Genomic DNA, 288,358 nt, shown 5'->3' with positions numbered 1-288,358 from the left:
TGATATACTGTAATTTGCCTAGAAAACCTCTTATCTCTCTTTCAGTCCTCGAAGCAGGCATATCAAGTATGGCTCTGGTTTTTTTCGGATCAACCTCTATACCACGCTCATTGACGATATGTCCTAGTAGCTTCCCAAAAGTTACCCCAAAGCTGCACTTCTTAGGATTTAATCGCAATTTGAATTGTCTGATCCTCTCAAAGAATCTTTGTAAGGCTGCTAGGTGATCTAACCTGTCTCGGGATTTCACTATCATGTCATCCACATATACCTCAACATCTTTGTGCATTATGTCATGGAATAGAGTAGTAGCGACTCTCTGATAAGAGGCTCCTGCGTTCTTCAACCAAAACGGCATGACCCTATAGCAATAAATGCCCCACTTAGTGATGAAAAATGTCTTCTCCATACCAAAAAAACCCATCCATAAATGATAACATAGAATGCCCTGCAGTGCTATCAACCGACATATCGATGTGTGGAAGGGGAAAATCATCTTTAGGACTAGCCTTGTTAAGATCCTTGTAATTAACACAGACCCTAATCTTGCCGTCTTTTTTAGGAACCGGAACAACATTAGCCAACCACTCAGGATACTTGACCACAGATAAGAAACCAACACTGAGTTGTTTCTGAATCTCCTTCTTAACCTGTAAACTCCATCGAGGGTGCAGTCTTCTTAATTTCTGCTTAACTGGTCTAGCATGTGGTAGAATGGGCAGGTGGTGCTGGACTATAGAGGGGTTGAGGCCTGACATATCCTCATATAACCATGCAAATACATCAAAGTATGATTTAAGCAGGTCAATCAATCTGCTCCTCTCGTCAAGAGATAGGGAAGAGCCAATCTTAAGTTCATTGGGTTGATAAGAAGTCCTGAAATCCACTGACTCGGTGCTATCGGAGACATGTGTAACTTTCCTTTCTTCTGAGTCTGAATCACAATCTGACTGACCACTCAGTGGGTCATCTGGGTCTACCACGTCATCAATATCATGCATCAGTTCTGTGGGTGCCTGAGGTGCGATCAAATGGAAATGTTGTAACACAGGTAAGTACTCGAAAATGCACATGTCATTGTTATTTCCATCAGACATAACATCATAGTGGGTGAAAAACCCGGACATAAAGTCAAAAGAAAGAGGTGGGTTGATTACTACCGAAAAGTGCTATTTTGTAGACCTAATTATAAGGGTTTTAAGCACCTTTGAGTTGTAATCATATTCATTTAACCTAATTAACTCATTAAGTTCCTTAGTAATTTGTTCTAACCATTTTTAGTGGCAAGTTTACATGTTTTTCATCAGCTTATGAACCAATTCAAGCATGCCAATTGATAGAGGAGCTACTTGGGCGAGTTAAGCAAGGATTTTGGACGTTTACAGGCTTGAATTTCAAGTGGAAATGCGAGCACAAGCAATGGGAACACCATTTCGCAAGGGGAGGCAATTCACTTGCCAAATGACCAATTTCGCAAGGTGAATTTCACCTTGCCAAAATTTCGCAAGGGGATTTTCCTCATGGTGCGAAATTTGGCCATTTCGCACCATGAAGAAAGCACCTTGCGAAATTTCGCAAGGTGGCTTTTCACCTTGCGAAATTTGGACCTTTCATCTTCCCCTTTGCGAAATGCCTTTGAAATCCCTTGTTTTGAGACGCTGTTGATGATATTCCACTGCCGGTTCTCCAAGATATTTTGCTTAACTTTTAGCTTTGTAAATACCTATTTTACCCTTGTAATCAACCAATGAAAAGGTTGCTTTTGTAATAGCTCTTGTAATTTAGCTTTTTATTGTCTTTAAATAGAAGTAAAGAGCCTCAGACACGAGAATCTTGTAACCTGTAACTTTATAAGTTATAAGAGCACTTTTGTTCATACGCTTCTTTTTTCTTTTCTTTCTCATTTTCTTAGTAGCCAAACATCCTTGAAGGATGAAATCCCCAAGGATGAGAGGCTAAAACCTTTTAGTTTCTTGAAGTAATGGATGCCATGTGAAGCTCCCGTGTCAGGATGGAGATTTCCAAGCCATAAATGTAAGTAGCTGAGCGTCATAAATGTTTTCATTCAAAGTAAAGCTTTTAATCCCTCTGACTTGCTTTGAATGGCCAATACTTGATAACCTTTTGGTCTCAGTGGATTCTTATTGTTAGATCCACTAACGTTCATTAGTTATCTCCTACGAGCCACTGTATTGCAAGTCGAGGAGATGACCTATACCAATAAAAGAACAGTTATGAGGTTCAGCTACCCTTTTTGTAAGTTTTCAAGGACTAAAACTCAGTTGTTAAACTCATATCGGTTCAGGAAGTAAGCATCACCTTAGTTGCTTCCCCAACTCGAGGTGAAAAGTCCCAAAATCTCCATTTTTACACAGTGAGTTAAGCATGGCTATCCAAAGCTTTGAGAAACCTCTTTTTCCATCTTTTAACCTATTTTCATGTTAGTTTAGTTTACAACACCTTCATCTTTTTATGTTTTCATCTTCACCTAATTTTTATTAAGAAAAGTTCACTCCATCCTCCGAACTTCACCAGTTAAAGTAAAAACCCTTCCCAGTGTTCGATCCTAGAGCCACTATGCTATAGTAGCTTTGCTACTTTAGTGTAAGGACCTTAGGTATAAATTTTGTTGATACCCTTACATGCCAAGCTACCAAGAGTCGGGTTATCATGGGTCCACAGGATTGGACGCTCCCTCAACAGAAATGAAACCAGAGGTAGCAACATCAATAATAGAGTCATCCACATCTATCTCAAGTTTAAAAACACCAAACAGATCAAAAGCAGAATGAGGCCTATGTGGAGTAGTGTTAAGAATACGACCTATGCCTATCATGTCCATCTCGTCAGTGTAGGCGTCATCAAGGGTCACTTCGTCGGGTCCACCTCTAGAATTCACGAATAATCCATTATCAAAGTCCTCATCCGATAAACACATAGAGAGCATGCTGGCCTGTCCCAGTGACGAGGGTGCAACTATCATAGCATCAGATCCTTCGGTGATCCCAGAACTCAAATGCATCTGTCCCAATGCCTGCTGAATATCCTGAAACTCCACTGTCTCCGAAATAGGGTCAATTCCCTCATCGTGGGGTACATGCTCTGAACCTCTGATAAAGTAGTCAGCCAAACGGAAGGTATATGGGCGAAGAGGATAATCAAATGGGATGACAGACAAACGAGCCCTCACCCTGTCCATGCGCAGTCGTGCCATGTGATGTGCATCATCATTTGTAGGAGTGTAACCCAAACCGTAGGGTGCGTCATGACTAACTGTGAATGCAAATTCATGTGGCCCTTGTTGCCGACGACCCAATCCCAAGCCAGGTAAATAGGACATGTCTCTCATCATGTTGAGTACTAAAGAGCTATTGCACTGATCAAATGATGTAGGCACCACATCTCTATTGTCATCCTCTAAGCTAACTACCTGTACCTCATCAAATGTGAACCCGGTCAAATGCAAGTCATCATCACTATGGCTAATCTGCAACACAGGCTCAGAAGAAGCGATGACGTCTCTGTCAGACAGTATCGAGATGACTCGTCCCTCATGTATGAACTTTACCTTCTGGTGAAGGGAAGATGGTATGGCTCCAGCCTCATGAATCCAAGGGCGACTGAGAAATAGGTTGAAGGATGACTGGATCTTCAAAACTTGGAATAACATAGAGTATCTGACTAGCCCGATCATAATGTGTGCAGTAATTATACCCATAATAGTCCTCTGAGTCCCATCATAAGCTCTAACAGTCTGTGTAGAAAGTTTAAAATTAGATGGAGAAAAGCTAAGAGCAATGGTTGTAGCCAAATGACAAATGATTCATGCCCAGTTGAGTATTTTAATCAAAATTATTTATAAATCCTATGACCTTATACTGGCATAGCAAAGCTACTATAGTATAGCAGCTCTAGGGTCGAACTCAGGGATGGGTTTTCACTCTACCAATGATAGACTATAGATTAGAAGTTGAGTCTGATGATTTCCTTTGTCAAAAACTTAAAGTTTAAAAGAAAACAAGATTTGTTTTGAAAAAGGTGCTTGAAACTAAACTAATATAGAACTAAGTAAAAATGGAAGAAAGAAAGTCTCCTGGAGCTAGAGGTTTCTAGGATCAAGTTCAGAATGCAAAGTGGGAAACTCCGGATTTTTCTCCTCGCATTGGGGATTTAACCTATAGTTATTTCCCGAACCGATATAGGTTTAACAATGAAGATTTAATCCATAAAAAGTCAATAGAAATGGTAGTCAAGTTCCATTAATGACTGTAGACACTATGGGTCTTCACTTTGAACCACTTTCCAATGGCTCGTACATGATAACTAATGGACTGATATGGATCTAGCAATAAGCATCCACAGAGACCTGAAGCTTACCATGTATTGGCCATTCAAAGTGATTCTAAGGGATTTAAAGCAAAACTTTAGATTTAGAAGCCAATTATGAACTCCAACTACCTGTATTTAACGCACGAGAGTTTTCCACTTTAGCATCTGGACTTTTCACCTAGCTTCCTTCACTCCAAGAGACCAAAAGTTTAGCCTCTCATCCTCTAGGAAAACATCCCCAGAGGGTGTTTGGCTTCCAAGAAAAAGAAAATAGTAGAAGGAAAAAGAAAACAAAAGAGATTTCTCTATTTCACTAAGTGTAAAATATACATAAGTTGGTCTCCTGGAGAAAGCTCCCCGAGAGTCCCCTTTTAAGTGTTTACAAGAAAGTTTATATAGGAAGGTAATTTACCCTTCCTTGGAAACTTCCTAGCTAAGGAATTACATGAGTGGCTGAATACAAGGAGAAAATGGAAATTTAGACACAAAAATCTGAAGAAAAATATCTCAAAGTGTCAGTCACAAATATCGGGAAGCACTAAGGACCATTTCGCAGGTGAAAACGAGGTCTGCGAGATTTCACAGATGCACAAAAAGGGCTGCGAAATCACTTCGCAGTAAAAGACTGATTTCGCAGCACTGCAAAGTTGGCTTTTAGCTTGCGGTGTTTGGCTTCCAATGGCTGTAACTTCCTCATTTCAGCTCCAAATTGTACACGGTTTGAAGCGTTGGATTCTTGTCTTCCTGAGCTTTGAAATGGCATATAGCATGTAGAAAATGGACTTCGGGAAGTGCTCCAAAAGTGCGAAGGAAGACTGAAGCTGCTATCCTCTGTTTTCTTCACTCTGTTGATTTTTCCTTGCATACTTTGAACGACTAAGGCAAAGGACTATAAGGCTCCAAAGTTTGTTTTTTTCATGAATTTGAGCTTCCAAAAGCTTTGCCATGAACTATATACAGCTCTCCCTCATTCTTAAATTGCTTTGGTGTAGCTAAAAGCTATCAAAAACACCAAAACTTAACACAATTTGATTCGAAACGATTGCAAGGGTCCTTAACATGTTAATTGGGTTAAAAGGAAATAACTACTACTCAAAAGTGTTTAAAAGAGTTAATTACAAGTTATCAAATAGCACTTTTTGAGTAGTAATCAACAAACATTCAGGGCAAATTCGTTGTCCAGTAGGACTGTCGACACTTGATGGCTTGAACATGCAACACTGATATACAAGGGGCAAATGTGGCCTGATCCCTCCGAAGGCAAGTCGTCATCAGAGAACATAATACATGTGGCTCTGTCAGTTGTCAAAATGTGTATGAGCCCAGTTGGGGTAGTAGAGGTATCAATCTTAATCTGGATGAGTGCTCTGTCTAATGCATCTCTATATGTGCTAGATGAGGCCAAAAGGCTCCAGATGGATATGCGAGCCTGCGTAGTGCGCAACTGGTGTAAAATCTCATCGTCCTCTCTCCGAAGCTCCTCTCTGGTGGCTGTACCAAAAAATGGCCTGTCAATGGGTGGAGACTGGGCTACTCTCCCACTTTGTGTGACTATTTGAACATCTCTATGAGCGGGCCTGTAACCCTCAGGGAATAGAAGGAAAGGCGCCATGGGTGGCGCGTGCTGCAAATACCTTGGTATTATTGAAAGTCGTCTGGGAGTCCTATTTGGGTTCAATCTGAATGGCCTAGGGACTTGCTGGTAAGAAGTATATCCAATGAAGTCTGAATCCTCATACAAATTGATCGGCTAAGGTGCCTCTCCATCCCATCCCATCATAAATATCTTATCCTCTGCAAGCTCAATCAAATGTACCCCTCCTAGGGGTGGAGGTACGACTCTAGTATCGTGAGTGGGGAATGGGTCTGTGGTCACACCAGGCCATCCCAAGTCAACTAGGCCCTAGTCAATCAGATCCTGAATAGCATGTCTCAACATTGCACAACTATCTGTGTCATGACCTGCTCTTCGGTGGTAAGCACAATGAAGATTTGCTTGATATCCTGGTGAGGTTTGCTGCGGTGGTGGTCTAGGTGGTAATGGAGCAATCAGTGCCCCCTTAACCAACCTCTAAAAGGCTCGGCTCAAGGCCATCCCGAGCTGTGAGAACTGTCTAATGGGCCTTGGTGGAGGAGGTGCCCTGTACTGATGATGGAACTGCATAGATGGCCTCTGAGCTGCCTGAGTGGTGTATACTGATTGTAGTGGTGGGTGTAGATAAGCAAGCCTTGTTGGCCTGGTGGAAACAACTGGTCTGTACTGATCATGTTGTACTGTCGAATAAGGAGAATCTAAAAACTGTCTCGAAGTCTGAGGGCGTCGTGGAGATTTGTGGCTCATCATGCCAATAGTACCAACGTCTGATGGTCTGGAGCCTGACCCGGGTTTCTTCCCCTTTGAGTCAGAAGGGGAAGAGTCTGCCCATAATTCCTTGGCTATACTGTTCTCGATCCCATAGAGAGCCTGTACCAATGAGCCAAAATCAGTTTGAGGAAAACCCATGAGATGTTTGGCAAACCGGGGTTAAAGGTTGCACATAATCATGCTGATTTGGGTATGGCAAATCATCATACCCATCCCAACTCATAACTCCATCTGAAATGTGCAACAATCTCATCCCTGCTCAATCCTATCAATGCGAGCCTGAGTATCATTTGTAACCTGGGCAGGTGCCACAGCAGAATGTGGCATAGTCTCAGTCTGCCCATGCAAAACAAATGCCCCAGCCTGTGGAGCTGACTGAACTGGTGGTGGTGGAGGCGGATGAACCATGTGGTCCTACTGTATGGTATGGCTAGATGGTGGCAATGGTGGTATAGCATAATCATGTGGGGTGCTCCCCTGAATGGGTACTGGCTGGGGCTGGTGCCCATCAATCCTTTGTCCCGATCCTAAGATGGCGTCCTTGAGAGATGCCATGGTATCTGTGATCTCAGCTAGCTGGTCAACAATAGCATACTGGGGGTCCATATCTCTACGAATTGATGGTTGTCTTATCTGACTGTACTGATCTGAGCTTCTCACAAGTCTCCCTCCAACCTTGATCCAAGCTCCAGAACTCAGGTCGTACTCTCAATCAACAATCCTGTAATGAAAGAGAAGGTATTAGCCCCCCGTGACTATCGAACTTGAAATCAAACCACTAATATAATCCCACAAATAAATCCTCTGAGGGAATGAACTATCATGTGATGCCAACAGCTAATCAATACATAACCTCATGTGTGGAGACGAAATTCTGACATGGCAATATCCTAAGGGTAAAGTAGCTTTATAACCAATGACAGATGAAAACATGACCTAAAGACTAGACGACTTCACCCACAAGAGGTACGCAACCTAGGATCATAGCCAATAAACAAAGTGACATACTGCCATTCATGTATCCAAGAAATCCAGCTCAAGGCTATATAGGTCTTCATTGCTCGGATATCCATCATCTCCATAGTGCTCCCAAACATCGATATAACTCTTACACTAGACCCCACTCCAAGCCCCTATCTTGGTCGAAGGCAAACAATTGGGAATGTTTCCCTTACAACTCAAGAAACCAATGAGGAACAGTTGACCAAGACTAGGAACCCGGATGTAAGGGGATACATGTGCGCCCCACAAACACAAGCAACAAGCACTCGTGGAAGAGATAGTGAGTCATGCAGCAAATAGTCATGCGTAGAGAGCTGTCCTATCACAAAATCTACACACAAACTAATCATCTATGCTTATCATGAATCATAAGATTAAACACTACCAATAATGGATGAACATGTTATTACTAATCAGCTGAACACTCAGGCAACAACAAATCACAAGTGTTAAACAAATACCAACCAAGTCAGTGATCATCAGTCATCCAAGTGGCCCAAAAGTCCGCTAGTCAATGAACCATGTGCTCTAATATACCCAACTCAAGTTCAAGTTTGATCCTCTTATGAAACCAGTGATTCTAGGTTCGATCCCCAATGGAGCCGCCAATTTGTGGACCCTTCCCCGATCCACCGATCGGCGCAACTTGCAAATTAAAACAAATATCGTAGATTTGGAGAAAAAGTGTTTTTTGAGTTTTAGAAAATCCATCCCGACGAGGGACGGTTTTCGTTTGGAGTCGCCACTTACTTTTTATTTTATTTTTGAAATGGGGAAAATTAAGTAAGAACAAAAACCCCTCAACGACTCCAGTTAGGAAAAAATGGTCTGCGAAATTAGATTTCTGGGTTCGGGGATCAAGTTACCTATCAGGAAGGTACCTCATACGAGGTAGCACCCCTTTAGGCCCGAAATTCGGTCTTTACTAGTGAATTAGGTACATTAGAGCAGACGGGTCGAAGATCAATCAACTTCTCCCTCGGGCTACTTGAATGACAAGACTCGCAACTCTAATTGGTATTCGGCACGCTCATGAAATTAATAACCTGAACAAAGTTGCGCACTTGAGGTCCCTAGTCGTGCGCTGTGGGAAAGGGTTAGTCAATAAGCACAGGCACACAATATATGCAACTTCTAAATTTACTAAAATTCCCAACCATGACCAAACCATATGCATGAAATCTCTAGGCTTTACCCAATGGCCATGAAGCGCAACCATGACTCTGGATTACGTGGCTAAAACTTAGCCACTCCCATTCCATTGATTCCATTGAGGCATGATCTTTCCCGTTTGAACTTCATCCCCTAACAATTGGAATTTTGGAAACTTTCGAAACTTTTGGAAATTGACACTAGAAGAATAAATTCGAAATCTTTGAAATTTTTGGAAATTTATTGGAAATTGATTCTAAAAAAATTAAATATGGAATTTTTGAAACTTTTGGAAATTGACACTAGAAAAATAAATCCGGAAATTTCAAAACTTTTGGAAATAATTGGAAATTGACACTAAAAAAAAAGATTAAATCTGAAATTTTTGAAACTCTTGGAAATTATTGGAAATTGATACTAAAAAATAAATCTAGAATTTTTCAAAACTTTTGGAAATTATTGGAAATTGATACTAAAAAATTTAAATCTAGAATTTTCAAAACTTTTGGAATTATTGGAAATTGATATTAAAAAATTACATCTAGAATTTTCGAAACTTTTGTAAATTATTGGAAATTGACACTAAAAAATTAAATCTGGAATTTTCGAAACTTTTGGAAATTGGCACTAGAAAAATAAATATGTAAAAAAAGATTAAATCTGGAATTTTTGAAACTTTTGGGAATTATTGGAAATTGATACTAAAAAATAAATCTAGAATTTTTCAAAACTTTTGGAAATTATTGGAAATTGATACTAAAAAAAATAATTCCGGACTTTTCAAAACTTTTGGAAATTATTGGAAATTGACACTAAAAAAAATTAAATCTAGAATTTTCAAAACTTTTGGAAATTATTGGAAATTGATACTAAAAAAATTAAATCTGGAATTTTCGAAACTTTAGGAAATTATTGGAAATTGATACTAAAAAATTAATTCTGGAATTTTCGAAACTTTTGAAAATTATTGGAAATTGATACTAAAAAATAAAATCTGGAATTTTGGAAACTTTTGAAATTCTTGGAAAATGACAGTAAAAAAAAGGTAAAAATAAAAAAAAATCCGGACTCTTGCAATTTTTTGGAGACATTGGCGTATGAGAATTTTAAAAAATGAATCCAGAATTTTGAGAATTTTTGGAAATTTGGGGTAAAAGCATTTAAAAAAAAAATGAATCCAGACTTTTGAGAGAAATGGAATTTTGGGAAAATTAATTTGAAGTTAGTATTCTTTTTTTAAAAAAATCTGGATGTAGAATTATGCAAGTTTTGGGAATTTAAGAATGGTGTTATTTATTTATTTATTTATTTTTTATTTATTTTATAAAAAAATAAGTTTTGAGGACTATTCAAAGTTTGAAAATTGTAAAAAAAAAGGGAAAAATAAATTATATAATACTATTTAAAGTTTGTATTTTAAGAAATGAGTTCCAGGAAGGTTAAAAAAAAAACTATTTGAGGGCTAAGACTTAAAGATTAAATAGACAAAAAAAAACAAGGTTTTTTAAAACGCTATTTGAAAATTTTTGAATTTTTGGAAACTTGGGTGTACGGGAATTTTTAAAAATAAATTCGGGATTTTTGGAATTTTCGGAAACTTCAGTGAACGTGAATTTTTAAAAATGAATCCGGGATTTTTGGAATTTTCGAAAACTTGGAACGAGAATTTTTAAGAAATGAAATCGGGGTTTTTGGAATTTTCGGAAACTTGGAACAAGAATTTTTTTAAAAATGAATCCAAGATTTTTTCGAATTTTCGGAAACTTGGAACGGAAATTTTTTTAAAAAATAAATCTGGGATTTTTTTCGAATTTTCGGAAACTTGGAACGGGAATTTTTAAAAAAATGAATTCGGGATTTTTTCCAATTTTTGGAAACTTGGAACCAGAATTTTTTAAAAAATGGATCGGGAATTTTTTTTGAATTTTCAAAAACTTGGAACGGGAATTTTTTAAAAAATGAATTCGAGATTTTTTCGAATTTTTGGAAACTTGGAACGGGAATTTTTTAAAAAATAAATCTCGGATTTTTTTTCAAATTTTCGGAAACTTGGAACGGGAATTTTTTAAAAAATGAATTTGGGATTTTTTGGAATTTTTTGAAACTTGGAACGGGTATTTTTTTCATTTTTTTTTCACAAATGAACATCAAAAAAAAAAAAAAAAAAAAAAAATCCCACAATTTGCCATATTTCACACATTCATTTCATTCCATTTTTGTTTATTCAATAAACACCCAAACTACCAAACACCCCTTCACTGAACATCCTATTACAGTCGGCCATAATTCCTTTCCATTTCATTTTTTTTCTTTATTCAATAAACATCCCAACTACCAACAACATGTTCCATAGCCGGTTGCACCTCACTCAATGTTTTTTTTTTATCCCATCCAAACGCACCTCCACTAATCTTTAAATCTCCACGAACATTCACAAGAAACTTTACATTCAATCCCATTATACCCGACCATGATCCTATTTCATTTCGTTTAACAAATAAATAAAAAATAAATCATGCAAATGGCATCATTCACATCAGGACTGCCATATATTCACATTCATTTGCATTTTAAATCTACCAAAACAAAGTCAAAGAATACTAACCTTGTCGAGAGAATGGTGCAGCTAGCTGTAGGTCCTTCCCCATTTCAATGGTGTGGCTGTGGTGCCTCCGATGAGAGAAGTTGGACCCAAGATCGTCTCCAAACCTCCACTTTCTTTCTTCACCTCTTTTCTTTTGAAAACCTCTTTAGATCTCTATATCCTCCCTGTTCTCTGTTTTTTTTTTTTTTTTTTTTCCCTTTTCTCTGCCCTCTCTCTTTTTTCTTTAAAAAAAAAAAATCCCCATTTTCTCTTTCCAAACTTCCCCCTTAAGACTTCCCTTACAGCTTCCCATGCAGCTCCATTTTCCCACAGCCTCCTCGGGAAACCAACACCCCCCCTCTCCACTTTTCCTTTCTCTTTAAGAAATTCCTTTTTCTACTCTTCCTTTCTTTTTCCAAAGAAAAAAAACAACTTTCATCCCTATACATCTTGCCGACTTCCCAAGTATCAATTTTGACTTTTAATTTTTCCATAAAACATCTCTATTTTTTTCTTCTTATGTACTCCACCGACTCTCATTTTCTACCTTTTTTTTAAAAAAAAACAAAAGTAAATAAAGCAATAAAAACATAATACAATAAAAAATGAAAATAAAATGACATAGTAAAAGCATAATATAAATAAATAATAATGGTACTAAGAATAACAAAGATAACGATAACAATAATAATAATGATTATAATAATAATAATATTGATAATAATAAAAACAACTAATAATACTGATACTAATAATAATAATAATAATAATAATAATAATAATAATAATAATAATATAAGATCCCTAATCACCTGCAATTTTCTAAAAATAAATAAGTGGGTCAATAAACAAATAAAGAGGAAAAATAAATAAATACCACACGGACATATCAATAATCTAAATATTAAACTAAAACACAAATAAAAAAATAAAAAAATGAAAATAAAAATTGTCTTTTCCAAATAAGGAGTCAGACTTAGGGTTTTCTTTCTTATTTTGTTTTCCCTTAAAAATAAAACAAAAATAAGTGGCAACTCTGTAGACCCTCAATTTTTTTCCCTTGCCACTTGCATGTATCTTGGGGGTGTCACCCGCACCCAATTTATATATGTCATGGCCATGGAGCCCTTATTGGGCTTAATCGATTTTTAGACCTCACATGAGTTCACTTATGGTTCGATTTATTAAGAGCGTTTGGTCCATTATGAAATGCTATCGTGGCCAATTCCTTGGTTCATATCATGCTATAGGTTAGGAGTTAGGGTCTCCATAAAGATTTTAGTTCATTTAAAACTCGCTGAAGCCCATCCAAGTCAGGAACATTCTATCTTATTTTAGTCATTTCTCCCTCATCCGAGCTCGGAATTGTGCACCGTTTTTTTGTTGAATTCTTTATTTCTTGAGGGATATTTTGTCAAAATTTGAGAATTTTTATCAACTGGATCGACAGGTTTTGTTTTTGGTTTTCTTAGCACCATATGCCTATTAAGATACACCTGACCGGTAGGTATACTCCTAGGTCACTTAGCACGTTTTTGTTTTTCCCTTGGACACCTCCTTGGTTTAGTTTCCACTTAATTCACCTTGACACTTTCCACTTAGGTCACCCAGGTCACTTAGATATTTTTTGTGAGCTTAATTATCTAAGATTAGTTTTTTGATTGATGAATTTTTGAGACTAGGTGAGTATTTAACTTGATATTTCTTTATTATTTTATTTGGATTTCCTGAGATGATTTTTTCGATGTTTAATTGTATTAGTTTGATATTAAAGTCGGATCCAAAGGTCGGGTTACTTATTGGGAAGGTGCGGTAAAAAGGTCGTAGCACTCCTTTAAGTCGCTACAAATGGGTCTCTACTAAATAAGGTGAAACAAGTGTGACAATTAATAAGAAAATCAATGGATACTAGAATGATCACAAATAAAAAATAGGTTATGATAACGAATAAACAAAGTGAGAGTGAGAGCATACCTTGGTAACAAGTAATAAAGCCCTATCATGAAACAAAGTTAGTGAACAATGATAAGTATGAAATATCTAACACAAAACCAATCATAATCAAACAATATCAATCATGAAATTCACTTGAATTATTTTTAAAAGAAATGTTATGAATGTTGGACCCTTACCAAAGCCCAATTTATTTTTGCTATGAATTCATTTTCATAAATTCCATTATTTTGGAAATATGAAAACTTATTCATTTCTTATACTAAAAATATTGAAAATAGGAGTTTTGAAAATTAAATTTGAAATTCTAGAAATTTGAAAAAATAATATTTGAATATGACATTTAAAAAAATTAAATTTGGAAATTGGAATTTTGGAAGATTATTTGAGAATGGTAGTTTAAAAAATTAAGTTTGGAATTTTGGAAAATTTGGAAATGTATTTTAGAAATTAAATTTGGAATTTTGGAAAATTAAATTTTAGTAATGAAAATGGAATTGCTTAAAAAATAAATTTTTAAAAGATGAATTTTAAAATGAGAAGGCATGTGGGCTGTGTGGTGGCCATGTGGGTTGCATATGAGAGATATGGATTGCCTATAGAAGACATGGGTTGCAAAAGGGAGGTATCGACTACACATGAGAGGTATGAGTTGCCTATAGAAGACATGACTGCCTATGGAAGATATGGACTGCCTGTGGAAGATGTGGGCTGCACAAAGGAGGTATGGGCTACTCATGAGAGGTATGGGATATCTATGGAAGATGTGGGCTGCATATGGGTGCTGCACAAGGTTATGTTGGACATGTGAGGTGGCCATATGGGCTGCATGGGTGCTGAACAAGGTTATGGTTAGCTACACTGACAAAGCTATGCGTGGGTGAGCCGTGGTGGCCATGAGAGCTGAATGATGGTCGTATGGTGGCCATGAGTGAGCCATGGGCTGCATGGGAGCTAAAGAATTGCCATATGATGGCCTTAGGTGAGTTGTGGGCTACATGGGAGTTGAAGGATGGCCATATGGGGGCCATGGGTGAGACGTGGGCTGCATGGGGGTTGTGTGAAGGCCATGGGTGAGTTGTGGTGAGGTGGGGGCTGTAGGTGAGGTGTGAGGGAGGTGTGGTTGCATGGTGGAGGTGTGGGTTGTGTGGGTGAGGTCTGGCTGCATGGTGAAGGTATGGGCTATGTGGGTGAGTTGTGAGGGAGGTGTGGGCTGTGTGGGTAAGCTGTGAGATGGCCATATGGTGGCCATGGGTGAGCAGTGGGTTGCATGGGATTTGGGTTCCGTGGAAAATGAACAGTGGAGGAGGTAGAGAGAGAAGTGGGTTTAGTGGGTATTGAGAGGTGGAGATATAGGTATGGTGGCAGAACAAGCAGCTGGCAGTGGGTACGATAGAGGCTTAACAGCAAACTAAAAAAAAAAAAGGTTAGCCACATCCATGCATGATGATCACATGCGTGTGGGGTTCATGGGCAGGTAAGTAATTAGGATTTTGATGGAGACTTTGGATGAATTGTATGGAGATTTTTAGTGCAACATCAATAAAATCATTTATAGGAATTGAATCAGTAGAGACCTTCATGAAAGGGAAAACCACATTTTCAGATCTTAAACTTAGATGGTTGCTGATAAAAATTATTTCAGGACTCACATTCAACTTGTAGGGTTTGGTATTCATGGATCTATGAGATTAAAGAGAATGAGTGAAGACGAGAGTGATATGGCTCCTCCTCTATAAGAGTACTGATCAAGTTCAATAGATTTTCGAAGAGAGTGCTTAAATATGAATCCCAGTTTACATCATGTTGGTCTACAACAAACCATCTTGAAGATTGTAGTTCAGGGATTGCCACCAACCCATGAACAACACTAGGTAGAATACCTCGTTCCCCTAAAATATCACCTTTTTGCTCCTACTATGGAGTAAATAACAAATGCAAAAGGTGAACCATAGGCAACTGATAATCCTAAAACAACATCTGTTGCACTACCATCAACACTTTGATGAACACTAATGTTGTAAATGATTCTAGCTCCATTTACCTCTTTGCTTAGAACACGCAGCCTACTCACAATGAACCCACCCCCTTCAAACATGAAGCAATAAGCACAACCTTAATGTGCCAAATGAAAAATGTTCTCCAGAAAACAAAGGAAAGAGAAGAATCATGAATAGGGGAGGATCCAAAGAAAGAAAATAAACATAAAAATAAATAAACAAATAATATAACAAGAGAAAGCCACATTTCATTATCTTGTCAAAGGGCTTGAAAACAAAGTGAAACAATCAGAGCATATCCCACAAAAATGAGAATAGCAGCAAGTCTTTTGGATGCTATACAATAAAGCTTGGGATAGAGTCATGTTATTCTCTAATCAACCCAACAAAGTGAGAAATGAATTAGCAAATATAAGCCCATCAGTAATCCAATAATCAACAAAAACAAACCTATGACATATAACATCTGCATATAAATCAACAAGTTATTTCCTATAAATCAATAGAGAATGGAGCAAATAAATGAAAAAATAAGAAGGTTATTGTTGCTATACCTGGAAAGGTCCCCTCAAGCAACATTGCTTGGCTTCAAGTGAGATGTATCTTCTTCCAAAAACTAGCCAGGCCCAAAACGAACTACCCTCATTTTCTGCTTTTGCTTCTTCCTCTCTCCAGAAAAATCCTTATGCCTTCTAAATGTCTCATTCCCTCATTTTTTTTTTCAAACTTCTTTTTATATCTCCTCTGTCTCTCTCAGCTCCATTAAAAAAAAAAAAAAAAAATCTTCAATCCTCTCTCGTAATCTCTAACATCTCCTTCCTGATAGCTCATTCTCTAGTAATTGGAAGAAGAATGCCAATGCCTCATCCGATCTCCCTTGTTGTTTTTATCTAACATGTCAAATCTCATGTCTAATGAATGCCCGTCAAGGTATACCTTTCCCTTGTGTTTAACCCCCGTTTTCTTTGCACAAGCTTTACTTATGATGTCAGTCCCAGTATACTCATATTTTAAACTAAGCATATCAATTTGTACATTCCCAGTATCTTGGAACACAATTCTATCAGATTTATCTGAATAATTCACAAATCTATTGCTCCAAATTTGCCCCACAATAGTGCTCCTATTTTTTATTGACATGGTGACTGGAAATCTCAAATTCAATTTTATTGAACAATCCCCAACAAAAGCATTTACTAAAGAATTTGTAACATTCAAGATTTTGCAAGCTACAACATAAAGTTGATTCTTCTTCTTGTTCCATGCTCCCTTGGCAACTAATGTCGTATCAAGAACAAAAGTTCAGAACAAATGAGAGCTGGAGTTTGAAAACCGTAACAACATGTGCACCTTTCCATCATCCTGACACTCAACTTGGTCGAAAGACATGAATTTTGGTGAAAATCCAAGAGTCCTACCACTAAGAGGATTGCAATTGACAGTATCACAATCACTTTCATATTCCAAATCAAACCCACCTGCTGACCTACCAAAAGAATAGAGACCTAGGCGTTCACCCACATCTAAACTAAGAGATGTATCGTCATCACTACTATACTCACTCAAGAACCCGCTCCCAATTTCTGTCTCTATCAACGTATATTCATATCTCATTTGCGGTATTCCCAATATGGAAGTTGACTTGAAATAATTGAAACTATCCTCAGTATCTACACTTTCTAATGTTCCACGAACCAAATTATAAACAATACTTCAATTCTGTGCAAAATCAAGTTTAAAAAAAACATTGAAGGGTTGTGAATTACCCTCTTTCGAGTGACTTGAACTCTATCCAACCATGCACAGCTTCCTAGAATCTGATGACCAAAACCCATTAAGCTCGAAAGTCGCAGAAAACCTCTGAATCAGAATCTGTGGCTGATTGATTCGGAACCAGAGCAATCTCCGATGAGTGATATTCCCCAATGGAGAGACAATTCTGGAGCCCTGAAAAAAAAAAGTTTCATCGAACCTTGATAATGCCTTCTGTTTGGGTTTCGTAGAGAGCTCTGTGAAACATGACGAAACTGGAAGAGTCGTCCTCAAATTACGGGGGTTGGCAGAGAAGTGACTCGTCGTCGGTGAAGTAGTCGTTCCCTATATGCAAGAATCCAGCGCCATAAGTCGCAGATTCAAACTGTTGATCTGTTGAGGCGGATTCGGGAGCGATAGCGTTGCAGTGTTGGGCATATGAGATTTAAGGCCATAAAGAAGGTGTAAAAGTTGTAGTGGAGATGTTGGTGATGACGAAGAAGATCAAGAAGCTCAATACACAAAACGTGTGTTCATTTCCCGGAGAGTTGATCCGAGCCCTAACACAAACCCTCGATTTGGGCATTGGGAACGAAGAAGATCCAGTATACTCCATCGCCCAGTAGAGCTCAAGCCTCCAGTTGCCCCATTACACCTCCCCATTTCTTTGCTTTTCCCATGCAAAAAACTTTGGAAATTTGGGTTTTTTATTTATTTTTATTTTTATTTTTATTTTTATTTTATATAAAAAAAACATCATTTTTACCACTATTTTTTTTGTTAAAAAAACAGCCTCCTTTCCCATGCAGTCCACCGGTTCCCAAGTTTTTCATTTTCCAATTTTTTTTAAAGTAAATAAAATAAAATAAACTTAAAAAAGAAATAAAAATAAAATAAAATAAAATAAAAATAAATTAAAAAAATAAAAACATAAAATAAATAATAATAATAATAATAATAATGATGATGATGATGATAATAATAATGATAAAATAATCAAAAATAAAATATAATGGTAAGAATAATAAAGATAATAATACAAATAATGATAACAAAAATATACAATGACCATATATAAAGGGTGAATAAGAAATGAATAAATAAATAAATAAAAAGATAAATAGATATAAGTACGTGATGCATATTCATGCAAGCCACGTAAGCCATGTAGGCCATGTAAGCTGCATAAGGCAGGTAAGCCATGCAAGCTACATAAGTCATGTAAGTCATGCAAATGACTTAGGGGTGCTAGATCAAGCCCTAAATGACTGGGTGTACCTAAATAGGCCAAACGTACCTAAATGGGCTAGGTGTGCCTAAATGGGCCAAGTGTGCCTAATGGGCCAGGTGTGTCTAAGTGAGCCTAAATTAAGCTTGAAAGGTAGCCATGAGATGACTACGAGTCAAAAGAGAAGTATGGGAAGACACCTAGTGTCACATCTGTTAAGAGGACAAAATGGAGGGTTTACAAATATGCCCCTCTTCGGTAGAGATCACGAGTGCAAGGAATGTGAGTAGAAATATGAGTAATGAGTGGAATGAAGTGAACTATACTAAAGAACTAAGAAAATACCAAAAATTTTGTCTTAGAACATGACTTGATAAGTCACCAGATAGATCAGTCACAATATAAGAAATACCTTAAATAAAAGGTTATAGAAAACCAAAACAATGGGTTGACTGACATGACAAATACAATGGAAAGATGAGGACAAAAATTGGAGACTAACATCTTTAAACACTAGAAAACTGTGAATCTGAATGCTAAGAATGGGAAAAGGAATGGCTATGCATACCTAACAAGAAAAGTGGCTCTGAACACCTATGAAAATGATGGCTCTGAATGCCTATGAAAATGATGGCTCTGAACGCCTATGGAAATGGTGGCTTTGAATGCTTATGAGAGTGATGGATCTGAATGCCTATATAAATGATGGCTCTAAACGCCTATGGAAATGGTGGCTCTGAACGCTTATGCAAATGGTGGCTCTGAACGCCTATGAAAATGAAAGCTCTAAAGCTTATGGAAATGGTGGCTTTGAACGCCTATGAAAGTGGTGGCTTTGAACGCCTATGTAAATGGTGGCTCTGAACGCCTATGGAAATGGTGGCTTTGAATGCCTATGGAAATGGTGGCTCTGAACGCCTATGAAAATGGAGGCTCTGAACGCCTATGGAAATGGTGGCTCTAAACGTCTATAAAAATGAAGGCTCTGAACACCTATGGAAATGGTGGCTTTGAACGCCTATGAAAGTGGTGGCTCTGAACGCCTATGAAAGTGGTGGCTCTGAACGCCTATGGAAGTGGTGGCTCTGAACACCTATGAAAATGGTGGCTCTGAACGCCTATGAAAATGATGGCTTTGAGCGCCTATGGAAATGATGGCTCTGAACGCCTATGAAAATGGTGGCTCTAAACGCCTATGAAAATGGTGGCTTTAAATGGCTATGAAAATGGTGGCTTTGAATGCCTATGAAAATGGTGGCTCTAAAAGCCTATGAAAATGGTGGCTCTGAACGCCTATGCAAGTGGTGGCTCTGAACACCTATGAAAATGATGGCTTTGAATGCCTATGGGAATGATGGCTCTAAACGCCTATGAAAATGGTGGCTCTGAACGTCTATGAAAATAGTGGCTTTGAATGCCTATGAAAATGGTGGCTCTTAACGCCCATGCAAGTGGTGATGGCTCTAAATGCCAAGCTGACTAATGGCTCTAAATGCCAAACTATGATTCTGAATGTCGAACTAAAAGTGGGTGGCTCTGAACGCCTATGCAAGTGGTGATGGCTCTAAACGCTTATGAAAATCATGATGGCTCTGGACGCATATGAAAAATGGTGGCTCTGAACGCCTATGAAAATGATGGTTCTAAACGCTTATGGAAATGGTGGCTTTGAACACCTATGGAAATGGTGGCTCTAAACACCTATGCAAATGGTGGTGCTAAATGCCTATGAAAATGATGGCTCTAAATGCCTATGGGAATGATGGCTTTGAATACTTATGCAAGTGGTGGCTCTGAAAGCTTATGGGAGTGGTGGCTCTGAACACCTATGAAAATGGTGGCTCTGAATGCCTATGAGAGTGGTGGGTCTGAACGCCTATGCAAGTGGTGATGGCTCTGAATGCCTATGAAAATCATGATGGCTCTGAATGCCTATGCAAATGATGGCTTTGAACGCTTACGAAAACGGTGGCTTTGAAGGCCTATGAAAATGGTGGCTTTGAATGCCTATGAAAATGGTGGCTTTGAATGCCTATGAAAATGGTGGCTCTAAACGCTTATGCGAGTGGTGGCTCTGAACGCCTATGAAAATGGTGGCTTTAAATGCCTATGAGAGTGGTGACTCTGAATGCCTATGCAAGTGGTGATGGCTCTGAATGCCAAACTGTAGAACGAGAACAACGACTTTGAACGTCACAATTGTGAAGAGATGGCTCTGAACGCCAAACTTTGGAGAAATGGTGGCTCTGAACGCCAAACTTTGGAGGGATGGTGGCTCTGAACGCTTGAAATGTGGAGAGAGAGAGTGGTTCTAAATGCCAAACTGAAGATATGATGATGGCTCTGAACGCCAAGCTGCGAGGAAATGATGAGGGGAAAAAATGCCCCAGTATGGAGTGTCATCACAAATCTTGATCCATTGAAAGAGTCTAAAAGAGACTCCATGAGTCTTAAAAGATGTTTTTTTGATGAGTAAGAATGGTCAAATCAATTATAAAATAAAGTCTCATAACCCCTTTGACTAAATCACGAGACCTGACAAAGTGTCATAATAATCCAAATGCCTTTAACTCGAGATACCCAACTGGAGGAATCTGTCGTCATCTCAAAGGAACGATCCACTGGCGGGTCTCAAGAAAAATGGTTGTAGACCCTCCATTTTGTCCCTTTAACACATGTCTTTAAGTTCACTTCCAATATTCCACAGTGATTCTTTGATGGCCCATTACTACTCATGTACCTTACCTTCTCTAAGCTACTTTGGAGACTTTGGTTAAGGGGTTTACCTGGCTCCACATTATGACCTTGGCTGCACTTCAAGTTTATATTAGGTTTCACTTAAGTGCACTTCAGGTTAGACTTAGTTAGGCCCACCTAGTCTCACCCTAGGCCCACTTAGGTACACCTAGCCCACTTAGGTCCACCTTGACCCACTTAGGTACACCTAGCCCACTTAGATTCCCCTAAGCTCACTTAGGTCCACTTTAACCCACTTAGACTCACCTAAGCTCATTTAGGCACATCTAGGCCCATTTTGGTTTGCTAGGTCCACTTAGGCATCCTGACCCACCTATGTTACTTTTTAGATAATTCCTATATGACTTGCATAGTTCACATGATTTGTATTTCTTAAAACTTGCATGAGCTTGATTTCTTATTCATTTATCTATTTATTTATTTAGTTATTTATTTATTATATTTGTTTAGCTATTTGTTTACTTTTATCTATTTATTTGTTTTTACAAAATTGCAAGTGATCAATTATCTTATCTCTTTTTATGATTACTATTATTATTACTATTAAATGTTTTTACTAATATGTACGTTAATAAATTTTTTAGTAAGTTATTTTGTATTTTTTTATTTTATTTAGTTATTTTCTTAAAGTGCTTTTAATATCTTTTTTTTGGTAAGTTAATTTTTTTAATATATATATATATATATATATTTGTTTATACCAATTTGATAAGTTATTATTATTATTACCTCTAAAAAGGTTTGTTAATATATTTTTTTTTAGTTTATTTTTTTTGGAATTATGATGTATATAAAATAGAAAAGCACTTTCCATAAAAGTTAAAATACCACTTTCCAATTAAAACATCACTTTCCGTTACAAAAGAAAAGAACTTTCTATATAAAAATCAAAATACAAGCCTCCAAAAGGGAAAAAGATAAGAATAACACTCCACATTTTTTTAATCAAAGAAACAACCCAATTTTTTTTATCTCTTTGGGGAGTAGCAGTCCACACTTTTTTTAATCAAGAAAACAGCCTAGATTTTTATCTCTTTGGGGAGTAGCAGTCCACACTTTTTTTAATCAAGAAAACAGCCTAGATTTTTATCTCTTTGGGGAGTAGCAGTCCACATTTTTTTTAATCAAGAAAACAGCCTAGATTTTGATCTCTTTGGGGAGTAACAATCCACTTTTTTTAATCAAGGAAAATCAGCATGCACTACTAAGGATCATTAGCATGCAAGCTACCATCAACTCCATTGAAGAATCAATACATTCCATTGAAGAAATACATGCGGCCATGTTGGAAAAATGCCCAAACATCCGCAAGGACACACCAAACACTGGACACACCAAAAAAGGAATGGATCTCCACGCATTCTCTGAGGGAATCACATGTTACTAATGGGGGACTTTTCCACATTTTTAAAAAAGGAAAGACACAGTCCATTTTCCCTAATCCGAGACGTGGGCTGCATCTTTGAGAGAGTCTCCAATGTGAGCCACATGTATCCAGTTTCCATATATCCATGTACATATCCCAAAAGGAAATAAAATATTCCATAAAGGTGGGTTGTCATATATATAGAGAATAGCAGAGAGATCGAGACACGAAGACTTTTCTTTTGGAGGGCAGAGAGGACACGAGAACAATTCTTTTGAAAGGACGCACGAAGAACTTTGAGGAGCCGACACATAACCATAAAAAAAAGAGGAGCAACCCACAAAATCTCCACAAATAACGGTTTATAGGTAAGTGTATGCTTTCAAATTTATCTTTGATTTCGTTTTGATTCATTCTTTTAGTCTTGAGTGTTTTAATGATTTTAGTTCTTTGATTTAATTAATCCTATATAATAAATTTCTTGTTTTAATTTTGATCTAGTTTTAATTTATTTTTCTTTTTTAGTTTGGATGTGTTTGTGGTTTTAATTCTTTAGTTTAATTTATCCCATTAGATAAAGTTCCCTTTTTTTATATTTCAATTCGATTTAGTTTTAATTTATCTTTTATGTTTAGATGTGTTTGTAGTTTTCTTTAATTTAATTGTTTCTATTATAAAAGTCCCTATTTTTAATTTTGATCTATTTTTTATGTTTAGATGTGTTTGTGATATTAATTCGTTAGTTTAATTATTTCTATTAGAAAAGTTTTCGTTTTTAATTTTAATTTAGTTCACTGTTAATCTACCTTTTATGTTTAGTGTTTGTTGTTTAAATTCGTTAGTTTAATTGTTCCTATTAGAAAAATTCTTATTTTTAATTTCAATTTAGTTCAATTTTAATCTATCCCATGTGTTTGTGATTTTAATTCGTTAGTTTAATTATTCTCATTAGAAAAGTTCTTATTTTTAATTTCAATTTAGTTCGATTTTAATCTATTCTATATGTTTTTGTGATTTTAATTCGTTATTTTAATTATTCATATTAGAAAAGTTCTTATTTTTAATTTTAATTTAGTTCAATTTTAATCTATCCTATATGTTTAGATGTGTTTGAGATGTTAATTCATTAATTTAAGTATTCCTGATAGATAAAGTTCATATTTTTAAAATCCCAAATTAGTTTAATTTTAATTTAGCTATTAGTTTAAATATGTTTGTGATTTTAATTCTTTAGTTTAAGTAATTTAAGAGATAAAGTTTTTTTTTTCCGGATTAATTTAGTTTTAGTTTATAATTTAATTTGAATGCGTTAATGATTTCAATTCCTTAGTTTAAATAATCTGTGAGATAAAGTTTACTTTTTTTTTTTTAATTTCGGATTAACTTAGTTTTTGTTTATGATTTAATTTGAATGTGTTAGTGATCCTAATTAGTTTGATTTTAATTCGTTTTTAGTTTAAATAATCATGCTAAATAAAGTTTGTGTTTTTAATTCCAATTACTTTAATTTTAATTCGTTTTTAACTTAAAGGCATTCGTGGATCTTAATTCTTTAATTTAAATGATTGTATCAAATAAAGTTTGAGTTTTTAATATTCCAATAATTTTATTAAGTAGAATTTAATTTCACTTTAGTTTGATTTTAATTTATTTTATAATCTGAATGCGTTCATGATTTTAATTCAATTGTTTGATTAACCCTCTTAGACAAGTTCCATATTTTTAATTTCGATCTTAGTTTAATTTTATTTTGTTAATTTATTTATTTGCTTTAGTTTAAATATATTTGTGACTTCAATTTGATAGTTTAGCCAATCTTATTAGATGATGATGATGTCCTTAATTTAATCTAGTATTAATTATTTTTAGTATTGAATGTGTTTGTGTGTTTTTGATTTCATTAACTTTGAATTTAATCCGTTTATATCCAATTTTGCAGTTGATTATAATTTTGTTTAATTAATTAAGTCAATCACGTGTAATTATTTTCATGTTTTAAGTATGGTAATTTTGGCTTTGATCTATTGACATTTAGTATGAGCTTTAGGAATTTTAGATAATCAATCTAGTTAATTGCATGTCATTGTTTTCATACCTTCAAGATTGTTGAACTTTGGTTTTTGATTTATCATATTTTGTTAAAATGCTAATTTACCTTAATTGATTCCATATTATTATCTCCATATGCTAAGTTTGTTGGCTTTAATCTTTGATTGGTTATTTTTATTTTAATTCATGTGTCTCTTGAAATCTAAATGTTAGTCTTAGGTAATATTTTGTTAGTTTGTTTAATTAGGAAGTCATAAACTTGATGCCTTAGTGATTGTTAGTTAAATTCTTATTTTTTGAAGGCCACTGGAAATTTATGAAGGTTGGTCTTACCCTCATCACTTTAATTGACATGATTTTCTAAATCTTTATTTTGTGATTTTCGTTTTCTTTTGTTTTGATTGATATTTCGTTTTCTATGTTTTATTATTTTAAAAATTAATTCCTTTTATTTTAAAATCAAAACCTTTTTCTCTGAAGACCCCTTTAAGAAATTCTTTTATTTTAAAAATTCATTTAGAGTTCTTAGAATCAGAATCTCATTTTCTTAAAATAATATGCAACCATTTTTTTTATCGGTTTGCATCTTTCTCAATTTTTAACAAAAATTTTGGTTTAAAATCAAACATGAATCCAAGCTTGTGGTCCCACATAAATGGGATAATTCCAGGTTAGATTTGTGTATATCAATTGGGGAATTGGTGAAACCCTACATAAAAAAAAAAAAAAAAAAATCTTTTCAAAACTTATTTTTGTTACCACCTTGTTGGTTGTTACAATCATATCTATTTTTTTTGGAATTGTACATAAGATGTGTGTAATAATTGATGATTTCGTATTCTTTGATCATTTTTGCTATGCCAATTAGTTAAGCATGTTAGGGTTTCTTATTTTACTATTTATTATCTAACCCCCTGTCCTGTGGAAGCACGCTATGAGTTATATATGATATCCAGGTATGTTCCTTAATACCCACTTTCTAAACCCTGTGAACATGATTGTCATTGCGTACTATGCCCATGCTTGCTATCCTATTTGATTGCCTTGATATATATTTAAAGCTTGTTTGATTATCTTTGACAAAAACACATGTTGTGATATATTTCTATATTAACTTTTATGTTTCATGATAGCGCTTGAGAAGCTATTCAGGTACGCACTTTGATTCTCTCTTATGATTAGACTTTCTTATTTGGCATGCTAGTTTTTGAAATCACCTAGCCTACCTAGGTATCCATGATCAACCATTTAATTACCATGTTTCCCTCAACTTAGTCAATAGAGATCTGTTTGGGGCTTAGAGGGATGCTACCTCCTAGAGATACCTTCCCAATAAGTAACCTGATCCTCGGACCTAGACTCGGGTTTCTCAAAGACATGCTTTTTCCAAAACTATGGCGTCACTTTTTAAGGTTTTTCTTTCCTATTTTATTTTCCCTTTAAAATAAAAATAAAATAAGTGGTGACTCCAACTTTTCTAAAATTAATTTTTCACAAATAAAAAGCAAGTCTCGCCGATCGAGTGGGGACGCACGTGAAAAATACAGGTCCACAATGGTCCACTAGGAAAACTATCACTACCTCAACATAACGATCTACTGAAGAGTCATAGGTAATGAGACAGTTAAAACCCAAAGGCCAGGCTCCTCTGAAGACTCATCTCGGCATAAATCATCGATATTGTGACTAATAATGCGAATAAATATCCCTTAGCTGAATAAAAAAACAACAACAACTCCATGAGAAGACGATCATCTCTACAACAGAAAGTGGGAAATATGTCCCAGTATAGTAACTGACACATCTTGCCATGTGGGTAAACGAGGAAAATATACGCTAGTATAGCAACTAATACATCTAGTCTATATCTGGTTTGTCTTGATGACTAGATAATAACTCAATGGAGATGTATAAGAGATTTGACATGTACTCCAGTGAAATGATGATATGAGAGACTATGCACCTAAGATAACTCCATCAAAGAATCACGGCAATATCAGAAAGTATGAGCTTAGCTGAATGACTCAAGAAAGGCTTCACTAGGGAATCATCATAAAATAAAAACAGATCATCAACTCGACATGTATCTCATAAATGGGTTGATCATGCAAATCAATTAAGATTTACAAATCTCAACCAAAATGGAAATATGCCCCAGTATGGCATCAGATGTGTGGTAGGTTGAAAAATTAGATGGCACCAAATCATCCATTACCAAGTGTGTAATCCTAGTCATCGATGTCCACAGCTGAATTGGATCCACATATCAAAAGGCGTCTCTCAGAAGAAGAAGCATGAGGACATTTAAATATAAAAAAAGTGTGTGTCTGACTGAATGGCCCAAAAGAGGCTCCACTAGGGGATCATGATAAGATAACAAATAGGTCATCGTCTCGGTGTGTATCTTGTAAGTGGAGATGATCATGCAACTCCATGAAGATTTATAAATCTCAATCGAAAGGGAGATATGTCTCAGTATGGCATCAAATGTATGGTAGATTAAGAAAATCAGACAACATCGGATCATCCATCATCAAATGTGCAATCCGTATCATCTACATCCACAACTAAATCGAGTCCAAACATCATAGAGGCATCTCCCAGAAGAAGAAGCATGAATCAAACATGAAGTGAAATCACATCAACAATAAATGTAATGATGGAAAGGACAATGACGCAAAGCCCCTAGGAGAGGGTCACTCATCTCACTCTCAAAGAAAAAATGTGATGAAGTGAATACAAATAAAAAAATGATCTCGGAAAGCTCACATATGAACTTTCACCAACAAACATAATTGATAAAATGACCATTGGATATCAATATACACACTCAATGATGAAGAATACTATGCACATACACACATGTGCTTATTTTTTTCTCTTTTCATTTATTTTTTATTTTTTATTTTACATATATATAAATGCACATACCTTGAACATGAACAAAATAAGCCTCAAAGATGATATCAATAATGGATAGACACACTCTCAAGTGCTAGAGTAACATAAACTCTCTCTAACAAGATGACCTTCTCAAAATAAGGATCTTTGAATTAGCGCTCTTGAGATAGATAGTGGAAATGATGTGACTATAATCCATGTAATGAACTGAGAAGGATCACCACTCAAGGGGGAGAAAAGATGAAGCAGAACAAGTAGCAAATGAGATAAAAAAGAGATGAAGAACACAACCAATGAGATATGATGGAATGCAATAGTGTGATGGTAGGAAAAATAATGAGAGAAAGATGCGCTCGTAGACCCAAGGCTCATGAAACTCCTAAATGAAGCATGTATACACTAAAGGGCCCCTATCCCAGTGTAGAAGTGTAAGCAAGGTAATAAGAAAGAAAGAATCTGATGCACATGCGAGGCTTAATGGGCTACCAACGGTCTGTATGTCAAAAGGAAATAACAAGGTATGTGGCTAACCGAAATGATGGCCACCCATCCTATGACCATGGTCTCAAACATAATACTTCTTCAGCTAATCTACATTGGTTGACTCCAAGAATCGGTTTCCATTTAGATCCATCAACCATGTAGCGTTCCCTAGTGCCCTCACGAAGTAATATGCTAAGCTCATCCTGTATGGGCAAATAGGATAGTCAAAATGGCATGTGGAACAATCGACCTCTGAGTCCCTCTTTGCACAAAAACACCATGTATCTATAATTAGCCTCTGTATGAAGAAAACCAAAACAGAAAGGAGTATCATGATCAACTATAGTCATAAACTCACTAAATCCATGTTGGCATCATCCTAACCCCAAACCAGGTAGAAAGGAAATGTTTCTCATCATATCAAGAACAAGGGTACTACTATGCTGGTCAAATGAAATGGCCATGAAATCTGTGCAAAAATCCTGAATCTCAAGGGTCTGTACCTCATCAAATGTGAATCTTGTCAGAAAAAAAAAAAAAAATCATCATCATTGTGACTGATCTGCAACACTGGCTTAGAGGATGAAATCTTGTCCCTAGTAGACTGTATTGTAATAACCTGCCCATCATGAATAAACTTCTTCTTCTAATGAAGAGAAGATGGAATAGCTCCAGCCTGGTGAATCTAAGGTCGGCCCAAAAGCAGGTTAAAGGATGCAGAAATCCTAAAAACCAAGAATAATATAGAGAATATGGTCGGACTGATCAACTAACCTATAGTCAAGGTGCCTATGACCTCCCTCTGAGTGTTGTCATAAGCTCACACTGTTTGTGTGAAGGGACCAAAATCTGAGGGTGTAAAGCCGAGGGCTACAATAGTGCAAATGGACAAATATTCAGGGTAGAGCCATTGTCCAACAGGACGGACGTGACTTTGTGGCTTGAACAAAAAACTGAAATATAGAGAGAACGAGTGTGATTAGAACTCTCTAGTGGTAAATCATCAACAGAAAACACAATGTAGGTAACCCTATCAGCTATCATCATATGAATCAATCTCTTTGGAGTAGTAGAGGTCTCAACATGTATTGGACTCAAGGCTCGAATAAGTACATCTCTATGGGTACTAGAAGTGGCCAACAAACTCTAAATGGATATCCAAGCCTAGGTGCTCTACTATTGTCTCAAGATTTCATCATCCTGCTTTCTGACCTCCTCGCGAGAATCCGTACCACCAAATGGTCTAGTAACTGGAAGTGCAACCTGAGCTATCTTCCCACTATGAGTCATAACTTGCACATCAACATCCTCAGGCCATAGAATAAATGGAGCAAACGTGTCTCCATGCCTAGCATCTGATGGTGTAGAAGAAATCAACTGTAATGGCGCTTTACTCGGGATCAAACTGAATGGTGTAGAGGTAAAAAAATTTGATGTAATTCCTACAATCTCATAGCCATTGTCTAGAACAATCATCTCAGGCATTCCATCATCCCAACTCAGCTTGTGTATGACATCATCCTGAACAAAATCCATGTGATGAATACCACTAGTAGGCGGAGACACTAAATGTGTGGTGTGAGTAGGTAAAAGGTTTGTGGTCACACTTGGTTGCCCCAAGTTAACCAGACCCTGATCTATCAAGTTCTGAATAGCATGTCTTAGAGCAGAGCAGCGATCAGTGTCATGTCCTAGACCTTAATGGTAAGCATGGTGAAGGTCCAACTTGAACTGAGGTGGCATAGGTTGAGGTGGTGGTCTCGATGCTAATGTAGTCAACAATCCTCCCTTTACGAGCTTCTAGAAAGCTCTACTCAAAGGTATTCCCAACTGGGAAAACTGTCGCATTTGTCTTTGTGCAGGTGGAGTCCTAGGCTAGGGATAATGAGTGGGTGGCCTCTGTGTGGTCTGTGTAGCATAAATTAGCTATGGAGCTGGGTGTAGATATGTGGGAGATATAGGTCTAGAAGGAACAAGTGACCTATACTGCACATGGGGTGATGGCAGGTAATAAACTCCTGAAGCCTGCCCAACTGTCTGATAATATCTAGGGAGCCTCGGTCTGGTGGCACTAATGGCACTTACGTTCCCTGATCTCTGTCCAATAGCTAGGTTCTTCCCCTTCGATTCTGAAGGAGAAGACTTAGGCCACAATCCTTTAGCAATACCCTCCTCAATATCATATAATGCCTGCACCAAAGATCCAAAGTCCACGTGTGGGAATCCCATCAAATGCCTAGCAAATCTAGGCTGCAAGTTCCTCATAATCATGCTAATCTTATCTATCTCAGATGACCTATCAATGATCTAGGCAATCTTCTTCCTCCAAAGGGAAATAAATGATGTGACTGTCTTATCGGGCCTCCTCAAGGCCTCCAATTCCCTCTCTAGGACATCTCTGACAGTGTTAAATGCAAACTGTTGTAGAAACTCTTGGGCTAAATCATCTCATGTACGATAATGTGACACATCTAAAGAAGCAAACCAACGCTAGGCCACCCTACTCAAGGACATGGGGAATAACATAATCATTTGAGCCTCATCCAAATAGTGGGCCCTTATCATAGTACTATATAGTCTCAAATGAATGCGGGGGCATCAAATCCCCGTGTATCACTCAATCTCTAGCATCCTGAACTTAGCCAGTAGACTGGCAATTGGTAGTCTATCAAAATCATCCCATACCATCCCTCCATCTGATACTCTCAACTGTCTCATCCTCTGCTCAAGCCTATCCATGTGTGCATGGGCATCCTCTGAGGTTGAAACAACCACCATGGCAGGCGGTGGGGCAACCTGAGTTTGACTCTGTAAAATAAATGGTGTAGGCTGTGGAACTATCTGACCAAGTGGGGGAAGATGGTGGTATATGAGTGTCCTATGGAGCTGCTTGACTAGGTGGGAGAGGTGATGGGATAGTGGGATATATTGCACACTCTCCTTAATTGGAATATGTTGGACCTACTGCTCATCCATCCTATGACCAAGACTAGTTATAGCCTCCTGGATTAAAGCCATAGTAGTAACGAACTGATCAACTGTAACCACATGCGAGTCTATATCTATCTGATTTGATTGGTCTGACGCTCTAATCAATCTACCTCTAACTTTGATCCAAGAAGCCAAACCCAGATTGAATGTATCAATACTCCTACAATAGTGGAAATACTAGATAAAATACAGTGTAATGGAAACTCTACAAGGAATGTCTATCAACTATGATGGAAGGTAACCTAGAAGTAGTTAGATTGATATCCAATTCTAAGCAAATATAGAAGAGACTACTACAAAGGTAACTAAACCTATCACTACTAACCCGACTCTAAAGGCCCACAAATGCACCCATGTGTAGGAAGGGAGTCCTAATGGGGCCTAAGCTTAGCCTATAAGGATAAAGTGACTTTAAAAAATAACAGGGTGGGTTAAAGGATCCCTAGCATAAGCGATCATACCCTTTGGTGGTACACAACCCTCTGCACGTCTCCAAAGAGACGGGACACTTCCATGCAAGGTGGCCATCACCTCCACACATGCACTACCTTGACATCCTAGGGGGTTTCTATGGTGAAAGCTCTCACAACTCTCAGCACTTAGTAGCCAACTAAAGTGCATAATGAGTGGTGTGGGTGCGTCCGAAAATCCTATAAAGCTAAGACAGAAAAAGAAACACACTGGTCACACAAATATCCATGAAACCTAGCTCTGGGCTATACAAGTCTTTAAAGATCGGACTTCAATTAGCATCAATATGTCGGCTTCCTCCAGAATGCTCTCATACATCGATATAGCCCATCGCTAGACCCTACTCCTAACCACTAGCTCGGTCAGAGAAACAAAACACACATAAGGCCTCACACTTGCAAAAGTAAGAGCCGAAATGAAGGAAATGATCAAAACCAGAGGGTTAGAGGTAAGAGGATAGATTTGCGACCCACACAAACAAGCAACATGCAAACACACAAGAAAAGAGCAGCCATGCAACAAACAGTTAAGCAAGATGCAAATATATCATCTATATCCACACATAAGCTAAACGAGAATATGACAATCAAGATGAATAATAACAAGGATAGCATACTCAAAGATGATCAAGATAATATACAAGCAAAAGAGTTAACACTAAGACAACAAGATATACAACAATACGAGCATACATGTCAAAGCGAGCATGATAATTATGGCAAGAGCAGAATCAATATGCTAAGACAAGAAAGAGAAACAATCAATATCATCACCATGTCAATGTCGCAAATGGATATAGCAATCAAGTATGGAAAGAACGACACATCAAAATCCTCAATGTGCTATGATCACTTACGCATAGAGAAACACAAAGAGAAGGTATCCATCAATCACCTAATCAAATGCCACATTTGCTTCAACTTAAGTTCAAGCTTGACTCTCAAACTCCCTCGTGGAGTCGCCATTTTATGGACCGTATTTTTAGCTCGATGCGTTCCCACTTGATGGCACAATTCACTTTTTATTTATTTGGTGAAAAATATGATTTTTAGAAAAGACTTGGAGTCGCCAATTAATTTTTGTTTTATTTTTAAGTGAAAACAAAATAAGAAAGAAAACTCTAAGTGTGACTCTTTATTTGAAAAAGACAGTCTATGGAAAACTAAAGTCAGGTCCGAGGGTTAGGTTACTTATTGGAAAGGTACGGTAAAATGGCCATAGCACCTCTCTAAGTCCTTAAAAACGGGTCTCTACTAAATAAGGTGGAGCAAGTGTGGAAATTAATAAGAAAATCAATGGAAACCAAAATTATCATAGATAAAAAACAAGTTATAATAACAAATAAACAAAGTGAGAGTGAGAGCGTACCTTGGTAGCAGGTAATAAAGCGCTATCATGAAACAAAGTTAATGTACAATGATAAATATGAAATATCTTACACAAAACCAATCATAATCAAACAATCTCAATCATACAACTCACTTGAATTATTTTTGAAAGAAATGTTATCAATGTTGGGCCCCTACCAAATCCCAATTTATTTTTGTTATAAATTAATTTTCATAAATTCCATTATTTTGGAAATATGAAAACTGATTACTACCCAAAAAGTGCTATTTTGCGCCTTTAATTCATTATGTTTTAAGCACTTTTGTGTAGTAGTTCTCCATTCTTATTCCAATTGGCATGTTAAGGACCTAGCAATGACTTCTAATCATATTTGTGGCTAGTTTTAGTGTTTTGACAGATTTTTGGATCATTAAGACAAGCCAAGCAAAGGAGAGAAGCAAAGAGGAAAACAGAGTGAAGAGAATAGAGGACAGCAGCTGTAGTATTCCTTCGCACTTTTGGAGCACTTCTCAACGTCCATTTTCTACATGCTATATACCATTTCAAAGCTCAGGAAGTCAAGAATCCAACGCTTCAAATTTTGTACAATTTGGAGCTGAAATGAGGAAGATATGGCCTTTGGAAGACAACTGCATCAAGCCATGGGAACACCATTTCGCAAGGTGAATTTCACCTTGCGAAAATTTCGCAAGGTGAATTTCACCTTGCGAAAATTTCGCAAGGAGATTTTCTTCATGGTACGAAATTTGGCCATTTCGCACCATGAAGAACCATCGCAATTTCGCAAGGTGGATTTAGGCACCTTGCGAAATGCCAAAATTTGGCAAGGTGAATTTTCACCTTGCGAAATTTGGACCCTTCATCTTTCCCCTTGCGAAAATGCCTTTGAAATCCCCTGTTTTGAGACGCTGTTGATGATATTCCACTGCCGGTTCTCCAAGATATTTTGCTTGATTTTTAGCTTTGTAAATACCTATTTTACCCTTGTAATCAACCAATGAAAAGGTTGCTTTTGTAATAGCTCTTGTAATTTAGCTTTTTATTGTCTTTAAATAGAGGTGAAGAGCCTCAGACACGATAATCTTGTAACCTGTAACTTTATAAGTTATAAGAGCACTTTTGTTCATACGCTTCTTTTCTCTTTTCTTTCTCATTTTCTTAGTAGCCAAACATCCTTGGAGGATGAAATCCCCAAGGATGAGAGGCTAAAACCTTTTAAGTTTCTCAAAGTATGGATGTTATGTGATGGCTTGGATGCAATCCCATGGAAATTTCTCGCACCTGGAAGGTAAGGCAGTCGTTTTTCATTAATGATTCATTAATGCAAAGTTTGGTTTTTATTTCCTTTGGACAACTTCCAACGACCAATACTTGATAAGCTTTTGGATTTCTATCCATTAGTTATCTCCTATGAGCTATTGGAAGGTGAGGTTTTCAATTCCAAGTTTTTCATTAATCCGTTAGAACCAATTTCAATGGCCATTGAAAGGTGAGTTTATCACCTAGAATGACTTTGAGTTGCCAATATTTGGTAAGCTTTTAGCTTTAGACCATTAGTTATCTCTTACGAGCCATTCAAAGGAAGTCTAAGGTGAATAACCATTGATGAAATTCACTACCATCTGTTTTGCCATTTTAAAGGATTAAAACTTGATTTGCTAAATCCATACCGGTTCGGGAAGCAAGCATCACCATAGTTGCAACCCCAACGCGAGGAGCCTATCCTGAGATTTCCAATTTGCATAAGAGCCAGAGCATGGCTATCCTATCTTTGAGAAACTTGTTTTTACACCCTTTCATTTTAGTCTTTAATGTTAGTTTAAATTAGTTTAAATCTTTCTAAAACATTTACATCTTCTTTTAAAGCTAACATCCATAAGAAAATCACCTATTTTCCTAATTTGAATATCACTTGTGTTTGCGAAAACCCTTCCCAGTGAACGATCCTAGAACCACTATGCTATAGTAGCTTGACTACTTTAGTAATAGTGTTTAAGGTATAAATTTTGTTGATACGCCTTTAAAGCTAAGCTACCATAAGTCGCATAAAAAACTTACTAATTTCTTATACTAAAAATATTGAAAATGAGAGTTTTGAAAATTAAATTGGAAATTCGGGAAATTTGAAAAAAAAATATTTGAACATGGCATTTTAAAAAATTAAATTTGGAATTTTGGAATTTTGGAAAATTATTTGAGAATAATAGTTTAAAAATTAAGTTTGGAATTTTCGGAAATTTGGAAATTTTGGAAATGGTATTTTAAAAATTAAATTTGGAATTTTGGAAAATTAAATTTGAATAATTATTTGAAAATGGGATTGCTTAAAAAATAAATTTTTAAAAGATGAATTTTAAAATGAGAAGGCATGTGGGCTGTGTGGTGGCCATATGGGTTGCATATAGGAGATATGGGCTGCCTATAGAAGACATGGACTGCAAAAGGGAGGTACGGGTTGCACATGAGAGGTATGGGCTGCCTATAGAAGACATGGGTCGCCTATGGAAGATATGGATTGCCTATGGAAGATATGGGTTACACAAAGGAGGTATGGGTTGCTCATGAGAGGTATGGGTTGCCTATGAAAGACATGGGCTGCCTATGGAAGATGTGGGTTGCACATGGGTGTTACACTAGGCTGTGTTGGATGTGTGAGGTGGCCATACAGGCTGCATAGGTGTTGAACATGGTTGTGGTAAGCTACACTGACAAAGCCATGCGTGGGTGAGTCGTGGTGGCCATGGGGGAGCGTGGGCTGCATGGGAGCTAAAGGATGGCCATATGGTGGCCATGGGTGAGCCGTGGGCTGCATGGGAGCTGGGAAATGGCCATATAATGACCTTGGGTGAGTTGTGGGCTACATGGGAGCTGAAGGATAGCCATATGGTGGCCATGGGTGAGCCGTGGGCTGCATGGGGGTTATGTAGAGGCCATGGGTGAGCTGTGGTGAGGTGTGAGGGAGGTGTGGCTACATGGTGGAGGTGTGGGTTGTGTGGGTGAGCTGTGAGGGAGGTGTAACTGCATGGTGGAGGTGTGGGTGAGCTATGAGGGAGGTATGATTGCATGGTAGAGGTCTGGGCTGTGTGGGTGAGCTGTGAGAGAGGTCAGGCTACATGGTAGAGGTGTGGGCTATGTGGGTGAGCTGTGAGATGGCCATATGGTGGCCATGGGTGAGCTATGGGCTGCATGGGATTTGGGTTCCGTGGAGAATGAACAGTGGAGGAGGTAGAGAGAAAAGTGGGTTTAATGGGTATTGAGAGGTGGAGATATGGGTATGGTGGTAGAACGACCAGCTGGTAGTGGGTACAGTAGAGGCTTAAAAACAAATTGAAAAAAAAAAAGGTTAGACACACCCATGCATGATGATCACATGCGCGTGAGGTTCATGGGCATGTAAGTAACTAGAATTTTGATTGAGAATTTGGAGGGATTTTTGGATGAACTGTATGGAGATTTTTAGTGCAACATCAATAAAACCATTTAATAGGAATTGAATCAGTAGACATCTTCATGACAAGGAAAGCCACCTTTTCAGCTCTTGAACTTAGATGGTTGCTGATAGAAATTGTTCCAAGACTCACATTTAACTTGTAGGGTATGGCATTTATGGACCCATGAGATTAAAAAGAATGACTGAAGACAAGAGTGGTATGGCTCCTCTCCTACAAGAGTATTGATCAAATCCAACAAATTCCTAAAGAGAGTGCTTAAATATGAATCCCAATTTACATCATGCTAGTCTACAATAAACCATCTTGAAGATTGTAGTTTAGGGATTACCACCAGCCCATGAACAACACTAGGTAGAATACCTCGTTCCCTTGAAATATCACCTTTATGCTCCTACTATGAAGTAAATAACAAATGTAAAAGGAGAACCACAAGTAACTAATCATCTTAAAACAACATCCATTGCACTACCATCAACACCTTGATGAACAGTAATGCTATAAATGATTCCAGCTCCATTTACCTCTTTGCTTAGAACACGCAGCCTACTCACAGAGAACCTACCCCCTTCAAACATGAAGCACTAAGCACAACCTTAATGAGCCAAATGAAAAAGGTTCTCTAGAAAACAGAGGAAAGAGAAGAATCATGAATAGATGAGGATCCAAAGAAAGAAAATAAACATAAAAATAAATAAACAAATAATAGAACAAAAGGAAACCACATTTCATTATCTTGTCAAAGGGCTTGAAAACCAAGTGAAACAATCAGAGCATATCCCACATAAATGAGAATAACAACAAGTCTTTCGGATGCTACACAACAAAGCTTGGGACAGAGTCATGTTATTCTCCAATGAACCCATCAAAGTGATAAATGAATCAGCAAATATAAGCCCATCAGTAATCCAAGAATCAACAAAAACAAACCTATGACTTATAACATCTACATATAAATTAGCAGGTTATTTCCCAGAAATCAATAGAGAATAGAGCAAATAAATGAAAAAACAAGAAGCTTATAGTTGCCATACCTAGAAAGGTCCCCTCAAGCAATATTGCTTGGCTTCAAGTGAGCTATATCTTCTTCCAAAAACTAGCCAGACCCAAAAAGAACTACCCTCCTTCTTTTCTTTTGCTTCTTCCTCTCTCTAGAAAAATCTTTCTGCCTTCTAAACCTCTTCTCCTCTCCTTTATTTTTCTGCAGACTTCCTCTTATATCTCTCATGTCTCTCTCTACTGCATTATAAAAAAAAACTCTTCAATCCCCTTTTGTAATCTCCAACATCTCCTTCTCGATGGCCCCTTCTCCAACAATTGGAAGAAGAATGCCAATGCCTCATCCAATCTCCCTTGCTTTTTTTAACTGACATGTCTAATGAATGCCCATTAGGGTATACCTTTCCCTTGTGTTTAACCCCCTTTTTCTTTGCACAAGCTTTACTTATGCTGTCAGTCTCAATATACTCAAATTTTAAACCAGGCAAATCAATTTGTACATTTCCAGTATCTTAAAACACAATTCTACCAAAGTAACCCAAATCATTCATAGTTTTACTGCTCCAAATTTGCTCCACAATAGTGCTCATGTTTTTTATTGACATAGTGGCTAGAAATCTCAAATTCAATTTTATTAAACAATCCCCAACAAAAGCATCAGCTAAAGAATTTGTAACATTCAAGATTCTGCAAGCTACAACATAAAACTAATTTTTTTTCCACGCTCCTTTAAAAACTAATGTCGTACTAAGAATAAAAGTTCAGAATAAATAAGAGTTGGAGTTTGAAAACCATAACAACATGTGCACCTTTCCATCATCCTGACACTCAACTTGGTCGAAAGACATGAATTTTGGTGAAAATCGAGGAGTCCCACCACCAAGGGGACTACAATTGACAATATCACAATCACTTTCAAATTCCAAATGAAACCCACCTACTGACCTACCAAAAGAACAAAGACCTAGGCATTCACCCACATCTAAACTAAGAGATGCATCCTTATCACTACTATACTCATTCAAGAACCCGCTCCCAATTTCTTTCTCTATCAACGTATATTCATATCTCATTTGTGATATTCCCAATATGGAAATTGGCTTGACATAAGTGAAACTATCCTCAGTATCTACACTTTCTAATGTGCCACAAACCAAACTATAAACAATACTCGAATTCTGTGCAAAATCAAGTTTAAAAACAACATTGAAGAGTCGTGAATTACCTTATTTCGAGTGCACAACTTCCCAAAATTTGATTACCAAAACCCATTAAGCTCGAAAGTCGCAGAGGTCCTCTGAATCAAAATCCATGGTTGATTGATTTGGAATCGGAGCAATCTCCGGTGAGTGATATTCCCCTATGGAGAGACAATTCTAGAGCGTCGAAAAAAAAAAGAGTTTTCTCGGACCTTGATAATGTCTTTTGTCTAGGTTATGTAGAGAACTCTGTGGCGAAACATGACGCAACTTGGAGAGTTACCCTCGAATTACGAGGGTTGGTTGAGAAGTGACTTGCAGCCGGTGAAGTAGTCGTTCCTTATATGTAAGAATCCAGTGTCATAAGTGGCAGATTCAAACTGTTGTTCTATTGAGGTGGATTCGAGAACGATAGCGTTATAGTGTTGGGTGTATGAGATTTAAGGCCATGAAGAAGGTATAGAAGTTGTTGTTGAGATGTTGGTGATGACGAAGAAGATCAAGAAGTTCATTACACAAAACGTGTGTTCATTTCCTGAAGAGTTGATCTGAGCCCTAACACAAACCCTTGATTTGGGCATTAGGAACGAAGAAGATCCAATAGACAACATCGCCCAATGGAGCTCGAGCCTCCAGTTGCGCCATTATACCTCTCCATTTCTTTGCTTTTCCTATGCAAAACTCTTTGGAAATTTGGTTTTTTTTTTTTAAACATCATTTTTGCCACTATTTAAAAAAAAAAAAAAAAAAAAAAAAAACAGCCCCATTTCCCATGTAGTTCACCGATTCCCAAGTTTTTCCTTTTCCATTTTTTTAAAGTAAATAAAATAAAATAAACGTTTTAAAAAAAAGAAATAAAAATAAAATAAAATAAAATGAATAAAATAAAATAAAATAAAAATAAAAAAATAAAAAATAAAACATAAAATAAATAAATAAATAATTATAATAATAACAATAATGATAATAATAATGATAATAAAAATAATGATAACAAAAATATACAATGACAATATATAAAAGGTGAATAAGAAATTAATCAATAAATAAATAAAAAGATAAATGGATATAAGTACGTGATGCATATGCATGCAAGCCATGCAAACTACATAAGCCATGTAAGCCATGCAAATGACTTAGGGGTGCTGGAGCAAGCCCTAAGGACTGGGCATACCTAAATGGGCCAAGCGTACCTAAATGAGCCAGGCATGCCTAAATGGGCCAAGTGTGCCTAATCAGCTAGGTGTGTCTAAGTGAGCTTAAATTAAGCTCGAAAGGTAGCCAAGAGATGACTATGGGTCAAAAGAGAAGTATAGGAAGACACTTGGTGTCACATTTGTTAAGAGGACAAAATGGAGGGTATCCGTAGGGAGCAACATGTAGTTGCTACATCGCGAATGTGGATCAAGTTGTAGGTACTAGAAAGTAAATCTTTAGGGTAAAGCGGCTAGGTCAATCTGTGTGACTTGATTTTGAATAATGGATTTCAATTGATAGGTCTTAAATCTCATGGTTTTTTATCTCCACAATTTGTGGGGGTTTTCACGTAAAAATCGTGTGCCTCATTGCATATCTATTTGATATTACATTTGAATTGCCTAGAATAGGTTTTTTTTTTTTTTTAACCTAATATCTTGCAATACTATTCTAAAAGGTTTATATTTGCTCCTGCAAATATTTTGGTTGAATATATTGAATATATTAGATTGATTGGTTAATTGGTTATTAAGTTTGTTGGGATTATTATTAAGTTTGTTAGGTTGGTCATTTTGGTAGTGATTATTGTTATCCCTAACATATTTCAACATATATTGTTAATATTTGGATATCAATTAAGCATAAAAATAAGATTTTTAATTGGGGTGAAATCCTATTTGAATATCCAAGTTATCCCTATAATATCTTGGGATAAGAATAGTAGTTATAATTAACCAATATTGTTTTACAATTTTAAATTCACCCATTCACCACCCCTCTATGTGTTTCCTATTGGACTTTTGGTTATTATTCAAATGGTATCTAAATAATACCCATTTTTCAAAAACCTTATGATATTGAACCTCTTCCACATATTTGCCTATAAATACCTCATTATAACCCTTATAGGATTAGAGATCATAAAGAGATTGGAGAGATTTCAAGAAAGAGATCTCAACATATTGAGAGGGATTCATTGGGAGAAAGTCTAATGAGCCATACCATTTCGATCTCTCATTCAAGGATCATTCAAGAACCTAGGTTGATGACTTGCATTCCTTTAGCGAGGATGAATAATATTCACTAGAGCAATTGGAGCTTACTACGTCACGAATATGGATCAAGTTGTAGGTACTGGAAAATAAGTCTTTAGAGTAAAATGGCCAGGTAAATCTATGTAGCTTGATCACATATACCAAATTTAGATTAGTGGTCTTAGACCTTATGGTTTTTTTTTTATTTTCACAATTAGTGTGGGGGTTTTCCATTTAAAAATCTTTGTTTCTCACATATCTTTATCATCTTGCTTATATTGCCTACCTTGAATTGAGTTGATTCTCACTAACTTCTCATAGGGAAAAAAAATTGGGTATAACATATAAATATTTATTTAAAATATTTTTATTACACCCATTCACCCCCTCTCCCTCTCCTAATGGGTGATTCTATTAGACTTTATTTTTTCAATTGGTATTATAGTGGGATTAAAATTGAATTTTTGTTAATCTTCTAGGATAAAAATCAATTTTTTATTGATCCTGTAGGATAAAAATTGAGATTTAATTAATCCTATATGTCTAGTATAGAATAATAAAAAACTAAGGCTCTTCTGAATAGTCCACCTTACTTTGATGGGAGTAACTATCCCGACTGGAAAGCTCGAATGAAATTTTTTCTTAAAATGCAAGGTGAACGGGTATAGAATTCCATGGAATATGGAGAGGGGCCCTCATTGATCCTTGATGTCCATAGAAGATCAACTAGAGAATTAACACCTAAATAAGATTAGGACAAAGTTGATAATGAAGGGAGTGAAGCCAATGCTCAGGCTTTATTTAGTGTCTTTAATGGAGTTTTTTCAAAATGAGTTTCATAGGATAACAAATTGTACTTATGCTAAGGAAGCATGAGATATATGTCTAGTCAATCATGAAGGTACATCTACTTTTAAAGTTTGTAAATTGCAAATGCTTACTACTATGTTTGAGAACATTAGGATGCATGAGAATCACAACTTTCTTCATTCTATTTTAAATTAACTGATATAGTTCATTCTTCATTTAACCTTGAAGAACCTATTATAGATTCAAAGGTAGTAAGAAACATTTTGAGATCTCTTTAAAAAAGATTTAAACCCAAAGTTACTACATAGAGGAGAGTAAGGACATTGATTCGATGAGAATTGATGAACTTATTAGCTCTATAGAGACATATGAGATGACCTTACCTAATTCTCAAATGCTTAAAGATTCTACCTTTAAGGCTTCTGAGAATGAAGAAAAATATACTAAAATGACATATAATATAACTAGGGATGAATCGACTCATATAGTTAAAAGAATAAAAAAAGGGTCATGAAATTAAATAGAAATTTTACAAAAATCGAGAATCTAAAAAGGGAAAAAGACATGAACAATCATCGAAAGAAAATGATAAAGGTTCCTCCAAAGGTAAGAAAATAAAATGCTTTAACTATGGTGGTCTAGGACATTTTGTTTCTAATTGTCCTAGTCCCAAAGATATTAAAAAGTCTATACTGGCTACATGGAGTGACACAGATTCTGAAGAAAGTGGTTCCACAACTTCTGAAGATGCAAGGTATGATCATGATGACCTTTTAGCTTTTGTTGCACCTGTGGAATTTGCATGATAGTGAATATGATGGTGATAGTGATGATGAATTCATTGATTATCAAAAAGTTGTTTTTCTAAATAATCTTATTGTTGAGCATGAAAAACTAATTAATAATTATTTAAGAGAACATGATATTCTTGAAGCTCACAAAATCAAGATTGATGTGCCAAGGAGAGAGGGAGTTGATAGAACCTTGCTTATTCATAGGTCTAATGATGAATTATTTGATAATATTGTTTTTAAAGCCACCTCTAATGAGCTTGCCTTTAGTTTCGCTAAGGAAATGAAGACTGAATTTGAGATGAGTACGGTTGGTGAAACGACTTTCTTTCTAAGACTTCAAATTAGACAACTTAAGATGGAATCTTTCTTTCACAATCCAAATATGCTAGGGAGTTAGTTGAAAATTTTGGTCTAGAATCCACCAAACACTCTAGGACACTTGTGAGCACAACCACTAAGCTTAGCAAGGTTGCATCTAAGCCATCTTCAAGGGCCTTATGTTAAGGGATTCATTTGGACCTTCACTGTGACCTTGGTTGCCCTTTGAGCTTAGTTTTGTGGGGAACCCTGGATTACTTTGTTCCCATGCCTTGGATCTTAAAGGGTGCATGCATCTATCCTAAGGGCTTTCTAGATCTAACATAACGAAAAATAATGGCTTCAAAACCATAATAGAATAAAGATCTAGAGAAAAAGTGTTCATACCTGGATTTAGATGTTCCTAAATCAATTCCTTCTGGTGAAGAACATGCCTAGAAAAATTGGAGAATCTTTTCTCATGCTGCTACCTACATGTGTGTCCTGTGTGATTTCTATGCTTGTGGCTTGTGCACATTGTGTGCGATTCTTGTGCACGCAATTTGTGTGCATTTAGTGCGGTTCTTATGTATGTGGCTTGTGTGATTCCAATGTACTTCTCATACACCTAAGATCTTTTACCCGATGACTGTTCCTTGTGTCTAAGTACTGAGATGGTGGAGATCTCAAGGATGGAGATTAAGGTTTTCTCTCTTGATTGAAAGAGAGAATGACAAAGCATAGAAACCCTAACCCCTAAAGGGGTATTTATAAACTTCCTATTAGGCTTAAGTGACTTAAGCCCACCATGGGCTTGGGTCATTTAATCTAGCCCAAAATGCTTACCAATTGATTAATTAACCATATAAGGCTCTAATTAATCAATTAGCTTAGTCCAAACATACCACTCACTTATCCTTGTGCAACTTTATGCAGTTACCAAAGCACCCTTATGCACAAAAGTGAACTAAAAACTCATCTAACTCTCATAAACCGTATCATCAAGGAATATGAGCTCAGAGCAGGGACCATTGGGAGTACTAGCTCCCTCATAATAAAATTTTGAAATAGACTTAACATCCTACTATAAAGAGTCAACTGCACTCCAGTACCCTATGGATATTATAATGAGACACCAAGTGCTCGAGTCCGTGACCTACTATCCACTGCATGTAGACTCCTTATGAACTAGTGTCCGTAATCTAACAAGGTTGTGCTATCACCTATCAAGATTACCTCTCAAATCCTTGAGTTACATATCCCATTTATTATGTGATCAATTGACATACTCTAGCTCCAAGGAGCATATGTCAAATTTCACTAAAGAAATTGTTGTGGCCACATATTTTATGATCACATGTCCTTTAGATCACCCAAGAGGGCACATTGTCTCAATTTTATGAGATATCATGCTGCCTCTATTGAGAATACCAGTTGCCACCAACCTCCATCAATAGTGACTCAATCCATAGGGATATATGACCACTTTAGGGTCTCAACCATAGGTTAAAGTCTCCTATTGATTTTGGCATAGACTCAATATTTTGTCAAGGTTGAGAGTCCATGTAGTATAGTAGTTTCGTGAATCATGACAGTTGATAGCCTTACGTCATGATTCATCGTAGGTCCTGTCTAGTGTGCATCACATACACTATTACACTCACCATGGCAAACCTATCTCGACAGTCAAGACAAGCCATCCCTCAAAGTAGGAGGTGGTGCACTAGAATCCCTACTATATTACCCAAATCCATGAACCCATTGTGGACAACTTATCTACTTACAAGGAACCCATGACTTGTATCTTTTGTGTAACTTTTAATGCACTTAAGTCATGTACAATGTAAGAGACATGAGTTGAATGCTCAAATCAATGTCAGTACAGCAAAATGATAGCAATGAGACAATTAAGTCTAACTTTGTTACATTAAGTCTTGCTTTTAGGGGCTCAATCCCAACAAGTTTAGGTTTCTTCAATTAGATTTTTTTTTTCTTTTAGGTTAGTTTCCAATTAGATCATCCAAGACTTAGGTCATTTAGTTACTTTTTATTTTAGATTTCACTTAAATGTTTTCTAGGATAAGATCACTTAGACACCCATTAGGTTTATTTCACTTAGGTTTGATTTCTTGATTTTGATTGCTTGATTTTGAGATTTGGTGAGTTTCAAATTTGATTTCATTTTTTGATTGCATGGGGTGAATTTTTTATGTTTAGTTGTGCAAGGTTGATTTTTCATTTTTTATTATTATCTATCACATTAGATTCATATTTGGATTTGTGATCACATATGCTTGATATTTATAGGTTTGTCGGTTTTATTCCTTCATTTATTTATTTATTTGTTTGTTTATTGTTTAGAAATTGACATAGGATTGATGATTCTAAATTTGTTTTATTTTTTTATATTTTTATTTATTTTTATTACAAATGAATGATTTCTAACTTTATTTTATTTTTGCATGAGGTATTCAGGCTGCATTTTTTTTTTTTTTTTTTTTTTTGAGATAAAAAATCATGGCTCATTTTGGGAAGAAGATCATGGCCACATAAAGCATCATGCACAATCCTTTTTTTTTTTTTTTTTTTTTTTATAAAAAAAAAAAATAGGTAGCCTACATTGATGAGAGGATGAACTAAGGAGATTTTTTTTTATCCCCATAAGAAACTATGAGATATGAGACAACAAACATCATACATGATTTTTGATAGAAAGGAGTTGCACCATTCCATATAGGGTCATTTCCCATTCATTGAAGGAAATACTACCATTCACAGATAAAGAGGGTACTACCAGCATGTCCACAAGGGAAGGACACATAGTCATTCTTTGATGAAGGATCTACACAGTCGCCATTCAAGAAAGGAAAAGTGATATGCAACCACATAGGTTTTATTATTTATTTATTTATTTAAAATGGTCCACACAACCAACACTTCTCATGGAGGATATTCTCCACAAGCCACAATCCATGCACAGTCCGTTTGCCATATAATGGGTCTTTTCCATGTAAGGATGGAAATTTTACAGGCTATTTGGGTAACCCGCCTTGCCTCAACCCTATTAGGACAGGTATGAGTAGGTAATAATCGGGAATGAGATGGGTTTGGGAAAATTTTCAAAACCCGAATCGGGTTTAAGGTGGGGATGGGTTTTATACCAACCCGTCCCACCTTGCTCTACCAAGTTATAAATTTAGCCTTTAAATTTTATAAAATACCAAACAACTCCTTATGGATAGTTTCATTTTTCATTGCCCTAGATCAGTTGTTGCTCTCTTCTCGTCGCTTTCTTCTCATCGGTCTTCTCTCATCTTTGTATATTGCCCCTTTCTATTTTAACCTTCAGAAATCTATCTTCAGGGATGGATCCAAGAAAAGCAATAAAATTGAGAAACATTGGTGGAGAAACCTTTTTCTTCTCTTGAAATAGAAGTGGAATAACAACGATGATAGACTCCATTGCGATGGTGACAACTTCGACATTCATTAAGTGTCAAAGCCTTCAACCTCCATTTCAAGCCTTCTCATCTTCTAAAAGTGTTTTGATTTGGTTTTCAACCCTAGCTATATTTTAGGGTTTTGTTCGGTTAGATTGTGTAAAAATATTTTATTTTATTTTTTTTGGAAAATTTGGATTTTTTTTTTCATTTCTAATTTGAGTTTTGGTTTGATAATCAACTTGCATCCCATATTGCTCCAAGTGTGAATCTATTTATCTCAAACCCATTCATTTTTTTTCCCAATATTTTCTTTTTGAAAGCCATTGCAATCTCTCGAAATTTTTATGGTGTTTTTTTTTTTTTTTTTTAAGAAAAGTGTATAGGCATGAAAATTGTGAATTTGTTCATTGAGGATTTTGTGGATTGATGTAATGTTGTTGGTTTTGGGAAAATCATCTTCCTCATTGAAACAAAAATACATATTCAGGTTGAGACATGCGGGGACGTGTTTATCATTTTTTCTGTAAATGGGGATGGGTACTCATCAACATGCCCTGACTTAGGTTTGGGATGGGGATGGAGAAAAGATTATATAATTAGGACAAGAATGAGATAAGGGTGCCCCATCCTAAACCTGCCTTGTTGCCATCCCTATTTCTATGCCACACTAGGGGAACATTCAACCATTCAAATAAGTGAGCAGTGTTGTCTACAAGGCATCTCCACACTATGACCACGTAAAAACACACACTGCATCCTAAAAGAAAAGGGATCTCCACACAGCATGAAAAGTGGAGCAACATACAACCCTAAGAGGCAACACGCTGTCGTCCAAAAGCCACCATTCTTGAAACAAAATGGACCACACATTCAATAGAAAAGAACAATTGCCATTCATGCACAAATGGGGCATTTCTAACTCACATAAGAAAAGGTATCCACGCTACTATAAGTGGGAGAACAAGCTGCCATAAGGCTTAGAGAGTCCACATGGATAACCTGCTCCTCTAAGAACTCTACAACCTACACACGTCATTGGGAAATATACGTATGTTAAAGTTGTTTAATTTGGTTTTGATTATTTGTTTTAGTTTAAAAGGTTGAAATTTTGTCTTGATCTAATTTTTATTTTATTTTATTTTTAATGATAGTTTGAAAAGTTTGAACTTTGTTTAATTTAGTTTTAATTCATTATTTGATTGAAAGTTAGAATTTTATTTGGTTCAATTTTGTTTCATAATATTAGTTAGAAAAGTTAGAATTTTGTTAGAGTTTGCTTGTTTTAGTTTTGATTCGTTTTGAAAAATTAGGCTTGTGTTTAGTCTAGTTTTGATTTTTTTTCTTTTTTAGTTTAAAAAGTTAGAATTTTGAGTTTTGTTAATTTAGTTTTGATTTTGAGTAGTTAATTTGAAAAATTAGAACCTTGTTTTGTTTAGTTTTTTTAATTTTTATTTCTATTTTTTATTTTTTATTTTTTAAAATTTAGTTTAAAAAGTTAGAATCTTCTTTAGTTTAGGTGTTCTTATAATTTTAGTTATTTAGTGTAATTGATTCCACACGATAAAGTTCATGTTTTTAGATTTGCTTAGTTTTGATTCATCTTGTTTAGTCTAGGTGTTTTTATGATTTTATTTCTTTAGGTTAATTGATCCCACTGTGATAAACTAAATGTTTTTTTTCTTTAAATATGTTTTGATTTGGTCTTGATTCATCTTATCTAGTTTAGGTATTTTAGAATTTTAGCTTATTAGTCTAATTGATCTTATGTGATTAAATTCATGTTTTAATATAGTAAATCTTGTTTTTTATTCATCCTTTTTAGTTCATGAATTTCTAGAATTTAAGCTATTTAGTTTAATTGGTTCTATGTCATTATTTTCATGTTCTAAACTTGTTAATTTTAATTTTTTCGACGACCCACTTTTAGTTTTTGTGTTTTTCATAATTTTAGATGACTAGTTTAATTGATCCTAAGCTATATTATTCATGTTTTAAGTATGTTAATTTTCATTCTTGGTAGATCTTAGTAGAGGTATCCAATGGGCCATGTCAGGCCGGCATGACCTGATATTGATCGAGCTATTATGGGCCAACGTGTCGGGCTAGCACGACTCACTTAAAAATTGTATCGGGTCGGGCCGACCCATGCGACAAAATAGGTGGCCCGACATGACCCGTAAGTCTGTGGGATAATCGTGTTGGGCCAAGTCGGGTCGTGCCATGATGACAAGCTGTGGCCCATGGGCCACCCACTTTGTTAAAAATTTCAATTTAATTTTCTAAGTCATTTTTTCTTAAGTTTTTTTTCATTATTAAATAAAATTTATTTTTGTTATTTTAAACTCCTCTAATAATTATATTTTTTATGTTTTATACACCTCTAATAATTATACTTTTTATTTTTTACATTTATATTTATTGAGTATGTAATTGTAAAATTTATAGAAATGTTAGTTTTCTGTTTTTAAAAATAGTAAAAAAAAAATTTGAATTTGTGTATTTTTTATCAAAATAAAAATAAATTTAAAATAATGGAATATAAAAGGAAATGAAGTATAAAAAAATAATTCTTTTATTCAATATTTCAACAAATTACATGAAAAAATAAGAAGAAAAAAAAGAGATGAGAATTGTATCACTATAGTTTGAGTAGATCCCAACTAGGTTGGCACCCACCCAACTATCAATCATACGCATTACTCAACCTTTAAAAATTAGCTACATTTAATAGATTTAAAAGAAACAAACAACATATAATTCTTCAATTATCATATTCACTTTTGTCTTCTTATTCAATCTTCATTCATCTTTTTTCATCTTGAATCATCATCAATCTCTTGAACATCATTGTCTGCATTGAGATACAATTTCTTGAAGGCTTCTTTAAGTTTATCCTCTAAAGTTTGAAGTCTCATGCATCCATCTTCCCAATCCTTCAAACATGTCAAAGTTTCTAGCATCTTTGCTGTAAGAGTTGTCCTCATGTTTCCTATTATATTTGCAACTATAGAAAAAGAAGATTCCGATGCTACAGTAAACACCAGTGGGCTTAGTAGATCGCATGCCATTTTAGATGGTATAGGAAAAGTGGATTCATGAGATTTCAACCACTTCATAATATCAAAATTTTGTACTTCATCAGGGGATAGGTAAGAACAATAATAAATATCTAAATATTTTAAAAGATCATACCTACTTGAAGGACCAACTTGTCGCTTTCCCTTAGCTAATTTTATAAATAATGGATCATTTCCAAATGTAGATGAAGTTGTAGTACTTGAAGAGACATTACCATATTTATTCTCATAATATTTATATAAGTTGTTTAATTGTTCATATATCTTACCCTCTAGTTCGGATGGTTGGTTCATACAAATAGCTATGTAATTTAAAATATTTTCTACACCTTCAACCTTAACCCTTGGATCCATACAAGCAGCTAAACAATAAAGTGATGGAATAGTCTTCCAATATTTCAATTTTTTTTTCTCCATTTGTACGCATATTTCACTAAAAAGGGGGTGTTCCCTATATTGTTGAAACACATCACTTATATTGCAAATACATTTAAGTGCTATACAAGATGTAGGAGTATATAAAGCATAACACATGTTAGTAGTATCATAAAAAACCTTTAAGAATTTAAAAAAAAAAAAAGCAAAACCTTTCTCCTAATCATCAGAAGTTACTATAATTTCATTTGTCTTACTATTGACATAATATGATAGTATGTTATGATACCCTACACAAGATTCTAACATTAGGTAAGTAGAATTCCAACGATGACCAATATCACAACGAAAGTTTCTCTTCTTCAAACCTATTGATTGACATAAAGTATAAAATTCTTATAATTTGTTAGATGAATCAAGAAATAGTATAATAGGCCGGATAGCCTGTAATGAGGCTGATATTAATTTTAAACCATCTTGTACTATTAAATTAATTATATGACACATATATCTCACATGAAATATTTCACTTAGTAAACCTTCTCTAATTGTTCTTACAAATAAATTTATGGCACTTTTATTATTTGAAACATTATCAAAGGTAATACTAAAAATTTTGCTTTGTATCCCATATTCTCTAAAAACACTTGTCAAAGAATCATATATGGAAGGCCCATCATGAGGATGTAATATTTTACGAAAACTTAATATTTTCTTTTGTAATTTCATATTTGAATCTGTATAATGTGATGTCACACATGTAAAAGGTTCATTACTTTGATTAGTCCATAGATATGAGGTCATGGATACAATACCACTATGATTTTTAAATTCTTCAATTACTAATTGTTTTTCATTTAGGTAACATTTAATTATATCATTATAAGAAGTAGTCCTAGGAATTCTATGATAGGCTGGTTGGACATACTTTTGCATGAAATGTACAAATCTAGGATCTTCTCCAAATGTTAGTGGAAGCCCCATACTGGCTATCAATCTAGCTAACCCTTCTCTTAGGAATTGTTGATTGTATATAAAGGGGGTCATTGAAGATGTACTAGATCCTATTTCATTTTGACTTATTTGGGATTATCTAGGATCTAATGCACCATGTTTTTTTGTACTTTGTTCGACATGTCTTTTAAGGTGACCTATGCCACCACTAGCTTTGCAACTATATGTTTTTTTTACAATACTTACATTCTGCTAGATTTTCTACCTCTCCTCTTGTATTTTGTCTACTTATTATAGTGAAGTGATTCCATACTATAGATGTGCATCTACTAGCCCCAGGTCTTTTGCCTATGGGATTGGGTTGGGGAAGGTCAGAGGGAGGGACACTAGAGGAGGTGGGAATCTTGTCATCTTCAAAAGGATTAAATTCACTACATGCATCAATACCAAAGTTAAGGTTTTCTACATCTAGGTGATGAAGATCCATTTTTAATTTTAGAGGAAAAAAATAAGGTAAAAGAAAGAAAACAATAAAATTAAATTATAGAATTAAAATAAATAAATGAAATAACTAAATGTAAATACCTCAACCTTATGAATTATGAACACTTGTAGAGTTGGTAGATATCTTTAGCACTTGTAGAGTTAGTAGATATCTTTACCACTTGAGAGAATTTTAATTTAGAGAATTGTGAAACGAGAAAGTAGAGAGAATTGTAAACAATATAAAGAGAGAGAATAGAGAATTGTGTGAGAAAGAATTAAAATGAAGGGTATTTATAGAGAAGTATTGGTGAGTCATTTACTTATTTACTCCTAAAACTAGTGTTATATAGTTGTTGAGAGGGGTATTATAGATATTAGACAAAAATATTAATAGTGAGTGATTTACTTATTTATCCTTTAAACTAGTCGTTATATAGTTACTGGGAGGAGTAATATTGACATTTGACGTGAAAAAGTAAACATAGTTATTAATTTACTTTTTTACCCCTCATACTAATCGTTATATAGTTGTTGAGAAGGGTATTATAGACATTTGACATGTAATAAAAAGTAAAAAGTGAAATTTAAAAGGGCTAGTGGGCTGGTGGGCTATTTCTTTCGGCCCAGCACGACCCTCTCCTTTGGGTCGTGCCGACTTAGCTTGCTACTTGTTGGGCTGTGCTGGCTCGGCCTGACCTTTTGGCGTGCCGGGCCACGGGCCAAAATGGGTGCTCTGGCCCAATAGACACCTCTAGATCTTAGTTTAGTCCATATGTTTTTCTAAAATTTGAGTTAAGTAGTTCTATTTATTTGATGTTATTTTGCTTACGGTCTAAAATTGATAATTGTAGTTTTTGATTGATCCTTATTTAGTTCATGTGTTTTCCTCGGGACACCTGAAAATTCTATCCTTACGCTTATAGAAGGTAGCGTTTAGAATTCTATGTGCTTATTTAGTAGATTCACATTATTATATTCACATATTTATGTGTTTAGTTGATCTTATATTAGTTTTGGATTGTTCATCTTTGTTTATGTGTTTGATGGATCTTTGTTGGTTCTTGATTAATATTTTGTTAGTGTTATTTGATCTAAAAATTCTTATCTTGTTGCTTGGTGATCCATTGTTTAATTTGACTTTTAGAGGCCATTGTTGATTGTTGATCCATCGTTTATTTGATCTAAAAATTCTTAGTTGTCTTTAGTGTTTGTTGATTGTTAAAAAAATTGACTTTGTTGTTTATCGATTCCTTTGGTTTACTTGGTTTGACTTTTATACTTTGTTGTTTGCAAATAATTTTCTTCCTTTCAAAAAAAGAAAGGCTTTTCTCAAAAGATCCTTATAAAAACATATTTCAAAAATTCTTCTAGAGTTGTTAGAGTAATTTATTTTATTTTACTTATTTTTTTTATATGCATCTTTCTTTCATTTTTTTTATTTATTAAATTTTGGTTTTGAGTGGAACATGAATCCAAGTTTATGGTCCCAAATAAAGAGATAATTCTTGGATTTGATAAGTTTATCAATACTCATATGAGGTTGGGAATACATTTTTTTTTTTATATGCATCTTTCTTTCATTTTTTTTTATTAATTTTTGGTTTTGAGTAGAACATGAATCCAAGTTTATGGTTCTAAATGATGAGATAATTGAATGCATAGATTCGATTTGTATATTTCAAATAGGGATTTGGTGAGGCCTTTACATAAACTATTTTTTTTAAACCTTTGTTGTCAGCTTGTTTGGTTTACTGTGCCTATGAAATAAAAATTTGATTTGATTAATTTGGGATGTTCTTAAAATTTTTCTTGTGGTTCTATGGTGTTGTGGATTTTTTGGACTTGATTTTAGAATTTTATTTGAGTTAAAAAGCATTTTTGAAAAGGAAGATATGGAATAATCTTTAGGCAGGTTCAATTTTCATCCAATTCTAGGTACTCAGAATATTTTTGCTTTTTTAAATTGATAGATGACTTTATAAAATATTTTTAAAAAATATTTTCCTAACTGAGAGAAATATTTTTCCTTTGCTATACCCACTTCACTGTCCTGATTTTGAATGGAGGAATGGTTTAGGTGAACTTAAAATTAATCTGTGTGCCTTTTGGCCCTAACATTATTTTTCTTTAAATTAAACATTTTGAACATGTTGTGTAATTTTTGGTATTATTTTATCACACATTTGTATTAGTTAAAAAATTTAGTTTATACATGCTTAGAATTCACTCTTATTTTGGACCTTTTAGGAGATTTTTGCAAATTAGGATTAATTGGGACTACAATAAATTGTTTTGCCACTTAGATGATAATTTAGACACATAGAAGAGGTTCCCTGATTTTTTGTCTAATTAAATTCCCCTTCTAGATATTGTTTTACAACTTATTTTTTAAAGCTTCTTGATTTGACTACGTGTTGGAAATTTTGTATAGTGTTTAACTTATCTTTAATCTAGGATTAATTGACATATCATGACTTGGTTTTGGCTTGTGTATTGTATAATATAGACATAATGAGGATGTTGTCTAATTTCTTCCATGATGAAATAATGCTTCTAGATATTAATTTTGGATATATATATATGTGGACTCGCATTTTTCACATGTGTCCCCACTAGACAACGAGACTCATTTTTTTTTTTAGTGAAAAATTGAATTTTATAAAATTGGAGTCTCCACTTATTTTTATTTATTTTTAAAAGAGAAAATAAAATAAGAAATAAAATCCTTAAAAAATGACCCCTTATTTTTAGAAAAGCATATCTTCGAAAACCCGAGTCTAAGTCCAGAGGCCATGTTACCTATCAGGACGGTACCTTAAAGGTAGCATCTCTCTAAGCCCTGAAAATAGGTTTTCTCTAACTAGGTTAAGAAAATTATGACAATTAATCAATAAATCGTAGATACAAAACATAGCAAAGGTGATTACATATAAAGCCAAACATCATGCTATTCAAATCAAAACAATCACATCCAAAGAATCACTCACATAAGAAGGGAAGATAGGTGTACTTGAGTTGTATTCCAAAGCGCTTTCATGAAAACATCAAAGTTAGTTTAACAAATATATAACATACAATATGCATTTTGTCTCATTCAAAGAATCAAACACTAATAAAATCATAATAAAGGAATATCAAACATGAAAAGGTTCCCAAACAAAGTTTGCATATTTACATAATTAAAGAAGTAAAAGGTGTAAGGAACACACTTGGATAGCATAAATAACTTACAAGGTGCTTCATAGAGCAAAAGAGGGTTAGCTTACAAATGATAATAATAAATAGAAGAATAACATGATCAAAACCCCATATACTACATAATGTATATACAACTTAAATTAAGAGATAAGAAATTCAAATAATATACAACACCAAGATTCAAATGTCCACCAAACAAATGATTATAGAATGAAATCACATAAAATACCAAAAATGATCCTAGGACTTAAATAAAAGTTCATCTATCTCGTATGACATTTTTACAACACAACTAAAGTTAGATTAATTTACAAGTGAACTAAAGAAGGTAAAATGGATAACTTATTTCAAACACTCAACAAATACTCAAAACAAAGACATTCACAAAAAAAATCCTAAATAAATATATAGAAGTAATATCTCATCATGGAAAAAAATCATACCACATCCTCGTTATGTGTATAATACAAAACAAAAACCAAAATCAAGTCATGATGTACCAATTAATACCATATTAAAAGATAAAGTAAACATTGTATAGAAATTCCAACATGTAGTCATAACAAGAGTCTTCACAAAACAAATTCTAAAAAAATAAAAATAAAATCTAGAAGGTGATTTAGTTACAAAAATAAAATAAAATAAAATTAAGGGAACATCCCTACATGTTTAGATGACCATTTAATTGCCCAAACAATTTAATAAAGCTTCCTTTAATCCTAGTTTACAAAAACATCCAAGAAGGTTCAAAGTAGGATTGAATAATAAGTATGCAAAAACTGAATTTTTTAAACTAACCAGGGATGCGATAAAATCATGCAAAAACTCAAAATATACTCAGAAAGTCTATTTTACAAGAAAAATAATGCCAAAACAATAAAGCATATTGATCATTTCTAAAACAATAAAACAATAAAACAATCAAAGTTAGGGCAATGGAGTGGGAGCAAAAAAAGAAAATTATTTCTCTTAAATGAAAAAATATTTTTAATATTTTATATATCCAAAATCAATTTCAAGAAGTCTATAATCAAGAAAAAAAATATTAAAATAAATTTACAAATTCATCTAATAATTATTATTACAAAACATTTTGGGTGTCCAAAATTGGGTGGAAATAGAACCAGTCAAAATATTAACTCATATTTCCAATTTAAAAAATGTATGTTTTTATTTTTGTTTTTTTTTTTATTTTTTTTAACTCAAACAAAGTTCTAAAATCCAATTTAAAAGTATACAACATCATAAAACCATAGGAAAAATTTTAGGAGCATTCCAAGTTAATCAAATCAAAATTTTAATGCAAATGTGTAGTAAATCCAACAAGTTGACAATAAAAGGTTCTTGAAAAATACTTTTATATCGGGGTTTCACCACGTCTCCAATTGTTATACACAAGTCTAGCTTATGGATTCCAACCTCGTATGGTATTGACAAACTCATACTAGCTTAGAATTATTCCATTTATTTGGGACCATAAGCTTGGATTCATGTTCCACTAAAAACCAGATTTTTATTAAAAACAAAAGGGTGCAAATTGAATGAGATATAGTTGCATATTTATGAAAAAAGAGATTTTGACCCTAAGGATTCTAAATGAATTTTTGAAATAGATTTTCACTAAGAATCTTTTGAAAAAAGATTTTTCTTTTTTTTAAAAAAAAAATTAATTTGAAATTAACAAAACATAAGAAACAAAACACCAAGCAAAACAAAAGAAAACAAAATCATGAAGCAAAATTTTTGACAACCAAGCAAACTAAAGTGGTGAGATAGAGACCAATCATCATTATTTTCTGATGACCTTTGAAAATTAAATTTGACAAAGAATTATCAAAGCAATAAACTATTAATATTTAGATCAAATAAACTAACAAGATATCCATCAAGAATTAATTATTAAGATTCAAGAAACACATCAATTGAGAATAACAATAAAAAACTAACATAAGATCAATTAAACACACAAACACATTTAAACTAAAAAATAAATTAAAACTAAACTAAATTGAAATTAAAAACATAAACTTTATCTAATAAGATTAATTAAACTATTGGATTAAAATTGCAAACACATCTAAACTAAAATAAATAAATAAATAAGTAAATTAAAACTAAACAAAATCGAAATTAAAAACAAGATCTTTACCTGAGAGGTTTAATTAAACAATTGAATTAAAATCACAAACACATCCAAACTAAAGAATAAATTATAACTAAACTAAATTGAAATTAAAAATATTAACTTTATCTAACGTGATTAATTAAACTAATGAATTAAAATCAACAACAATTCCAAACTAAAATATAAATTAAAACCAAACTAAATCGGAATAAAAAAAATGAAGTTTATTTAACATATTAATTAAACTATTGAATTAAAATTTTCAACACATCCAAACTAAAGAATAAATTAAAACTAAACTAAATTGAAATTAAAAACATAAACTTTATCTAATAAGATTAATTAAACTAATAAATTAAAATCATCAACTATTCCAAACTAAAGAATAAATTATAACTAAACTAAATCTAAATTAAAAACATGAAATTTATCTAACATGATTAATTAAACTAAAGAATTAAACTAATAAAATTCTGACTTTTACAAACTAAAACAAAGAATCAAAAACTAAACTAAAGAATTTTAACTTACATTTTTCAAGATTCTTCTGTGTGGTGCGACTATAAGGCTTCTCAATAGATGGTGCGGATGCAAGACTTCTTAATGGATGGCGCGGTTGCAAGACTCCTCATTGGATGGTGTGGATGGAGCAGTTGCAAGACTCCTTAATAGATGGTGAGGATGGAGCATCTGCAAGGCTTAAGGATGAATGGCGGCTATGTGCTCCTACATTGGCGACCGAATGGAGTCCCCTCCTCACTTTCCTGCATGTTAGATCTGCTATTCATATGGAGAATGCCCTCCTATATGCGTTTTGGATGGTGACAGTCCATATATGGAACGCATGGCTGCCAATGCGTGGCTGCTAAAACAAGAAAATGGTAACCTATAGTAAGTCCCATGCATTACACTAAAAACTTCCTTTTTGACAACCAACACACACACACATATATGTATTGAAACATTTTTTTTAAAAAAAAGTAACTACTAAAATTTTATTTACACACATGGCAAAAAAAATATAATATTAAACTACTTTAAAAAATTAACTTATCAAAATTTTATTTATGTACTTGACATTAGAACACTTAAAAAATTAACTTATCAAAATTTTATTTACATACATGACATTAAAAATTTTTATGTTGAAACATTTTAAAAAAAGTTACCAAAATTCTATTTACGTATATACCGCTAAAATTTTTATATTAAAACACTTAGAAAATCAACTTACCAAAAAAAAAGTGAAATAAATATGCATCCAAATTAACTAATCTAAAGTGTGCTTAAATTAAAGTGAACTAGAAACAAAAACCTAGAAGGCAACTAAGTAAACTAAATTAAGTGGATTAAGTTAGAGTGTTACTTAGTGGGTTGGAGTAAACTAGAGTGTAGCCAAGTGAACCCACCTAAAAGATGCCTAAGTGAGCTAAAGTCAATTGAAATGCACCTTGATGACCTAAAAGTGTACCTAGGGCCTGGTGAACTTCTAAGGCACCTAAATGAACTATCCTAAAGTGCACCTAAGTGAAAAATCCTAAACTAAACTCAGAAAGGGTTGCCAAAGTCATAGTGAGGGTCCAAATAAATCTCTCAACAAATGATCCCCATAAGTGGCTCAAAGAAAGCAAGTCATATGGGTGTTAAAGGGCCACCAAGGAATGAGTACGAGTTAAGAGAGGAAGTACATGAGACACCTAGTACCACATGTGTGTTAGGACAAAATGGAGGGTCTATAGTATGCATGTCCTATGTGATAGTTGATATTTCGTTAGATTCTTGCCATTTCATTTAAGCTATATATATACTGTGCATATTAGGGTTTGGTATCATAGTTATTCTTTATTATAACTTGTTCTAACCTCTTTAGTCTTATGTAAGCACACTGTAAGTTATATTTGTTATCCAAGCACGCCCCTTACACTTTTTATCTCTTTAATTCTGTAAACATACTTACTTTATGTGTTAAATACCCTTATGCTTGATATTGATTTGTATTACTTTGATCATTACTTGATTTCTTGAATGAGAGAAAATGTATGTCATACGCCATATTTGTTAAACTAACCTTAATATTTTCAAAAAACGCTTTGGGTTGCAGTCCAGATATGCTGATCTTCCTTTCTTATGTGATTAATTTCTTTGACATGTTTGTTTAGATATGAATATCATATTGTTTGTCTTTAGACATAATCACCTTTAATATCCTTGGTGTCCTTGATTTATTGATTTATTGATTAATTGTCATGCTTACCTCAACCTAGTCAGTAGAGACTTGTTTTTAGGGCCTACAGGGTGCTTCATGGCATCTTCCTAATAGGTAACCTAACCTTTGTACTTAGACTTGTGCTTTTAAAGACGTGCTTTTCCAAAAATAAGGTGTCATTTTTAGGGTTTTGTTTCTTATTTTATTTTTCCTTTAAAAAGATAAAGAAAAATAAGTGGCGACTCCAATTTGATAAAAAAAATCAATTTTTTACCAATAAAACGAGTCTCACTATTAAGTAGGGATACAAGAAAAATGTGGGTCCACAATGAAATAAGATATATTATCGTTTTCTTTATTATGTCTTATACTATATACATCTAACCAAACATAACTAACTCTATTTTTTCTTCATTTTCTTTTCTTTTCTTCTCTTTCCTTCATTTCTTTTTCCTTTCCTTCCATTCATCTTCATTTTTTTCCTCATACTTTTTTCACATTAAAAAAAATTGAGGTTCAAGACCAAGTGGTTGCTTTGAATCATGATCAATGACAAAGCCTAGTTGGGTAATGCTCTCTCTCTCTCTCTCTCTCTCTCTCTCTCTCTCTCTCTCTCTCTCTCTCTCTCTCTGTTTCAAAGTGAAAAGAAAAAAGGAAAATTGCGAAAGAATATGAAGGGAAGGGAATGAAGGAAAAGCAATAAAAAAGAAATAGAGTTAACATTTTGGATATGGGTATGTTGAAGTTGAAGAAGGTATTCCAAGTATTTCTGTGTCAAATTTATTTATATACTTTTCAAAGTAGGAACATAAGAAAAATGTGGGTCCACAATGAAATAAGATATATTATCATTTTCTTTATTCTGTCTTATACTACATACATCTAACCAAACATAACTAACTCTATTTTTTCTTCATTTTCTTTTCTTTTCTTCTATTTCCTTCATTTCTTTTTTATTTTCTTCCATTCATCTTCATTTTTTTCCTCATACTTTTTTTACATTAAAAAAATTGAGGTTCGAGACCAAGTGGTTGCTTTGAATCATGATCAATAACAAAGCCTAGTTGGGTAATGCTCTCTCTCTCTCTCTCTCTCTCCCTCTCTTTCTCTCTCTTTTTGTTTCAAAGTGAAAAGAAAAAAGGAAAATTGCGAAAGAATATGAAGAGAAGGGAATGAAGGAAAGCAATAAAAAAGAAATAGAGTTAACATTTTGGATATGGGTATGTTGAAGTTGAAGAAGGTATTCCAAGTATTTCTGTGTCAAATTTATTTATATACTTTTCAAAATATATTATAATATTAAATTATTCATAGATTTTGATTTACTAAACTTATTAATTAAAAAATATGAAGAATGATTTTAAATAATTGATATATATATATATATATATATATATATATATATATCTGTGTGTGTGTGTGTGTGTGTGTGTGTAACATCCTTGGTTTTTAATATTAATACTTCTGAAGTTCCTTTTAACCACCTCCTTACTAACCAAGCAAGAACATCACCTTCTTGCCTATCCCTAACCAAGCACGAGGTGTCTAAGGTAGGCAACCAAGCACGTGGTGTCTAAGGCAGGCAACCAAGCACGAGGTGTCTAAGGCAAGCAACCAAGCACGACGTGTTTAATGTAGGTAACAAAGCATGAGGTGTCTAAGCTGTTGCACCATCCAAGCAACTGCAAACATGTGGCACGTGCATACCTACTAAGCAATTGTAAAGATTAAGCACGTGCCACATGTTGCACCTGCCAAACAACGCAAGAATTAAGCATGTGCCATGTGTCACACTTGCCAGGTAGCTGCAAGGATTAAGCATATGCCACATATCGCTTCCATGCAATAAGAAAGACACTAATCACTTCCCTTTGTTCAACACCCGACAATAAGTTACCTATGAGCTTGCTTACTTAGGTTCCTATAAATAGGGCATTCAACTACCTAGAAAGGAAACTAGAGAAGTATGAAAAGCTCTTATGGTGGTGTTATGCAAAAGGTTGGATCTTTGAGTCCTCATATTGGATGTAGTGAGACAATTTTAGTCTAAAAGGTGAGTGATCTTATAATGCATGATTTTATATGGTTTTAGAATTATATATCTCATGTTTCAATTGTTATATATGTATTCATTATTTTTAAATATCATGAAATATGCTTTGAAAAAAGTGTTGGTCAAATGTTATATTTATGATATATATGTGTTCTTTGTATCCTTGATATGTATGTATGTAAATAGTTAAGATGGTTCTGTGATCATGAAGAGATGGGTATTGTTTAGGGAAGCTCTATCTAAGGAGACTGGGTTTTGGGTAGGACCATTGTGACCCCTTTAATATTTCTTGGGAGTCTACCTAGTACTTACTATTCATTGAATATCACTGGTACTATCATTATGGTACTTTATATTATTACTATGGATGTGATCGTAGTATACCCTAGACTTATATCATGTCATAGAGATGGAGGGGCACAGTACTGTAGCCAATTCACCTAGTGATCTTTTGTGCCATGAAATAAAGGGTCATTAAAGTAGTTTGTATGAGAAATGTGTTGAGAGAAGTAGGAGACCTGTTTCTATAAGGCACCATTATATGTGAGACATATGTTGTCTACGGACATGTATGTGAGATATGTCATTTGTAGATGCATATATGATATATGCCGAGGGATGAAAGGGCATTGAATAGTTATATTGCATGATATTGGGATGTGCCGAGAGTTGGAGTGGCATCATAGCCATGGATTATACATGTGTTTGATTAATTATACATCGGGTTGTCGATGTTGTAAGCTTACTTGATTGTTATGCTATACATTATCTACGTTGAGTATTACATGCATGATGAAACTCTTTTTTCTATCTTAGATTGACCATCCTAAAACTTGCACTATATGATTATTCACTAAGTTATACTCACTTTGTTATTCCTTAAATTATTGTGACAACCCCTCCTTGCAGGCATCATCCTCGCAAGACAATGTCTCATCTCTAGTCTAAAAACAAAGATAGAGATACTATCGTACGCAGGGAATTTAAATTGTGATTAAATAAATTGTCGAGTAACATAAGGAAGCATATTAAAGGAATTATATGATCATTACTCTTCTGAGATACAAAGCTTTTAGTACATCAAGGTGGGGCTTAAGGGACCAAAACTTTCACATACATAAAGAAATGGCTACATGCTAGCAGTCTATCCAAAAGAAGTAAAAAGAAAAGGGCAATAATGGCAATATGCCTTGTTGTCCGTCATTTGGAACTTACTCAGTATCTAGTTCAACTAGGTCCTCATCTGAAAAATTAAGGGAACTAAAAAATAAGTATAGCTTAGTGAATGATCATATAATGCAAGTTTTAGGATGGTTAGTCTAAGATAGAAAAAAAGAGTTTCATCATGCATGTAATACTCAACGTAGATAATATATAGCATAACAATTAAGTAAGCCTACAACCTTGACTACCCGATGTATAATCAATGAAAAACATGCATAATCCATGACTACAATGCCACTCCAACTCTCGCACATCCTAATATCATGTAATATAACTACTACGCTGCCCCTTCATCCATCAACATATATCACATATGCATCTGCAAATGACATATGTCTTACATATGCATTTGCAAATGACATGTCTCACATATGCATTTTCAAATGACATATGTCTCACATATCATGGTGCCTTATAGACACTATGCCCCTACATCTCTTGACACGCTTCTCATACAAACTGCTTCAATGCCTCTTCATCTCATGACATAAAAGATCACTAGGTCAATTGGCTACAGAGCAATTGACAAGAGCCTCATATGTCAATGTGAAGTAATTGAAAAGGCAAATTAAATCGAGAATTAGAAGAAATAAAAGGTAAATGACATTGTTTAGCAAAATGGCAAACAAAACAAAGTATAGGTTTATTAGAACTATGAACAAGATGCAAGTCATTTTTCATTTTATGGTGTTTAACATAAAATGGATGACCCAATTTGACTTGCCAAGGCCCACTCTAAGTTAAAACAGTACTATTGCAAACTATGGAGACATAAGGAATTTGAAAGAATAGGTCTCTTGGGTCCAAGACATAAAGGTTATTAATTCTTCTAACTATTCCAATCATTTTGCCCTATGAATGGTCCTGGATTCCACACAAATCATAAAAGAAATGTATTGAGTAATGGTGTTGTTGTGTGAATGTACTGATAAGGATGAGATTAAATTTGAATTAAGGAAGAAACGAACACATTATTAAGAGTAAAACCCTCAAAAAGCTTAATAGAACTTATACGACTACTAGAAATAGAGTGGCCATTAGGGAGAGTGATAGAAGAGTTTCTAGCTACAACATTAGATGTGAAACAAAAAACATGATGAGTGACACTGATATCTAAGACCCAAGAAGGCACATAGAAAGAAAAAAAAATAGTGGAGGAAAGAGATATTATACCACTAAAGTGGGACACGAAAGGTTCAAGTTCTTATGGATTGAAAGTGCCAGGAGAGCTAAGTTGAAGTTGTGAGCTCATGAAAACAATGAGTGTCATGCATTGGCTTGTAGTTAGTGAGCTCAATGAGGTGTCTGATGCTGTATTTATAGAGGTTGTTTGATTCACTTGAGCCTTAGCTTGGGTTGTTTTTAGCTTGAATTTGTAACCAGGTTGATAACCGATAAGTTTAGCACTTATCCATAGTGTGTCCTTATGTATTGCAATGAGTGTAAAAGGGACGATCACATTTAGGTTTCACATTACGTGTCGTTGTAAAGACAATAACACCATAAATTCTTGAGTCTCCCAACACTAAAGGTACTGGAGTAGGCAAAATCCCTTGATTAATGATTTGTCTCTTACAAAACTAGCAAAAACCTTGGTAATTGGAGGTAGAAGATCCATCATAAAAATTTGAGTTTGAGTCTAGCATAGGAGTCATTGAGTCCCATTGAAAATTACATAACGCACTCTTACTGCTGAAAAAGTATCCAAGGTTTCATTCCTCCTCAATGGCATATGAGCACTAGTTAATAATCTTTCAACTCATCCCAAATAATCTTGAGACTAGTATAACAAGTATTAATATATAAGGACCTCAATAAGGTATTTTTTTTTTATTTGAAACACTCTAAGAGCATTGCTATAGTGAAATCATCCATGTAGATCATTCCGAATTTCAAATGTTGTAGGAATGTAAAGCAAGTTGTCTGAGATTTCATGAGCAACAAAGTTAAGGATCTAAGATAATACCATGTTGTTAAAGCGAGTCTAAGCTTTATAAAAAAAGTCATCAATATCTGGTCGAGTGATGTTGTTATCAACAAACCCAACCATGTTCTTAGCTATAAGAGCCTTGAACATTGCTCGACTCCAAGTATTGTAATTAGGTCTCGTAAATGGATGAGAAAGGGTGGGTTGGCTAATATCACTACTGTCCAATTAATTAATACTTTAAGGGGGTTTTACCTGGAATGAAAGAACAAAAATGGATTCATGAAGGTTTAATTACTGAATCACTTCCCAACGGTATGTTCCGGGTGCGTTTAGATAATGAAAATATGATTCTAGGTTATGTTTCAGGAAGGATCCGACGTAGTTTTATACGGATACTACCAGGAGATAGAGTCAAAATTGAAGTAAGTCGTTATGATTCAACCAAAGGGCGTATAATTTATAGAATCCGAAACAAGGATTCGAATAATTAGGGAGTTTTTCAACTTCAACATTCCTTTTTTCATGGAGATACAATTCGAAGTTCAAAATTTCAAGAAACTTATTTTCTTCCAAGAAGTAGATTCTTAATTAAGTTAAGGTAAGGAATAACAAATATGAAAATAAGGGCTTCTGTTCGTAAAATTTGCGAAAAATGTCGACTGATCCGTAGACGGGGACGAATTATAGTAATTTGTCCCAACCCGAGACATAAACAAAGACAAGGATAATTTTTCGAAAAGAGATTCTCTAAAGAACCCGATGTACAAATAAAAAAAAATCATGTTTTGACATGAAATGGATATATCCATATATCTCTTACTCATATTTATGAGATGATAAAATATGGCAAAACCTATACCAAGAATTGGTTCACGTAGGAATGGACGTATTGGTTCACGTAAGAGTGCGCGTAGAATACCAAAGGGAGTTATTCATGTTCAAGCAAGTTTTAACAATACCATTGTGACCGTTACAGATGTACGGGGTCGGGTGGTTTCTTGGTCCTCGACCGATACTTGTGGATGTAAGGGTACAAGAAGAGGGATGCCATTTGTTGCTCAAACCACAACAAGAAATGCTATTTGTATAGTAGTGGATCAAGGCGTGCAACAGGCATAAGTCATGATAAAGGCTCCTGGTCTTGGAAGAGATGCAACATTACGAGCTCTTCGTAGAAGTGGTATACTATTAAGTTTCGAACAGTCCTATGCAACATAATATTTGTTCCCAAAAAATGATGTGTATAGGAATAAACTATGTAGAAATAAACATTGAAGAAATTTCAAGAGAAATAAATGATTCAATGATTTGATCAATTAATATTACTATGGTTTTAAAGAAAATTAACGGTATTTACTCGAACCCTATAGTGGAAGTGTGTTGAATCAAGTGTAGACAATAAATGTCTTTATTATGGATGCTTTATTCTGTTCAATTATTTGTTAATTAGTCATTCTTTGATAAATGATCACTATGAATAAGATATTGATGTGATGTCAACTGGAGTCATATCTTCCTTATGTTATGCCACTTAGAGCTTCTACCTAGGAACAAGGAACTAGATGAACTTCTTTCCTGCACAAAGGATGTCCGGACAGGTGGTCAAGGCACACCCCTCTGAAGCTTAAGTCAGACATAAGTAGGTTGGAACCTTTAAAGAAGATAAGAAATAGGCCAACTTAAGCATGCCTACTTGGGTTACACTTCAGAGGGCTTTTTATAGTGCTCAGGAGAAATCCATGGTAGTGTTAAATAGTCACTTTAACCTTCTCTGTAATGATGGCTGCCTTGCAGGTGGCAGGATAATCATTACAGTTTTAGGTGGTTGGCAGGTGCCGTCAAAAGTTGTGTCATGATGTAGTTGCCCTTCATTTCAACTTGCTGGAGGTATAGGGTAGTGTGCGGTAATCCATTGACAAGACATAAGGATTGGGGGAGGTCCCATCAGCCACTTCGATGTCAGATGGGAATCATTACACGTAGTAAGGGAGACTTGAAGGCTAATCAGAAGACGTTGCCCACTTAGGGAGTCTGGTGCCCTGTACCGCATGCCTGTGTGGTTCAAATGGAAAGATTCGGACACTATGGCAGTTATCCGGGCAGTACTAAGCGGAGTGACACGTGGACTAACACATAGAGGGAGTCCCCACAATGCCCCCTTTAACCCCTGTACCTATGTCTAGACAGAGGTGAATGGGTTATATGTCTCTTCAAATCACCATAATGTTGGTGGGACATATGCCGCTCAAGGAATTAAATGAGGGTCGCTTTCACCAAGGTCACTATCAGGCAATGCCTCGCTTCGAGGTGCACTTCCAGGCAGACTATTTTTTGGGATCCCTAAGGTTTTGGTCTCCTATAAATAGGGGACTTTAGACCTTCTGGGCTACCTTTTTGGACATTCTTGCTTTTGGGAGGTTTTTTTTTTTTTTTCTTCTTCTTCTTCTAGCCTTCTGCATTTGTGTTTCTACAACTCCAGTTGCTATTCACCTTTTTTTGCGGCTTCACTGTTTTTTTCCAAGCCTGCTTTAGGCAAACCTTGTCTCTACTAGCGGTCGCTTTTTATAGATTTTGGAAAGCCCGTTCTTCCTTTGCATTAGTTTCTTCATTTTCACTGTTCATTTGGGTTTCTGTTGGGGTTGTTTTTGGAGTTTGTGGTTCTTTAGGTATAAAATGGACGTTGCGAGGTCCAAAATATAGGGTTTTGGTACTTTTCTAGAGGAAGCAGTCGCCGTTGTGGGAGAGACTAGTAGTGTTGATTAGAATTAGGGTTTTTTCATGTTTCTCTTATGTTGGTCCCTTGAAAAGTATACCTAGTCTTTCTGGCTTTGTGGTGTTATGGTGGGAAGGAGGAGAGAAATCCTTGGTTAAGGCTTGTTTTGCAAGCAGGTTTAGGTATCTTGCTCAAGTGTGGGTTTTATACCTGCGTAGGTTGATTGCTATATATATCTGTGGCACTGCTTATTGGTAGAGAGGTCGAGTGACTGTTTCTAATGATTGGCGTTGTGCCATGTAGGTCTCACGCGGCCCCGTGCTTCAATATGTCAATAAGAGGGGACATTGCTTCTACTAGCACGACTGGTAGAGGCTAGAAAAGAGGTCGGAGGGATGTTAACGCCGGACGTACCTGGACGAAGCACCCAATCGAACTTTTGTCCGAATGGTAGTTCCGGGAGTGCTTTCGCATTCTGAACGACATTTTCATACTTTTGGTAAATGGTAAACCTACACCTATTGAGAAGTAGTCTCATAACGCCATTTACTTCACCAAGGAGCAGTTCAATGTCGGGCTCTGTTTCCTCCTGTCTTCACTCTTCAAGTAGTCTAATGTCGGGCTTCGCTTCCCCATACTTTCAATCTTTAAGCATTTTATTCACTTTACTAAGGTCCCTCCGACCTTCATTCACCTGAATGTTGTCAAGGTGCTGATGGGGTGCAGCATCCTGGACATGCTTTTCCATCTAGACCTTTCCTCATTAGAGGCCCTTTTTGTTTACACAATCAAGATGAGTCGAAAAGGAATATTCAGCCTATCCACTCACATTCCCTCTCTTCAGTTTGTGACCGGGCTTCCAGACTCCAATAAGAGGGCCAGGGGGCACGTCCTTGTTTCTAGTCCTTAGGCAGGCCTATTCGAGGCTCCGGACAGAAAATTCCACCTGTATCACTTGTTGTAGATTCCGGGTAGAATGCGTTGAAGCTTCCTCTATGGGCCCCATATAGTTTACTGTTTGTGAGTTTGTCACTAATGTTTTTTTTTTTTTTTTTGCATGGTGTAGGTAAGAGAATGAGAGGTTGGCTTATGTAATGGGTGGAGAAGGCCTCATTTGATCATTTTAACAAGTTGTTCATGATATCTGCAAATGAGCAGAACTATCAGACCCTTATGATAGATCAGAATCTACTGGTAGTGGTCCAAGAGCCTCGGTCATATGTCCTTCCTATCCTTTCTCGTCCGCTCTCTAAGGACTTCGTGCTCGGTGAGCATCATATGTTGAAGAACCTTCCTTTTTACGAGGTGGCGCACGTGGCAGATGCAAAGGCACGCCAAGACCAGCTAGATAGAGAGAGAAGAAGCGTCAGGAAGGAACGCTAAGGCAAGCTCCGGGTGGAAATTGTCCGACCAGCCTGTCCTTTAGCTAAGAAGAAAAAACCTGCTACTCAATCCACTAAGAAGGTGCCAACTCCGCCACTCGAATCTCCGCCTGCCTCAGCTTTTGCATCTTCCTCTGCGGCCAACACCGAGTAGGACTCAACAGTTGACTCGCCTTTCGCAAGGGTTGAGCCGGAGACGAAGGTTGAACTTGTGGTGCCTCGTATTATCTATGAGGCAGAGAAAGAGGAAGACATGGTGACGAACCTAAGAGCTGGCTTCAAAGAGAGGCAACGTAAGCACATTTCTAAATCCATCACAGTTGCTCCTCCTCCTGCCAAGAAATCTTGTGTAGAGGTACCCTGCGTGGCACCCATTCCAAACATTCCCCTGGTGCAAAATCCCTCGATTGATGCTATAGGGCCCAGTCATGTGCCGATCGCAAGGCCTCCTATTGGAAAATATGGTCACTTTGAGTGAGGTGGGGCTTCCTTTGGCCCAACTCCTCAAAATGACGACTTTGCTAAGTGCACGGCCTTTGTTTTTCCATGTCCTTAGGTGCCTTATGCTCCTAGTAATAAGGAGATGGTTGAATTGTTGAAGCAGGTTCCCTATTTTACCAAATCCGAACCTTCTGTGACCAGCATGGGGTACTTTTTCTCGACCACTAAGTGAGTCACGATGGATCTAGACGATGACCCCCCCTTTTCCTTCGCAACCTGACTTCCATTTGGCACCCTAGAATCTGTCATCTCCCGCATCTGGACCATGTAGGATTATATAGCTATTGAGACAGTGGAAGTGGTAAGTCTTGCCTCTCTTTAGTTTATGGTCTTTAGCCTCTGACCATTTGACACTTTCCTTACTATCATTTCAGGTGGTGGTTGGCGTCCGTAATATGATGCGGTAGCAAGCTTTACTCTTCAAACAGTTGGAGGTTGTTGAGGCCATGAGGGCGTTCATTACCCAACAAATGAATGATAGTGAAAAAATCTGCTCCAACCTGAAGCTGGAAGAGTGTGAGCTTACTGCTGCTTGAAAGGCTGTTGATGAGAGAGTCGAGTTACTAAGGAAGGCAGATGAAGAGAGAGGGGTGGCCAATGTGGAGGCACACTACCTAAGAGAGGAAGGGGAGGCAGTGGAGGCTAAGTGCAAGAAAGTCAAGCAAGAGAATGAGCAGATGAGGAAGGAAATAGATGAGCTCTAGGTGGGGTTTGCTTCTCAAAATGAGGAACTGGAGGGCAAATACTAGAAGTAGGTAGATGACATATTCTTCTTCGGCTATCAATGCTGCATGAAGAAGTAGGTAGATTACATAACTCAGGACACCCCCAACTATTCTTTAGATGACGAGGATATAGCAGTCGGTGGTCCTGCCTAGAAAGATGAAGATACTACTGCAGTCGGCCTCCCTGGTGGGCAGTGACTACACGTTTATACTTTTTCCTTTAATTGTCCTACCCGGAGAGGGCCTTGTAAATGAACAATTTTACTTCTAATACATACTTGTTTATTTCTTTTCTTCTTCTCGCACACATTTCATTTCTCATAGGTCAAACTTACTGATAGTATTGCTTTAAGTTGGATACATTCCAGGGGCAGAGTAGGGGTACTCTGTCCAGTGTTTGCAAATGATATGCCCCTGAGTCCCCAGTCTTAGTCACGACATAGGGCCCTTCCCAGTTTGCCTGAAGTTTCTCGACTTTTTTTCCGACCATGTTCTCAAAGACTCTTCTGAAGACTAAGGTTCTGGTTCTGAACGTGGGTGACCAAGCCTTTTTATTATAATGGGCAATAACTCTTTGTTGATAGGATGCCATCTGGATGACTGCGTTCCCTCTTACTTCGTCTGCCCAGTCTAAGTGTCTTTCAAGCTCTAGATTTTCATTCCTTTGACCTTGGACAGCTGTCTTAGCTGTGGGCATGCCTATCTCAATTGGAATGATTGCTTTCATCCCATAGGTAAGGGCGTAAGGATTAGTTCTAGTAAGTCGTCTAAGGGTTGCCCGGTAAGCCCACAGGACCCCGGACAATTTGTCTACCCATTTTCCTTTGGCTTTTACCAACCTTTTCTTTAGCGTAGTGAGTAGAGTTTTGTTTGTTACTTCTATTTGTCCATTACTCTGAGGATAGCGGGGCATGGAATATAAGTTCTTGATCTTTAACTCCGAACAAAAGGTTCTAAAGGCAATGTTGTCAAATTGTGGCCCATTATCTGCTACAATTGCTTCCGGGATCCCCAACTGACAAACGATGTTTCTCTAAATGAACTTGGAGACGTCTTTGTCTTTGATGCTAGCATAAGCTTCCGCTTCTACCCATTTGTTGAAGTAATCAGTGGCTATGAGTAGGAACTTTTTCTATATGGCTGCAATGGGTAAGGGGCCAACTATATCCATCCTCTCATAGTGCAAATGATCAAGGACTTGTGATCAAATTGAGGACTGCAGCTAGCATCCGAGGAATGGGAGCAAACCTCTGGCACCGATCACACCTTCTGACATAGTTTTCAGCGTCTCGCCTCATGGTGGGCTAATAGTATCCCTACGTGTGAGGTGATGTGCTAAGGTATGAACACCTACATGATTCCCACATATGCCCTTGTGGAGCTTAGCTAGGACGTACTGTGCTTTCGGATCGCTTAAACACTTGAGGTACGACTCCCAAAAGATCTCCTGTAGAGGCTATCCCCGATTAGAGTGAAGCGGGAAGCTTGTACCCAGATCTTGTGCACTTGCTTTTCTTCTCTAGGTAGTTCCCCTGTCCAGAGATACTTTACAATTTTGTGTATCCAATTGGTGTCCGTCTCACTAGTGCTACATATTGATTCTGCTGCTATTGAGGATGTGACCTAGAAGTAAATGGGCAGTAGTATTGCTTCATTTACAGGGAGAGTAGCGGCCATTTCGGCTAGTGCGTCAACCTTTAAGTTTTCTATTCGAGGTACTCTTTCGACGACCCACTCACTTAGTTTTTCTAAGTTGACTTGTACCAATGTGAGATAGCGAGCCATGCACTCGTCCTTAGCTTCATATTCTCTTTGGATTTGCCCAATGACTAGTTGAGAATCGTTGCATATTTTCAACTTAGTTGCTGCTAAAGTAAGAGCAAGGTCTAGTCCGACCAAAATTACCTCATATTCAACTTTGTTGTTTGAGGCAGGGAAACCTAGTTGGATAGCCTGTTCTAGAAACTCCCTAGTTGGTGATTACAAAATTAGGCCTACCTTGGAACCGGAGGCCCTGGATGCTTCATCCACCTGAAGCACCCACCACCATTCCTTAGGAAAGTCCATTAGGTGGGATGGATTTTGGAGGAGCTCAGTTATAAAGTCTACCATGACCTATCATTTTAATGCCAGTCTAGGCTGATACTTGATTTCGTACTCACTAAGCTCTATGGCCCACTTTAGCATTCTCCCGGAAAAATCCAGTTTATGTAAAATGCTTCTGAGCGGTTGATTTGTGAGCACAATCACCTAATGGGCTTGAAAGTATGGGCAAAGCTTTTGGGCGGCGCTTTTCAAGGCCAAGGTCATCTGCTCCATCTTGGAGTATTGGGTTTCTGTGTCAACCATCGCTTTGATTATGTTGTAGACGGGCCTCTGTTCTTTGTCTTTCTCATGATGAAACAGAACAACACTGACCGCACAGTCTGACACAACTAAATACATGTAGAGTTGTTCGCCATATTACGGGTTACTTAAAATGGGTGGCTTGGTGAGATAATGTTGGACCTCGTCCAATGCCTGTCTACATTCGTCCGTCCAACTGGTCGCCCTTGCCCCTTTTAGTGTGAGGAAGAATGGCCTTAGCTTGTTTGTGAAATGGGTTATGAAGCGTCCTAGTGCAACTAGGCGGCCCATGAGAGGCTGCAACTCCTTGCTACTCGGGGCAGACGTCTTTAGGACAACTCTTATTTGGTTCAGGTTGACTTCAATTCCCCTTTGTGTTACCATAAACCCTAGGAATTTGCCCGCATTGACACCAAATGCGCATTTAACAGGGTTAAGCTTTATGTTGTATGCACTTATTAGGTGAAATGTTTCCTCTAAGTGTTAGGCATGTTTGCTCCGAGTTTTGCTTTTTACCACAATATCATTGATATAGACCTCTATGGTCCGGTCGATTGGGGGTTTGAAGATCTTTGTCATCAGCCTTTGACAAGTGGCTCCAGTATTTTTGAGCCTAAATGGCATAACCTTATAGCAGCACAGTTCGTGTGACATCACTAAGGCTGTCTTTTCTTCATCTGGCTATAACATAAGGATCTGGTGGTACCCGGAGAATGCGTTTATGAAAGAGAGCATTCCATGCCCGATAGTGGAATCAACTATCTGATCTATTCAGGGCAGTAGAAAGCTATCTTTTAGGCAAGCATCGTTCAGGTTAGTGTAATCAACACAGACTTGACACTTTCCTCAATTCTTTGGAACAACCACTATGTTCACCACCAATCCAGATATTCCACTTCCTTGATAAACCCGAATGTCAGCAATTTGTCCACCTTGGACTGGATGATCCTTTGCCTGTCTGGGTGGAAGCGTCGAACTTTCTGGCAAACGAGTCACAAGAAAGGTATGATGCTGAGCCTATGTGAGGCTATAGACGGATGGATTCCGGGCATGTCAGAGTGAGTCCATGCGAAGACGTCTTTGTTCTGTTGAAGCACGCTTTCAAGTACTTTTAACTCTTCTGATGCAAAGAGAGAGCTGGCATAGGTAACACGATCACTCCTATTTGAGAGATGCAAGAATTGGAATGTATCGATTGCCGACAGATCTTTTTTCATCGAGCTCTATAATTGCTATTACTCCTTTGTATTTGACGGTCTTGTGCGTGGCTCACTGCTGCTTGGGAGTCCGAACTCGAATGCCACTTGATAGCACTAGCGTGCAGCTAGTTGACTGCCAAAAAAGTTGATTTGTCTGTCTACGATGAGGTAGCTCACCATCTGATGATACGTAGAGGGAATGACCTTTATGTTATGAAGCCATGTGCACCCTATGATGGCATTAAAAGAGGATAAATCGGACGGGTAACATGATGTCTCCGAGAGATGTTGTCGTTGCTCCATTGAATCCAGACAATATCCGTTCGGGATTTTCTAAGGCAGTCGGTAGGAGTCTCATTTGCTTATAGGCCGACATCTACAAGAGATTAGTTGAGCTACTCGAATTGATCAAAACTCTTCTTATGTCAAACTCGTTTATTCCCAGTGTCAGGATTAGGGCGTCTTCGTGAGGTTGTAGGACCCAGTTGGCATTTATTGGTGGGAAGGTGATTATGTCGTCCACTGGGCGAGCTCCCTCATTCGACAAATTGTGTTTGATGGAGCTGATTTGTTCTCTCACGGAGGCCACGTGCAGTAATCTTTGTCTTTTTCATTTGGAATTGTATTTCTTGTCAATGGGGCCCCCGTGAATGTAGTTGATGATAGCTCTAGGGGCTGTCGAAGTCTTAGGGACTTAGGTAATCAAATCTCGAGTTGTTTTCCTTTGTTCTCTGGCCAAGTGGATGTATTGTTTTAGGTGCCTAGTCCTAATTAGTCTTTCCACTAAGTAGTGGAGACTTCTACATTGTTTCGTGGTGTGGCCATGATCTTTGTAATAAGCACACTTCCGGCTCCAGTCCCGTTTCGCCGGATCTGTCTTAATTGGTTTTGGCCATCTGAAATCGGACAGATCACGGATCATAGGAAGGAGTTTTTCGTACGAGATGTTGAAGGGGGTTAGACCAACTTGGCTTGGCTGTTGCTGGTTGTTCTGCCCCTTGCCAGCTTTCCTTAGTTGATTTGAGGGCTTCAAGCTTTGAACATGGTCATTTCTAGTAGGTCAATTGGTGACCAGGACTTGTTGTGCGGCCCTGCGGACGTCGTCTTCGAGCATGGAGTACTTGTTGGCTCACTTAAATAGGTTGTTCATTGTGGCCAACAGCTTTTTAGCGAAGACTTGAAAAAAGGCGCACCCGGACATATGCTTCTCTTGAAGATTTGCAGGGTGGCGTCCATGCTACAAGACTCTATTTGGAGCATGGTCTGTCCGAACCGTTTCACGAACTCTCTCAAAAATTCACTTTCTTACATTTTTATGTTTTACAGGGTACTTATGTTCTGCTTATGTTGTGCTAAACATATGTAGTGTCCCACAAAGGCTTCCAATAGATCCTGGAAATTGTTCACAGAATTCTTTAGGAGGTGGTGGAATCACAAAAGAGTCTGGCTATGCAGGCTGACTGAAAAGACTTTGCATAGCAGCGCCTCATTCCCTATGTTAAGGGTCATGAGCTTCCTGTAGTGCATGATGTGATTGAACGGATCACTTGTTCTGTTGTATGTTGTGAATTTCGATACCATGAACCCTCTTGGGGGCTCGTAGTTGATGATGTAAGGGCTAAAAGGCGTGGAAATCATGTCATCCAACCGTGTGTTAACAGAGTCAGGCGGGCCTCGATCTGTCAAAGCTCCTACTTGTTGTTGTGCTGATGGATGGGGAGGTCATTCTGGTATGACTACTGCAGTCGAGGGACCAAGGCAGACCTCCTAGGCCATTGCTACACATGGTCTTCCCTCCATGCCAGGTGTCTGAGGCCTTAACCGAGCCTACATTGCGTCAAATAGCTGCAACCTCCTATCATGTCTCCTCTTTGTTAAGACGCGAGTGGAGTCAGAGCTTTAGTTTAGCAACGTTTGACAGGCTAATGGAAGCTTCTCATCAGGTCGAATCTCCTGGCTACCATAAGGGAACTTCATGTTCTTGGGAAAGAACACCTCTTCGTTTAATTTGGAGTTCGTTCACTAGCTTTTTGGTTGACGGCCGTGAGAGGGGCCTGATGAGGATACTTGGGCACATAACAAGTCATTCTCTTCTCTAAGTTTCCTTGTCTCGCATAGCAGGGAATGTACTTGTTGTTCACTCTCTTGTTGGCGTTTTTCCATGTTTTCATGTCAATTGAAGTAGCCTTTTTTACCCATGGCTCACGACCGGCTCCTCAAGGGTGTTGACATCCTTAACGATTCCCACAGACGACACCAATGTTGATGCGATGTCAACTAGAGTTAGATCCTCCTTATGTTGTGCCACTCAGAGCTTCTACCCAGTAACAGGAAACTGGATAAGCTTCTTTCCTGCACAAAGAATGTCTGGATAGGTGGTCTGGGCATGCCCCTTCAAAGCTTAAGTCAAGCACAGGTAGGTTAAAACCTTTAAAAAATAGAAGAAATAGGCTAGCTTAAGCGTGCGTAATTGGGTTACACTTCAGGAGGGCTTTTTATAGTGCTCAGGAGAAAGCCACTATAGTGTTGAATAGACACTTTGACCTTCTCTGTAATGATAGTTGCCCTACAGGTAGCAGGATAATCATTACAGTTTTAGGTGGTTGGCAAGTGCCGTCGGAAGTTGTGTCATGATGGAGTTACCCGTCATTTCAACTTGCTAGAGGTATGGAGTAGTGTACGGTAATCCATTGACATAGACATAAGAATTGGGGGAGGTCCTATCAGCCACTTCCATGTTAGATGGGAATGATTACACACAACAAGGGGGACTTGAAGGCTGGCTAGAAGACGTTGCTCGCTTAGGGAGTCTAGTGCACTTTGTCGTATGCCTATGTAGTTCAGATGGAAGGATTCAGACACGGTGGCAATTATCCAGGTAGTACTAAGGGAAGTGACACGTGGACTAACACATGAAGGGGAGTCCCCATATCAGACTTAATAGAATTTGATCAATCCTGTTTTTTTTTTTTTTTTTTTGTTAAAGTGGATAATTGAACCAAGAATACTCTTTCTTCATCATCAATCGAATCACTTTTTTTAGGAAAAATATGAGATGTCTAAGTTATACAAGTAAAGATATCTATTCATTGTTAAGAAAAAGAAAAAACATGAACGGTGATTGGATTGATGATAAAATGGAATCCTTAAAAGATTGCTCATCTATAAAATAGAAATGTTTTTAGTTCAATCTATTATTAATATATTTTTTTGTTCCATACTTGCAATATTTGTTATATTCTAGTCAATCCAACTAGTTGAATTGTTGTTCATATTTAAATAAAATGAATCAAGATTGATAAGGTGTTGATCAATGATGCTCAAATACCGTTCATTTTGTCTTAGTTTTTTTTTTAATTTATTTTTTAACTTAACAATGGATTTTCACATATTTTCTATTTCCTAGAATATAACTATTGTAACTAGATAGTTCTACCCTCAATTCATGCATATAAGTTAAAAGAAAAGTCCCTTTCTCATTTAAATTTTTTATTTGGTTTTATGAATCTAAAAAATATATATATTTTTATAGTTCTTTTTTTCTTACTTTTTTCTTTATTATTTACATTTACTTTGCTAGACTAAAAATAAGAAAAAAAGACCTATTATTTAATAATTTAATAAATTATTTATTATTATTACTATTATTTATTTAATTTATTATCATTATTTATTTATTTATTAAATTCTTTTTTATAATTATAATGAATTTTGTTATTCAAGAAAAAAACTTTATTTGAAAGGAAAGATTCAAACTTGACATAGACATGAGGAAATACCCTAAAAAAGGATTTAAACTCTCTCTTTTTTAAGAAAATCCTTTCTTTTCTTTACTTACTTCAAAGAAAAAAAAGGGGAAGTTTAAAAAAAATACTGGAACTATAGATTCTTGCACAATGTGTTTTTATGTTATGACTTAAGTGGTTTTGTTGAGACGTTTCTATAAAAACTAAAAATCCTTTAGCAAAAAATAGAACTTGTTATTTAGTTATTTAAATGAGACCTCTTTTCCTCATCTCATCAAGGGCGTGTTTTGTAAAACTTAATATTTATTACTTAATGACTTAAGTTAATTTTAAGTTAAATTACACTTAAGTTGTCGACTTAAAACTTATTACTTAATTCTTACTTTAAGTATTAAGGTTACTTGATAAAATTAATTTAAAATTTATTCTAAAACATTAAATTGACATATTTATTATCATAAACTATAATTGGGGCAAAGAAGGTCATGTAAAAATGAAAGTCAATAAGTAGCAAAAACGATTGTGGAGGTAATTAGGGTAAATGAAGATAAAAAGATAAAATGAAGATGTGGACTTAAGAATAAGTTAATTGTTTTTACTTTTTACTTAAAGTTGTTTTTTTACTTTAAATCATACTATTAAGTTATTTTACCAAACATACTTAATTTCCTTAATGATTTAAACGAAGTTATTAAGACACTTTTTTAAGTTATTAAATTGGTTTATCAAACACCCGCTGAGTACCCAACAAGACTATAATTTTCGTGATTCTTTTCTGATTCTATCTTGCTACTCGGTTGTTGTTGTGATGTTGTCCTCGAGCCATCAGACAAGAAAAAAGATCAGAAAATAGCAGAAAAATCAGAGAACAGCAGAGCTGATGTGCTCTGATACCATTTTACAAAAACAGAGCATGCATGAAAACGAAAAAGCGCATACAGAAAAGTTGTCATATTGAGAGAATATTTCCTTTCATCCTTTCCACATGTTTCTGTTGCAGGAGAGATATATTTTTATATGGAGGCTGGAGACAATGATGCATAACCGACTCTCCAGCTTAGCCAAAATAACAGAAAAGAAAGTGAGGCCATTCTAATAAAAGAAAAACTAACAAAATGTAAAAATTGAATCTCTAAGTAGTGTAGAATTGAAGCAGACTGAGCCACACGTAGTTGATTCTTTTCTTTTTCCGTTGTTTTTCTCAGCCACCGAACATTGAAAAGAAGTAAAGAAATGTGCAAAACTTGAGAAAAGAAGCAAAGAAATGTGCAAAACTTGAGACGCAAGTTCTGTTTTGTTATATTGGATTCCTACAAAAGCAGACTGAACTTCATTCTTTCCCCTTTACTTTTCTTAGCAACCAAGGGGTTTACTTCTTCAAAAGAGATGGGAGAGCTTTGTCACTCATTGCAACTAATTGACGGCAATGGTAATTTCAACGTCGCCGGTCTGGAGGAGTTCGTCAAAGCCGTGAAGCTCACCCAGTGCGGTCTCTCCTATGCTGTGGTCGCAATCATGGGTCCTCAGAGTAGTGGTATGTGATTGTTTTCGCTTCAATCGAGCTTTTTCAGCGTTGGATTTTGAAATTGTTTGAATCGATTGTTTTTCTTATCATATTTGAGATCAGAAAGTGGAATTTGGCTCGTTGGCTATTAACTTGTTTGTTGTTGTGGATATGAAGTAGATATGAGGCAGTGTTAGGCTTAGTATCTTGGATCAGAGCGCAAAGAAGGTGGCGATTTTTCTATATTATTGCTGTGGAGTTGCCATTCAAAATTGGTTTTTCATGCAGTTGGGTAAATGTTGTTAACAGTGTCTAAATCATTGTTTTTGCAAATTTTATCAAGGGAGGTGCTATTACCAGATATTTGTTAATTCCTTCCTCTCTGTCTGGTTCATTGCTTCCTCTATGTGTTCGATGAAATGTTTTTAAATGCAGAAGCAAACACAATATTCTGGCAATAGTCTTTATCTTTATGCATGTGTAAGTTGTTTTAGTTCACAAAAGTTCTGTGTTCATTGCATTAATAATTAGGACTAACTAGTAGCAAACTCGCTAGCCTAAAAGGTTAGTGGCCACATTTCCAAATCTAAAACTGTTATGGAGTTTTGAGAATGATTTGCAGCATATCCCCAGTGCCAATAAAAAAGAATGGAATTTTGAGAATAACACAACTGACAAGTCCATATTTTTCCTTCTTTCCTGCCTTAACTGCTGGGACTACCTTGTTAGCTCGGAACCACCTATCTTATGATCCTGATATACTGAGCTCACCCCATACGTTTATGCATTGGTTTGAGGCTTTGAAGTGAGTTGTTATTAGACTGTGCACTGTGATATGAAGGATAATTTTAAAATACAGAAGAACGAAAATATTGCTAACATATATTAAATTAGTGTTGCATATATATATATATATATAAATCAAATCAAACATCCTTGTTCTTGATAATGTTGAACAAATTAGAAAACACCAAGTCCCCACAAACATCCCACCAAAATTTTATTCTAAATGCATCATCCACAAACATCCCACCAAATTTTTGTTATAAGGGCATCATCCATAGTTAATGTACTCCTAAATTAAAAATCTTGCTAGCCTTTTTGGATAGCTTTTGATAGTGCACAGGCTCTTCTCCAAATTTAACAAAAATAGCCCTCTTTACAAGGTGTCTCCACTAAAATCCTCCTAACCATTTTCCTAAAAGACCTTTTTCTTTGTTTTTTAATTTTTTTTTTATTAGAAACAAAGTATTCATTGAAAAAAGATTTAAAAGTTCATGTGAAGAATGAGGAATCCTTCCCAAATATAAAATCTTTGATCAAATAGAACCAGTGAATAATTTTTCTATAAAAGACACCCATACCTCAATATAGTGTCACATGAAATTATGCAGAGCAAAAGAAACTCTACTCTCTATAAGGATTAATACCTTTATAAAAAAATATAAAAAAAATGAATCTTTGCTCCACTCTTTACAATTTTGATTCTTTGCTCCATGATTTGCTATTTTGACTCTTTTGATTCACACATAGAATTCCAATTGAGCAAAAATCACATTGAAGGGAATGCCTTTGAAAGTTGCAGTTGTTGAGCCTCAGAAAAAAAAAGAAAAAAAGAAAGTAGAAATGAATTAGATCTACTTGATAAATTGCTGAATAAATATTCTCATACATCTCAAGGGTATTTATACAAAGTACACAAGTCTATTTTAGGATAGCTAACCATACAAAATAATTGAAAACTATATAAAGTAAATAACAATTACACAATCAACTATACATAGTTGTACACAACTGGCTCTCCCCCTTAAGTTGGTGCATAGATATCGCACATTCCCAACTTGGATAATGATGCATAGAATGAACCACGAGTAACAACATGAGTCATCATATCTACTAACTAATCTGCACTCTTGATGTAGGGAACCTTTATTATGCCAGAATCTAGGTTATCCTTGATGTAGTTCTTATGAAATTCAATATTTTAGTATGACCGTGTTGTACTTGATTATTTGCAATCTCAGTAGCTAATGTGTTATTATAAAAGAGCACTATAGGTTTCTTGGGATCAACCTTAAGCTCGCTTAAGAGAATTCTTAGTCAAGTAAGTTTCATAGATGGATGATGGAGCGCACAGTATTCAACTTTTGCACTATACAATGAGACTATATTTTGTTTCTTACTCTTCCAAGTCACCAAAATTTCTCCTACAAATGACACATACTTTGGGGTAGACTTTCTATCTAATCTAGATCTGGCAAAGTCAGAGTTTGTGTAACCCTCACTATCGAGATGTCCATGTCTAGAAAACATAATACCTTTTCCCGGATAGGACTTCAAATAGACCAGGATATGATTTACTACATTCATGTCTTGGTCACTCGAATTATGCATGAATTGACTTACAACATTAACTACATATGACGAGTCAGGTCTAGTAAAGGTTAGATAGATTAATTTCCTTATTAATCTCTGATATATTTCTTTATTCATTGGAATTTGATTAGTGTAGATGGACAAACTATGATTTGTCTTAATGGGAGTATCTACAAGTTTGCAAGTGGAGTTACTAGTTTTAGCTAAGAGATCTAATGTATAATTTTGTTGTGAGAGGAAGGGTGATTGCTTGGACCGAGACACCTCAATGCCAAAGAAGTATTTTAGAGAACTCAAGTTCTTTAATTCAAATTCCTTGGCCAGATAACTCAGAAGCTTTTTTTTTTTTTTTTTTTTTTGTAGAGTTACTACATGTAACAATTATGTTATCAACATAACCAATAAGCTAAGTAATGTCATCATCATCATCTCTCTTATAGAACAAAGTGTGATCTACCATCACTTGTTTAAAACTATACTCCTTCATCGAGTAGCTCAACCTATAAAACCATGACCTTGGCAACTACTTCAATCCATACAAATCCTTTTTTAGTTTACGGTGTCTTGCCTCCTTTTGGTGTAAACCCTGAAAGGAAGTCCATGTGCACCTTCTCTAATACATCACCATGGAGAAAGGCATTCTTTACATCAAATTGTCTCAATGGCCAATCCAAATTGATCGTAAAAGAAGGATGACTCTAACAATGTTCATCTTAGCCATAGGGGCAAAGGTCTTTTGATTGTTAATCCCATAAGTTTGGGTGCATCCCTTGGTAACCAGTCTAGCTTTGTACCTATAAATTATCCCATTTGACTTGTACTTTACTAAAAACACCCACTTACATCCTACTATATTATTTTCTTGAGGGAACTCGACCATCTCATAAGTAGAGTTCTTTTGGAGAGCCTTTATTTCTTCTACCATAGCTGAATTCCACTTAGGATCTTCAAGGGCTTCTTGAAAACAACTAACAATAGACACAGAGGATAACTGAAGAGCAAAATCAAGGTGAGTCTTAGATAGAAGATGACAAGAGACAGAATAAAAAATGGGATATACAACATTAGAGGATGATTTTGAGAAACCTAACCTATCAAGTTTTTTACGATCACGAAGAGAATATCTCTTATCTTGTTCACCATCTTGTGGATTCAAGGTAGCAATTTTAGACGTTAAAGGTGAAGGAACATGTACCTCAAGATTAGTCTTGGAAGAGTCATCTAATGACATGGTAGTATCATCAAGAGGAGTATTGGAGCCTGGAAAGGTTATGATAGTAACATCTTTGTTCTTCCTTGTATAACGTTGTTGAAATAATCTAAGTGGTTTTTCACCATTTCTTTTCTCAAATGCAAACTTAGCCACCATAGGGTTGGGAGTATCAAAAGACTCCTCTCTTTCCCAAATCAGTTAAATCCTCCTCTTGACCTAAAATCCATAACCTCTTCTTTCCTAACCATAACTTGTCCTATTTCTTACTACTAGTCTCCCCCTAAAGAGGAACTAGAGACACATTTCTAGAAAAATAAGACCCTCTTTAACATAATTGAACATCCATGGAGACATAGTATTTGCCTATAAGATGATGAAAACATTTATAACCCTTTTGGGAATTAGAGTAACCAAGAAAGACACATTTAAGAGCATGAGGATCAAGCTTATCCCTTTGATGAGAGTGTATATGAACATAATATAGACAAATACAAACTTTAGGGTAAGGATTCAAAGTATAAGGAATATAGTGAAACCATGATAACTTTCGCAAAGGAGTTTGATAATCAATGGCACGAGCAGGCATTCGATTGATGAGAAAGACTATAGTTATGACAACCTTAGCCCAAAAATGTTTTGGAACATGCATAGTAAAGCATAAAGCCTGAGATACCTCTAGAATGTTGTGGTTTTTATTCTCTACTATGTCGTTCTATTGTGGCATGTATGTACACTTTGTTTGGTGGAGGATTCTATTTTCTTTGAATAAATTAGCAAGGGACTAATTCACAAACTCACAACCATTATCAGAGGGACAAACCTTAATCTGAGTATTAAATTGTATGGCAATCATTTTAGAAAATTGAGAATAACATATAAAACATAAGCAAATATACCTAACTCACCTTAGTACAATCATCAATAAAAGAGACAAAGTATTTATGACCTGAAGTAAAAGGACTAGAAAAAAGACCCCCAAACATTTGTAAAAACATAGGTAAAAGGAATTAGACTTTTATCGAGACTTGTTTTGAAAGACACATGATGATTTTTAGCATAAATGCATTGTTCACACCTTAAACTAGAAACTGAAATATTTTGAAACAATTGAGGAAATAAACATTCCAAATAAGAAAAAAAAAATGGATGACCTAATCGGAAATATCATAAAATGATGTTTTCTTTATTAGACGTCTCTCTTACTACTTGAAAAATAAAGTCAAATTCAGATTGTAACTCCTTTGCCCCTTCTAGGTAGTAAAGACCACCCCTCTCCTTTTCAATGCTAATCGTCATTTTCATAAGATTGTCTTAAAGCATATAGTGAGTAGAATGGAAGATTACAAAATAATTAAGATGTTTGGTAATCTTACTAATAGAAAGAAGACTACTAGAGGGGCTCGATGCAAGTAAAACAAAGGCTATGGAGAGTGTGGGGGAAAGTGAGAAATTTTGAGCTTCTAAAATTGGCATAGGAGTCCCATTAGTAATGTGAATATACTTAAAAAGTGAGGGCATTAGAGAGTTAAATAAGGAAGAATGACTAGTCATATGATCAGTGGCTCCTGAATCAATAACCCAAATGTTAGAGCTAGCAGAAATAAAGGACAAACTAGAATTATACCTTCTTGAGAAGATAATTGAAAAACTTGAGAAGCAAAAGCTAGAGGATTAACATCGGTAAGAGCAAATCGAGCTAATTTCTTATTCTTCCTTTTAGCTTGTTTAATCTTGTACCAATTTGGATAACCTTGATTCTTCCAGCAAACATCTATCATATGTAGGGTGCTATTGCAATGAGTGCAGAAGTGAAAAGAAGAGTTGATAGAAGGAGTAAAAGGTGTTGGCCATATGTTATTCTTATGGACAACCATTGTGGAAGCCTTAGAGTGATCTTCTATTCCCATGGTGACTTGTCATGCACTTTATGACAGACTAGTGAACAAGCTTTCTCTAGACTTGGTAAAGGAGAGGTGGCCAAAGTACGACCACTAACTTGATCCAAATTGTGATCAAAACCTGCTAGAAAAATATAAAACCTGATTCTCAACTATATATTTCCTTTGTTTCTTAATATAAGCTACATATATCATATCATTTAATCTTCAATACTCAAGCTCCATGAATATTGAATTTAACTCATTGTAGTATTTTGAAAGAGGTCGACCACCTTGGCGTGATCGAAAGGATTTCTTCATCAATTCATATACTTGAGAAGAGTTGGAGACATTAAGATAACTCCTCTTAACTGCATCTCATACCTTCTTAGTTGTTCCACACTACATAAAGTGTGACATAAGCTGGTCAATCATGGAATTATGAGCCAAGACTTCACTATAGTGTTTTCGACCTCCCATTCATCTAGTTTGGATCATTCTCTATAGTTGCAACCTTCCTTCCTATGATATATGCCTTATTCTTTATGCTAACAACATGCATTTCCAAAATTTGAGACCAAATAAGATAATTAACATCATCTAACTTAATAAAAATTGTTGGAGAGACATTCTCATGAATGGTCACCATGGATAACTTTTTGCTATAAGAAATACTCATATCCATTTTTTCAAATATGATATGGTAATGAAGAGGGTGAAAAAGAATGGAAGAAGCGTCAACTAAGCAGTAACGAAAATTCTTAACTTTTACTTTGATACCAACTTGATAAATTGTTGAATAAATATTATAAAATATCTCAAGGGTATTTATATAGTGTGCACAAGACTATTTTAAGATAGTCAACTATACAAAATAATTGAAAATTATATAGAATAAATTACAACTATACAATTGGCCGTACATGACTGTATTAGCTGTACATAATTGACTGGTCCCATATCAACTTTATAGTTCTTTATTTTTCCTAAAAAATATTTGTGTTTCTTTCCCACCATACTATTTTACTTAAAGCGAGGCAAACAATTTCCCACAAGATTTTGCCTCTAGTTGTACTCCCCAAACCCTTCAAGGGAATAGTTATCATGCCACTTATGGTCTAAGGAGAAATCTAATCAAGCTTGGCTAATCTAAACAACCTATGCTATAGCCCTTAAGTCATAGGATAATGTAAAAAAAAAAAAAATGATCAATTGATTCTCCACTCTCCATATATATAGCGCAACAATTAGGTTTAAAGGCTTTGCATGGTCTTCTCATGTGCTACAAGTCATTGGTATGACCTTCTTGTTAGTTACTAGCCATGCAATGGCCTTAACCTTAAATGTGGCTTTAGATTTTCATAAGAATTTTGCTAGAGAATTTTGCAGCATATCCTTAGTGCCAATAAAAAAAAAATGGAATTTTGAGAATAACACAACTGACAAGTCCATATTTTTCTTTCTTTCCTGCCTTAACTGCTGGTACAACCTTGTTAGCTCAGAACCACCTATCTTATGATCCTGATATACTGAGCTCACCCCATACGTTTATGCATTGGTTTGAGGCTTTGATGTGACTTGTTATTAGATTGTACACTGTGATATGAAGGATAATTTTAAAATACAGAAGAACGAAAATATTGCTAACATATATTAAGTTTATTAGTATTGCATATATATAAATCAAACATCTTTGTTCTTGATAATGTTGAACAAATAAGAAAACACCGAGTCCTTACAAACATCCCACCAAATTTTTGTTATAAGGGCATCATCCATAGTTAATCTACTCCTAAATTAAAAATCTTGCTAGCCTTTTTGGATAGCTTTTGATAGTGCACAGGCTCTTCTCCAAATTTAACAAAAATAGCCCTCTTTACAAGGTGTCTCCACTAAAACCCTCCTAACCATTTTCCTAAAAGACCTTTTTCTTTGTTTTTTTTAAAATATTATTAGAAACAAAGTATTCATTGATAAAGATTTAAAAGTTCATGTGAAGAATGAGGAATCCTTCCCAAATATAAAATCTTTGATCAAATAGAACCAATGAATAATTTTTCTATAAAAGACACCTATACCTCAATATAGTGTCACATGAAATTATGCAAAGGAAAAGAAACTCTACTCTCTATAGGGATTAATACTTTTATAAAAAAGAATGAATCTTTGCTCCACTCTTTACTATTTTGATTCTTTGCTCCATGATTTGCTATTTAACTCTTTTGATTCACACATAGAATTCCAATTGAGCTAAAATCACATTGAGGGGAATGCCTTTGAAAGTTGCAGTTGTTGAGCCTTATAAAAAGAAGTAGAAATGAATTAGATCTACTTGATAATTAAATTGCTAAATAAATATTCTCATATATCTCAAGGGTATTTATACAAAGTACACAAGTCTATTTTAGGATAGCTAACCATACAAAATAATCAACAACTATATAAAGTAAATAACAATTACACAATCAATTATACATAGTTGTACACAACTGGCTCTCCCCCTTAAGTTGGTGCATAGATATCACACATTCCCAACTTGGATAATGATGCACAGAATGGACCACGAGTAACAACATGAGTCATCATATCTACTAACTAATCTGCACTCTCGATGCAGGGAACCTTTATTATGCCAGAATCTAGGTTATCCTTGATGTAGTTCTTATGAAATTCAATATCTTAGTTTGGCCGTGTTGTACTAGATTATTTGCAATCTCAGTAGTTGATATGTTATTATAAAAGAGCACTAAAGGTTTCTTGGGACCAACCTTAAGCTCGCTTAAGAGAATTCTTAGTCTAGTAAGTTTCATAGATGGATGATAAAGCACACGGTATTCAACTTTTGCACTATACAATGAAACTATATTTTGTTTCTTACTCTTCCAATTCACCAAATTTCCTCCTATAAATGACACATACTTTGGGGAAGACTTTCTATCTAATCTAGATCTGGCAAAGTCAAAGTTTGTGTAACCCTCACTATCGAGATGTCCATATCTGGAAAACATAATACCTTTGCCCGGAGAGGACTTCATATAGATCAGGATATGATTTACTACATTCATGTCTTGGTCACTCGAATTATGCATGAATTGACTTACAACATTAACTGCATATGACAAGTCAGGTCTAGTAAAGGTTAGATAGATTAATTTCCCCATTAATCTTTGATATATTTCTTTGTTCATTGGAATTTGATTAGTGTAAATGGAAAAACTATGATTTGTCTTAATGGGAGTATCTACAAGTTTGCAAGTGGAGTTACTAATTTTAGCTAAGAGATCTAATGTATAATTTTGTTGTGAGAGGAAGGGTGCTTGCTTGGACCGAGACACCTCAATGCCAAAGAAGTATTTTAGAGAACTCAAGTTCTTTAATTAAAATTCCTTGGCTAGATAACTTAGAAGCTTTTTATTTTTATTTTTGTAGAGTTACTACATGTAACAATTATGTTATCAACATAACCAATAAGCGAAGTAATGTCATCATCATCTCTCTTATAGAACAAAGTGTGATCTACCATCACTTGTTTAAAACTATACTCCTTCATCGAGTAGCTTAACCTGTAAAACCATGACATTGGCAACTGCTTCAATCCAAAATAAGTTTTTCACAATAAAAAACAAGTCACCATTGAGTGGGAACGTGCATGAAAAATGCTGGTGCATAGTGGAGCTAAGCTATAAAGAGTCTTTTGTTAATGTTAAAATAGTTGTCCAAGTAGAAGAGTACAACAAGATGATCAAGACTCATTTTTCTATTAAGAGTACTCATTGACACAAGGATGAGAGCAATTACAAAAGGAATGAAGTTATGAAGAAGACAAGATGATTTCTCGAGTCAACTTTAACGAAAACACTTATTTATTCTTATTGATTGTGTAGTATTGAGAGAATTTGAGTCAAGTCGAATATTGTTGAGATTTTATGCAAATTATTTCTTTTTTATTTTTAGAAAAGTCAATATTTGTAGCATTTTTGTTTTAATAAGTTAATTTTAAAGTTTTACTAGGCTTAGGAAACTGTTGGTTTAAGGTTAATCCATAGAAAGAGATTAATATGAGGTTTCATGATAGATTTATATATATATATATAGAGAGAGAGATAGCGAAAAGAAAAAGTAAGAAATGACAGAAGAAAGATTGACAAAGGGTATATTGAATTTTGAATAGAGAAAGGTTGAGAGAGTTTGAAGTGTGTAATTGTGTTGTTTATAATTAATTTAATCTCCTTTCCTGTGGATATAGGTGAAAACACAAATATTTCGTCTTCTCTATTTTACTTTATTTTTCTTGTTGTGTTTGAATATTGTGATTTTTCTCAACAAATGGTATAAAGACTTCCACTTACTCAACACCATCACCAATCAAACATGAAATAGTAGCTAACTCTATTATTTTATCATTTTCTTCCATTTCCTTCTTTATCCTTTCTTTTCTTTTCTTCCCTTTCGATCATCTTCATTTTATTTCTCAATCTCTTTTTTTTTTTTTTTCCTTTTTTAATTTGTAATTTTTTACAATAAAAATTTTGAGATTTGAGACAAGTTGTTGCTTCTAAGATGATCGATTTCAAAGAACAATATGAAGGGAAGGGAAAGAAAGAAAGAAAGAAAGAAAAAAAAAGGAAAACAGAGTTGGGGTTTTGGATATGGGTGCCAGATAATATTTTGAGTGTTTGATGTATAAAATTCATTTTTAATACTCCTCAAAATATATGATTTTGATTTACCAAACTTATTAATTAAACTCAAAATTTATTTTTATCATATTTTAAAATTAAAATATGAAGAATGATTTAAATAATTGTTATATATATAATTTGATTATGATTTGAATAATAGGAGAAAAATATTCTCGCTCTTCTTTGTGATCCCGTAGAGACGGCACTCGAACTTTCCTCCGAACCTTCTCTCTCCTCTGTTTCTCTGTAAGTAGAAATCTGTAGACCCATCCCTAGAGAAAACGCCAACTTTTTTTGGGTTCCCGAGAAAACAACGATAAAGGGAAAAGACTCAAGACAAGCAAAACTTTTCAGTCGATGCATTTTCATTGGTTCCTTATTGAAGTGAGTTCTCGACTCGGATTCACTTCGACTAGAAACTTCTTTCTTTCCTTTTCCTGCATTTTTAATTCAAATTATTAAACCAAAAACGAAACACCTGGTTTTCTCTCCTGCTTGGTTCGAGGAAAAGAAAAACTAGCAAAATGTAAAAATTGAATCTCAAGTGTCTTTGTTTCGTTTTATTGGTTTCTTAAAGAAGTGGGACTCGTGGAAAGAGTTGAAGCAGACTGAGCGACACGTGGTTGATTCTTTTCTTTTTCCGTCGTTTTTCTCAGCCACCGAACAATGAAAAGAAGTAAAGAAATGTGCAAAACTTGAGACGCAAGTTCTGTTTTGCTGTATTGGATTCCCACAGAAGCAAAAATCACAACCCGAGTTCAAAACAACTGAGCGACATATAACTATACTGAACTTCATTTCTTAGCAACCAAGGCGATCTACTTCTTCGAAAAAGATGGAAGAGATTTGTCACTCATTGCAACTGATTGACGGCAATGGTAAATTCAACGTCGCCGGTCTGGAGGAGTTCGTGAAAGCGGTGAAGCTCACCCAGTGCGGTCTCTCCTATACTGTGGTCGGGATCATGGGTCCGCAGAGCAGTGGTATGTGATAGTTTTCGCTTCAATTGAGCTTTTTGGGCGTTGGATTTTGAAATTGTATGAATCGATTGCTTTTCTGATCATATTTGAGATCAGAAAGTGGAATTTGGCTCGTTGGCTATGAGGCAGTGTTAGGTTGAGTATCTTGGATCAGAGTGCAAAGAAGGTGGTGAATTTTCTAAATTATTGCTGAAGAATTGCCATTCAAAATTGGTTTTTCATGCAGTTGGAGAAATGTTGTTAAAAGTGCCTAAATCATTGTTTTGCAAAGTTTATCAAGGGAGGTGCTATTACCAGATACTTGTTCATTCCTTCCTCTCTGTCTGGTTCATTGCTTCCTCTATGTGTTCGATGAAATGTTTTTAAATGCATGAGCAAACACAATATTCTGGCAATAGTCTTTATCTTTTTCTGGACAGTATGATTCAGTGCATCCTCTTCTTTATGCATGTATAAGTTGTTTTAGTTCACGTAAGTTCTGTGTTCATTGCATTAATAATTTGGACTAATTAGTAGCGACTTCCCAAGCCTAAAAGGTTTGTGGCAACATTTCCAATTCTAAAACTGTCATGGAGTTTTGAGAATGATTTGCAGCATATCCTCTGTGCCAATAAAAAGAAAATGGAATTTTGAGAATAACACAACTGATAAGTCCATATTTTTCCTTCTCTCCTGCCTTAACTGCTGGTACTACCTTGTTAGTTCAGAACCACCTATCTTATGATCCTGATATAATGAGCTCCCTATACTTTTATGCATTGGTTTGGAGATTTGATATGACTTGTTATTAGACTGTATACTGTGATATGAAGGATAATTTTAAAATTGCACCCCCCCCCCCCCCTACCCCCCACACACACACACATAAATCAAACATCTTTGTTCTTGATAATGCTGAACAAATAAGAAAACACTGAGTCCCCACAAACATCCCACCAAATTTTTGTTCTAAGGGCATCATCCATAGTTGAACTACTCCTAGATTAAAAATCTTGCTAGCTTTTTTGGATAGCTTTTGACAGCACACAGGCTCTTCTTCAAATATAACAAAAATAACCCCCTTCACAAGGTGTCTCTGCTAAAACCATCCTAACCGTTTTCCTAAAAGAGCCTTTTTTTTTATTAGAAACAAAGTATTCATTGATAAGGATTTAAAAGTTCATGTGAAGGATGAGGAATCCATCTCAAATATAAAACCTCTTGATCAATGGATAATTTTTCTCCTGAATATAAAAGACACCTATACCTCAATATAGTGTCACATGAAACTATGCAAAGGAAAAGCAACTCTACTCTCTACAGGGATCAATAACTCTATAAAAAAGACAGAATCTTTGCTCCACTCTTTGCTATTGTGATTCTTTGCTCCATGCTTTGCTATTTTGACTCTTTTGATTCACACATAGAATTCCAATTGAGCTGAATTACATTGAGAGGAATGCCCTTGAAAGTTGTAGTTTGTTGAGGCTCAAAAAGAGAAATAGAAATGAATTAAGTCCCATATCGATTTTTTAGTTCTCTATTTTTCCTAAAAATGTCCTTGCATCTCTCAGCTGCCATACTATCTAGATTAAAGCTAGGCAAGAAATATCCCACAAGATTTTGTCTTTAGCTATACTCCCCAAACCCCTAAAGGAAATAGTCATCATGCCACTTATGGTCCTAGGAGAAATCGAATCAAGCTTGGCTAGTCTAAATAGGCTATGCCATAGCCCCTAAGTCATGGGATAGTGTAAAAACAATGATCAATTGATTTCCCACTCTTCATACATATAGTGTGATAGTTAGGACTAAAGGCTTTCTATGGTTTTCTCAAGTGCAAAAAGTGATTGGTATGACCTTCTTGTTAGCCACTAGCCATGCAATGGCCTTAACCTTAGATGTGGCCTTAGATTTCGATAATAATTTTGCTAGAGGGAAATGAACAAGAGTGGTAGGTTGAACATAGCTAAAAAGAAAAATTTTACTTTAACGAGGTCTGGAGAAGATAATGACCAAGCTCTCACGTTAGGAACAAATGATGATGGGTGCATACGAGAGAGAGAGAGAGGACATGAGTCTTTCAAGGTCCTCTATTTCCAAATTAGTGAGGTTACGAAAAAAGTTAAGGTTCCAACAAAATGGAAAAGAGATATTAAGGTTAGTTGAAATAGAAGAATTTCTAGCTATCACAAATATGAAAAGATTTGGAAATTGAGAGCATAAAGCTTGACCCCCCCCCCCCCCCTCAACCCAAAAAAACAGGTCTTCCTACAAACGAATTCTTGCCCGTCACCACCGTAAGACAAGTATGTTTAGAAAAATGCTAGAAGACCTGTGCATTAGCCTTCCAATGGCGCAAATGTGACCACCTAACTAACATGTTGACATCCCAACCATTGAGATGAGTCCCATAGATACTTAATATTATTTTTTTAATAAGAAATAAGAGATGTACATATTTATATTAATGAAAATATGAGAAGGATGAGGAGTCCTCATCATGATTACAAAAGAACTTGATCATAATATGATTAACTTCATCTACTATACAAGGAGTCTACACAAAAGGTTTAGATGACAAATGTCATTTCTCTTAGTGCACGAGGCTTAGAAAGAGGAATCAAAATGAAGTAAATCCCACAACCCCTCTATTGTCCTCCACTTATCCTAAAAAATTCCATCATTTCTTTCTTGTGACACAATCTTAAGTAATATGTGACAAGCTATTTGTCAAAGGATCTTACCTCTACTTGAGTTCTCCAAACCCTTATATTAATTGATCATTATATCGCATATACTCCTAGGTGGAATCCAATTAACCTTGATTTGTCTGAATAAACAGTGCTAAAGCCTCAAAGTTGTTAAACAATGCAAAAAGAGATGATAATTGATTTTCCACTTTGCTTACATAAAACACACCAATTAGGCTTAAGGGATTTAAAAGGTCTTCTCAATTGTAACATGTTGTTGGTATTTACTTTCTTGTGTGTTACTAACCAAACAATAACTTTAACCTTAGATGAGACTTTAGATTTCTTTATAAATTTGGTTGGGGAAGAAAGAACAAAATCCGATGTATTAGACAAAACCATGAAAAAAGATTTGATGATGAGTAATCTTGAAGAGGTTAATGACCATGCTCTTGCATTTGGGGTGGATGAAGACAATTGCACACAAGTGAGGGATGCCATAAGTCTTTCATGATCCTTAACCAATGAATCCATAAGGTTGCGATGAAAATTAAGACTTCAAGAAAAAAAAGAAGAGTAAGGATAGTTGAAATGGTAAAAATTTTTACTGTGACAATTCTATAAAGACATGAAAATTGTGAACATAAAGGTTGATTCCCCCACCACAAATCCTTCCAGAAGAGAATTCTCACCTTGTCAACCACCACAAAACGAGTGGTACCTAAAACAATTTGGAACACCCATATAAAGGCCTTCCAGGGACACCTACATGACCATTTGGCTATAATGTTTCCCATCCATTAAGATGGGTCCCATAAATGCTCAAAATAACCTGATGCCAAAGACAAAAACTTTCCTTAAGGAACCTTAAAAGCCATTTCCATAAGAGAGCAAGATTCCTCAGAGAGATCAATCCAAGTCCTAGACCTTCATACTCCTTAGGCTTACACACTAGGTCCTAACTAATGAGATGATCATTTCTACCTTCCCCAACTCCTGACTAGAGAAAATCTCTTTTCAATTTCTCAATCTTTTTTTTAGTTTTTTTATTTTATTTTATTAGAAACAAACATATGTATTAAATAAGAATAAATAAAACATGAGAAGGATGAGAAATCCTCCTCATGAAATATAGACCTAATAAAAAAGAGCTAAGAAAACCTCCTCTATACAAGGGGCTATACAAAACGTACAAAAGCCTAAACAGGTGTGACAACTCCTAGTCCTATAGACCCTACCCTAAGAGGTGTAAATCAACAACCAACTAAGCTAAATTACACTCAAAGGATAAGGTTTAAAAAAGTCTGTACAATAAGCTTAAAAAGAAACAAAGAAATGAAGCGCATCCCACATCATCTTTGGCATCTTCCAAGTGTTCTCAAAGATCCTAGCATTCCTCTCTCTCCACACAATCCACAACAAAGAGAGACACACGATCCTCCAAAGAGTCTTGCCTTTAATAGAGTTTTTAAAACACTTGAAAGAAATTACCATCATATCACGAATACTGTTTGGCTAAACCCACACCATCCCCGCCTGTAGATCCTATGTCACAATCCCAAAGCAATCGAACAATGTAAGAAGAGATGATCAACCGTCTTACTACTTCTCCTACAAAGAATGCACCAATCGGGGCTAAGTGTTTTGAAAGGTCTTCTCAATTGTACCATGTCATTGGTATTTATCTTCTTATGAACCACTAACCAGGTGAAAGCCATGGCCTTAGAGGGGACTCTTGATTTCAACAAAAAATGAGCTGGGTAGAAAGGAGTAGAATCTGAGAAATTGGATAAGACTAAAAAGGAAAGATTTTACTAAGAAACCTCCTGAAGATGACGGAACCCAAACTTTCACATCTGGAATAGAAGGAGTCAAATGAACATGGGAAAGTAAAGACATTAGTCCTTCAAGATCCTCAATCTCCACATTCGTTAGATTGCGACAAAAGATAAAATCCTAAGACGTAGAAGTATCATTACCCAATATGACTGAAATGGAAAGGTTTTTAGTTGTGGTGATTTTGAAAAGTTTTGGAAATTGTAAGCATAATGGTTGGTCCTCCCACAACAAATCTTCCCAAAAATGAATTTTGGTCCAATCACCCACTCCAAAGCGGGTGTGTGTAGAGAAAACCTGGAGAATATGTGCAATGGCCTTCTAGGGGCAACGATGTGACCATCTGACTATATTGTTGGCGTCCCATCCATTGGGATGTGTCCCATAGATACTCAAGATAACTTGATGCCAAATGGAAAAACTTTCCCGAGGATACCTTCAAAGCCACTTTCTTAATAAAGCTTGGTTCCTTAGAGTAATTTTCCCGAACCCTAACCCACCAAACTCCATAGGTCTACATACTATGTCCCAACTGACCAGGTGCCCTTCCCAAACCTCAACCATAGAAAATCTCTTTGTAATTTCTCAATCCTCAAAGCTATTGAAGTTGGGATCTTGAAAAGAAAAAGAAAGTAGCTCGGGATTTCTCAATCTTAGACACTAGAATCTTGAAAAAAGATAAAAAAAAATAGTTAGGGATGTGGGACAAACATGTTTGAATTAGAGTAATTCTACCTCTTAGAGACAAAAGGACCCTTTTCCATCAATTCAGTCTTCTCGAGATCCTGTCAAACACTGGGTCTCAAAACGCAACTACCTTTGGATTCCCCCTAATGAAAGACCTAAGTAAGGTAAAGGCTAATGTGAGACTTTTCATTTAAGCATTAATGCCAACCTGATAATCAGATACTAACTTATGTTAATTCTATATAGAGTGTTCTTGTCTAAATTGATCTTTAACCTTGATAATTTCCCAAAAACCAATAGGATTAGTTTAAGGTTTTGTAGATCTTTTATAGAAGCTCTCAAGAAAAAATGGTATCATTTGCAACTTGTAAATGAGATACTCTAGTTTTATCCTTACTCACTAGGAATCCCTTTACAAAATTGCTCTCATCAACTCTTAGCATCATTCTACTTAATACATTGATTGCTAAAGTAAAAAGAGAAGGGGAAAGAGGCTCTCCTTGTCTTAAACCTCTAGTTGCCTTGACCCATCTTTTAGCATTTCCATTCATCAAGATTGCTAAGCTTGTTGAGGATTAACAACCCCTCATTCAATACCTTCATCTTGTACTAAACCCTTTTCACTCTAGTACGTGATCTAGGAAATCCCAATCGACATGATCATAAGCCTTCTCAAAATCTATTTTGAATACTACCTCGTCCCTTCTTAAACATCTTTTCTCTTCTACCACTTCATTAACAATCAAAATTGCATCCAAAATTGGTTTGCCCTCAACAAATGCTCCTAGGAAGATGTGTATAGTTTTGTGGAGGACTCTTCTAATTTGCCTTGATAAGACCTTAGAAATGATCTTGCACAAACTCATAACCGGGCTTATAGGTTTGACATTTGAAATTTTTTTGGTTTATCTCTTTTCAGCACAAAGGCAATGAAAGTTGCAATGTTGCTTTGGTTGATGACCCATTATTATGGAACTCAAAGAGCACCCTTAGTAGATCCTTCTTAATTAGATTCCAACACTTTTGGAACATTGAAATGGAAGAACCATCGGGCCTAGGGGCCTTTTCCTTGTCTCATTGGAAAACAACATTGTGAACCTCCTCTTTTAAAAAATGTCTATCCAACCAAATGGCACTCTTTGTTGCAATGGGAGACCAATCCATTCTTTCTATCATCCAAGAAACATCGGGGGGCTTGGAGTATAAATTTCCAAACAAATATACTATCTCCTCGAAAATGTTTTCAATGTTGTCTAGAATTTTTCCCTTTTCAAACAACAAAGATTTGATAAATTTTCTGTTTCTCCTACCATTAGCCACCATATGGAAGAATTTATAATTGCAATCCCCTTTTTTTGTCTATCGAATCTTAGATATTTGTCTCTGTGAAAACAAATTTCCTAATTATGGGAAGTATATTTGAATGATAGGTGTAATTGGATAGGATTTTAGCCTAGGAATTAAGTTCCTGATTTGTAAGAATATATTCCTATTTCCTGATTTGTAGGGATATAGGTTCCTGATTTGTTAAGGATATTTGCTTTCCCTTTTTTATTCCTTATTTTTCTATGAAGTATATATATTTTGTTGTAATCTTGTACTATGAAATATAAGAGAAATTAATTACCCATTTTCACATGGATCAAAGTTGACTCAGGGTTCGTGGGAATTGTTGTTTTGCAGCCTGTTGTTTGCTACTATTTGCCTTCTTAAACTTTTGTCTTTGCTATGCTTTTTTTTTTTTTTGGTTGCCCAAAACAGAGTAATTTTTTTGAAGGCCCCTTTTTCTGTCTTGTGTCTTTGGGCTCTGTTTTTTGTTCCTCTCTTTTTTTAAGACATATTTTCCATTGTCGAATACTGTTGTGACTTCTATTTCCAGCTTTTCCCATGCCCTCCTTTTAATTTCGTCTCAACCTCTTTGTTTAAATGCGGGAAATTAGTAGCCCTGAGATTTGAGGTGGTCACAAGTTGTTCACACTTTCCTTAAAGGAAAAAAGGAAACTAAGCCATCTCCTTGGCACTGATCCTCAACCTGATGATCCAAAATTTGAAGTTTGGGATGAAGAGGACTCCATGGTCATGTTTTGGTTGTGGAATTCTATGACTCCAAAAGTAAGTGATACCTGTATGTTTTTAACCACAACGAAGAATATTTGGGACATGGTACATCAAACCTATTCAAAAGCTTGTGATGTTGCTCAAATTTATGAAATAAAGATGAAAATCTTAGCCACCAAGCAAGGAAGCCAATTTGTTACTGGATATTCTAATATACTGTAGAACTTATGGTAGGAAATGGATCATCATCAATGCATCAAAATGAAGTGCAGTGGAGATGCAACAGTACTAAAGAAGTTCTTTGGATGGGAGAAGACATATGAATTTTTGGCTGGTCTAAATGTGGAGTTTGACCTGGTTAGAGTGCAAGTCTTAGGCAAGGAAGAATTGCCTACCTTGAACGAAACTATTGCTATCATCCAAGTGGAAGGAAGATGAGGAGTGATAATCATATCTCAACCAGTTGAAGGCTTGACTCTTGCTGCTAAAAATTTGCTTTCAAAGAATGGAAGAAACTTTGGAATAGAGCAACAATTTGGAGGAAATGAGAATTTAGATTCGTCAGAGCCAGGGAATATAAATTTATGGTGCACTTACTGCAAGAAGCCTTGTCATACCAAGGATAGGTGTTGGAAACTTCATGTGCACCCATCAATGCAAAACCGGAACTCGAATGCTGAAGGAATGCAACAGAGAGGACAAGGGCAAGCCAACGTGACCAGTATACCCCATCCAATGATGAGGCAAATTCTTAAGTACAAGGAGAGTTCAATAGAGAAACTAAGGAGCTTGTCGGAGACACTTGAAAAACCATCAAGAGAAGGTACATGTTCTTTGGCATTTTCTGGTAAAAATCAAACTCCTCGTGCGTTTAATGTTTTGAACATTTCCCACACAAGTTCATTGATTATTGACTCAGGAGCCACAGATCACATGACACATTCTTCACATCAGTTTATTTGTTATAACCCTTGTCCGAGTAATGGGAAAATTGCCATTGCTAATGGGACCTTGATTATTGTAACTGGCCTAGTGATATCCTTATCAACAAATCACTCACACTCAGAAATGTTCTCCTTGTTCCAAGATTGTCTACCAATCTTATCTCTATTAATAAACTTGCATAAGATCTGAATTGTAGTGTGATTTTTTCTTCCTCCCATCGTGTTCTTCAAGTATAGGACTCGGGAAAGATGACTGGGCGCGCTAGGTTGAAGGATGGACTTTACTACCTTTAAGAATCCAAATACAAAGTACTACTAAGAATAAGTTATTTGTATCATTATGTTCTGAGTCTAGCTCCTATAATAAAGAAAAAAAATATGGCATCAACATTTTCGTCTTAATCATTCTTCATTCAATACCCTTAAGGTCATGTTCCTAATGTTATTCCAAGGAATTTGTGTTGAAAGTTTCCAATGTGAGTTTTGTGAACATACTAAGCATAAACATGTTGTTTTTCCAATAAGCAATAAAAGAATGTCTGTTCTTTTTCACTCATTCATAGTGATGTTTGTGGATCCTCCCAAATTCTTAGCTTGATGTTTGATGCTTGTACTCGTGTGACATGGTTATTTATCCTAAAAATCAAATTTGATGTTGGCAACATTTTTCCTAATTTCCTCAAAATGGTGAAGAACCAATTTGGTGTCAGTATTAAAAGGTTCAGGTTTGATAATGCAAGGATTATTTTAACAAAAATCTGTCAACTGTTATTCAAAAAGAAGACATCATTCATGAATCATCTTATGTTAACACACCCTAACAAAATGGTGTTGTAGAATGGAAAATTGGCCATTTGCTTGCAACTACTCAAGCCTTGCTTTTTCAAAAAATATGTTCCTAAACAATATTGGGGGGAAGTGGTTTTGATCGCTGCCCATATAATCAATAGGCTACCTTCTCAAGTTCTTGGTTCCAAAAGTTCTATTCAAATTCTCTCTAGTTTTTTCCTTGATGCTAATAAATCAAACAGCTTGACTCATAGGATTTTTGGTTGTGACTTTTATTCATATTCATTTACACAATAGAGGAAAATTAGATTCAAGGGTTCTCAAGTGTGTGTTTCTGTGTTACTCATAAACTTAAAAAGGTTATAAGTGTTATCATCCTCTAACCAAACATCCTTTTGTCTTAGTTGATGTAACCTTTGTTGAAATGAAAGCTATTTTACTAAACCTTATCTTCCGAGGGAGAGTTCAGATAAAGAAGATAAGGATCAAGATCAATTTTTGCCTCTTTTTCCCAACATTTCATTTCCTTCCCCAACAATACCAAAAAGTCTATCTTTATTCCTCTATTAACAAAGCTGAATGAGTCAGTCTCTCCTCATATTTCCTTGGAATAGGATACAATGATACATGCTACACAAACTTAGAGTAGTATTCACTCTTAGAAAGTCTACACAAGGAAAAACCTATTCTTCAACCTATGCAAGTTTATGACTCAGAACTAGTCCTTAAAACATAAGTAGACATCCTTTATATAACCCATTGAGGGAGTTTGTTAGTTAATTAAAATACCAATGTTGTTGATAATGATGATCTCTTTATTGCTCTTAGGAAAGCCATAAGAAAATGCACCCAATGTCGTCCTCTATGTCCAATATCTCATTTCTTGTCCCATGAGAAACTGTCTCAAATGTATAGATTTTTTCTCTCTTTATTGAAAACTATTATAGTGTCCAAAGCATTAAAACATTAGGAATACAGGAATGCTATGAAATTTAAAATGGAGGCTCTAGAAAAGACAAGACTTGGTAGTTAATAGAATTACCAAAAGGTAAGGATCCAATTGGTTGCAAATGGGTGTTTATAGTGAAGTATAGAGTCTATGAAACTTTGGAGAGGTATAAAGCACGATTGGTGGCAAAGGGATATACTTTTGATTACCTTGAGACATTTGCTCCAATGGCTAAGATGAATACAGTAATGAACACAATTTGAATAATGTTGCATTTTTTATTCAAATGAAGGTAATACATTTAAATAGAGTAGGGACAGCCAAGGACTAACGGCAAATCTCTAAAAACACTCCTAGGATCACTGCAAATGAAATTAAAAGCAATTTTAAAACCAAATCATAATAGCTGGAAAAAACAACCAAATCTAGAATAAATAAGTTTGACTAATTCAAATTTCCTAATCAAATCAAATCTGATTTGATTTACCAATAGATACTTTTGTCCTTGGCAACTAATTTTGGATGAGACTTGCAACAATTTGATGTTATAAACTCCTTCCTACACAACGATTTTGAAGAGGAGATTTATATGAAAATTTCCCTAGGTTTTGGCACGTGCTTTGAGAAGAAAGTGTGCCAATTAAAAAAGGCATTATACAAGCTAAAGCAATCTCAGAGAGCATGGTTTGGAAGGTTTGAAAAAGTAATGATTTTTATGGGATATAGACAGAGTCAAGGTGATCGATATTTCTTTATTTATCAAGCACTCAAATTCAAGGGAAGTAACCATGCTGCTAGTGTATGTGGATGATATCGTAGTCATTGATGATGAATCGAAAGAAAGGGAAGAACTAAGGAAATGTTTAATATGAGGGTTTGAAATAAAAGAGTTGGGCATGCTGAAGTATTTCCTTGTTATTGAAGTTGCTCATTCCTACAAGGAATTTTTATCTCCCAGTAGAAGTATGTCTTAGACCTATTAAAGGATACTGGGAAACTTGATTGTAAAGTTGTCGAATCACCTATTGAGTTAAATCACAAGCTTGGAGAAGCACTTGAAGACATTATGGTGGATAAAGGAATGTATTAAAGTCTTGTTGGAAAATTAATTTATCTTTCACATACTCGACTAAATATAGCTTATGCAGTTGGAGTTGTCAACCAATTCATGCACAATCCTAAGGAAGTTCATCTTCAAGCAGTGGTTCGAATCCTACAATACCTCAAAGGGACACCAAATAAAGGAATCTTGTTCGGAAAAGGAGAAAAAATGTCTTTATAGGCTTATGTAGACACAGGCTACGTAGATTTAGTAGTAGATAGAAGGTCTACCTTGAGTTATTGCACATTTCTTGGAGAGAATCTCGTAACTTGGAGAAGCAAGAAACTAAATGTTGTTGCCATATCAAGTGTAGAGGCTAAATTTAAAGTAATGGCATTGGGGGTTTGTGAACTTCCATGGATTAAAATAATTTTGGATGACTTGAAGATTAAATGGGAGAAACCTATGAGACTCTATTATGACAAGAAGTTAGTAAATAGTATTGCTCACTATGCGGTTCAACATTATCATACTAAGCACATTGAAGTAGATGAGGCACTTTATAAAAGAGAAGCCAGATAGTGGGTTGATTTGTACACTATACATACCAATAGGAAATCAACTAGTAGACATGCTAATTAATGGACTAAATGGCATGTCATTTCAAAGAATGATCAACAAGTTGGGAATGGATGATATCCACTCGCTTGAGAGGGAATGTGAAAACAAATTTCCTAATTATGGGAAGTATATTCGAATACTAGGTGTAATTGGATAGGATATTAGCCCAAGAATTAGGTTCCTAATTTGTAGGGATATATTCCTAGTTCCTAATTTGTAGGGATATTTGTTTACCTATTTTTGTTCCTTCTTATTTTTCTACAAGGTTTCTATAATTTGTTGTAATTCGATAATATGAAATATGAGAAAAATTAATTACCCATTTTCACAATCTCTAATACACCTCTTCCTTTAATAATAGCTCCATAAGCACCTTCCTTAAGGCCCTCAAAGCTAATTACTCATTGTTAGATTCCTTTCTTTCTCACTAGCCTCAATGTTGACAATGTTTGTAAGAATATTCTTCTTTTCCTCCTTTAAATCTTTGAAGTACACCTTATTCCCCTTTTTTAGCTTTGATTTGACAAATTGTAGCTTCTCATGAACTTATGATCTTTCCATCCATTAACTTTACAAAATATATCCGCTTTCCCATTTTGTGTCCTATGACAGATTACCATCATTTGATAGAAATTTTCTCACTAGCCTAAACAACATAACCATACTTAAAACCTTATCTGAGGCACTAAATAGTAAGGAGTAGAAACAATCCATGAGGGTTGAGATGGACACACTTGAAAAGAATGGGGCTTGGGATGTGGTTGAGTTACCAAGATGGAAGAGTTCAATAGGGTGCAAGTGGGTGTTCATAGTAAAGTAGAAGGTAGATGGTTCTTTTGAGAGATACAAAGCCAAGCTTGTTGCCAAAGGCTATACTCAGACATATGGAGTAGATTACCAAGAGACTTTCACACTAATAGCCAAGACGAACATCGTGAGAATTTCTCTCTTTGGCTACCCATTTTGACTAGGACTTACAATGGTGTGATGTGTAAAATGTGTTTCTACCTGAAGAGCTTGAAAAAGAAATTTCTATGGATCTTCCACTTTGTTTTAATATGCACTTGAAAAGAAAAAAGGTATATAAATTGAAGAAAACTTTGTATGAGCTAAAACAGTCTCCACGAACTTGGTTTGGAAAATTTGCCGAAGTCATGATAATTGTTAGCTACAAACAAAGCCACAGTGACAACATCTTCTTTGTTAAACACTTGTCTCAGGGGGAGTAACTACCTTATTGGTTTGTGTGGATGGTATAATAGTGACCAAAAATGATCTTGAAGAAAGAAAAACATTGAAGCGGTGCTTAGCAAAAGAGTTTGAAATAAATGAGCTTGGAAGACTAAAGTAATTCTTGGGAATTGAAGTGGCTCACTATAAAAAAGGGAATCTTTCTCCTAACAAAAGTATGTTCTTCATTTATTGCAGGAGATGGGAAAAACAAGATGTAAATCGATTGACACACTTATTGATCCAAATCACAAGCTTGGAGAAGTAAGTGAGAATGTAGCCATAGACAAGGGTATGTACCTGGATTGGTTGGTGGGCTAATCTACCTCTTACATATGCAACCAAACATTGCTTACATAATCAACTTAGTGAGTCAATTTATGCATAACTCGAAGGCAGTTCATCCACAAGCTGTATATAGAATCCTATACTACTTGAAAACAACTCTAAGGAAAGGAATTTTGTTTAAGAAAAGCACTGAGCTATCATTGGAGGCCTATATTGATGCAGATTATGTAGGATCGGTTGTTGATCGAAGGTCTACCATAGGATATTGCACTTTTCTTGGAGGGGACTTGGTAACTTGAAAGAGTAAGAAATAGAATGTTGTTGCAAGATAGTGTAGAAGTAGAAGTTTGTGCAATGACCTAAGGAATTTGTGATTTACTTTGGCTCAAGATTGTCTTGGAGGACTTGGAACATTAAGGGGAGACACCGATGAGACTTTATTGTGACTGTAAGTTAACCATCAACATTGCACATAGCTTGGTACATCATGATGAAATCAAGCATATTGAAGTAGACATACATTTTATTAAGGAGAAGTTGGATAGTGGCTTAATCTACATGCCATATTTGCCCATTAGAGGTCAATTAGCCGATGTCTTAATGAAAGGATTAACAAGTACCTGGTTTTAAGAAATCATTATCTAGTCGGGAATGAATAATATCTATTTGCTAGCTTGAGGGGGAGTGTTGGAAGATTATTACAACTGTGGAAGATTATTACATCTGTAATATATAGCTATGGAAGATATACAACTATGTATATAATTTTGTAATATAAAATTGTGTGTGTGTGCAGTTGTGTGTAGTTGTGTGAATATCCATATGTGTAGATTTATGTATATAATCCCTGACTTGTAAGGATCTTTAATAGGGTAGTTTCTCATTCTTTCCTTATTCTTCAATTTTTTTGTTGTAATATATATATATTTCTAGGGTTGTATACTTTTAAAATATGAATGAAAAATACAATTTTTCTCCATAAACACTATACCCCTCAAACCCAGTTTTTTAGCAATCACTCTACCCACTTCCAAACCCAATCCTACAACCTAAACTTGCTTTTGCAAATTATTACTCTAACCCACTTCCCCATAGGAATTGTAGCACCTTTTCTAGCCCCCCTCCCCCTTCCCCCCCCCCAACAACAACAACACTCGTGAAAGACCCCTTTACCTACCAGAAACATCCAAAATTTCCTTATCAACTTAACTCCTCTTAGTTCCTCTCGTCAAAGGCTCCTTAAAGGAGGTTTCCAAAACTGAACATAATGCCTTCCTTAATAAATCCCACCCTCTACCTCTATCTCCCTTAGGAATTACCAAAGTTTTAGTTCTTTGAATTGTAGAAAATTCTGACACCCTGATGAACCCACCTTTGTTATTAAAACAAATCTCTAAGAGATGAGTCCTAGTTTTTCCTCTAAACTTTTAGTTGAAACCTAACTGTCTCTCTAACTCCGATTCCTTTAACTGTTTCAAAAACCAGTCTACCTCTTCTATTTCAAAATCCACAAAAACGATAAAGCCTCTACTTTTTTAGTGATAGAAAATCTTCTCTCCCTGTGAATACCTTCAAACCTCACTTCAAAAATCTTATTTTCCACCTAAAAAAGCTTCATAGTTTTTTTTCGGTCCAACTCTCCTCTAGATAAAACTTAACTTCAAAGCCTCTCAAAATTATCGAGTACAAGCAATCTGATTGTTTCTTTTCACACAACCACCACCATTACTATATCAATTGAAACTTTTTTGCAAAACTAATTACCACAAATGGTCAATAGTTGCAAGGAACTTCGAGTGATAAGAGGTAGGTATATTGTTATAAGCTTATAAATATCCTTATAACCCCATTTAGAGTATATAGGAAAAATATGAGATGAATTCTCTTCTTCTCAACATTTGCCTTGCTGGGGCTCATAAATGATATGCCCTAGCTTAAGGGGAGTGTTAAAGATAGTTTAGTAACTTTGTTATTCTTATTCTAGGAGGATTCTTAATATCTTCTCCTAATATTCAGGATTCCTAATACTTCTACCATTCTCTATATATATCATTGCATTTATTTTCTAAGTGAGAACAAGTGGTTTTTTTTTTCCTAGTTCAACTTCACACACAAACACACAAACACATATATGTATCTATTGTTTGCATGTGTATGTACATGAATCATTTTGCCTTGCAAATTAAGAGAGTGACATTTTCTTTTTTGTGTTTTTGTGAATAGGGAAGAGTACCTTGTTGAATCATCTTTTCCATACCAATTTCAGGGAAATGGATGCATACAAGGGAAGGTTAGTTTTTTAGTTTCTTAAGCTTTGTATTTTTAAAGGGTGTGGGTTTGTTTGTTTATTTCTTGTTTCTTTTTTATTCTGTTTTAGCATTCCCGACAATATGAGAGACATGAGATGTAATTTCTTTTTACTATAGGAGCCAAACAACTAAGGGAATTTGGATGGCAAATTGTGTTGGTATTGAGCCTTTAACAATTGCCATGGATTTAGAGGGCACTGATGGGAGGGAAAGAGGCGAGGTAATGAGCTTTACATGATATTTCAAGGAATAATGAAATTGTAGCTTAATTTTACCAAGAAAAAGGTGGTTAATTTGGTATATTATAGATTGTGTTGCTCTTTGCAGTTGTTTTAACTGATGCTACATAAGCTTTATTTTCTTTTGAAGTAGTACTTGGAGATTTTATGCAAATGATACTATGTAAGAATTGTTTCCCATCATTGGATTCATTTGATTAGGGTTTATGAAGATCAACTCATGTTAAATGTCACAACTTTCTTCCTGAATTTTAATGAATTAATTTCTTATTTCACTATGAAAATGTGTATTTGTTTGTGTTTTTCTATTGTTTACGTTTTTCTGGTTGATTATTTATGCCTTTAGAATGAGTAATTGAAAATGTTTTACAAACTTACACCAGATTTATCATTGATACGTTTTGTTCCCAAACCAAAATAATTTCTTTTGAAATTCTAAATAACTAAAAGCTAGCATAGTGGTTAGATCATCTCCACAGGGAATTACAATAGAAAAACAAATTCCTAATGACAATCAAACTATTTTAGATTGAGATTACTCTGCAAAAGAATAATATGCAAGAATTTGATACATGAAAACAGATTAATCAGTTTCTTCAACTGAGCATTGAATCAAACATAATTTTCAAAAATCTAATAGATCTAATAAATTGATATTTGAAAAGATTAATTCACATGCAATTTGACATTTCCAATCCACTTAGGATAGTATTTCTTGTTTGTTAGCTAAAATTATCTTTTAGAAACTAAGATTTTCAAGCATTTATACTTGAAGACATTCTTATTCCAATTCCTAAAATTGGACATACCAAATATAATGAAAGACAATAGATTAATGCAGTGTAGAGCATCTACTGTATTCTCAATTCTCAAACATTAGATATGTGAGTTAACAATGGAAAATCAAAAGGATTCAAGTTTAAGATAATGAAAATAGAGATCTAAAAGAATGAAGTGAAGAATATTATAGAGAATGCATCATTCAACTCTTCATTGTCGAAGGTGAAAGCTCCTTGATAACCCGACTCTTGGTAGCTTGACATGTAAGGGTATCAACAAAATTTATACCTAAGGTACTTACACTAAAGTAGCAAAGCTATTATAGCATAGTGGCTCTAGGATCGAACACTAGGAAGGGTTTTTACTTTAACTGGTGAAGTTCGGAGGATGGAGTGAACTTTTCTTAATAAAAATTAGGTTAAGATGAAAACATATAAAGATGAAGGTGTTGTAAACTAAACTAATATGAAAATAGGTTAAAAGATGGAAAAAGAAGTTTCTCAAAGCTTTGGATAGCCATGCTTAACTCACTGTGTAAAAATGGAGATTTTGGGACTTTGCACCTCGAGTTGGGGAAGCAACTAAGGTGATGCTTACTTCCCGAACCGGTATGAGTTTAACAACTGAGTTTTAGTCCTTGAAAACTTACAAAAAGAGTAGCTGAACCTCATAACTGTTCTTTTATTGGTATAGGTCATCTCCTCGACTTGCAATACAATGGCTCGTAGGAGATAACTAATGAACGTTAGTGGATCTAACAATAAGAATCCACTGAGACCAAAAGGTTATCAAGTATTGGCCATTCAAAGCAAGTCAGAGGGATTAAAAGCTTTACTTTGAATGAAAACATTTAGGACGCTCAGCTACTTACATATATGGCTTGGAAATCTCCATCCTGACACGGGAGCTTCACATGGCATCCATTACTTCAAGAAACTAAAAGGTTTTAGCATCTCATCCTTGGGGATTTCATCCTCCAAGGATGTTTGGCTACTAAGAAAATGAGAAAGAAAAGAGAAAAAAAACGTATGAACAAAAGTGCTCTTATAACTTATAAAGTTACAGGTTACAAGATTCTTTTTGTCTGAGGCTCTTCACCTCTATTTAAAGACAATAACAAGCTAAATTACAAGAGCTATTACAAAAGCAACCTTTTCATTGGTTGATTACAAGGGTAAAATAGGTATTTACAAAGCTAAAAATCAAGCAAAATATCTTGGAGAACCGGCAGTGGAATATCATCAATAGCGTCTCAAAACAGGGGATTTCAAAGGCATTTTCGCAAGGGGAAAGATGAAGGGTCTAAATTTCGCAAGGTGAAAATTCACCTTGCCAAATTTTGGCATTTCGCAAGTGCCTAAAGCCACCTTGCGAAATTTCGCAAGGTGGTTCTTCATGGTGCGAAATGGCCAAATTTCGCACCATGAAGAAAATCTCCTTGCGAAATTTTCGCAAGGTGAAATTCACTTTGCGAAATGGTGTTCCCATGGCTTGATGCAGTTGTCTTTCGAAGGCCATATCTTCCTCATTTCAGCTCCAAATCGTACACGGTTTGAAGAGTTGGATTCTTGACTTCCTGAGCTTTGAAATGGTATATAGCATGTAGAAAATGGACTTCGGGAAGTGCTCCAAAAGTGCGAAGGAAGACTGTAGCTGCTGTCCTCTGTTCTCTTCACTCTGTTTTCCTCTTTGCTTCTCTTTGCTTCTCTCCTTTGCTTGGCTTGTCTTAATGATCCAAAAAGCTGTCAAAACACTAAAACTAGCCACAAATATGATTAGAAGTCATTGCTAGGTCCTTAACATGCCAATTGGAATAAGAATGGAGAACTACTACACAAAAGTGCTTAAAAACATAATGAATTAAAGACGCAAAATAGCACTTTTTGGGTAGTAATCACTCCTTTGAATATTAACAGTTGATTGGCTATCCATGACAAGATTCTCCATGGTTTGGATCTTGTTTGACAACTAAGAGAATGAAAGAGAGTCACTCAATAGAGAAAATTACAATTGAAACTCTAAAACTTTGTCTAGTCTCCAAACTAATGACTAATCTCTCATCTCTCTAATATCTAATCTCATGCCTCTTTCCAAAATGACTATATAGTAGGCTATTTATAGACAAAGATTCATGTACCAAGCCCAATGATTACCTACCACATGTACAACTAAACGCTAAGAGAATTTAAGAATATAAACTTTTGTTTGGTTACTTATTATTACAATTCTTGTATAATTTGATACCAGAACATAAATTCGATGCCAAATTTGATATGACAAATTAACTTTGTTGAGCTTCCTAGTATTGAAATAGTCATTTCAGTGCATCTTGATACAACTCAATATGAGATTTCTAGTGTTGCCTTGTGTCAAATTCACTTCGCATATCAAAAGTGATCATCAAATCTTCCAGTAGCCTCACAGTTGAATTCGATACTAGTCAATGCTAATCGATGCAACACTTCATGCAACGTTTCTTTCACGGTGGGCAATGGGAGAAGGTTAAGTTTTAGAAAGACAAATGATGTGGTGATGAGCCTTTATGTGTTTCTTTCCCCTCCTTATTTGTCCTATCTAGCTCCAAAGAGGCATGGGTAGTGAACTTGTCGATGCACTCTAATGAGAGGGGTGTTTGGATTCCTAACATCTCTAGGCCTCTAAATGGCTGGAAGATTGGGACTGTGGAGTGCTTTTTGCCAAGGCTTCAAGATAAGGTGATTGTTGTGGGAGGGGAGGACAAGGTGTGTTGGTTAGAGGCAAAGAATGGATCCTTCTCTGTTAAGTACCTTTACTCTATCCTTGAGGCAGGAAGTGTAGAGTTGTTCACAACGAGTGTTGTGTGGAATGTGTGTGTTCCGCCTAAGGTAAGCTTTTTTGCTTTGTGGGCAACTTGGGGGAAAGTTTTGACTTTAAACCAACTATAAAGGAGGGGTTGGTCATTACCTAATAGATGTTTCCTTTGTTATTTTCATGAGGAGTCAATTGATCATATCCTTTTGCATTGTGAAAAAGGGAGGGTGTTGTGGGGGCTTTTGTTCTCCTTATTTGGGGTGTATTGGGTGATTCATTCTATAGTTAGAGAGACTCTTTTAAGTAGACGACATCATTGCGATGGGAAATGATGAAAATGAGAGACAGACTTTGAGACAATGCTTGACCAAGGAGTTTGAGATTTAAAGAGTTAGAATTCCTAGGAGTCGAAGTTGCACCTTCTAAGTAGGGAATTTTTATTTCTCAGTAGAAATATGTAACAAACCTTTTCAAAGAAACAGGAAAGTTGGCGTGTAAACCAACAAACACACCAATAGATCCTAATCATAAGCTTGAAGAGGCAAATGAAGATGTTATGGTAGATAAAGAGATGTATCAATGTCTGGTAGGAAGACTCATATATCTCTCTCACACAAGATCGGATATAGCATATGCTGTGAGTGTGATTAGCCAATTCATGCACAATTCAAAAGAGGTCCATCTGCAAGCTGCTAACCAAGTGTTGCGGTATCTTAAGGGGTCTTTAGGAAAGAACATCCTATTTAAATGAAACTCAAGACTAGCACTTGAAGCATACACAAATGCAGTTTATGCTAGATTTATGGTTGACAGAAGATCAACCACTAGGTATTGCACCTTTCTTGGTGGGAATTTGGTAACATGGAGAAGTAAGGAATAGAGTTTGGTGGCGAGGTCCAGTGCAAAAGTAGAATTTTGTGCAATGGCCAAGGAGTTTGTGAACTACTATGGTTGAAGATTATTTTTGGAAGATTTGAAGATTAAATGGGATGACTCAATGAGACTTTATTGTGACAACAAATCTGCAATCAGTATGACGCATAATTCAATGCAATATGATTGAATGAAGCACATAAAGATAAACAAATATTTTCTTAAGGAGAAACTAGATAATGGGTTGATTTGTACTTCTTGTGTATCTATTGACCTCCAAATTGCAAATATACTTACCAAAGGTTTAAGTAGTACAACGTTTCAAGCAAGTGTATCCATGTTGCGAATGGAAAACATCTACTCATCAACTTAAGGGGAGTATGGAAGAATGTAATTGAGAAAAATTATAGTTGTATATTTTTGTAATTAATGAGAGGATTAGGACAATCTTGTAATCAAGGGGAGTTGATAGAATTAGGTTAGGAAAGTTTCTATTTTTTGTGCTAGGAATATTTGTATAAATATGTGGGTATATACAGAGTGCAATCAAGGAAGAAATTTATTCTCTTAGCTTTGAATTTTTCTTCAGATTCTACAAATACCATTGAGGTATCAAAATCTCGCCAGTTCATTAATTCAAAACAAGCTTGCTATATTAAAATCCATATCAAAATTCACTTTTGCTTTGTTGCTAGGTTTTGAAATAACACAATGGTATCGAATTGTTGACTTTCCAAGGCAAAACAATATCATGATTCATGGAAAACATGAAGAATCCTAGGATGGCATAATAAAAATTACTGAAATTTCTTTTGAATGTAGGCAATTCAAGAATTTTAGGCTTTGTTTACAAAGTGTTTTCAAAAACAATTTTGAAAAAATAGTTTGTGAGACAATTTTTGAAAATTATTCTATGATATTTTGTAGAACAAAAGTGTTTTTGGGAACTTGAAATTTTTTTAACACATTTTTTATGTGTTTAAATATTTTTTTAAAATAACTTTTATATGTAGTGTTTTTTTATAATTATTCTCCATATTTGTATAATTATTTTTTAAAACAACTCTCGGAATAACAAATGAAAATAACTAAAAAATGTTATCTTAAAGCATCTCATTTTTTGTTTTTAAGAACAAAAAACTATTTTTTTTGTTTTCTGGCTGTCAAACGTGTCTTTTTATTTTTTTGTTCTGGAGAATAAAAAACTATTTTCAAAAATAGTTACCAAAAAAGGCCTTATTCTTCTACATAACAATTTACAAGAAGAGTGTGGGAAGAAACTTGCCACAAGCTTGTTGATGATGCATAATGAAAAATATTTCGAAGTTTAGAACTTGTCTTGTATGAAATTGAACAAGTTTAAGAGAAATTGAGATCCTGTCTTGTCGTGGTCAAGAGTGGATGAAGAAAGATAGAGTGGAAGGCATTGCTTGGAATTTCAATTGATTGTGGAAAACCACTAAAACTCAAGGTCAAGTTTTTTTTTCAAGTCAGGAGAAATTGATGAGGATGAACATTAGTATTAGTTGGAATTTAAATTATGATTAATATTTATTGGAGTAAAATTTAGAGTAGCTAATTAGGTTATAGGAGAATTAAAATTAGAATCATAATAGGTTATTAGAATCTTAGTAGAAATTTAGATTTCTTAGGGAAACTTGCAAATAAGGCTAATTAATGTAAACCAATGTATTGATTGATGATTAATAATATTATGTTTTCTTGCATACTTTGCAATTTGTGATGGTGAGACTCCATTGATTTTCTTTTAAGTGAAACTCTTAGAAGGCCTTAATATGATTCTAAGGTTCTATCCCTTCTCCTTATTTTCTTTCTCTATATTTTATTTTGTTTTGTTTTGTTTTGTTGTCAGAAACTTATCCCTTGTTCCTCTTTTTAAACCTTAAAAGATAAAAGCCTTAGCTCACTTGTTTGATTGTAAGCAACCGTCCTAGGGTTGTGCTACATTGGTCTAAGAGATAGAACTAGAGAAGAATATATACTCCGATTTGAAAGGCAATGTGAGATCATTTGACGCATAATTGGGATGTCGTCTTGCCAACCTATTCAAAGAAGTGAAATTTTGCTAAGATTCATAAGTCAAAGACTGTGATTCACAAAGACAAAACAAACAGATCTCACTATTGACAACTTACTATAATACCTTGAAAGTTGTGGCAAGAGTTGGATCTTCATTAACACTTGACTATAGTAGATGCAACAATGCTGGTTAGGATGTTGAAATGAGATTGTGTATGACTTTCTTGCTAGTCTTAAGCCTGAATCAGATAGGGTAAGAAGTGGAGTACTTGGAAAAGAACCTTTTCCATGCTTTAGTGAAGTTTATTCTTATGTGCGTAGTCAAGAAAGTAAGAGAAGTGTTATGTTAGCACCAGCCTTTGTGCCGAAAATCTTTCTTTTCGCATGTTCAACCAAACCCAATCTCTGGGTTAAAAAATCAGCTATCGGCGCCCTTTATTAGCTTGTTTTGTGTAGTGCTCCATTCTCCTCTCAATGTTAAGTCTTATTTCCTCATGTATCTGCTTAACAAATTCAGCATTTTTCTTTCCATCTAAGTTAGCATGTTCAGACAAAGTGTAGACCCTCAATTTTGTCCCTTTAACACATGTCCTTAAGTTCGTTTTCAGTGCTCCACAGTAGTTCTTTGGTGGCCCAGTACTACTCACCACTTACCTTTTTCTGAGTCACCTTGGAGATTTTGGTTAAGGGATTATTTGATCCCTTATTGTGACCCCTGGCAGCCCTATTTTAGACTTAGACTTTTCATTCATTTTTAGGATAGCTTTTAGATACACTTGGCCTTTAGGCACCGCTCTAGGCCTACTTAGGCACACTTGGCCCATTAAGACATTTTTAACGTGACTTGTATGACTTGTATGACTTGTGTGGTTGCATAGCTTGTGGGGCCCATTTTTGTATTTATTTGTTTATTTATTTATTTATTTATTTATTCATTTATTTTTTATTTTTTTACCATTTCCTAATTTATTTACTTACTTATCTATTCATTCAATTATTTAACTTCAAAAATTTCATGTTTTTGCAAGGAAAATTACCATTGGAGTTTAAGGAAGGTGGGACTCTCCTTGGAAGGTTTTGGAGGGGAATTTGAAATTGGGAAGATTTGCTTTTGAAGGAGAAGACTAAAAAATAAGGAAACAAAATATTCTGCAAGGAGAAGGAGCACGGATGGGAGGATTGAGGGGAAATTCTGAAGATTTTTGGGAGATCGTCTTGAGGGGAAGTATAGAGAGAGGGACTGACAGCACGCATCCTGCTCGTTGGAAGCTGAGCAATTCTCCTCAAAGATTGGCTCTTCCAGGTATGGTCACGGGAAATTCACATACTCTCATCTTTATATGATCCTGAATATTATTCTGCGAGCCCGATGTCATCTTATTGATTGTTGTGGAGAATTAGGACTGATTTTTCTCTTGTCGAATATATTTAAGCGTGAACATGCTATGTTTTGGTTTCTGATTTTTTTAGTCTTTTTAATCTCTATTTTTAATGGCTGATGTGTGGGATTGTCGTTGATATCGATATCCAAGACCCCTTCTCTTATTCTCTGGAGTCCCTACCTGTTTCTTTTTAAGCCCTTTTGAAAACAATGAATTGTGGCTTGCCTATTCACCCGTCTGTATCTCTCCTGCTTTCTTTTGGATTATATTTTCTTGTCTTCTGCTTCTATGTATTTATTTCTCTTCCCTCATTTGGCGTTTGGGCTACGGAGACCACGAGGGCATTGAGTATTTCATGAAAGGTAGAAACTTTACGAAGGCTGTGTAGAATGTGGGCTGTTTGTGGGGTTTGGCACATGATTGCAGATTGTTGAATCAAATTGGGTTTCTCTATTCGTGGAATTCTGGGCTGGAATCCTAGCAGGCTTTCACTTGTCTCAACAATGACAGATTCTATTGATAATAAATGCAAGATCAGAATATAAGATTTGGGGCTTCTCGTTTGTGCAGTATCAGTCAATATAGAGTTAAAGATCTCCTCGAATATTTGGATTATGGAATGGTAGACGAGAGAGAAAAGAGTCCAGTAGAACTTGATGTTTCTTTCAAATCCAATTCACTAGTAACCAAGGCAATTATGGCCACTTTAAACCCCACGGTTATTTCTGATAGAAATTTGTGTTTGATACTTGGAAACAGAGAGCTTAGGAAAATTACACTGCCTAATATGGATGATTCAAGTTCACAGCTGAATAAACTCAATGAGGAACCTGTAAAACTAGACTGCTTGCCAAATGTTGTCGCCGACCCATCCTTACGTGATAAAGATCCCAAAACAGGATAAGGAGAAAATGACAGCTTCTGGTCTTGAAACCGTGCAAACTTTTAGTACGAAGCCTTGTTCCAGTGGGACTAATATTTCATTGGAAAACAATAGAGTGGAAGGATCTCTTAACAGTATGGTTTCAGAAAAGGTTGCTACCAGCATTGGTTCTGGTGGAATGTCTTCACTCGAGGTCACCAAGTAGAAGGAGGCATGGTTTAATTAGTGACCAAGAGGTATCTGGTTTTCGAAACGGCTTGGTCCAGACTTTGCCACTGTTAGCGGAGATGCCTGGCCAAAGTTGCGTATTCTAAATTATTTGATTGAATTATGGGCAAGACAATTTATTCCTCTTATGACAGATAGATTGCACTAGAAGATGGGTGATCCTTAAAAGTTGTGAATTCTGCCATTGACCTCCACAAGAAGATGATTGAGATGTGCTACTGATGTTAAAACAGAACAGATGTATCATGTACGCATTCTCAGTTTGTCGAAATGCAGATTGAATGCAAATGGCAGCCTGTCAAACTGTCCTAGAAGAGTGTCGATGGATTTGAGTGGGAGATGGATTCGCAACTGCTGATGAGGTTGTCCTTAATGATCTCCACCATTCAGCTTCTATATACGTGTCATACCAGTTGATTTAGCAGTTTTCAAGGAATTATTTTTTGAAACTCGGAATTCAGGAGCTCTTGAAGCCTGATGACATGTTAGGTGTAATATCTGGCTGAAGTTCAGTTTCATGAACATAAATCTAAGATCTACTTACCTGATGTGTCAGGAAGTCCACTTCTTGTTAATGAGTTAGTTTATGATGATGCTCCCTAGCTGTTTGGTTCTTAAAGATGAATGTCTGCCTGCAAAAGTGATGAAGCAGCCCCTAATGCTATTGATTCTGATACAGCAAGAAACTTCTCATGAAGTCACTCTTATGACACTACTGATGAGGAACTCACGTCAATTGTAATGGAAAGCTATCAACATTCAGAGCCTCAGCACGGTCTTGAAAGCTTTTCTACCAAAGAAACAATGTCTCCAACTTCTTAGGAAAGGTTACGTCGGGCTATGAATTCGGTCTTGGAATAATGGGGTCTCAAGATAGGCGCTAGAATCTGACCAGAAACGAATGCCTGAACCAGAAGAATGTGTGTTCCATCTGGTTACTAGTAAGCTGAATTTTAGAGTCACCAAGAAGACTTAATGAGGCTACAGCAATGGATGAACTATTTAATCGCATTACCTCCACATAAAGATCTCTCAGGGAATGAACCACTCTTATAATGACATGGAAAAACTTCCCCATGCACTCTCCAAGTTCCCTTCAGTTGAGGTACAATCTATGATGCAGTCTCCTAGGCTCACCCCTCCTCAGTATGCAACAGCAGCAACGTATATCGCTTCAGGAAGTCCATTTTATCCTAATTTGCAGTCAGTGATAGATCCTCATCCGTAACTGTTAGTCTAATATCAAAGGAGAAGCCTATTATCCTTAGTCATGCAGGAATTGAAGATTGCATTGGCCTTCCCCCAAAGCTGCAATTCCTCTCAATGAAAAAGTCATAGCTGCTCTTGCTCATAAAACTATAATTCTGGTGGCTCATCAAATGGAGTTTCTCTTCGAAGTCGATAAAATTCTGGTTATGGAAGCTGAAGGCTATTACAGAATCACTTCTAAACATAAAAATCCTGAAGCTGTATGCTTGGGAAACACACTTCAAGAACGTCAAAGAAGGGTAAAGTGTTTCTGGAGATGCTGAACGAGTGCTTGGATCAGATAACGAGTGCTTCACGGGACAATCAGCCAGCTGTGTTCTTGCAATAGAGCACCTTGCTATCTTCTTAGATATCAGGTACATTGACAATGGAGAAGCCATAAATTTCAACCTGAATAATTTCAGTACAGCAATTAGATTCTGTGGTAAGGCCTGGCAGTGATTCTTTGCAAGTATCATTTGATAAAAAAACATGCACAAGTAATTCTGAGGCCTCAGTTCTCAAAGAGTTGCAGTAGATATCAACAGTATATTACTTGAATCTTTAGATAATCGTCACAGTTCAGGCTCATCATGCATTAATATCAGAGATGGCTTAAATTTGATTTCCGTGAAGACTAGTAATGAATCTCGCAGATGTCATGGTATGCGGATAAACCTGAGACAGATTTGAAGTTTTTATCTGAACTTGATACACATCCACAGAAGTCCTAAATGTCAGGTGATCGAAGATGCAGAAAAAGACTTGAAGGGTGACGATCAACTTTGGCATTCGCTATCATCTAAGAATTTTATTGAACCACTGATTAGGTTTCTGAAGGATGCTTGTGGACAGCATGATGTAAAGACTCAGAGAGTTGGATTTCAGTTGTTATTGGCGCTTGTCAACAAAATCGAAGTGGTGGGTCATACATGGGAGCAGACGCATTCAATCTGATGACACCCCTTCTGAATTCAAAAATCAACAATATTGTCAGGAGTTACAATGGAAAGTGACTTATGTGCTCTCTTTCTCCTTCAAGTTTGTGGACTCGGGGTCCTCTCTTCACAAGACAGCGAAGCTGGTACTATGGTTCAGCCTGGTGATATTCCCATAATTTATGTTCGTGAATTACTTGAGATAAAAAGGAAGTTCGACCATCAAAGGCCTGCATCTCTTGGACTAAAATCTGGATCAGAAAAATTTCAAAGTTAATACGGACTAGAAAATTCTCAAAGTGTAATGGAAAGCTCTAGTGATGAGGGTACCCTCTTTGACGAATCAAGAAGTTGAATTTGAGGCCTCCAATGGAAGAAATTTGAACTTTTTCTGATGAGACTTCCAAGGCTGTCATGCACATTACATTGCAGTTCAGAATTCCGCCTTGAAGTCTTTTCTAAAGTCACTTTCCAAAAGACTTAAACGCAATGTCATAGCTCAGAATCTCTGGTATTCACGTTCAGTCTCTTAAGCTTGACCCCAAAGAATCTTTGAGGGTTCATTGCTCCGTACCTGAATATGGAGGAGAGGGTACCAAGTGAGGATTTTCTGAGGAACAGTCGCATCATTAATATAGAGAAACAAAAATCTGAACCTACTTTGAGAGAAACAAACATCTCATGTTGCCACTTTGGACGGACACTTGAAATCCAAGAGCATGGATTGAGGGGCGGCCTGCACTCCCATGGGGACCACGCACTAACAGAAACACGCCACCTCGGGAAGTCTTCACAGCCGCATGAAGAAGTCCACGCACAGTTTTGATTTTCAGAGAACACACGTACATGCATAGTCCGCTTTCTAGAGGAACCCCCAGGATTTTTTTTAAGAAGTTGCGAGCACTAATGGACTCCATGCACAGGTTTCTTCATGGGCTGCATCCACTTACGCTACGCACCATCCCAAATTCGAAGACAGCCGCAACATTCAGAACTTGAAGGCTGCCACCTTTCAATACCACGCATGGATGCATTGGAGATGTAACTTACGCACTAAGAGATTCGAAATGGCTTGGTTCAGATTCTGCAGCTGTCAGTAGAGACATTCTGACCAGAATTATGTATTCCAAACATTTGGGCACGCGGATATAGCCTTCGGAAAATGAGGAGCACAATTTTAAATGGAATGAGGTTGTTTTGGGAAAGGGGAAAACCCTTGGGCAATCAGGCCTGAAACGTTTAATAAGGGTTGAGGGGACAGGTTTAGAGAAGTGACAGCTCACCTTCTTGACTATGACCATTTTGCCAATATACCACCTACTGCCCTTGTAAAGATTACACACCCAATTTTCAATGTCAATGACAGGGTGAATGGAAATATGAATCAAAATGGGAAGCTGTCATAATTGATGAATGTCAACGCCCCAGAATTTCATCACATTTTGCAGAATATAAGATACTTGTGGCTGATTTAAGGCTTCTTCTTTATAATGGTTAGATAAAGGAGAGCACGTTGGAGTTTATGAATCTCCTATCATTTCTTGACCCTGGCAATAATGTGAATAGCGACAATGTTTTGAAAATTGACTACAAAGACTGTGTTAGTAAATTAGAGGAAAGGCATTATCATCCGAAGAAACTGTCAATGAGCACATGGATAAAATCAGTGCAAAGGTTAGATTCAAACCAGAATCAATGGAGCTTCCTTCATTTGAAGAAGATGGTGGATTAAATGATGAATATTCAGACTCAGCTATTGGATTTGATGGCTCATTGAATACGCCAGAAAGTTTATGTGCTGGACAGCGGCCTCCTTCATGCTCATATCAGACTCCCATTCAGCAATTCAATTCTAGATTGACTCAAGTGTTTCAACCAGAGAAAGCTATGCAAAGGATTTCACATAAGTGGAACACACGTACAGCTTGGAGATGTTGCAACAGTCCGTGTATTTATTCGAAAAGCTACATCAGTGAATTTTCCCATGCGAGCTAAAGAAGACCAGTTAATACTATTGAAAGGGCAAAAGATGAAGTTCGCAATGAGCTAGAAAACTCAGATTCTGAACTACAGAAAAATCCAAAAGTGAACTATAAGAAAATTGATGAATCAGATGAACTTCTGAGTGAAGATTTGAAACTTGAGAATGAGTGGCAGCAAGTGAGCACGTGCTCTGAAATAAATATGGCCAGCTCTACTCTAGACATGCCAGCAATGTACAGAGGCCTCTTCATACAACCATCAGCAATCTAGCAACAGCTAAACCTCCCAAGCTCCAGTCCCTCATGGCTATCTTGCTACACACACCTCCTCCTCTCTTCGCTTCTTTGATTGGGAATTTATTGTTTTACATTGAATTTTTGAATCATTTTTCAACTAAATATTCTCAGCATTGAAAAATCCATCTTCAATAATCCTTTGCTGCCATTTTTCCTCTCGGCATGCACTTTCACTATTTTCTTTGACTTTCAACCATTTTTTTTTTTTTATCTTCTTGATTTTTCACAAGCATGAACAAACTTCATGATTCCAAACAATGGAATTCATTGAATCGATTCGTGCAAAAGTAATATGGACTTTGGTGGGGGGTCCAACATTCATGATACCTTCTTCAATATTGTTTGCTTGATATGTTGATTTTTTATTCTTCTTGATGATATACATGAATTTGTTTCGTATTTATTGTTGAGATGCTCTTGATTCACATAGAGGAGTACTAGCTTGCTATCCAGGTATGCTCTCTTCTCATCTATTTTCTAGAACTCTATGGACTTGTATGCCATTGATGACCATATCCATATTTGACGTGATTCTCGGATGTCTTGATATATGCCTGATTTGCTTGAATAAAACAAATGTTGTGTGCTACATTTCTACACTAACTTTTATGTTTTATGATAGCGCTTGAAGAGCGGTTCAGGTACGCACCCTAACTCTCCTTTATTGCAATTTGATCGTGTTTGGCATGCCACTCTCTAAAATCACCTAGCCTATTTAGGTATCTATAATTAACTGATTAATTGCCACATTTCCCTCAACTTAGTCAGTAGAGACCTTTTTAGGGCTTAGAGGGGTGCTACCTCCTAGAGGTACCTTCCCAGTAAGTAACCTGATCCCCGGACCAAGACTCAGGTTTCCCAAAGACATGCTTTTTCCAAAACTATGGAGTCACTTTTTAGGGTTTTTCTTTCTTATTTTATTTTCCCTTTAAAATAAAAATAAAATAGGTGGCGACTCCAACTTTTCTAAAATTAATTTTTCACAAATAAAAAGCGAGTCTCGCCGATCGAGTGGGGACGCACGTGAAAAATGCGGGTCCACAAATTGGCGACTCCACTGGGGATTTTTGAGGATCAAGCTTGAACACTATTTAAGGAAATTGTGGCGTTTAATTGGTCAATTAGAGGGTACCCCATTTTTTCTAGGCAAGGTGATTCGATTTGCTTGCTTGTTTGGTTTGCTATCTTAACATGTTTGATTGCCTTGGATGATCACTTGATTGCTTGCTCACTTCAGCATGATTCACTCTCACATATGCTAGATAGGACTTTGATTGCATGACACTTATCTGCTTAGTATGACTGCTTGTTGCATGACAACCCTTTCTCTTGCATGTTCGTATGATTGCTTGTCTTCGTTCACTATCTCACTTTAGATCTTAGGTTTTTCGGATGCACCCACATCCTTCATTGTGCACTTTAGATTATCCTTGAGTGTTGAGAGATGGGAGAGCCTTCACCATTAAGAAACCCCCTGGGAATGCGAGGAAGTGCATGTGTGGAGGTAATGACCACCTTGCATGGAAGCACCCCGTCTTCTTGGAGGCGTGCAGAGGGTTGCGTACCATCGGAGGGTACGATCGCTTCTGCTAGGGATCCTTTGACCCACCCGTTTTATCTTATAGAGCCGCCTTAACCTTGTAGGTTAACCTAGATCCAATTAAGACTTCATTCCTACACGTGGGTGCATCTGTGAACCTTCAGAGCTGCCTTGGTCACGATTGGATTTGGTTATCCCTTCCTTAGTCTCCTTTTGGTGTAATCAGAGGAGGGTATCAGATTGAGTATATTTGGGCTTTGCTTCTACGCACTTGATTCATATAGAGTCGCTTTTGTACCGCACCTTATCCAGTGTTTCCATATTTGTAGGAGAGTTTATCGTGACCAGTCTGGATTTGCCTTCGTGGATTAGAGTTGGAGGTAGATTGACCAGAGCATCAGACCAGTTACACCAGAGATCAAATCAGGGGGATATGGATTCTCAGATAGTTACCGTTGACCAGTTTGCCGCGGCCATGGCTTCGATCCAGGAGGCTATAGCTAGCCTTGGCCAGAGGATAGATGGGCAGCAGGCCCGACAGGTCCCAGTTCAGGAGGATATCCAGTTTGATACCACAGTACCACCACCACCTCCGCACAGTCAGCCAGCACCACAGACTATACCTTTTACTCTGCATAGTCAGACTGAGGTTGCACCACCTCCTGCCATAGTGCTTACTCCGATCTCAGAGGACCCACATGCTCGTATGGATAAACTTGAGCAGAAGTTGAGACAGATGAGGGCTTCAGAGGGAGCTATTACTTGGGAGGATTTTGATGGAGCACCAGTGGCCAGTCTACCGGCCAAGTTCAGGATGCCTGAGATTGAGAGATACACAGGCATAGGATGCCCTCGCATTCATTTGAGACTCTATAGTACAGTTATGAGGGCCCACAGACTGGATGAGGCCCAGATGGTTATGCTTTTCCCTATGTCATTGAGTGGTGCTGCACAGCGTTGGTTCGCTTCATTGGAGGTATCACGCCGTAGGACTTGGGATGACTTAGCCCAGGAGTTCTTGAGACAGTTTGCATTTAACACTGTCATTGATGTTTCGAGGAGAGAGTTGGAGGCTTTGAGACAGAGGCCGGAGGAGTCAGTCACTTCATTTATCTCCCGCTGGAGGGAGAAGATTTCACAGATTATAGACCGTCCTTCAGAGAGAGATCAGATTAGCATGATCATGAGGAGCTTGCAGCCTAGATTTGCTAGACACTTGATGGGATTTCCCCATACGGATTTTGGATCTTTGGTACAGGCTTTGTATGGTATAGAGGAGGGCATTGCTAGAGGATTATGGTCTGAGTCTTCCCCTACTGATTCTAAGGGGAAGAGGCCTTCAGGAGGACAGAGATCGGGAGATGTTGGTGCTATCAGTTCAGCAGGGATGAGACCTTCTAGACGCTATCAGACAGTTGGGCAGACTCCTGGGTACTACTATACACCTTCACCTCATGCGCATTACAGACCACCTATTCCTTCTAGACCTATGACTCCTACCTATCTACATCCAGTCTCACAGCCTGTTTTCGCTGCACACGTCGCAGAGAGACCTCCTGCCCCATATACTCGACCCCGAGCTCCACAGACCACTACTTATGTGCAGAGGCCACCACGTCAGTTTGCTCAGTTGGGTATGCCTTTGAGTCGAGCTTTTCAGAAGCTCGCAGAGGGTGGATTATTGACTCCATTAGCATCCAGGCCTTTACCCCAGCCCATACCACCTCGCTTCAGGATGGACTTACATTGTTCCTACCATCAGGGACCAGGGCATGACACAGACCATTGCACTGCTTTGAGACATGCCATTCAGGATTTGATAGACCAGGGTTTGGTCAACTTGGGGCAGCCAAGTGTGACTACGAACCCTCTTCCTGCTCATTCTACACACGCAGCGTCTCCATCTTCAGGAGATATTCATCACATAGACCTTATAGAAGATGACAGTATACATATGTTGAGTTGGGATGATGGATTACCCGAGCCGATTGTTTTGCATGATAGTTATGAGATTGATGGGGTTTCATTGAGTTCTCAGGCCCCTACACCGTTCTGTTTGATCCCAGACGAGGCACCATTCCAGTTGACTCATCCCACACCCTTGATCATTGGATGTCAGGATACTTTTGTCCCGTTCACTTTATGGCCAGAGGATGATGACTCGGAGGGGAGGGAGATACAGATTGTGACTCGTAGTGGGAGGATAGCTCAGCCACCACCACCAGCAGTCAGACCATTTGAGGATGCGGCTTCTCATGAGGAGGTTAGGAGAGAGGATGATGAGGTTTTGAGACAGCTACAGAGCACTCAGGCTCGCATTTCCATCTGGAGTTTATTAGCATCATCCAGTACTCATAGAGATGCTTTGATTCGAGCCTTGAGTCAGATCAGGGTAGAGACCACCACCACTCCAGAGGGATTGATTCATATGATGACGGCTGGCAGGGCCACTTGCATTGTATTTTCAGATGATGACTTGCCACCTGATGGTTTAGACCACGTGCGCCCTCTATACATCACAGTTGGATGTTCAGGCCGTAGAGTCCCGTCTGTCCTACTGGACAACGGCTCAGCCCTGAATGTTTGCCCTTTAGCCACTGCTATAGCCCTTGGTTTCGCGCCTTCAGATTTTAGTCCTTCTACTCAAACAGTCAGGGCGTATGATAGCACCAAGAGGGAGGTTATGGGTACCTTGATGATTGATTTGCAGATTGGTCCAGCCACATTTTCCACTTTGTTCCAGGTTTTGAGGATTCCTACATCCTTTAACCTGCTACTAGGCCGACCATGGATTCATGTAGCTGGAGCTATTCCTTCTTCCCTTCATCAGAAGGTGAAGTTTATTCATGATGGGCAGGTCATCACAGTGCACTCTACCAGGGATATATTTGCCGCTTCTGAGCCAGTACTTCAGATCAGTCACAGTGAGGACGACCTACTTCTGACTGGGTTTACTTTTGATGAGATACAGATTCTCGAGATTGAGGATTTTTGTAGAGACTTCGTGGCTATGTCATTTGATCAGCACAGTAGCGTAGTGGTCCTTGATATGATGAGGGGTATGACCTTTCTACCTGGCATGGGTTTAGGACGACGTCAGCAGGGACCGAGCGAGTTCATAGCTGCCATTGACCATGATACGACATTTGGACTTGGATTCATCCCTACTGAGGCTGATTATCGTCACATGGCGCGACTGCGCAAGGAGAGGGTGAGAGCCCGTTTATCCCGCACACCATTTGATTATCCTATTCGACCCTATAGGATGAGTTTGGCTGACTATTTTGTCAGAGGATCAGAGACTCGACCCCGTCTAGAGGAGATTGATAGTGTGGTACATACAGATAGAGAGACCGATCTTCAGCATCTATTTCACCAGCTACAGTTGAGTGATGGGGCTCCCGACCCTTCTTTCCCTTTGACGATCACTCCCACGTCTCCAGATCGAGCTAGCATGTTATCTCTATGCTTTCCAGAGGAGATCACTGGTGATGGGGTGATGGTTGATTCTACTGAGATGATTGATGGAGTTGTTTCCCATGATGAGTACCGAGATGAGGTGGACATGATGACCATGAGCCAGATTACCAGCATTGTTCAGCTTCAGCCTGTTTCAGCATTTGATATGTTTGGGGTGTCTACCATTGAGGTCTTTGAGGGGACTCAGACTCTTCCTGTTCCAGAGCTTCCAGAAGATGATAGTAGTTTGTTTGAGGGCATTGTTAGCCCAGTTGAGGGAGCGTCCGATCTTGTGGACCCACCTCTTTCTTTTGATGTTTTATCGGGATTTGTCTCCCGCTCTGACGATGTTTCTATTGCTTCATTTATGGATTTGAGCATTTTTGAGTATTCGCCTGTCTCTTGTGATAGTACCTCTATATCTGCACCCCACTCACCCACTTCACAGATATTTGATATAAATGATGAGGTTGCATGGCCCGATTCGGATAGGGACTCTTCTGATCATGACCTTGATCCCGTGGATGAGAGAGTTTCACCTGCTACAGGGGATGTTGAGACTGTTGATTTTGGCACAGAGGATCAGCCTAGAGAGCTGAAGATTGGTTCACCCCTATCTACAGATGAGAGAGATAGACTTATTCATCTACTCAGGGCATACTTGGATGTTTTTGCATGGTCCTATGAGGACATGCCTGGTCTTGATCCCTCTATAGTTCAGCACCACTTGCCTATCCTACCACATGCCAGACCAGTTAAGCAGAAATTGAGACGATTACATCCACGTTGGAGTTTGCAGGTGAAAGAGGAGATTCAGAAACAACTCAGTGTTGGATTCATATCAGTGGTTGAGTATCCAAAGTGGTTGGCTAATGTAGTCCCAGTACCCAAAAAGGACGGTAAAGTTAGAGTTTGTGTGGACTTCAGAGATCTTAATAAAGCCAGCCCTAAAGACGACTTCCCTCTCCCACATATTGATTTGTTAGTTGATAGCACTGCAGGCCATTCGATGTTGTCTTTCATGGATGGGTTTTCAGGGTATAATCAGATTTTGATGGCTCCAGAGGATATGGAGAAGACAGCCTTTATTACTGAGTGGGGTACCTACTGTTATAAGGTTATGCCATTTGGGTTGAAGAACGCAGGAGCCACTTATCAGAGGGCCGCTACTACTTTGTTTCATGACATGATGCATAGGGACGTTGAAGTTTATGTGGATGATATGATTGTGAAATCCCAGGGTAGAGCAGATCACTTAGAGGCTCTAGAGAGATTCTTTGAGAGGATCCGGAAGTTTAGATTGAGGCTGAATCCTAAGAAGTGCACCTTTGGAGTGACTTCTGGGAAGTTATTGGGACATATGGTCAGTGAGCGGGGCATAGAGGTCGACCCAGATAAAATCAAAGCCATACTTGACATGCCTGCACCAAAGACTGAGAAAGAGATTAGAGGTTTTCTGGGCAGATTACAGTACATTAGTCGTTTCATAGCCAGATTGACAGACATATGTGAGCCCATCTTTCGTCTTTTAAGGAAGAACCAGCCAACAGTTTGGAATGATGATTGTCAGCTTGCATTTGAGAAGATCAAGGGGTATCTGCTTTCTCCCCCTGTTTTAGCGCCTCCTACGCCAGGACGTCCACTTCTTCTATATTTGTCTGTTTCAGACATGGCCTTGGGATGTATGTTAGCTCAGATTGATGACTCAGGGAAGGAGCGGGCTATTTACTACTTGAGTAAGAGGATGCTGGAGTATGAAGTGAAATATGTTATGATTGAGCGCCTATGCTTAGCACTAGTTTGGGCTACCAGGAGATTGAGGCATTACATGACAGAGTATTCAGTGCATTTGATATCCCGCCTAGACCCGTTGAGATACTTGTTTGATAGACCTGCATTGACTGGTAGATTGATGAGATGGCTCGTACTTTTGACAGAGTTCGATATTCAGTATATTTCTCAGAAGTCTATTAAGGGAAGTATTGTCGCCGATCACTTAGCCTCACTACCGACATCTGAGGATAGACCAGTTGATGATGATTTTCCAGATGAGGAGTTTGTTGCTATGACTAGCTCATCAGGATGGTGCATGTACTTTGATGGTGCAGCCAATCAGTCGGGATATGGGATAGGTGTTCTGTTGGTATCCCCTCAGGGTGATCATATTCCGAGGTCCGTTCGTTTGGCATTTTCTGATCGACATCCTGCCACGAATAACATAGTTGAGTATGAGGCTTGTATCCTTGGTTTAGAGACTGCATTGGAGCTTGACATTAGACAGATGGAGGTATTTGGTGACTCCAATCTGGTACTTAGACAGATTCAGGGAGATTGGAAGACTAGGGATGTAAAGCTTAAGCCATATCACGCCTATTTGGAGTTGCTGGTCGCGAGATTTGATGACTTGAGATATGTTCATCTACCTAGAGCACAGAACCGGTTTGCCGACGCCTTAGCTACCCTAGCTTCTTCTGTGGATATTCCGATTGATGTAGTTATACGTCCGTTGCTGATTGAGTTGAGGTCTGCACCCGCCTACTGTTGTTTGATTGGAGAGACAGGGGTCCAGGATGATCTACCTTGGTATCATGATATTTATCAGTTTCTTAGATCCGGCACGTATCCTGAGGTAGCCACTGCCAAGGATAGGAGAGCACTGAGGAATTTGGCCACTAGATTTGTCATTTGTGGAGATACCTTGTACAGACGATCAGCTGATGGTATGCTTCTGTTGTGTTTAGATCGAGCCTCTGCAAATCGAGTGATGAGAGAGGTTCATTCAGGAGTTTGTGGTCCGCATATGGGAGGACACATGCTAGCCCGTAAGATTATGAGGACGGGCTATTTCTGGTTGACTATGGAGACAGATTGTTGTCAGTTTGTCCAGAAATGCCCAGAGTGTCAGATTCATGGTGATCTCATTCATGCACCGCCATCAGAGTTACACGCTTTGACCTCGCCATGGCCATTTTCAGTATGGGGTATTGATATTATTGGGAAGGTTTCACCAAAATCTTCCAGTGGTCATGAGTTCATCCTAGTTGCCATAGATTATTTCACCAAGTGGGTGGAAGCCGCATCATATGCGAGGTTGACATCTGCTAGGGTTGCCAGTTTTATCAGATCACACATCATTTGCCGCTATGGGGTTCCTCATGAGTTGATTTCCGACAGAGGGGTGCACTTCCGAGCTGAGGTAGATACTTTGTTGCAGAAGTATGCCATCCGACATCATAGATCTTCAGCATATAGGCCACAGACCAACGGGGCAGTAGAGGCTGCAAACAAGAATATTAAGAGGATTTTGAGGAAAATGGTTGAGACTTCTCGAGATTGGTCAGAGAAGCTTCCTTTTGCGTTGTGGGCATATCGTACATCATTTCGTACTTCTACAGGAGCTACGCCTTACTCTCTAGTGTATGGTATGGAGGCTGTTTTGCCAGTCGAGACAGAGATGGGTTCATTGAGAGTAACCCTTGAGCAGCAGATTTCTGAGGCAGAGTGGGCTCAGGCTCGATTTGATCAGCTTAACCTTTTAGATGAGAGGAGATTGAGAGCGGCAGATCATGTTCAGGCCTATCAGAGAAAGATGGCTCGTGCCTTCAAGAAACGGGTTAAGCCTAGACCATTGCAAAAAGGAGACTTAGTTTTGAGGATTCTCAGAGGTTTGATTGGAGACCCTAGGGGAAAGTTTAGACCTAGTTGGAGTGGGCCTTATGTTATCCAAGAGTTGACTCCAGAAGGGGCTGCATGGTTGACTGACTTAGATGGAAACCAATTTTCAGAGCCTACCAACGTGGATCAGCTAAAGAAGTATTATGTTTGAGACCGTGGTCGCAGGATGGGTGGCCATCATTTCGGTTAGCCTCATACTTTATCACCTCTATATATTAAACCATTGTTAGCCCATTGAGCCTCACATGGTATGTTATAGCCTTATTTCTTTCTTATAGCTTTGATTACCATTTCTATACCCGGGTTGGGGCCCTTTGATGTATATGCATGCTTTGCTAGGAAAGTCTCATGAGCTTTAGACTTATAGGTCTATCTTCTCATTTTGTTACCATCCTCTTATCACCCTACTTGTTCTATTTTATTATCACCATATATTCATTCTCTTTCTTATCTCTATCACTATTTGCTTCATCTTATCTATTCTCTTCCTCGGGTTGATGATCCTTCACCTCTTAGTGCAAAGAGGGCAGTCATATCACTCTATTCATTCCATCATTTGACATTGATTCGGAGATTTTGGTTTGAGAGGTTATCTCATGGGATGGGGTTCATGTATTCACTAGTGATTTGAGAGAGTTTGTTCATTCCTTATATTTTTCCCATTGGAGTTTGATTTATTGATGATCAAAGCATGCGCAAAAAAAAAAAAAAAAAAAAAAAAACAAAAACAAAACAAAAACAAAAACAAAACAAAAACAAAAAACAAAAAAAAAAAAAAAAAAAAAAAAAAAAAAAAAAAAGAAAAAAAAAAAGAAAAGAAAAGCGCAATGATATGCTCATGTATGGTATCTCGTTCCATTGGGCATTTATGCCACCTTTTGAGGTTCATTTATTGGGTATATTTGTCATTATGGGTTTTTGTGAGTTTTTATGAGTTTTTCACTCCTTGAGCCGCTCTTGTTATGCATTTGGAGTGTCGAGGGTTCATATGAGAGTTCTATGGTATCCTATGCGTATCGGATCATGGTTGATATGTATTAGGTATGAGAGATGAGCGACCTTTTACTAGGGTCTCTGGATCATTGTCTTACCCACCATTCCATCATTGATGATATGACTTTCCTTTATTGTACTAACATGGGTTGATCATCACTCGTTCCACTTTCTCATTGCTTCCTTTTGTATCTCATTACCTCTTTCCAGATCTTTGTTCCACCTTTTATCCGTTCCCTACATGTTGATACCCATTACTGATTTGATATCTTTTTCACATCATCCACATATTTCATTGATGGTTTGACTACTCATTTTTCTCTCATTTTGCCATCGACATTTCCTTTGGTTACCTCTAGGTCCATGGCTCATGAGATTTTTTCTTTGCATTACATCTTATACACGAGGGTACGGGTTTGATCATTGGGTATTTGAGCCTAGTTTCCCTTCATTTCTTTCACCCTATCACCTTGGCCTACGTTACGTCCCGTGTCTTAAGACCACCCTGAGGCCACGAGATCAGACGTTATCTTTGACAGTCTTCACTTGGACAGGTTTTTGGTAGATCGGTTGAAGTATGGTCGTTACCATGTTCTCTTTTATGGAAGATACTTTTGGAAGCATTTGGTCTCTCTCTTGCTTGGCATATTGATGTTTGATGGATTTTTGGGTTTGGAGACAGTTCATTGAGGATATTGGATTCATCCTTTGGTTGTGCATTAGATATCCATACTGGGGCATATTCCCCTTTCATTTGGTTGAGATGAGCCCCTAGTAGAGCACTTTCTTTGAGTCTGGGTATTTTCACCGATCAGAGATCCCTAGTGAGGTATGTTGAGACCATATCAGTTCTAGTGGAGCATCGTTGAGCCCCTAGTGGTTCCATTTGCGGAGTACTTCTGAGATAGACTAGTGGATTATTACTGAGTTAGAGGCAGTTTTCAGTGCAGTGTATAGATCTGGCATACTGGGGCATATTTCCCCATTTTAAGGTTACCAGATTCCTATCAGATTCAGTCAGGGATTCATTATAGACATGCTTTTACTCTTGAGATTACCACATCCCTCATCATTTTGGCTATTCATTTGAGATTAGATTTAGAGTGTCTCCCTTGAGGCATTGGTCGATACTTCATTCTGACTTCTTAGTGGATTATTGTTGAGCTGAGGACAGTTGATTGATGATGTTGGATTCATCCTTTAGTTGTGCGTTATATATTCACACTGGGGCATATCTCCCCCTTCCTCCGAGATTCCTAGTTGTTGTAGGACGGTATGGTTATCCCTATTTATGGTTATGGAGATGTTTGATTGATTTTGACAGATTCTTTATTGTACGTCAGATATTCATACTGGGGCATATTGCCCTTTCCATGATGAGATTGTGTTTAGACAGCGGTGCATAGATGGATGATCATTGTTAGTTGTTTGCTTCATGACTTCGACATCAGATATCCATACTAGGGCATATTCCCCTCTCCTTGATGAGATTTTGTTCGCGCAGTGGTATGAGGATGTATGATTAGTGGCGGTTGTTTACCTCATGACTTTGATATCGGATCTTATACTGGGACATTTTTCCCCATTTCTTTGAATATCCTTGAGATTGGGACAGTAGCCAGTTTGGTTTCAGATTGAGTACTAGCTCAGAGCTTTCGATGATTGACTGTATCAGGACCCCCTATATGGATTTGTTGAGATAGAGATGGATCACATCAGATTTCACCTGAGGAGCATGGGTGGATCCTTTAGCTAGATGTTCATGAGATGGATTTGTTTTCGATCATCATTATTATCTTGTCGATTGGTTATCCAGATGAGCACCATTTTGTGCACTTTGGGATTTGCTTTTAGATGAGCCACGATATACACGCTTTGAGATTTACCTTTTGAGATTCGTCGACAGAGCAGTTTTTCAGACACAGAGGCCTCTTTCAGTTTTGACTTTTCAGAGGTTTGTTGTGATGTATTCGGTTCTTGACCCATTGATTCTAGCAGATGGTTGGTTTACTGGTTGTTTCAGCAGTGTGAGCACCCTGGATACTGGGGCATATTTCCCTTCTTGGTTTCAGTAGTCCGACCCTTGACATTTTGAGTATATGGCTTTGAGCCAATTTATTTCATGTCCACTTTCGAGTTGGTCTTCTCTATTATTCTCTTCTAGGCCCTGAGCCTCGTAGCCCTGAGCATTCTTCTTCCCTTAGGCCCTGAGCCCGTTAGCCCTGAGCTATCATTTCGTATAGACCCGGAGTCTTTCCAGCTCTTAGCTGAGCTTTCATCATTTGGTCGCCCATGAGTGGTTTGACCTGGAGTTTGCGTATCGCATTCTCCTTCTAGCCGATCAGTCATAGAGCCCGGAGCTCATAGCCCTGAGCTATTCATCGACCCAGAGTCATTTTCCATCTTGACCCAGAGTCATTCATGGCACCCCGAGCCCTGAGCTCACGACCCGGAGTCATTTGCATCACTCACATCCCCGCGATGTTTCGTTTTCATCATTCTAGCCACTTGTGAGTGGCCTCGACCCGACACCTTGAGTCGGAAAGTATCCTGATCGGCTATCTATTTAGAGCCCGGAGCTCTCGACCCAGAGTCATTTTCCATTTTGACCCAGAGTCATTCTTTCCTATTTAGAGCCCGGAGCTCTCGACCCAGAGTTACTTTTTCCATTTTGGCCCAGAGTCATTCTTTCCTATTTAGAGCCCGGAGCTCTCGACCCAGAGTCATTTTCCATTCTCGACCCAGAGTCATTTTTTTTTTTTTTTCATTTTGACCCAGAGTCATTCTTTCCTATTTAAAGCCCAGAGCTCTCGACCCAGAGTCATTTTCTATTTCGACCCAGAGTCATTCTTTCCTATTTAGAACCCGGAGTTCTCGACCCAGAGTCATTTTCCATTTTGACCCAGAGTCATTCTTTCCTATTTAGAGCCCGGAGCTCTCGACCCAGAGTCATTTCCCATTTCGACCCAGAGTCATTCTTTCCTATTTAGAGCCTGGAGCTCTCGACCCATAGTCATTTTCCATTTTGACCCCGAGTCATTCTTTCCAATTAGAGCCCTGAGCCTATGACCCAGAGTCGTTTATCCTATTTTAAACCTAGATTCGTTCATTTTGTCCTGGACCCATATCCATTCATCTCATTCGTGACTTTGAGTCACCCTTTTCACTTATTTCCATCTCGTTGCGACCCCATCTTTTGACCTTACCTCTTCATGTGCTAGGACAAAATCTCTGGTCCTTCTTTAATTCTTCGGTATAGTTCACTTCATTCTGCTCATTACTCGTATTTCTACTCACATTCTCTACACTCGTGATCTATACCGAAGAGGGGCATATTTGTAGACCCTCAATTTTGTCCCTTTAACACATGTCTTAAGTTCGTTTTCAGTGCTCCACAGTAGTTCTTTGGTGGCCCAGTACTACTCACCACTTACCTTTTTCTGAGTCACCTTGGAGATTTTGGTTAAGGGATTATTTGATCCCTTATTGTGACCCCTGGCAGCCCTATTTTAGACTTAGACTTTTCATTCATTTTTAGGATAGCTTTTAGATACACTTGGCCTTTAGGCACCGCTCTAGGCCTACTTAGGCACACTTGGCCCATTAAGACATTTTTACGTGACTTGTATGACTTGTATGACTTGTGTGGTTGCATAGCTTGTGGGGCCCATTTTTGTATTTATTTGTTTATTTATTTATTTATTTATTTATTCATTTATTTTTTATTTTTTTACCATTTCCTAATTTATTTACTTACTTATCTATTCATTCAATTATTTAACTTCAAAAATTTCATGTTTTTGCAAGGAAAATTACCATTGGAGTTTAAGGAAGGTGGGACTCTCCTTGGAAGGTTTTGGAGGGGAATTTGAAATTGGGAAGATTTGCTTTTGAAGGAGAAGACTAAAAAATAAGGAAACAAAATATTCTGCAAGGAGAAGGAGCACGGATGGGAGGATTGAGGGGAAATTCTGAAGATTTTTGGGAGATCGTCTTGAGGGGAAGTATAGAGAGAGGGACTGACAGCACGCATCCTCTCGTTGGAAGCTGAGCAATTCTCCTCAAAGATTGGCTCTTCCAGGTATGGTCACGGGAAATTCACATACTCTCATCTTTATATGATCCTGAATATTATTCTGCGAGCCCGATGTCATCTTATTGATTGTTGTGGAGAATTAGGACTGATTTTTCTCTTGTCGAATATATTTAAGCGTGAACATGCTATGTTTTGGTTTCTGATTTTTTTAGTCTTTTTAATCTCTATTTTTAATGGCTGATGTGTGGGATTGTCGTTGATATCGATATCCAAGACCCCTTCTCTTATTCTCTGGAGTCCCTACCTGTTTCTTTTTAAGCCCTTTTGAAAACAATGAATTGTGGCTTGCCTATTCACCCGTCTGTATCTCTCCTGCTTTCTTTTGGATTATATTTTCTTGTCTTCTGCTTCTATGTATTTATTTCTCTTCCCTCATTTGGCGTTTGGGCTACGGAGACCACGAGGGCATTGAGTATTTCATGAAAGGTAGAAACTTTACGAAGGCTGTGTAGAATGTGGGCTGTTTGTGGGGTTTGGCACATGATTGCAGATTGTTGAATCAAATTGGGTTTCTCTATTCGTGGAATTCTGGGCTGGAATCCTAGCAGGCTTTCACTTGTCTCAACAATGACAGATTCTATTGATAATAAATGCAAGATCAGAATATAAGATTTGGGGCTTCTCGTTTGTGCAGTATCAGTCAATATAGAGTTAAAGATCTCCTCGAATATTTGGATTATGGAATGGTAGACGAGAGAGAAAAGAGTCCAGTAGAACTTGATGTTTCTTTCAAATCCAATTCACTAGTAACCAAGGCAATTATGGCCACTTTAAACCCCACGGTTATTTCTGATAGAAATTTGTGTTTGATACTTGGAAACAGAGAGCTTAGGAAAATTACACTGCCTAATATGGATGATTCAAGTTCACAGCTGAATAAACTCAATGAGGAACCTGTAAAACTAGACTGCTTGCCAAATGTTGTCGCCGACCCATCCTTACGTGATAAAGATCCCAAAACAGGATAAGGAGAAAATGACAGCTTCTGGTCTTGAAACCGTGCAAACTTTTAGTACGAAGCCTTGTTCCAGTGGGACTAATATTTCATTGGAAAACAATAGAGTGGAAGGATCTCTTAACAGTATGGTTTCAGAAAAGGTTGCTACCAGCATTGGTTCTGGTGGAATGTCTTCACTCGAGGTCACCAAGTAGAAGGAGGCATGGTTTAATTAGTGACCAAGAGGTATCTGGTTTTCGAAACGGCTTGGTCCAGACTTTGCCACTGTTAGCGGAGATGCCTGGCCAAAGTTGCGTATTCTAAATTATTTGATTGAATTATGGGCAAGACAATTTATTCCTCTTATGACAGATAGATTGCACTAGAAGATGGGTGATCCTTAAAAGTTGTGAATTCTGCCATTGACCTCCACAAGAAGATGATTGAGATGTGCTACTGATGTTAAAACAGAACAGATGTATCATGTACGCATTCTCAGTTTGTCGAAATGCAGATTGAATGCAAATGGCAGCCTGTCAAACTGTCCTAGAAGAGTGTCGATGGATTTGAGTGGGAGATGGATTCGCAACTGCTGATGAGGTTGTCCTTAATGATCTCCACCATTCAGCTTCTATATACGTGTCATACCAGTTGATTTAGCAGTTTTCAAGGAATTATTTTTTGAAACTCGGAATTCAGGAGCTCTTGAAGCCTGATGACATGTTAGGTGTAATATCTGGCTGAAGTTCAGTTTCATGAACATAAATCTAAGATCTACTTACCTGATGTGTCAGGAAGTCCACTTCTTGTTAATGAGTTAGTTTATGATGATGCTCCCTAGCTGTTTGGTTCTTAAAGATGAATGTCTGCCTGCAAAAGTGATGAAGCAGCCCCTAATGCTATTGATTCTGATACAGCAAGAAACTTCTCATGAAGTCACTCTTATGACACTACTGATGAGGAACTCACGTCAATTGTAATGGAAAGCTATCAACATTCAGAGCCTCAGCACGGTCTTGAAAGCTTTTCTACCAAAGAAACAATGTCTCCAACTTCTTAGGAAAGGTTACGTCGGGCTATGAATTCGGTCTTGGAATAATGGGGTCTCAAGATAGGCGCTAGAATCTGACCAGAAACGAATGCCTGAACCAGAAGAATGTGTGTTCCATCTGGTTACTAGTAAGCTGAATTTTAGAGTCACCAAGAAGACTTAATGAGGCTACAGCAATGGATGAACTATTTAATCGCATTACCTCCACATAAAGATCTCTCAGGGAATGAACCACTCTTATAATGACATGGAAAAACTTCCCCATGCACTCTCCAAGTTCCCTTCAGTTGAGGTACAATCTATGATGCAGTCTCCTAGGCTCACCCCTCCTCAGTATGCAACAGCAGCAACGTATATCGCTTCAGGAAGTCCATTTTATCCTAATTTGCAGTCAGTGATAGATCCTCATCCGTAACTGTTAGTCTAATATCAAAGGAGAAGCCTATTATCCTTAGTCATGCAGGAATTGAAGATTGCATTGGCCTTCCCCCAAAGCTGCAATTCCTCTCAATGAAAAAGTCATAGCTGCTCTTGCTCATAAAACTATAATTCTGGTGGCTCATCAAATGGAGTTTCTCTTCGAAGTCGATAAAATTCTGGTTATGGAAGCTGAAGGCTATTACAGAATCACTTCTAAACATAAAAATCCTGAAGCTGTATGCTTGGGAAACACACTTCAAGAACGTCAAAGAAGGGTAAAGTGTTTCTGGAGATGCTGAACGAGTGCTTGGATCAGATAACGAGTGCTTCACGGGACAATCAGCCAGCTGTGTTCTTGCAATAGAGCACCTTGCTATCTTCTTAGATATCAGGTACATTGACAATGGAGAAGCCATAAATTTCAACCTGAATAATTTCAGTACAGCAATTAGATTCTGTGGTAAGGCCTGGCAGTGATTCTTTGCAAGTATCATTTGATAAAAAACATGCACAAGTAATTCTGAGGCCTCAGTTCTCAAAGAGTTGCAGTAGATATCAACAGTATATTACTTGAATCTTTAGATAATCGTCACAGTTCAGGCTCATCATGCATTAATATCAGAGATGGCTTAAATTTGATTTCCGTGAAGACTAGTAATGAATCTCGCAGATGTCATGGTATGCGGATAAACCTGAGACAGATTTGAAGTTTTTATCTGAACTTGATACACATCCACAGAAGTCCTAAATGTCAGGTGATCGAAGATGCAGAAAAAGACTTGAAGGGTGACGATCAACTTTGGCATTCGCTATCATCTAAGAATTTTATTGAACCACTGATTAGGTTTCTGAAGGATGCTTGTGGACAGCATGATGTAAAGACTCAGAGAGTTGGATTTCAGTTGTTATTGGCGCTTGTCAACAAAATCGAAGTGGTGGGTCATACATGGGAGCAGACGCATTCAATCTGATGACACCCCTTCTGAATTCAAAAATCAACAATATTGTCAGGAGTTACAATGGAAAGTGACTTATGTGCTCTCTTTCTCCTTCAAGTTTGTGGACTCGGGGTCCTCTCTTCACAAGACAGCGAAGCTGGTACTATGGTTCAGCCTGGTGATATTCCCATAATTTATGTTCGTGAATTACTTGAGATAAAAAGGAAGTTCGACCATCAAAGGCCTGCATCTCTTGGACTAAAATCTGGATCAGAAAAATTTCAAAGTTAATACGGACTAGAAAATTCTCAAAGTGTAATGGAAAGCTCTAGTGATGAGGGTACCCTCTTTGACGAATCAAGAAGTTGAATTTGAGGCCTCCAATGGAAGAAATTTGAACTTTTTCTGATGAGACTTCCAAGGCTGTCATGCACATTACATTGCAGTTCAGAATTCCGCCTTGAAGTCTTTTCTAAAGTCACTTTCCAAAAGACTTAAACGCAATGTCATAGCTCAGAATCTCTGGTATTCACGTTCAGTCTCTTAAGCTTGACCCCAAAGAATCTTTGAGGGTTCATTGCTCCGTACCTGAATATGGAGGAGAGGGTACCAAGTGAGGATTTTCTGAGGAACAGTCGCATCATTAATATAGAGAAACAAAAATCTGAACCTACTTTGAGAGAAACAAACATCTCATGTTGCCACTTTGGACGGACACTTGAAATCCAAGAGCATGGATTGAGGGGCGGCCTGCACTCCCATGGGGACCACGCACTAACAGAAACACGCCACCTCGGGAAGTCTTCACAGCCGCATGAAGAAGTCCACGCACAGTTTTGATTTTCAGAGAACACACGTACATGCATAGTCCGCTTTCTAGAGGAACCCCCAGGATTTTTTTTAAGAAGTTGCGAGCACTAATGGACTCCATGCACAGGTTTCTTCATGGGCTGCATCCACTTACGCTACGCACCATCCCAAATTCGAAGACAGCCGCAACATTCAGAACTTGAAGGCTGCCACCTTTCAATACCACGCATGGATGCATTGGAGATGTAACTTACGCACTAAGAGATTCGAAATGGCTTGGTTCAGATTCTGCAGCTGTCAGTAGAGACATTCTGACCAGAATTATGTATTCCAAACATTTGGGCACGCGGATATAGCCTTCGGAAAATGAGGAGCACAATTTTAAATGGAATGAGGTTGTTTTGGGAAAGGGGAAAACCCTTGGGCAATCAGGCCTGAAACGTTTAATAAGGGTTGAGGGGACAGGTTTAGAGAAGTGACAGCTCACCTTCTTGACTATGACCATTTTGCCAATATACCACCTACTGCCCTTGTAAAGATTACACACCCAATTTTCAATGTCAATGACAGGGTGAATGGAAATATGAATCAAAATGGGAAGCTGTCATAATTGATGAATGTCAACGCCCCAGAATTTCATCACATTTTGCAGAATATAAGATACTTGTGGCTGATTTAAGGCTTCTTCTTTATAATGGTTAGATAAAGGAGAGCACGTTGGAGTTTATGAATCTCCTATCATTTCTTGACCCTGGCAATAATGTGAATAGCGACAATGTTTTGAAAATTGACTACAAAGACTGTGTTAGTAAATTAGAGGAAAGGCATTATCATCCGAAGAAACTGTCAATGAGCACATGGATAAAATCAGTGCAAAGGTTAGATTCAAACCAGAATCAATGGAGCTTCCTTCATTTGAAGAAGATGGTGGATTAAATGATGAATATTCAGACTCAGCTATTGGATTTGATGGCTCATTGAATACGCCAGAAAGTTTATGTGCTGGACAGCGGCCTCCTTCATGCTCATATCAGACTCCCATTCAGCAATTCAATTCTAGATTGACTCAAGTGTTTCAACCAGAGAAAGCTATGCAAAGGATTTCACATAAGTGGAACACACGTACAGCTTGGAGATGTTGCAACAGTCCGTGTATTTATTCGAAAAGCTACATCAGTGAATTTTCCCATGCGAGCTAAAGAAGACCAGTTAATACTATTGAAAGGGCAAAAGATGAAGTTCGCAATGAGCTAGAAAACTCAGATTCTGAACTACAGAAAAATCCAAAAGTGAACTATAAGAAAATTGATGAATCAGATGAACTTCTGAGTGAAGATTTGAAACTTGAGAATGAGTGGCAGCAAGTGAGCACGTGCTCTGAAATAAATATGGCCAGCTCTACTCTAGACATGCCAGCAATGTACAGAGGCCTCTTCATACAACCATCAGCAATCTAGCAACAGCTAAACCTCCCAAGCTCCAGTCCCTCATGGCTATCTTGCTACACACACCTCCTCCTCTCTTCGCTTCTTTGATTGGGAATTTATTGTTTTACATTGAATTTTTGAATCATTTTTCAACTAAATATTCTCAGCATTGAAAAATCCATCTTCAATAATCCTTTGCTGCCATTTTTCCTCTCGGCATGCACTTTCACTATTTTCTTTGACTTTCAACCATTTTTTTTTTTTTATCTTCTTGATTTTTCACAAGCATGAACAAACTTCATGATTCCAAACAATGGAATTCATTGAATCGATTCGTGCAAAAGTAATATGGACTTTGGTGGGGGGTCCAACATTCATGATACCTTCTTCAATATTGTTTGCTTGATATGTTGATTTTTTATTCTTCTTGATGATATACATGAATTTGTTTCGTATTTATTGTTGAGATGCTCTTGATTCACATAGAGGAGTACTAGCTTGCTATCCAGGTATGCTCTCTTCTCATCTATTTTCTAGAACTCTATGGACTTGTATGCCATTGATGACCATATCCATATTTGACGTGATTCTCGGATGTCTTGATATATGCCTGATTTGCTTGAATAAAACAAATGTTGTGTGCTACATTTCTACACTAACTTTTATGTTTTATGATAGCGCTTGAAGAGCGGTTCAGGTACGCACCCTAACTCTCCTTTATTGCAATTTGATCGTGTTTGGCATGCCACTCTCTAAAATCACCTAGCCTATTTAGGTATCTATAATTAACTGATTAATTGCCACATTTCCCTCAACTTAGTCAGTAGAGACCTTTTTAGGGCTTAGAGGGGTGCTACCTCCTAGAGGTACCTTCCCAGTAAGTAACCTGATCCCCGGACCAAGACTCAGGTTTCCCAAAGACATGCTTTTTCCAAAACTATGGAGTCACTTTTTAGGGTTTTTCTTTCTTATTTTATTTTCCCTTTAAAATAAAAATAAAATAGGTGGCGACTCCAACTTTTCTAAAATTAATTTTTCACAAATAAAAAGCGAGTCTCGCCGATCGAGTGGGGACGCACGTGAAAAATGCGGGTCCACACAAAGGTAATGGCATTAAATCCAATGGAGTTAAAGGATTAAAACCATAAACAATTTCAAATGGTGAAAACTTAGTGGCATAATGAATAGTACGATTATAAGCAAACTCAATGTTTGGTAAACACTCTTCCCAAGTTTTTATGTTCCTTTTAATAATAGCCCTCAACAAAGTAGACAAAGTCCTATTCACTACTTCGGTTTGACCATTAATTTGTGGGTGACAAGTAGTAGAAAATAACAACTTAAATCTTAACTTACACCACAAAGTCTTCCAAAGTAACTCAAGAATTTAACATCTTTATCCGAAACTATTGTCCTAGACATACCATGTAATCTTACAATTTGTCTAAAGAACAAATCAACAACATGTGAAGCATCATCGGTTTTGTGACATGGAATGAAATGTGCCATCTTAGAAAATCTATCCACAACCACAAAAATTGAATCCCTACCACGTTTAGACCTAGGCAAACCTAACACAAAGTCCATCAAAATATCAATCCAAGGATCACTAGGAATAGGCAGTGACGTGTATAAACCATGGGGCTGCACTCGGGATTTTGCTTGCCTACATGTGACACATCTACCACAAATTCTCTCAACATCTCTTTTCATGTGTGGCCAATAGAAGTATTTTTGCAGAATGGTTAAGGTCTTAGCAACTCCAAAGTGTCTCATTAACCCTCCACCATGGGATTCCCTTACTAACAATTCACACAAAGAGCAATTCCACACACAATTTATTTTCCTGAAACAAGAAACCCTCGTGCCTAAAGAACTTACTCACTACGTTTTTCTCATAGGCTCGAAACTCCTCACAAAAATTGTGGTCTAAAGGATAAAATTCTTTAATGTGCTCAAAACCAAGTAATTTTTCATCAAGAGTAGAAACTAAAATGTACATTCGAGAAAGTGCCTCGACAACAATGTTTTCCTTGCCTTGCTTGTATCGGATGACATATGGAAATATCCCAATGAATTCCACCCATAGTGCATGTCTCTTATTCAATTTGTATTGGCCTTTTAAATGCTTCAAGGACTCATGATCAGTGTAAATCACGAACTCCTTAAGCCAAAGATAATGTTGCCATGTTTCCAATGCTCGAACTAACGCATACAATTTTTTATCATGCACAGGGTGGTTTAAGACTGCCCTGCTTAACTTCTCGCTGAAATATGCAATTGGTCTTCCTCCTTGCATAAGAACTACACCTATACCTGTACCTGAAGCATCACATTCAATTTCAAACGTTTTAGTAAAATCAGGCAAAACAAGTAAATGAGCATGAGTTAATTTTTCCTTGATCAATTGGAACGCCTTCTCTTGTTCATCTCCCCATTTGAATCCAACATTCTTCTTGATGACTTTGGTAAGCAGTGAGGTGATGCTGCTAAAGTCTTTCACGTATCTCCTATAAAAACTAGCGAGTCCATGAAAACTACAAACATGACCTACACTCATGGGACTTGGCCAGTCTTGAATTGCGCGGATCTTCTCTTCATCAACCTGTATTCCTTGTGCACTCACAACAAAACCAAGAAACACAAGCTTATCGGTGCAAAAGGTGCACTTCTTCAAGTTAATAAAGAACTTCTTTTTTCTAAGTACATCCATAATTGAATTTAAGTGCACAACATGATCATCCAAGTTTTTGCCATAAATGAGAATATCATCAAAATAAACAACAACAAATCTGCTTATGAAAGCACACAAGACATGGTTCATTAATCGCATGAAAGTATTCAGTGCATTAGTTAATCCAAATGACATAACTAACCACTCATATAAACCATATTTCGTTTTAAAAGCAATTTTCCATTCATCGCCTTCTTTCATTCTTATTTGGTGATACCCACTCTTTAGATCAATCTTAGAAAATACACATGAACCATGTAATTCATCTAACATATCATCTAAGCAAGGAATAGGATGACGGTACTTTACCGTTATGTTGTTGACTGCTCGACAATTAACGCACATTCTCCATGTCGCATCCTTCCTAGGAACCAAAATCACTAGCACGACGCACAGACTCATACTTTCCCTTACGTACCCCTTTTCCATCAATTCACTAACCTGCCTTTGTAGCTCATTTGTCTCCTCGGGATTGCTTCGATAGGTTGGTCGGTTTCGAATGGAAGCATCGGGCACAAAATTGATTTGATGTTCAATTCCTTGAATAGGAGGTAAACCATGTGGAACCTCCTCAAGAAAGACATCATCAAACTCCTACAAAAGAGAAACAACCGAACTAGGCAAAGACGCGTTAAGTTTGTTAGTGTTTAAATATGCCTCTTTGTACAAAAGTACTATCATTGACTGATTTAAAAACATCACTCTTTTTATTTCACTTGCTTTTGCATAGAAATTTGTTTTTCTCTCTGGTTTTCTCTCAATGGCTGAATTTGTCCTTTTGTTTTCTTTTTCATTTTTCTCGGCCTCATTTTTATTTTCTTTCTGATTTTCACTTGTTTTCTTTTTCTCACTCACTTTCTTTATATCACTCTCTTTTTGTAACCTCACTTGATCTTCATAGACCTCCTTTGGTGACAAAGGGACTAGAGTGATTGTCATTTGATTAAGCACAAATGAGTATTTGTTGGTGAAACCATTCCGCCTAACATGCCGATCAAATTGCCATGGTCGGCCTAGTAACAAGTGTCTAGCTTGCATCGGAACTACATCACACAAAACTTTGTCTTCATGTTTCCCAATGCGGAAGGATACTAACACTTGTTTAGTAACCCTCACCTCACCACTATTATTGAGCCATTGCAACTTGTAAGGTTGGGGATGTTTAATTGTTGATAGCTCTAATTTCTCCACCATGTAGTGCTAGCAATGCTAGTACAACTACCTCCATCAATAATTACACTACATACCTTGTTTTGCACGTGGCATTTAGTATAAAGGATGTTTTTCATTGTATTGTCATTTCCTTGCAACAAACAATTCACCTTGGACAGTGTATTCCTCATCATCCACGTACTCCAATGGTGGCATAGATTCGGTGTCATCTTCGTCATCGGATTCAATCTCACCATTATCTCGTAATATCATAACTCTTTTATTTGGATATTGGCTTGCTATGTAACCCCTGCCTTGGCATTTGTAACACTTAATATCATGATTCTGAATGGTTGAAGAATTAGATTTACCTTGATTTCCATGGCTGGTCACTTCTTGTTTTTGCTTGATTTTGGGCTTGGCAGTGGCTTGCTTCTCCTCTTTCTTCACAAAATTCGGTCTCCATGATGATCTCGAGTTTGGGTTTTGCCGTGTACTACTGCCCCTCCTCTTGAGTTGGTTCTCAATTTTGATAGCCATGTGCACCATATCTTCTAACTCCATATAATGTTGCAATTCCACCAAATTAGCAATTTCCCTGTTCAAACCAACTAAGAATCTAGCCATAGTAGCCTCTCGTTCCTTCTCTGCATTCGCTCGAATCATAGCAATTTCCATCTCCTTATAATAATCCTCCACACTTTGATTACCTTGTGTAAGACTGTGCAATTTTTGACACAACTCTCGGTAGTAATGACTTGGAACAAACAGGCTCATCACGATTTTCATCTCCTCCCACGTATATATTTTCTAACAAGTTTTTATTTGATAAAAAAACCCATTTTCTTAAAGTGTCTATTTTCTATTTGATTCAATTATTTGGAGGGTATTACAGTTCTTTAAAAGAATTATGAGTCATAATAAGTTATCATATAAGTTAGGTTCCTTTTTTTTGTAGTTTGTTAAGTATTTTGGGTTTTCTAAAGATTATAAGTAAGGTTATTTGATCTAACCAAGAGGATAATAAATAATGATGAATGATATTAATTTTCTTGACATACTTTGTGAGGTTCTATGATGACACTCTATTGTTTCTTTTCTTGACGAGACTTTTAAAATGCTATAGTGGGACTAAGATTTTCCTCTCTCTCTTGCTCGCTTGCTTGCTCAATGTTTTTTTTCTCTTTCTTCCTTGCTTTTGTCTATGATTTTCTTGTTTCAATAATTTTAATCCCTCATTCCCCTTCTTCAATCCTAAAGTGGTGACGCCCTAGCTCACCCATTTTTTTATTGTTAACAGTCACCTTAGGGTTGTCCTACATTATATTCCTTGGGTAGTCAAGGATGGATGAGCATTGGAGAACTCATTCGGGATCATAGAGTGAGATTATTCAAACTTTTTGTCGAGAAACAAGTTTGGGTTTGGTTAGTGAAGAGGAAAATACTTGCTTTGCTTGAGGATCATAAAGTCATATGAGAATTTAACGTCAGAAATTTACTGGTGGAGAGGGATTCTATTACAATTTGGTCTTGGATGACTAACAATTGTAGAGGATCTTGGAGATAAGACCATTTGATACAAAGGGTTGTGGAATTGGGTTAGAGTTAGGTTGTTTTTATGGAAGCTAAAATTATCTAACCAGGAAACCATTTGGCTGACTAATAGAGGAGCCAATTTTTTGGTTTTGTACTTTCATATTTTATCTTCTAAGGGTAGAAGGCTAATGGCTTTCTACTTTGAGGATTTTTGCTCCATACCTCCACATACTCTTGTAGTTTTTCTTTTTCCTTTTAAAGGATTTCTCATTCTTCTCTCTTTAGTATGAATTCTTACATATATGTAAATATAATACAAGTTTAATTTCTTATTGGAAAAAAGATTTTTGCTTTTGTTTTTATGCTGTTTTTTTCCCATATGATCAGAAATCACTGGGATAATTGTGAAACTTAAATCATAGTTTTTCCTTGCTGAGACCACTTACTATTTTTGTCTTTTTCCTTTTAAGTTTTATCAAAATTGATGGGATTATGTTCCATCTTTGAACATTGTTAAGCACTTAATGACTATTTTCAATTTAGTGTTTGTGCAATGATGGTGTGCATGTGTAACTTATTTACCGGTTGAAATGGTGAGTTTTCATTTGAGTTCTTAATTTCTGTTTTGTCTCATGCTTCCTGTGGCAAAATCTTGTCTATTCCAGGATGATACTGCATTTGAGAAACAAAGTGCCTTGTTTGCTTTGGCAATATCAGACATTGTGCTGATAAACATGTGAGTTTTAGTTTAGCATTCTAGTGCTTTTAATGCCTTTTTCTTTCCTTACATGATAAGTTGATGGTTATCTGCATCTCGTGCTAGCTGTGGTTGATCTGAGCTGAGCTCAGGCTGGCAAACCACAGGTATTATTAGTTATATATATGCCTAAGCCTAGCCCAACCACAGGTTGAGCATAGCCCAGTCCAGACTTTTAAAGAACTGGTAGTTCTGCATGTAAAGAAATTACTATGTGCCCATGTTGAGTTTTTTTTTTTTGCTTGTACTGTATTTCATATATATACTTGACATGGTTTGCATGTACTTTGAGTATATGTAGGAGCTGTAAAATTTTAACTACTGAATGCTGGACTGAGCTATGCCTGCGTTTCCAAATGTCAGCCTGTACATCATAATTATCTTGCTGAAATTTTTAGTCATAAGCTTGTGCGTGGGTTGTCAGGATTTAGTGTCCAGATCGACTTACAATAACCTTGGAAGACCAATACTGTAAGCAAGAAAAAGCAGGAATGAATTTTGTTTTTCAGTTTATTGAAATCATGAGATCAAGAGTTTCGCAGACATAAATGGCGGGTGATGCTCAGGGTATATTGTTATAGAACTATATGAGCATTGAATTTGAATATCTATTACAGGTGGTGCCATGATATTGGTCGAGAGCATGCTGCGAACAAACCTCTTCTGAAAACAGTTTTCCAGGTACTCCCTATCCATATTTTTGTATCTAGTACAATATTGCATAACAAATTCAATAAGATGAGTCCCGTTTCTCTTCTATAGGTCATGATGCGCTTATTTAGCCCACGCAAAACGACACTACTGTTTGTTATACGTGATAAAACAAAGGTCTGGAGTCAAACTGCAAATTTTCTTGAAAGGTGTTTGTTGAAATATATTGGGCTTTAGCTTTTTCCCCTTTTTATTCCATTTGAAATTGTTGCCTGTTCATGACTGTACATGTAGACTCCACTTGAATATTTGGAACCTGTTCTAAGGGAAGACATTCAAAAGGTATTTTATGCATAGTTTTATGGTCTTCCAGTTTGCATCAGTTTTTCTTTGTTACTCTTTCTCTTCAGCATTATGATGGGTGGTCACTGTTGCTGCAGATATGGGATACAGTTTCTAAGCCCCAAGCACTCAAGGACACACCTCTTAGTGAATTTTTCTATGTAAGAACGCCACCTCCCTCAACCCCACACACTGTCTCACAGCCCATCACCTCATAGCCTGTGTGACTAACTAATTCGATATGTACACTCATTTGATATTTGGCTTAGCTTTTCTTCTGATTTGACCAGTTTTTGACTTGAAGGTGGAGGTCGTTGCTTTATCCAGCTATGAAGAGAAGGAGAAGCAGTTTAAAGAGCAGGTATCCCCTCTAATATAAATAGCAGAGAATCAAGCGGTTATAAACTTTGGAGTGTATTGCAACATCTTTTTCAATCCAAGTCATGGGTTTGCAATCTAAACTATTGACTCTATCAAATAACTAAGGCTTAGGATCCTTGGCATTTAATTTAATCAGTGGTCATAAATTTATAGGTACATTTCCTTTTATGTTAATCTAGAGTTGTAAGAAGGTACTTGTATGCTTATGGCTATATATGCTTTCTTATACAGGTTGCTCAACTGAGGAAGCGATTTTTCCATTCTATTGCTCCTGGAGGGCTTGCTGGTGATAGACGGGGCGTTGTCCCTGGCTCAGGATTTTGCTTCAGTGCACAGAAAATATGGCAAGTTATAAGAGAAAACAAGGACCTTGACCTTCCTGCACACAAGGTTTTCTATCTTGCTCCTCTTTGTAAACAGAACTGTTCAATCACATGTCTTATCTCCTTTATTTATCTTCTGATTACTAGGTAATGGTTGCTACTGTTCGGTGTGAAGAGATTGCCAATGAGAAGCTCTCTGGTCTGGTCTGTGATAAGGTACTCTCTCTCTCTCTCCCTCTCTCTCTTTCTATATATATATATATATGTATGTATGTATCCTTCTCTTTTCTCTTATACACTCTCTCCTCCTCTCTTCCTTCCTGGAGTTACCTTTCTTCTAAAAAGAAATCGTTCACTAGATAAATGTTTGTTGATCATATAGGATTTGGTGGCGTTGGAGAATGCTGTTCAAGCTGGTCCAGTATCAGGTTTTGGAAAATGGATCAGCTCAATCCTGGAAACCTATCTTTCTGAGTAAGTTTACATCTGATTCTGATTTATTATTGTCTAATTCCAACAATGTTTATTTCTCCAAACAATCTACTGACCTACACTTTGTGATTTATGGGAGTTAATTGTTTTAAATTGTAGTGAAGTGGAAGTTCTCATATCTTTGCAGTATATATTTGGTACATCTGTGCTACTAAACTCATTGTATGATCTTCATCTCCAGAAAAATGAAAAGAATCTTAAGATGCAGTTAATGTTATATCTGCCTCAAGATATTCATCCTAAATTCAGTGAGCAGCTGTAGTTACATATAGGTTTTGCATCAATATTTCTTTGAAGCTGTTGACTGCTTCCTTAATACCCCTACTTCCTCCATTTCATAAAGTGAAACCAATTTACTCAGCACTCAGCAGCTCTATTACCAAACTTAAATGACTATTAGCAAGTAAAATGTCAACCATGTGCAAACTCCTTCAGGAGCCTGAGTAGCAGGTAGTTGTGAAATTGAAAACAGCAAGAACATGCACAGTGAGGATAAGCTTTAATGCACAAGAAAGGCATGCAAAATATAACCTCAAATCTCCTCTTGGCCAATTTTCTTGTGCAATTATCTTAGGTCAAGACCATAACAATTGGGTTCCATTAGGACCTGCACTACTCTTATCTTTCACATTGTTCTTTTACTTCTTTAACCTTTCATGTTTTAATTCTAACTTACTTCTGGGGTGACTGAACTTTAAGTGAGAGTCAAAGATTGAACCCAGCAAGCCTATGTATGATTTCTCATATTAAACTTACTAAAACTTCGTAAGTATACATGGATTGGTTCCTCTATTAGAATAATAATTTTTACCATATTTTCAGTCAAATTTGAGAAGGAACTCTATCACTATAATGTCCTTGAGTAATTATTATGTTATACTTGAAGCATTGGATTCTATTCCTTGAATGTTTGGTTTTGAGTGTTTGATCTCCTTACTCCAAACATTTTTCTTTCTTTCTTTGGTTTTTTTTTTTTTTTTTCCTGTAGATATGACAAGGAGACTATCTACTTTGATGAAAAAGTAAGAGATACAAAACGACTACATTTAGAGATAAAAGCATTAAATGTAAGGCTCTCTACTCTTTATAATTATAATTATAATCATATTCATAATACAAACACAGAAGTCTATATTTTGTCATTGAACTCAAATTCTTTATCTTGGTAGCACCCCTATTTTAGGAAAAAATTAATAGGAAGGTGTTTAATTTATTATGGATTTCTTGTTGTTTGAGTGACATTTAAATACCTTAATGTAAAGTTATACAGTTTTGTTCTTGGACAATATGATGAATTTTATTAGTTTTTGTTGACATTTTTTCTTCTAACATAGTGTTTCTTAATTTTGATAACTAATTTAATTTGAAAACACAAAGATATGTTCTAATCCTCTTCTTTAAACCATTTGATATGATTTTTCTCCATAAAATTTCTCCATGGTGTTTTTAGCTTTTAAAGTAATTGAGTTAGTATTGGTACAATGTTCAACATTTTAGCATTGGCATGCAAACAATGTCTTCTGTATTCTATGCTATTTAGGAGATATATCTAAAGTCAATTGATGAAAACTAAAAAACTAATATAGTTATTATCCAAGTAAACCACACCCAAGTTACTCCAAGCACCATTGGATCTTAGATTTCTTAAGGAGAAATCTAGGAAAAACACTCTGCATAAACTAAAACCACAAAGTTCTGAATAATCACTTAGGGTTTGTTTGGTTGCTGTTTTTGAAAACTGTTCTGGAAAACAGTTTTTGAGAACAGTTTTTGGTATTTTTTTAAAAAAAATTGTGTTTGGGAATTGGATTCTGGAAAACAATTTTTGTTCTTGAAAACAAAAAAAACGTTTGGTTGAGTTAATAAAAAAAGTTTTTTAGAACAATTAAAATAAAAAACATATTTAAAGGTTTTTTTTCTTCAATTAACTTGATATCATAAGCATATAAATAATTTTTAAATTCACATTTTACTAAAATTTTAAAAATTATTCTTAAATTTATTTACACCAATTATAATTTTTGTTAATTTTTAGTAGATAAATATGAACATGGAATATGATATAGATAAATAAGGTAAAAAGATTAATAAAATAAAAAATAATTCAAATATAAATATAATTTTTTTACCATTTAAAAATAATTATTGATTTCCTAATGCAATTTAAAATATTATAAGATAAAAAAAATTACATGATATAATAAATTAAAAATGATTCAAATGTAAATATAATCTGTTTATCATATAAATACATATCAGAAGTTGATCAACATGTAAATGTATTTTATACAAACCATGTTATTATTTATTAAATATGATATTGCATATAAATTACCAAGTATTAAATTTGATGTTGCATATAAATTATAAAATTTACAAGTTTTTTTATAATGTATAAATTATCATTTACTAAATATTACTTTACCAAATATTAAATTTGATGCTACATATAAGTTACCAAATATAACTTTACCAAATATTAAATTTGATGTTGCATTTATAAATTATAAAATTACAACTTTACCAAATATGGTTCTCCCTATCCCAACAACCACCGGAAAATCCCCAAACCCAAAGATCTCCCCCAAATCCCAATCACAATCAAGGGTCGCCGGAGCTGGAGAATAATATTAAGTTCAGTCCTGGTGTCGGCGACGATGAGTCACCATCCACTGGCATTGAAGCTCTCGCAGTTCGTCAATTGTAGTGAGGTAAGGAAGCCCTCATCCCCTGATCTCTCATCTTAATAGAGAGGTAACAGTTGGGTTAAATGGGAATAGTACTAATTCTTTTTCTTTAATCTTCATGGCAGACAAGATTGATGGTTTGAAATTGGGATTTGAGAATCTCATAATCGGATTGGTTGTACCTGGCATTAGACTTGGTGCGATCAGTGTCGAGGCGGGTAGGACTCAATCGAGTCGTACCGGACCACCATAGTCAGCTAACATGGCTGCCATCTTCATTCTCCATGACCTTCATTTCTTACTACTGAAGGAGAAACACATGTAGGGAAACACAAAAAACAGGAGAAGAAAACACAAAGAACAACTCTTCCTTTAACAGTGAAGAAAAAAATCAAAACAATTTTTTTTTGTTCTTTGAAATGAGGCCTATCGAGAACACGGAAAACACCAAAAACAAAAATCACCCCCTTTCCCAAACACGTTTTCAGTGTTTTTTGTTTTCAAGAACATAAAACAGTTCTTGAAAACATCAACCAAACAGGCCCTTAGTATTTTTCTTCTAGAAAATAAAATAAGAGTCTTTACAATAAGTAGGTTCTTCACTTTTATAATGCTAGCCCTCAATGACTTTCTAATGGTGTTCATGACGTAAATTGAGAGAGCAGAATTGTGGAATAATTTTATTCTCCTTCCTTCTCAGAAAACTATACTAGCTTTATACAGAAAAGTCTTAGCTATAGAAAAGGAAACTAATGACTAGGCTATATCAAATCCCATGATTTATGGGATAAACGAAATAGGAAACTAACTAAATTAACCTAATTCTAGGAATTCTGGCTGTTACAAACAAACTCTCCTAAACTAGCATAATTACTATACACAGCAAAACACAAGCCATTAATTTACAACCATAATTCACGTTTTCCCACACTCCCCCTCAAGCTGGTGAATAGGTATTCACCATTCCCAGCTTGGATACAAAGCTTTGAAACACTGAACTACTTAGCCCTTTGGTAAGTATATCAGCAAGTTGACCATGTGTAGACACATAAGGTGTACATATCAATCCACTATCCAACTTTCTTTGATGAAGTGTCTGTCAATTTCAATGTGCTTCGTTCGATCATGCTGTACCGGGTTGTGAGCTATGCTGATTGCAGATTTATTATCACAATAGAGTCTCATTGGGCCATCCCATTTAATCTTTAAGTCTTCTAAAACGATCTTCAACCATAGTAGTTCACACACACCCTGAGCCATTGCTCGGAATTCTGCCTCCGCACTAGACCGCGCTACCACATTCTGTTTCTTACTCCTCCATGTCACGAGATTTCCACCAAGAAAGGTGCAATATCCAGAAGTTGACCTTCTATCAATAATTGAGCCAGCATAGTCAGCATCTGTATATGCCTCAAGTACTAACCCTCCATTCCTTTTGAACAGAATACCTTTACCTGGTGTCCCTTTGAGATATTGTAACACTCGATAAGCTACCTGTAGATGAGCTTCCTTTGGACTATGCATGAATTGACTAATCACACTCACTGCATATGCTATATCTGGTCGTGTATGAGATAGATAAATGAGCCTTCCCACCAAACGTTGATACATTTCTTTATCTATTGTAGCATCATTTTCTGCCTCTCCGAGTCTAAGATTCGGATCTATTGGAGAACTTGTTGGTTTGCATGCGGTCTTGCCAGTTTCTTTGAGAAGATCTGTAACATACTTCTGTTGGGAGATAAAAATGCCTTGCTTAGAGTGAGCCACCTCAATACCAAGAAAATATTTCAACCTCCCTAATGCCTTGATTTCAAATTCCTCAGCCAAACATTGATTTAGAACCTGTCTCTCCTTGTCATCGTTTCCTGTCACTATTATGTCATCGACATACACCAAGAGAGCTGTGAGTCTCCCCGAAGATGAGTGTTTAATGAACAACGTATGATCTCCTTGACTTTGCCTATATCCCATGGTTATCATCACTTTTGCGAATCTTCCAAACCATGCTCGTGGTGATTGCTTAAGTCCGTACAAGGCCTTTTTTAATTTACATACAGTCTGAGCAGCTAAATTATTGTCATAACCTGGCGGGACCTCCATATAAATTTCTTCCTCTAGTTCTCCGTGCAAAAAAGCATTCTTGACATCAAATTGCTGCAAATCCCAATTGTAATTAGCTGCTAATGACAACAAGACTCTAACAGTGTTCATCTTTGCGACCGGAGCAAAAGTTTCTTGGTAATCAATCCCATAGGTTTGAGTATAACCCTTGGCAACCAATCTAGCCTTGTATCTTTCTATTGATCCATCTGCTCTGTATTTCACAGTATAAACCCATTTACACCCCACGGGTTTCTTTCCTGTCGGCAATTTTACCAACTCCCAAGTTTTGTTTTTTTCTAATGCCTCCATCTCCACATTCATAGCTTGTTTCCATTTTCATCGGTCAAAGCCTCGGATACGGTGGTAGGGATAGAAATAGTGTTTAGGCTAACAAGGAAGGCTCTATGAGCTGGTGAAAATTTTTTAAAGGATAGGAAGTGTGTAAGAGGGTATAGAGGTCGATTTGTGCATTCTCTAATCCTTTCCTAACAGCAATAGGGAGGTCATGGTCATCATTGTTCACATGAAATTCAGATTGCAATGAAGGATTAGAAATTGTTACCTCATTCTCAGAATTTGGGTTGAAGTCTTGGACTTGCACAGATTCAGGGACAAAAGTCTTCTTCCTCGAAAACACTTTGTCAAATCTCACATTCTCAGGGGCAGATTTTGGATTTTCAGGCACAGGTTCAGGCTGATCGGGCAATTTAGGTAAGGTTTCAATCAAAGGATTAGTGGGACGAGATTGTTTTGACAAGGGAAGTGATGGCAGATCAAGGAATAAAAAATCCCCCTATCCTTATCTTCCATTACCGAATTCTCCCCCTGAAGATAAGGAATAGTGAAATAAGATTCTTGTTCATGGAAAGTAACATCTACCGAGACATAGAATCTTTTTGATGGAGGATGGTAACACTTATACCCTTTCTGAGTTGAAGAATAACCCAAAAAAACACATTTTAATGCCCGTGGATCTAACTTCCCCCTGTTTTGATTATGAACATGGACAAATGCCACACACCCAAATATCCTAGGAACAAGATTGTTTGTAGTGTGTAGGTTTGGATAGAATGTTGAAAGTATGTCCATTGGACTTTTGAATCCCAAGATCCTAGAAGGCAATCTATTTATGAGATGAGCAGCTGTAAGAACTGCTTCTCCCCAAAAGGATTTAGGCACATTTTTCTGAAACATGAAGGATCGGGTTGAGTCAAGAAGGTGACCGTTTTTTCTTTCTGCCACTCCGTTTTGCTGTGGAGTGTTAACACAAGATGACTCATGTATTATTCCTTCCCTTTGAAAGTATGGAGTTAGGACTTGATTGAAATAATCCTTAGCATTATCCGACCTAAATCTTTTGATATTGACCCCAAATTGAGTCTTAATCATAGAACAAAAATTTGGAAGGACAGTACTGACATCAAATTTATGTTTGAGCAAAAAAATCCAAGTGACTCGAGTACAATCATCAATTAATGAAACAAACCATTTAGCCCCAGTAATGTTAGGAATAGGAGAAGGACCCCAAATGTCACTGTGTATGAGATAAAAAGGAATAGAACTTCTTTATTGCTAACTGGAAAAGACACACGTTTGTGTTTAGCAAGTTCACACACTTCACAATGAAAATGTTCGACGTCTAGACCTTTAAATAAGGAAGGAAACAGAATTTTAATAACCCTAAATGATGGATGTCCAAGTCGGCGATGATGAAGCCAAACTTTTTCTTTATTGAATGAAAAAACTTCTGAGACAAAAGAATGAGATGATTTGCCTTTGGTAATGTTTGATTGACTTGGTGCTTTGAGATAGTAGAGTCCATCCCGTTCTCTAGCATGTCCAATCATCCTCCCCGAATCCTCGTCCTGAAATACACAATGACTATGATAAAAAACCACATTGCAATGTAAATCTTGAGTGAGTTTTTGGATAGAAATGAGGTTCGTGGTTAACCTAGGGACATGAAGAACATTTTTTAACATCAGTGATGGGCTTATTTTGACATCTCCTATACCTGCTACAGTGGTCAAGGAGCCATCGGCTGTGGCTATTTTTCTACTGCTTGAACATGGGAAATATGTGGAAAAAATGTTTGGTGAATGAGTCATATGGTCGGTAGCACCTGAGTCAATGACCCAGGAGTTGGCAAAGGTTATATCCGAGACATTTAATCTGATAGAGAATGGAAACTTACCTGAATACGCCAATGAACCAGTACCTGCTGGTTTGTCAAGGTTGCAAATAAGAGACCTCACCCTCTCAACTTCTTCTTGATTAAGACTGCCTATCTCTTGCGGTGTTGTTCCATTCTGTTGTACTGTTGTAACATGGGCCTGACCATTATTACTTGGTTGTTCTCCCTTCTGTCCCCACTCTCGACTTGGTGGTTTTCCATGTAGTTTCCAGCACCGCTCACGCGTATGGCGTGCCTTCTTACAATAAGAGCACCATAAGTTGTCCTTGTAGTCACGATTTTGAGTCTTTGGTTGACTAGATCTTCCATTGCCAGAAACTAGTACTCTTTCCATATTTGTGGCTGAATTGTTACCACTGCCAGCCACCATAGCCGAGCTGTCCGTGTTTTGTGGATTAAGCATCAGGCATCTTCTGCTTTCCTCTCCTCGAATTAATGCCACCACCTCATTAAAGCACAGAACTTCTTGCTTGCCAAGAATCTGGATTCGCACTTGGTCGAATTCTGGATTGAGTCCAACAAGAAAATCATAGACTCGATCTTGTTCTATGAAATCCTTGAGAATAGCAGCATCTTCGGGACACTTGGTCTTTATTACCCTGTAATGATCAAGTTCTTGCCATAAAGATTTCAATTGATTAGCATACTCAGTAACAGTTTTATCTCCCTGTTTAGCAGCAACAGTTTTCACCTTGACCTCGTATACTTGGGCCGCATCTCTCGCCTTAGAGTACGTCTGTTGGATTGCATCCCAAATGTCCTTGGCAGTAGCTAGGAACATGCATGTGTCACTGATTTCAGGAATCATAGAATTCCACAACCATGCCATAATCATGGAGTCTTCTTCATCCCATGCTTCAAAATGAGGATCTCCTAGTTTCGGCCCTGTACCCATGAGATGGCTGATCTTCCCTTTCCCTTTCAACACGGTGCGAACAAGTTGGGACCATTTCAGATAATTTTTTCCATCCAGCCTATATGCAGCCTGGATATTCTGCAATTCTCCGGAATGTTGGGTTCGAATAATCTCCTCTGATTGGACTGTAGTGGTTATTTCTGAAATCTCTGACATTTTTTTTTTTCAAAAAAAAAAAACGGCAATTTCTAGGTGATTCAGGCAAAGCACGTGGGTCAACAATAGACAACGTTGAAGACCAAGAGATCAGATTGACAATGAAGGCAAAAAAAAGGCAAATGAATGGCAATGAAGGCCAAGAAGAAAATGAAAATTCCAGGAGAGGAAACAAATGCTCAGTTTTGAGTTTCAAAAATAGAAGAAAAATTGGGCACTGTATTCAGCAATGAAGGCTGAAACAAAATAACTTCCAAGGATCCTAATTCAGCTCTGATACCATGACGTAAATTGAGAGAGCAGAATTGTGGAATAATTTTATTCTCCTTCCTTCTCAGAAAACTATACTAGCTTTATACAGAAAAGTCTTAGCTATAGAAAAGGAAACTAATGACTAGGCTATATCAAATCCCATGATTTATGGGATAAACGAAATAGGAAACTAACTAAATTAACCTAATTCTAGGAATTCTGGCTGTTACAAACAAACTCTCCTAAACTAGCATAATTACTATACACAGCAAAACACAAGCCATTAATTTACAACCATAATTCACGTTTTCCCACAGTTCAAGATACAATTTATAGCCTTTATATATTCATTTATTATAATTCTAATAAATAAATTAAAGACCTTTTGACTTCTAATTTAATAGAAAACTTTTCTCAATCAAACCTTTGACTATTCAAACTTGCTATCAATTCTTTATTAATGACTGCATCATTCTCTCCTCCTTAGAAGAAGCTTGTCTTCGAGTTTGGTGTTGCCAAAGACCTCTTTTACTTTCTCACTAGTGTATAAATATAAATATAAAATATTGAATGTTGAATCTATTCTCGTATGTTTTGGCATATCAACCGCATAAGCATTCTCCCCAATCTTCTTGATAATTCTGTAGGGTCTTATCTTTCTTTTACTTAGTTTGGAATAAGAGCTAGCTGGAAATCTTCCCTTGTGTAGGTACATCATCACCATGTTGTGTTCTTGGAAGCTTTGGTTGTGTCTCTTTTGATCTACATATTTTTTATACTATGCATTCAACTCCTTGATCTTCAATATGATTTCTTTATGCAGTTTTAAGTCAAGCATGTTTTCACCCTATAAGTTATTTCTTCTCATTTCTAGTGAAGGAGCTAAATCATAAAGATGCATCGGCTACCTCCCATGAACGACCTTAAAAGGACTTATTCCTGTAGTTCGATTCTTGGAATAGTTTTAGGCAAATTCTGTTTGTGTAACCAGAACTTCCCACTCTTGTAGGAAAGGGTAAACAAATGTCGTATATTAATTGATAGGGGAAACATGCTTCCTTTTATAGAAAAGCTACAACAAATCAAACTAAATCTACAACTGTACACACAAATTTCTAGGGAAAAAATAAATTTAAAATATATAACCCATCCTTAAAAAAAAAACAAATTGTCCCTAAAAAATAGGTAACAACCAGATTATCCTTAAAAAATAGGTAACAACCATATCAGAAAAATTTTGATATGATTGAGATTCTCAACAATTACTTAAGATTTTCTGCAACCAAGCACCTCAATAAACCTCCAAAACTTCTATTGACAACCTTAGTTTATCCATTTGTTTGAGGAGGATAGGAAGTACTATATTGTAGCCTAGTTCCAATCTTCTTCCATAAAGTTCTCGAGATATGAGAGAGAAACTTGGAGTCTCGATGTGATGTGATTGATTTTGGAATTCCATGTAATCGCATAATCTCTTGAAAGTAGAGATTTGTTATATTTGATGCATCCATAGTCTTTTTGCAACAAATGAAGTGAGCCATTTTTTAAAATCTCTTAAGCATCATAAGGATGGAATCTATTCTCTGTTGTGTTTTGGTCAGCCCCACAACAAAGTCCATACTTACATCTTCCTAAGGAGTTTCATGAATTGATATTGGAGTATACAAACTTGTATTTTGAACTTTTCCTTTTGATTATTGGCATGTTTGATGTCTTTTGAACTTTTCCATTTGATTTTTGGTATTTTGAACTATTTACTTTTGTGCCATAGAGTCCTAAATTTTGCGCACAAAAAATGGACCTATGAAGGTAGCTCGATCAAGGACCAATGGAACATTTGATTGTGGTTCCCATGAAATTTAATAAACATAATTTCATTGTAAATTTATCACTCCACTAAAGTCAATTTTTTGTGCACTACTAATTAAATCCAACCACATGCGGTTGATAGTTGTACCATAACCTACTAATCCTGGTATTTGTTCCCCATTAACTTTTAGGGAATCTTGGATTACTCTGTTTCCTATTCTAGAATCAAGCTAGGTGCATGCAATAATTCCTAAGCTTATCTAGATCATACAAACCTAAGAAAACATGCATATAAATTCAATTTTAGGATTTAGAACATGAGAATAGAGAACTTACCTAGATCTGGATGTTCCTAGATCTAATCCTTGCAACAAAGAACAAATCTAAAGTCGTGAAGATCTCATAGACCCGCGATTTTCCACCCAATGATTCCCCCTTGATGTTAGGCACTAAAATGGTATGAGTTTGGAGGGTGGAGGCTAGAGCTCTCTCTCTATGAAATGTGGAGAATTATGGTGGAAGAAGACTTGAAACCTTAACCCTTAAAGGGGTATTTATAGGGCTCCTATTAGGCTTAAGTAACTTAAGCCCACCTTGGGCTTGAGTTACTTAATTTAGCCTAAAATTGGTCATAATTAATTAATTAATCCAACAAGGCTATCTAATTAATCAATAGCCCAATCTAGAGATACTATTCACTAACTTGTATGCAATGGTACAAAATTATCAAAATGCCCTTATGCATATCCCTCAAAAATCGTGTTATCAAGTATATGAACTCGAACGGGGACCACTGGGAACTATAGGATAGTACTGGCTCTTTCAGAATCTAATTCTGAAGTTGATTCAATATCCCACTATAGAGAATCAATTACACTCTAGTACCTTATGTAAATAAAAAATGAGATATTAAGTGCTCGGGTTCATGATATGCTATTTGTTGTACACGGTCTCCCTATGAATTAGTGTCCGTAATCTAACAAGGTGAAAGCTATCAAACTCTTAAGATTACTTCTATCATCCTTCAATTCCAAATCCTTCTATAGTGATCAACGGACATATCCTAACTCACAAAGTACTTATGTTAAGTTCCACTTAAGGAATTGTTATGACCATAGTTTCCTTGAACAGCTCCTTAGGATCACCCAAGGAGACACTATCTCAATCCCATGAGATGCCATAGTGCCTTTATTGAGAATACCCATTGTTACCGGCTTTCATCAGTAATGACTCAATCCATAAGGAATATATGATCATTATAAGATCTCACCCGTAGGTTAAAGCCACTGCTAACTTTGGCACAAACTTAGTATTCTTTTAAGGTTGAGAGACACTACAACATCATAGTTTGGTGAAGTCATGACTACTTGATTATCTTATATCATGACTCACAATAAGTCTTGTTCAATGTATAATTATATGCACTAATGCACTCATCATATGAAACTCATACTGATGGCCAAGACCAGGCATCCCTCAAATAAGGAGGTAGTGCACTATAGCCTCAAATGAATTGCTCAAGTTTATGAACTGGTTGTGAACAAATCATCTACTTATAAGGAACCCATAATTTGGATCTTCCATGCAACTCCTAACGTACCCAAGTCATGTACAATGTAAGAGATGTAAATCAGAATGCTTATAAGGTATAATGCAAGGAATAAAGATAGATAAAAGTGCACATGGAACTCTATTAAACAAATAATAAACTTTGAATTTATTACATCATATCATGATTTTAAGGGCTTTATCCTAATAGAACTAATATACATAATTTATTTGGTATGTGGTATCCCCCAATAATTTACATCTTTACCCTTGGAGTTAAAAGTTCACCTTTTCCATAATCAACTAATGTTACCATATCGTAGAAGGATAAAACATCAATTCCACTAGTAAAATGGAATTACCATGGCTAAGGATTTACCTTGATCATGGGCATTAGAATTACTCAAAGGGGATATATTGTCCCTAACAGGATATCACAATGCCCACCTTTGGTATACATAGACTACTTGTTGAATAAACAACCACCCAAGATCACGAGAATATATAACCTCTATATGGGTTTCGATCATACATGACTCATAGCGACCACTAACCAAGACTTTAGTCTATATACCCCTTAAGGTTAAGAACTCCTACAGCATAGTAGCTAAGAGAGAATAGGTCACTTAGATAGCAATAGATATGTCCTCCATAAGTCCTGTTCATATGTAACCAAACATATTGGTATACCACCTCAGAAACCCCATTTTGATGACTAAGACAAGTCATCCCACCTACATGGGAGGTAACACACCAAAACACTAATGAATTGCCTAAGATTGCTACAAACAATAGTATCAATCTATAAGGAATCCACAATTGTGTCCTCGGTGTATCCACCTACCCTAGACTCAGTGTGAACTAATTGGGCTAATATCAATAAAATAATAAAGAGGGAGAGACTATTAATGTGCATGATACCAATGAATGAATAGGAATCATACATTACATAGAAAGGAATTCTCAATGCATATGATACTAATGAAGGAATTAGAAGCATGAATTACATTACAAATGTTGCAACAAGTCTCACCATACAAGGTGTCATAGGCATGAAAATTCTTGTATAATTTTTCATGTCTGTGCGACACTTAGACAACCCTCTAAGCCACCCTTCCTAAAGCCACACAAGATTGGATCAAAGAAACCCACACAAGGCACACACCATATTACAAGGCACTGACCCCAACTTGTATTTTATTACTTCTCTGAATAAGAATGTAAGACACATTTTTCAGCAAGACTCCCACAATAACATTGGTGAGTTCATGCTCTCTAGATTTCTATAGGAGGCTCTCCCGTCCTCTTTTTATAGAGTGGTGCCACCCACTCCTTGTTAGACTAAGAGTACACTTCCTAGTTCTACTAGGGCTCTTCTTAATAGGCTATGGCAATAACTGCTCTTACTTGGACTTTGAGTCCTACTTAGAATACAATTACAATTTACAATAGGAATAAGACTCCTACTCTTACTCTACTTGTAATCCCACTTCAAGTTGAACTCTATGTGCTGCTATTACTACTACTGCATGCACCTATATAAGCAACTCCTGTGCATGCCAAGGCCTCTTCTTGGTCTACACTTTTGAGTCTCATCCATGTCAAGGCGACCAACTGTCTCTATGCCCACACCTTGTGTCATTGCACACATGAGTTGCATCACACCTTGGCTTCTTGCCCATCGTTGCATACTTTGGCGAGGACCATGACCACCCCTTGTTTGAAGTCCACGCCTCTTCCTATGGCTACTATGACACCATGTTGTGTCCCATCATCTCTTGGTGGTTGCTTCTATGACACCATGTCGCTCCCATCATCTCTTGGTGCAGTAATAAGTCATGGCATTGTGCTCGTGACTCTTCATCCCGGCACAAGGCATTACACCCTTGTGCTTAGCATCCTGCGTCATGTCTTGAGTTGGCTTCATTGTTGTTGCATCTCCATGCGCATCCAAGCAACAGATTGTGGTGTTGCACCCATGGCTCTTCAAGCTACCTCGCACAAGACATTGTGCCCTTATGCCATTATTGAGAGGGAAGTCCGCATTATGTCTTGTGCGATTGCAACCACGAGTTGCACACAACTACATGTCGTGGAGTCCATGTGTGATTGCCAACAAGGCTGGGGGTGTGCCTTGCTCATGTTATATGCCTTGCACCAAGGTCCTTTTGGTGTGGCCACGCCTATGCTACCATGCCTCACCTTGAGTCACCTACTCCTTCTTAAAGAGCATTTCGACCCTTTTTAGAAGTTTCTAGAGGAGAAATCACCTATGTTTGAGGAAGAATAATGGATTTATTAAATAATTAAGAAATTCATAAATTCCCCAAAACCCTCTTATTGCTTGTGTTCATGCCTCGTGTGTGTGCACGAGGTTGCTATGTGGGCGACCCGTGCATGAGCCCTGTGCACTCGACCAGTACGTGTAGCTCGTGCATGCACCCCATGCGTGCTACTTGTGCATGGCTCGTGCATACGCTTCGTGTGCTCATCTTGTGCATGACTCCTCTCACCCACTTAAGTGCTACAGCCTAATGCCATAAACCCTCCACCACCTTGCCTCTTTCCTCAAGGCTTCCCATATTGGTACAAGGTGCTCACCCATGGAGCCCTTAGTACCACATGGTCCATGTTAAGGGGTTAACAAACCACACGTACCTGATGTAGTCGACGCCCTTGTTGACTTAGACTGTAGGTAGTCCTGGACTGCCTTCTCAAGTTCTTGATTCTTTGATCTGAAACTTCCATTCCAAGCAAAGCCTTCCATCTACTTGGAGGTTCCCCTCTGGGACTCTTATGCAACTTGCACTATTTCATCTTGTTGTTCATTGGTCCTTTCATTAGTGGATTCTTGCACCTCTTGCGAAATTGCATTAGGAATTCTCTCAACACAATTTGACTTGCTTCCCATTAATGCAGCAACATTGGTTTTTTGACTTGTTTCCAATCTTTTCTCCACTTGAATGGCAAAGAGCCTACTCTCTCTAGATGACTTTACCCCTCTTTGGCACCTTTCTCAATCCCCACACAAAGCAAGGTTGAGTTTCATCCATGAAAAGTAACCCGTTCAAGTGTGGAAACACCATCACTTTTCCCCTCATGAAGAACTTATTCCTTAAGATTAAGTCAGAGTTATCTAAAGGGAGACTAAGTAGACTAACCATACCTTTCCATCTGCCTACTTGAATAGCCACATCCTTAGCCAAGTCTTGTGTTTCCTGTGCCTCACTATTCATTGCCTTCAACTTGCTACCATCCTTGCACAACTGTAAGCCCAACCTTGCTGCTTCTCTGGTTGAACCCCACTATCCACTAAGGTCACCACTTTTGACCACCCATCTTGATCTTTACATTCATCTTTCTGGGTTTTCTCTGTTTGAATTGCATTCAACAATTGAAAAGGATTTATCCTTGGTGCGACGTTTAACTTCTTGTTATCACTTCCCTTTTCTGTCGCCATCCCCTTCTTGCCTCCATTCTTCTTGGAGTTTTAGGATTCCCCTTCTTTGCCTCATCTTTGTTGTTGTTGCTCAGCCTTTCTGACTCATAGAAGATGAAGCATCCAATTGATAATCGACAAGGCAATCGGTTGCCACCATGGCTATAGGCAGGTCCTACACTCCTTGACACCTCAGCTTTGTTTGGGCCTATCCTTGTAGCCCGAACATGAAGTTAAACAACTTATCAACTTCCAACATGTCTTTGATGTCGAGGATCAACGAGCCAAACTCCTTGACATAGTTGGGATAACTTATGGTAGAGGGGACTAACCTTTGGTCTCTTAATTTCCAGGATTATTCATAATAGCCATAGTTAAAAATCTTCCCATCTCTTCAATTCTTGGGTCTAATCATCCTTTTTCTTAGAACTTTAATTTCCGTCGTAACCTTTCTGATTCTAAGATAGAAGAATTAGAAAGTTTCATGTCTTCTCTTGCTTGTTTGTACTTAACCTTATCTGTTCTAAATGCGAGAACCTGGTCTTTATCTTCTTGAGGGTTATTTACAGTCAAGTCTTTCTTTCTAGTCTTGTCCCACCTTTCTGATTTATCTCCAACTTTCCCGACTAACTTTGTTTGGAAATCTCAAGTCCCTTTTGAGGTCAAATCTTTTGTTTGGTTAATGGCACACAAGAAGGTAAATAATGACTTCCTACAGTTGAGAAGGCCCTACAAAGCTCTCAGTCCTAACATTTGTAAGTTATGTATGAGTATGAAGAATTAGCAGATCATCTCTTCTTATATTGTCATTTGATGATAGGGTTGTGGCACACATTATTTCAAATAGCCAAGATGGATTGGGTCTAATTGCTTCCTTCCTCTCTTTCCCTATGAGGGAAAAAACATGTTGCTGCATCCTTAAAATGCATTCAAAAGAATAGTACATATAGGTCACTGAAAGTAGTTGTCCAATTTAAATCACTCAAAAAAGAAACTTCATGCACTATATAGGTGACCTACAATTTTTACAATTTTACATCTCTTAAAGTCAATCTGAACTTGTAAAAGGTGGAGTATGGGCATTATTTGGTAATTTACATGGGGATTGGTATTGGATAGTGAAGAACACAAAATGTACTTTCACTATTTATGGTAATATATGAAATGTTGAAAATTGTGAGAGGAAGGAGGGCATTTAAGATAGTGGTTCACCCTTGTTTTGGATGTGGGGCTTTACCTTTGTTGTTTTGGACCCTTACAATGACAATTTTGATCAATTTCTTTTATCTCTTTATTCTGTTGAAAGGTAAAAAAGGTTTATAATGGTTGTTTAAGTTAGCTTTCAAAGCCAAGGAAAGAAAAATTTGTTAGGATCTGTTGATGGTCCTCAAGAAGTCTTTGTTTCATGTTTGGTTATACCCTTTGAGAGCTTTGGACAAGAGCAGAGTCCTTTGCCGCCACACATTTTTGCCAACCTGTAGATAGTTTGGATTCATAGGAATGCTAAGAAGTTTCATGATAGGCAGAGATCCATTAAAAAAAAGGGGAAAAATGTGTTTCTTGCCCATTTTTTAGGTTTTAGTGACTTGGTGGGTTGTTGGCATTCTTTTATATAAGAGGGGCATTTTTCTTTTGTGGTGATTTGAGCATGGTGTTAGGTGAAACTTGTTTAAAGTTATATGTTCGGTGTTGCCTGTAGGGGTATGGGTTTATGAGGATCTCACATCCTTTGTTATCTTTTACTCTCTATTTATAACTCTCTCCTTTCCTATAATAATTTATGCATGCACGCATATACACAAGTATATATGTGTGCTTTTATTTACTTGTTGCTTTGTGTTTTTACATTTATCTAATGCTTACTTTTCATATGTTATTTAGTGTGTTCATCCTCAATACTTGACCATGTTGCGGCATCTACGTACTATAGCACTTGAAAATTTTAAGACTTGTCTGGAGCAATCATTGAACAGAGGAGAAGGGTTTGCTACATCTGTTCGTAGTTGTACTCAATCTTGTATGCTTGAGTTTGACCAAGATTGTGCTGGTAATGTCATATCCTTGTATTAATTTTTATTTTGATATATAAACACATGTTTCATGTCTGTTTGTTATACTTGGAAAGTAGGGTTCTCCTTTTGTCCTGTTTTGAAGTAGTATTTCTGCTTTTGGTTTTTCGGGTGCATCATCTAGCTGCTTCTTTATTTGATGTTCTTGTATACTGGGATTGTATACCAATTTTTCAACTTTAAAGAGTTTCATTTCACTAGTTGCTTGAAATGAACTGGCAACAATCCTATTATGAACCTTCCCATTTACAAGCACACAAACACTAAGGCCCTTAAGCAAATTAGCTCCATAAGAAGCATTATTTTGGTGCATATTTTGCTCATATATCTATGGTTAAATGTTTCATACTATTTGCACAACAGTTTTTAAATCAATCTTGTAAATAACCAAGTGAGAAACAGAGGTTGGAACCATTTTGCAAAATATCATGGTCAAAGCTTGTGATTTCTTGTTAGATCTTTGGATATAGTTATTGAGGAATTTTATTTCCTTTTGATTTATGATTAATGATTTGCATATTTATCATATAAATTTATAATCATCTCACTTTAGGGCATTTAATAGAGGTTTTTATTTAGACTCTAGGTTATAACTATTGAGGAATTTAATTTCATTTTTGTTGTAATTTCCATATTTATTGCTTAATTTTGAATTCGCCTCTCTTTGCATATTAACGTAGGAATTTGTTGTTGAATTCATCTCATTGGAAAGGAATTCCAAATAGTTGGTTTGGGTATTGAGAAAGAACTAGCAAAATTGTATTGTTGAGGATCCAAGTAGCTTTTCATATTACAATACCTATGATTAAATCCATTAAAGGGTTTTCGCTCCATTTAGTTATTTCTATAATCATAGTGGTGATTTTTCGTGAAATAGAGGAAATTTCACTTTATTAACCTAGAAGTACATATATTGCATTAGCATGTATAGAGAAAATATAAAATCTTAGAAATCTTTGATATTAGAGAGATACTAGGAGATATTAGGAAAATTACAATGAACCCTAAGTAAAAAATACTTAAAGACCTGTTTGGGAACATTTTTTTAAAACAATTCTCAAAAAATGGTTTTTGAAAATGGTTTTAAAAATTAGTTCTATATTATCTTCTAGAATATAAGTCTGTTTGAGAACTTGGAATATTCTCAACTTGTTTTTTGTGTTTCTGAATATCCTTTAAAAATAAATTTTATCTATAATGCTTTATTTTCAATCATTCTTCATATTTGTGCAATTATATTTTAAAACATCCTCAAACAATAAGTGAAAACAGCTAAAACATTTAAATTATGTTCTTAGAAAATACCCTATTTTCATAACAAGTTCTCAAAAAGCTATTTTCCATTAAAAAAATAAAAAATAAACCAAATGTGTTTTTAAGTTTGGAAAACAATTCCCAAACATGCTCTAAGCTACTAAACTATTTTTACACTACTCTCAAGCTAAGTCATACATATCTATAAGACACAACTTGATAAACAAATTAGTAAAAAGACTTCTTTAGTAAACATGTACTCATTAGGATCTTAAGTTTTGACATATGAAGTGATCACTTTCTTGCTTGTCACATCTTCTCATAAACTTGAGTGTCCACATTAACCAAGGATTCCACACCATTCGATAACTATGTCATCATTGCAAAATCATCTTGTTTCCACTCATTAAATCCCTTAGATTCTTTTGGTGGAGGATCTTCTATCAAGTGATTGAACTTTCCTTTTGCTCCAATATACACCCATATCACACTAGTTAACAAAAGATAATTAGGTCCATTCCATTTTGTGGAAGCTCTAACACATAGTTGTAGAACACTAGCCCACAAAAGATAACTAAAGCCACTCAATTTTTATGTATTAAAGAGCATGATATAAATTGTGAACTCAAACCCTACAAGCCTAAGCTTTTAGGAAAATTGGTAGTTCAACATCACATAATTATTTTATACCATCATTGTCTATTGAATTTCATACTGGTTCATTATTCCGACAATCACCAACTAGATAATGAAGAACATTGTATACTGAAAAAATTTGAAGTAGAGGGAAAAAAGCAATAGTTTTAATACTTGACTCATAGAGACATCCAAACACATGGAAAAGAACTAGAACACTGAGTTATTGACTCGATTGGAATCAATCCTACACAACATAAAAACAAATCAATCTAGATAGATCATACTAGAAATAAAACTATAACAACCTTAATCAACATTTATATGTTGAGGTTAGAGGGACAGTGGAGAAAATAATTTTTTTTTTTATTCTTTCTAAGGTATTAGTACAAGGCTATATATTGAACAAAAGTTCTGACTTTAAAACCTAAACAAGGAAACGAAGAATCTAACAAGTAAACAAATTAATCCTAGCAAGATTTTAAGATCTATATAATATTGTACAACTATACGACACTCTCCCTTAACTATGGAAATATATTACATGGTTAATGACTCAATCCCACTTCTTCTAATACTCCCCCTTAAGTTGGTGCAAAGATATTTTTCATTCTCAACTTGTTAGTCATTTGTTAAAATGCTAACCTTAGGAGTCCTTTAGTGAGAACATCCATCACCTGATTAGTAGTACATGTGTATGGCATGTATGCTTTGACCATTATCTAACTTTTCCTTTACAAAATGTTTATCAACATCCACACACTTGGTTCGATCATGATGGACTGGGTTATGAGCTAAGGAGGATCTGTAACTCAAGGATTGTAGAGGTAATTTTGAGGGGCTAATAGCTTTCACCTTATTAGATTATGAACACTAGTTCATAGAGATATTATATAGTAGATAGCAAACTATGGACTCGAGCACTTAGTTTCTCGTTGTAATATACGTAAGGTACTAGATTGTAGTTGACACTTTGTAATGGGATGTTGAATCAACTTTAAAATTAGATTATGAGGAAGCTAATATTGTCATATGGGTCCCAATAGTCTCTGCTTGAGTTCATATTCCCTCATGACATGGTTTATGAGAGTTGGAGTGGTTCTTGGTTCACTTATGTGCATAAGGGCCTTTTGATAATTACACAAGATTGCACAGGAGTTAGTGAACGGTATATCTAGATTGGGCTAATTGATTAATTGAAGTCTTATTGGGTTAATTAATCAGTTAAGATCATTTTTGGGCTAGATTAAGTGACTCAAGCTTTAGGTGGGTTCAAATCACTAAAGCCAATGAGAAAGCCTATAAATACCCCCTTAGGGATAAGGCTTCATCTCTTCTTCCATTCACCATTCTCCTACACATCTAGAGAGAGAACCCTAGCCTCCAACATTCAGAAATTTCCATTATCTTAATGCTAAGGATCAAGGATGAGTCATCAAGCGGAAGATCAGTGGGTTTGTGAGACTTTCTCTAAAGAACCCTAGCCTCCAACATTCAGAAATTTCCATTATCTCAATGCTAAGGATCACGAATGATTCATTGAGTGGAAGATCAATGGGTTTGTGAGACTTTCGATGACTATTACGCATTCAACAACGTTCTTCACCACAAGGATTTGATCTAGAAACTTCTAGATCTTCAATAAGCACACTAAACCTATTTTTTTCTAGATTTAAAATTGTTTTTGAATGCAATTGTTTCCAATGTGCATAGATCTAAAGCCCTAGGGAGTTTTTGCATGCACCTAACAAGATCCAAGGCCATGGAATAAATAATCTAGGATTCCCCTTTCGTCAATCTCTCACGATTACCTCTTAATACTTGAGTCTCAGATCCACTTATCTTATGATCAACTGATATACTTTAGTTCACAAAGGACATATGCCAAACCCCACTAAAGAAATTACTATGACCATATATTTCATGATCATAAATCTTTAATATCCCCTAAGGGGATAAACTATCTTAAACCTATGAGATATTGTATTACCTATATTAAGAATATTTGTTGCCACCTATCTAAACCACTAGTCATGCCATTCATAGGGAATGTATTATCACCTGAGAATCCTAACCATAAGTCAAAAGTAACTAATAACCTCAACACTAGCATAATATTTTCTTAAGGTTGAGAACCTATACAACAAAGTTGCTTGAAGTAGTCATGACAACTCGATAGCCATTTTGTCATGACTCTTCATAGGTATTATTTAATGTGTAACTGAAGAAATTTAAGAGAGAAAAAAAAAATACTTTTTTTAAATTTTCTCACACCTTTCAAACTAATTCTTGCATTGATATTTGTATATGAATGGCTAAGAAAAAGAAATCTAATCCTTGACTTTAGGGGAAAATCTCTCATAAAATCATGAAGTAAAATTAGAATAGAAAACAACTATATCACATATGTAACATCGTTGTGGCATAACTGTAGCTATAACACAGCTCTGCATATAGTTGTAACTTCTGGATTTCCACTCTCTCTCTCAAGCTTGGTTGTAAATGTTGATCATTTCTAACTTGGATCTTAAGTCTTCAAAGTTGATTCTAGAAAGCACTTTGGTAAGAATGTCTATTGTCTAGAGAGTTGTTGGAGTAAATTAATGAAATCGTCCTTTCTTTTATCCTGTCCTTAATAAAATGACGATTTATTTCTACATGCTTTGTTCAATCATGATGAACCGGATTCTTAGTGATACTTATGACAACTTAATTGTCACATAACATCTTTATAAATCTTCTATTGGAATTTTCAACTCGTTTAAGAGTCTCTTTAACCACATTCCTTCATAAATTCTATGTGCCATAGCTCTAAATTCTGTTTCTGCGCTGCTAAGAACTATAACAAATTGTTTCTTGCTTCGCCAAGTAACCATATTCCCCCATACATAGGTGCAATATCCTGAGGTTGTTCTTAGGTCAATTATGGAACCAGTCTAATTTGTATCTGAAAAAAATTTCAATCCTTCTTTTCTATGTTCTTTTGAAATAGAGTCCATTTTCTTGAGTCATTTTGAGATATCTTAGAATACGATACACAACTTTCATATGTTCCTCAGTTGGATTGTTTGTGAATTGGCTAACCACGCTGACTGAAAAAAAAATATTTGGTCTTGTGTAAGAGAGATAAATGAGTTTTCCCACAAGTCTTGGATATCTCCCTTTATCCACTAGAACACGTCCTTTGAATGTTCCTAGTTTAGTAGTTTAGTCCATAGGTGTGTTTGTAGGTTTACACCCAAGCATCCTAGTCTCCTTTAGCAAGTCTAGGACATACTTATGCTAGGAGACTACAATACCTATTTTTTTATCTAGCAATTTCCATCCCAAGAAAATATTTAAGATTCTCGAGGTCTTTAATTTCGAACTCATGGACAAGAAAACTCTTGAGCTTGCCTATTTCTTCTTCATGATCTCCAATTCTTTCCTCATAAACAATGATAATGTCAATTCTTTCCTCAGTAGTGTGTTTTACAAATAGAGTGTGGTTGGACTAACACTAGGAATAACCAAACCTCTTTATGGCATTGGTGAAATGATCAAACCAAGCTCGAGGAGATTGTTTGAGATCATATAGAGATTTTTTTAATTTGCAAACCTTGTTAATGGTTGACTCGGTCTCAAGACCTGAAAGAATTTCCATATACACTTCTTCGTTTAAGTTAACATTGAGGAAGATATTCTTGATGTCCAATTGATGAAGAGTCCAATCTCAATTAACAACTAGCGACAATAGAACACAAATTGTGTTCAATTTGGCAATTGGAGCAAAGTTTTCTTGGTAGCCAATTCCGTAGGATTACATAAATCCCTTAGCAATTATCCAAGCTTTATACCTGTTAACACTCCCATTTGCTTTGTACTTGACTATGAAGATCCACTTACTCTTGACCGGATTCTTTCCTTTTGGAAGTTCAGCAAGCTTCGATGTCCCATTCTTTTCAAGAGCTCGAATCTCTTCCTCAATGATTGTCTTCCATTCAGGTATTTGTAGAGCTTCCTAGATATTGTTGGGAATCCATATATCAGTAAGATTGGCAACAAAAGCATGATAACTTTGTGACAAACTCTTGTGGGAGATAAAGTTATTAATCAAATGATTTGTGCAAAATCTTACTCCTTTCCTTTTGATGATGGCAAATTGAGCTCATCATCTTTTGACTGATTAGGATTAGAATCAATGTTACCTAAGAGTGTCTCTTTTAGGACTGAATTCAGTTCAATTTCATGTACTAGCTTGGGATATTTTTATTGTTCTATATCTTCTTGAGACTTCTTTTTCCTTAAGTAGACAATGAACTCATTGCTATTGACAGTCTGAGATTGGTTTAGGTGAAGAGGAGTACTTGGCTTGGTGTCTATGAATTCGGTAGTTTGGAGCGAGAGACTTGAAGTGGGAGAGATAGGGTTAGAGTTGTAAACAATAACAGACTCAAGTGTTGCGGTTTAGTCATGGTTTCTATTTCCCAAAACTAGTATTCTTGAATTCTATTCTCCGCCTAAATATCAGGTTTAAAGTAATATGACTAATTTTCAAAGAATGTCACATCTATGGAAGTGTGGAACTTTTTTGTGATGGAAGAGCAACACTTATAGTCCTTCTGGTTTGGAGAGTATCCTAGAAAAATACACTTAGTGGCCTTGGGATCAAGCTTACTTCGATGCTATTGGGGAATGTGAACAAAGGCTGAGCAACCAAATACCTTTAGTGGAATGGAGGAAATGAGTCGAGTCTTAAGGTATGATTTCAGAAAGACTTTGTATAGTGTTTGGAAACTCAAGACATGAGAAGACATTCTATTGATGAGATAGGTTTCAGTAAGTACAACTTCTCTTAAAAAATTCTTTAGGACATGGGAGGAGAGTGTAAGAGCCCTTACAACTTCTAAAAAGTGTCTATTCTTTCTTTCGGTTACATTATTTTGTTGAGAAGTATCAACACAAGAACTTTGATGAACTATACCTTCTTTTAACAAGAATTCCCCTATGATAGAATTGAAATAATCTCTTTCATTGTCACTTTTCAACACTTGTATTTTGTCATGGAACTAAGTTTGGATCATGTTATAAATTTTTTTGAAAATTTGACCCACTTCTAATTTTTCATTCATCGGGAATATCCAGGAAATTCTAATATGATCATCTATAAAGGATACAAACTATCTAGTCTCTGTTATGTTCCTTATCTTATATGGTCTCCAAACATCACTATGTATTATGAAAAATGATGAGATAGTTTGTATGGTTGAATTGGATAGGACTTGCAATCATGCTTAGATAATTGACAAATTTCACACTGAAACCCATTTGAACTTTTAGTGAATAATGATGGAAAGAGTTTTTTGAGATACAAGAAAGTAGGATGTCCTAGACGATAGTGTCATTACATAACATCAGTATCTTTATTAGAACTAAAGACAGAAAAAAATTGTTTTTCACCAATTGTTGGTTGAAGTTGTCTTTCAATATAATCAATCACTATGAAGATATAGAATCCCAAACACACCTTAGTATTGTCAATCGTTTTCCTCGAATTCAAATCCTGAAAAGCATAGTGGTTTGAAAGAAATTTAGTAACACAATTCTTTTCTTGAATGAGTTTACTAATGGACAACAGATTGCAATCTAAATTTGGAACCAAAAGAACAAAGTCAAGGGTTAGGTCCTTAGAGATGACAATATAACCTGTACCGGCCACTTTTGAAAGAGAGCCATTAGCTATACGAACCGTATAATCCTCAGAGCAAGGTTTATAATTTTGAAAAATTATGGCATCTTCAACCATGTGATCAGAAGCTCTTGAGTCAACAATCCAAGGAGTCAAATTTTCCTTCTTTATTTTTAGGGTAGCAAGAAAATTACCTTTTTGAGCAAGGATCTTGACCCAATGATAGAATTGAAGGAATTTGATTCCTATTGGGACTAATTGAACATTTTTTACAACAGTTTCAATTGTTCTTTGTTGAACGAATTGGAATTAGGTGGTGTTGGGTTGTACTCAATAGTGACATGGTGTCCTAAACTTTCTCTATCATTTTAAGGACATGAAGGCTTCCAATCTGCTGGTTTCCTATTGATTTTTTAGCACATGTCCTTGGTATGACCTGGTTTTCAGCAGTGATCGCACCAAAGTCTCCCTTTTCTTGGTCGATTATCGTTAGAGAGATTGAGAGGACCTCGAGTCACTAGGGTTGAACCCTCGGTGAGAGGTTGATTGGTTTGTGACCGTACCATGACTTTCTTTCTACTTTCTTCTTGGCGCACTTCTAAGGCAACTTCTCGGATGTTGGGTAAAGGTTTAGTTCCCAATATTCTGCCTCAAACTTCATCCATATTTTTGTTTAATCCTAACAAAAAATTTGTAGGTCCATTTCTTCTTAATGATCTTCTTGTATTTGATTGCATTGGTTGGGCAGTCCCATTTGATGGTTTCAAACATGTCCAACTATTGCTAATAGCTAGGTAAAAGATTGAAATATTGAGTGACAGACAACTCACCTTAGTGTAAATCATAGAGGGTCCCTTCTACTTCAAATGCTTCTATTGTGTCTTTTGTATCGGAACAAGTCTCTCTTGCTACTTCCCAGATTTATTGTGTCGTTTCATAGAGTATAAAATTTTCCCCTATGTCATTATTCATCGAGTTAATTAACCAAGACATAACCATATTATTCTCAACCTTCCATGCTTTGAATTTCCGATTTTCTTTTGTAGGTCGAGGCATTGCACCGATGAGGTAGTCATCCTTCTCTCTACAACATATGAACATCATGACTGCATGGGACCATTGAAGATGGTTTTGCCCATTTGTTTTATGTCTAGTAATGACAAGAGTGACACCACCCGATCCTTCATTGTTTCTTAGAATAGGAGCTTCTTAAGTGGAGGTGACTTCTAAGGTTGACGAGTCCTTGGTGGCCATTTTGTATTTGGTCATGGATGGATTGAATGGTTCAGAATTAACTCTAATACCATGAAGGAATTTGAGAGAGAGAAAAAAAAAAAAACTTCTTTTTATTTTTCTCACACCTTTCAAAATTATTCTTGCATCGATATTTATACATGAATGTTTGAGATCATCTGCCCAAGAAAAAAAAAATCTAATTGATTGTAGGAGAAAATCTCTCAGAAAATCAAGAAATAAAATTAGAATAAAAAACAACTATATCACAACTGTGCATACAACTGTGGCACTGTTCTAACATAGCTGTAACACAATTGTGCAGACAACTATACATTCTAGATTTCCATAGTAACCAAATACACTAGCACACTAATCATGAGAAACTCATCCTAATGATCAAAAAAGTTATACCATTGATTAGAAGGTAGTGCACTATGACTTCTAATGGATTGCTTAAGTCTATGAACCAATCGTGAACAATGTAAGGAACCTACGACTTGAGTCTATTGTGCAACTTCTAATGCACTCAAGTCATGTACAATACCTAAATGCTCAAATATGCTACAATGCAAATAGGATAGAAAAGTGAAATTGATATAATATAAATATATAATGAATTCAAATGTTACTATAGAGAATTGGTCAAGAATCATTTTTCTTAAACTAGAGTTTGGGTTATAATTGTATATTAGTTGGCTAATCTGATTTCTGTAATTTATTAGTCAAGATATTAAAGGAAATTAGTTGTATTAGCTGTAGAGATACGTTAGTCTTCAGAGCCTAGCTGGTAGTCTTTATTTCCTTTTTTATTTTTAGCAACACCATAGTCTGTCCCTTAGTGGAAGCGTGAAAGCTCAATCCCATCTGTTCATGTTCACAAAGACAGTTGCAAGAATCGGAGGATGCGCAAGAATGAATATATGCGGAGAATCCCTTATTACTGCTACTAGCACTAAGACTACTAAGACGAATTCCGTCTAGTAAGCCTAGAGGTCTTACAGATGCTGTTGAGAATCGTCATTAGGAAAGAAAGGCTGCCCTTCGTGCTCCACAGTCTCATATAACATAGGTAAATGGCATCTTTCTTCTGCCTAAGAAGTGCAATCCGGTGAAGGAAAGCAGTAAAGCAGCACGCCGGTAAGAAGCGGAATCGAAAAAAGAGAAATTTGCCATTCCCTAACCTATCTATATATACAAGGGAAAGCCGAAACCTTACTCGGGGGCAAAGGTTCGTAGCGCTTACCATTCTTTGTGATTGCTTATTCGAAGTAGGCCGACTTTCCGCTTAACAGCTCCATCCGGCAAAGAAGCCCTTCAGATTCAATTGCGACAAGAGCGTATTCTTTCCCTTCAAAGCAAAGAGGGCATTCTCGGCATCAAGACTAGTTGCCTTTCTTGCTCTCATTCCCACTTTCTACTAAGGTAATTTATAGCTGACTCTTTAGAGTAAGGAAAGAGCCAACAACTCGAAAGGCGATTCAATCGATTCCTAACATCTGATCGGCGATTGTGAAAAAAGAATAGGAGTCCTTTAGCCTTCAGTCAATAGGAGTAATTCTTCCCTCTAGTGGGTCAGTCAGTCTTTAAATGTGTTCGAAGAGAAACAGTCTCTTTCGAGACCTTCGTCTGCCGCTATCTTTCATGCCTTATCTTTTTTTTTTGTTCTAAACCGGCCGTTTGTTAGGATCTTCTCGCCGTAACCAGTAAACGGCTTATCCGCCGTTTCATTCGCATTATCGTGAGCGGGTCTGGCGAACTACCCTTTCACTGGTTCTAGCTACTATTGGATTTGAACCCTAGCTTAGCACTCCCTCTTGTTATTGTTAGGGATATACTACCCGTCTAATCTTGATTCTCCCTTACAGACCTGAAGACAGACCTAATATACGCAATTCCTCGATTCATTAACGTGCAAGAGAAAGCGATCCACAAGAGGGTTCGTTCATCTAACACTTACCCACTATCGGCTTCAAGCAACTATCGATGTAGACTGAGAACCTATTGTATAAGGTTTGACTATGTGTGAGAATTTGTTTACAATTTTTTCACATACTCGATTTACCTAGGAAGTCCTGATAGAGCAACAACAGCTGGAATTGGACCGAGGGGTACTAATCCTTCAGACTTTCTCAATCCAGGTAACTCCTCCTCCATTACTTACTGACAAACGGATCCAGGTAGCTCAGATCTAGCTAGGTTAGACGGTTCGGTCTTAGATGGTTCGCTTGGTGTAGTGTGTTAGGGATAGCTGAACAGAGCAGAACGACTTCTCGCTGTGTGTCTAGTAGAACCCGAAGCATTGACATTGAAAGAAAGAACAAAGAAAAGGATTTACCTATAGGAGTCTAGAAAAATCGACTACTCGAAACTCAACTCATATCGGAGCATGGAAAGAGTACTGGATAGAAAGCCTATGGTATCTATGCCTGCGGAAGTCAGCTATTCATTTCCAGGGAGTTCAGATCTAGGTTATAAGGTTCAGTTCGCTTGCTTCACTTCATCAAGGAGTTGAGTTGGGCTGCTCTTTCCCTGCGGAAAGTCAATCAATGCAGGCACCTTTCTTCGCTTAGTAGCACTACTCTTCCTTCCTATAGGGCTTAGGTTAGGGCTTGCTTCTTTAGCACATAGCTAGTTTGAAGCTCAAACTACGACTGGGGAATTCTCAAGCTATGGGTCTTCCAATCAATCTTTGTGAGAAGCCTCTGTTCCTATATATGTAATAGGGTAGGGACAAGAGAAAGAAGCAGGAATGGTACCAATGGCACTTATCCGGATTCCTATTGCTTTGTCTCCAACTGGGATTAGTGAGACCCGGAAGGTAAAGGCAAAAAATCTAACACACTGTTAGGTGACCTGCCATACACGACCTGAAATGGGGACTTCCTAGTAGACCGATTTATCGAACTGTTATAAGCGAATTCCGCTTGGGGTATCGCCAGATCCCCCAGTACTGAGTGGTTGTCTTTTCCCCTGCAATACTCCTCAACCAATTTCCCAAACAGCGGTTCACGACTTCCGTTTGACCATCTGTTTGTGGGTGGTATGCACTGCGGAACTCTAGTATAGTTCCTAACTTTTTCCATCAAGTTCTCCAGAAGTGAGCCAAAAACTGGCCGGTCAGACGTCATAGTCTTTGGTACCCCATGCAACCTGACAACCTCTTAAGAAACTGGTATGCAATGTGAATAGCATCGGAAGTCTTCTTACAAGGAATAACGTGAGCTTTTTTGGTTTAGAAAACCGATCTACTACCACAAAAATCGAATCGTTACCAAGCCCTGTCCTGGGCAAGCCCTGCACCAAATCCATGCTGATATCAGTCCAAGGCGCTACTGGAACAGGTAAAGGGGTGTACAGTCCGGTATTCTGTGTCTGCCCCTTTGATAGTTGGCATACCCAGCATCTGGAAAGCGCTGGTTCGAGCCCAGCTCGTGACAAGGCCTTTTGAAAGAACTTCCGAAACCGGGAGTCTTGTAATTTTAGCAACTCTCGTTATAACGCGTTTTAGTGGACCTGCTCTTTTTGGTCTTTTTCACTGCTCCGGAGGCATAGAGAACTTGCTTTTGGTGGGATTCAAGGTTGGAGGAAAAAACACTACTATTGAATCGAATCTCTTGTTGTTGAGGAATGGTAGATGGGAAAGATCCCAGACCTAGGGCGATAAATGCTTTATATCAATGCCATTGATCCGTTTAAGACGAAGAAGCTGTTCACTCTCGTTGAAGTTGTCGGCATTACCCCAGCTATTGAATCAGTTTGTGCCATTGACTCTGTCGTCGTAATAAGCACTGTTTTCGGGTTGGAAGGCATAACCCGTCTTTGCTTGCCTACCTTGTTAGGAGTTTTAGTTCATCCCCGCTTAGGGGAGCGAAGGCACTTACGCATCCGGATTCCATTCCATTCTTTTTAAGCTCACACCGGGAGAAAGGTTGCTTGCTTTTGGTCAGCTGTTCCCAAGGAGTCTTTCAGAAGATGTGGCACAATTTGTTTTGTTAGAAAAGTCCTTGTTTCATTCAGTTAGTGTTTCTAATAGGGCATGAAAATGCAAGATTTGAATTGGTATAATAGAATAAGCGATCAAAGCACGCTTTTGCCCATAAATAAAAGAAGTTCACGCATTGGCAAACAGACTTCAAAAGAGTAGGGAAGTAAAGGAAGGAGAATACGGAAGTTAGAGACTACTCAGTCAATAGATCTTAGAGGACTGGGCACCGTGCAATAAAATAGTACAAGACTGGCTATTGAAGTCAGAGACTCTACTTATGCTTGCGGAGGGATGTAAATGTAAGGACTACTTTTCTGAATATTGAATTCTTTAGCTCCTTTCTTTATCCGAGCCGGCCCGAAAGGGAAGAGATAAGAAAAGAAGGAATAGGTGGTATAGCTCAAAGGAATAGGTATAGCTCACATCTTAAGTATAGTTAGTTCATTGAATGACTTATTGAGAAGCTAGGCCCTTTCCTCACTCTCTTCTTAAGGCTAGATCTGCCTTATTGCTATTATTTATTATTAGCCGAGATGGAGACTGTAGTATCAAGACTCTCTCTCTACCTCTAGTCAAAAGGCGATTGTGGACAAGAGAAAGGGTGAGGAACGAACAAGGAGCGGAGGAAAATGAGGCCTAGGAGAGGTGCGAATCAGAGCTAGAAGTAGAGGCCGATGTGAGCATTCCTCAGAGAAAGGATAAATTCCGCATCGCATAAGACCCGAATTGGCCGATCTCAAGCTAATGACTAGCCTATGCCTATAGATAGATCAATGGAAGACTCTCTTTATCTTATAGAATTTGACTTTTCAAGTAGAGTGTAAAACATCCTCTGCCTTAGGCATAAAGAAGTAAATCGTTTAGCTTTCTTTTTCGGTCGGTCTTTTTCCTTATCTAACTTATTAGGAAATCCGATCTTGGTCAGACTCCTGAAAACTCGAGATTAAGTTAGTGTTCAATCTACTGATCATTGGTAGAAGAGAGAAAAAGTAAGCGGGGTGCTTTCTCTCTTCAAGATGGTCTTCGTTGCGCTTTCCTCTGAAAGTTATGCCAATAATCCCAGTGTAATCATTACTCCCAAAACCTCTTTGTCCTTGAAAAAGACCTGAGGAAGGAATACCAGGGGATCCTTAAGCAAGAGGAGATATTCTGGTTCCAAAAGTCCGTTCAAACTCCTAAGTCAGAATCCCTACTGGGAACACACACGTTCTATTGTTGAGGGTTCGTAGGAGGTATATTATGTCACTTCCGATCCGACTTCGTCACACGAAGGCTCGTTCAGTGATTCTACGACTCTGTGTGATCGACTATCTTCCTTTTCGGGTCCGTTCTTATACTAAGTACTCCTGTTGAACGAATAACAACCTCAAACAAAAGACCGGTTGATTTTTTCGCCTCGGGATTGGAGATTGGTTCCACTGCTCACTCATCAATTATTCAAGCTTCAAGCAAACCATAAAGGCAAGCCGAAGATTGCGAAAAGGTAATGGAGCCCACTCTTAGGCTCCGAAAGAGCAGTAACCGCCTGGGGCTGGCGGAAGTTCCCGCAGGTAGTGGGGTCGGAGAATCTCTCTGACTAGGATGGATGCTTTCACTCAATGGGCAAGGAGCTTCATGTCACCTCCACGCTGATTCAGAAGGTGTTCGGTCTACCGCACCTGCCAACCATATCTATTCCTCGATGATTTTGATTGAAGGTACGCGCGAGATAGGAAGGACAGCTAGCATCGGATTCGGAAGATGAAAGTTCGATCCTTGTACTGTGGTACTTTGCCTATTCACTCTGCTTGCTATCGCCAAATAAGGTAAGAAGCCATGAAAGGATCGAAAAAGATAGAGTTAGAGTTCTCAGGGGTAAGTATCCCGCGCCCGAACCCCCTCTAATCTCATCTATCTCCATCAAATGAAATGATAGAAATGATTCTCCTAGATTAGAATAAGTGATGCACGAAATCACTCATGCTCGACCTACTCGCCAATTTTATAATCAATGAAAAATCTAAAAATCTTTTCCTAAGAAAACCACATGGTATTAGAGCCAAATATTCAGCCAAAGAGTGAGTGATATCGCCATCTTCTTGAGAAAGAGATGGCGGAGAAATGAGCTAAGACAGGTGAGAAGCCAGCGACTAGTTCGAATCCCTCTCTAACTGAAAACCCAGCAATTCAAATAACAACCCACAAGCTGAACGGAGAAAATTTTCTCTGATGGGCACAATCAGTACAATTCTTCATAAGTGGCAGAGGCAAGATGGGGGTATTTGGATGACACACAAGCCTGTTTTACATGGAGAAGCTGGGTATGAAACCTGATTTGTTGAAAACTCAATGGTGATGGCTTGTTGATCAATTTTATGGAGCCAGAAATCAGCTAAGGGTATATACTTTACACCACAACAAAGAAGATTTGGGATGCAACTAATCTAATGTACTCAAATCTAGGAAACAACTTTAAACTCTATGAGTTGAGTGCAAAGGCAAGGGCAATTCAACAAGGAGACTTGTTGGTAATGGTCTTTAAATATTTTGTATCAAGAAATTGATTTGTACCAAGATATTATGTGAAAAGACCCGGAGGATCACGCCACTTACTGAAAGTTGATCGAAAAGGATAGTCTTTAAATTCCTTTCTGGTTTGCGGTCTAAATTTGATCAAGAAAGGGGTAGGATTTTGAGTAGCTCACCCATTCCATCTCTTCGGGAGGTCTTCAACTCGATAAGGAGAGAAGAGAGTTGCATGGGCTTTATGATGAGTGGGCCAAATTCAACCACAGCTGAAACATCTGCATTATCAACAACAAATCAGCCGACTGCAGGAAACAAAAATATTGGAGCAAATTTGGTCTATGTTGTGGGGAAAAATGCAGGGAAGAAGGATGACAAAGATAGTTTATGATGCAACCATTGCTAAAAACCATGACACACTAGAGATAGTTTCTATTCATGGGAGACTAGGGAATTTACCCTAGAACTTTAGAAGAGGAGCGTGGCTAGAATAATGGTGGTGGAGGACGAGGCTCGAACCCAAGATCAGGTGGGGGCCGAGGCTTCCAAGCAGTAGCAGATTTTTCAAAACAGCCTAAGCAAGGTGATACTGAAGTTCCAAACCTTACCAAGGAGCAACATGAGCAATTCTATAGGTTTATATTCCAAAATTCCTAAAATATTCCCTCCTCGGTCAAGTAATTTTAATACAACCCTTTCTACTACATACTTGAAATCTGACTCCCGCATCATAAATTTAGGAGCAATCAATCATATGACAAGGAATTCAAGTATGTTTTGTTCTTACACTCCTTCTAATGGGACTCGAACAGTAAAAATTGCTAATGTTCCTTAACTAAAGTAAAAGGAATAGGCACTATTCAAGTTTCTAAGAACCCGAGTCTTACATCTGTATTACATGTGCCTAACTTTTCTTATAACTTGTTTCCATTAGAAAACTTACCAAAGACTTGAATTGCATTGCTAATTTTCACCCAAACCATTGTATTTTTCAAGATTTGTGTATGGGGAAGAAGATTGGAAGTGCTAGGGAGGTTGATTGACTATTTTTTTTTTTTTTTTGATAGGAAACGACAAAGAGATATATTGATAAAAATAAGAAGTACAAGAGAAGGATGAGGAATCCTTCCACCAAAGAAAAACTAAACAACATTAATATGAAAACAAGAAGCTACAAAGTAAAAACAAACAAACTCTCTAGGTTAGACCAACCCGTTGGAGCTACACACTGCTAGCCAATCTAGTTGTAACACGTTAAGGGGAATGCCCTTAAAAACCATGGAACAAAAAGCCCAAAGAGAAGCAAGGAAGTGAATGGAATCCCAAAGATTCTCTGAATTCCTTACTTTATCCTCAAATATCCTCGCGTTTTTTTCCCGCCACACAACCCAATTTAAAGCAATGCATGCAACTTCCCACAAAACTATCCCTTTCTTGGATAATCCAAAACCTTTATAATTGATGGACATCATGTTGGAGATGCTTCTCGGGGGAACCCGATCCATCTTGGCTAACTGAAATAATCTGTGCCACAACCCCATCGTCAAAGAATAATGTAGGAAAATATGATCTGCTAATTCTCCATGCTTTATACACAACTTACAAATGTCAGGACTAAGAGCTTGGTAGGGTCTTCTCAATTGTAGCAAATCGTTAGTATTTACCTTATTGTGTGCCACTAAGCAGACAAATGACTTGACTTTAAAAGGGACTTGAGAATTCAATACAAACTTAGTAGGGAAAATTGGAGAAGAATCGGAAAGGTGGGACAAGGCTAGAAAAAAAGACTTGACTAAAAAAAGCCCTGAAGAATATAAAGGCTAGAATCTCGCATCTGAAACCGATGGGGATAAATGCAAACGATCAAGTGACCGCATGAAGCTTTCTAAACCTTCTATCTAAGAATCGAAAAGGTTGCGACGAATATTAAAGTTCCAAGAGAAGGGGTGAGCAGAACCGAGGATTGAAGATAAAAGAATATTTTTATCCGTGACTACTCTAAATAGTCTTGGATATTGGAAACCCAAAGGTTGGTCCCCCCACCACAAGTCTTCCCAAAACTAAATTCTTTCCCCATCTCCTACCACAAACCGAGTATACTTGGAAAAATCCTAAAAGACTTGTGCAATAGCCTTCCAAGGACAACGATATGACCACCTGACTATAGTGTTGGCATCCCAACCATTGCAATGTGTCCCATAAATGCTTAAAATGACCTGATGCCACAGTGCTGAACTCTCCTTAGGGTACCTCCACAACCATTTCCCTAAGAGCACGAGATTCCTTGGAGAAATCTTCCCAAATCCCAATCCCCCTTTTACCTTCGGATTACACACTACATCCCAACTAACAAGATGATCTCTTTTACCTTCCCCAATCCTTGACCATAGGAAATCCCTTTGCAATTTCTCAACTTTTGCAACCACTAAAGCGGGAATCTTAAACAAGGATAGAATGTAACTAGGAATGTGGGAAAGACATGAATGGATAAGAGTTATCCTACCTCCAAAAGATAAGTAAGCCTTTTGTCACCCATCTAATCTCCGTGAGATTCTCTCAATCACTGGATCCCAAAAGCTACAAGCCCTTGGATTTCCTCCCAAAGGAAGACCCAGGTAGAGTATAGGCCAATCAGAAGCTTTACAATCAAGCAACTCGGCCAACCTAGAAAGGTGATTCTGATCAAGGTTGATGCCAAAAAGATTACTCTTGTCAAGATTAACCTTAAGCCCAAAAATATGCCCAAACACTAACAATAAACTCTTGAGAGTTTACAGATCTTCCTCACAAGTGTTAGAAAAGAAAATGGTATTATCTGCGAATTGCAGATGGGACACCCTTGTTCTATTCCTACCTACCCTGAAACCCTCCAACAAACCTCTTTCTTCTACTCTCAACAACATCCTACTCAATACATCTGCGACAATAGTAAACAAACAATGGGATAGAGGATCACCTTGTCTTAATCCTCTAGTTGCCTTGACCCACCCTTTAGCGTTTCCAGTCACTAGAATTGCATAAGAGACCATAGACAAACAACCTCTCATCCAGGTCCTCCATCTAGGACTAAACCACTTCTTCTCCAACATGTGATAAAAAAAATCCCAACTCATATGGTCGTAAGCCTTTTCAAAGTCTATTTTGAAGACAACTCCTTCCCCCCTGATCATCTTTTCTCATCCACTATCTCATTGGCTATAAGAACTGCGTCCAAAATTTGTCTCCCTTGAACAAAAGCACCTTGTGTAGAATGGATAGTTTCATGTAGTACCCCTCTTAAACGCTTAGATAGAACTTTGACTATTATCTTATAGAGACAAGTGATCAAGCTAATAGGTCTAAAGTCTGAGATTTTCTTTGTCAGGCTTTTTTTAGGCAAAAGAACAATGAAGGAGGCATTAGTGCTTTGATTGATAATCCCACTTCTGTGAAACTCTGTGAGCACCCTCACTAAATCTTCCTTGATCGCATCCCAACAATCTTGAAATACTGCACTGGTAAATCCATCAGGCCCTGGTGCCTTATCCCTATCTAACTGAAAAATAGCTTTAGAAATCTCTTCTTCAGTAAAAGGGTAATCCAACCTTGAAGCACTCTCTTCTGAGATAGGAGACCAATCTAAGCCTTCTACTCTCCAAGACTTTCCAGGAGGACTCGAGTAGAGCTTTTCAAAATAAAGTAAAATCTCCTTTGTGATGCTTTCATAATTATTCAACACTAAACCTCTTTCGTTCTCTAAAAACTTGATGAATTTCCTATTTCGTCTGCCATTAGCCACTTTGTGAAAAACTTTGAATTGCAATCCCCTTCTTTAACCCATTTCACCATAACTTTTTGTCTCCAATAAATTTCTTCCCTCAAAATTAATTCCTCTAGCTCCCCTTTTCTTAAAGCTCTTTAAGCTGAAAGTTCAAAAGTGAGAACCCCTTCTTGCTCAACGGCATCAATGTTAGTTATTTCATTCAGGATGCTTTTTTTCCTTTCATTTAGCTCTCTAAAAAAATCCTTATTCCAACCTTTCAATTTGGCCTTAACAAATTGTAACTTCCTCATGAACTTGTGACCTTCTCAACCATCTCCTTGAAAACTTCTCCACCAACTACTGAATCACTCTTTGAAACTAAGATGCTGCAGCCACATATTCTCAAACCTAAAAGGTGTTAGGCCCCACTTGAAAGGATTGGTATCCAAAACTATCGACCAATGATCCAATGTCTATCTAGGAAGAACTTCTTGAAGGCTTTGAGGGAAGAAATGCTCCCACTCATTTGAGTAAAGAAACTGATCCAATCTCTTACACAAATGTGACTCTTGCATGTTTGACCAAGTGAATGGGAAGTTCCGTAAAGGGGGGTCAAGTAATTCATTGTCTTTTATAAAACCATCAAAGTCCCTCATGCTAGAAGTTAAACTAGAGCCTTCCAATTTTTCTGAATTTCTCCTTATATCATTAAAATCACCGCCCACACACCATAAAGGAAAGGAAGGGCCAAAAATGTCTAAAAGCTCCACCCAAAAATCCTTCCTAAGTAAATGACTGTTTGGGCCATAAACTGTGGACAACCATAGGAGTCCGCAACCATCCAACACAAACTTGACTAAGACAGAAAATGAGCCTATTACCACCTCCTCATTGCACAGTTTTTTAGAGTCCCAAATAATCAAAATCCCACTTGAAGCCCTACTCGTCGGAAGAGCAACCCACTCCTTATTTCTAACCGTCCAGACACTACCAACAAACCTTCTGTCACATACCTCCCTTTTTGTTTCCCGAATCATCACAACATCCGGATTCTCTAGCCTAAAAAATTCTTTAACCACCCTTCGTTTTTTCCTAGATCCCAAACCCCTGGTATTCCAGCTAATGATTTTCATGGATAAACCTCGCTAACCCTAAACCTCCATACCAATTCCAACAGGTCTCAAATACTTGTGGAGAATCTGTTCTTCCGCCTAGAATACACTTTAATATCCAGAGAACTTAAGACCTAATGGACTTTAGCCATTTTCCTAGGGGAAAGGCCTTCTATTTGGAACTCGCCCAACGGGGAGAACTCAGCTTCACCCTGGCTAACTATAACCAGGTTGGAGGCCTCATTAGGCATGCTGGGCAAAGTCTTAAGGGGGTTAATACCCTCGGCCATTTGGTTCAAATAAGCTATTTGGGACTCCACAACATCTAGGTTAGGATTGCTAATAGACACTTGACAAAAAGCACCATCGTTGTCTTTTTTGGAAAAAAAATTTGGAAATAACTCGAGTTTTCATAGGATAGTGAGAATAAATGACTGAACTGGGAAGAACGGGAACAGAAGGACTCAGATATGGAAGAGCCAAGCCAAAGGGAGGGGAAAAAGTAGACAAAGATGATTGAGAATGTGAAGACAAAGATACCTCCAAGTTTTCTGCTACCAACATTCCATAAGTCCCCACAAAGTTGAGCCCTTTTTCTCTGATTACTGGACTAGAAGGAAAAATTGTGATTGATGAGCCACGATGATCAAAACCCACGCGGCCCTTATAGCTTGCTTTGTCTTCAACGTTAAGGGATTTGCGCAAAACTGCGTCTCCTCTTGACGACGAAGCCCTTTTCCCCGAACACCTCTTTCGGAACCCTAACGATCGACAACAAGTGAGTGGACATGCACTGAATCCTCGTTCCATATGTGTTCTCGCTCCAAAAGAAACTACCTTTGGAGGATTTTCACAATCCGACGAAGGCTTCTCATGCGTTAGAGGCTCGCTTCGGCTTTGAAACCCTTGTTGGCAGCCAGAACTTGGAGGAAAAAGAGTAGTCCACAGCTCCTTTGAACCAAACTTCACCGCAGAGCCCCTCGGCTGAGCATCAGGGACCTCTGAGACTAACATCCCATTTCCCTTTGCAGAGGAGTCTTCTCCTCGTAAAGAGCCCTTCTAAAAAATGGGTTTTTTTCCTCTCGTTTCTTGGCCCAACTTTGAAAGCAGACCATTTAATTTAACGCCCCTCTCCCAGCCCAAGTTTTTTTCTACCAGTGGACTGGGATTAAGAGGAGGTTGGGCCCTTCTCTCTTGCTTTGAATTAGAGGCCCAATGTCCTTCCTCATCAATTGAGTAGGCCTTGTTCCCTTCAGCCCTAACTTCGTCATCCTGCTTTGACCCAGCAGGCCCTAAACTTTGATTGTTTGAATTCAAAATGAACGACGAGAAGGGTTGGAACCAGCTGTTCCCCACTTCCGATCTTCACTTGTCATGTGTCCCCATAGGAATTGCTTCAGTCTTTTTCCTTTCTCCTCCCTTCACCATTCTGCCAGTTGCCTTAACAAAAGAAATTCCTTTAGTCATTGATCTAGCTCCCTTAACCTGTCTTCCACCACCTGTCCACGAGTGAGGCTTAAAATCCTCCTGAGTTGACTCACTCATTTCTCTACCTCGCCTAACATCTTCAACTCCGACCACTACAATTGAAATTGTGAACACCCATCCCCCATCTAACACCTCGATCAAAGTTGGGAGAACTGTTCGTTCCTTCATTAAAATTCTCACCCTCGCCTTGCAAAGATCAAACAATTTCAACGTTCGCCAATCGATTTTTGTCACCGTCCCCCACTACTCCACAATTTTCTTCAAATGTTCCTCAGACTATAAATGAAAGGGCAATCCCCATAATTCTATCCATGCTCCTCTGAACTTCCCCACGACTTCTGAATTTTCCCTTGGCGACCACCTTCTCAACTGGACTGTATACTCCCCTCCCCCCCTTAATCTTGAGAAACCTTAAATCCTGGAGAGAGAGAGCTTCCTTTATCATTTCTACAAAAAATAAACCTTTTCTGCCTGAGAAGGGGCCGATAGTCACCACACCTTTTTGCCTTAATCTTTTTGCCAGAGCACAGCCAACCTCAACCCAGTTGACAAAATCTACTGGACATTCGCACACCACAGCTCTCGCGCCACCTCCTAACTGGAACAAGGCCTCCTCTCCTCAATCCTTCTTTTCTGATTACATTCGCGAAGGACCGGTACAAAGGACCCACATATTTGTGGATAAAACTTTCCTCCTTGCACTGCTTTCCCTTTTCATCTATATTTGGGGAGGGGACCACTAGCATTGAAGACGATGCGCTTTTTAGTTGCTCCCAACCCCTGCCCTTCTCGCCCTCAGGAATTACCAAGAAAGTTGGAGGCGAACTTCGAAAGCCTTATAAACCTTCCATGGTTGTTGAAGCAGACCTCCATTAAATGGACACTGGATTTTCCCTTGTATTTCCTGTAGAAACCCATGCAACTCTTCAGTTCGATGGCCTTCGTCAAATGTTCGATCAACCACCCAACCTCTTTCTTCTCAAAACCTAAGGTGAAAACATAGCCTCTATTGTGCTCTGTAAGCGAGCACCATTTTCCATCGGACTCGCTTTCAAGCCTAACCAAGAAGATCTTCCTCTCCACAGAGACCTTCAACGTCCTTACCATTCTCTTAGATGAAAAAATGCAAGGTGATGAAATAAAAAGGGTGTATCAAGTTGAAAGAAGTATAGGAGAGAATAAAGAAATCTAGTTGTGGCATTGTAGACTAGGGCACCCTAGTTCCCCTTATCTAAAACTGTTGTTTCCTAATCTATTCAAGAATAAAGATATTTCTCAATTTACATGTGAGAATTGTTAGTATGCCAAACACCATAGGGCTTCTTTTCCCATTAAAATTTATGAAAAATCTTGCCTTTTCATGTTAATTCAGAGTGATATTTAGGGATCCTCTCATGTTAAAACTAATATTGAAGTTCGTTGGTTTATAACATTCATTGATGATCACACTATGGTGTAATGGGTGTATTTGTTGAAAGAAAATTCTAAAGTTGCTAGTGTGTTTAAACAATTTCACAAGATGATCTTAAATCAATTTGAAACCAACATTAAAATCCTTCGCACAGATAATGGGAGAGAGTATACTCAAATATTCTGGGAGAGTATCTACAAAAAGAAAGAATCATTCATCATTCATCATGTATTGACACTCCACAATAAAATGGAGTGTCAGAGAAAAAAAAAATCATCACCTTCTTGAAGTTGCTCATGCCATGATGTTCTAAATGAATTTCCAAAGGTGTTTTGACGGCATCTTATTTGCTCAATAGAATGCCAACCCCTGTCCTAAAATATGAAACTCTCATAAATACCCTAAAACAATGTTTCCCTACCTCTCATAATTTGTTTTCATCCCTAACTCCTAAGGTTTTTGGTTCAACAACTTTGTCCATATCCATGGCCACAATCATAGCAAGTTTGATCCTAGGAAACAAAAAGGCATTTTCCTTGGATATTACCCAACTCAAAACGACTATATCACCCACAATCATGAAAGTATTTTACGTCTATGGATGTATCTTTCTTTGAGAACTAGCCTTACAACACCCAAAATTCTCTTTAAGGGGAGATTAGAAGAGAAGAGAATTTTTGGGAAGTACCCTAAGGAAATGAGTCAGGGGGAGAGATAGGAGAAATTGGAGGAATTCTTGAAAACATTTCAATTGAAGAAAAAAAGGAAGGACGAGAGCCAAAAAATGAAAAAAAAAAACAAGGAAGAGAGCCAAAACAAAAAATTGAGAAGAAATGGATTACATATTCCAAGAGAAGGGGAATAAATTCATCACCTCCTGAAGAGAGTCAATCTTCAACTCTGTAAAAGATCCAAACACTCAGGTAAATCCAACTCCTAAACCCTTGTTTAATGATCTTGATTTACCTATTGCTCTTAGAAAATCTAGTCGATCCTATACACAACATCCTTTGCTCAATTTGCTTCCTATGGTGCTCTAAATGACTCATTTATATCATTTATCACTAATTTATCTCGTGTTAGTATTCCTCGTGATGTTCATGAAGCACTATAGGTTCCAGAATGGCAAGAAACAGTTAATGAAGAGATGAAAGTTGTCTTTAAAAATCGTACTTGGGAAGTTATTGATCATTTAACAGGAAAGAAACCAGTGGGGTGCAAGTGGGTGTTCACAGTCAAGTTCAAAGCAGATGAAAGCATAGAAAGACATAAAGAAAGACTAATGGCTAAAGGTTATACCCGGACATTTGGTATTGATTACCAGGAGACCTTTGCCCCAGTAGCAAAGATGAATACAGTGAGAGTCCTACAATATATTGTAGCGAAGTTGAATTCGACTCTACAACAACTTGATGTAAAAAAATGCCTTCTTACATGGTGATTTGGAAGAAGAGGTGTTCATGGAGTTGCCACCAGGTTTTGAAGATCAATTGGGTAGATGAAAAGTGTGTAGGTTGAAGAAATCTTTGTATGGCTTGAAGCAGTCACCAAGGGCTTGGTTCAAAAAATTCATTCAATTGGTGAAGAGCGTGGGATATACCAGGGGCAGACCGACCACATGATGTTTTACAAACATTCTTGTAATGGTAAAATAACTATTTTGATAGTTTATGTTGATGACATTATCCTCACAAGAAGTGATGAGGGAGAGATGTTGAGATTGAAGAAAGCTTTGGCACAATCATTTGAAATCAAAGACCTGGGAAACTTGCGATATTTCTTGGATATTGAGGTAGCTTGATCAAGAAAGGGAATTGTCTTGTCTCAAAGGAAGTATGTTCTAAATCTTCTTGAAGAGATAAGCATGTTAGGATGTAAACCTATTGACACCCTAATAGATGTAAACATCAAGATGAGTACTCATACATGTCGTAAGAAGGTTGATAAATAAGGTTATTAAAGACTCGTGGGGAAGTTAATTTACCTCTTGGACACTCGTCCAGACATGGCCTTTGCTATCAGTTTAGTAAGCCAATTTATGCACAATCCCAAATAAGATTATCTACAAGTAGTATTTAGAATCCTAAGGTATCTCAAAGGCTCTCCTAGAAGAGGACTGTTATTCTCTAAACAAGACAAGAGTTTAGATGTGGAAGCTTTTACTGATGCTGATTACGTAAGTTGTGTAGATGATAAAAGGTCTACCTTAGGTTATTGTAAATTCCTAGGAGGGAATCTAATAACGTAGAGAAGTAAGAAGCAAACAGTTGTTGCAAGGTCTAGCATAGAAGCTGAATTTAGAGCATTGGCTCTTGGAATTTGTGAGCTTATCTAGATAAAGTCATTGATGAGTGAATTGAGAATACCCCTAATGATACCAATGAAGCTCTACTGTGACAATAAGGCTGCCATTAGTATTGCATATAACCCAGTTCAACATGATGGAACCAAGTACATGGAGATTGATCGACACTTCATCAAAGAGAAGATAGAAGTTGGGCTTATAAACTTATCTCATGTTTCTTCAAGTAATTAGGTGGTAGATATATTAACAAAAGGGCTTACTGGACATCAATTCAAGGAGTTCACAAGCAAGTTGGGACTAGAAGATATCTACCATCCTGCTTGAGGGGGAGTGTAGAGAATTAGTCAAGAATCATTTTTCCTAAATTATAGTTTTGGCTATGATTGTATATTAGCTGGCTAATCTAATTTCTATAATTTATTAGTCAAGATATTATAAGAAATTAGTTGTAATAGTTGTAGAGATACGTTAATCTTCATAGCCTAGCTGGTGGTAGTATTCATTTCCTTTTTTATTCTTAGCAACATCATGTATATATTCAGCCCTATATACCAATTTTATAATCAATGAAAAATCTAGAAATCTTTTCCTTAGAAAACCACAGTTACATTATATCATTGCTTTTAAAGGCTCTGTCTTAAAAATCAAAGCATTGCTTGAACTCTTATATGGGGAAGTCCTTGGAACTTTATGAAACATCTAACACTAGTTTAGATTGGAATTGGAAACCTAAATGTACAACATAAATGAGTTATGTTTCCCTTTAGTTTCATCATGTGCAAGTGTTCTATTTGGTTTCATATTTTTGTTTTACCATTTGGGCAAAACATATTTACATTTGATATTCTTAATTTGTCACTTTTTAAGCTCATTCTGGCTTTGAAATGATCTTGTATTATGTCCTAAGCTTCCGTAAATTCAAAATTCATATCCTCTCTAACTTAGTAATTTCTTTATTTGTTTCCTTGAAAATTTTCCGCACTTTTGCTTATTGAAACTTAAGTGAAAAACAAAACTTACAGCCATGATCACATTTGAAGTTCTTGATATGTGTTGCAAACACTTCTTGTATTCATTTCACACTAGCAGTTTTTTTTTTTCTTTTAATGCATTTGGTTATTGATGTTGTTATTATATAATGTTGAATCCATATAAAACGCAAGCAAGCAATTTGTCTGCAGCATGGTTCTTTATCATGTCCCCTAATATAGAGCAATGTTGGTTTTCTTAAACCCAGAATTGATTTATGTTATGAATAAACATAAATTTCTGTTTCTTAAGGATATTTTCAAACTTGTCCTTTGAAAAGGTATTCTTGATTCATAGAACTACCTAGAGGGGGAGTGCATAGGTAATCCACAAGTTCATCCCAAGTTTAAAATCCTTTCTTATATCACAATTTTACTCAATTTGATTTAGTTAGTTTATCCCTTTGATAAGCCTTATACATATTCATTGATAATCCAAATAAATTAATAATAATCAATTAATCACACAACAACACTTAATATATGTGGAAAATCATATACAACGATTACCCCCTTAACCCTTACAAATGTAAAAACTATGGATCTAATCCACTAATTAGGAAAGGAGAGTCATAGTTTAATTTGGTCCTATAGCTATTTCCATGTGAGACTTGTACTAACCCTCTTGGTTCTTAGTGAATTACCTTAAAATCATATTGAAATTTGATGGCTCAAATTCTTGTCCTCTATCTTTCTTCCAAAAGGACTTTCAAGATTCTCTTGGTTAAATCTTGATTTTGAGAGTTTAGGAACTAGGGTAGAATGATATCAGTCTAAAGAATTCTCAAGGCTCTTTCTTTCCTTTTATCAAAATAAGTTTTTCCAATCTATTTTTAGTACCAAAACTCTAGACTGTTTAGTTGTCTTAGACTAGGAAAACAATTTTTATAATATCAATAAAAATTTCTTGATTTTTGAAAGATTTTCTAGATTTAGAAGCGCAAGGTGTTTGAGCATTCTATATCAAATGTTGGAGTGTCCAACCCAATTTTCATCTTTTTGCTGTTTTTTTTTTTTTTTGCTTGATCGCTTTCGGTTTCTTTCAAGTGTCCATTATTTGCCTTTTACAATTAATTGCAACTAAAATTTATAAAAATTGATAAATTTTTCTTAATTTTAAAAGACTTTTTGGATTTAGAAGTATGGGGTGCTTAAGTGTGAGCTATCAAATGTTGGAGTGTCCAACCTAGTTTTCATCTTTATGCGTGGGTCTACATGCTCTATTGCTTCCGGTTTCTTTCAAGCGTCCATTATTTTCCTTTGACACTCAATTACGACTAAAATATGAATTTTATAGGTCATTATCTTGTCCTAAATTCAAACTTAAAATTACTTACCAAAGCTTCAATTGTTGAGTATTCAACTTGAATATGTCACATTTCAATGGTAGGGAAGCAGTTTCCAATCAGTGATCCTTGCAGCAAAATTGCCAATGTAAACTAATACATTAACATCCTTAATTCTTGAACTTTTTCTATTGTAACTTTAGAAAACTCATTTTGAATTTTTGTATTCAAATTGTATGCTTCTTCCATGTTTTTTCATATCTCATCTTTGTTTGAAACCCTTTTCCCCCTTTCAGATGCTTCTGTAAAGCAGGCTGAATGGGATGATGATTCAAAGGTCCGGGAAAAACTGCATCGTGATATTGAGGCACATTCATCATCTGTTCGGGGAAAAAAGTTGTCAGAAATTGGAGTCAATTATGAGGTGCATTGCTTGACTAATGGGATAATTCATCAGTGTTCTTTTTGCTCAAGGCATTTTTCAAAAGAAGCATCTACACCCAGTTAGCCTGTCACACCATATTGAGATCTTTGTGTCTTGCAGAAAAAACTTACACAGGCTCTGACTGAACCTGTGGAATCCCTACTTGAATTTGGTGGGAAAGACACCTGGCCTTCAATAAGAGAACTTCTGAGACGTGAAACTGAAACTGCCATATCAGGGTTTTCAACTGCTGTTGCTGGTTTTGAGTTGGATGAAGAAACGTTTAACAAAATGATGCAAAATTTAAAAGAGTATGCAAGAATTGTGGTGGAGAAGAAAGCAAGAGAAGAAGCTGGGAAAGTTCTGATCCTTATGAAGGATAGGTAGCAATTTTTTCTGTGAAACTTATTATTTCTTCTTGTTGTAATCATTCCTTTTTCTATTGGACTGTCACATGGAATTGAATCTGGAATCTTTCCATGCCCTCATTTTTTATTTTTTATTTTTTTTGGAAAATTTTCAGGTTCTCAACAGTCTTCAATCATGATCATGATTCAATGCCAAGGGTTTGGACAGGGAAGGAAAATATTAGAATAATCACAAAGGATGCTTACTCTGCAGTAATTTTTTTCAAAGATCTTTTGTGAATGAATTTGAACTTGCCTGCCTGTTTATACCAGTAATATCTGAATGCTTTTTATATTCTTCTTTTGCAGTCTCTGAAACTTTTATCTGTTATGGCTGCAATACGCTTGAATGAGAAACCAGATAAGATCGAAAATGTACTTTTTTCCTCTCTGATGGATGGGACAGTTAGTGCCCCTTTGTCCCAAGATAAGAAAATGGGTGCTTCCCCAGATCCTCTTGCTTCAAGCACATGGGAAGAGGTAGTGGATTTTGTTGACTGATGTTTGCTTTGTATTCTATACTTTCTTCAGAATGATCACTCAAGGAACATTATCTACTAGGTTCCTCCAAACAAAACACTGATTACACCAGTGCAGTGCAAGTCTTTGTGGAGACAGTTCAAAGCAGAGACTGAGTATATTGTCACTCAAGCTATTTCTGCACAGGTACATTATTATACATTTTGTCTCTCCCAACTATTATGTTATATTTTTCTTTAATAAACCTAATGTGTTTGCATTTATAACCAACATCCTCACTGGTTTTGACATTAATTGATTTTTTTCCTTTTTTTTGATGGAAAACTTTTGATTTTTTAATAACTGAATTTTTTCATATAGATTGTAAGAATATGTGACCGTGAGTTCAAACCATAAGTTCTTCACATGTTTTTAACCATTTCATAGCTTGCAGTTAATTTAAGACCTGTTTATTTTTCTTATGTAAATTTTGTCTTTGATGGACATAATCTTAAGATGCAAACTCCAAAGCACAAGTCATGTGGTTGTATAGGTTGATCTCTTAATTGTGTCACTATCACATAGTTGTAAATTTTCCTTCTTTTTTTTCCCCCTAATAAGAAGCTATATTTTTGTTACATTAGATAATGGAAAATTTATAAAAGGAAACAAGATATGTGAATTTTAGAGAAAAGTGAACATTTGAGTGTTCTTTTTTTAATCCTCTAGAGGTAGAGAGAAATAAAAAGGTCCCTATATTAGATAGCCTTGGCTTCCCACTTCTAAGGAAACAAATGACCAAAATTAAAGAGGAATGAGATCCTTAAAAAGGACAACAAGAAAAGAGACTCTTCTCTTGGTTAACTAATTTCAGTTCTTTGTTGTACCAAAATACCTAAGCCTAATTACATGGTAATTTGGACCAAGAAAAAACAAAGAAAGAGTTATTATGACTTTTGCAATATTTCAAGTATCATCCTCATGGATTGGTCTATGGAAATTACCAAAACTAGGTCAAATGATTGTTCCAACTAAATGCTAAAATGAAAATAATGTATGAATTTATTTTTTGAAATCAGATTAACTTGAAAAAACTAATTAATGAAGCAAATATTGATTTTTAATTCAAATGATCCAAGTAAGGGGAATCCACAATCCTAACTTAGGGAACAGTTAGAGAGAACAAGGTGCCGAAAAATGAGGAAAATTCCCCCTAAATTTCTTGCACTCTGATTCTTGAAAACTTATTTCAGATTTATAGTAGATGATAGAAACAAATCTTCCACCTAACCCTTTATTTTAGTGATAAATATGAAAAATAAATCCTAACTAATATAGGAAATTCAAAACTCAACTAGAGATATTAGATAACAAATTATCCTTATCTCTTAATTTAAACTAGCTAACAAAGACGAAAACCTAGCTTAGGACTTCTAGAATCATGTGATCCTCCCTAAAATTAGGACTTACAATCTGAATCTTATCCGAATTTCCACTCTCCCTCAAGCTGGTGCATGAGTGTCAATCATTTTCATCTTGTTGATCAAAGCTTCAAAACTAACTCTTAGAAGAGCATTTGTTAAGGTATTTCTCGTCTAAAGACAAGTTGGTGTATAAATCGTCTTAATGGCTCCTGTTTCGATTTTTTCTTTGATGAAATGAAAATTAATTTCCACATGTTTGGTTCTATCATGATGAAATGGAGTCTTTGCAATACTAATCACTGCTTGATTATCACAAAACATTTTCATTTGAGTTTCAATTTAAAATTTTAACTCATCAAGAAATCTTTTTAGCCACATTCCTTTGCATATACTATGAACCATAGCCCTAAATGCTTCCTCAGCACTGCTTCTAACAATGACTAACTATTTCTTGTTGCGCCAAGTAACTAAATTTCCCCAAATGTAAGTGCAATAACCGGATGTGGATATTTGATCAATTATGGAACCTACCTAATTAGCATCTTAATAAAATTCAATAACTTTATTTGTTCCTTTCCGAAAGTTAAATCCTTTGCCTTGGGTCATTTTTAGATACCTGAGAATTTGATATACTGCTTCAAGATGTTCTTTAGTTGGATTGTTCATGAACTGACTCACAATACTTACCAAGAAACCAATATTTGGTCTCGTATGAAATAAATATACAAGTTTTTCAACAAGTCTTTAATATCTTCCCTTATCAACTGGAGAGCTTCCTTATGTCACACCTACTTTACACAAGAGTCCATGGGAGTGTTAGCTAGTTTACTTCCCAACATTCCAATCTCTTTAAGTAAGTCCATAGTATACTTACATTGAGAAACAGAGATACCTTTTTGTGATCTGGCCACTTCCATTCCAAGAAAATATCTAGGTAATCCTAGGTCCTTAATCTCAAATTCCTTGGCGTGATTCTCTTTTAACTTAATCATCTCCTTATAATTCCTGGTCAGGATAATGTCATTTACATACACAGCGAGAATAGTAACTTTCCCATCATGTGAGTCCTTGGTGAACATAGTGTGATCTAACTATCCTTGAGAGTATCCATGCTTTTTAACTGCTCTTGTGAATCTTTCAAACTAGACTCATGGTGCCTGTTTGAGATTATATAGAGACTTTCTCAACCTACAGACTTTTGTGTTGACATTGCTTCTTGTTTCAAATCCTAAGGGAATCTCCACATAACCCTCATCCTCCAAATCCCCATTGAACAAAGCATTTTTGACATCTAACTGGTGAAGAGACTAATCTAAATTAGCAACCAAAAATAGTAGCACGTATTATATTTAGTTTTGCCATTGGAGCAAAAGTCTAGTCAATTTCATAGGTTCGAGTAAATCCTTTAGTAACTAGTCTTACTTTGTAGCGATCTACACTTCCATCAACCTTGTATTTGAAATTGAAAATCCACTTGCATCCCACAGGTTGTTTTCCTTCAAGTATCTTTGAGAGTTCACATGTTTCATTCTTTTTAAGGGCACAAATTTCATCTCCAATGGTTACTCTCCATTCAAGTGTTTCTAGGAGCTTATTGGATATTTTTTAGAATTTATGTACTAGAAAGATTAGTGGTAAAAGCACAATACATTAGAGATAATTTTTCATGAGACATGAAATTGGAAATTGGATGTGTCCCAACACCTTTTCTCAATGCAATGGGAATATCAAGATTATCACTAGGATTCTAATCATGTATTGAGTTACTTGGAACAAAATTAAGATTGTCTTACATGGCTCAAAGTATCGGCCAAGTCCGATATGACTCGACCGAGTCGTACTCACCTCGATTCTTTTTGCTCCAAGTTTGATACTCATTATGAAAAAACACAACCAAGAATCAGTTAAACTCGGTGGACCTGATAAATATTCTAAGTTAAATCGGCTAAGTAGTCCGAGTTACCAAAATAATCTTGAGTTCAACTCAAAAATGAAATTTTTTTCCTTCCAAATCACGGCAAATGAACACAATACAACAACAACAAAAAAATGAGAAATCTTTGAAAATTCAATGATTCTCTTCAAAAGGAAAAATTTTTCAGAACCCATGATTGAAGACTTGTAATGAGAAAGATGACCTCGATAAAAGCTTTGAGAAGTTTTTTAATCCAACCCGTGGTTGTCTTCGAGGTGTATAAGAAGAGGAGGTTGAGGGTATTTCATCACTAACCTCACAGCATATGGACTGTAATGCCTTTGTGTCAATGGTGTCACTGTGTTGACTGGTGAGAAATATCAAATCCCTCATCCTCCATAGACAACAATTCTAGGTGCTACTCTCTCATCTCCCCTCTATTTCGTTGTGTGTTGTAGAGGAAGCCCTCTCTTTTGCCAAACCAAGGTGTTCTCTCTCTCTGTGCATGGTGTGGTTTGAGAATTGGGGATTTGAAGACAAGGGTTATTTTAAAATGCTAATAAGGTGATATACATTGAATGGTACTACTATGTTTTAATTGCTAATGTAAATGTGTGGTATAAATCGTAACTTTTCATTTTTTTTTTATTCAAGTTTAGTAATTATTTTCAATTTTAATACTAAAAATTCTTTGAATAATTTTAATTTTTATAATATTTTATTTTATTAATTTTTTAACTTATTTAATTATATATATATATATATATATATATATTTAATTCTTATAATTTTTAAATGTTATTTATCTTATTTTGTGTATCGTCTAATACTGAGTCGAGACGTAAAGACCAATGTGCCTCTAGATGCTCCGAGTCAATGACCATGATTGCAACTTTGAACCATGTTGTCTTAGCTTGGATGAGACTCATAGCTTTGCTTCGAAAGTGTTAAAGGCTCTTTCTCCTTTTGAGTTTCCTGTCTCCTTGAATAAACATGTAACTCTTTGTAATTCGCAAGCTATGTGGGAGGATGAGGATTAGAATTTGTATTTAAGTAGGTATGATAGGACGAGAATCAGACTCTACATTTTGAGTGAGCACGGGTTGGATTTTTTTGTTGAAGAAAAGGTGGTTTGTTCGGTGGGACATCTTCGAGTGACCAATACTAATACTCTTGAGTGGTGGCTAAATTTTCCCCCTAAATATGAGTTTTGGGGGTAGAATGGTGTGTTTTCGAAGAATATGACATCCATGGAGTTGTAGAATTTTTAGGTAGTGGGAGAGTAGCATTTAGAACCTTTTTGGTTTGAAGAATAGCTAAGAAAGGTGCACATGATGGTTTTTAGGTCAAGTTTGTTACAATACTATTGGTGAATATGAACAAAGGCAGAATATCCAAAAAAATTTAAGGGTAAGGAAGAGATGATTTGAGGTTGAGGATAGGTTTGTATGAAGATTTGTGAAGGAGTTTGAAAGTTAAGAACTCTAGATGGCATTCTATTGATGAGATAGGCAATAGTGAAAACTACTTCTCCCCAAAAATGTTTAGAAACATATGTAGTGAACATAAGAGATTTGGCCACTTCAAGAAGATGTCAATTTTTTCATTCTGCAATCTAGTTTTGTTTAGGTGTGTTTACATAGGAACTTTGATGGATTATGCCATTATTTGATAGATAATCTTCCAAAATTGATTGGAAATATTCTTTAGCATTAATGGTTCTAAGGACTTGGATTTTAGTTTGGAATTGGATTTGGGTTATGGAATGGAGCTTTTTGAATATTGTATTAATTTCTAATTTTTCTTTCATGGGTAATGTCCAAGTGATTCTAGTGTGATCATCAACAAATGATACAAACCATCAAGCTTCTAAAACATTATTTACTATGGTGGGCCCCTAAATATCATTGTGAATTACTAAGAAAGGATGTGATGATTTGTATAGTTGAGATGAATAAGTGTTTCAAACATGCTTTAAAAATTGATAAATCTCACATTGGAAAATTGAAGGATTTTTATTATGAAATAATGAGGGAAACGATTTTGTTAGGTACAAGAAATTAAGATGACCTAAGTTGTAGTGCCATAACATGATTGTACTACAATAGTGTTTAATTAATTAATTATGAAAAAAATATAGGGAAATAAATAAATAGGCTAAGTCTACAGCTTAATCATGTAACTAAACTTCCAAGAATCTAGGAACTAACAAGCACAACTCTAGGACCTAACTATCAAAACACCTAGATATAGGAAACTAATCAGTAATCAGCTTGAATTTATTGGAAACAAATAACAGAAAAATATAAAAACAAACTCCTAATAATCAACACTCACCCTCAAGTTGATGTATAGATATCATGCCTAACTTGCTAATAAGAGTTTCGAACCTAGGCTTAAATAGACTTTTGGTTAAGACATCATCTATCAGTTGTTATGTGGTAATGAACAACATACAAATAACTTTATTTTGAAGCTTTTCTTTGATAAAATGCCTATCCATTTCAACATGCTTTGTTTGTACAATCATGCTGAATAGGATTGCTTACAATGTTGATTACTGCCTTGTTATTACAAAAAAGCTTCATTAAAGGTTTTAAACTCAACTTCAGTCCTTCAAGAATTTTCTTCAACCATGAAATCTCACCTACTCCTTTAGCCATAGCCCTAAACTACGCCTCTGCGGTACTTCGAGCTACAACCTTTTGTTTCTTGCTCCTCCATGTAACAAGATTGGCCTAAAGGAAAGTAAAATAACATGATGTGGATCTTTGTTTGTAACTAAACCCACTTGGTCAGCATCTGTGAAAACCTCCACATTTCTCTAGTTACATTTTTTTAACAGAAGTTCTTTTCCTGGTGTACTTTTCAACTATTTTAGAATTCAGTACACAGCTTCAAGGTGTTCTTCATATGGTAAATGCATAAATTGATACCTTCCTACTTCAACTGGCACTCCCTCGATTCGATCTCCAAGTTTGCGATTTTGCTCCATTGGAGTATCACTCAATTCACACCCACTCATTCTTGTTTCTTCAAGTACATCTAAAACATACTTTCTTTGTGAAATAAAGATCCCATTTTTAGATCTAGCAACTTCCATTCCTAAGAAATACTGTAAAAACCTAAAATCTTTAATCTCAAACTCAGCTGCAAGGCTCCTCTTTAGTCTAGCTATCCCAACTTCATCACTTCTGGTAAGAATGATGTCATTCATGTCGACCGATCAAAATAGTTATCTTACCAACTCTAAAATGTTTTATGAACCAGGTACGATTTGCTTCTCCTTGACTATAGCCACGATTCTTAACAGACCATGCCCTAGGAGACTACTTCAACTAATATAAAGACCTCTTTAATATGCACACTTTGGCTCCAAAGTTGTCCTCAAATGCTTGTGGAGCATCCATAGAGACCTTTTCTTCTAATTCACCATTAAGAAATGCATTCTTAACATCTAATTGATATAGAGGTCATTCCAAGTTTACAGCCATAGAAAGTAAGACATGGACTGTATTTAATTTTGCAACTAGAACAAAGGTCTTCTGATAATCAATCTCATAAGTTTGTGTAAAGTCTTTTACCACCAACTTAGCTTTATAACATTTTGAACTTCACAGTGAACTCCCATTTACAACCCATCGGTGCCTTTTCTTCAGGCAAATTTACCTTTTCCATGTGATATTTTTCTCTAGAGTCTTCATCTCCTTGAAGACAGCCCCCTTCATTCAGGAACATTTAGAGTTTCCTATATATTCTTAGGTACATCCACACTAGATGGTTGTGAGGTAAAACTAGATAAACAAGGTGACAAATTTTTGAAGGACACATGATTGGAAATTGGATGCTTGGTGCATGTTCTAGTGACTTTTTCTAAAAGTAATGGGGATATTGATAGAAAAATCAACTTTTGGTTAAGAAGAAGTGTGGCATGGATCAAGAAAAGTACCTGGACTTGAAGTTTCTATAGCATTCGAATTGGACTCTTGGACTTGTAAAATTATAATATCATTTTTCCCTTGAGTCTGGTTTTTCCTTGAGTAGACAACTTCATATCCTCCTTTTTTTCTAGTTCCTAAATCATTTTTTGTTCTAGTGTCAACTCCACTTATCGGCATTGAAGTAGACTACCTTACTTCAAAATGTGAAGTATCTAAGTCCATTAAAACATTTGGATTCATTAAAACATCAGAATTTATCAATTCTAATTTTTATCAAAAACCATGTTGAATTCCTCTAGTTGAGGATCTGTATTTACTTATTATTCTGTTCTCTGGAGAAAAATATATCCTCAAAGAACAGACTGCAGTCTTAAAAAAACCAACTGCCCAACTAAATCAGGGAAATACCAGTAATGTTAAAGACATACCACGCTATCGATAAGTTGTTCTTTTACCATGTTTACATTCAGAGAATTTATCAGCTTTTAGTACCGTCAGCTCCAGCTTCCATATTTTCTAAACCAAATTGCTATTCTTGTTGCTACTAGGCTCCAGTGATTTGATTATCAATATGGAACCAAATTTGTAACCAAAATTTTACAACGTATTGTTCCTGTTCTTAAGATTGCACCCTTGTTACTATTCAGCTTCTGTTTTTGTTCTCTCTTCCCCATTTTCATCTCCCAACCTGGGAAATATTCACTCATTAACCTTTTCACATGGTGCCTGATCATTTGACTGGCACTTTAATATATGATTTTGTTTCTTCAGGAGGCTCACAAGAGGAGTAGCAACTGGTTACCTCCTCCATGGGCAATTGTTGCAATGGTTGTCCTTGGCTTCAATGAGTTTATGCTCCTTCTAAAGTAAGTTAAGCACATCAAGAGTATAAATATCATTATTTTCATGAGTCTCATGTTATTAGTAACTTGGAAGCTCTTATTTCACTGTTCTTATTTTTTTCCTTACCTCCAATTTAACTATTTTGCTCTTCTGAACAGGAATCCCCTCTATCTCATGATCTTCTTTATTATATTTTTACTCTCAAAAGCCTTATGGGTACAAATGGACCTCACAGGAGAATTTCATAATGGCAATGTGAGTAGAAAATAGCAAGTGAATTCCTTTAACAATTATCTTATTTAAAAAATTGAGAACTCTTTGTGTGTTATGATGTTGAGTATGCATTTTCGAAACTAGAATGAAAACCTTTGTTCTCTGGTGCTGATCACATGATTATATCACATGATTACTCTTGTACTATCGTACAATTGGCCTTCTATCTCAAACTAGATGTATACTTTGAGGTAGTCCTTTAACATTTTGACTTCAATAGCATTAGTGCTCCTTTAGATTGACTTCTTGTTTTTTGTTTTTTAAAATAAAAAATAATAGTACCTTTCTTTACAAAATATATTAATTGTTATATAAAAAGTTCAAGCTCACTTTATTTTCTTAAAAATTACTTTTAAAATTTTTAAAATTTGAGATGATAAAATTTTTTTAATACTTCAATCTTTTTAAACAATTTTTAAAAGTTATTATCGTTTTAAGGTAAGTTTCAAAAAGATCTTATATTTTATATAGGAGATTCTATTATTTCTACTTGATAAATTGTTGAATGAATTTTCTCATATATCCCAAGGGTATATATACAGGGTATATAAGGGTATTTTAGGATAGTCAATTGTACAAAATAATCAACAACTATATAGAATAAATCACAACTAATCGACAACTATACAAACGATTGTACACATTTGTACCTTCATTTGTACACAGTTGTACCGAAAACTGACTCTCCCCCTCAAGTTGGTGCATAGATATCTCGCACATGCCCAACTTGGATAATGATGCATAAATGGACCACTAGTAACAACATGAGTCATCATATTCACCAACCGATCCGCACTCTTGATGTAAGGAACCTTTATCATGCCAAAATCTAGGTTATCTTTGATGTAATTTTTGTCAAGTTCAATATGTTTAGATCGATCGTGTTGTACCGGATCATTTGTAATTTCAATAGTTGTCATGTTATCACAAAAGAGCATCATAGGTTTCTTAGGATCAAACCTAAGCTCGCTTAAGAGATTTTTTTTATTTATTTTTTATCAAAAACAAAAGATATGTATTAAATGAGAAAAAAAAACATGAGAATGATGAGAAATCCTCACCATGAAGTACAAGCCTGATCAAAAGAATTAAGTGAACCTCCACTAACCAAGGAAGGCTATACAAAAGGTACAAAAGTTTGTTTGATAAAAAAGAACTAAGTAAACTTCCACTGACCAAGGAAGGCTATACAAAAGAAACAAAAAGCCTATACAAGTGAAACAATTCTGACCCTATATACCCAACCCTAGGGTGTATATAACGGAAGCCAATTGAGCTAGATTACACTCAAAGGATGGGCTTAAAAATGTCTATACAACAAGCCAAAAAAGAAACAAAAAAATGAAGTTGATCCCACATCATCTCCAGCATCATCCAAATGTCTTTGAAAATCCTAACATTCTTCTCTCTCCACACAATCCACAATAAAGAGAAACACAATGCTCCAAAGAGTCTTGCCTATAATAGAATTCCCAAAACACTTGAAAAAAAATCACCATCATATCGCAAATACTGCTTGGCTAAACCCACTTCATCTTAGCCTATGAAAAAATCCTATGCCATAATCCCAAAGTAATTGGACAATGCAATAAGAGATGATCAATCGTCTCTCTGCTCTTCCTATAAAGGATGCACCAATCAGGGCTAAGAGCTTTAAAAGGCCTTCTCAACTGTAGGTAGTCATTAGTATTTACCTTCTTATATGCTACTAACCAAGCAAAAGCCCTGACCTTAGAGAGGACTTTTGATTTCCACAAAAAATTAGCAGGGTAGAAAGGAACAGAACTTGAGACGATGGATAAGGTTGAAAAAACTGATTTAATTGAGAAAATCCCTAAGGAGGACGATATCCAAGCTTTCGCATCTAGAACTGAAGGAGTCAAGTGAACAAGGGAAAGTAAGGACTTTAGTATTTCAAGATCCACAATCTTCTCATCAGTTAGATTGTGTCTGAAGACTAGATCCCAAGACAAAGAAGTGTTGCTACCCAAAATAGTTGAAATAGGACGAGTTTAAGTAGTGGTGATTTTGTAAAGTCTTGGAAATTGTAAACAAAAAGGTTGGTCCCTCCACCAAAGATCTTCCAAAAAATGAGTTCTAGTCCCATCACCTACCACAAAATGAGAGTGTGTGGAAAAGACTTGAAGAATATGAGCAATGGCCTTCTAGGGCCAATGATGTGATCATCTGACTATATTGTTAGCATCCCATCCATTAGGATGTGTCCCATAGATACTCAAGATAACCTGATGCCAAAAGGCAGAACCTTCCTTAAGGTACCTCCAAAGCCACTTCCCTAGTAAAGTCGTATTCCTCAAAGAGATTTTCCCAAACTTTAACCCCCTAGACTCCTAACGCTTGCAAAACATGTCCTAACTGACCAAATGATCTCTCTTACCCTCCCCAGAACCTGACCATAAAAAATCTCTTTTTAATTTCTCAATCCTCAAAGCTATTGAAGCTAGAACCTTGAAAAGAGAAAGAAAATAGCTTGGGATGTGCGATAAACAATACTATATTAGGGTGATTCTACCTTCTTAGGACAAAAAGGTTTTTTTCCATCCATCCAACCTCCTAAAGACTTTATCTAGTACCGGATCCTAAAATGAGAGCGAATTTGGGTCCCCTCCTAAAGGGAGACCCAAATACATTAAAGGCCAATCAAATACTATACACTCAAGTAGAGAAGCCAACCTTGCGGTGTGGCCTTGACTAATGTTTATTCCTAATAGAATGTTCTTATTTAAATTAATCCTTAGCCCTGATAACCACCCAAACACCAACAAAATTAGCTTGAGAGAGTGCGACTCTTCAAATGATGTTTTAGAAAAAAAGATGGTGTCGTCCGCAAATTGTAAATGAGACACCCTGGTCCTATTTTTGCCCACTAGAAACCCCTTAAATAAACCTCTCTCCTCTACTCTCATATGATCTATTTGCTTAAAACATCAGCCACCAAGGTCAAGAGAAAAAAGAAAAGGGGATCTTCTTGCCTTAGGCCTTTGTATGCCTTAACCCACCCCTTAGCGTTTCCATTTACTAAGATTACAAACATCAATGAAGATATGCATCCCCTCATCCAAGGCCTCCATCTTGAACTAAACCCTTAAGAGAATTTTTAGCCAAGTAAGTTTCATAGTTGCATGATGGAGCACATGTTATTTAGCTTCTGTACTAGACAATGAAACCACATTTTGTTTCTCACTCCTCCAAGTCATCAAATTTCCTCCTACAAATAACACATACCCTAAAGTAGACTTTCTATCCAATCTAGATCTGATAAAGTCAGATTCTATGTAACCCTCAATATCTAGATGTCCATGTTTGGAGAACATAATACATTTGCTTGGAAAGGACTTCAAATAGGCCAAGATATGATTTATTGCATTCATATGTCGGTCACTCATATTATGCATGAATTGACATGCAACACTAACTACATATGACAAGTCAGGTGTAGTGTGGGTCAAATAGATTAATTTCCCCACTAATCTCTGATATCTTTCTCTATTTATTGGAATCTGACTAGGGTAGATGGACAAGCCATGATTTATCCCAATAGGAGTATCCATAGGTTCGCAAGCAGAGTTACCAATTTTAATCAAAATATCTAATGTATACTTTCGTTATGAGAGGAAAAGTCCTTACTTAGACCAAGACACCTTAGTACCCAAGAAGTATTTTAGAGGACCCAGGTCCTTCATTTCAAGTTCCTTGGCCAGATAGCTTTGAAGCTTCTTTATTTTTGTAGAGTTACTACCTGTAACAATCATGTCATCAACATAAACAAAAGCAAAGTAATATCATCACCATCTCTCTTATAAAACATAGTGTGATCTGCCATCACTTTTTTGAAACCATACTCCTTCATCGAGTAACTTAACCTACCAAACGATTCCCTTAGCGATTGTTTCAATCCATACAAAGCCTTTTTTAGTTTGCATACTTTGCCTCCTTTTGGTGTAAACCCCAGAGGAGGGTCCATGTACACCTCCTCTAACAAATCACCATGGAGAAAGACATTCTTTACATCAAACTGTCTTAATTATCAGTCTAGATTAACCGCAAGAGAAAGAATGACTCTAACAGTGTTCATCTTGGCCACAAGAGCAAAAGTCTCTTGGTAATCAATTTCATAAGTCTGGGTGTATCCCTTGGCAACCAGTCTAACTTTGTACTTGTCAATTGTCTCATTTGACTTGTACTTTATTGAAAACACCCACTTACATCCCACTGTCTTCTTTCCTCAAGGGAGCTTGACTATTTCCCTAGTAGAGTTTTTCCAGAGGGCCTTCATTTCTTCTACCATAGTAGATTTCCACTTAGAATCTTTAAGGGCTTCCTAAAAATGACCAAGAATAGACACATAGGACAACTAAAGAGCAAAAACAAGGTAAGTCTTAGATAGACGATGATGAGAGACAAAATCCGAAATGAGATAAACAACATTAGAGGATGGTTTTGAGAAAACCAACCTATCAAGTTCTTTACGATCATGAAGAGGATATCTCTTACCTTGATCACCATCAACTTGTGGATTCAAGGTAGTAGTGTTTAAAGTTAAAGGTGAAGAAACATGTACCTTAGTATTAGTCTCGGAAGAGTCATCCAATGGCATGGTAGTATCATTAAGAGGAGTATTGGAGCCTGGAGGGGGTATGACAATAACTTATTTGTTCTTCTTTGTATGAACTTGTTGGAATAATCTAACTAGTCTTTCATCCCTTCTTTCCTCATATTCAAACTCAGGTGCCTCCCCTTTATCCAAGTCAGTTGAATCCTCCCCTTGACCTGAAATCCATACCCTCTTCTTTTTTAACCATCACTTTTCCTCTTTCTTCCCTACTACTAAGCTCCCCTTAAAGAGGAACCAAAGACATATTATTGGAAGAATAAGACTCCCTTTTGCATAATTGAACATTCATGGAGACATAGTATTTGCCTATGGGAGGATGAAAGCATTTAAAGCGAGGTTAGTGGCAAAAGAATTTTTTCAGACCTATGAAGTTGACTATCAGGAGACGTTTGCACTAGTAGCAAAGTTAAACACTGTTCAAGTACTCCTATCCTTGGCAAAAAATTTGGCTTGGAAACTCCAACAACTTGATGTCAAAAACACATTCCTGAATGGTGAGTTAGAGGAGGAAGTCTATATGGAACTACCACCAGGATTTGATGAGGCTAGAATTCATGGAAAGGTCTACAAGCTCAAAAAATCTCTTTATGGTCTTAAACAATCCCCATGGGCTTGGTTTGGTAAATTCACGAAGCTTATTCGTCAACGAGGGTACCAACAAGCTCAATCCAATCACACTTTATTCGCATAAAGGGGATAAGACTACAATTCTCATAGTCTATGTTAATGATATAATTTTGACTAGTAATGATATTGTAGAGACGGAAAGGCTTAGAAATATTTTTGTAGCAGAATTTGAGATTAAAGATCTAGGCCCAGTGAGATATTTTCTTAGTATGGAAGTAGCAAGAAATGAAAGTGGTGTTTCAATTTCACAAAGGAAATACGTCCTAAACCTCTTGGAGGAGACATGGATGCTAGGATGTAAGCCTATAGATACACCCATAAATCCTAATTTGAAACTAAGAGAACAATCTAAAAGTACACTAGTTAATAAAAGTTGATACCAACGTCTAGTAGGAAAGCTTATCTATCTTTCCCATACTAGACCTAATATTGCCTTTCCAATTAGTGTCATGAGCTAGTATATGTGTTCTCCTAATGAAGAACACATGGAAATCGTTTGTCAGATTTTGAGATATCTTAAAGGCACTCCAAGATGAGGCCTATTCTTCATGAAAAGTGAAGAGAGGGGTGTCCAGGCTTTTACAAATGTAGATTGGATAGGATCACTGAAAGACAAGAGGTCAACAACTAGATATTATCTTTGTGTGGGGCAATTTAGTGATGTGGAGGAGCAAAAAACAAACAATGGTGGCTAGAAGCAGTGCTAAGGTAGAACTTAGAGCTTTAGCACATGGGATTTGCAAGTTACTCTAGTTGAAGATATTGTTGGATGAATTGGAATTTATGAGAATTGAAATTTATGAGAATGAACTTATGAAGGTTTATTATGACAATAAGACTATCATCGCCATTTCTTATAACCTTGTTCGTCACAATAGAACAAAACATGTAGAGGTGTACTGCCACTTTATCAAGGAAATTATTGAAAGATGGGTGCATTTGTGTTGTCAATATGCCTTCATCACAACAAGTTGTAGATTTGTTCACTAAGGGATCATTCAAGCCAATATTTGAGAAGTTAGTTGACAAGCTAGGTCCATTCAATGTGTTTAGTCTAGCTTGAGAGGGAGTATAGAGAATCCCGGATAATTCTTATTCTTTAATAAGGATAAAATCCAATATTTGGTTTGTTTTCTAAATATGAGAGATTGTGATACTTATTGCTAGTTGTAATATTACATATGGTTTGAATATGCTAAAATACAGTTGGTGTGAATCTCCTTAAATAAAGAGTTGATACACAAAAGCTAGCCTATAAATCTCCTTGTATTGAAGAAATAAAATAATATAACAAAAGCAGTCTCCAGTTTGTGACCTGCCCTTTTTTCTGCAGTGTTTTTTTCTTTTATTTATTATATCCTACCCAATTTTAGCATTTAATGTATTTCCAAGTTCTACTTATTACTAAAGGTCATAAATTATATTATAAATACATTGTTTTCTTCAACAAAATAAATTTAGTATGTGTAAATACATTGTTTCCTTTTATTATTTTATGAAGTTTTTCCAATATTTCTATGAGTTTTCATCAATTTTATTCCTACAAATATTTTTTGTCAAAATTTTCATTGATATTTCCTGATATTTCTCAATATTTTTGTAAAATCCAATTGTTGTTATTTCCGTAAAAACCAATATTTTTATCCTTAGCTAATTAATATCTCATTTTCTCTCTCCTTGGTGATTACGTTTGTGAACTATCCCCCATTTCCTATATTCTCAATAGAGATGTTAATTTCTTAAGAACAAAACAGTAAGATCCATATTGTTAATTTGCTAATATCTTATTCTTTTTTTTTTTCCCATTTCTCCTTGCCCTCTTTTATGAACTTACTTCATTCTCCCATATTCTGGAAAAGTGATTGAAGCTTATATAGGTCAAAATAATATATTAACCATATAAAGGAGTAACTCGTTTTATGTCTCTCTCTTACATCAAATTAACCAAAAATTCATTTAGTTCCCTATTCTAGGTAGCTTGGGGTTCTCTAACTTAGGGAGTAGGATGGCTTCCAATCTAGGCAGCACCATAACCTCAAGACCTATAAAAAAGGCCCACACTTAAGCACAATGTGAATTCTCTAATGCTTAAGTTTAGCAATTGGAGAAGCATTAGAGGAAAGAAATAGGAAGAGGAGAGGAGAATCCTCTATACCTTGCATTGCAGTCCATTCCTTGCAAGGTTAGCAATGCAATGCCCTCAATCTCCTCTTCTTATAACACCTCAAAGACCATCACAGGTTGAACTAAAAAACTTTTCAAAGACTTCACCGAGGTCATCTTCTTCATCATAGGTCTTCAATCATGGGTTGTGAAAAACTTTTCCTTTTGATGAGAATCATTGATTTTTTTTTTAAAGATTTCTCAGTTTTGATTATTATATCATACTCTTTTGCTATGATTTGGAAAAAAAAAAAAAAATTGAATTTTGAGTTGAACTCAACAATTTTTCAACAACTCAGACAATTCACCCGAGACAACTCAAAATTTCGATCAAGTCCATAGAATTTAACCGATTCAAGATCAGGTCTTTATTTAAGATGGTATCAGTTATTGTACTCAACATATAAGGGCCAAGTCGTACTAGGTTCGATTGATACTTGGAAGGGAGAATTGTGTTTTGGGCCCAACTAGACCCAAAAATTAACATTTGGTCCATATAACTTCCATAATTGATGGAAATGATATAAAATGTTAAAAGACCAACATATCCTTCAAATTTCTATATATTACCTTTTAAGAATATAAAATAGTGATGGACTAAAATACCCAATGCCCTTTTACATAAGATTTTTTTGTCTTTATTGCACCACTATTCATGCAACCATAATAATTCTATTTTAATAATTGGATTTTTCATTGTTTTTAATTTTTTTTTATAAATAATTGAAAATCAGCATTATTTTCTATTTTAAAGTATAAATAAAGAAAAATTATGTTCAAAAACTATTTTAAAAAATACTTTCTAAAAAAATGGTAATATGATTTATATTTTTAATATTTTCTTTTTGAAAAAACATTTAATTAAAAAATGAAAACTATTTTTAAAAATAAAAGTTGAAAACCTTGTTTAGTACTATTTTTTATATGAAAATAATAAAAAGAATTAAATTTCATTCATTGATTATCCATTTTTATTTTTTTCCATTAGTTATTTTAATAATAATAAAAAAATATAGTATGTTTACAATTAAACAAAGAAATTGATCAATTATGTGTTTTTCCTAGGACTATCTTACATGAAAAATAATTAAATAACTAAATTATATATATATATATATATATATATATATATATATATATATATATATATATATATATATATATATATATATATATATATTTATTTATTACTCTTTTTAATTTTATTTTCTTTATTTATTTTTTGTCTAATAGAAAATTTTAATATATCCATAATTAACAAAGTAATAAATCAATTGTGCACATTTTAATCTATTAAAATAAATTAGTTTCTAATTTAAATAAATAAAATGAAATAAGTAAATAAATTTGGGGTTATTTCTATTTTTTAACATATCTTATATCAATATTTTTTATGGTTAAATAAATTTTTTATTTTTTATTTCTTTAATTCCAAAAATAAAATGAAATAAATAAATAAATTTGGTATTTTTCAACTGATCTTATATTCATATTTCTTATAGTTAAATAAATTATTCTTTTTTCTTTATTTTCAAAAATAAAAGAAAATAAATAAATAAACTTGGCTTAAATAATAGTTTTTAAGTAATTTCTTTGTCTTATTTTTAATTACATTATTAATTGAAAATAAAATAAAATAACGTTTTATTTGAGTCACTATACAAGGTATTTACACTAAGTATACATGACAAATATACTAACTGTTCAAGGATGTACAGGACTATTATTTGTAAAGGATTTTAAGTGATTTTGAAACCCACTCAAAGATTTTTTTCCCCACTCAAATTCTCTAACTCAATAATTGTTTCGAATTTTATTTTTAAATTTCATCATCAAATTTTGGTAATTGCATATTTTGTTTTTGTAGTTTTAGCAATATTCTTTCTTTCCACTATTTTTTTTTTTTTTTTTTGTAAAATTTTATCCAAATGAATCTATATTTAAAATTATAATCATATTTATTAAAATTTTTTACTAAGATTATCTTTAATTCTTTTAATATATTTATACTCATTTATTTAAAAAATGAAAAACTAATATTTTTGTAAACATGTTCTATTACCTTTCAAGTAAAAAATTAGACAAGTTTGAAAGTCAATAAAAAAAAATTAAATACCACTTTCAATAATTTTTAGATAAAATTTTATATAATATATTTTATTGGAAATTTAATTTCTAAGTTTCACTAAAAAATTGTATTGACAATTTTCTTATTGTGAATCAAAATACTTTGCATTAGTCTATCTAGATAAGAAAAATTATTAATATAATATTAGAACTTCATATCTTAGTTATTTTTTTCAATAAATTTATCTTTTTTAAAATTTTAAAATAAAACATTAAAAAATTAAAAGCTAAAATGATAACTATATATATATATATATATATATAATAAAGTGAAGTGATAGTCAATTTTTAAAATTTTTAAAATATGGTTAATGTAGAAAATATAAAAAATAATTAAAAATAAGAGAAAAATATAAATGAAAGGGTAATATAAATTTAAAATAAAAAATGAAAAATTAAACTAAAAGATAAATACAAAAAAATAAAAAAATATTTGGATGAAAAATCCCAAAATTTTTATCATTGCTTATAATAAGAGCAAAAAGATTCAATATCTTTAAAAATGAAAAACAAAAAAACAATATTGCTTTTTATTTGACATAAAATAGAAATATAGATTGGAAGAAAAAGAAAAAAAAAATAGAAATGAGTAATACTTAATAGGGAATAGAAAAGGGGAAAAAAACATAAAAAAAAATTAAAATTCACACTCACTTGTGCCTGTGTAAGGGTTAAGGGTATTTTAGGGATTAATGAAGGACAATATCCTTCATCTTAATTTTCATACTTTGTTTGGGTTTTAGGCTTAAATATGCATGATATATGGACCAAATGTTAATTTTTGGGTCCAGGCCCAAAACACAATTCTCCCCACTTTGAACCTTGCATACAAGTTTCTTTGCATCATAATATATGGAATATTAACATTGTACCTTGCTACTCACCTGATTGTCCTAGGAAAGCCTCATGGACATCTTAATGTTATATGATTCACAGTGGGTGATGGCTACTTAGGAAATTTGGACTAGATGGGGGTTGGGTTTTCAGAGAGCACACCTCTCTCCTTTCCTTTTTCTGTTTTTTAGTATTGAAAAAATACAGCTACATTATGAAATAATTGTTTCAATTCTTTATATTCATCATGCATCATCTTTCCACATATACCCAAGTGAAACCTCAGTACCATTATTCCAAACGGATATCAAAGATGATTTCTTATTTTGTGGTATCTGCAGCTGGCTGGACTTCTAGCCATCTCATCAAGGTTTCTTCCTACTGTCATGAACCTTCTAAGGCGACTAGCTGAAGAGGCTCAAGGGAATCCAACTCCACAACCACCAAGACCGCCTCCACATCTGGCTTCTCAGAGTTCTAGGCATCACACACAGCAGTCAAATCTAGCATTCAGCTTGTTTCCTGATTCATCCGTATCATCAAATATTTCCTCCTCTGATGGTGGTATTGAACACTCGAGCCCCAACCTGATACAAAGGCGAAGTACAAAAGTTGAAGAGGTGGAAGTTTCTGGATGAGAAACTTCATTCTCTGGCTTAGTTATTTTCTCAAAGTTCATGTTCACATCAAATCTGTATGCTTACCATGGTTTAAATTTATGTTATATCTCATACAAATAAATAAATCATTACAAATATTTCCTTCTCTGAATTGCTCTGTTGGATATGCTGTAAAATTAGGAATATCTGGATGATGTGTAGGTTATGACTCTTCTGAGAATTCAATTTTGGGTTCCCTGGAAGACACCACATGCTATTTTCGTTATAATAATAAACATTGTTAGAAATATATATATAGTGATGGCTATATATGAAAACTAAAAACTCATCTACAAGTGTGTGATGAAGCCTATTAATCAGTGAGTGATCTTTTTAATGATTAGCAATATGAATATGAATCCAATACTCTTCAACACATTACAATATGTGTATTCAAGAGATGCAAATTTTATGAATCAAAATATGTATTGAGAGTGAAAAGAAATGTAGAATTTTATCACATATTTGAAACTAGATGATATATTTCTTTGGCATTTTTAGAATTAGGTACCTCTGATTCACTATGTATTTGTTTTGCTGGCATCTAATGTAATGGATGTGAATCTTTTAACATTTGGTTAAAGCTGAAAATTTTAAAATCTCTCTCAAATCTTGTTTCTATTATGGTAATGGGAAATTTTAGGAATTATTAAATAATTAATCTAAATTTACAGATCAATCTCATGATTTTTAAATAATATTTACAAAATTTTGATCTAGCAATAAATAAAAACAAGCTTTTCATCTTCATTTCTGAGATGAGAAAAAACAAATACAGAATCTTTTATCATTAAGAGATTGTTCCTATAATCTATTATCATGACCATAGACCATAGACCATGCCTTGGTCTAAAGCTTTAAATCAAAGAATACCCTGTTGTGATTGCAAGGAGATAAGGGTAAACCTTGTGTTAATTCTAATCATGACTTTCGTTTAACAAGAAAACAATTCTTCAATCTCCATTTTAAAAGTAGAATTTTTTTTTTTTTTTTGCCCTTTTTGCTCAAATACCCTTTTTTTGTTTTTGATAAGTGAAACATATGTTATATTAAAGAAAATGTATACATATTCAAAAATCAATAGGGGTGATAATACAACCGCACCCTATTGGGAACCTAACCAATCCACATTCTATCAAATAAGTAATGCTATCTCCCATGTACACTCTAACCCAATCTCAAAATAGGTACAAAAAAGAGCTTTTAAAAAATTGATCTAAGTATTCCTTGTCCTCAAAAGCTCTCCTATTACCTTCCCTCCAAATGGACCAAAAAAATGCAAAGAAGAGCAACTTTCCAAACCTTTTTCCTTTTCTTGCCAACCGGTACACCATTCCAACTTAAAAATACCCCCCTCATCGAAGAATGCATCACCCACTATATGTGAAAAAGAGCAAAAACCAACTGCCACAATGTACTTACTTTCGAACAATGCAAAAGTAAATGATCTCCCGTTTCCTCTTCAGCCTTGCACATGTAGCACCTATTTGGCATCTTCCAACCCCTCCGTCTAAGTTGATCATGTGTCAAAATCTTAGCCCAAGTTGCCTCCCGAGCAAAAAAAAACTAGCTCTAACAAGGACCCAAGAATTCCACACTGTGTCGTACGGGAAAGGCTCCACTCTTCTACTTTCCAGAGAGCAGTAAAAAGACCAAACTGAAAAATCACCATCCTTAGTCTCCAACCAAACCATGGTATCAAAAGTACCCGAACCGATGGAGTAGCTATGCAACCTCCCAAAAAAGGCATCAACCTCCTCTAACTCCCAATCATTGAATTGTCTAATAAACCTCGGTCCCCAACTACCCCCATCCCAAATATCTACCACCCAAGCATCCTTAAAGGAAGTTATAGCATAAAGACCTGGGAACTCATCCCTCAAAGACATATCCCCACACCATCTATCTTTCCAAAATTTTACCCGATGTCCTGAGGCAACCTGAAACCTTGTTTTATCTTTGAAGGCCTCCCACCCATTTCTAATTAACTTCCAAACTCCTACACCATACCTCCCTCTAACCTCCTTAGTGCATCCCCCCTCCTGCATCCCATACTTACCAACAATTACCCATTTCCAAAGAGGGTTCCTTTCCTTCACAAATCTCCAAGACCATTTACCCAAGAGAGCCTTGTTGAAGAGATGAAGACTTTTAAAACCCAATCCCCCATTATGCTTCTCCAAACACAAAATCGACCAATTAACTGAATGAAGCTTTTTCTCCAACCCCCCTCCTCCCCATAAGAAATCTCTTTGAATCTTTTCCAATCTAGCTGCCACTCTTTTAAGGATAACAAAAAGGGACATAAAGTATATAAGCAAACTAGATAAAGTGCTCTTAATTAACATTTGTCTTCCACCTATTGACAAATATTGTCTCTTCCACAAAGCAAGCCTTTTTTGGAACCGTTCCTCCACACCTTCCCATACCCTACTAGACTTGTAAGGAGCACTCAAGGGGAGGCCTAAGTGGAAGGAAGAGAACCCACCTTACACCCTAAAACCTCAGCAAGCTCCTCCAAATTTGGAACCTCCCCAATAGGAATCAATTCACTTTTCTCCAAATTAATCTTAAGACCTGTTTGCTCAAATACCTGTAATCAAAACAAATGATGGAGACAAGAATTGCAAGTTGTCCAAGAAGAATCATTACAACAATTCAAAATTCTAACAATCTCTGGTACATGGAGTTGTGACAAAGCAGTACTCTGCAAATGAAAGGTTAAAACTATTCCAGTGCACACTGTGGCCTACTTAGAGAGCATGATGTATGCCCAAGAATGTGTAAAAAGATGTACACTTAAGGGGGGAAAAAAAAAAGAAAAAAAGGGAAAAGAAAACATTTTAGCTCAAAAGCATGGTGGACTTAGATTAGAGCCCAAGATATCTTTCTGTGAATGGATGTTTCAATATATCAAATCCAGAAAAGTGAGGAGTGCAAAAATATGCTCTTGGAAACCAGCAACTTGAAAAGAGCTCAAGATCTTAGCTTCTTTCTTAGTTTAGATATCGTCAAGTCGGCACCTCCAAAACCATCCAGTACAGCACTAGCTGAAGGGAACTCAGCTTGAGAAGCTCTGTAAGATAAATGGTGAAGTAATGAGCAACCCACTAATACTTGACATAGGTTATTAGACAATGGAACAAGCGACTAACACAGACAAGCAGTTACCAAAATGCCTACGCTTTTAAGTCCTTACATGGGTCAACACTATTATTCCAATTCCACTTCATTCCTTCCTAGCTATACCAAAGTGCAATTTGATTGCATAATTCAATTACCAAATATTTACGCCAAATTGACATAACCTAGGTAGGGCACAAGGTTGTAAAGACAATCTCAAATTGCTAATAAAACTGCAATCAGGACCTGCTCAAAAACTCTTTTTGCAGCGTGATAGAGAGAGAAATGCTAGAACTCCTCACATTGCAAAACTGAGATACAAAAACATGTATGCAATTCTAGTTTCACCAAAAATAAGATTATACATCTAATTTAATACATCAATCGTTCGTACAAAGAGATGAGAGATGTATAAGATTTTTGGTAGAATAGGAAAACATTGACCACAGAGAAAATTTGTGCTTATAAATGCTACAATTCCATTTTGCAATAATAATAAACAAATAAATAAATAACCATTAACATAAAATGCATACTCTTTCAATATCTTAAAAAGACAAAAATCTGATCGAGTTCTAGGAATTTATGCATTCTTAATTTCCATTAGCACTAGAACCTAGCATTTCAAGCTTGCCAATTCATTTTACGTCTCTTTTTGTCATTCAAGAAAAGGTGAGTGAGGATTTAGAAAATTCAAAAGATTTTTTTAATGGGGATGAGAGCTTTAAAGAGAAAAAAACAAACAAAAACAGACTTGGTGAAATGATTAATTGCATACAACAAAAAACAAAAAGGGGAGGAACTTCATAATAGAGATCTTTCTATCCTCAATAAAGCTTCTTGGCAAGTAGGGTTGGAGATATACTTCAAAGAACAAGTCCCTTCGGAGCAAGTTATCAATAGGAAGTTTGAAAAAGAGAGGGGGTTGTCTTCTTGGGTATTAAGCGGTGGTTTTGGGGTAGGGTCGTGGAAGACCATTAGGAGGAATTGAGGTGGTATCATTAGTAGAACTTCCTTTGTTTTGGGAAATGATAGGAGAGTGAAGTTCTAAAAGGATTTGATAGTGCAATGATTCTTCTTTAAGCAAGTGTATTCCCTCATTGAATGCATGGGTGGTTGATGTCTGGGAGCAGCTAGGTATGGGAGACCAATGGAACCCCATACATTTTAAGACAACTGAACAATTGGGAGATAGAAAGGGTAGAGACATTTTTCTTAAGGCTGCAAGGAAATTGGAAAGATCAAAGTTGTTTCCAAAGGAAGTAATTTGAAACTCTTGGGCCTTGACAAAAGTGGAGTTTTTTTTAACTTGGGAAGCAATTTAAGGAAAGATATGGACTTTGGATCAAGTGCAAAGAAGAGACTAGCATTTGGTGAATAGATGCCTTCCTTGCAAAGACAAGGAAGATTTGTTCTTTGGATTAGAGGCAAAGAAGAAGATGATCTTTGATGAATAGAAACTTATTTGCAAAAGAAAATGAGTTATAGTTGATCATATTCTCTTGCATTGTGCTAGAGCAAGGGTTTTATGGCAATTAGTGTTCTCTTTGTTTGGTATGATATGGGTGACGTCTTCATTAGTAAAAGAGACTCTATTAGGTTGGCATGGCATGGGTCCATTGTTGGGAGAAAATAGAAAAATGTCTGAAGGCTATCCAGTTGTGCGTGTTTTGGACATCATGGAAGAAGAGAAGTTGGCAATCATTTGAAAGTGAAGAGCATTTGAATTAAACACTAAAATCCCTATTTCCTTTTTAATATTTTGTTGTGTGTTAGGACGCATACAGATGGGAATTTTATGTCCATGGTAGATTTTGTTGATTGGTTGAGGACTAGATAAGGACTGACTTTTGTTTTTTGTTGCCCTCCTTTCATTTCTCTTTTTGCATTTTGGTGCCTTTGACACATGTTAATATATTTTTTGTTTGCCTACAATAGAAAATAAAAAAATAAAAAAATAAATTAAAAAAGAGTCTTTAGGCCCTTTACCTGCTATGAAGAACAACATATGGCATGCCTACTCTCTCAGCTCCAGCCACCCCAGATTGGCTTCCAGTTATAAGTACACAATTGTTGACAGGTACCCCTGCATACTCCGATCCCGCATGCAATGCAGCAATAGTCTTCGGTAAACTGGATAATAGATCAAAGTAAGGATATGTGCCCAAAAAATAGTAATAGAAACTTAAGTAAGCCATTGAAAAAAAGAATATGCTAATCAAACAACTTCCCTAATAGAACTTAAAATTTAACAAGGTTTCTACAAAGAACTTTAATTATAGATATTACAACTCCTAATCTTAAGTAAGAAAATACAACACACCAAGTGATGTAGGACAACCCTAGGATGGTTGTCTACAATCAAATAGGTGGGCTAGGGTTTTTATCTCTTAGGCTACGTTTGGTTCCCGGAAAGTTTGAAGGAAAATGCGAGGGAAAGAAAATAAAGAGGAAAAGTAAAAGAAAAGAAAAAGTGAAAGAAAAAATAAATAAATTTGAAGTCAATAAATTATTTGTATATACTACAAACTTTTTTTTACTTATTTAACTCTTTTATATAGATATTAAATAATTTAAAAATATATAAATTTCTTAGTAATTTTAATTATATTTGACTTTCTTTTGCATTTTCCATAATAAAACCAAGCATGAGAAAATCATTTTCTCTACCATTTTTTTTCCTTTCCTAGTATTTTCAAAAAACCAAACATTGCCTTAGGGTTTAAAGAGCAGAACAAGAGATAAAGTTTATGGCAATAAAACAAAATAAAATAAAATAGAGAAAGAAGATGAGAAGAATGAAGGATAGAACCTTATAGTCGCACTAAGGTCTTCTAGGAGTTTCACCTAGAAGAAAATCAATGGAGTTTCACCATTGAAAATTGCAAAGTATGCAAGATCATGTAACATTATTAATCATCAATCAATAATTTGGTTTACATCAATTTGTCTTATTTATAAGCTTCTCTAAGAAATCCAAAGTTTACTAGGATTCAAATAACCTATTATGATTATAATTCTAATTTTCCTCTAACCTAATTAGTTACTCCTAATTTGACTCCAATAAACACTAATCGTAATTTAATTCCAGCTAATACTAATCTCAATTTAATTCCAACTTATACTAATACCCATCCTCATCACCAAGTTTATGGACAGCCATATATTTATTTTTTGTTATTTTTTCCTTGCCAATAACCATACAATTTAACAATAAATGACAATATGTAGACACCAATAAATTGAGAATATGTTTGGAGAAAAGAAAATGGACTAACTTTTCATGTAAGCCACTGCCAATCTCAACTTTCAACTTTAAAATAGATGCAACCTCCTCTGCTATCCTCTGTTTCTCAGCGGAAACTGCCCAAGAAGCAAGTATAGAGCCGTTTAGCATGAAACTTCCACACCGAAGCTAATGTAAGTCATGATCAAATGCCTATAAACCAACTCCAGATTAGGACCTGCTTTAGTTGCTTCCTTTGCTAGTTGCTCATCCACACCTGACAACAGTCCTTTACCGATACCTAGGATGATTTGACCATAAGAACTTTGTTCTACCTCCTCATTCCCAACTATCTTTACCTTTGAAATCCTTTCTGGGCCAAGCTTGTCAGCAATAAATCTAAAAGATTGCAACAAAATGAAAAAAATAAAATAAAGGCAATCTTAGCATATTTCCATCATGGTCACAGACAATGTTGTGCTACTCTAGTAGGGAACAAGCCTGAAATGAGCATTGATAGCAAACACAGTCATCATTCATCAAAAGGACAACTCAGCCAATTTCTTATAAAGGTGCTGAAACATTCACAACATCCACTCAAGGATAATGTTATTTCCATTAAGGCTGTCAATGAGGCTACCAAGCTTCATCATGAGTTGCCTCTTTAGCTGATCTTGAGCCTAGATTCAACCTCATCCAGCCAAATGAACCTGAGCAAGCTAACAAGGGCTGGGCTCAGGTAAAGTAATAATGCACATAAGCACATGCAGTGTAGGAACATTGTTGAACTAACCAAGAAACATTGAACCATTTTTACATAATACATCATTTGCATAGACATGCTTTTTTTTTTTATGCTAAGCAATGGAACAGCATTATTAGCCTCCAGCTTTTAGATAATACATGATTCTTTACAATAACATTATACTATGATAATACCTCCAAGTAAGTTAGCAACATTATATTTTTCTAACACAACTATAAAAGTTAGCAAATTTTGACATCAAGTGAAGAACAATTTGTACTGGACTTGAACAACAACAATAACAGTAATAACAACGGAATAGAATTTTGCTTCTTCTTTCTTCTAAAATTATTTGTGTTACTATTTTATTTAGTAAACAATACTCCTGTATAACTTTCACAATCAAATGCAGAGACTGTAAGACATTTAATAAGACATGCAGATATAAGAACTATACATTTTAAGTTCTAGATTTTGTAGGTTTTCCTTGTTATGTTACCATTTTCCATATAGGCATAGATGTAGTTTAGCCTTATCACATGTTGAATCATGATAATAATCATTGAATAGAAACGGTTGTATCCTTGAAGACTAATATATTTGTGCATGTGTATGAAACATGCATAACTTAGATCAGGAAAATCCTGTGGTTTTACCAAACCATTTGCTAGGATTCAAATCTATAGTCAATCCTATTTCAAAGAGAAGCAGTTGCCAAGTGAATCCAATTTTTCTCATTATTTTCACACACATAATAGTACAAAAAGAAGGCCCAGCTCCAAGTGGATTCAGCCTAATCTTATATTCCCCAATTTTGTTCAAGAATAGTGGAATTAAGTTTCCCAATGCTTTGCCTTAACCAACTTAACAGAAGCTTCTATCTTTGACAAATTCTAAATGTCAATGTAAAGATATTTTCACAGACTTAACAAAATACTGGCAATCATATGTATAAAAAGACGCTATGATGTTCACCAGTAGACCATCTTCACATTTTAGACAACAAAGGACTCATTCCCAGAATCTGCAACTCTTCAGAGAAGGTAGAAACGACTAATCAAGACAAAAGTTCCACTACTTTGTAGAGAATGTTATGGCGTATGTGGCAACACTGGCAAGCAATTTGGGGTAAGAATGATTCTGTTTTTGGATGGTGATACGAAATGCTATGGATGTTCCTTATTATGGTGTAAGGTCTTGGCAATTAAGATAAATGTAGCCAACAATGAAAACATTGATATCTGTGCTATACAGAAAGACTGAGTACAAACTAGCAAGTTTTTATGAATGTAAACAGTTGCACGCTGTATGAGGTTTGACAAAAGCACACGTCTGCAACAGCAAACATGCCACATATTTCAGTCTAATTAAAATTTTACCGCTTATGAACACTATCATGCAGATTGGAAAGCCTAGAATGTACCTTCTTACTTTATCCTCACTTTCACAGCAGGGTGTAAGAACGAGCAAAGGTATTCCTTCATTATATGCATCATCAATAAAACTGCAATGGAGATAGAGGTAAAAAATGATGATGCTATGAGTAAAAGATCAAAACAAATACTAATAACTAATAATCATATAATAGTCATAGAGAATAGTGTCCAACATGTTTCTTAAGTTTGATAACCCAATAGTGAGATTTGTCCACATAAGTTAAGCATGACAAGAGCCTGGCTGCTAATTGTAACTTCCCCAGCACAAGTGATATTTATCACTATTTTCCAGGAGTTCAAGATATATTTCAGTTAATCATTAAAAATAACACCTCTAATATGATACAATTTTAGTCTCATGCAATTTCTAATAACCATTTTAGTCGGTAAGGCCATATTTGTCTTTTTGTTTGGGGTCTCAATAAACTCTTTTTAAAGTCTTATCTTAAAGATATTTTGTCTGAATATAAAAAATAAAATTTTCAATATTTTTATCTGAAATCCTAAGTTTGAAGCACACTTTTACATTGATTTCCATTCAGTTTTCAAACAAATTGAAACTTATTCAGACTTTAGCTTTGAAAGGGTGGAAAAAAACAAAGGAAAAAAATGAAGAACTCTGCACAAGAACTGTCCAACAAAAATTGAAGAATTTTATAAAATTCATGTACAGATGAAAGTACAATATTATAAAATAAAAAAATAAAAGAGAGAGAGAGAGAGAGAAAGAGAGAAGGAAAAAACAGTTATTAACATCCAAGACCATTCAAAATTCAACTTCACCGTGTAAACTAATGTTGATTGCTAATTAAATATAACTGTAGTTTCTGAGAGAAGAAATATTACTTCTACTTATTCAATATTTGAGAATTTACAGAGATATATAGGAGAGATTAGTTCCACAATAATCTCAACCAATCTATCCAAAGGCATAAAAATAGGAAATCCTAACTGTCATATCTCCTAGAAAAATTCAAATTATAAATTCAAATTTTATTTAGACATAGAGAAATAAAATAAATAATTATCCTAAATCTTCAACACTCCCACTCAAGTTGGTGCATTGATGTCTATCATGCCCAACTTGTTGATGAGAAACTTGAAGTTAGGTCTAAACAGCCCCTTTATAAGAATATCAGCTATCTTTTGTGCTGTTGGATTATCTTAGTACAGCTTCATAGGCATGTTTATTGGTCTCTTGAGCTCCTCCAAAACTCATTTCAACCACAACATCTCACATACCCCTTGAGCCATTGCCCTATATTCAGCCTCTGCGCTGCATTGTGATATCACACTTTATTTCTTGCTCCTCTAAGAAATTAAGTTAGCCCACACATATGTCCAATATCCTGATGTGAACCTCCAATCAATAATTGAACCTACCCAATCTGTGTCAGTATAAGCCTTAATATTCTGCTGAACATTCTTATGGAAGAAAAGACCTTTCCCTAGTCTACTCTTTGAGTACCTTAGGATTCTATACATGGCCTCAAGGTGTTCTTCATAAGGAGAGTGCATAAATTGACTTATCAAACTAACAGCTAAATCAATATCAGGACGTGTGTGTGATAAGTAAATTAGCTTTTCCCAAAAGTTTCTGGTACCAAGATGCATCCAAGGCATCTCGCTTCTTGTTGTTTCCTAGCTTTTGATTCGGGTCCATTGGGGTGTCCATGGGTCTACAGCCACTCATTCCCGTCTCCTTGAGAAGATCGGGGATATATTTTCATTGTGAAACAACAATTCCCTTTTTTTTATCAAGCAACCTCCATTCCGAGAAAATAACTTAAAGGATCCAAGTCCTTAATCTCAAATTCTGAGGCAAGACATTTCTTCAATTTGTTCATTTCGTGTACATCATCTGCAAAAATAATAATGTTATCCACATAGACTATCGACACAACAATCTTCCCATCATTAGAGAACTTCATGAACATGGTGTGGTCGGTTTGCCGTTAGGTGTACTCCAAATTCTTCATGGATTGAGTGAACTTTTCAAACCAAGCTTTTGGTGATTGTTTTAGCTCATACAAAGACTTTATTTTTATTTTTTATTTTATAGGAAACAACAAAGAAATATATTGATAGAAATAAGAAGTGCAAAAGAAGGATGAGGAATTCTCCCACCAAAGAAAAACTAAACAACAAGAAGATAAAATGTAAAAACAACGAAACAATCTCTCTTGGCTAGACCATCCCATTGGAGCTACACACTGCTAGCCAATATAGTTGTAACACATTAAGGGGAATGCCCTTAAAAACCATGGAACAAAAAGCCCAAAAAGAAGCAAGAAAGTGAATGGAATCTCATAGATTCTCTGAATTCCTAACTTTATCCTCAAATATCTTAGCATTTCTTTCTCGCCACACAATCCAAATTAAAGCAATGCACGCAGTTTGCCACAAAACTATCCCTCTCTTGGATATCCCAAAACCTTTATAATTGATGAACATCATGTCAGAAATGCTTCTCAGAGGAACCCAATCCATCTTGGCTAACTGAAATAATCTGTCACAACCCCATCGTTAAAGAACAATGTAGGAAAAGATGAGTTGCTGATTCTCCATGCTTCATACACAACTTACAAATGTCAGGACTAAGAGCTTTGTAGGGTCTTCTCAATTGTAGCAAGTCATTAATATTTACCTTCTTGTGTGCCACTAACCAGACAAAGGACTTGACTTTAAAAGAGACTTGAGAATTCCATACAAACTTAATAGGGAAAATTGGAGATAAATCGGAAAGGTGGGACAAGGCTAGAAAAAAGGACTTGACTGTAAATAACCCTAAAGAAGATAAAGACCAAGATCTCTCGCATTTGAAACCGATGAGGATAAATGCAAACAATCAAATGAACGCATGAGACTTTCTAAATCTTCTATCTCAGAATCAGAAAGGTTACGACGGAAATTAAAGTTCCAAGAGAAGGGGTGAGCAGAACCAAGAATTGAAGATATAGGAATATTTTTATCCGTGACTACTCTAAATAGTCTTGGATATTGGAATCCCAAAGGTTGGTCCCCCCACCACAAGTCTTCCCAAAAGCGAATTATTTCTCCATCTCCTACCACAAACCGAGTATACTTGGAAAAATCTTGAAAGACTTGTGCAATAACCTTCCAAGGACAACGATGTGACCATCTGACCAAAGAGTTGGCATCCCAACCATTAGAATGTGTCCCATAAATGCTTAGAATGACCTGATGCCACAAAGTTGAACTCTCCCTAAGATACCTCCAGAACCATTTCCTTAAAAGAGCGAGATTCCTTAGAGAAATCTTCTCAAACCCCAATCCCCCTTTTGCCTTCGGTTTACACACTACATCCCAACTAATAAGATGAACTCTTTTACCTTTCCCAACCCCTGACCATAGGAAATCCCTTTGCAATCTCTCAATTTTTGTTGCCATTGAAGCGGGAATCTTAAACAAGGAAAGAAAGTAACTAGGAATGTGGGAAAGGCATGAATGGATAAGAGTTATCCTACCTCCAAAAGATAAGTAAGCCCTTTGCCACCCATCTAATCTCCGTGAGATTCTTTGAATCACTGGATCCTAAAAGCCACAAGCCTTTGGATTCCCTCCCATATGAAGACCCAGGTAGAGTATAGGCCAATCAGAAGCCTTGCCATCAAGCATCAAAGCCAGCCCAGAAAGATGATCCTGATCAAGGTTGATGCCAAAAAGGTTACTCTTGTCAAGATTGACCTTAAGCCCAGAAATTTGCCTAAACACTAACAATAAACTCTTGAGAGTTTGTAGTTCTTCTGCACAAGTGTTAGAAAAGAAGATGGTATCATTTGCGAATTGCAGATGGGACACCCTTGTTCTATTCCTACCTACCCTAAAGCCCTCCAACAAACTTTTTTCCTCTGCTCTCAACAACATCCTACTCAACACATCTGCGACGATAGTAAACAAAAAAGAGGATAGAGGGTCACCTTGTCTTAACCCTCTAGTTGCCTTGACCCACCCTTTAGCGTTTCCATTCACTAAAATTGCATAAGAGACTGTAGACAAACATCCTCTCATCCAGGTCCTCCATCTAGGACTAAATCCCTTCTTCTCCAACACATGATCCAAAAAATCCCAATACACATGGTCATAAGCCTTTTCAAAGTCAATTTTGAAGACAACTCCTTCCTTCCCTAATCGTCTTTTCTCATCCACTATCTCATTGGCTATAAGAATTGCGTCCAAAATTTGTCTCCCTTGAACAAAAGCACCTTGAGTAGAATGGATAGTTTCATGTAGTACACCTCTTAATCGCCCTGATAGAACTTTGGTTATTATGTTATAGAGACTAGTGATCAAGCTAATAGGTCTAAAGTATGAGACTTTCTTTGTCTAGCTTTTTTTGGGCAAAAGAACAATGAAGGAGGCATTGGTGCTTTGATTAATAATCTCGCTTTTGTGAAGCTCTGCGAACACTCTCACTAAGTCCTCTTTGATCACATCCCAACAATCTTGAAACACAGCAATGGTAAATCCATCAAGCACTAACGCCTTATCCCTATCTAACTGAAAAATGGCTTTAGAAATCTCTTCTTCAGTAAAAGGGGAATTCAACCTAGAAGCACTTTCTTGTGAGATAGGGGACCAGTCTAATCCTTCTACTCTCTAAGACTCTCCAGGAGGGCTCGAGTAGAGCTTTTCAAAATAAAGTAAGATCTCCTCTGTGATGCTCTCAGAATTATTCAACACTAAACCTCTTTTATTGTCCAAAAACTTGATGAATTTCCTAATTCGTCTACCATTCGCCACTTTGTGAAAAAAACTTTGAATTGCAATCCCCTTCTTTAACCCATTTCACCCTAACTTTTTGTCTCAAATGAATTTCTTCCCTCAAAATTAATTCCTCCAACTCCCCTTTTCTTAAAGCTCTTTGAGCTGAAAGTTCCGAAGAAAGAACCTCTTCTTGTTCAACGGCATCAATGTTAACTATTTCTTCCAGGATGCTTTGTTTCCTCTCCTTTAGCACTCCAAAAGTATCCTTATTCCAATCTTTCAATTTGGCATTAACATATTGTAACTTCCTCATAAACTTATGACCTTCCCAACCATTTCCTTGAAAACCTCTCCACCAACTACTGAAGCAATCTTTGAAACTAGGATATTGCAACCACATATTCTCAAACCTAAAAGGTGTTAGGCCCCACTTGAAAGGATTGGTATCCAAAACTATCGCCCAATGATCCGATATCCATCAAGGAAGAACTTCTTGAAGGCTTTGAGGGAAGAAATGCTCCCACTCATTCGAGTAAAGAAACCGGTCCAATCTCTTACACACACAAGTGACTCTTGCATGTTTGACCAAGTGAATGGGGCGTTCCGTAATGGGGGGTCAACTAATTCACAATCTCTTATAAAACCATCAAAGTCCCTCATAGTAGAGGTTAAACTAGAGCCACCCAATTTTTCTGAACTTCTTCTTATAACATTAAAATCACTGCCCATACACCATAAAGGAAAAGAAAGGCCAAAAATGTCTAAGAGCTCCACTTAAAAATCCTTCCTTAGTAAAGGACTGTTTGGGCCATAAACTGCGAACAGTCCCAAGGGTTCACATCCATCCAACAAAAACTTGACTAAGACTAAAAAGGAGCCTATTAACACCTCCTCACTGCACAGCTTCTTTGAGTCCCAAATAATCAAAATCCCACCTGAAGCCCCGCACGCCAGAAGAGCAGCCCACTCCTTATCCCTAACCGACCAAACACTACCAACAAACCTTCTGTCACACTCCTCCCTTTTTGTTTCCTGAAACATCACAACATCCGGGTTCTCAAGCCGCAAAAAATCTTTAACCATGCTTCGTTTTTTCCTAGATCCCAAACCCTTAGATTTCCAATTGATGATTTTCATGGAAAAACCTCTCTAACCCTAAATCTCCATACCAGTTCCAACAGGTCTCAAATACCTGTGGAGAATTTGTTCTTCCGCCTAGAATACACCTTAATATCCAAAGAACTTAAGACCTTACGAACTTTAGCCATTTTGCTAGGGGAAAGGCTTTCTATTTGGAACCCGCCCAAAGGGAAAAACTCAGCTTCACCCATGGCTAACTATAACTAAGTTGGGGGCCTTAATAGGCGTGTTGGGCATGGTTTTAAGGGGGTTATTACCCTTGGACATTTGGTTCAGACAAGCTAACTGGGACTCCACAACATCTAGGTTAGGATTGCCAACAGTCTCTTGACATAAAGCACCATCGTCATTTTTTTTGAAAAATATTTCAGAAATAACTCAAGATTTCGTAGGATACTAAGACTAAATTACTGAACTGGGAAGAACGGGAACAGAAGGACTTGGAGGTGGAAGTGCCAAACCAAAGGAGGGGGGGGGGGGGGGGGAGGGGGATTGACAAAGATGACTAAGAATGTGGGGAAGAAGATACCTCAATATTTTCCACTACCATCATTCCACAAGTCCCCACAAAGTTGAGCCCTTTTTCTCTAATTATTGGATTAGAAGGAAAAACCATGACTGAAGAGCCACGATGAACAAAACCCTCGAAACCCTTAGAGCCTACTTTGTCTTCAACGTTAGAGGATTTGCGCAATTTCTCTTTCCCCTTTGAAAGTATAGAAGCCTTAAGAGAAGACCTTTGTTGATTATCCATGTCTCCTTTTGTCGACGAAGCCCCTTCCCCCAAACACCTTTTTCAAAACTCTGACGATCGACTAAAAGTGAGTGGACTCGCATTGAACCTTTGATCCATCAGTGTTCCCGCTTCGAAAGCATCTTCCTTTGGAGGAGCATCACAATCTAAAGATGGCTTCTCATGCATTAGAGGCTCACTTCGACTTCGAACCCCTTGTCGGCATCCAGAAATTGGAGGGATAAGAGTAATCCACAGCTTCTTTGAACCAAACTTCATCGTGGAGCCCCTCAACTAAGAAACGGAGACCTCTAAGACTGACTTCCCCTTTCCCATTGCAGAGGAGTCTTCTCTGCGTAAAGAGCCCTTCTCATAAATGGGTTGCTTTCCTCCCATTTCTTGGCCTAACTTCGAAAACGGGCCTTTTAAATTATCAGCCCTCTCCCAGCCCAAGTTTGCCTCTACCAGTGGTCTGGGTTTAAGATTAGGCCCTTCTCTCTTGTTTTGCATTAGAGGCCTGATGCCCTTCCTCATCATTTGAGTGGCCTTGTCCCCTCCGGCCCAAACTTCACCATCCTGCCTTGGCCCAGCAAGCCATGTTCTCTATTTATTTGAATTCAAATTAAACAAAGAGGAGGGTTGGAACCAACTGTTCCCCACTTCCGATCTTCTCTTGCCATGTGTCCCCACGGGTACTGCTTCAATCTTTTGACTATCTCCACCCTCTTTCATTCTGTCAACTGCCCCATCATAAGACCTTCCTTTAGTCGTTGATCTAGCTTTCCCAACCATCCTTCCGCCATCTATCCACAAGTGAGGCTCATTATCCTCCCAAGTTGACTCACCCATTTCTCTACCTCGCCTATCGTCTTCAACTCCAACCACTACAACTGAAATTGTAAACACCTATCCCCCATCTAACACCTCGATCAATGTAGGAAGAACTAACCGTTCCTTCATTAAAATTCTCATCCTTGCCTTGCAAAGATCATACAATTTCAGCATTCGCCAATCGATCTCTATCACCGTCCCCCACTACTCCACAATTTTCTTCAGATTTTCCTCAAACCATAAATGAAAGGGCAATCCCCGTAATTCTATCCATCCTCCTCTAAACTTCCCCACAACTTCTGAATTTTCCCTTAGCGACCACCTTCTCAAATGAGTTTTATATCCTCCCTTAATCTTGAGAAACCTTAATTCTTGGAAAGAGAAAGCTTCCTCTATAGTTTCTACAAAAAATAAACTTTTTCCGCCAGAGAAGGAGACGATAGTCACCACACCTTTTTGCCCTAATCTTTTCGCCAAAGCACGGCCAACCTCAGCCCAGTTATCAAAATCAGTGGGGCATTCGCACACCACAGCTCTCGCCCATCTCCTAACTGGAACAAGGCCTCCTCTCCTCAGTCCTTCTTCTCTAACTACATTCGCAAAGGACAAGCACAAAGGACCCACATGTTTATGATTTATTCTTTCATCCCTGCATTGCCTTCCCTTTTCATCTATATTGGAGGAGGGGACCACTAGCATTGAAGACAGTGCATTTTTTAGTTGCTCCCATCCCCTGCCCTTCTCTCCCTCAGGTATTACCAGGAAAGTTGACTTTCTATTAGAGGCGAACTCCAAAAGCCTTACAAACCTACCATGGTTGTTGAAGCAAACCTCCATTAAATGAACTCTGGATTTTCCTCTGTATTTTCTGTTGAAACCCATGTAACTCTTCAACTCGATGACCTTCATCAAATGTTTGATCAACCAGCCAACCTCTTCCTTCTCAAAGCCTAAGGCGAAAACAGAGCCTCTACTGTGCTCTGTAAGCGAACACCATATTCCACCGGACTCGCCTTCAAACCTAACCAAGAAGGTCTTCCTCTCCACAGAGACCTTCAACGTCCTCACCATTCTCTCAGGACATCACCTCATACAAAGACTTTATTAGCTTACAAACTTTTGATCCAAACTTCATGTCAAAACCTAAAGGTGAGTCCATGTAAACCTCTTCCTCTAAGTCTCCATTAGGGAAAACATTCTTTACATCTAGCTATTGCAAAGCCTAATCAAGGTTTTCTGCAATTGATAGGAGTACTCTTATGGTGTTTAGCTTTGCCACAGGAGTTCAAGATGGTTAATACCATAGGTCTAAGTAAATCCTTTGGCCACCAATCGAGCTTTAAAGCTTTTGAGTGATTAATTCAACCTATATTTGACTATGAACACCCATTTGCACCCAACTGTCCTTTTTCCTCTTGGTAGGTCCACCATCTCCCACATCTTATTCTTCTCAAGAGCCCTTACCTCCTTAAAAATGACCTCCTTCCACTCAAGAATCCGTAGAGCATCCTATACATTCTTTGGAATTCCCACACAAGAAAGTTGTATAGTGAACGCAAAACAAAAAAATGGTGAGAGGTTCTTATAAGACACGGTTAGACTGGGATGTTTGGTACAAGACCTGACATCCCTTCAGATAGCAATGGGAGTACTAAAATTATTAATGAACTCAGATGATTGTGAACTAGGACTTGGCAAGATAGATTGAATAGGCTTGGATTGGTTATTACCTAGAAGATCAGTTGAGTTTTGATCATGTCCTGATTAGGACTCATGGCACTATAGTGGAGCATTGGAGTTGATTCTTCATCATGTAGACATGGACTTTTGTACACTTAGTTCCTGCTTTTCTACCATGATTTGTGCTTGTGTGATCATGAGATGGTAGTAAGGAGGGGCCTAGACCTATCTTTTCAGTAGTTAACATACCCGATTCCACTATAAGTTGGACTAAAGTGATTGTGCGTGGAACATGTGATGATTCTTCTAGTTGGAAAACATGTAGATACTTTGAGGCTTCTCTTCCCCTCTCTCCCTAAAGACGAAATTCAAAAAATGGCTTAGACTCAAAAAAATGTGACATCTATGGTGATAAACATTTTTTTTTATGGGATCATAGCATTTGTATCCTTGTTGAGTTAGAAAATATCCCACAAACACAGACCTTTTTGCTCTAGGATAAAGTTTCCCACGGTTTTGTTCATATTTTAAAGGCAAATTGGATGACAACCAAAATGTGGGATGACATTTTGAAAAATATGTAAAGGTGTTTGGAAGTGCAAACCTTGCTTGGCATTCAATTTATTAGATAAGTGGCCATAAGGATAGCTTCACCCCAAAGATACTTAGGAACTTTATTTGTGAAAATTAAGGCCTTGGCTACTTCTAAAAGGTGTTTGTTTTTCCTTTCATCCACTTCATTTTGTTGAGGAATATTGGTGCAAGAATGTCGATTTACAATCCCTTTTTGTACAAAGGAATTCCCAAAACCTTTTTGTAATATTCTTTCCCATTATCACTCTAATAACCTAATATTTGTGTGGAAGTGTGTTTGCACCATGGTGTAAAATTTTTTGAAAACTACCTTTCACTTCTCATTTTTCTTTTAGTAAATATACCTAACTTACTCATGTTATCATCAATAAATGTTACAAACTAGTTTTTTTCCAAAAAGTGTAGTAATCTTAAATGGTCCCCATCCATCATTATTTATTTATTTATTTTTTGATAGGAAACCACGCGTGAATATATTGATAGAAAAAGAAGTACAAAAGGAGGATGAGGAATCCTCCCGCCAAAAGTAAAACTAAAGTCCCCATCCATCATTATGAATTAAGGAGAAGGGTTTAGAAGCTTTATAAGGTTAGAATGTAAAGGATGTTTGACGATGTTTAGCTAATTCTCAAAATTCATACTGAAATGAAGATAGATTTTTATTTTCAAAGAAACTTGGAAACAAGTATTTTAAATAATGAAAATTTGGGTGGCCTAGCCAAAAATGTCATAAAATTACACTACCACTAGCAACAAAAATGGATTTAAAATAGATACCCTAAGCCTATCTTCTCGATTCAATTCCATCCTCATAGAAATAGAGTCCGTTGTTTTCTCTAGAATTGCCAATTGTCCTCCCCAAGGTCATTTCCTAAAACTCATAATGAGATGGATATAGCTTGACAATTGTGATCATGAGTTAGTTTGCTGACAGACAATAAATTGCAAGCCAAGTTAGGAACATGAAGGACATTATGGAGTGTAAAGGAAGGAGAGATGATGATTGATCCTGTCCCGACTATGTCGAAAGAGAACCATATGCAATTTTGATCTTTTCGTTTCTTGCACATGGACTATAAGATGAGAATAATTTTGAACCAATCTTGTGTCAGTTGCTCCGAAATCTATGATCCATGGACTATCTGAATTTGGACTAACACTAACGCGAGCAGTAGTCGAATAGTTAACACTAACGAGAGCAGTAATCAAATAGTTAACTTTTTGAGCTAAAGAACAAGTGTGGTTTACTGAGAGTTGTGGAGATTGAAAGTGTTTATACAGATGCTCTAACTGTTCCTTTGTGACTCGAGACATCTCTGAGTTGACTGGTTGCCCATGAGACTCTTCCTTTGCTGCTTGGAAGGCTCAGTGGTCTGTTGATTACCATGAAGTTTCCAGCATTTTTCCTCAGTGGCCCAAGGTTTATGACAGTGATCACATCAAGGTTTCTCACTTTTTCTGTCCAGGCTGATTATTTTTTGATACTAGGGAAGAACCTTCAGGTATCAATGGAGTATTATCCCTCATCATGACTTTCCTTCGATTTTCCTCCCTCCAAACTTCAGAGAAAACTTTGCAAAGAGAGGGCAGAGGTCATCTTCCCAGAATCCATCCTCTTACTTCATCTAATTCCTTGTTCAATCCAACCAAGAACACAAAGACTCAATCATTCTCCAATCTCTTCAAATGTCTCACACTGTCACTTGGACAATCCCATTCTTCTTAGTACTACAAGTCTAAGTCGTGCCAAAGCGCCTTCATCTCATTATAAAACTCAATTACCAATCACAATTTTGATTTAAGCCTTACAAGCTGCTTCCCCCACTTCTTTCAACATTGGTAAGAAGAGATACATCTTCCCAATCGTCAAGTCCATGGAATTCACAAGCCAAACAATCACCATAGAATTTTTAAATCTCCACGTTCTAATTGTTGGATCATGGGCTGCTAGTTTTGTTATTTCTCTAATGAGATGGCCCAATTTTTCCTTGCCATCAATTGCTAATTTAATAGACCGTGCCCACTTGAGATGATTCTTACCATTCAATTTGTGAATGGTCAATCAAGCAGATGGATATAGATTATTTAATCCCTTAAAATTCCAAGTAGAAACTTGTGGAGCACCTCTATCGACAACACCAGAGGACGCCGTGTTCCTTGCTCTAGTCATGGCAGTTTTTTCCATCATGATTTTCAGTATAGAGTTTTGGGCTCTCATACCATGTAGTTTTTGAGAGAAGAAAGATTATTTATGCTTATTCAATACTTGATAATTTACAAAGATATATAAGAGATATTGGTTCCACAATAATCTCAATCAATCTAACCAAACACATAAAAATAGGAAGCATAAAAATAAGAAATCCTAATTGTCTAATCTATCAAAAAAAAATTGAATAATAAATTCGAATTTTATTCAAACACAGAAACAAAATAAAAAATAGCTAACTCATCCTAAATCTTCAACAATAACTAAGAAAGACTGAAATCACGTATCGCATAAGATATTAAGTATAAAGTAGAAAAAGCAAGTTGTATCAGGGAACCAAAACATCCAGGTGATAATGATTGAGATTTATTCCCTTGTCTCATAAAGCTAATTAAACAACCATGAGACTACAAGATTTACCTATTGTTTAAAATCAAGGGGTATGTGCTTCCAATACGGTAATCAATAGATGCCTTCAAGTCTAGAACATATAGCTGGCACATAACATATATCAATCAAAGCCTCAAAGTATAGAATAATAATCAGAATTGAACTACTCACTCTTCTACTCCAGGTCGTAAAGGTAAGCCTTTTGACACCAATAGATCATCCAATGCATTTTTCTGCCAACAATTAATCAATAATTAAGCAAAGTTTATAGTACAATTGGCCAAATGGGAATATAAAATAAGGGCACATGATTTACAAAATGGAAAGACATTGAATCACTGTTATTCTCCAACTGATAAAGAAACTGGAGATAATTTACCAACAAGCTTATACAACAGCAAAACGACTATAAAATAAAGAATACAACCATTATAATAATAAATAATAAAACAAACCAAGAGTAATGTAAAACTTGAACATGATTTATTAGCACATTCAAACAGTCCAATGGAATTTACACAACCAAAGCCATTTGGAAGACTCCAGCTTCTCTTTTTTGAACTTGATAATTTAAATTTGAAATTGTCAACTATTGAGTGAAAATAAAGTTAGTAAATTCTTTTGGAAATACAATTTTTGTTGAATGCAATTTCAAGTTTTGATTTGATTTTGGAGTTGTTTTCAAATTTTCATTATAAAATATTCTGACGAATTGGATATGTACTTATAGAAAATCCTCCAATGTTTTGATGTTGAGAGGAAATATTTGATTTCCAAATCTTATTTTAATCATAAATCATAAAATTTGAAATCTGTATTTTATGAGGTGATGTGAAGGATCAAATAATTACTCAGAACTAGCAAGCATTCAACCATCACCATAACTGTTTTGAAAAATACAAAGGGACAAATAATTCGCAGCTAAAACAATATGGCTTATACCCAGCATAGGTCCACTTGCTAATAGTATGAAATACCTTTTCCCGCAAAACATTTTGCATGAATGTTTTCTGCTCACTAGTGGGTACTGAAGTTGGCCAACCAATCTGCAAAAAAAATTCAGATAGGAAAGAAAAGCTAATCAAATCATTCAACAAAAGCATGTGCAAAGACACTCTTCCTGAAAATAAGACAACACACCTTATTGAAGAACAGTATCAACATCCTCTCCTCGTCACCAGCACTCTTCCTGAAAAGCAATTGCAAAGTACTTTATAGCAATTTTTGGTATCAGAATCAGTAAGGACCGATCAAGACATTCTATAAGTTCAGTTTTTTCTTAAAGTTAATTAATTATTTTTACATGCTTATTCAAACTCATTTTATATAAAAATTAAATCATTTGAAAATTTACAAGTTCCTAATTTTATTTCCTTTCATATTTTCCATGGTAAACCAAACATGAGACAATAATTTTTCTTAAAACATTTATTTCCTAATAATAAAGTTTAAAACATGACCTTACTACTTTTGTAAATACAAAGTAATAAAGCAAGACAACAACCTTGTGCTAAACTCAGCTAATAAAACTTTTTATGTGTCAAATAATTCCAGCATACAGAAGCAACTTATCAAAATAACCCAAATTATTATTACAAAAACTATTTGAATTTCACACCTTAAAAGATCTAGATAGACAGGTTCTGGCCAATTTGCACAGTCCAGGCCAAGCTTCCGGAATGCTGGCAGCACAAAAGGAAAATCAGGATTAGACTCCTTTATATACATCTGCCAATTACCACCACTGAAATCATAAGTAGTAGATTTAGATGCAGAGTTTGAAACTACCGTATCCAACACACCTGTGTTGAAGGCATTGCGGTTGCCCATCCAATATACATCCACAATGACCCTAAAGGAAAGAATACATGTTAAGGAACAGGCTTCAAGCAAAACCAATATTTATAATAACAGGCATCAAATATAGTATAACATAAAGACTGCCTGGAATTTAGCCTCTTGGTTCTTTTACAGTAAGAAACCAGGGGCAGAAAGAAAAATCCAGGCCTCAAACGTTTTCTATGTCACTATAGATTCTTGACAGAGCAACGAAGGAAAAGAGAAAACACTTGTGACAAAACTTAAAACTGAGAAACACCATGGCATGAAATTAAATTTAAGGTCTACAAATATGGGATTTTTTTATAAACCGCCATTAGTTAAATCGCAGAATTATCCATTTAATACAGGGTATGAATAAGACTACAAACAAGAAGAGAGATCCGCTGTCAAGCAACCTAAAATACCACTGAATTCTACACAAAGTAGAACAGCATGAAATAGATATTGAAGTACACTTGCCTAAGAAAGGACATTGAAATCAATTGAAAGAAATATAGTAATATAAAAGCAAAGGATCCTGCAGAGTTACGACTAAAAAAGACAAGAAATTGAATTTAACGCATCAAATAAAACCAACAACAAAAATCACATCAATTTTTTCAGATAAAATGGAACGATAGGAATTCAGATGTTCATTCAAGAAACCCATTTAATCCATGTGTAAACAAAATTAAACTTAGGGTAGCAACAAAGACCCATTAAAAAAGAGAAAAGAAAAGAAAATACAAGAATTCTGAACCAAGACAGACAAAGAAAAAATAAAATACAAGAATTCTGAACCAAGAAAAAGGGGCCTCACCCCTCAACCTCGAGGAGAATAGCGAGTTCTTGAGATGGGTTTGGGTTGTTATGGGGTGGGAGTGATCTGAAAGCAGTTAAGCCATTGAAGTGCGGGAAATTTTTCCGGGGAAAATGCAAGTTAGTGGAGAAACTGGGGAGAAAAGAGAGTTGGGTTTTGAGGAATTGGAAGTGTTTGTTGTAAGAGCAAGTGTTGAAAAATGGAAGAGGATGAAGAACTGAACATGAAACGGTTTCCATGGGTTTCTGTAGAGTTCTGCAAAGCATCAGTTGCTGGGTTCACAGCGGTTCCAAATGCTTCCCTTATTCCTCGATTGCCAACTCCAAATCCTTCTCTCTTTTAACTCCCTGGATATTGTGTGATAATAAATATGATATTTATGTTTTCAAAGATTTTAATGCTAAAAAGATAAAAGAGTCGAGATTTTAAACGGTGAATAAAATAAAAAATCAAATTCCAAAAACTATTAGCCCTTCCATCCATTTAAAGCCAAGATTAGAGTAATCAGAGCCCATAATTTAATTTTAAATCACTTCAAACATATCATGTAAAAACTCATACTAATATCCCTAACCCTCATACTTATCAATATTTTATAATTCAAGAACACAAAAATTAGACAATGGAGTAGTGGAACGTATGGTTTAACCTAAATCAAAATATCATGCAAATATGATATCATAATTATATAATTTATATATTATTGACACTAACAATAATTATAAGAAGACATAAATATGTATATAAATAATAAATGGATGATAGGTTATAGAGTTGAACACATAATGTCTCGTTGTAATTTCCATAAGACATTAGAGTTTAATTGATTCTCTGTACTAGGATGTTGAATAAACTTTAGAATTAAATTTTGAGAGAGTCAATACTCCTATAAATCTTAGCGGTTCTCACTTATCTTGTTGGCATGGGTTATGATGGTTAGATTGACTTTAGGTTCACTTTTGTACATAAAGTCGTTTTGGTAATTATGCAAGGTTGCACAAAAATAAGTGAACGAAGTCTTTAAATTGGGCTAAATGATTAATTACTAGGCCTTGTTGGGTTAATTGATCAATTATGGCCTAATTTGAGCTAAATTAAGTGATCTAAGCTCATGTGGGCTTAAGTCACTTAAGTCTAATTAGAAACCCTATAAATACCCCATAGGGTTTAGGGTTTTCATTACTTTTGTTTTCCACCATCTAAAGAGAAAGAGAGTTATAGTATTTACCCTCCTTTCCTCCCCATTGAAAGTGTGTCAAAAATAAGGTTGAGTCATCGAGCAGAAGATCATGAGTTTATGAGACTTCCAACAACTTCAAAACTTATAATTTAAGGTTTCGAAACATCCAAACCTAAGGATTAGTACTTTAACCCTAAAATATCTTTTTTTTTTTTAAAAAAAATGGAATTGCTTTTGTTGCTTAGGTCTAAGATGCCAACAGTGGTATTAAAGTGAGGTTATAAGCATGCTTAGATCTTTATTTAGAGTGTACTAACCCCTTTTTTGCAGTCTTGATATTATCATATAGCCAAAGGACGCATAAATGTTCATTTTTATTATTGCATGTGTTAATTGAATGGGATACTTGTTGTTTGTTTTCTTCTTCTTATATTTGGTTGTAAGCTTCATTAAAGGATCATAGGTTTTCCCTTTTTTTTTGTAAAGTTTTAATATTTTCCACAAATTGGGGTTTAAGTTCTATTATAGGAGCATAGGATTTAATTTCATAATGTAAAGTTTTGTTTTTTTATCATCTATGGAGAGCTACAAGATAAGAATCCCTCATTGATGTCAATAAAGATTGGATCTTTATTAGAGCATTCTCTACGAAGATTCAAGAATTTTAACAACTGAGGAAGAAAGTATGATCATTCCTTTGATTGAATAAAAGAAAAAGAAGAAGAAGAAGAAGAAGAAAAAAGTTTCTATTTTTTTTAGATCCATGGTTGCACAACAACATTCTTATTTACTTAAAACTAAGGTTATCTCCTATGAGTTTCTTGGGGCAAGCTACATGATTGGTCACGTTGTTCTCTAGTCTTGTTTTCATCATAGATCACATCTTATTCAATTGGTGACGACAATTCAGTTTCCTTTTCAGCCTAGACTGCCCTTATATGATCAATCATGTCATTGTCTTTTTTGGTTTTTGTCACAGACCGCACTTGATTAGATCGGTCAGGACATGTCGATTTCATTTATGACGTAAACAACATCTACACTATCGGTCACATCATTGTCTTCTCTACTTTTCATCATGGACCGCACCTGGTTTGATAGGTCTCGATAGCTCAATATCATTTTCGACGTAGACCGCACCTATACGATCAATCACAACAATTCAATTTCATTTTTGGCGTACCTATACCATTGGTCACATTCTTATCTTGTATTGTTTTCATCACAGTCCACACTCGGTCTAATATGTCTCGACAATTTAGTTTCGTTTTCAGCGTAGATAACACCAGTATGATTAGTCACCTTAATGTCCTATGTCATTTTTATCATAGACCGCACCTTGCTCGATCGGACATGGTAGTTCAGTTTCATTTTCTGCTTAGACCATACCAATACTATCAGTCAAGTCATTGTCTTGTCTTATTTTCATCACGGATTACACCTTGTTTGATAGGTCCCTACAATTTAGTATGGTTTTCAGCATAGACTGCACTATTATGATAAGTCACTTTGTTCTCTGATCTTTTGCTTACACAAATTGCTCCATGTTTAATCGATGACAATAGTTTAGTATTTTTTTCGGCATAGACCATACCTGTATGATGGGTCACATTGTTGTCCTGTCTAATTTTCGCTATAGACCACACCCAGTTTGATCAGTCACAATAGCTTAATTTTGTTTTCCATGTAGGGCGCACCTATACGATCGGTCATATCGTTTTCTTGTTTTTTTTTCGTCATAGATCGCACCTAGTCTGATCGGTTGCGAAAGTCAAGTTTCATTTTCAACATAGACTTTACTTACACAATTAGACACATCGTTCTCCTATCTTGTTTTCATCACAAACCACACCTTGTCTAATTGGTGACGACAATTTAGTTTTATTTTCGGCATAGACCGCACCAGTATGATCGATTATGTCATTTTCTTGTCTGGTTTTCATCATATACGACACCTTATCTGATAGGTCCTTATAGTTTAGTTTCATTCTTGACCTAGACTGCACCACTACGATCAGTCACATTATTGTCATGTCTGGTTTTTATCATAGACCTAACCTTGTCTGATTAGTTGTGATCGTTCAGTTTTGTTTTTGGCCTATACTGAACTTGTACGATTGGTCATGTCATTGTCCTGTGTCATTTTCGTCATAGATCGAACCATGCTCGATTGGTCACGATAGTTTTGTTTATTTTTTAGCATATACCTCACTAGTACAATCAGTCACATCATTGTCCTATTTAGTTTTCATCACATATCACACTTGGTTCGATAGGTCACGATAGTTCAATATCGTTTTCGGTGTAGAGCGCACCTGTACGATTGGTCACGTCATTGTTGTGTGTCATTTTTGTCATAAACTACACCTTGTCTGATTGGTCACAATAGTTCATTTTCATTTTCAGCATAGACTGTACCTGTACGATTAGTCACATCGTTGTTATGTCTAATTTTGGTAACAGACCGCACCCGATCCGATTTGTCATGATAGTTCAGTTTAGTTTTTGATGTAGACCTCAACTGTACGATCCATAACATCATTGTCTTGTCTGGTTTTCATTACATACCTAACCTTGTCTGATCGGTCATGACAGTTCTATTTCCTTTTCGGTGTAGACTGCACTTATACCATCAATCATGTTATTATCCTGTGTCATTTTCGTTATAAACCGAACCCTGCCCGATTGGTCACAATAGTTCGGTTTCATTTTAGGCATAAAATGCACTTGTATGATTGGTCTTGTCGTTGTCCTATCTCTTTTTCATCATAGACTACACTCCATCCGTTAGGTCTTAACAATTCATTATCGTTTTCGACGTAGACCACACTTGTACAATTTATCACGTCATTGCCCTATGGCTCTTTCGTCATAGACTGCACCTTGCTCGATAGGTCATAATAGTTTAGTTTCGTTTTCGACGTAAACCGCACGTGTACGATCGATCATGTCGTTGTCCTATCTAGTATTCATCATAGATCATACCAGATTTGATTTGTAATTATAACTCAATTTCGTTTGGCTTATATCGCACCTGTATGATCAGTAGCGTTGTTGTCCAATCTGGTTTTCATCACAAACCGTACTTGGTTCGATTGGTCAGAATAACTCAATTTTGTTTTCGGCGTAGAACATACTTGTATGATTGGTCACGTAGTTGTCTTATCTGGTTTTCATCACAAACGACACTTGGTTTGATCAGTCATAATAGTTGAAAATTGTATTCGACATAGAACACAACAATATGATCGATCATGTCGTTGTCGTGTCTAATTTTCATCACAAACCACACTCGGTCAAATAGGTTCTAACAGTTTAGTCTCAGTTTTGGTGTAAACTAGTGATTCGTCTCCAATTGGTGTTCTACTGGATTCAATCCTCAGACGGGAGTTATTAACAAAATTTATAAACCTAATTCACCATACACTAGGTTAGCATAGCTAGCATAGTATAGTGGTTCTAAGATCGTCCATAGGGATGAGTTTTCATATCACATGCGATATTAGTTAAAGAACTGGATTTGTGTTTTTTCTTTTATGAGTTAACTTTAAAAGAAAACATAATTTTGGTTGAAAATGATTGGTTTTAAGCTAACAAAAAATAGTAATTGACATTAATTACAAAGAAAAGGTTTCTTGGAGTTTTAAGTCACTAGGTTCAGGTTCCTTATACAAAAGGGGGAGATTCCAGATCTTTTCCTCGCGTTGGAGATTATAACATAAAGAATGGTTATCTCCCGAATCGGTGTGTTGCAGTTGCTTCCCATTAATGGTTTCAAACACTAAAGTCCTCTCACTATGAATCATCTTTCAATGGCTTGTACCTCTCACTTAGTATTGGTCATTCAAGGTGATCCTGACCTTGGATTACCCTTCAAAGGCTCACAAGAGATAACTAATGGATCTCCAGGGAGTCCGAAAAGCTTAGCAAGTGTTGGCCCAGGTGATTTTAAGGGATTTTAAGTTAAACATAAAAATAAAAGTCATTAACGAGTCACAACTCTCCTCATTTAAAACGAGAAAAACTCCCACTTTTGCATCTGAACCCCTTACCTAGCTTCTTTCAGTCCAAGAAACAAAAAGCCTAGCCACTCATCCTCTGGGAAAACATCCTCAGAGGTTGTTTGGCTAGTAAGAAAATAAAAACAAAATGAGTAGGTAAGACAGAACAACACTCTGTATATTTCTTACTAAAAGAATTTACAAGTGATCCTGGAATTCCTCCCGAGAGATTACAAAAAGAGATATTTTAAGACATATATAGAGAGATATTTTTAACCCTTCATTTAGATATACTAAATATCTAAAAGTATCTTTAGCTGATTACAAGGAGAGAATAGGTAATTATACAAAATATCTCGAGATAAAAATCTAACAGAGTCGGTGCAAAAATATCTGAAGATTACATAGGAAGATTTCGCAATGCTTGCGAAATTTCGCACAGGGGTGCGAAATTGATTTTCCTCAGCTTTGGTTTCTCAAGGCTTGTGAAAATTTTGCAAGGGGTTGCAAAATTCATTTTCATCAGTTTCGCAAGGCTTGTGAAATTTCGCACAGGGTGCGAAATTCATCTTTCATAGTCTTGCTCTCTATCCTACAACTTATACTCCTTTTGGCATTTCGCAAGGCTTGCGAAAATTTCGCATAGCCATGCGAAATTGTTGGCTATTAGATTTCTTCTTTGATTCTCTTCCTTGCTTACTTGATTGATTTTGCAAAGGCTGCGAAGCTCTCCAAAACTTGGATTCTTCATGTAATTGAGCTTCAACTTGCTTTGCCATGGACTACACAAAGTTCTCCCTCATTCTTGGCTTGTTTTAATGATAAAAAAGCTATTAAAAACACCAAAACTTGCCAAAAATTGATTAGAAATATTTGCAAGGGTCTTTAATATGCCAATTGAGTTAAAAGGTAATAAATACTACTCAAAAGTGTTTAAAAGAGTTTATAACAAACTATGAAAGAACACTTTTTGAGTAGTAATCACTCCCCCCAACCGACATATTGCTAGTCTCTTAGCAATGAAGGAGAGAAAAAAGAAAATAGACAGTAAAATAATTTACAAAATCATGCTTATCACTCCAAAAAAATTTCAAGTGGCATGATGTAGAACATACTCTCTCATGGTACATTAAAGAAGTAAAACCCAACCTTCAACAAGAGTATATCAAATATCTTGTCTGATCACAATTCATAAAGAGTAGGCATTATGCAAATTTAAGTATTAAAAGGATTTCCACTTTCATAGGCTTAATCATTACTTTTCCACAAAAATCTATGTGTTAAGCTTATTAGTTTCTGAATATAGTATGCTGAACTAATCTCTCCCACCAACTTATTTCTTTCTTAACCTTTAGCAAACTGACCAACCTCCAATAGGCTAAGAACGCACCTTTTATTTCACAATTTTTTTCATTGTAGGTGTGCAATGCTAAAGGTATTGTTTTCTAAAGTGTCCATGTAACGGGGATCTATCGATGACTCCCAACCAATCAAGGTTTAGGGCATCAAGCTTTAAGGATCTTTTGACCACTAACTCTTTAGATTTCACCCTGGACTTTTGAGAATGAAATTTAATACCCAAGCACCTACAATATGTTAAACTCCACCTATTCACCCTTATAATGAGCATTGAGGTCGGTGACTCCCAACCGATCCGATCAGTCACAAGAGTTTAACATCATTTTCGGCGTAGACCGCACCTATACAATTGGTCACATTGTTTTCTTGTTTGGTTTTCATCATAAACTATACCCGGTGTGATTGTTCATGACATCTTAATTTCGTTTCAATGTGGACCATACTTGTACTATCATTCACGACATTGTCCTATCTGGTTTTCATTATAGACCGCACCCAGTCTGACTAGTCAAGACAGGTTAGTTTCATTTTTGGCGTAGACCGCATCTATACGATCGATCATGTTGTTGTCCTATCTAGTTTTCATCACAGACCGCACCCGATCAAATAAGTCGTTATAGTTTAGTTTCGATTTCGGCGTTGACCAGACCTATACGATCGGTCTTGTCGTTGTCCTGTCTTATTTTCGTCACAGACTGGACTCGGTTCTATCGGTCACGACAATTCAATTTCATTTACAATGTAGATTGCATCTGTACGATTAGTCATGTAGTTGTCCTAGTTAGTTTTCATTACAGTTGACACCCGATTTGATCCGTCACGAAAACATAGTTTTGTTTTCAGCATAGACCACACCTCTATGATCAATTATGTCGTTGTCCTGTCTGGTTTTCATCACAAATCACACCCAATCGGTTGGTCATGACAGTTTAGTTTCATTTTCGGCGTTGACTGCACCTGTTTGATCGATCACGTCATTGTCTTGTTTGTTTTTCATCACACACCGCACCCAATCAAATAGGTCTCGACAGTTCGGTTTCAGTTTCGACGTAGACTAGACCTATATGATCAGTCACGTCATTGTTTTGTCTAGTTTTCATCTCAGTCAGTTCCCGGTACGATCGATCAGGGCAACTCAGTTTTGTTTTCGACGTAAACTGCATATGTACGATTAGTTACATAATTGTCCTATATAGTTTTCATCACAATTGGCACCCAATCCAATCGATCACGAAAGTTAACTATCGTTTTCAGTGTAGACTACACTTGTACGATCGATTATGTCGTTGTCTTGTCTAGTTTTCGTCGCACAGGATACCCGATCTGATCAATCACGACAATTCAATATTGTTTTTGGTGTAAATAACACATGTCTATTCGGTCATGTCATTTTCTTGTTTGGTTTTCCTCACAGACCACACCCAGCTAGATAGGTCTTGACAATTCAGTTTTGATTTTGGTGTAGAATAGACCTATAGATTAGTCATGTCATTGTCCTATCTGGTTTTCATCACCGATCGTATCCGATCAAATTAGATAATTCAATTAGTAATCAACTTGTTAGCTAACACATACAGAAAATCATAACATTACAATACACACAAACACCCACAAACACTAACCCCAAGGTATTATTGAAACCTTGGCTTGATACCACGCTGTCACGACCCAAATTATGGGCGACCCAAAATTTGGCCCATGACCCCAGGTCAAATGTTTAACCTTAAGGGTGCTTTTATTCTTTAATGTAGACATAATGAGGATGTTGTTTGATTTTTTTTTTTATAACAAAATAATGTTTTTAGATATTTGTTAGGATTTTTTAAGTGAATGCAACTATTCTATCCCTTTACTGCATGTTTTTGTATTAGTTACTAACTTTGATACTTATAGGTATCTAGAGCATTAGTTTAAATTTAACCATGAGCCCGTATGCATGTCTCATGTGATAGTTATTGTTTCTTTAAACTCATGCCATTTCATTTGAGTTGTATATTAGGGTTTATGGTTATAGTTATTGGTTATTACTTGTGAGCTTACCCTCTCTATCCACATATAAGCGCATTGTAAGTTATGCATGCTATCTAGGTACGTCCCATAATTCCTTTCTTTTTTTAATTTTGTAAATAAGCAAATTTTGTTTGTGAATACTCTCGTGTTTGATATTGTCTTGATTGCTTTGATTTATTGCTTGATTATTTGAATGGATTGAATGCATGAGGTATGTTGTATTATATTGTCAAACTAACTTTGATGTCTTGTGATAGCACCTAAGAAGCAATCCAAGTACACACCCTAAGTTTTCTTTATGATTGTGATTGGCTTTCTTGTTCGACACGTTAATTTTAAAATCGCCTTAGCTTATCTGGGTATCCATAATTAATCGATTACTTGTCATATTTCCCTTGACTTAACCAATAGAGACTTCTTTAGGGCTAAGAGGGGTGTTACCTCTTTGAGGTACCTTCCCGATAGGTAACCTGATCTTCGGACTTAGACTTAGGCTTTTCGAAGACATACTTTTCCAAAACTATGGAGTCACGTTTTTTTAGGGTTTTTATTTCTTGTTTTATTTTTCCTTTAAAAATAAAATAAAATAAGTGGCGACTCTGATTTTACTAAAACTAATTTTTCACCATTAAAAAATGAGTCTCATCGACGAGTGAAGGCACACGTGAAAAATGTGAGTCCAATCTTATTTTCATTCTTTTGATAAGAAGAGGGTGTAGACCAGTCTTGACTTTTCTGGTTGAGTTTTCGCATGCCTTTGGACGTTAGGTTCAATATCTTCTATGATGGCAGGGCTTGTTATATTGCTGATGTATTTGTGATGACGTTTTCATATTGATAATTGATATGTTATGTTTTGTCCTGCTTGCATTTTAGACTTAGAGTTTTGGTTAGCATTTGTTTTGTCCAGCATTTTGGTTCAGCTTTGTTAGCACAATTTTCGTGATGTATGGTCCTATGTGGCCATTTGATGATTGAGGCTAGTTATTTTCATTGCATGATTGTTGAGCATATCCTAAAGTGTCTTGTGTGGTGATATTCTGTGTCTGATGTTGGTCACTATCTTACACTAAGGCATACCCCATTTTTGAGTTCATCATATCTCTTATTGATTTCATGATCGCTCGATCTGTTTACTAATACTAAGAGTCATTATACTGGGGCATACCTCATTTCTCATTGAGTTCATCATCCTAGTCACTCCTTCTTTCAGGGTTTTTTTTGGGTGTCTCTGGTTGCAAACCACATTTCTTGGTTCCTGTTTTGCTTTAAGTGTTCTTAATTACAGATCGCATTTCATTCCCATTTCTTTGAGTTTGATAAGGCATTCCCCTTCTGTCATTTTATTAAGGGCATCATCCTTCTTTTAGTTTGTTTAGGGCATTCCCCATTCCTCTAGTTTGTTTAGGGTATTCCTTTTCTGTTAGTTTGCTTAAGCCATCCCCCTTCCCTTAGTCTTTTTAAGGCATCCCTCTTCTATCAGTTTGTTTAAACCCTTTCCATTAGTCTGTTTAGGGCATCCCCCTTCCTTCAGTTTGTTTAAGGCATCCCTCTTCCTTCAGTTTGTTTAGGGCATCCACCTTTTGTCAGTTTGTTTAGGACATCCCCCTTTTGTTAGTTTGTTTATGGCATCCCCCTTCCGTTAGTTTTCTTAGGCCATCCCCCTTCCGTCAGTATTGTTTAGGGCATCCTCCTTCCATCAATTTGTTTAGGGCATCATTTTTTTTTTTAGTTTGTTTAGGGCACCCATCTTTCTTCAGTTTGCTTTGGGCATTCCCCTTATGTCAGTTTGTTTAGGATGTTCCCCTTCTTTTAGTTGCCTCACCACTATGGATTGGACATCCATGGACACTTCAATTATTTCACAACCATAGATTAGACATTTATGAGCTTTTGAGATTGAGTTTATTCGCCATCATAGATTGGACATCTATGGGTTTTTGAAATTGAGTTTTTCACCACCATAAATTGAACATTTATGGGCTTTTGAGATTGAGATTTTCACCATCACAAATTTTTATCTGTGGGCTTTGAGATTTTCACCACCATAGATTTCCATCTATGGGCTTTTGAGATTAAATTTATTTACCACCATAGATTGGACATCTATGGGCTTTTGAGATCAAGTTTTTCACCACCATGGATTTCTGTCTATAGGCTTTTGAGATTGAGATTTTCACCACCACAAATTTTTATTTGTGGGCCTTTGAGTTTATTCACCACCATAGATTTTTGTCTATTGACTTTTGAGATTGAGATTTTCACCACCATAGATATTCATCTATGGGATTTTGAGATTAAGATTTTCATCACCATAAATTGGATATCTATGGGCTTTTAAGATTAAGATATCATCACCATGGATTTTTATCTTTGGGCCATTGAATATATCACCACCACAGATTTTTTATCTATGGGCTTTTGAATATATCACCACCATGGATTTTTTATCTATGGTCCTTTGAGTATCACCACCATAGATTGTGTATCTATGGGCCTTTGATGAGTTTCACTATCGTAAATTTTCATCTATGGGCTTTCTAGTTTAATATTTAGAGCTATCTTTTTGGTTTAGCTTCCAAAGCCATTCTTTTCTTAGTTTAGGTTTTAGAGCCAGTCTTATCATTCAGAGCCACAACTCTCGACATTCATGATCATTAGCATTGCATACCTTGTCCTCAAAGCGTCACACTCCACCTTACTTCTCATTTTGTTACATGTGCTTCTCACTTCATCATATTCTTGTGGGGTTTCTCCTCCTCCATTGTGCATGATATAGTCCTTTGAGCTCATAGCCTGTGTTTCAGTCATATTATTGGGTTCCCTACACCTTGTGTTCTCATATAGTACATGTATGGTTTTTGCCTTTGTATGTATTAGTTCCTATGCTCCTTGATGATCCGACTGCTACTCAACTTTGACATTTATTTTCAAGTCATTTTTTAAGACATTTTAAAGGTAGTCTAGATCCATAGTGTAGCTTTAAAGGCACCTCAGGAGCTTCTTTTTCTTGCCCGATCTAGAGCCCCATTTGTTGTTGTTTTGGTTTGACTGAGATCTATTCCACTAGGACACTTTTGGGGGTCTCTCCTATTCTTTGGTAGAGTTCACTTCGTTCCACTCATTATTCGCACTTTTATTTCATTCCAATTTTCAAATTCCTTACACTTATGAGCTCTACCAAAGAAGGACATATTTGTAAACCCTTTCATTTGGCAAATTTTTAGGTCACACTTTAAAAAAAAAAAACCTTGTTATGCAGATTTGTTAACTAGCAGAGGGGAGTGGTTGTTTTTTTTGGCATAGGTTTCCTACAAAGCTGGTGTTTTTTTAGAGTGAGAGGTGAGTTGTAAAGGGGCAGTAGAGTTGGTGGGTTTTAGGGAGAGAAAGTGGTAGGAGAGTTGCTGGGTTTTTTTAGAGAGGGAGTAGTAGAAAAGTTGATGGGTTTTAGAGAGAGAAGATAAAGGAGAGTAGACTTTTTTGGAAAACTATGGGGTTGTTTCCCTGCATGAGGTTTTCTGGGTAGGAGGTTTTGAGAGAGTTGTGAGTAGAGGAGATTCTTATTTTTTTTTAGTTGATTCTTTGGAGTCACAGAGGAAGTTCAGCGGGTTTCTTTATTAGGAAAGGGAAAACCAATAGAGAGGGAGCATTTTTTATTTATTTTTTTGGCTGGTGAGGTTAGTTGAAAAAGGAGGAGATAAAAAAAAACCAGCAAAAAAAGAGAAAGAGGGAAATAGAGGATACAGAGAAGAGACATTGAAGATGGCGGAGGATATCCTTCTTCTAGTGCCTTTTGGTTCTAGGCAGAGAAGAAGGAGATCAGGGGAGAAGGATAGTAGCAAGAGAAGAAAAGTAGAGGGGAGCTTTCCAGGTATGGACATTTTGAGGCCCTATTCATCTTCATTTATGATACTGTTCTTCATTTTTGTTTTATTACCATTTTATTGGATGTTGCCTTCTGATTTATGTATGGATATATGGTTTCGTCTATTGTTTATATGGTTTTGTGTGTGAATAAGCATACATCTGGGTTCATCTGTTTCTTCCTTGCCTCTGTTATAACCCCATTCTTTGGGTTCTCCTCTAGTTTCCTTTAAGCTTATTGAGAAAGCATTAGGGATCTTTTGTTAATTTTTAAATTTTTTATTTTTATTTTTTTGTGCTCTTGTTTGTGATTTAGACACCATCTGAGTGCTCTTTTCCACGAGCTAAAGAATACCAGAGCAGTTGTGGATGCTTTGAGAAAACCGGCCAGTGAATCTAAGAAGTAGGTTGCAAAGCAGCAATATTATGAAACAGTTCAGTAAGACCAGTAGCAGGGTTATGTTCATACTATTGTCTTCATGGGTTTCTCATGGACTAGCTTCTATGATTCATGACAAGAAATCTTCTATTAATAATGAGTAGCAGAAATGGCTGTGGAGCATTCAACATTGGTGATGGCTAGGCCGAGTAGGTTTCATAATGGGTTTTGGGGTTTTGCCATTGCTGCTGTTGCTCGAAGGCTAGAGTTGTAGAACTATTAACTTGCTCAAAGATTACAACATCTTCTGTGACTCAACATGCACTTGTGTTAGCAGGCTGCAGAGGATATGTTGATATGGCAGATACTTTAATCAAAATCGGAATGGAATATAGTGTTAGTAGAAACTATTTAACTGGACGTTCCCCATACATAAAGCTCTGAGACAGAGAAAGGGGATCCTATTAGGCTCCATTTCAGAACATGCTCTTCTATAGCCCTCTTGTAATGGCTGTAAGAGAGTTGGCTAGAAATCTGGGTTAGGTTATGTGCTGATGCTTGGTGGAGATGTTGCTAAGAATGTTGACCATGCCTATTGCTCCTTTCAGAAGCAGTTACAAATTGATGGTTGCTACGTTGGAACTTGGACATGAGGTTTGAAAGATGGAGAGACTTATGCTTGCTTGCTTATTGTTCTTGCACTAGAAGACACTGCAGTCCAGCAATCTTGGATGCAAAGGATCCTATTCATGGGACAGGCCGATAGGCTTTGACAAATCCCTTCATGAAACTTCACAAAGTCAAAATGTCTCAACTCAGATGTTTTAAAGCTCTTCTTGTAGAGTCCTTGGATGACGCGAAAGAATTGGATTCCAAACATGTTATATGAGCAGGACAAGCAATAATGGGGACTTCTCTAAGTCATTACAGAGTAGGGGTACAGTAAAAACTAGATTGGAAAAGGCGGAGGTGATTTCTGAAGTTTTGGCTTCTAAGGGGAAGTATATCTACTGCAAGTCAGATAATTGGGAAGCTGCATGATAAATGTGGGTATTTATTGGAGACAAAAGTTGTTTCTATGATTGGTGAGCAAGAGAAAATAGTAGTTAAGAGCAAGAAAGTACCATCCAAGAGCAAACATGTAAAATCCATGGCTTTGATGTCCTGCCAAAAACCTGAGGGAAACTAGCTCATCAACAACCCATGTTTGTGTTGCCAAATTGTTGGAAAAAAGTTCTCTATGCTTAGGAGTTAGTGAAGATGATGCATCTCTTTGGCCTTTTAGTTTTCACCTCATCCCTCTTGATTCTGGGAAGAAAGCCATTGAAGAAATCCTTATTTTGAGCAACCACAAGATGATGAGAATATTTCTTGCTTGCTTACAATTGGAAATTTTACACAAAAGTTAAGATAGGGAAAATTGTAGTTACAGTGATCAGCAGTTCTACTTTTATAGAGGAGGTCATCCTAGGCAACTTTGGACAGTAAAGAAGTTCTTCAATAAAGAAATGTCTTGCTGGTTGTTGTCCATCTTGACGATGAGTCTATGTTCTTCTCTCCAACAATAACTTTCCTGAATTAAAGGAGACATGATCTTCATTTTTTTTTTAATTTTTTTTATGCATGTCAACTGGAAATGCAGACAGCATGGGAAATATTAGAAAAGGAATCTTAGTTCTCGAGCCTCCAGTTAGATCTGCATCACCAAATTTTTTTTTAGCTTCAGAAAAAGAGAACCATTATTAGCAATTGGTTTAGAAACACTGGGTACCATACTTTCAAATACACAGAATAGTAGCCCATCTCTAGTTTCATCTACTGCTCCCATTAGATTCAAATTAGCACTGCTTTGCACTCACTGCTGATTTGGTTGACACATGCGGATTCTTTTATTACAATGGGTTTGGCTTTCACATTGTGATAAGTTCACGCGTATGCCAAGACCCCTACCAAAAGCTAGAGATCTTTTTCAGTGGCATCTCTGCTCAGTTAGATGTTAATCGTAGTCTCAGTTAGAGGCCATAAGCTGTTGGATGGTACAGATATTGGAGGAGCATTTCCTTCCATGCAGAGTGGAAATTGGAGTACTCTTATGCAGTCTGCCGATTCGTGCCCAATTGGTGTCTCAGTTGATTCGTGTCCAGCTGGTGCTCCTTGATTGAGGGAGTAATCAACAAAATTTATAACCTATTACACCATATACTAGGGTAGCAAAGACAAAGCTACTATAACATAGTGGCTCTAGGATCGTTCATTGGGATGGGTTTTCACTTTGCAAATGATATTAATTCAAAGCTGAATTGGTGCCTTTTCATTTCAAGGTTAGCTTTAAAAGAAAACATAAAGATGTTTGAATGAAAAAAGTTCAGTTTTAAACTAACCAAAAATAGTAATTGATTTTACTTACAAAGAAAAGTGTTTCTTGGAGTTTCAGATCACTAGGCTCAGATTCCTCATACAAAAAGGGAGTTCCGGTCACTTGTTTCTTTTCCTCGCATTAGAGAATTAACATATAGTTCCTTCTCCAACCGGTGTTGTACAGATGCTTCCCATTAATGGGTTCAAACACTAAATCCCTCTCACTGATGCACCTTGCAATGACTCATACCTCTCACCTAGCACTTGCCATTCAAGGTGATCTTTAACCTTGGATTACCCGTCAAAAGCTCGCAAGAGATAACTAATGGATGTCTCCTTGGAGTCCAAAAGCTTACCAAGTGTTGGCAATTCTAGAAAATCCTACCTTCAAGTCACCTCCCAGAGGCTCGCAAGGGGTAAACTAGTGAATCTCCATGGACGGAGATCACTTGCCTTACCAAGTGTTGGCCCAGGTGATTTAAAGACGTTTTAAGTTAATTAAAAAGATAAAAACCATTAACGGGTCACTCTTTCTCTTCATTAAAAACTAAAACAACAAAACTTCCAATTTATGCATGAGGAAACTTACCCGGCTTTCCTCACTCCAAGATACGAAGAGCCTAGCCTCTCATCCTCTGAGAAAAAATCCTCAAAGAATGTTTGGCTAGCAAGAAAATGAAAATGAAAGAGAAGGAAAAACATAGCAAGGCTCTGTATATTCTATATAATTATATATCTATATAATGGATCTCCTGGAAAAAGCTCCTCGAGAGTCCCTTTTTAGTGTTTACAAGAGAGTTTATATAGGAAGGTAATTTACCCTTCCTTGGATACTTCCTAGCTAAGGAATTACATGAGTGGCTGAATACAAGGAGAAAATGGAAATTTATACAAAAATATCTGAAGAAAATATCTAAAAGAGTTGGTCGCAAATATCGGGAAACTTCAGGAGAAATTCCACAGCACTGTGCAAAATGGCTGCGAAATCATTTCGCATCAAAAGGGTGATTTCGCAACCGTGCAAAATTCTTCCTTCAGCTTGGAGTGATTGGCTTCCAATGGCTGTTACTTCCTCATTTCAGCTCCAAATCGTACACGGTTTGAAGCGTTGGATTCTTGACTTCCTGAGCTTTGAAATGGTATATAGCATGTAGAAAATGGACTTCGGGAAGTGATCCAAAAGTGCGAAGGAAGACTGCAGCTGCTGTCCTCTATTTTCCTCTTTGCTTTTCTCCTCTTTGCTTCTCTCCTCTTTGCTTCTCTCCTTTGCTTGGCTTGTCTTAATGATCCAAAAAGATGTTAAAACACTAAAACTAGCCACAAATATGATTAGAAGTCATTGCTAGGTCCTTAACATGCCAATTGGAATAAAAATGGAGAACTACTACACAAAAGTGCTTAAAACATAATGAATTAAAGGCGCAAAATAACACTTTTTGGATAGTAATCATCTGCCATAGTGGCAACTACAAATAATGATGTAGGGTTACGGGAACAGTAGAGTGGGTCGATTTTTCAGAGCATTGATCCTCCAACCAGGAAACTAGCCAACAGCTTCCATGGGTCCATCTTGATGAAGACAATATACCATGGGGCGCACATTGTTATCAATTGGCTGTAAAGAAAGCAACTGAAATCATTCACTAGGGTGTTATTCATGAACCATGATGGGACATACCTAATAGAAGTTAATAGAGTTTTGAAATGGATACTGGATTTCATCTGGTCCTCCAATTAATTGGCAGACCTCATAACCCAACCTGATTTCCTAGTGATAAACAAGACTAATTACACCAGCAGTTAGAGCTGACAGAAAAGAATTTCCCTCTATTGACCAAGTGCTAGAATATCCCAGAGGAAACCATTGATGAAATCATTGGAACCCTAAGGGAACTACCATTCTTCTGAATTCTCATCTGGAGAGATGACAAACAATGTTAGGTTGCCTTGAAGTGAGCATGATTTCAAAACTGAAGCTCAAACAGTAACAAAGGGGAAGATCGAGGGGATTGTGTAGATAGAGAAGCGGTTAAAATACCTTCATAACGTGCTGGTCTTGTAACCTGAATGATGCGGCCGATGAGTTCTTTGATGTTTTAGAACCATCAGATTATGACCTAGCTAAAAATGGTTGACCCTCTCTTATTAGTTAAGAAATGCACTCTCAGAATAGTTCGGCGTCCCAAGCTATCTACCGTTCTTGGTTTTGTACAAAAATTGCATGATCTCACAATTTAGAGAAGAGCTTAGGTGGACTTATAGAACCTGATAATCCAAATGATTTAGTGAAACTTGATCCTGAACTGGTACTTCATTGGGGTTCAGCTCTGTTCTCTGGTCAGCGTGGTAGAGGAAGGCTTTCATTGTGGAGGAGATTGGATTACCATGGATGTGTCAGCTAGAATTCTGAATATTTTGAAATCTCATCTAATGGGGAACCCCAAATTGAGCTGCTGATTTTGCTTTACATAATGCCATTGCCAGAAGAAGCATATAATAAACTGGATCTTAGCATATCTACTACAGGAAATTTGAATGAGAGAGTGATCTCATTGGAAAGAGGTTTTAGAGCTTTTGGGTAAGATGGAAACTCTATAAGTGGAGATATTCTCATAGGGACAAGCTTGATGGCATAGTGCTCAGATTTTTCTACTAGTGAAGTAGATGCAGACATTAGAAAACCTTCTGATAGTCTGCAAGATCATGAAAATTCTGACTGCTTCAAATTCCTGCTGAGAAGGCCACTCTAAGACATGAAATTTAAAGTGGAAGCCAATCCTCATTGGTTCACTCTTGATGATGTTGCATTTGCAGATTCGCTTTCACCAATGAATTCCTTGAAGAAGACAAAATGACCAAATTTGATTGCCAAGCTCATAGGTGTGGAAGAGTTTCCCTCTAAACCATTTCAGACCACATCCAAAAAGCATTTGGAGGGTGGGAAAACAATGAATCAGAAGAGACCTTTATTCGGTATTGATATATTAAAGGTAAGGAAGTCTTAGTCTGCTGTCCAGAAGGTGGACCTAGAGCGGAGAATGCTGAAGGCAACACTCAAGCCCATGCAATTTGAGGGGTTTCTGAAATGCAATCTTGCTAAAGGCCATGCATCTCAGGCCCCATATTCCAGGACTTCCCATTCCAAAGAAAGGTTGATTGATGATATGCCACTTGTTGTACTTATAAAACCTCTTCCTTTTCCATGTCAATCAAAGGAGCTCCTTGCACCCTATTGTGTCTAGGAAAGAAGGAAGGTAAATTCCCTTGAGAGGCAGATGAGGGAATATGATATTCAGCTACAGCATGCATTAGCATCTGCTAGAGCAAGTCAAGAGAAGCTAATCATGTTGTATTCTACAATGGTTTGGTTACCCCAGTTGGCAGTAAAGATTCTAGAATAGATAGCCCAACTAAGAAATTACATGAGAAGAATACAGGGGGGTTATTCATGAACCATCTAGACATATACTCAAAGTTTCCTTCCGAAAAATACATTTGAGTGGGCATAAACCTTCAGAAACTTCAGTTAAAGAATCTTGTGGAATTGATGCGGGATGGAGTATAGAAGAAGTCTTTCTCTCAGCAATGGCAGCAGTGTAAGCAGTAGCAGTGGAGATACACTTTCCTTGGTTTATGATAGAAAACAAGTAAAAGATCATATTCTAAGAGCAACCCCTACACACATTTGAAAAACCTGATGAGGATCGCTGAAAAGAATATGCAAAACAAGGATTTTGTGGGAGCTTGGAAGATTGCAATTAAGGACGAACAACTCTATCCTGATTTGGAAATTATTTCCAAGATGCTCACTGTGTGTAAGATACACTACTCTACAAAACACAAATTGATTGGGAATGATATTGACTGGCATGGTATCCTTCAAATTGAGCAAATGACAGAAGGCATTAGCAAAACCACTACCCAACAGAATGGATTAGTGAGTCTCCCAGAAGCACCAGCAGTGAACCTGAATGCATTGCCAAGGAATTACCCTATGCTCGAGTCCAATCAAAAGTATCTCTGGCCAAGAATATCCAAGCTAATGAACTAGTAGGGCAATGGTACACAATACTGCTAGGCTTGCCAAGGAGCACGGGAATATAAGGTTGGCTCAAATATGTGGCATAATTGCCTCAAATGAGAAGCGCCACGAAACTGCCTACACCAAGATGATTGAAAAACTCTGTGAGATTGATCCTGGTGGAATTGTATTGGCTTTTGCTGACATGATGAGGAAACCATAGAAAACCTTTGGTTTGAAGATAGGGATGGGAAGATTTTGAGACCGGTGAATTACTTTACAGGCCACTATGGCTATGATATACAGCTCAAGAGCTTTCCATGTTTGCTGATTGGTATGAGTGAACCATGTTATCTACCTATGGAACTTTGTATGATCTGTAAAGGCCAAAACTTTCTTAGGAAGCTCTCCGACGATAAAACTGCAAGAATACTTAAAATGGGCTACCAAAGATCAAGAAAAAGAAAAGTTATTATTGATGAGGTTCTTAAATACATTGGCAAACATAGCAAGCTAAGTGGGATTTGCCAGAAGTTTTCATGGGAGTCACTAGATTCAATGCAGAAAAAGGATGGTGACAGGGAAGTAAATGAGGTATGTAATCCATGCCTGGAAACCTTGGCAAAACATGCTATCCTTGCCATCTAAAGGTCCCAGTTATTTGAACTCCTTCACTGAATTTGCATTTGCTATTCTCAAGTCTACATGGATGGTAAGCTGTTCACATGACTAGTGCATGGAAATTAGTGGCATTATAGCATTTCAGGAAAAATTCAGCTACAGACCGCATCTCTGGGACAATCCATGCACTTGTTATAGGTCAAAAGAAAAATTGGCAGGATAACCTATTACAACTATTTGAAGAATGTTAGTAGAAATTGATGCAGAAAGCAAGTTTCTATCAGATGGAACACTGACAGTATGTAGCCAACCAGTTGCAGTCATCCATTTCTGAGCTGGGTACTGAGAAAATTCTGCAAGAGCTTGCAAAACCCAATGGATTAAAAGTCTCTATTGCATAATTTTTTATCACAAGGTGTAAGCTCCATGAAGACTATAACCATTGAGGCCTGTGATAGCTGAAATAATTTGGGAATCTGCTTTAGTCAGGTTGTGAGCTCTATTTGGCATCTCATGAAGGTCAGCTGTGTGGAGCTCCCAGCACTGCCAGAAACCTCATCCCACACCAGCATTGCAGTCCCAGTTGTGCACCCCAAGCCCCTCTTCTGCATGTGACTCGTGTCTGCATGCCCACCTCGGTGCATGTGCTCCCCTTCCTTTTAGGTGCTTGTTTTAAAACTTAATTTTTTTTTCTTCATCAGGAGTTTAATCTCTTTCAAAATCACTTCATTATGTATTTATAGAATAAAAAAATTCAAATTTTAATAAATCTTATGCTGCCATTTTTCTTACGGTAAGCATATTTCTTTATTTTTCTTGATTTTTAATTTTTTTTTCAATTTTCTTGATTTTAATAAACATGAATAAATTCTATAATTTCAAAAATAATGAAATTCATCTAGATTCCTATGATCCTTCCCTATGATCATTAAGAAAATAGAATTTTATATAATTAATTCATGAAAATAAATTGGGTATTGTTGGGCCCAACATACATGATATTCTCCTTTGATTAGTTGATCCTAATTTCTCTACTAATTGAATGATGATTGATCTTGCCTCACTGTGATATTTCATACTTATTATCATGAGCTAACCTTGTTCCCATGATAACGCATCATTGTTCGCTATTGAGGTACGCTCTCCTCCCTACCTTGTTTATTTATTTGTTATGCATAATTTGATTTCATTATATAACTCATTTCTTTGTATCCATTGGTTCCCTGATCAATTGTCATACTTGCCTTAGTTTGATTAGTAGAAACCCGATTTTAGGGCTTAGAGAGGTGTTACGGTTTATTACTGTACCTTCCCAATAGGTAACTTGACTCTTGAATCCATACTCTGTTTTCATAGACTTGTTTTTCCTTTCTAAGAGTCACACCTAGGATTTTTTTTTTTTTTCCTTTAAAAAAAACAAAAATAAGTGGTAACTCCAAAACCAAATTTTCAAACATCAAATTTTTACAAATGAAAAAACGAGTCATGCCATCGAATGAGAACATATGTGAAAAAAAATGGGTGCATAATACTATATTTTTATTATGACTTTGTCATGAGTTCTTGAAATTTTTATTTTTAAAAACGTCAAATAATTAATCCTTCTAATTTGGATTCAAGAAGATAGAAGTAGTTGATACTAAGGTTTTTTTTTTCAACCAAATAAGTAGTTTTTAGAGATAAAATCAAGTTGTTTATTGCTTTTGCTTTTATTTTCTCAAAGGAATCTAAATGAGATATTATTGTTTTGTTTGTTGATTCTTTTATCTTTGAATTCATTGAAATTATCATATGCTTTTTTGCTTTATGGATCTCCATTTTTTTTTCTTAGAGCGTAGGTATTGTATTTTTGTTAACATATCTTTTGTTATATAATTTTTCATTGTGAATTTCAATGAGCCATAGAGTATAATAAATGGGTCACTCAAAACTATCGAGGATTGGGTTGCAAGTACCAAAAAAAAATTATTTTCTAAGAAGAACCTAACATAAGCTTTGTTTTGTTTGTCCAATCTTCTTCTTATGGTTATTTTTTACTTGAATGGAGGTATTATAAGTTCTTTTTCTATAAATTTGGATTCTATTTTTTTTTTAAATTAGTACAAAATAATTTTCTACTAAACTTTATTTTTAGTTGTTGAACATTTTTTGGCTCCAAAGCTATTTTGGAGATTGATCTATGAAGGATTGGGTATGGATCAATCCAATTTCTAGAGTAACTAAATTGTTAGCACAAAAGTGTTTTGTTTATTGAAAGAATGTGGAGGTATTATATGTTTCTTATATTAAATCATTAAAGTTCTTTTTGTACTCGAATTTTCTTTGAATTTTGTAAGTAGGTACTATATTTTTATTAACTTTTTGAAGAGTTCTTGAAATTTTCCTTTTAAAAAACATTAAACAATTAATCTTCCTACTTTGAATTCAAGAAGATAAAACTGCCTAAGAGTGAATGTTTTTTTCTTAGCCAAATAATTGATTTCTGAAGAGAGAATCAAGTTGTTATTACAAAATAATAATAATAATAAATAAATAAATTGTTATCTTGAAATAATCTAATGATGTATCGTTATTTTGTTTGTTGATTCTTATCTTGGAATTTGTAAGGGTTGTTATATGCTTTTTTTGCATAACATTTCTTTTGGATCTTTTTTATTTATTTATTTATTTTTATGAATAAGAATCTTAAATCATAGGTTTATTGCCTTGAACTTTTATATTTCTTGAACTTACTAAAGACATATTTTTGCTAGTAGCTTCCTTGTTTTATATTGTAAATGTGAAGGCCAAGGCATATGTGATTTGACCATTTTAACTAGATTTTTCTCTTCAAGTTCCACCAATCTTGTCATAGGCATGAAAACTATGGCTAGATCATCTGTTTTCAACTTGGTCTCGTCATTTCTGCATTGGGAAGAACCCTTAATCACATGACTTTAAGCTTGAAATAAATATTTTGATTTGATTTGTTTAAAGAGAATCTCTACATTGGGCTTGAGATCAATGATATGGTTTTTTTTTCTTCACATTTTTTTTCTTTTTTTCTTAGTTTTTTTTCTATTTACTTGCATATACTATTGAAGAAACTGAGAATCATTCAAATGCATATTCAATCGTATGTTTTTTACATAATCGGGTCCCTATTTAACATATACACAGAGAAGAAAATATGGAAAAAATAAAATAAAATCACCAAAATCACCACAATATCTGCCACAATTGGGGCCTCAATCTTTTACCACAGTATCCTACAAATCACCTGTCACACCCCGATTTTTTTTGTTATTCTTCAGACTAAACAATTTATACTCAAATACAGTATAAGTGCTCTCAAAAATTTAAATGTTGAGTTCCTGCTTGATTTTGTGCAAAAGAGGATATGCAAAACCTGTTATAAGGAGTACATCTTGTATTAAACTTTGTAATTTGTAGTTAACAAAATATGGTTCGTTTCTTAAAAGAAACTTGTACTACATTAATTTACATATACCAAAACCCCATTGTTCACTAGGGGTAGCCCATACTACAAGTGTACCTGACAAATATATATATTACATCATTCCTACAAAAAGATTCAGTCTTTGATACAAAAGGCAAGGCCTCAAAAGACTTTCAATGCGAGCAAACAACATCCAATCACAATAAAGCATTGCTCAAGCATTATTTCGTGCATAGGTCTTCTGACCTGCATCTAAAGGTGGAAGGAATAGGGTGAGTTCACAACTCAATATGAAAGTTTATAACCATCCTAAGCATACCCTTAAAAACCTTGAATTAAACGTTTAATAGCATGCATGATAAACATTTTATAACCATTAACAAATGTGTAATCATGTCAAACATGTATGCATGTATTTGTTGGTTTCATCTTTGCTTTTCCTCATCCATCATTTCACAACTGATAAACCGTTGACCCCCAACAATCTATACATCTGATATCAATGCTCCACAAGATACTTGATCAATATAATAATGACTATTCTAGGACATCACCCAAGGGCAAGTCATACCCCGTGTCTTTTAGGACTCACACCCAAGGGCAGGACCAACCCTGTGTCTTTAGGGACTAAAACCCAAGGGCAGGACCAACCCCATACACCCACATCGGAGTGTCTTTCTCAAGGGCTTTAAGGACTTTCACCCAAGGACCCACGGTCCCATATAAACAATATATCAAATGATAATGCCTGTAGCATCACATAAAAACTTCCCACCAATCAATTCTCTAAATATCATCTGTGATAATTCCATATCCTTCTTGTAATGCAACCACACCATGAACCATTTCAACAACATAGAACCATGAATCTTCATACCAATATACGTTCCAATATCATGGTAACATTTCAATGCAATAAACCGAGATGCAATGACATATTAAAAATTTTTATGAAATCATAGAAATAACATGAAATTCCAACAAATGATTCAAGGAAAGAAATCAGATACACCATAGAATAGCATAAAATTCCCTATCTTACACCAGTTTCCTTTTTGTGTTTCTTCTACATAGGCGATCTTTGCCTATTACGAGGAACTGAAATGAAACAACATAATTTAGGTTTCCTAACCATGAAAATTTATACAGTTTACTGTTGTTAATTTTTAATTCTCATATTCTCTAATCTATATACCTTCAGGTTTTCAAATCAAATTTGAATTGAATTAAACAATATTTACAATGCATATTAATTTCCCTAATTAATTACCAAACACTAACTGTTTTGATTTTCTTAAAGCCTAACCCATTAACAAATCCCAAGTGTCCAAATAATCTAATTACTCACATGTTTACTAATCTATTTTTCAATCAAACCAAATTAAACAAAGATTTATGCTTATCTTACCATTAATAAAATCCTTAAGTTAAAATACTTTAATCCTTAATTAATTGTGATTTTTAACTAAAACATATTTATAGCTAATTAAACTAAACTTTTACACAAATTTTACCCTTAATTCTTTTCAGCATACCATTAGGAACCAAAATAAACGAAAATTACAAAATTAACAACTTGCTGCTGACCTCTAATCTACACTTTCTCTCTCTAGATTCTCTCTCTAACCCAAGTTGCTGAAGGTGAAATGGTGGAAAACGAGCTGCAACCCCCTTATAAAAGAGTCTCCATGCAGCCAAGCATGAGGTGGCAGCCCACATGGCTGCCACCAATCCACCCAAGTAGGAGGTGGCATTCCACTAACTCTAATTTCCATGTTTTGCACTTTAGTCCTTCAAGTTATCAAAAATAAAACCCATAATTACCCATTAGTCCTTTAGGTTTTCATAACCCTAATCAGCCCCTAAGACTCTAATAAGCATGCTTAAGTCATTAACTAATCCCACTTAACCTTAATCAAAGTTTAATTCATAATTAAACAAGATTAGCACTAAACTAGTTTTAACATCTAATTAAGCATGCTTAAAGTTAAGTACTAAGATAATCATTATTGCCTATTTAATTCATTAGTACTAGGTATTACATCACCCCTCAAATCATACAAGATTTCCACACTCCCCCTCAAGTTGGATCATAGATATTAATCATGTCCAACTTGCAAATAAAATCTTTAAAGCTTGATTTTTGTAACCTCTTGGTGAATATATGTGGCAATTTTTCCCTTGTAAGGATATAAGTCATGCAAATAGTCCCCTTCTCAATTTTCTCCTTTATAAAGTGTCTATCCACTTCTATATGTTTGGTCTTGTCGTGTTGAATAGGATTATGAGAAATACTAATGGCGGCTTTGTTGTCACAATAGAGTTTGATGGGGAGCTCTACTATAATGTGTAGTTCTTCCAACAGTTTCTGCAACCATAGTCCTTCCCACATACCTTGTGCAACTGCTCTGAAATTCAGCCTCAGCACTGCTTCTGGCTATTACACTCTGCTTTTTACTTCTCCATGTTACTAGATTCCCCCAGACATAGGTAGAGTAGCCGGTAGTAGACCTTCTGTCTTCTGCTGATCCCGCCCAATCTGCATTTGTATAGATCTCTACCTTCTTACTGTCATCCTTCTCAAAGAATAGTCCTTTCCTTGGAAAACCCTTTAGATATTCGAGGATCTTATACATTGCTTCCAGGTGACTTTCCTTTGGTGAATGCATGTACTGGCTAACCAAGCTTACGACGAAAGCAATGTATGGTCTAGTGTGAGAAAGGTCGATTAGTCTACCTACTAGTCGCTGATATCTCTCTCTATCCACAGGTTTCCCGTTGCTTTCCGTCATTTTTCTTGCCTTGATAGGGGTATCGTTTGGCTTGCAACCAAGCATGTCAGTCTCAATCAACAAGTCAAGTACATACTTTCTCTGGGAAATACTAATTCCCTTCCTTGATCTGGCAACCTCCATTCCTACGAAATACCGTATTTGACCCAGATCTTTTACCTCAAACTTTATGGCTAAGACCTTCTCCAACCTCTCCACTTTTCCTGTGTTATCTCCAGTGAGAATGATGTCATTGACATACACGATTAGGATGGTCATCCTTCCATCGTTGGACTATTTGAAGAACATAGTATGATCCGACTGTCCCTGCTGGTATCCTTGGTTCTTAATCACCTTTTCAAATCTATCGAACCATGCTCTCGGTGATTGCTTGAGACCATACAGAGATTTCTTCAATTTGCATACCCTGGTTTCTTCTTTTTCCTTACAAAACCCTGGTGGTAGCGTCATAAACACTTCTTCTTCCAACTCACCATTCAAAAAGGCATTCTTGATATCAAACTGATGGAGTGACCAATCTAGGTTTGCTGCCAAGGATAAAAGAACTCGTATAGTGTTCAGCTTTGCTAGTGGTGCACATGTCTCGGTGTAGTCGATGTCGTAGGTCTAAGTGAACCCCTTTGCAACCAAGTGAGGTTTGTATCATTCTACTGTGCCATCCGCCTTATATTTCACTGTGAATACCCATTTACAACCCATTAGCTTCTTCCCTCTTGGCAAAGTCATCACTTCTCAAGTCCCATTTTTTTTCCAATGCCCTTATTTCTTCCATCGCTGCCTCTTTCCATTTTGGAATCTCTAAGGCTTCTTGAATATTTTTAGGAATCTGGATTCTATCAAGCTTAGTCTTAAAAGCACGACACTTTGCAGAAAGTATTATAAGACATGAATTTTGAGATAAGATGGAGAGTACATGAACGAGGTTGCTTCCTAAGAGCAACGGGTAAGTCATCTATTACTTGATTAGGATTGGAGCCAGACTCCCGAGGGGTTGGAACTATCACTGGTTCTAACTCTTTTAGTGCTTCAAATGTGAGTGTCTCATTGGACTTCGATTTTGCCCTCCTTGAGTAGACGATTGTTTCCCTATTTGATGCCCTACCCAAAAGCTGCAGATCCTTTTCAGTGTCATCTTAGCTCAGTTAGATGTTATTTGTAGTCTTAGTTGGAGGCCATAACCTGCTGGATGGTACAAATATTGGAGGAGCATTTCCTTCCATGCAGAGTGGAAATTAAAGTGCTCTTATGCAGTTTGCTATGATGGAAACTACTAACAATGATGTATTGTAGAGTGGGTCGACTTTTCAAAGCATTGATCCTCCAACCAGGAAACTAGCCAACTGCTTCCATGGGTCCATCTTGATGAAAAAAATATACCATGTGGCCCACATTATTATCAATTGGCTGTAAAGAAAGCAACTGAAATCGTTTACTGGGAAGATGGTAGATATTTGACTGCTGGGCATGTGGAGAAGACATGATGGACGTTTGGGCAGAGAATCCAGACTTAAATTCAGATGCTTTCAAGAATCACCTTGCCCAAATTCCTGACTACTTATGACTGGCCAGAGGATTGGCCTAACTTATTGTCATTCCTCCCGAAGTCAATCAATGATCAGACTAACATCAATGGGGTGCATGGAGCTTTAAGATGTTTGTTGCTTAGATCTAGATCAGAAAGACTTAGTGGCTTGCCAATTGAAGCAGAATCTGCTTATAAAAAATTTGTTGGAAGAGCAAACGGTCAAGGTACAAATGTGAAGGGCAGAATTTCTACACACGATGGGACGTACCTATGGAAGTTAATAGAGTTTTGAAATGGATACTTGATTTCATCCGGTCCTCCAGTTAATTGGCAGACCTCATACACAATTTGATTTCCTAGTGATAAACAAGACTAACCTTGCATCAGTAGTTGGGGCTGACAGAAAATAATTTCCCTCTGTTGACTGAGTGCTAGAATCTTCCAGAGGAAACCATTGATGAAATCATTAGAACCCCAAGGGAATTACCATTCTTCTGAATTCTCATCTAGAGAGATGACAAACAATGTTAGGTTGCCTCAAAGTAAGCATGAAGTCAAAACTGAAGCTCAAACACTAGCAAAGGGGAAGACCGAGGGGATTAAGTAGATAGAGACGCGGTTAAAACACCTTCAGAACGTGCTAGTCTTGTACACTTGAATGATGCGGCCAATGAGTTCTTTGATGTTTCAGAACCATTAGATTATGACCTAGCTAGAAATGGTTGGCCATTTAATATTAGTTAAGAAATGCACTCTTAAAATATTTGGGGTCCCAAGCTATCTATTGCAGCTGGTTTTGTACAAAAATTGAATGATATTACAATTTATAGGAGAGCTTATGTGTGGACTTCATTGGGATTCAGCTCTGTTCTCTGGTCAACATGGTAGAGGAAGGCTATCATTGTGGAGGAGATTGGATTACTATGGATGTGTCAGCTAGAATTCTGAATATTTCAAAATCTCATCTAATGGGGAACCCCAAATTAAGCTGCTAATTTTGCTTTACATAATGTCATTGCTAGAAAAAGCACATAATAAACTGGATCTTATCATATCTACTGCAGGAAATTTGAATGAGACAGTGATCTCATTGGAAAAAGGCTTTAGGGATTTTGAGTAAGATGGAAACTCTATAAGTAGAGATATTCGCATAGGTCCGAGCTTGATGGCATAGAGTGCTCAGATTTTTCTTCTAGCGAAGCAGATGCAGGAATTAGAAAACCTACTGATGGTCTGCAAGATCATGAAAATTTTGACTGCTTCAAATTCCTGTTGAGAAGGCCACTCTAAGACATGGAATTTATTGTGGGAACCAATCCCCATTGGTTCATTCTTGATGATATTGCGTTTGCAGATTCGCTTTCACCAATGAATTCCTTGAAGAAGACAAAATGACCAAATTTGATTGCTAAGCTTATAGGTCTGGAAGAGTTTCACTCCAAACCATTTCAGACCACTTCCCATAAGCATTTGGAGGGTGGGAAAACAATGAATCAGAAGAAACCTCTATTCGGTATTGATATATTAAAGGTAAGGAAGTCTTAGTTTGCCGTCCAGAAGGTGGACTTGGAGCGGAGGACGCTGAAGGAAACACTTAAGCCCATGCAATTTGAAGGGTTTCTGAAATGCAATCCGTCTAAAGGCCTTAAGTCTCAGGCCTCATATTCTAGGACTTCCCGTTCCAAAGAAAGGTTGATTGATGATATGCCTCCTATTCTACTTATAAAACCTCTTCCTTTTCCATGTCTAGAATCAAAGGAGCTCCTTGCACCCTATTGTATCCAGGAAGACGGAGCTTTAGGCACTAAGAAGATTCTTGGAAAACTGAAGAAGAGGAAGAGCTTGAGAAGGTGAATTCCCTTGAGAGGCAGCTGAGGGAATCCGATATTCTGCTACAACATGCATTAGCATCTGCTAGAGCAAGTCAGGAGAAGCTAATCATGTTGTATTCTATAATGGTTTGGTTACCCAATTGGCAGTAAAGATTCTAGAATAGATAGCCCAACTAAGAAATTACATGAGAAGAATAATGGGGGTTATGCATGAACTGATTACTACCGAAAAGTGCTATTTTGTAGATCTAATTATAAGGGTTTTAAGCACCTTTGAGTAGTAATCATATTCATTTAACCTAATTAATTCATTAAGCTCCTTAGTAATTAGTTCTAACCATTTTTAGTGACAAGTTTACATGTTTTTCATCAGCTTATGAACCAATTCAAGCATGCCAATTGATGGAGGAGCTACTTGGGCGAGTTAAGCAAGGATTTTGGACGTTTACAGGCTTGAATTTCAAGTGGAAACGCGAGCACAAGCAATGGGAACACCATTTCGCAAGGGGAGGCAATTCACTTGCCAAATGACCAATTTCGCAAGGTGGATTTCACCTTGCCAAAATTTCGCAAGGGGATTTTCCTCATGGTGCGAAATTTGGCCATTTCGCACCATGAAGAAACCACCTTGCGAAATTTCGCAAGGTGGCTTTCCACCTTGCGAAATTTGGACCTTTCATCTTCCCCCTTGTGAAATGTCTTTGAAATCCCCTGTTTTGAGACACTGTTGATGATATTCCACTGCCGGTTCTCTAAGATATTTTGCTTGACTTTTAGCTTTGTAAATACCTATTTTACCCTTGTAATCAACCAATGAAAAGGTTGCTTTTGTAATAGCTCTTGTAATTTAGCTTTTTATTGTCTTTAAATAGAGGTGAAGAGCCTCAGACACGATCATCTTGTAACCTGTAACTTTATAAGTTATAAGAGCACTTTTGTTCATACGCTTCTTTTATCTTTTCTTTCTCATTTTCTTAGTAGCCAAACATCCTTGGAGGATGAAATCCCCAAGGATGAGAGGCTAAAACCTTTTAGTTTCTTTAAGTAATGGATGCCATGTGAAGCTCCCGTGTCAGGATGGAGATTTCCAAGCCATAAATGTAAGTAGTTGAGCGTCATAAATGTTTTCATTCAAAGTAAAGCTTTTAATCCCTCTGACTTGCTTTGAATGGCCAATACTTGATAACCTTTTGGTCTCAGTGGATTCTTATTGTTAGATCCACTAACGTTCATTAGTTATCTCATACGAGCCATTGTATTGCAAGTTGAGGAGATGACCTATACCAATAAAAGAACAGTTATGAGGTTCAGCTACCCTTTTTGTAAGTTTTCAAGGACTAAAACTCAGTTGTTAAACTCATACCGGTTCGGGAAGTAAGCATCACCTTAGTTGCTTCCCCAACTCAGGTGAAAAGTCCCAAAATCTCCATTTTTACAAGTGAGTTAAGCATGGCTATCCAAAGCTTTGAGAAACTTCTTTTTCCATCTTTTAACCTATTTTCATGTTAGTTTAGTTTACAACACCTTCATCTTTTTATGTTTTCATCTTAACCTAATTTTTATTAAGAAAAGTTCACTCCATCCTCCGAACTTCACCAGTTAAAGTAAAAACCCTTCCCAGTGTTCGATCCTAGAGCCACTATGCTATAGTAGCTTTGCTACTTTAGTGTAAGGACCTTAGGTATAAATTTTGTTGATATCCTTACATGCCAAGCTACCAAGAGTCGGGTTATCAAATGGCACCATTGCCAGGGAAGGTGCTACTTCACTGTGAATACATCAGCTGGAGGTAACTTATGAGACTTCTCATGAGTGAGGTGAATTCTATCTCATTTTTCATTTATTAACTTTTTATTTTAGTTTTAGAACATTTTTAACTTAGTTTAGATAAGTTTCTTTTAGCTTTTAACTTTCATTTTTAGTTTATTTTTCATACTCGGTTTTTCCTTCCGCATGCTCTGTTTTTTTTTTTCTTTGTTTTGTTTATTTGTTTTGTTCCAGCTGAATCCGTGCATGCCCTATTGGATTAGAGACCAAGAGGGAAGGTTAGTGCGGATAGAGACTCCACGAGCTACTGAATTAGAGATTATTTTGGAAGTCATGGAGAATCAGCCAGAGGATCAACATTCACAACACGGGCAGGAGAATGATCCGAACTTGTATAGGTCCATGAGGGACAGGATGCACCCTCCGAGGATGAGTGCACCATCTTGCATCATTCCTCCTACAGAGTAATTGATTATTAGGCCACACATTGTGCCTCTGCTTCCTACTTTCCATGGGATGGAAAGTGAAAATCCATATGCGCACATAAAGGAATTCGAAGATGTGTGCAATACTTTTCAAGAAGGGGGAACAACTATTGAGCTTATGAGGTTGAAGCTCTTTCCATTCACATTAAAGGACAAAGCCAAGATATGGCTCAATTCCTTGAGGCCGAGAAACATAAGAACATGGACAGAACTTCAAGCTGATTTTTTGAAGAAGTTTTTCCCTACTCACATAACAAATGGATTGAAGATACAAATCTCCAACTTCTCAGCACGTGAGAATGAAAAACTTTATGAATGCTGGGAGAGGTATATGGAGGCCATCAATGCATGTCCTCACCACGGCTTTGATACATGGCTTTTGGTGAGCTATTTTTATGATGGCATGTCATCTTCAATGAAGCAGATATTGGAGACAATGTGTGGGGGTGATTTCATGAGCAAGAACCCTGAGGAGGCTATGGATTTCCTAACTTATGTCTCAGAGGTTTCCCGTGGATGGGATGAGCCTAATAACAGAGAAACGGGGAAGAGGCCAGTTCAACAAATGTCAAGAGGGGGGATGTACAATCTGAGTGAAGACATGGAGATGAAAGCCAAGATAGCTGCCATGGCTAGAAAAATAGAGGAAATGGAGTTGAGAAAAGTTCACGAAGTCCAAGCTATTTTAGAACCTCAACAACAAGCCAATCCTTGCTCCATCTGTCAGTCATTTGAACATATGGTGGAAGAATGTCCCACCATTCCAGCAGCAAGAGAAATGTTCAGTGAACAAGCTAACCTGATTGGCTAATGGAAGCCAAATTCAAATGCTCCTTATGGCAACACGTACAACTCTAGCTGGAGGAACCACCCAAACTTTGCATGGAAGCCAAGGCCAAACTCATATCAGTCACTAGCCCAATCAAGCCAACAGAGTCAAGGTCAATCCTCAATTGAGCAAGCACTCATAAGCCTTAGCAAGGTTATGGGTGACTTTGTGAGTGAGCAAAAATCCATCAACTCTCAACTAAATCAGAAGATTGACAACGTAGAGAGTACATTGAACAAGAAGATAGATGAGATGCATAATGAGTTGTCTCAGAAAATTGACAACATCCAATATTCCATCTCAAGGCTCACAAATTTGAACACTGTCAATGAGAAAGGGAAGTTTCCCTCTCAGCCTCACCAAAATCCTAAGGGGATACATGAAGTGGAATCCAAAGATAAGGATTCTTCAAAGGTGAGGGACGTGCAAGCTATTATCACTTTGAGAAGTGGTAAGGAAGTGCATCGGCCGGAGCATGATCAGAGAAAAGCCAAAGAAGACAAGGCCGATAGAAAAGAAGAAAAGAAGAAAGAAAAAAAGGGAAAGGAAGTTCAGATGAAAGAAAGCATCATTCCTAGCATGGATGAGGAACTTCAAATTCTTTTAAAGGAAGGCATGATGAAGAAGCACATGCCTCCTCCATTTCCTCAAGCCTTGCGTGGGAAGAAATCGATCAAGAATGCTTCTGAGATTCTTGATGTGCTAAGACAAGTGAAGATGAATATTCCTTTACTTGATATGATCAAGCAAGTACCCACATATGCAAAGTTTTTGAAGGACTTGTGCACTGTGAAAAGAGGACTCAATGGTACAAAGCAAGCCTTCCTAACCGAGCAAGTGAGTGCTATAATCCAATGCAAGTCTCCAATCAAATACAAAGATCCGGGGTGTCCTACAATCTCAGTCAATATTGGAGGAACCCAAGTGGAGAAGGCATTGCTTGATTTGGGGGCAAGTGTTAACTTGCTTCCATACTCTGTATACATGGAGCTGGGATTGGGAGAACTCAAGCCAACATCGATCACCCTATCCTTAGCTGACCGATCAGTGAAAATCCCCAGGGGGGTAATAGAGGATGTATTGGTTCAAGTTGACAAATTCTACTATCCAGTAGATTTTGTGGTGCTTGATACGGATCCCATTGTCAAAGGGATCAACTATGTTCCAATCATCCTTGGAAGACCATTCCTTGCAACATCCAATGCAATCATCAATTGTAGGAATGGGGTCATGCAACTCACTTTTGGGAATATGACATTGGAACTCAACATCTTCCATCTATGTCAAAAGCACATCCATCCTGAAGAAGATGAGGGCCCAGAAGAAGTGTGTATGATAGATACCCTGGTGGAGGAGCATTGTAATCAGAGTATGCTTGATCAGTTTGAAGAGAATCCAGATGAAAGCCATGAAGATCTTGATGATGGGTTAGCTGAACCCATGGGAATGAATGCCGTTATGTCAATTGGAGACAAAAGCCAGTGATCCTCCCTTTGTTCAAGGATGAGGAAGAGATGAAAGAAGCTAAGGATGCAATCCTTAAGCTTGAATTGAAGACCCTTCCTGCCGAGTTGAAGTATGCTTACTTGGAGGAAGGCAATAAAGCCCCGGTGGTAATTTCTTCTTCTTTAACCGTTTCACAAGAGGACAATCTTCTAAGAATCCTTAGAAAGCACAAGAAGGCCATCGGATGGCAAATTTCTGATTTGAAGGGATAAGCCCATTGATTTGCACGCACCATATTTATATGGAGGAGGGAGCTAAGCCAACTCGTCAGCCACAGAGGAGATTGAATCCTCATATGCAAGAGGTAGTAAGGGCTGAAGTGTTGAAGCTTCTTCAAGCGGGCATCATTTACCCCATTTCAGATAGCACTTGGGTGAGTCCAACCCAAGTTGTTCCAAAGAAGTCCGGGATAACCGTAGTCAAGGGGAAAATGGAGATGAAGTGTCCACACGCCTCACAACTGGTTGGAGGGTGTGCATTGACTACAGGAAGCTGAACACAGTAACGAGAAAGGATCACTTCCCTTTACCTTTCATGGATCAAGTCCTTGAGAGAGTATCTGGGCATCCTTTTTATTGCTTCTTGGATGGGTATTCCGGGTATTTTCAAATAGAGATTGATGTGGAGGACCAGGAGAAGACTACCTTCACTTGTCCATTCGGCACCTATGCTTATAGGCGGATGCCTTTTGGATTATGCAACGCTCCTGCTACCTTCCAAAGATGCATGCTTAGCATCTTCAGTGACATGGTTGAACGAATCATGGAAGTCTTCATGGATGACATAACTGTGTATGGGACTTCTTTTGAGGATTGTTTGTCACATCTTGAAGATGTTTTGAAAAGATGCATAGAGAAAGACCTCGTACTCAATTGGGAGAAGTGCCATTTTATGGTAAATCAAGGTATTGTTCTTGGGCACGTAATCTCAAAGAAGGGTATAGAGGTAGATAGAGCTAAGGTGGAACTAATTGTGAAGTTGCCACCTCCCACCAATGTAAAAGGAATAAGGCAATTCCTTGGGCATGCCGGGTTCTATAGGAGGTTTATAAAGGATTTTTCCAAGATTGCCAAACCTCTTTGTGAATTATTGGTGAAGGATGCCAAGTTTGAGTGGGATGATAAATGTCAAAGGAGTTTTGAGCTTCTTAAGCAATTCTTGACATCAGCGCCCATTGTGAGAGCACCAAATTGGGAGTTGCCATTTGAAGTGATGTGTGACTCAAGTGATTATGCCATTGGGGCTGTTTTGGGACAAAGAGAAGATGGTAAACCTTATGTGATCTACTATGCAAGCAAGTCTTTGAATGATGCTCAAAGGAATTACACCACCACTGAGAAGGAATTACTTGCTGTGGTGTATGCTTTGGACAAATTCAGAGCTTATTTGATAGGGTCTTCCATTGTGGTATTCACGGATCATTCAGCTTTGAAGTATTTGCTAACCAAGCAAGATGCCAAGGCTAGGTTGATTAGGTGGATACTTTTGCTTCAAGAGTTCAACCTCCAGATCAGAGATAAGAAAGGTGTTGAGAATGTGGTAGCTGACCACTTGTCAAGGCTCAACATCGCTCATGACACCCATGGACTTCCCATAAATGATGATTTCCCTGAGGAATCCTTGATGCTTGTGGAGGAAGTGCCATGGTTTGCACACATTGCCAATTACTTGGTCACGGGAGAAATACCAAGTGAATGGAGCTCTCAGGACAAGAAGAATTTCTTTGCCAAGGTCCATGCATATTATTGGGAGGAGCCTTTTCTCTTCAAGTATTGTGCGGACCAAATTATAAGGAAGTGTGTGCCTGAACAAGAGAAGCATGGGATCCTATCTCATTGCCATGGGAATGCATGTGGAGGCCACTTTGCCTCTCAAAAGACGGCAATGAGAGTTCTTCAATCGGGCTTTTGGTGGCCCTCACTTTTTAAGGATGCCCATGAGGTAAGTAAAGGATGTGATAAGTGCCAAAGACTAGGCAAGCTTTCAAGGAGAAACATGATGCCTTTGAACCCCATCTTGATAGTGGATCTTTTTTATGTTTGGGGCATAGACTTCATGGGACCTTTCCCTATGTCTTTTGGCCACTCCTACATCTTGGTAGGAGTTGATTATGTTTCAAAGTGGGTTGAAGCTATACCCTGTAGAACCAATGATCACAAAGTGGTTCTCAAGTTCCTAAAAGAAAACATCTTCTCGAGGTTTGGAGTGCCTAAAGCAATCATCAGTGATGGAGGCACTCACTTTTGCAACAAGCCCTTTGAAGCTCTTTTGGCCAAGTACGGAATTAAGCATAAGGTAGCTACACCTTATCATCCTCAGACGAGTGGCCAAGTAGAGCTAGCCAACCGGGAAATTAAGAACATCTTGATGAAGGTGGTGAACACCAATAGGAAAGATTGGTCTGTTAAGCTCCTTGATTCCCTATGGGCGTATAGGACGGCTTATAAGACTATCCTTGGGATGTCACCGTACCGTCTTGTTTATGGCAAAGCTTGCCATCTTCCCGTTGAGATTGAGTTCAAGGCATGGTGGGCCATTAAAAAGCTCAACATGGATTTAACTAAGGCTGGGCTAAAGAGGAGTTTGGATTTGAATGAGCTTGAGGAATTGAGAAATGATGCCTATCTCAACTCAAAAATAGCTAAGGAAAAGCTAAAGAGATGGCATGATCAGTTGGTGACCAAGAAAGAATTTTTCAAGGGACAAAGAGTCTTGCTATATGACTCTAAGCTTCACCTATTTCCGGGAAAGCTCAAATCAAGGTGGGTAGGGCCTTTTGTCATCCACCAAGTGCACTCACATGGAGTAATTGAGTTACTCAACTCAAAAAGTGCAAAGACCTTCAAGGTAAATGGGCAAAGACTCAAGCCCTACATCGAGCCATTTTCCCGTGACAAGGAGGTACTCATCCTCCATGACCCATCACATCCTTGAGAAAGTGTGGTAAGTTGATGAGCTTAGCATGAAAAGCTAAGTGCTCATCTCTTTTTGTTTTAATTTTAGTATTACATTCTTGTTTACTTTGCATTTTTAATACTTTTGCACATATTTTGTTTAGGTTTCTTAGTTTTGATTTTGATTTTTTATGTTTTTAATGGAGCTTTGATGTCCAATAGCAGGTACGAAAGCTCACAAGCTCACAAATGTGGAGAGAAAGATGAAATAGGGGAGAAATATATCTAAGTCCAAGCTTAAAAGCCCATTTCGCAACTCAAAAAGTGAGTTGCGAAAATTTGGCAAGGTGAATTTCACCTTGCGAAATGCACATTTTGGCAAGATGCAATTTACAACCTCTCGGGATTGCACTTTCGCAAGGAGTAACCAGTGCGAAAATTTTCGCAAGTCATTTTTCACCTTGCGAAATTGTTTTCAAAGCAAATATCAAAATGCAACCTCTCGGGATTGGTTTTTAAGGGGAGTAGCCAGTGCGAAAATTTGGCAAGGTGAATTTTCACCTTGCGAAATTTTTTCTTCATGCTTACCAAGGATTTGATTCTTTTTAAATTCATTTTCAAACTTCAATTTTGTAGTTTTAACACTCCTCAGTTCATCCCCGTACTTAGACAAATTTTCAAAAAAAAATTTCATGGCCAAAAACCCTTTTTAAAGCCTTCTCAACTTCATTTTTCATGCATAAAACACTATTCCCCTTGCATTTCCTCTCTAGGCCGCGTGCTTCATTGTTCCAAGGTGAGTAATTTTTCATTTTTCTCCATTTTTGGCTCCTTAAATTGCTTGTTTATGTCATTTCTATGTTTTAGGAACCATAAACATGCATTTTCATCCGTTAAAACCATTTCAAAAATCCATTTTTTTTTCAAATCAAAGACCCACATGGCCGGCCACCATTTTTGCAAAAATCTCTATCTTGCAATGTGTTTTAGGCTCCCAAACTTACTCCATTGCATTTAGAATCATGTTTCCATTAAAACCATACCATTTTTCTGAATTTTAAACCGTTAAAAATGAAAACTCAAATTCAAAGTAAGCATTGGAGAAGAAGATGAATAGTGCCTGTGAATAGTGCTGCGTGAATAGTGCCGTTGCCAAATTTAGCAACCACTATTCATGCCTTGCAAATTTTGCACTAGTTACCATTTCAACTGTATTTTTGACACTTTACCCCTGGGATGCTCTATTTTCATGCTTTTCAGTCTTATTTCAGTATTTATACCATGGCACGGGCACGGGGGGCATCCTCTTCAGCTAGTCAGCGTGGGGCCCACTCACAGAGAGGTGGTCGTTCTACACCATCTCAGCTTGCCCAGACCCCAGTTCCCTCTACTCAGCATGGGTACGGGACCAAACGATCATCTGGGTCTTCCAGGGCACCAGTGCCACCCCCTTGAGCAGTCCTCCACCTAAGAGGACTAGGATTTCAGACCAGGCGAGTCCTCCAGAGCCCCTCCATCACCTCCAGCATCTACTATCCCAGGCTCTTCACACCTAGCAGAGGTCCTCAAGCGGCCTATGATAGCAGGGCCACCCCTCCAGGCAACACGGATATCAGAGATAGGCCATTTCACGATGAGATCTGTATGAGCATGAGACTCTCCGCCTATTACCAGAGCTAGAGGATCATACCGCCTTCTGCAGAGGTACCACATCGAGCCATTTATGACTCCTAGGTCCTTCTATTACCCTAGGGTAGTCTTAGATTTCTACCAGACTATGACTACTAGAGGCGTCCAGGACCCCATAGCCATTCATTTTTTGATTGATGGCCAGCATGGTATTTTAGAGGCCCGAGATATAGCCGCCCTATGCATTTTCCGCCTATCCCTGAGGACCTTGGTTCCTTCCGGCATTGGTCTCAGTATTCAGAGCCCGACATGGTGTCTACCTTATCAGGAGGTAGAGTCACTGGTAGGACCATTTTGAGGAGGGAGCTTCCTCCACGATGTTACTTATAGATTTGGTGCTCCGCACCAATCTTTTTCCACTCCAGCATGTCGTCAGAGGAGAGGTGCTATCCTAGATGCGCTTTACCGCATCTCTGAGGGATTCTACTTTGGACCCCACCATCTAGTCATGGCTGCTCTTACCTATTTTGAGGAGAAGGTGCATAGGAAGCGCCTACGCAGAGCTGGTACTATTCCACTCTTATTTCCGAGGCTGATCTCTCAGGTCTTAGAGGATATGGGATACCCTTCTCAGCCCCACCTAGAGCGTCGTCATCATTGTCGAGAGCTCTTTACCAGTGAGAGTTGGACCCATTTCTTAGACCGCTCACCCATGGACCAGGTATCCCTAGACCATTAGCTCCCGCGCCTCCAAATTCTCCAACAGCCTCAGCACCTACAGTACAGACATCACCAGAGCAGGACCCACATACCACAGAGCCTTCTTCTTCAGTACCTGCTCCAGTGACTTGCACTACTGATACTCCCGCACCACCAGTCACTCCTGCTCCACCTATGCTGAGTCTTCAGCCGGGCCATCCATCACTGTCTCCGCTACAGAGTTCAGAGCTCTCATGTCGTCCTTTCACTCATTGAGCGCCTCTCAGGCCACCTTAGTCCGTGAGATGCAGGCCATCAGACGACAAATGGATACCATACAGACACATCAGGCTCAGCATACAGCTATTCAGGCTCAGCATACCGCTATCCTGGACCAGCACTCCGCCGTGCTCTCTCAGATCCACCATCACCTGGGCATATCACCTCCTCCACCTCAAGAGCCACATCCATGATTGGATATTTCTATCTCCATTTTGTATATGTTTTTTGTATATGATACATGTTTTATATTCTGAGATTGTATGTACCTCATGCTTATATCTTGTACTCAACTCTCTTAGTTTATATAAGCATCATTTTTTGTATCTTATTTCATCTCTCACGTTTCTTATGGTTTTTAAATCATGTGGATGCACTCACACGCCTTGAATACCACATCACCATAAGGTATATCATTCCTTCCTCTCTTTTTCGATAGAAACATTGGGGACAATGTTCATCTCGGTTGGGGGAGAGTTGAGGAAGTAAGTATTTCCTATTTTAGTTAGTTATTTTGTTGATTTAGTAGTTTTTGACCTTTTTCAAAATTTTTTGTTTCATTCTCTATGGTTGTTAAAGATAATTTCTCAAAATAAAATAGGATAAGTCGAGTTTTAACTTAATTACTTAAGTCTTAGAGTTTGTTTTATGCTTTCAAAGTTGATAATCTATTGAAGCCCTCTTTGATTTCGAACTTATTTCTTCCATTTCAAGCTTTACACACACCGTGCACATTAGATCCCGGATATATGATGTAAAACTTTCTCACCCTCTAAGCTTAGGAAAATTTTGACTTGGTTCATTACTTAACCTCTTTTTAATAGTGTTGGGACACCTCAAAAAGACCAATGAGTCTTAAAAAAAAAAAAAAAAAAAAAAAAAAAAAAAAAAAAAACTTCTATTCTTTCCTTAAACCTAAGCATGATCGAAGGGGTGGCGAAAGCCTTTAAAACCCGATGCCTAAACCTTGATTGGTTGGGAGTCATTGATCCTCTGCTTGCTACATAGGTGAATTGGTTAAGTTTAGTGAGTAAAAAGAATTGTGAATGAGAAGGTGCGTTCCTAACCTATTAAGAGTTGGTTAATTTTGCCAAGTTCGAGAAAAGCTTAGGTTGGGGGAGAGGATAGTTGTACATACTATATCCGAAGCTAATCTCATTAACACTTAGCTCATTATGGAAGAGTTTGATCCGAACCTTGAGAGTAGAGATTCTTTTGATACTTAATTGCATAATCTCCACTCTTTGTACTTTTTGTTTAAGTTTTAGCTTGACAACTCCTATTGCATTTTGAATCTTCATATCTTTAGTTCACCATGTGAGATGTGTTTTGATATCAGTCATGCCACTCAATTATTTTTTGGAGTGATTTGCATGACCTCTTTTATGTATATTATTATGTTTGCTTAGTTTTTATCTCCTCCATTGCTAAGGGACTAGCAATGAGTCGGTTGGGGGTGTGATTACTACCAAAAAGTGCTATTTTGTAGACCTAATTATAAGGGTTTTAAGCACCTTTGAGTAGTAATCATATTCATTTAACCTAATTAATTCATTAAGCTCCTTAGTAATTAGTTCTAACCATTTTTAGTGGCAAGTTTACATGTTTTTCATCAGCTTATGAACCAATTCAAGCATGCCAATTGATGGAGGAGCTACTTGGGCGAGTTAAGCAAGGATTTTGGACGTTTACAGGCTTGAATTTCAAGTGGAAACGCGAGCACAAGCAATGGGAACACCATTTCGCAAGGAGGCAATTCACTTGCCAAATGACCAATTTCGCAAGGTGAATTTCACCTTGCCAAAATTTCGCAAGGGGATTTTCCTCATGGTGCGAAATTTGGCCATTTCGCACCATGAAGAAACCACCTTGCGAAATTTCGCAAGGTGGCTTTTCACCTTGCGAAATTTGGACCTTTCATCTTCCCCCTTGTGAAATGCCTTTGAAATCCCCTGTTTTGAGACGTTGTTAATGATATTCCACTACCGGTTCTCCAAGATATTTTTCTTGACTTTTAGCTTTGTAAATACCTATTTTACCCTTGTAATCAACCAATGAAAAGGTTGTTTTGTAATAGCTCTTGTAATTTAGCTTTTTATTGTCTTTAAATAGAGGTGAAGAGCCTCAGACAGATCATCTTGTAACTGTAACTTTATAAGTTATAAGAGCACTTTTGTTCATACGCTTCTTTTCTCTTTTCTTTCTCATTTTCTTAGTAGCCAAACATCCTTGGAGGATGAAATCCCCAAGGATGAGAGGCTAAAACCTTTTAGTTTCTTGAAGTAATGGATGCCATGTGAAGCTCCCGTGTCAGGATGGAGATTTCCAAGCCATAAATGTAAGTAGCTGAGCGTCATAAATGTTTTCATTCAAAGTAAAGTTTTAATCCCTCTGACTTGCTTTGAATGGCCAATACTTGATAACCTTTTGGTCTCAGTGGATTCTTATTGTTAGATCCACTAACGTTCATTAGTTATCTCCTACGAGCCATTGTATTGCAATCGAGGAGATGACCTATACCAATAAAAGAACAGTTATGAGGTTCAGCTACCCTTTTTGTAAGTTTTCAAGGACTAAAACTCAGTTGTTAAACTCATACCGGTTCGGGAAGTAAGCATCACCTTAGTTGCTTCCCCAACTCGAGGTGAAAGTCCAAAATCTCCATTTTTACACATGAGTTAAGCATGGCTATCCAAAGCTTTGAGAAACTTCTTTTTCCATCTTTTAACCTATTTTCATGTTAGTTTAGTTTACAACAGCTTCATCTTTTTATGTTTTCATCTTAACCTAATTTTTATTAAGAAAAGTTCACTCCATCCTCCGAACTTCACCAGTTAAAGTAAAAACCCTTCCCAGTGTTCGATCCTAGAGCCACTATGCTATAGTAGCTTTGCTACTTTAGTGTAAGGACCTTAGGTATAATTTTTGTTGATACCTTTACATGCCAAGCTACCAAGAGTCGGGTTATCATGAACCATCTGGACATATACTCAGTTCCCTTCTGACAAATACATTTGAGTAGGCATGAACCTTCAGAAGCTACAGTTATGTGAGCAAGAATCTTTTGGAGTTGATGGGGGATAGAATATAGAAGTCTCTCTCAGCAATGGCAGCAGTGAGAGCAGTAGTAGTGGAAATACACTTTCCTTGGTTTATAGCAAAAAACCAAGTACAAGATCGTATTCCAAGAGCACCCCCTACTCACATTTGAAAAACATGATGAGGATCGCTGAAAAGAAGATGCAAAACAAGGATTTTGTGGGAGATCGGAAGATTGCAATTAAGGTCCAACAACTCTATCCTAATCTGGAAATTATTTCCCAGATGCTCACTATGTGCAAGATATACTGCTCTACAAAACACAAATTGATTGGGAATGATATTGACTAGCATGGTATCCTTTAAATTGAGCAAATGGAATAAGGCATTAGCAAAACCACTGCCCAATAGAATGGATTAGTAAGTCTCCCAGAAGCACTAGTAGTGAACCTGAATGCATTGCCAATGAATTACCTTATGCTAGAGTCCATTCAATAGTATCTCTGGCCAAGAATATCCAAGCTGATCAACTAGTAGGGCAATGGTATACAACACTGCCCCGCTTGCCAAGGAGCATGGGGATATAAGGTTGGCTCAAATATCTGGCACAATTGCCTCAGATGAGAAGCACCATGAAACTGCCTACACCAAGATGGTCGAAAAACTCTGAGAGATCGATCCTGGTGGAATTGTACTGGCTTTTGCTGACATGATGAGGAAACTACAGAAAACCTTTGGTTTGATGACAGGGATGGGAAGATTCTGAGACTGGTGAATTACTTTAAGGGCCACTATGGCTATGATATACAGCTCAGGAGCTTGCCATGTTTGCTGATTGGTATGAGTGAACCATGTTATCTACCTATGGAGCTTTGTATGATCTGTGAAGGCCAAAAGTTTCTTAGGAAGCTCTCCGATGATTAAACTGCAAGAATACTTAAAATGGGCTGCCAAAGATCAAGAAAAAGAAAAGCTATTATCGATGAGGTTCTTAAATACATTGGCAAACATAGCAAGCTAAGTGGGATTTGCCAGATGTTGTCATGGGATTCACCAAATTCAATGCAGAAAAAGGATGGTGACAAGGAAGTAAATGAGGTATGTGATCCCTGCCTGGAAACCTTGACAAAACATACTTATCCTTGCCATCTAAAGGTCCCAATGATTTGAACTCCTTCACTGAATTTGCATTTGCTATTCTGGAGTCTACATGAATGGTAAGCTGTTCACATGACTACTGCATGGAAATTAGTGGCATTATAGCATTTCAGGAAAAATTCAGGTGCAGACCACATCTCTAGGACAATCCATCAGACACTTATTACAGGTCAAAAGAAAAATTGACAGGTAAGCTATTACAACTATATGGGAATTCAGGCTCCCCTTCCTTTTAGGTGCTTGTTTTAAAACTTAATTTTCTTTTCTTCATCCAGAGTTTAATCTATTTCAAAATCACTTCATTAGGTATCTTTAGGATATAAAAAATTCAAATTTTAATAAATCTTATGCTGCCATTTTTCTTTTGGCAAGCATCTTTCTTTATTTTTGTTGATTTTTTTTTTATTTTTTTTTCAATTTTCTTGATTTTAATAAGCATGAATAAATTCTATAATTCCAAACATAATGAAATTCATCCAGATTCCTGTGATCCTTTCCCATGAACATTAGGAAAATGGAATTTTATAAAATTAATTCATGAAAATAAATTGGGCATTGGTGGGGCCAACATACATGATATTCTCCTTTGATTAATTGATCATGATTGCTCTACTAATTGAATGATGATTGATCTTGCCTTGTTGTCATGATTTATGTGATATTTCATACTTATTATCGTGAGCTAACCTTGTTCCCATGATAGCGCATCATTACTCGCTACTGTACACTCCCATCCCCGCCTTGTTTATTTATTTGTGGTTGGATACAACTTTTGCAGAGAAATCTAATTGTGAAAAGGTGATGATCATATAAGGTTCCAGAGCTACCAGATTCTTGTTCCTCATAATCCATTCGACTGAGGTTGGATCAGTTGAAATTCAAACCAGTATATCTCCTTCTTTCTGCTATGCAACGCACCAATCAGGAGAAATTGAGAATTGTGATCTCGGCTTCCAAAGCAGCATTTTAATTTTTCCAAGATGTTTGTTATAGAGGGTGGTAAGATATTAAGGGAAGTAGGTCAACAAGATTGCATCGCTGCAGCAATTCATCCCTCATAATTTTGATGCCAGTGATCATGATGCTTCTAGCTTCACCATTGCTGCTATACATAGAATTGAGATACTAGATTTTTGGATTTTAAACAAAGGTAGGGCAGGTTGTGTACAAACACAAACATGATGCCCAGGTAGCATATGGTTTCATTACACAAAACAATCTCCTTTAGTTCAGCATTCAACTCCTAGTGTCTCTTCTCACGGAAAAGAGGAACTAGCCCATTTCATTTGCCAGGGAATACTGAGATCAATTTAGAAACCTCTTTACAACAACCAAAAAACTGATCTTGAATGCTCAATACCCACATTATTTCTAGGGGCAAGCAAGCAATTTTCCGTGACCTTTTATGTTGTTTTCATGGACAGCTCAACATCCAATACTTTGTCCTCTACTCCAAGTGCTCTTTTTGGTGAACATGCATCAGTTGTGATCAACAATGGAAGTAGGAGAAGAGAAACCCTTGGTGATCAAAGCTAAGTTGCAAATTGAGATGGGTTTGCTGTCAATGGGTGCCACACTAAATTAAACTGAGCTCACTTGAGCCCTATAGATCCTATATCAATGGAAACTTGATTACTTGAAAGGCCACCATCCTCTGTCTGACACAGTATTATGAAGTTGCTAAAGGGAATGAAATGCTAGTATTTCTCAAAGCAAGAGAGAGAGATATTTTGTCACCTGCTGTTTTTCATGATGAAATAAGCAATTCTTTATGTTGCATGTCAATGCTGGGTAAAAGTGAAGTATTTTGCTGTAATACACAGAAAATGACTCAATTCTTGCCTTTCCAGTTGGTGAAGTGATTACTACCAAAAAGTGCTATTTTGTAGACCTAATTATAATGGTTTTAAGCACCTTTGTGTAGTAATCATATTCATTTAACCCAATTAATTCATTAAGGTCCTTAGTAATTGGTTTTAACCATTTTGTGGCAAGTTTACATGTTTATATCAGCTTATGAATCAATTCAAGCATGCCAAATGATGGAGGAGCTACTTAGACAAGCCAACCAAAAAAGAGAAGCAAAGAAAAGCAAAAGAGAAGCAAAGAGAAGCAAAGAAAAGCAAAAGAAAAGCAAAGAGAAACAAGGAGGAAAACAGAGGACAGCAGCTGCAGTCTTCTTTGGCACTTTTGGAGCACTTCCCGAAGTCATTTTCTACATGCTATATACCGTTTCAAAGCTCAAGAAGTCAAGAATCTAACGCTTCAAACCGTGCACGATTTGGAGCTGAAACGAGGAAGTTATGACCTTCGGAAGAAAACTGCTCCAGGTATGCGAAAATTTCGCATACCTTCTGAATGGTATGCGAATTTCGCATACCTCCTGATCAGGTGTGCGAATTTCGCACACCCCTTCCCCTGTTTTGCCGACTCCACACGAGATCTTTTCTTTTAGATATTTTTGTATAAATTTCCATTCTTCTCCTTGTAATCCACCAATCATAAGATTTCTTAGCTAGGAAGGATGGAAAAGCTTCTCTATATATACTCCTTTGCATCCGTTGAAACATATGGAGAAATTTATGTAATATACCCATATATATTGAAATATACCACAGAGCCTTGCTCTGTTTCTTCTTTTCTCTTCTCTTTCTTATTTTCTTAGTAGCCAAACATCCTTGGTGGATGAAATCCCCAAGGATGAGAGGCTAACCTTTTAAGTTTCTCAAAGTATGGATGTTATGTGATGGCTTGGATGCATTCCCATGGAAATTTCTTGCACCCGGAAGGTAAGGTAGTCGTTTTTCATTAATAGTTCATTAATGCAAAGTTTAGTTTTTATTTCCATTGGACAACTTCCAACGGCCAATACTTGATAAGCTTTTGGATTTCTATCCATTAGTTATCTCCTACGAGCTATTGGAAGGTGAGGTTTTCAATTCCAAGTTTTGCATTAATCCATTAGAACCAATTTCAATGGCCATTGAAAGGTGAGTTTATCACTTGGAATGACTTTGAGTTGCCAATATTTGGTAAGCTTTTGGCTTTAGACCATTAGTTATCTCTTACGAGCCATTCAAAGGAAGTCTAAGGTGAATAACCATTGATGAAATTCACTACCATCTGTTTTGCCATTTTAAAGGATTAAAACTTGATTTGCTAAATCCATACCGGTTCGGGAAGCAAGCATCACCATAGTTGCAACCCCAACGCGAGGAGCCTATCCTGAGATTTCCAATTTGCATAAGAGCCGGAGCATAGCTATCCTATCTTTGAGAAACTTGTTTTTACACCCTTTCTTTTTAGTCTTTAATGTTAGCTTAAATTAGTTTAAATCTTTCTAAACCATTTGCATTTTCTTTTAAAGCTAACATCCATAAGAAAATCACCTATTTTCCTAATTTGAATATCACTTGTGTTTGCGAAAACCCTTCCCAGTGAACGATCCTAGAACCACTATGCTATAGTAGCTTGGCTACTTTAGTAATAGTATCTAAGGTATAAATTTTGTTGATACGCCTTTAAAGCTAAGCTACCATGAGTCGCATCATGAAGTTCTTGATTTCTCATCTGTGAGGTTCCATGGCTCTGCTTTTACGGATCCTACCTATGAATTACCAGTGAACAATGAAGACCTTGCGGAGAACGCTGACTTAAATGCTGCTGCTTTTGGAAAGGTACATTCAGTAGGGTTTGGTCCTAAAATTCCTAAGAATGAGAGTTCAAAAGGCAAAAAAAAGGAAAATTTTCTATAAGATTAGTTTTGTCTCAAAAGGGTCAAAAATCTTCCATAGGTATTGACCAAAATGAATTTGGGAAGATCATCCTGATCAAAGCCATTAGTGACCTTTGTATTAACTCAATATTTTCTCAAGGTTGAGAATTCATCTAATATGGTAGTGTGGATCCGTGTTTTTCATGTGCGTCCTATCCAATATGTAACCATAAACATTAGTGCACTTGCCATGAGAAACCATCTTGATAATAAAAATAAGTCATTCTTTTAATTAGGAGGTAGTGTACTATAGTCTTTCATGGATTGGCCAAATTTATGAATTGAGTGTGAACCATTTATCACCTTGCAAGGAACTTATGACTCAAATGTTCTATGCAACTCCTAACACACCCAAATCATGTAGCAAGATATAAGGGCGTGAATACTCATATAACATTTAATATAAAAAGGATAAAAAAAGGGAATCAAAATCATAAATAAACAAATTTATTAATGAAACTATATTCCATTATGTCATGTCATGCTTTTAAAGGCTCTATTCTAACTGTTTCTTTGTTGTTGAAGACTATACAATGTATTTACTTTGTGAGAAAGGAGATTTCTTTTGTATGATCCAATAAAGTGTTTAAAAAAAAAAAAGCTTGATACAACTTCAAAAGATTTGGGAATTTCCAATCAAAAGCCAAATCTTATTCCCATCATATTTATTATTTTTTATATTGGGAATTTGATTACATATATATTTATAGGTAGGTAGATTGAATTCACCTTTTCCACTTTCAATTATCAAGGAAGCTTCAATATATAAAAACCTTGAACTTGATTCTTTTAGTCTTTTGTACATCAAGCATATGCACAATGGTTTTCTAATTTACAATGAGTGGCTTCTAGAAAGTAGTATTACATGATTAAGATATTTTGCAAGAGCCCATATGGGAAAGATATTTCTATAGGATTCTGCAAGAGCCCATATGGGAAATATATTTTTGTAGGCAGAATAACTGATCATACAGTTATTGTTGAACACTCTAATGATGTCCTATAAAGAAAAAAAATGACATCAACTTCACTAAGCATGTCATCCCTAATATATACATTTTCAAGATAAAATATTACCAATTCAAATCTTATATACATTTACCTGTTGTGGGAAGTCTCCATCTTCCATTTGTGAATTAATTAGAAGCTTTGTTGCACAATGCAATGGGGTTGGGTCCCTTTTTCGCCTATTTAGTTTAGATGTTAAAAATAACTTGATAAAAATATCTATTTAGTTATTGTCTTAACCTTATTATCTAAATTATAATATTAATTAATCTATCTTTATAATTTTAAAGATAAAACTTTCGACACATACTTGACCTACCTGTCCAGCTTCTATGAGAGCCAACATAGCCCATCTAGTGCTCACTAAATGTGATTTGTTCTCTTCAAGGTTTGTGCATACCTGCCCTCACACATTAGAGAAATGTTTACTATCATAAGACAAAATGAATCCAACAAATTTTAATAATAGAATTTTAAATTTTTTACACATTCTCAAGTTTCATTGAGGAATTAGAAACTTTTATGAGTATCTATGGATCAAATTTTTTTATGTTAGCAACTTAGAAATGATCATAGAAATCCAACCTAAAGTATGACCATTGAATTAGAGCTTTAATATTGATTAGATTTTCCTTTAATATGATGATTTAATTTTATATCCTTGGCTCAATCTTCTATTAGAAAACAAAGAAACAAATTGTTTCAAAGATGCTTAATTGATTTTCACTAATAAGAATACCTTGTCTTTGCATGAACGATAACTCTCTCCCCAACCACTTGAATGAAGTTGTTTGGATAGTAGGAAATCACAAGTTCTTCTAATGCTAGAGCAATTTTGATAGGTTTTACCACCAGCTAACAACCCCTTTACTCCAAACCATGTTCTATAGGTGTCGCAAACTCCCCATGACCTGTACCTAATTCAACACTTCAAATATTATAAGATATATGGTTTCTAAGTAGAGATAATTATTTTTAGTTACTAATAAGTGCAAAGATGCAAATTTACTAGCACAATTCAAAAAAATTACTAGTTTATTATACTTTTGAAAAAATTTATCTTGTTATGAGTTTATTCAACTTTTCCAAGGAACCCTACTATAAGTAGAATCTATTATTTACTAGAAGTTAAAAAACAAACCATGAACCATCAAGTTGTTGTATGTTCTCAATGAAGTTTATTGCTTTAGTAATACATGCTTCTATCTCTTCCCTTCTATGTCTAGGATACAGTTTCGAGAATGATCGAAGGCCTTGAATTGCTACCGAGGTGCATTCGACATACCTATATTGTTGATGAATATTAAACTTTCATTTCATTATTCTTAATCAATTACATTCAAAGAGAACAAGTAATAGTTCTTATCAAGATTATCATGTCTTAACAATTTAAGATAGTTATTTTCAAACCATTACATTATTGATACTAGTCATGAAAGGCATTAATAGTTTGCAAGTAAGAGTGCCTTTGGCGGTGATTCTATGTGCTGCTCTTACATCCAAAATTCCCCATAAAACTTGCTTGAGCGGATCCACTATTTCAGAACCAATTATCCCCATGTGCCAAACTGAGTTTTCCTACAGTCATTATTTAAGGCCAAGATAAATGGTGTGGAGGAATCATCCAGGTGGAGGAAATCAAGGGTGAGAATCTTGTGGCCTTTGCACCACGAGACAAAGTGATTAAAAGTCTGGGCATATTCTCCTTTGGTTCATTGCACGTTCTGGATGGTTCCTTTGAATCCCGAGCGCTCTACGTCTATCTGTAACGACTGTATTTTATGGCTTTTCCACAGATGCAAGTCATCAGGCAAAGAGGATAATTCATTATCCTCCACAGTGTGGCTGTTCGACCCATCCCCCTGTTACGGTTCTTTTATTAAGCTCAATCGGGTGCCCCAATTGAACCTACTCCGTGGTTGTGCTTGTTTGTCAATTCCCTCTGTTATTCTCGGACCGAATGGCCAGTTGAATTGGATTTTAGACTTATTTTGCCTTGAACATTTATATGAAACTGCTTGGTGAATGGCAATTGGTCTCCTTAAAATCGTACTCCAACAGCTTGGCAACCTTAGATGTCCTAAAACTTCTGGAAGGGTGGCCATGCAGACCACGCATAAGTGGGGTGAAAATTCGGATTCCTTCCATGTGGAAAGCTGTTGGTGATCTGAAGGTGTGACTTTGTTGATAGGATATGGAAGAGGAGCTGAAACATATCCATACTCATTGGCATTCTGGTGCTATGTTTCTTGAATTTACAGCCTGCATGTCATACTTTGGGTAATCATTTTCTCTTCCCAAGCTTCCAGAAGCATTCTTGCTAGCAGCACTACCCTGTTCATTGTTGGGTCATTAGGGGCCACACCTTCACAGTGCTATCACAACCACCAGAAACCAACTTCTGAACAGGATCCAACTAGGAACACTTCACTTCCAACAGTATTTGCTGGGCTTCTAGCTGTCCTTCCTCTCCAAAAACCCTCCAAAAATCCTAAACACGAGTTCTTCTCCTCCTCGCAAAATCAATGAAAAAGTCTTTCTGCTCCCCCTCCATGTCCTTTTCCTCTTCTATCTCATCCCCCCCTCCCACAGTTTTCTTGCAGGATATTAATAACCCTCTACACTGGGGGTCATGAATCCGTGGCAATAAGCTAAAACACAACCCTCTCTTAGGACACTCCTTTCCAACATAGACTGAAAATTCCTTTTAAAGCACCCACTCCCTCTCTCAAACGCCGCCAGCCTGTGCCTTCTTTTCCAGACCACCGCCTCAAACACCTTGAAAATTTTGGACCAAAACCTCTTTCTTTTTTAGTGGCTTGCTTCACTGCTCTTTTCGAAGTGGTTGTTTGAAGGTTCTTGAGATGGAGTTTCTAGTGCAATCTTGCCGTTAGGAATAGTGTCTTTGAGTTTCAATGATGAGCACGGGGTTTTTACCAGGTAAATTCAATAGTTTATCAGAATCAATCATCTCTTTCAGTGCTGAACAGAATCAAGTTGAAGGACAGGTTCCATCTTGGCCTGGCAGGTGGCTCTTTGCTATGTCTATTCTCTAAGCATCGAATCTGCTCCATGGAAGGTTCCCTACTGCAATTATGCAATGACTCATTCTTCACTTTTCTCAGTCCTAGCCACAAACAACTATCAGGCACTATACCTGCAAATCCTCATCTGGACTTGAACTCGAGAATGACCTCTTCAATAGGTTCTTGTTCGAGGGCAGTGTGCAATAATTCGTCATGTCTCTCTTTTTCAACCCAGGGTTGTATAATCAAAGAACTAGTAGGATTCAGAGCCTTCTCAGGACTTACCTCAAGAGCGAACAAATGGTGCATCAGGCCCTTCGATCGATACCAGTGTGTAGAAGCTGCAACTGGGTGTCCCAATACCAGGCAGACATAGAGCGTAACCTTCACCGAGCACTTTGGCAATTTAGTGTCTTAGAGCTCCTTCTCTATTGAATTTCACCATTTGAAGAAGAAACTGTCAACCACTAATCTAAATCAATGGGACGACTTTAAATCATGATTTTCCTTCCTCTCCATACCAGCAAAATTCCCACCTGGAAAGAGCCCTCTTTCTATGTCCAATCAGAATGGATATGACATTTGAACTGCACTTCACCTGTTGCACAAGATATTGATCCTCTTACTCCTAGTTCTCACTGTTCTGGAGCCTTGTTTGCTACTGTCCTTGTTGACTTGTCTGTGAATTACCACCAACTTGATAGCTGCCACACATGGGGATGAAGCTATGCTTTTGCCTTTTCATACACATGGTTTGGTACCGGTGGTAGTGAGGAAGTAGTCCAGATTTGTCGTAACTGGAGGGCTGAAGCTGAGTGGTGCTTTAATGGTGTAGACCTAAGGAGTTGACTGAAACAGAATCCTCATTTTTAAGACGTTAGATTGCCTCTTTTTGGGATCTATCCAATTCAAAAGGAAATTCAAGTGCCATGTCATGAACAAAGTCATGAAAGAGATCAGCATTCCCTTCACTTCTTCCATTGACACCCTAGGTCTCTTTCTTCTGCCAGCATCCAGTCTTGTAGAAGTAATCTGGCCTCATGCTTTCAGCATCATAGACCCTAGATGGCAACCTCTCAGCCATATATTGAGTCGTGCATTCTGCAGTAGTGCGACCATCTCATTGAGCGGCAACGTTGAAGAAATTCCAATAAATTCACTCGATCACTTCTTAGAAGGTTTAGCATTCATGCTTGATCCACCAACTTCCACTAAAACAACATTTCCCACAACAACCTTGTTGCCATAAACAATGGCTTATTTTTAGAGACTCTCTCCATTACAGGTTCTTCCTACAAATTCTCCACCAAAGCATTATTCCCAGACATTTTGACTTCAATTAGTGTTGCTTCCTTGATGTCCATTGCATGTCTCTGGAAATAGTTCCAGCTTGCAAGTTCTGATTATTTTCGCTGGAATTTGGAGTTCAGAATATACCATAATGCTTGCAACTGCTTCATTACCCCAGTTGATCCTTCCATCATTCTTAGCAGTGTCTACATCAACTACTGCACATAGTAGTGTCTAAAGCCATCCTGTCACTCTATCTTCGTTGACAATCCATTTCCTTTCATCAACCCTACTGTCTTGCTCGACCTGAGCCTCACCTGACTGAGGATTCATATACTTATTGCTATCCAGAGGTGAGTTTGATCGATTTGTTTAAGGCTTACAATCTGCACAAGGCTCCAAGGCAAAGGACACACTAACAGATAAAGGGAAGAACCCCACTGGAACACTCATGAACAGACCCAAAAATGGGAAAAATAAAATTCAAGAGGAACATAGAAAAGGCAGTAAAGAGTGGGTATTCTAGACAAGCCATATCTCATCATTTGCCAATGGGCTTGGAACAACAGAACACGTCATGACGAATTTAAATAAAACTATACCATGATTCCCCAAACTTTCAAGCTTAGAAATAAATCCCTGCCTCAGCTATGTACAAGAAGAATCAAAGAAACTAAAAGATGGAACCAAAACAGGGCAGGTTTATAAGCAATCATATTCAGCAAAACAAATAAGTGGCCCTTGATGTCCACTCCAATCAGCCCACATAAATGCCAAAGAAAAAACAGCCAGAGAATGATGAGGAATTGAATGTAAGTGAGAATACAGAATATAACAGGAAAAATGTCTGGGTAATCTCCACTCCAATTGTTTGGCTTCAAGCTATCGTTCCTCTCCAAAATCTTCC

General features: G+C 36.6%; 2 protein-coding genes, 3 long non-coding RNA genes and 1 pseudogene across 10 annotated transcripts; 2 read left to right on the top strand and 4 right to left on the bottom strand.

The window, feature by feature from the left end:
* Positions 1-77,308: 77,308 nt before the first annotated feature.
* On the top strand, positions 77,309-211,406 carry LOC117924380 (protein ROOT HAIR DEFECTIVE 3 homolog 2). Of its 4 annotated transcripts, none has more exons than XM_034843002.1 (23): positions 88,060-88,231; positions 88,504-88,830; positions 104,167-104,233; positions 104,370-104,472; positions 143,366-143,436; positions 144,075-144,138; positions 144,220-144,285; positions 144,403-144,450; positions 144,549-144,611; positions 144,755-144,811; positions 145,063-145,221; positions 145,302-145,370; positions 145,537-145,628; positions 146,635-146,713; positions 162,635-162,800; positions 190,775-190,902; positions 191,023-191,285; positions 191,426-191,522; positions 191,619-191,789; positions 191,871-191,975; positions 199,820-199,914; positions 200,050-200,146; positions 210,893-211,406. In XM_034843002.1, exons 2-23 carry the CDS (start codon positions 88,683-88,685, stop codon positions 211,187-211,189), a joined length of 2,505 nt encoding a protein of 834 aa, XP_034698893.1. In that variant the 5' UTR covers positions 88,060-88,231; positions 88,504-88,682; the 3' UTR covers positions 211,190-211,406. The 4 variants fall into 4 exon arrangements, with proteins under 4 accessions (XP_034698895.1, XP_034698893.1, XP_034698894.1 ...); XM_034843003.1 differs by having other exon boundaries at positions 88,075-88,093; XM_034843004.1 differs by lacking the exons at positions 88,060-88,231; positions 88,504-88,830 and adding an exon at positions 77,309-77,729.
* Positions 115,509-117,244, bottom strand: LOC117924383. The gene is made up of 3 exons (XR_004652768.1): positions 116,314-117,244; positions 115,984-116,227; positions 115,509-115,904 (listed from the first exon to the last, which is right to left on the bottom strand). It is a non-coding gene; the product is annotated as an uncharacterized LOC117924383 (long non-coding RNA).
* On the bottom strand, positions 134,911-136,646 carry LOC117924382. The gene is made up of 3 exons (XR_004652767.1): positions 135,716-136,646; positions 135,386-135,629; positions 134,911-135,306 (listed from the first exon to the last, which is right to left on the bottom strand). It is a non-coding gene; the product is annotated as an uncharacterized LOC117924382 (long non-coding RNA).
* Positions 152,128-152,734, bottom strand: LOC117924384. The gene is made up of 2 exons (XR_004652769.1): positions 152,634-152,734; positions 152,128-152,304 (listed from the first exon to the last, which is right to left on the bottom strand). It is a non-coding gene; the product is annotated as an uncharacterized LOC117924384 (long non-coding RNA).
* On the bottom strand, positions 210,767-235,042 carry LOC117924381 (CBBY-like protein). 3 transcript variants are annotated; one of them, XM_034843007.1, is made up of 11 exons: positions 234,687-235,040; positions 233,848-233,897; positions 233,664-233,727; positions 233,186-233,234; positions 233,023-233,091; positions 232,217-232,278; positions 219,728-219,808; positions 217,798-217,958; positions 217,612-217,696; positions 216,323-216,466; positions 210,767-211,407 (listed from the first exon to the last, which is right to left on the bottom strand). In XM_034843007.1, exons 1-11 carry the CDS (start codon positions 234,950-234,952, stop codon positions 211,374-211,376), a joined length of 1,065 nt encoding a protein of 354 aa, XP_034698898.1. In that variant the 5' UTR covers positions 234,953-235,040; the 3' UTR covers positions 210,767-211,373. The 3 variants fall into 3 exon arrangements, with proteins under 3 accessions (XP_034698898.1, XP_034698897.1, XP_034698899.1); XM_034843006.1 differs by lacking the exon at positions 210,767-211,407 and adding an exon at positions 213,835-214,286; XM_034843008.1 differs by lacking the exons at positions 210,767-211,407; positions 217,612-217,696; positions 217,798-217,958 and adding an exon at positions 213,835-214,286 and having other exon boundaries at positions 234,687-235,042.
* Positions 235,043-266,701: 31,659 nt separating this feature from the next.
* On the top strand, positions 266,702-273,003 carry LOC117923032 (annotated as a pseudogene).
* Positions 273,004-288,358: the final 15,355 nt, after the last annotated feature.

This window comes from Vitis riparia, chromosome 10 (genome assembly GCF_004353265.1).
Source record: "Vitis riparia cultivar Riparia Gloire de Montpellier isolate 1030 chromosome 10, EGFV_Vit.rip_1.0, whole genome shotgun sequence".
In the NCBI taxonomy this organism is placed as follows: domain Eukaryota; kingdom Viridiplantae; phylum Streptophyta; class Magnoliopsida; order Vitales; family Vitaceae; genus Vitis; species Vitis riparia.
This window is presented reverse-complemented; position numbering and strand designations above follow the sequence as displayed.

Coding starts and splice junctions, on each gene's coding strand:
- LOC117924380 (XM_034843004.1), top strand. CDS start 77,582: ATGGGAGAGCTTTGTCACTCATTGCAACTAATTGACGGCAATGGTAAT. Junction 144,451..144,548: donor TAAGGGAAGACATTCAAAAG/GTATTTTATGCA, acceptor CTGTTGCTGCAG/ATATGGGATACAGTTTCTAA. Junction 162,801..190,774: donor GTTTGACCAAGATTGTGCTG/GTAATGTCATAT, acceptor TCCCCCTTTCAG/ATGCTTCTGTAAAGCAGGCT.
- LOC117924381 (XM_034843006.1), bottom strand. CDS start 234,952: ATGCTTTGCAGAACTCTACAGAAACCCATGGAAACCGTTTCATGTTCA. Junction 233,898..234,686: donor ATTCTCCTCGAGGTTGAGGG/GTGAGGCCCCTT, acceptor TCTTTCCTTTAG/GGTCATTGTGGATGTATATT. Junction 217,959..219,727: donor AGTGAGGATAAAGTAAGAAG/GTACATTCTAGG, acceptor GCAATCTTTTAG/ATTTATTGCTGACAAGCTTG.